Below are 288,358 nucleotides of genomic sequence, written 5' to 3'. Positions count from 1 at the left end.
CGGGCAATTCACCCAAAAGTTGGCCAATAAGCAAACAAAAAAGCTCAACTTACTAAATACAACAAAGAACTGGAAAACAAATCAATGAAATAATTTTGGTCATCAAATCCCACCATTAAAATACAATGTGATGCTGTCAAGGGCAGGGTGAGTGAGACAAACCCTCTAGTGCCTTGGGACATAATTAGCAAAAATGTCTCTGAAACCAGTTTTGCAGTAAATATTAAGACCAAAACGATGTTCATGCCCATACATGCAATACAATGGGCGAAAAGGGCTGGGGGGGCATTAATGCTAGTTTTCTCTATATAATAGGCTTATCAATAATTTTTATTTTCTATTTTTAGGTATTTCCAAATACTTTTTGGAAATACCTGTACATGTACGTCAGTTTTTAAAATAAAATCATTATCTTCAGAATATCAAATCGCACTAGCCTATCCCGCACACCTGGCCCATGAGAAAACTTAGACAGAGAGAGTCATTTTATAAAATGAGTCACACGGTATGTGTATGTATGAATGAACTGTATGTAATGTTTTATACTCAAGATAACACAATGAAATAATCAACATCTGGGCCTTTGGCTTCAGTTCCACCCACTTGGCAGGAGTGTGACCCTCAGCCTAATTATTTACCCTAACCAAGTTTCTCCTTCTGGAAAACGAGAATGACAAAAGACCGTTCAGAAGATTAAATGAAAGATTTAAAAGATTTCAAAAAGAGAAAAGATTGAATAATAAAACAATTTATGTAGAGCACTGAGCACAGTCCTTGGTACAGAGCAAGCATTTCCTAAATGCTAACTGTTCTTGAATTTCCTCAAATCAATAAAGATTCTTTCACACATGACTTTAAATAGCTTTATAAAATGAATATTCCATAATGTAATTTCCATACAAGATACTACCACAACTTTTTCTGCTATTACAAATGATGCTGTAATAAATTATAATGCTATACATAACCTTTGATTGCCTTTCTATTTCCTTAGTAAATGCTTTTAGAAGTGAAATGACAGGATTGAACAGTATATAGAAATCTTCAATTTAAAAAAAAAACACAATTTCAAGCTCATTTTAAAAAACTTCAGGGAGTTCCCGTCGTGGCGCAGTGGTTAACGAATCCGACTAGGAACCATGAGGTTGCGGGTTCGGTCCCTGCCCTTGCTCAGTGGGTTAACGATCAGGCGTTGCTGTGAGCTGTGGTGTAGGTTGCAGACGCGGCTCGCATCCCGCGTTGCTGTGGCTCTGGTGTAGGCCGGTGGCTACAGCTCCGATTCGACCCCTAGCCTGGGAACCTCCATATGCCACGGGAGCAGCCCAAAGAAATAGCAAAAAGACAAAAAAAAAAAAAATTAAAAAAAATAAAAAACTTCAAAAACAGATGTTATGTCAAACAATAGAAAACAAATTTACAGTTACCAAAAGGGATGGCGGGGCAGCGGTGGTGGTGGCGTGGTCAATAAATTAGGAATTTGGAATTTAAAACAGATGTATATAGAGGCAAAGTGAAAACTTTCTCCTGCTTGCTCCATAATCAACTTTTTAGAATGTAGTCGCTGTTCTTTTGTATCCATTTATACATTGTTTTTAGTCTTAAGTGTGATCATACTAGACATATACTGCTTTGCAGGTGGTTTTTCACTTATTTCTTCGACCTCTTCCTAGGTCAACACACATAAACCTACAGGTACACACACACTTTTCTACATAGTACAGATATATCATCACCCTCTTAAACATTCCTTTATTGATAGAAATTTGAGTTTTTTCCAGTTTTTTTACCATTAGGAATGATGCTGCCTTGACAAGCTTTCTATATAGATCTCATGTACAGAGCAAGTCTATCTATGGAACTGCTGGGCCAAAGGAGGTGCAGAAAATTTTGAAATGGTCTTGCCAATCTGTCCAATTTACCAATTACATTTCTACTGACAATGTATAAGGTGTCAACCTTGAACCCTTATCAAGACTGAACATTATTTTTAATTACTGCCCATCTCATGGATGGGGAAAAAGCATCTCAATGCTTTGATAACATTTCATGTTTTTCCCCCATCTGTTTCTCTTCTTGTTTTAAATGGCCATTCATATTACTGCCCAAGGATTTTTCTTTTCTTTTTAAAAAAATTTTTTTTATTAAAGTATGGTTGATTTAATGTTCTGACAATTTTTGCTGTACAGCAAAGTGATTCAGTCATACATACATATATACATTCTTTTTCTCATATTATCTATCATGTTCTATCACAAGTGATTGGATATAGTTCCCTGTGCTATAGGGCAGGATCTCATTGCTTATCCATTCCAAATATAAGAGTTTGCACCCACCAACCTCAAACTCCCAGTCCATCCCACTCCCTCGGCAACCACAAGTCTGTTCTCCATGTCTATGAGCCTGTTTCTATTCTGTAGATGGGTTAATATATGCCTTTTTTTTTTTTTGTCTTTTTAGGGCTGCACCCATGGCATATGGAAATTCCCAGGCTAAGGGTCCAATTGAAGCTCCAGCTGCCAGCCTATGCCACAGCCACAGCAATGAGATTCAAGCCAGGTCTGTGACCTACACTGCAGCTCACGGCAATGCCAGATCCTTAACCCACTGATCGAACCTGCGCTCTCACGGATACTAGTTGAGTTCATTACCACTGAGCCACAACAGGAACTCCTATGCCATATTTTAGATTCCACATATAAGTGATATCATATGGTATTTGTCTTTTGCTTTCTGACTTACTTCACTTAGTATGAGAATCTCTAGTTGCATCCATGTTGCTGCAAATGGCATTATTTTGTTCAGTTTTGGGGGTTTTTTTTTTTTTTAGCTTCTTAGGGCCATACCTTCGGATCATGTGGATGTTCCCAGGCTAAGGGTCAAATGGGAGCTGTAGTTGCCAACCTATACCGCAGCCACAGCAAGGCTGGATCCAAGCTGGTCTGAAACCTACACCACAGCTCATGGCAACACTGGATCCTTAACCCACTGAGTGAGGCCAGGGATCAAATCCGAAATCTCATGGTTCCTAGTAGGATTCGTTTCTGCTGCACCGTGATGGGAACTCCTTAAATTTATGTGTTGTTTTTTTTTTTAACTTTATACAAAGTTTTATATTTTGACTTTTTACTTCCTGAGGAAGGTTTCCCCATTCCAACTGGAGAATAGCACTGCTCTCCGAAATCATTTTAGAAAACGCTGGCAGTCATGTTTACAACACACATGATGGTCTCTGTTCCCTGTACAAGAAGCCAAACTTTTAACCTAGGGAAAAACCTACTGATGTGAACAATTATTTCTCTGTATTTTCTAGCTACAATAAGTGGTAAAGTATTTGAATTTTTCCCCTCCAAATCATATTAATAAACTAGAAAATCTAGTTTACATATCTTAATCCATTCCTATCTATTGACCATTCAGCTTCTCCATGTGAGGAAAGTATTTGGGATTAATTCTTCACAAATTAAAAAAACCCTCGAGAACTTAAAGAACCAGTTCCCCCATCCCACTCCACCACCACCAAGGACTGGGAAGGACAGGGAAGGACTCGAACTGAGAGCAGCCCAGCGACATAACCTGGCCCCAAAGTTGCACCCAAGTGTGAGACCCTGACAACTGTTCAGCTGATTTCAGTCACTGAAAATACAAATCGAGTGAAGCCAGGAGGCACAGGGCAGGCGCTCCAAGGAGGACGGAGACCCTTTGAGGGTGGCAGTGATGGAGCCCACCCACTTCACCTCCCCAAGCCTTGGGTTCTTACACTATAAACCGACAGGGAGACCCTCCTCCACTGTCTTCAAGGAATTTTCCAGAAAGCTCTCAATTCTACAAGTCTGCAAGTCTATAATTCAATTCCTATGGAACAGAACCTCCTTAGAGTCCTACTTTTCCATCATGCACTGGAGAAACTCTTGGCACGTGCTCAAGTCAAGCAAAGGAAAACAGAGTCCATTTGAACTGGACTAGTGTACCTAAGGCAATTAAGTGAATTTTTTTTTCTAATTGTGTGTGTGTGTGTATATATATATATATTTTTTTTTTGGGGGGGGTGGGCCTTTCTTTAGGGCCTCACCTGCAGCACATGGAAGTTCCCAGGCTAGGTGTCAAATTGGAGCTGTAGCCGGCAGTCTATGCCACAGCCATAGCCACACCAGATCCAAGCCGCTTCTGCGACCTACACCACAGTTGGCAGCAACGCCAGATCCTTAACCCACTGAGCGAGGCCAGGGATCCAACCCGCAACCACATGGTTCCTAGTCGGATTCGTTTCCACTGCGCCACAATGGGAACTCCTCTAACAATATTTTAAAGCTCATCTCACATTAACAAACACTTCTAGACCTTCCTCCTTGTCTTGTTTATTAGCCCAGATGGAGAAACATCCCTTACTTCTGGTTACAGGTGGAGTTTGCGGAGTCTGCTAAGAAAGATGTAGAGAGTAGGCCCTCGCGTGTGCTGTGACAACAGAGAAGGTGCGTCAGTCTGGCTTCCTCAAGCATCCCTACTCCCCGCCACCCCCATCCCGCCCCGTCAGACTGTACAAGGGAGGCTGCCCCTGCCCTGGCTGTGATGAGGACAGAACACCCATCAGGGCTCTCTACCCCAACGCTTCTTTCCTTCCCACTGCACAAATATCACTCCAAGCACAGCCTCATGTGGGTTCCCACACCAGCTCCACGTTCCCTACCACCCTACTTCTACAGCGCCCTGCGGAGCCCTCTGGGAACACAGATCGCTGCCCTCCTCCTACTCTGCCTGGCTTTTTTTTTTTTTTTTTTAAAGAAGAGGAGATCAAGGTAAAAGAAGAGCTGACCTAGTTTTCAAGACCAAATCACAGTCTGTATTTTCATATAAAACCACCATCTGTACACCCCCTTTAAGTCATCAGCACTGCTATCTACTGCCTGCGAGACATCCGCACACCAGGCCTGAGTCACCCCCACTGCCAGGGACCTCCATCCCAGCAAGGGAGGTGTGGGAGGAGAAGGTTGGGGAGGGCTTGCTGCAGACCCCAGCCAGGAAGTAGCATGCAGACCTGGCCATGTCCTTGCTGTTTCCAGGAAATTCCTGACTTAGCACACTGATCTCCTGGTCAGATGTCCCGCTGGTGTGATTCCAGGCCTCTCTCTCATCCAGGCCTCCCGTTTTGGCTCCTCCTTTCTCCCTCCAAGCACATGGCCTTGCCCCTAATTCACCAGGAAGGTGGTAGGAGTTGCTATCTTGTCTCCCATATCCATCTCTATAAACCAACTCCCATTCCGTGGCTAGAAATTCTATCTGTTCCTCTCTACTCTCCACCCACGCACTCTATGCAGGTCCAAAACAGTCTAATTCTAAACCCAAGAGACCCATCTCATTCTTGCCCAGCCCAACCTGACCCCACTAACTCCCTCTCATCCATCAAGGGACCACTGCTCTTCCAACAACCAAGACCCCAACCACAAAGAGTATTCTGATAGTCTCCTCTTCTTTATCCTCCGATGCTCTTGAGCCTTCCAAGTCCCACTGACTGAGTTCTTCTTTTATCACCTCACATCTCAACATTTCTTCCTTCTTTTTTTTTTTTTTTTTAAGGGCAATACCTATGGCACATGGACGTTCCTGGGCCAGGGACTGAATCTGAGCCGCAGCTGTGACTTATGCCACAACTGCAGCAACACCAGATCCTTTAACCCACCATGCCTGGCTGGGGATCAAACCCGTGCCTCTGCAGCAACCCTGCAATCTGCTGCAGTCAGCTTCTTAACCCACTGTGCCATGGCGGGAACTCAACATTTCTTTCTGACTTCGCCCCTTGCCCAAGTGTCCAGCCCACTGGCAGTCTGCTGCCAGACTAGCCTTCTTTAAACACTACTCTCACCATGTCACCATTTCACTCAAAAACCTATCACGTCCTTGTGTCTCATGGTATCTCTTCGGCTTTCAGGGCCCAATATAATGCAGCCTCTTTAACTACCGAACCTTACTTTCAGTTACTCTCTAACGTGTCCCCAGCATTCTGGTTGGGTCTGATGTGAAAACCATCACATCTCGCCCACCTCCATTTATGCAGCTCCCTTACTAGAAACACCTTCCTCTCTCTCCTCTGCCTTGTCAAATCGTAGCATCTTCCATGAAGACAATGACGCTTGAGCTGAGCTCCAGGCCTTTCTCCTAAATAATTCCAGCCTCTCAGGTGACCTCCGACAACACTAACGCGAACACATCATCAAAGAAAGTAAATCCTCGACCCCAGAGTTCCAAAAGTTCATCGGGAAGTCAAGTGTTCGAAATTCAAAATCCATTTAGCCTGAAGGAAAATAAATGGGAAATAGGCTCCTAGGCCCACAAAACATATGTAATCCACAATATAACAACCATGGCACAAATGCACCTTTCTAACTACACAGAACCACTAGTTATAACAGACTCAAAAGAAAAACACATTCTGAGTAGAGATAAAGCCAGGACCCCAGAAGGAGGGCCACACTCCAGAAGAAAACAGTTCTAGAGACGATGAAGCCAAATGCCCAGGGCATAAACTCACTTTTCAATCACCTGCCCCAACCAGATTTCCAGAGTGTGAACTCCAGTTTCCAATCCAGACCAAGGACGTGATTGGATGTGATTTAATTCAAGTGTGAATTTTTCTCATTCAACAGAAGTCAGCCCCCAGAAAAGTGCAGAGGAATTGGATCTGCCTGCCCCCAGACACACGGGAGCCCAGGCCGGCAGCAGTCACAGGAAGCGCCTCCTCCAGGGGCTGCTCCAGGCCTCAGAGGGACCGCTTCCATGACCTCCAAGCATCAGGGAAAACATGGGATTTTTTTTTTTTTTTTTTTTTAGGGCCATAGGTGTAGCATATGGAAGTTCCCAGACTAAGGGTCGAATCAGAGCTACAGCTGCTGGCCTATGCCACAGCCACAGCAATGTCAGATCTGAGCCGCATCTGAGACCTATACCACAGTTTACAACAACGCTGGATCCTTAACCCACACAGCGAGGCCAGGGACCGGACCCACATTCTCATGGATACTAGTTGGGTTTGTTTCTGCTGAGCCACAATGGGAACTCTGGGAAATGCTTTTATTTCATCCAGAGAATGGAGCAGGACACAGCATGCACAAGAAATTGGTGGCACTCTTCAGTGGGGACTAGGGTCATGGAAAAAAGCTATCTATAGCCCAGAACAGCTCTGAGAACTTCTCGAGTCTCCCATAAGGTACTGTGCGCATGCTTCAGGCAACCTCATGCAGTCACTGCTGTACTCATTCAAGTTTGAGAACCTTCGAGGCCGAGTAGAGGATGGACCTAAAGGCAAGAGTGAATGTGGGCTGGCCATTCACATCACTCTGCCCTCAGAAGACCAGCGAGTCCCTAAGGTGGATGGGGGCTTCTCCGGGGTTCCTGCTTGCCGGCAGCATCTACTCCACTTTGTTGTAATAGTATGCCTCTGTGACTTTAGCATACATTAACAGATATATTTGTGGTGAGGATTAAGGTGAAGGAGGGTTAGTTTTCTGAAGCAAGATGAGAACTAGATGGGCCCCGTGGTGCACAGAAAAACCTGGTTAAGAATTCAAACTCTGCACTGAAGAAACGAAGCTTTGGATTCTTGGTCCATTGCTTAGTAGCACGTGACCCTGGGCCACTCACTGCAAAAAGCCTCTTTTTCCCTCATACATAAATAAAATGGAGTGCCTACCTTGTAGGCACTGCTGCAAAAATTAAGAAGTAACATTCAGCATATGTAAGCTATTATTATCAACATCCACAGCAGGTGTGAACACATCTTTTTTACCCACACTGACTTGTCCAGAGTTGACCCCACCATGTTATCAAGGATCAAACAGACAGTTTGTCTCTGCCTTCTCAAATCACTTGAAGTAGACTGTCTGTTCTGACCTCAGGTTTGGTTCAGGCAGCAGTGACCATTAAGAATGACGAACAGGGGAAGGAGTTCCCGTCGTGGCGCAGTGGTTAACGAATCTGACTAGGAACCATGAGGTTGAGGGTTCGATCCCTGCCCTTGCTCAGTGGGTTGATGATCCGGCGTTGCCGTGAGCTGTGGTATAGGTCGCAGACTCTGCTTGGCTCTGGCGTAGGCTGGTGTCAACAGCTCCGATTGGACCCCTAGCCCGGGAACCTCCATATGCCGCGGGAGCGGCCCAACAAATGGCAAAAGACAAAAAAAAAAAAAAAATGACGAACAGGGGAAGTTCCTGCTGTGGCTCAGTGGAAACGAATCTGACTAGTATCCATAAGGACGCAGGTTCAATCTCCAGCCTTGCTCAGTGAGTTAAGGATCCAGCGTTGCCGTGAGCTATGGCATAGGTTGCAGACGAGGCTGGATCTGGCATGGCTGTGGCTGTGACACAGGCCAGTGACTACAGCTCTGACCCTAGCCTGGGAATCTCCATATGCCAAGGGTGTGGCCCTAAAAAAAAAAAAAAAAAAAGAAAAGAAAAGAAAGAAAGAAAAAAAAGTAATGACAAAGGAGTAAAAATAGAAAAATGGGAAGGTCGATACACTATAATACAAAATGAAAAAGCAGAATTTGGGATGATGTGCATATATCAAATACAACTACACAAAAAGTATATACAATCAACAGGATCCTAAGAGGCTGCTGAGTATTAACAGGTGGTGCTTTACTATGAATTATCTTTATTTTTGGTGCAAACTTGGTTAAAAGGATTAGTTTTTAAATGAGGGCGCTGAATAGATCCACAGTGTTACTAACATCTTTCTTTTCTGTCTCTTCCCCAGGCTGGCCACACATTTTGCAAGATTCTAACAAACAATGTTTAATAACAACTGACTGATTCTGTGTACTATTTCTCCATTTGATCCAAATATTAGCCAACAATTCATATTTATAAAGGATTCATAATAACATTATGAAATAAAATCACTGCCACAGGTGTGATGATGATACACAGCTAAGTAAATAAGAAACAAGCAGCTGCCTAATTTTGATAATCAAGGGCACTCATATTCAAGGTCAGTCTCTTTCAAAAGGTACTGAGCATGTTCAGTTTGGGGAGCGAGACCTGAGACCAGCTCCAGTAACAATGTCTAGAGTTTGACCAATCCTGTCTCAGAAATTCCTATTATGTCATCCACAGCCAATCAGAACTTGGAATCAGCATGAAACCATACAGACTTGCAGTTCCCAACAAAAGCAAGGAAACGATGTTTTGGGTAGTTTTTGTATCCTTAAACTGGGTAAATAAATGTGTAGTTTCTGTTAGGCCTTCTGAAATGCTGAGAGTGGTCCCCTGGCTCCCATGGGTTCCTCTGCAGATGCCAGGTTAGAATAATCAGCCTCAGTCAGCTTCACATAGCAGACTGCAGTGGGACAATTAGTCACCCAGCCCCTAAGCACCTTCAAAATCCTAGCTCTCAAGGGCAGATGTATCTTGGGATTGGGCAGAGGGAAGACCACCAGAAAATCCTAGGAAACATCAGAGAATAGATGACTCAGCCATCTCTCCCATCTCAGGGCTTATCGTAATTGAGCAGCAGGGATTAGAAGACATACAATTTTTTTTTTTTTTTTGGTCTTTTCTAGGGCCACACCCATGGCATATGTAGGTTCCCAGGCTAGGGGTCTAATCGGAGCTATAGCCACCAGCCTACGCCACAGCCATAGCAACACAGTATCCGAGCCACATCTTCGGCCTACACCACAGCTCATGGCAATGCCAGATCCTCAACACACTGAGCGAGGCCAGGAATCGAACCCACAACCTCATGGTTCCTAGTCAGATTCGTTAACCACTGAGCCATGACGGGAACTCCGGAAGACACACAATTTGAAAAATTTCCCCTATGTACATGTGCATGCACACACCTACCCACCCCAGTACCTACCATGGAACTGAGACTTTACTGGCCTAAATCAACTTGGAATATCAGGAACGCTTTATACTTGCTTAAATACACACACACACAGAAATATTACCAGGAACTCAGCTGGATACACAGTACCAGCAATTTCTGGGCACCAGCAACTAGTTAATCCAGTCTACACAGAAGGCATCACCTTAGGAGCAAACTACTTTGTAAGAGGCTACTGCTCTGTACCCACGTGAAAAAAAAAAGGCCTTTCTCCATCAAGCTTAATCAACTACTTCAGTTTGAGGACTCAAAGACACAGGACACAACTGGACTGAGTTCTGCTTCTGGTCTTTGATACACTCACCTTCACTGCTTGCACCTTGAATTATGGCCTCATCTCCCATGGCTGGTCCTAGCCCCTCTCCCCAGCCCAGACCCTGCAGCCAGGGCCTCCACAGCTATCCATTCCTAAGGTCTGTTTCATTGTCTCAAGGCCCCAAACAGGACAAAAGGCAGAAATAAAAAAGGCAAGTGGAATTAAAAAGAAACTCGGATGCACAAAGTAACAAGAGAGAGTTGTTGCTCAATGATTAAGGAAAATAAGCACGAGTACTATTTCATACCCAGAAATACAAGAACACAGCCCAGGACAAAACTGTCTAATTCAGGAGACACTATAAACCTGATGGCTATACTGGGGCTCCATTTGATGTTTTAAAAAATCGAATGCTCTAAAGCTGTGATCTTGATATTTTTCTATTTTCAGGTCCAATAACAGCCTAGCAGCAGTGTCCTGCCCCTTCCCAGATGATTAGTGCTGAGTCTGCTGTTGGTATTTTTCTTCCAGCTTATGTGGGTCCTCAGAGAGTACTCTCCGCCAAAGCAAAATGCCAAAACAGGAGCAGAACTTTCTGGCCATTTGCATGCAATTAGGATCCCATAAAATCCCACTCAGATCAGTCAACACCCAAAGTGCATGGCCTGGGACAGCTGAGGCTCACTGGAAAGGGCCCCAGTTCTCAAGAAGCCTCACTGTGTCTGGATTTTCTGATCTGTCATGATAGTAAAAGTCCCGCCCTCAGACTGCCCGGAGAAAGAACAAACGGGCTAGCACTTCATAAACGGCACAGACATGCTGTTGGAATTAACCACACTGCTCTTGCCCCATGGATGGAAGGGAGCAAATAGCAAGGTAACAGTACTACGTGTTCTCAAAAGATCCTATTTGTCTGGCAGTTATTCTACTTAAATAAAGATGTATCATGGTTATACTTTTCTTGAGAAAATACAGGGGGTTTTGCTCCAAAACCTTTATGACAGCCATTTAAATTTCCGTGGTAAAGAACACCGTTCATGTACTAACCAGTATGTGCCCCAGTCAACTAAAAAGCAGCAGGAGTTATTTCTGGGAGGAAAGGTGGGCCAAGGGCCACGGAGATCCGAGAGAGACATGAAGCTGGTTTGTGAGGATATATCAGAAAGATTCTGGACCAAAAATAATTAACTTTTACGTGGCTCTAAGCGCTTTACCAACAATCTCTCATTTAAGCCTGACAACTCTCCGAGGTAAGTGTTATTACCTGCGCATTTTACAGATGGAGGAAAGACTGAAAGTGGTTTAGGCAACTTACTAAGTTAACAAGCTACTCACTGGCACAGCCAGGACTCCAAGGCCGCCCTTTCGTCACTGTACTACACTGCCTCATTCAGATATCTCCACGGATAAATCAGTTCCCAGTCAACAGAAGCTTTCTTCTTTTCTCACTGTTGTAAAGCGATTTTATTAAATTGATTTGGACATACTGTAGGTCAAATAATATTTTCTTTCTTTTTCTTTTTTTAAAGGGCCTCACCTGGGGCATATGGAAGTTCCCAGGCCAGGAGTCGAACTGGAGCTGCAGCTGCTGGCCTACACCACAGCCACAGCAGCTGGGGATCTGAGCCACATTTGTGACCTACAATGTGGGTTTGCGGCAATACTGGATTCCCAACTCACTGAGCAAGGCCAGGGATCGAACCCACATCCTCATGGATACTAGTTGGGTCCTTAACCTGCTGAGCCACAACGGGAACTCCCAAAATAATATTTTATGAAGATAACAATTATGGACTTCAAAGCTCGAAATAAAATCAGTAGCTTCAGGAGTTCCTGTTGTGGGAGTTCCCATCATGTCGAGGTGATTAACGAATCCGACTAGGAACCATGAGGTTGCGGGTTCGATCCCTGGCCTTGCTCAGTGGGTTAACGATCTGGTGTTGCCATGAGCTGTGGTGTAGTTTGCGGACGCGGTTCGGATCCCGCATTGTTGTGGTTCTGGTGTAGGCCAGTGGCTACAGCTCTGATTAGACCCCTAGCCTGGGAACCTCCACATGCTGGTGGAGCAGCCCTAGAAAAGGCAAAAAGACAAAAAAAAAAGGAGTTCCTGTTGTGGCTCAGTGGAAACGAATGGACTAGCATCCATGAGGACGCAGGTTCGATCCCTGGCCTTGTTCAGTGGGTTAACGATCTGGTGTTGCCATGAGCTGTGGTGTAGGTTGCAGACGCGGCTCGGATCCCGCGTTGCTGTGGCTCTGGCGTAGGCTGGTGGCTACAGCTCCGATTCGACCCCTAGCCTGGGAATCTCCATATGCCGCGGGAGCGGCCCAAGAAATAGCTAAAAAGACAAAACAAACAAACAAACAAACAAACAAACAACAAAAAAAAAAGATCCGGCGTTGCTATGAGCTGTGGTCCAGGTCACAGATTCAGTTCGAATCTGGCGTTGCTCTGGCATAAGCCAGCAGCTACAGCTCCTATTTGACCCCTAGCCTGGGAACCTCCATAATAAGCCACAAGTGCGGCCCTAAAAAAGACAAAAATAAAATAAAAATAAATCAATATCTGATATGCAAAAGTGATGCAGAGCTTAAATGCCTTCTGTGGAGATACAGATATATAGCTGTATATACACACACATTATGTCTTATGTATGTATATATATATACATATGTGTGTGTGTAGCTGTGTGTATACAGCTCTTTGTCAACAAATGTTTTAAAGACTATTAACCCTCCAGGTACCTGAGACAGCAGCTCTTGCCAGCTTGATACTGTCTGCCCACAGCCAGCTCACGCCACCCTGACTGGCACAGACAGAGGTATGCCACTGGCTCAGATGCTGGGCGAAATGACTAAGGTGACACTGAAGAGGAGGAGGGCAGAGCTGGAGTTACAAAGGGAAGAAGGGAGCAAGGGGCAGGTGGCAGGTGAGACAGGCACCAGGGAGGGTGGAAGGAGACAGGATGCCAACCCCAGCTCTGTCCCTCACCAGCAGTGTAACCGCAGGCACGTTACATAATCTTTCCGAGCTTCAGTTTTTCATCAACAAAAGGGAAAAATAAAGTCCACCTCATAGCATCAGTGTGGGGATGACAGGAGTTCTCAGCTAGCTCAAGAGAGGCTTCTCCTCATATGCCAGTCCCCTTCCTTCCCTGGCCAGCGTACAGCAGGTTCCTGGTCTGCCACGAGCAACAGTAACAACAGGCTGTCTGAGGGTGAAAGGAAGGGGTATGGCAGTGGGGCTTCTATTTGCGGCCCTACACAAACACTGGTTATGAATGTACCCTGGGACCATGGGGTAAAGGGAATAGCTGTGGGGCTGATGAACAGGGCATGTGTGAGATGTTCTGACCGGTGTCAGCATCACTGGTCACGTATGCTGTTGTCTAAAAGGTTGTTTTATAATTCTGTGATCCAATGCTTAAAAACAACGTTCAGAAAAAAACAGCCTTAGGCCAACAGCTGCAACCCTCCCCCCAACTCCCCCGTACACCAGGCGCCCTGCGTCTGGGACTCAGGCTACGCTCAACTCAGATAGGTGGCCTCTGCATGTGGTGAGCGTTTTAAGGAAAGCATTCAGGTTATTAGACTCTATGGAGTGACTGGTGAGGGGTGCTCATGCATTTTATTTTTACTTTGTATTTATTTATTTTATTTTATTATTATTTATTTGTCTTTTTAGGGCCATTGGCATGGCATGTGGAAGTTCTCAGGCTAGGGGTCAAATCAGAGTTGTAGCTGCCAGCCTACACCATAGCCACAACAACATCAAATCCAAGCCGTGTCTGCAACCTACACCACAGCTCACGGCAACGCAGGATCCTTAAACCACTGAGCAAGGTCAGGGATCGAACCCACATCCTCATGAATACTAGTCAGGTTGGTTGCTGCTGAGCCACGATGGGAACTCCTAAAATTTCTTAATTTTCCTTTTTTAAATTTAGTATAGTTGACATACAATACTATGTTAGTTTCATGTATATAACATTTAAACACATTACGAGACGATCACCATGATGAATCTAGTACCTTCTGTCACCATAAAAAATTATCACAGCATTACTGACTAGATTCCTTATGTTGTATATTACATCCCCATGACTTACTTATTTTATAACTGGAAGGTTGTACCACTTAATCCTCTTCACCTATTCTGCCCAATCCACACCCATTTCCCCTCTGGCGACCACCAGTTTGTTCTCTGTATCTATTCTGTTTTGTTTTGGGTTTTTTGTTGCATTTTTTTAGATTCTGCATAAAAGTGAGATCACATGTTATTTGTCTTCTCTGACTTATTTCCCTTGGCACAATACCCTCCAGATCCGCCCATGTTGTTGCAAATGGTAAGATGTCATTCTTTTTTGGCTGAGTAATACTCCATTTTGTGTGTGTGTGTGTGTGTGTGTGTGTGTGTGTGTGTGTGTGTGTGTGTGTACACACATATCTCACATCTTTATCCATTCACCTATGAATGGACACTTAGGTTGTTGCCATACCTTAGCTATTGTAAATGATGCTGCAGGGAACATAGTGATGTGCATATCTTTTTGAATTAGTGCTTTTGATTTTCTTCAGGTAATTTTTTGAGAAAACTCCATGCTGTTTTTGATGGTGGCTGAACCAATTTACATTCCCACCAACCGGGCACATCCTTGCCAACACTTGTTATTTGCTGTCTCTTTGAAGATAAGCCATTCTGACAGGTGTAAGGTGATACTTCATTGTGATTTTGATTTGCATTTCCCTGATGACTAGTGATGTTGAGCATCTTTTCATGTGTCCCTTGGCCATTTGCAGGTCTTCTTGGGAAAAATGTCCATTCAGATCCTCTCCCCATTTTTTAATTGGGCTGTTTGGTTTTGTTTATTAAAACATAGTTATTTACAAGGTTTGTCAATTTCTGCTGTATAGCAAAGTGACCCAGTCACACACATATATAATTCCCTTTCTTATACTATCTCCCATCATGGTCTATCCCAAGAGATATCGTTCCCAGCGCTATACAGTAGGACCTCATTGCTTATCCATTCTAAATGTAATAGCTTGCATCTACTAACCCCAAACCGCCAGTCCATCCTACTCCCTCCCCCTTCCCCTTGGCAACCACAGGCCTGTCCTCTATGTCTGTGAGTCTGTTTCTGCTTTCATTTGTGCCATATTTTAGATTCCACATATAAGCGATGTCATATGGTATTTGTCTTTTTCTTTCTGACTTATTTCAGTTAGTATGATAACCCCTCATTGCATCCATGTGTTTTTTTAAAATTTTTCTTTTTGGTCTTTTGTCTTTTTAGGGCCGCACCCGCAGGCATATGGAGGTTCCCAGGCTAGGGGTCTAATCAGAGTTGTTGCCTCCAGCCTACACCAGAGCCATAGCAATGCCAGATCTGAGCCCCCCGTCTGCAACCTACACCACAGCTCACAGCAATGCCGGACCCTTAACCCACTGAGTGAGGCCAGGGATCAAACCCACAACCTCATGGTTCCTAGTCGGATTTGTTTCCACTGGCGCTAGGACAGGAATTCCATGGGGGTTTTTTTTAATATTAAGTTAATTATAATTTGAGTATTAATCCCTTCTCAGATATATCACTTAAAAATATCTTCTCCCATTCAGCAGGCTGTCTTTCCATTTTGTTGATGGTTTTCTTTACTGCAAAATCTAAGATTCAATGCAATCCCTATCAAAATACTAATGGTATTTTTCACAGAACTAGAACAAAAAAATCCTAAAATTTGTATGGAGCCAAAAAAGACCCTGAATAGTCAAAGCAATTTTAAGAAGAACAAAGCTGGAGATATCATATTCCCTGACTTCAAACTATAGTATAAAACTGTCGTAATCAAAACAGTTTGCTGCAGGCACAAAAACAGTCATACAGATCAGTGGAAGAGAACAGAGAGCTCAGAAATAAACTCGAATTTATGTGGTAAATGACAAAACAGGCAAGAATATACAATGGGGGAAAGGCAGCCTTTTCAATCAATGGTGTTGGGAAATCTGGACAGCTACATCCAAAAGAATGAAACTGGATCATTTTCTTAACGCCATCTACAAAATTAAACTCAAAATGAATTAAACACTGAAATGTAAGCCATGAAACCATAAAACTAGAAGAAAAAGGCAGTACATCAGTCTCAGCAATAATTTTTTTTGGCTCTGTCTCCTCGGGCAAGGGCAAGAAAAGCAAAAATAAACAAATGGGTTCATGCATTTTCAAGACCACTGGGCACACATAACATCAGGAAGCTGGATTCAGTGGCAGAGCTCGAAGCCAACTGGAGAGCAGGGAGAGGCCTGGTCTGCTTTGAACCTCCGCCAAGAGGCCAGCAGCAACCTCATCTCTCCTCCTGTTCCTGCCGCAGGAAAACCAACTGGAAGCAAAAGAGGGTACCAAACCAGATATGGCCAGATCATTCTCTCAAAAGGTCACTCACACCAAAGTCCTGACTCTTCAAAAGGTCCTTCAAATTAATCAGTCAAGATCTCTGCAAAGAAGCCTCATTGAATTGCATGGCCTCAAAGATGACTGTAATTCCCTCAGATTTGTTGCAGTAAAAATAGCAGGACTTAGCGCAAGTGTGTCCCCCTCAGAAAGACCTTCTCCACCACCTTTTCCTAAGAGAACAGGCTCCCCATCCCCTCCTTCTCTTTATTTTTCAGGACATCATGTTATATGGCTACTTACTTGTTTGCCCCACAGAATATACCTCTAAGTGGGCAGAAACGTAGTTTATTCGCTGCTGAGTCCCCAGCTTTGTACAGAGCAGGTACTCAAAATATTTATTGGTTGAATGAATGAATAAACACTACATGTAAAACCTAAGTAACCCATTTATGTCCTTTTCAGAAAATGCCATATAGTATAGAAAATAAATCTATCATTTATAGTTGAGTATATTTTTAGAAATTGTGCATCAGGCTTTAGCTCCTGACTGGAACATATGATAATACCGCTGCCATGAGCAAGTGAGATCTAAATTAAAAACCCATTATCTCTCCAACAACAGCCATCCCAGAAGACAGGCCTTCCTGATTGAGGACGGTGGGCACAGCCTCTCTCCTTGCACAGGACTACTTCATACAATGTTTCTGCTGGGAAACTGCATCTCTTCTAGGAAACTGAAATTCTAATCCAAATGCTGTGTCAAAGATAAGGATCCTTCAGGAAAAAGGGAGGAATATTCCTGGACGGTGGTGACTTCTTAGACCTCAAAGGCATAAATAAAGGCTCCTCTGCAAGTCACTACCCACAACGGTTCAGAACCGGAAGTCAAAAAGCTTGTTGCCGATAACAGGACTCCAGCCAGACCTGTGGCTCACCAGCCTGCCTTTGTGTCAGAATCACCCTACTCTCAGCTTGTCTCACATGGGAGGCCTGCTGGAAAGTGCAGCAGAGGATCTGAACCCAATACATGAAATTTCCCAAGGTACTTTCTTTCTACCTTTTTTTTTTTCTTGTCTTTTTGTCTTTTCCAGGGCCACACCCAAGGCATGTGGAGATTCCCAGGCTAGGGGTCGAATCGGAGCCACAGCCACTGGCCTACATCACGGCCACAGGAACGCCAGATCCGAGCCGCGTCTGCAACCTACACCACAGCTCACGGCAACACCAGATCCTTAACCCACTAAGCAAGGGCAGGGATCGAACCTGCAACCTCATGGTTCCTAGTTGGATTTGTTAACCACTGAGCCATGACGGGAACTCCCCAAGGTACTTTCTTAAAAACATATATTCTCAAGTGGAATCATTCTGAAATTATACTACGCTATAGTAAAGCATGCAATTCCTCCTTTGTACCTCATATAAGAAGTGATTTACCTAAAGAATGAATCTCAGGCTCTAAAAACCCAGCTCTAAAAACCCACTGGGTTTTCTCACCCTAAGGGAGAACACTTATAAATAACTAGGGAAATAAATGCAGAGTTGGTACTGCTTTTTCACATAATAAAACTGCCCTTGGACAAAAAGCCCTTCTCCAAAAAGCCCCTAACAGCAAACAGTGGGCCCCAGCTCAAGGAGATCGAGGAGCTGCACCTGCCAGATGCACTACTCTCAGGTTGTACAACCTTCTCAAAATGAAGCCTGTTTCAGCCCTGCTCAAACTTACTGTCCAACAACCCACAAGGTGCATTTTCAAGCAAAAGCCTGGACCTCCAGTGGAAAATGGTGTAACAGCAGCAAACTCTTTTCTAAAATTCTCTTCAAAAACTCACTGTATCTTATTGTAAACTAAAGATTCCTACGTCTACATGCAAACTTGATCTGTGTGTACACATGCGACTTTCTAGGGAGAGAACTGTGTTCAAGGGGCTCAAAGGGGTGTGCGTCCCAAAAGAAGTTAAAACACTATTCTTTTAAAGGGTGGCAGGACTCCCTTGTTTGGGGTATTTGGGGAACCAGAGTTTCTCAGAGCCGCCCCTGGTGAGCAAGGTTTCCATCAAGATGGGAACTATTTGGGATTAAACGCTTTCTCCCAGGAAGAATGCTAGGAAGCCGCCACCCTCCTTTTGTCAGGGTGGATCCCTCACATTGCTAGGGTACCCAGTGGCCTCACGGCTCAGCCCCTGAAATCAAACGGCAAGCCAGCGACGTCCACGCTGAGGATGTCAGTTCTAGAATTTGCTTTAGACTTTTGGATGTTGGCATTTTCCTCTGTGAGACTGCGACACCTCGTAATAACTATTTTTTTTCTCAGAAACACATTATTTTATCCAGCTTCCTAAGAAAGATCAAAATTAATGTTGAGCCTTCGATGCCTCGGCATGTCACTCAAAATGCAGGGCACGTCTCCACAGAAACTGTCCTCCTAGGCAAGTTTTTTCTTCAACTGAGCGTTTCTACATCAAAATGTAACCCTTAAGTCACTGGTCCCACTGGTCTCTGGCTCCCGTGACACACTATGTCCTAGATATTTAAAAACCGTCAACATCCTGTGAGAATTAATACATGTACATGCCTCCCCTCATTTAAAATTTTTCATTTTTGTTTTAACAAACTCTGGCTCTCTCTGAGCTTCTTCTCACATGGAACTTTAAATATATAAATTTAAAAATCCTACAGATTACATGAACTCTCCACTTCTACCAACCCTGGCCGGTGGACCTGCTATGATCACACATCCTTTGTTCCTAGAAGCCACAGAAGAAAGTGACCTTGTTATTCTAAAACCTCAGTCTCATTTCAGGTCTACTCAGTTACCAATGTTCGTTCACACATAGGGCAATTTTTGGTCTTTCTTCAAAAATGTGGCAAAAAGTGCAATTAAAGTCTGAAAATGACTGCTTTCTGCTTGCGCTCCTATACCGCAATCTCTCTCCACCATTTCTTCTAAACCAAAAGGCGTCGTTGTATTTGGGAAATAATCAGTTTTAGAAAAGGGTGTCTTTTCACTACTATTTCCAGAATGACTAGATCCACAGAAGGAGAAATTACACTCTGCTGAGAAAATTGCAAAATAATTTCTAACTCTATTTGCTATAATTTGACAATTCTATCTTAAGTCTAGAAAACGTACCACTGCGAGATGTCTCAAAGCCATTATCCTAGTTGACATCTATTTGAATGGAATAGTTAGTTCCTTTCCAAGTCATATAAAAGCACATACAGACCAGATATCCCTCCTATTAAATGCCTATAAAGTACAAGTCACCAAAGTAGTATAGACTTTAGCCTCAAAACCCCTCAGCCACCTGTCACGGTACAGGTAAGCGCTGGCCTAGAGACTGTCACGTGCTCACAGACATACAAAAGTAAGTACTGAACGATGCTCCTCTTTAAAAAAACTAAAGTGAGGAAAAGTGACATGTCCTATTAATTTAGCTGGTTTTCACTCCCAACTTTTCGTTTTCCACGCATTTTATTGTTTTCTTTAAATACACATGACCTTTCACGTCTCTGTGTCTATAAAAAAGAAAAGTGGAAAGGATAATCCCAAACAACACACTTAAGAACGCACTGCATTTCTGGCAGCTTTCCATTAAACTGGGGGGGAGTCTGCAGGCCCGCTGGGGAGCAAAGGAAAGCCAGCCGAAGGCTCAAAGACTGGGGCGAAATAATCTACCCTCGCATAACCGAGAGCCAAGGCCGAAACTTCCACTGTATTTAAAATCCATGGTGCCAACTCTTCATTAATTTTAGATGAATTTCACAGTAGGTTTTTTGTAATTACTGACAGCTTGCATTACTAGCTCCTGAGATGGCTCTATCAATTAAGAGATCTGGTTTCCTACACAGAGCCTCCTGGATCACATGCTCACCTGCATGAGCTACCAAGGGGCTACTGAATCCTCAGAAATAGCAAGAAAAAACTGTCCTCCAAAAACCCTTTCAGCGCCAAATCCTTGACGTCCCAGAATATCAGGGGAGAAATTCAGAGAGGAGGAGAGACTTAAACTGCCAAAGGTAGAAGACATCATCTTTGACTATAATTTACATTTCTGCTAACAGGGTTCTGTTACAATAACGCACCTGTCATCAGTTCTCTCATACATGGACCTGTCCCTGGAGGAATGGTCTTTCTGAGAGCAATACTTTCCATCTGTTCAGCCTCTGGAAAAACTAAAATAAGGAATATAAACAGAATCATACTTTCACAAGTAGAACTCACATCATAGGATACACCTGAAGTCCTATGGCAGCCAGTGACAGAGACAGCAAATGTGTGTTCCCGACCAGTCAGAGGCTGCAAGAGCAGATGGCTGGATTTCTGGACTGGCAGGGGTGAGCTGAGACCCCAGTGTAATCCAGGGAGGGGCACTGCTCAGAGTTACGGGGCTGCAAGGACCAGATTCCCAGGCCTTTTTCTACTTCAGCGCCCCCTTTCCGGCTACAGACAAGAATGACAAGACCTAACCAGCCCACAAGGGGGAAGAGATTAACTTAGGATTCGCCAGGAAAAAAAAAAGAGGAGGAAGAGAAGGTGGTATAAGAGAGATAAACCCAAGAAAAATGAAAGGAGAGGCCCTGTGAGAACTCAGAGGGGCAAAGAAGGTACTGATCAAAAGAAACCAAGGAAACCAAGGAGAAGACACCCTGGCCCAGGATCCCTGGCTCAGAGGACCAGTTTATCCAGTGCTCTCCCACAAAGGGTATCTTAAGGATTTGAGGAGGGGACAGAGGCCAGCAGTGAGGAAAGAGAACCTAGGGGTCCTGCTATGACTGGCGAGGAGAAGCCAGGCTTGCAGGCAGGACTCCCACCAGCTAGGAACCTGTAGCCTTCGTTCTAGGTTCTGAGCCGCATCTGCGACCTACACCACAGCTCACGGCAATGCCAGATCCTTAACCCAGTGAGGAAGGCCAGGTATCACACCTGCACTCTCGTGGATACCAGTTGAATTCTTAACCCCCCTGAGCCACAAGGGGAACTCTGCCAAGAGTTTTTTAGACAGGACATAAATTTTAAGTTCTTCCTAAACCTAGTCTGATGAACTTCAAAGACACCAGCACCTCTGCTGCTGCCACTGCAGCCAAACGCACACATACAAATACCCACAAGATTTCTCGTTCAATTTTCAAGAAGACAAACACTTCTCCCTTCCCCCACATAAGGTTAAAATACCCTGATTTAAAGCACTCATTGTGCTGTTTTGAGCAAGAGGGGTACTTCTGATCCCCATCCCCTTGGATGGTGGGTGCATGGTCTGTGGGGAGTCAGGCAGGAAGGACAGAAGAGAGAGAAGGCAGGGTGAGGTCCTGCTCTAGGAAGATGACAGTCTTCTAGTGCCTTCCAAAGCTTTGCCAGGATTTTTACTCCTGGAACCAAGACCTTAACAAGAAAATACCTGGTTACTTTCTAGATGCTCCACAAACAACCAAAAAATTGGAAAAACAAATGAAAATTCCAAAACATACTTAAGGGCTTACTTGAAAAAGAAAGAAAAACTGACACACTGACTTAGAAGCTATTAATCTGGGAGAAAAGTATCTAACCATTTTATAATTAAGAATTTAGCACGTTGGAGTTCCCGTCATGGCTCAGCGGTTAATGAACCCAACCAGTATCCATGAGGACGTGGGTTTGATCCCTGGCCTTGATCAGTGCGTTATGGATCCAGCGTTGCCGTGAGCTGTGGTTTAGGTCACAGATGCAGCTTGGATCCCAAGTTGCTATAGCTGTGGCATAGGCCAGCAGCTATAGCTCCAATTTAACCCCTAGCCTGGGAACCTCCATATGCCTCAGTGTGGCCCTAAAAAGACCAAAAAAAAAAAAAAGAAAAAAAAAGAATTTATCACGTTTAATGCTATTCAAATACGTGCTTTAAGACTCTCCAAAGGCCTTTCTTAAAAGGAATGGCAAAGTGGGCAAGGATTTCATTTAAGATGTTCACAGAAGACTGACTTTTACTTCAAGAGCCTGGAGCTTCCCAGGCACAGCCACTGTCTTCTGAGCAGCGTCATCTGCTCAAGGAGTGGCTGGAGAGCCAGCCCATATTAACTGAATGTGGGGATAACCCATTTGACAAGCCTCAAAGAATTTGTGTTGAAACCATCATGGTGGTTGGATGAGGGGTTCTGAAGCCAGTTTCCAGGCTTCTGCTTATCTTGCAGGGCCACTCACCCCCTTGGCGACAGCATCACACCACTGGGAGATACTGATGTGAACTCTATGACGACAAGCAGCAACAGGAAGCCACAGGGCTGAACCCTGGACCTGGCCCTGCCTCACTGATGCACAAATAAGAAACCAAAAACCTTTCATTCCCACTTTAAATATCAATTCAGACACCTGTATAAAAGCACTCCTGAAGTTAAAAATGTATCAAAAAATACATCTTTCTTCCTTAGCTTGAGCACCTATCTCGGTGCCCACCTGTGCTATGCTTACTCGGCACGGAGGTGGCTGAGAGGCCTGGGGACCCAACTGCAGTGCTGGGAGGGCTCAGGAGCAACAGGACAGCGTTTCTGGGAAGGGAAATTGAAGTAATAGGTCAACTCTGACAGATAACACAAAATGGCTAAAATTCTCATCAGGCCACAGTAGAGCAAGGTTTCAAAAATATTTAAGGCTGCAACCTCTGCGAGACTTCTAAACTGCAGGTCAAAAATGTATATATTTAGGAGTTCCCATTGTGGCGCAGTGGTTAACGAATCCAACTAGGAATGATGAGGTTGCAGGTTTGATCCCTGGCCTTGCTCAGTGGGTTAAAGATCTGGCATTGCCGTGAGCTGTGGTGTAGGTTGCAGACATGGCTCAGATCCCTTGTTGCTGTGGCTGTGCTGTAGGCCAGCGGCTACAGCTCCGATTAGACCCCTAGCCTGGGAACCTCCATATGCTGCGGGTACAGCCCTAGAAAAGGCAAAAAGACCAAAAAAAAAAAAAAGTATATACTTTAAACATGTCTTAAATTTTAATTTTTGAGCTTAACACTTTAGCATCATAAATTCATAGAGCTGGAAGGACCTCTTGACCGTCAGCCCCAGAAAATCCTGAGCCCTGCACTGGTTACCTGTGCTGCCAAAACAACCCCTATCCCTTAATTCGGAAACTCAAATTGTGTTTTTTCCTTCCATGAGATTTTTGTACTATAAATCAGACCTCATGAAATAAAATTCACTTCAGGCTATTAAGCCTTTGCCAATACCCCTCTCAATCACAGTGGAGCTGAAGACAAATGCTAGGCTGACCAAATGAGTTTGGTCTCTGGCTCAGAGCATGATCAATAGTCATTTCTGCTGGGAGTTTTAGCCTTAAAAAGAAAAAAAAAATTAATGTTCTGCTTTACTATTAACCTACCCCATCAGGACCAAATACCACTCATCATCTCCCCACAGACACCAGCCTACCCTGGGAAATTAAAACAAAAGCAACTCCTTTCCCCCGGGTTTTCTACTACTCTTGACTTATTTTCCATTTCGATCTTGACTGTGAACTTGCCCAGAGCCAGCAGCTCAACCTTCCCTGAGGACAGCTCCCTTCAGACTCCCTAGCACAGATACTGAAGTGTCTGCTCTTAGCTCTGTAGGGGGGTGAGGTGGATGGAAACCAGGCAGGGGCCACATCAAATGAGTCACTGCCCTGGGCTCATGTTCCATAGGTGACTTCTAACAGGAATCTGAACACTGAAGACACAAGGATGGCTCCTGTTCCAGCTCAGGTGAGGAGCAGCTCGGACATGTCTAGCAAAGGAAACAACAAACTGAGGTAGATGCTCAGCCCAGTGGTGCAGGGTTAAGGGCAGTCACTGCGGAGCCGGCCTCCCTAAGCCGGAGCTCTCTGCTCATGCCTCGGCCACAGCGCACGCCCCCTCGCCCTCAGCAAGGCTTTACCCTGTCCTCGCTGTCAGCTGGCTTTCTCTTATTTGTCACCATCGGGTCCAAGGAGGACCACTACTACCACACACACACACACACACACACATACACACACACACACACTTTCCTCTACTTGCTCTCAGAGGTAAAATCAGCAAGCTAGGGTTAGTATCTACCACAAGGTCCACTTTTAATGGAATTCACTTTGATCTACTACACCTGCCGGGGGGACTGTTTTAAATTCTGTGGGAAAATATCATTGTCCCCTCTATGGCAGGCAGAGGCCTAGAGTGACATAGCCTGCCCTCTGCTCTTTCCATCAGAACTGAAACCTTCCTGTCCACCTCCCACGATCAGGGCACACACAGCGAACCTCTCCTGGGTTTTCTTTTGGCCAGGGGGAACCACACCACTTTTCTCTAATCTCCTACCACCAGGTCCTATTTACCTGGCCGTGCTGTGAGGGTTTCCAGTGCATCGAGGTGTCACCTGCTCCCTCTCAGGCATGAGTTTACAGACAACCACCCTCTGCATCAGCAGAGCCTTCAACCAGCACAGAGGCTAGTTCCACTTGAGGTTCCTGGGCACCATTTTGGTGCCCACACTGCTGCTAAACTCACACGGGTCTCTATAGTTTCCGGTTCTGCAATTTTCCTGGATACTTTTCGGTCCCATTAATACTCAGCTTAAAGCCTTCTTAACAGACTTGCAAGTCTCCCAGCAAACACACTGTTTTGGTCTTCATGAAACACCTCCTCTCTGGGTTAAGGAACCAGTCCCCTCCTCCCAAAAACAAAAACAAAACACATTACCTAGGAAACCAGCTAGTGACATCCTGTATCAGTTTGCTCTTTCAGAATCACAAAAGTTGCAGCAGAAACTTAACCACTGTCTCTGCCTCAAGTCCTTCAATTTCCTATTGAGAAATTCAAAGTTTCCGGTGAAGATCCAGGTTTCTCCTGTGAGCCCTCCCACGTGACAGGTGGGTGAGCACCACCAGGCCCCTCCCCTGAGTGAGGCCGCCTCCGGAAGAGGGCAAGGCGCCTCACCTGCAGGGTCAGGCCTAAACGCAGCTGCCTCCACTCTTCCCAACAGCTGGACGTCTTCCCGAGGAGGCACAACTAGGAATTCCCTCGCAAGGTTGCCGAGAGCCCGCTTTAGGACCCACCTGGCCTTATTTTGGAGTGGTGCCGGGGGCTATTAACTGACACCTGCAAACACAGCCCAGGGGTGCTGATGGGAGTGAGGACTGCAGTTAGAGAGGGAGGAAAGAGAGACAAATATGAGCAGGGCAGAATCCCTACACTCCAGAAAGAGAGCAAGGCTCCATCCAACCCTGAGGCCTCAAACTGGAGCCCCGAGCCACTAACGACATCCTCAGTAGAGTAGGGCCTCCTGAGGTCTGGGATAGGAAGCCAGACAAGGGGGCCACCCCTGAAACTCAGCTGGCAGATGCCTTTCAAATCTGAGTCAAGGGCACAGACATTCTTCTCTGGTGGGACAGCTCTTAACCCACTGGACAGCTCCACAAGAGAGTCCCATGAACTCTCCCCCTACCCGCTGCCGTTTCCCTTCCCAGGCTATTCCACTCTAAAAACTGTTTCATCTTTCCAATAAATCCAAGTCTTAGACTACACTCTTCAAGTTCCCCTTGTTCCTAATGTGCTTGCATGTGTGCATTCATTCATTCACTCCCCCAGTAAACATTTAAGAAGCTGAGCTAAGACAAGGTCTCTGCCCTCCTGGAGGAAGGGGAAAAGCAGATGTCTCCTAAAGAACATGTCACAACAACAGTGCGATGTGCTGTAAAGGACAAGAGAGAAAAGAGGAGTGAGGTGAGGGGGCGGAGCTGTTTCCTGAAGAGGCAGCAGCAGGTGGTTCAGTTCCCAACAGGCCGAGCTCCCTCTCAGCTGGGAGCAGAGGGGTGCCTGAGCGCTAATAAACCAGGAGGAGAGAGGCAGGGGCCAGGCTGGAGCAGAAGGCATGAGGGGCTGGATCACACAGACTTTTCAGACCAGGTTCAGAATGTGGCTGTTATCCCAGAAGCAACAAGAAACCTGCCTAGGGTTTGGAGCAAGGATGTGGCATGATCAAATTTGGAATTTTTAAGAGACCCTCTGGCTGCAGAGGGTGGATAGGTTAGAAAGGAGTGGGAGCAGCTGTGGGGAGGGCAGGGAGGCGGCTGCTTCAGCCTTCCAAGCCAAAAGATGGTCGTTTGGACGAGGGTGGTGGCCACGACGTCGGAGAGAAACAGAACCATTCAAGAGATGCTTAAAAGATGAAAATAACAGCACTTGGTAACGGACTAGATAAGAACCAGCTCGCATTTGCAGTGAAGAGAAATGTCAATTACCTCCAGCGGAAAAGCTGGCTGTGTACACTCTGCCGCTCGCTCACGTTAATTACTTCCCTTGGCACCTATTTTTCAGAATTTCTAGACCAATATAAAGCTCTTCTCCTTATTTGCTCTTAAATCTATTCTTAAAAACTGTCGTCGTTTTAAAAACAAATTTATGAAGCATCTACTATGTGCTGGGGATAGAAAGATGACGAAGATGGTCCAGGCGCTGGGCACATCTCCTCTAGGCCTATGGACCCCCAGCGGTGAATGCAACTCTGGAAGGCTGGGGTCACCCTACCTCCTGAAACCTTCGTGAGAAACACTTAACAGCTTCCCGTACCTGGCAGAGACCTTCCACAGGCCACAGCAGCACACCCTGCACTCGGAAACTCACTCCTTACTTCATAAGATCTGAGCCCCGGGAAACATCCCACATCAAATCTAACTTCTTCAAGCCTCTGAGCCCCCCAAACCTTGCTCTTACAGGAAGATCATGAACCGCAACAGGAAGTTCTCCCTTCTCTGTAATCAAATCCCCTTTCTCTAAAACGCACTAAGCTCAGGAACTACATGTGAATTGTGCTCTTTCACTTGTTGCCCAAATTAGTCTGTGCTAGATTTTATCCTATCACAGAGATTGTTTTATAAGCCCTGGAGCCTACACTGTCCAACGAGGCCACAAGAAGCTATTTAGGAGTTCCCGTCGTGGCGCAGTGGTTAACGAATCCGACTAGGAACCATGAGGTTGCGGGTTCGGTCCCTGCCCTTGCTCAGTGGGTTAACGATCCGGCGTTGCCGTGAGCTGTGGTGTAGGTTGCAGACGCGGCTCGGATCCCGTGTTGCTGTGGCTCTGGCGTAGGCCGGAGGCTACAGCTCCAATTCAACCCCTAGCCTGGGAACCTCCATATGCCGCAGGAGCGGCCCAAGAAATAGCAACAACAACAACAACAAAAAAAAAGACAAAAGACAAAAAAAAAAAAAAGAACAAAGAAGCTATTTAAATAAAAATGAACTAAAAGTAAAACTAAAACTTCAGGTTCTCAGTTGCACTAGCCACCCTGCAAGTGTTTGACAGTCATATGCGGCTAGTGGTCACCATACTGACAGCAGATATGGTGAATTTCCAATGATACAGAAGGGTCTGTGGTAGAGTTCCACAGAGGAGCTGCCACAGGGTCTCTGAGTGTTCGATTTGAATTTCCCTTTAAAAATATACAAAAGTTTAACACATAGAGTGAACATATTAACTGTCTTGATTTTATAAGTGAACGTTATAATCTAAATGTAAATTAACATACACCACTAAAATAATGCTTCGTTAGTTAGTATTTAATTCATAATTTGGGCTCTGTGTATATTTTATTTGCCAGGAATGTTGAAAAAAAAACCTTGTGATTCCTTGTGGGGAAGAAAGGGACCATGGTTTTACAAGCCATTGTGGACAGACTGTCGTCTTCTTTTTACACATACCCTACACATTGCCCAGTAGAGAATATTCATTCTCAGTAAATACACAGACTAACGGGTCATCTAATTCCGTGCCTATTTTTCATAAGCAAGTCTACAAAGGGCTTGCAAGAAATGTTCATTTCAGATTTGGAATTTCAATTACTAACGCTGGTACTGTAATTAGGCAGCCTGCGGAAATTTTTTCTCAAGGCCCATATCTATCACATGATTTTATATATTCCAAAGATACTTTTATACTATGACAGAAAAATCCACCAACAACACTTTGAATGTGAAAGTACCTTGGGACAAGATTAGCAAATGTTGAAAATTACCGAAACCGAGTGACCTGATACATGAGGCTCATTTTGTCATTCTTTACTTTTGTGTGTTTAACATTTTTTCCATCCCAAGTCAGGCCAAAGAACCAACAAAGCCAGTGACTTGTCTTTTGAAGTTCTCCTCCTATGTGATCCCAAGGGGTGGTGGCCGTGAGAAAGCACCACACCAAGTCTCTTCAGAGGCGGGCACAGATGGGCACTGCTCAGCAACTTGGAGCCATCGTGCTCAACCACCTGGTGACAAGGCCACCAGCCTCGGCCTCCTCTACCCAGAAGGAAAGGCTAAAATTCTACTTCCCACATCCCACATCCTAAAGCAGGAGACCTCAGGGAGGAGCAGAGGCACAAGGCCTCCGGTCCACCCTTGCTTCAAGGTGTGCCCTGCAGCCACTCCACGGCAGGCAATGCCCAGGCATCCCCACCGAGCTACATCAGGATGCCTCCAAGGGGATGTACACAGGAGCCACTGCAGTCCTACCGACCGCCCTGTGGCCACTAAACACACAGAAACATGGGCAAAGTTGACCGAGAACAGAAGCTCATCCCTTCCAGGTCAAGTTCCCCTCTGCCTGCGAGCCAGCACACCCTGGTCCACAGCCCTTCCTGAACATGCCAAGCCCTGCACTCTGGACTCAATCCTGACAGCCCGGCAGAGATGGGAAACTGAGGCACGGAGAGGTCAGGAAGTTCCCAGGCGCTGGAGCAGTGTCTGGCTCTGAGCCCCAGCCGCCTCCCCATCCTCCCCATCTTGGCCCCTTTTTCATGCAATCACACCGGCGACACGCTGCCACCCCTCTTGAGGTGCTCTTCCCAACACTCCCAGTTGCTGGCTCCTTCCCTTTATTCTTTCCTGGGCCCATTCTTGTCTCTCAGAGGAAGGCGACTTCACTCGCCTCACAATTTAATGTATACAATGCACACGTCTACTGATTTATTGTCTAGCCTACATAGCATGCTATGTACCGGCAGGGAACACATCTGTTTCGCTCCCCATCAGATTCCTAATGCCGAGCACAATGCTTGGCTCCAGCACACGCCCAGGTACTTGTACAATGAGTGATAACCACTGTTCAGTCAGGGTTTTTTTTTTTTTTTTGTCTTTTGTTGTTGTTGTTGTTGCTATTTCTTGGGCCGCTCCGCGGCATATGGAGGTTCCCAGGCTAGGGGTCGAATCGGAGCTGTAGCCTCCGGCCTACGCCAGAGCCACAGCAACACGGGATCCGAGCCGCGTCTGCAACCTACACCACAGCTCACGGCAACGCCGGATCATTAACCCGCTGAGCAGGGGCAGGGACCGAACCCGCAACCTCATGGTTCCTAGTCGGATTCGTTAACCACTGCGCCACGACAGGAACTCCAGTCAGGGGTTTTTTTGGCCGTGCCTGCAGCATTCAGAAGTTCACAGGCCAGGTGGAGATGTAAATTTTATATTTCAAGCCCCAAATGATCAATAGAACCATCCTGAGGGACATGGCTTAAAACACAGCATTACGTATAAGAAAGGACTTAAAACTGAATAAGAAAACAGGCTAGTTTATGTCAACTTTCAGAAACAAAAGCGAAATGAAACTTATGAAATGCATGCTGTGATTCTGAAAGGTTACTTGCAGGATCAATCCAGGGGCTGGGTTTAAACTTCAGATGCTAAATAAGCTGAGGACTGAAGAGGCTCCTCCTTCCCTGTTCCGTTCTCAGCTCTTAGGATAAGCCAGGATTGCTCAGTGTGTCAGCTGCAATCACCACCTTCTTGGGGGAAGGCCCTTAGAACCAATCTTCCAGGCAAACCCACCAGACAAAGGTCACCCAGTTGTTTCAAAGCCCACCCCCCACCCCATCCCACCAGCTTCCTCACGGAAAGGTCAGATTCCTCTCTCAACGGTCCCACCTAGGCTCACAGTGACCTGGCTTCTTGCTCACCAAGAGGACAGAAATCTTCGGCAACTCCTACAGGTTCATCTCTAGGTTTAACGAAGGCCTCCCAATATACAGCAGACATTCTGAATGAGCACTCAGTATTTAAACAGGGGTCAGAACACAATAAAAGACTGGGAATGGGAGTTCCCATTGTGGCTCAGTGGGTTAAGGACCCAACATTTCTCTGTGAGGTTTTGGGTTCAAACCATGGCCTTGTTCGGTGGTTAAGAATCTGGCACTGCTGCCAGCTAGGTCACACATTCGGCTCGGATCTGGTGTTGCTGTGGCTTAGCTGTAGGCCGGGAGCTACAACTACGGTTTGACCCCTAGCCTGGGAACTTCCAAATGCTGAGGGTGCAGCCATAAAAAGAAAAAAAAATAATAATAAGACTAGGAATGTGTGGCCCCAAACCAGGGAGAGTCTCACTTTTTAAACTGGGAAAACTTTCAGGGTGTATAGCTTGAGAGGATTCCAAAACGAGGCAGGGTCCACATGAAACAACCATAGAACTCATTCGCAGGAGCAATACAGCCCAAGTTCTAGTTCCAGCTATAAGCCCTTGTCCTTCATGTGTGATTTTGGACAAGTTACTTAACTTTTCTGAACCTCAGTTTCCTCATCTTTTTTTTTTTTTTTTTTAAGGGCCACACCCTTGGCACATGGAGGCTCCCAGGCTAGGGGTCATATCAGAGCTACAGCTGCCGGCCTATGCCACAGCAGCCCAGGATCCACTACACCACAGCTCACAGCAACGCGGGATCCCTAACCCACTGAGCAAGTCCGGGGATCAAACCCGTAACTTCACGGTTCCTGGTCGGATTGGTTTCTGCTGCGCCATGATGGGAACTCCTCCTCATCTTAAAATTGGACTGATGACAGTATCTACTACTGATAGGACAATGTGAGGTTTAAAAGTAGGAACAATGTGGAGTTCCCATCGTGGCGCAGTGGAAACAAATCCAACTAGGAACCATGAGGTTGTGGGTTCGATCCCTGGCCTTGCTCAGTGGGTTAAGGATCCCGTGTTGCTGTGAGCTGTGGTGTAGGTTATAGACATGGCTCAAATCTGGTGTTGCTGTGGCTCTGGTGTAGGCCGGTGGCTACAGCTCCAATTAAACCCCTAACCTGGGAATCTCCACATGCCGAAGGTGCGGCCCTAAAAAGACAAAAGACAAAAAAAAAAAAAAAGGTAGGAACAATGTCTGATGCACAGCAATGCTCCATAAATGATGGTTACTCATATTGTTATCACCTACCCATTGTTTTCTCTTTACAAAGCACTACCACAAACATCCAACTGAGGCTTCGGGAATTATTTCCTTTCAATCATTTAATTTCTCAGAAACTAAGATTCATAAACTCACATAATCTATGACACTGTATTGGAGTCAGGAGAGAAGACTAAGAAATAGAGGCCTCAGTTTGGAAAAGAAACCCATTCCACCCCCCACCCCAAAGCCCAGAGTGGTGAAATGACATGCCCAAGACATACATAATAACAGGATAAAGCTCCAGGACTGGAAGCAGGTCTCTCAATGCCAACTCCAGTGCTCTCTCCACCTCACCCAGAAACCCATGGGTTTCTGTACTTTCATGACCTCCCAGCAACCCTTTGATTAATGGTGTTTCACAGACACTTCACACAATGCAATTAAGCATTACAAGAAGTTTGGCAAGAAGCAACACAGAATCTTGCATGGAAGCTTGACAACTACCTGTAAAGAATGTACTACCATAGTTCATCTGACCTAGGACCCCACTGACTGTAAGACACATCATTAATTTATGTATGAAAAAAGGAAGCCACTCCAACTACAACTGCAAAACCTCAGAGGTTATAAGATACTCTTTTCAGAAATGTGAATACCATCCCATTTTACAGACAAAGAAACTGAGCCCCACAGAGAATAATGTGCCTAAAGTCACAGAGCTGGTAAATGGAAGCATTGGGATACAGACCTGGTAAATCTGGTCACTTTTTCTTGGCAGTAAACTCAAATTTCTTGAGAGCCACTTGAGTACCCCAAAATGCATCTGGCAGAGAGGCAGAACACAGGGTGCTAACTCTTGCTCCACCATGAGCACATTAACTGCCGCAATTCTCGGAACATCTCTGAATCTGACCTTTCGTGTGTTCAAGAAGGCACCATGCTAAGACATAATAAACTGCTGTTCTTTTTCTGGGAAAAGCAATGTGCTACAATGGGAAAAGCACAGTTGGAATCAGAAAAGTCCTAGATTGAAATTCTTGTTATATCACCAACTAGCTTATCACCCTGGGCAAGAAACTGAACTGCTCTGGGCCTCAGTTTCCTCCCCTCTAAACGGAGGCTACCAGGGTCTATCTCCTGGAGGACGGGAGAGGATGTACACAAATGAAGAAAGCAGCTCGTGGCAGAGCTGGAATTCAACAGATGCTCTTTTCTATACTAACCACCTTCTGCTTTGGGACAGAATCAAAGAACAAACATTCCCTGTGACCTCAGTAATTCCCAAGGGGCACACTCAGGAGAAAATAAGGATCAGACAGAAGCAAGCAGACCCTGAGGGACACTCGGGCAAAGAAAATAAAGTGGAAGCACCTGGAGGACAGGGACAGTGACAAACTGCCAAGCTTCTACATAAACAACCTGATGGGAGAGGGGGAAAAAAGAAAGAACTGAAGACATTGGTCGACAGATGTGAAGATGAAGCCGTACCACTCCTGAAACAGAAAACCAGTCTTTGAAGATTCAGTGTGATACCAAAAGTGATCTACAGCGGGGAGAATTTCCCCGTTGTTCTGTTTTTTTTCTTTTGCACCCGCAGCATATGGAAGTTCCCAGGCTAGGGATCAAATCAGAGCTACAACTGCCAGTCTACACCACAGCCACAGCAACACCGGATCCTTAACCCACTGAGCAAGGCCAGGGATCAAATTCGCACCCTCGTGGATACTAGTCAGCTTTGTTTCAGGAACGTCTCTGTTTTGTTCTTAAGTTAAGGAATGTTCTGTGCATTCTGCAAGAACTTCAGAAAATCCTCAGAAGACAAGAGCTTTGACTTGGAGAGAAGGCGAATCATATTGATATAGAAACAAACTCTTGACCCATTTTCTTCCTCCATCCTACCCATCATGCCTCACAGCCACCTCGCAACAAAAATTTTGCATGAATATTTTCTGACTACATGCCATTTCGCTTTGACCAGAACTCCAAAACATCCTACATATTTATTCTACCTGAAAGCCTAATACCCTGCTTTGTTTCCAGAAGCACTCTGAAAATATCATCTCTAATGTACAAACGACACGCCTGGAGAACACGATGTCTCCCATCCTCTCACAGGATGACGTCTATTTGCTCCTCAAGCCTCCAACAAAGCCCAGCAAGACCCAGCACCCTGAGCCCCACCAAACCCCTGCACTTTCTCTTCCCTGCTCCTCTATTCCAGCCCTCGGGTTACTTGGCAGTTGTCTCAATTGCCACCATCATCTGATCTGAATCAGCTTGTTAATCTCCTTCCTCTCAGGCACAGCACCTTTCCCAGAGATAAATGTGCAGGCAAGCCACCCTCTACACCCCTCTCATCCCCACCCCCTTTCACGCCTTTCCTGACACTCCCAGAGGCCCATGTGAAAAAGAGAAACCATATGGCAAAAAATCCCACTCTACCCCCATGGCCTCAGGAGCCTGACGTTTTCCGTAAGTTTAGACCATCAACTTTTAGAAAAATTTGAAAGATGCCTGAAATAATTTAAGAATTGGCTAAGAAGTGATATGAAATGGCAGTTCTGCTCTTCCAATACCTCCTATGAGAAAAGCTTCACTGTGTCACTGAGCTCAAAACTCTCAACCCTAGACTCTGCAAACACTCCCTATCCTAGAATTCAAGGCTCATCTGCCCCTCTGTTGTTCCTTTTTGGTTTCCACATAAAAGTCACTCGTTTCCCTTCCAGCTTACATCAGGCTCCTGAAAGGACTCCTTTAAATCCTTTGATGCAAATCACCAAACTGTGCGGAAAGGCTGGTTCTTTTCAGTTCTTGGGCAGAGAAGCCATGGTGTCAAGACCTAGAACTTCAAACATGAATATGGCACCTCCCCCTACCTTCAGGGAGCCCACGCTTTTCCTCTAACTCTGAAAAAGTATGCCCTCCTTGGGCAGCGTCTATTAAAACCTAGTGACAAAGTACTTCATAGCCTTGGAGGAAGAGCGAGGGTGGAAACAGACTCTGCCCTTATACTGGATGCCGTGTAACCATAACAACCGATGGTTTAAGTAACCATCAACCCACCGATGGGCTAAGTTTTCCAAAAACCATTTTTGAAAGGGGAAAACTCCCCTGCACCGACTCCCGCGTCAGCCGTGCATTCTAGGCAGCGTGCGTGGTGCAAGTGAAGCCGGCGGTCCAGTCCATCTCCGGCCCCACGGTTGCATTCGTGAGCTCGCCAACAGCACAGCCTACGCCGTCACACCCGCGCTCCTGGGCAGGGCACCTGGCGTTAGGCCTCAGCCCAATGTCACTTGTTAACCTTCCAAACCCTCGGCTTTCGGGACGCCGCCGCCTCAGGTCTGAGGCACGCAAACCACCCACCGCCACCCGCGATTTCCAGGAGTTAGAGAAAAACAACCCGAGGCGCAGCCAGCCTCTGAAGGATCCGCGTAAAAGTAACTACGGTTCTCGACTTTCAGGCATTTCGCGACGATGGCGTGGGGGGCGGCAGGAACGCGGGGCCCCATTCATAAAATTACAAGCCGTTTTCCCTTAGTTTGCATGGGGGCAGTCCTCCCCGGCCGGGGCCGAGTCCGGAGCCAGTGGACGGCACGCTACAGCGACCCGACAGCTCACACCTCCAGCGGGGTCAAGCCCAGACCGCCCCACACCGCCCCAAAGGGAAGAAGGGTGCGCCCGGGGGCGTCGCGAGTGGGCGTCCCCGTCAACACCCAGACCGTGACAGTGGGTTCCTGAGGCGCCGGACCCCCGCGCCCCGCCGCACTAACGGCCGCCAGCCCCGGGCCGCACGCTGGACCCAGTGAAGCCGGAGCCACCCAACCCAGGCCTTCTCAGCGGGCGGTCCCTCCACCGCCCCGCCTGGCCCTGGGCACGCTCACCCCGGATCCACTGGCTGCCTCATTGTAGTGCGCCGGCGCCCGTACTCCACGGCCGCCTCGGCTCCGGCTTCGGCTCGGGCTCCCGCAGCCGTCCGGCCGCCCGCCCGCCCCCGGGGCACCGGCCGCCCCGCCCCGCCGGCGGATCCGCCCCGCGCCCGCGGCCGTCGCCTCCAACCAGAGGGCGGCGGGGGCGGAGCAGGCCGCGCGCCAGGCCCGGCCAATCCAGCCCCTACCCGCGCGCCGAGGAGCAGCCGCGGAAATGGGCGGGCGATTGGTCAGGCCTGTTAAAGGGGCCGCCGCCCACGAGGCCCGGGAGAGGGACTGCGGCGGCGTTACCGGGAAGAGTCTGGAGTGGAGGGGTAAGAGCTTCTCTTCTCTCCCAGGCCGGCAGCCCGGCTCTTATCAGCACTTTGTACTTATTAATTTCCTCCTCCTGCAACCTAGCAACAAGTAGAGACAGAACCTGCCTCTGTCAGAAGAAGAAACTGAGGCTCGGAGAAGCAAGGGTCTCCCGCTTGGCAAATGGACTCTAATTTGAGGTTTAGAGTGCTGTCAGACATATCTGCTCCCGTGCAATCCCAGATATTCGCCTCACCCTGCAGGATTTCTAACAGACATTCCCTGTGTCTGGAATGGAACTGGGGAAAGTATACATTTCTCAACATCCCTCCCCCGCGGTGATTCTGATGTAGGTGGTACAAGAGCCACACTCAGGTATATATTTCACAGTCCATCGCTGTAATGAAATTCGGCTTCAACTGCCACAAATAAAGATAACCTCTTTTTTGTTTTTTTTCATTCTGAAGATCAATAATATATGTTTAGGAAACTTGCTGGGCTGGAGGCTGCCTACTGAGAAACTCAGAACATTACGTGAATGGGTCATACTAAGACCTGAACTTGAAGGGCACGGGGCAGGAATGAAGCAACTAGCCGGTCTTGTTCTCTGACTCATGAGACGATGCTTAAATGCTTTAAGGGCAAACACACCCTTCCTCGTTGCCATCGCCAGGCCCAGTTATAACCCTTGCCCTTCTGGAACTTGACTCCCACACCATCAAGCCCTGCTCACCCTCCCAGACACATTCCTCTCCCCATCCCCATGTCCCAGACATACATCTGACCCAGAAGTCATGATCTGAACTTGAAAGTCAGCTCTTCCACCAGAACCCGCAAATTGAACAACACCCCCCCTTTTTTTTGCTCTGATATCTGATGAATGCTGTGTTCACCAGCAACAGCTCCACATACACACATGAGTTAGCCTCATCAGGATGAAGTCTCTGGGTTGCAGACATCACTGCCTGGGATCACCATTTGCTTCCCCTTGGCCTTCCCAAAGAAAAAGGAATCCTTGTTTGAAATGGAGAGGGCTCCAGTTGTGGAAATCTGGAAATGTGCAACATAGACAGTTATTAATAGAGAAACAGGAGTTCCTGACGTGGCTCAGTGGCTAACGAATCCAACTAGGAATCATGAGGTTTCAGGTTCCATCCCTGGCCTCGCTCAGTGGGTTAAGGATCCGGCGTTGCCATGCGCTGTGGTATAGGTCGCAGATGCGGCTTGGATCCTGCGTTGCTGTGGCTCTGGAGAAAGCCGGCGGCTACAGTTCCGATTAGACCCCTAGCTCAGGAACCTCCATATTCCGCAGGTGCGGCCCTAGAAAAGACCCAGAAAAAAAGAAAGAAACAGCCCAAAGCTTTTCTTGGCCACATCTTAAAACTTCCACTTGGAGTGGGGGTGGGGCGTGGAGGTGGAAGCCTGGGGCTGCACCCTGCAAGGGTCCTGGAAAACTGGCCGTGTGCATCTCAGAGTGGGCCCCCACCCCCACCCCCACCCCTCCTTGCCTGGGCCTTGCCTGGGCCAAGCCCTACATAAATATTAGCTTCATTAACACAGTGTCAGCCTGACCTCAGATTGGAGGGCAATAAGATCCAGTATGATTCCTTACAAGAAGCCCTTCTTTTTGAAAAGTGAGGAATTTGGATGCTTTGAATATATAATAACACTAACACTTCCCACCGTTAAGAGGTTACTCTGCGCCAGACACTAACTATGTCAAGATCTTGGCACATAGTAATTCGTTGAAACCTTACAAGAACCCTGTGTGGGGGGTATAGTTGTTATTTTCTCCATTTTACAGCTGCAGAAGCTGAAGCTCACAGAGGATTGGTAATGTGTCCAAGAGCACAAGACCGGCGCCAGAAAGAGCCAGCATTCATGACGCTGATGGCCAGACCCCTCCTGACCGCCTGCTCCGGTGCCTGCCCAATCGCCCCTCCTTGCTGCCAGAAACAGGATGGATAACTTCCAAAGGCAAAAGAAGCCAATTGCACTGATCCTCACCAAAAGACCGTGTGGTAGAGCAGGACGGCCTTGAAGTTCCATTGCTCTCATTGACCATCTGTTTGACCTTGAATAAGACAGATCATTAAATCCCCTTGAGCCTCTGATTGCTCATCTATAAAATGGGATAATAACAAGTTCTGCCTTCTGGGGCTGGCATGAAAACCAAATCAAATAAAGAGTATGTCTGAATATATGAGTCCTTTGAACTTCCCAATGAAAAGAGTCATTTTAGAGCTTGGCATCTGTGACTCATTATAGTGACCAATGACAAAGTCCAGGGATTGTAATGCTAAATTCATATATCAAGCAAGATTCCTTACTTTGGCCCCCAAATAGCTCATCGATAGGTAGAATATGTACAAAATGAACTAAATCTTTCTACCTACAGAAGAGACCGATGTCATAGAAATTCAAACCCAAGTTATTACTCTAGTATCTGCCTCCCTTCCCCCCAACCATAGGCTCTCTCACAACCCAGGCTTCAACTTAAACTTACATAGGTTCCAATATTCTTGAATTATGATATTTCAAGATAATCCTTATTTTCTCATGAAACTTAAACCCCAAAAAGTGCTTTAAGATTTTTACTTCAATTTTTTGACACCACATTGCATTCTTAGAGGGAGAAATGGCTGTGAAGTACACAAAACCAAAGTTAATCCACCTGTACGTCTTTTGAAAAGGTGACCCTTTGTGCCATAAGCTGCACCATTAATGAGCTATCACTAATCACTAAGGGCTCAGCAAGTATCAGACTGTCTGCTCTGGTGCCTGCCAAATTGCCCTTCCATATGCCACAGGTGTGACCCTAAAAGCAAAAAAAAAAAAAAAAAAAAGTGCAAAAATAGTGGACTTTTTTTTTGTTTATGGTCAAACCTGCAGCATACGGAAGTTCCTAGGCTAAGGGTTGAATCAGAGCTGCAGCTGCCAGCCTACACAACAGCAACTGGCAAGACAGGATCCTTAACCCACTGAATGAGGCTAGGAGTCAAACCCACATCCTTGTGGATACTAGTTGGGTTCTTAACCCACTGATCTACAACGTGAACTCTGGAAAGACAGTAGACTTTCAGCACTAGATCTCGCAAAGAAAGACTGGCAATTTTTTATTTTTTATTTTTTTTGGCCTTGCCAAGGCATGCCGAAATTCCTGGGCCAGGGATTAAACCCTTGCCACAGCACTGACCTGAGCCACAGCAGTGACAACAGCAGATCCTTAACTCGCTGAACCATTAGGGAACTCCAAGACTGACAAATTGATAGGCCATTATAGGCTTCCACAAAGTTAAGGCCAGGAGCTGTGGGACACAGAATAGTCATTTATAATTCCTAGGGAACCCCAATAATGTTGTAGGGGCGACCACATGAAGGCTATTAAGGAGAGAAACCAGAAATTGATTCAAACAAACAAACAAGAGTGTTGTCACCAAAGGAAAAGAAATTGGAAGACTTCCCATCGTGACTCAGTGGTTAATGAATCTGACTAGGAACCATGAGGTCGAGGGTTCAATCCCTGGCCTTGCTCAATGGGTTAAGGACCCGGTGTTGCCAGGAGCTGTGGTGTAGGTCACAGACACGGCTTGGATCTGGCATTGCTGTGGCTGTGGTGTCGGCCGGCAGCTGTAGCTCCAATTGGACCCCTAGCCTGGGAACCTCCATATGCTGCAGGTGCAGCCCTAGAAAAAGAAAAAAAAGCCAAAAAAAAAAAAAAGAAAAGAAGAAAAAAATTGGAGAAGGAGGGAGCAACCTATGCCTCAGAAGGGTCAAGTTGGAAGAGATAGAACAGTACAGCTAGAGATTTGGAAATTAGAAGGTTACTGAGGCCACTGACAAGAGCAGTATGGGTGGGGCTGGAGATGCAGAGGCTCCCTAGAGCCGGCTGAGGAAACTAAGAAAAGAGAAGAAAGAGGCTGGGCAGAAGAGGACCGATGGACCAGGGTCCCAGGAAGCCCAAGGGAACAGGGGAGCTGCCCTTGGGTGTAGCTAAGAATGGATGTGGGTGCAGATTCATTCATAGGTGGAGGGCTGGAAGTTGAGGAAATTCCTGCTTGCTGGCTTCTATTATTTTAGCTCTAAACTGAGAAGCCAAGTCATCTCTTGAGAATGGGTGGGAGGTGGTACCAGGGGCTTTGAGGGAAACCAGTGAAGAACTGGAAAAGCCAGTGAGAGGAAGGAAAGAGGAGCTGCCAGATGGCAAGGGAGACTTCCAGGCAGCCCCGAGGCATTCCCAAGACCAGAGTTGGAGGGATGGTTTGTGGGGCTTGGCAGCTGGGCCCAGGTGTGGAGAATAGAGTCAGAAATTTATGGGGTAGCGAGTTCTTGTGGTGGCTCATCAGTAATGAACCTGACTGGTATCCATGAGAATTTGGGTTCCATCCCCGGCCTCGCTCACTGGGTTAAGGATCTGGTGTTGCTGTGAGTTGTGGTGTAGGTCAAAGATGCAGCTCAGATCTGGCATTGCCATAGCAGCTGAAGCTCTGATTCGACCCCTAGTCTGGGAACTTTCCTATACCACAGGTGAGGACCTAAAAAGACGGAAAAAAAAAAATTAATAGGGCCAGGGAGTTCCCATTGCAGCTCAATGGGTTCGGGATTCGACCTTGAAGTTACATGTTCGATCCCTGGCCTCACTCAGTGGGTTAAGGGATCCGGTGTTGCCAATTCGACCCCTGGCTCGGGAACTTCCATGTACCAAAGTGTGGCCGTAAAAAGAAAAAAAGAATCCACAGGGTCAGGAAGAGGAGAAATACAAAACAGGCGGGGTGTTGACAACAGGGGGGTTGAAGAGATGGATCATGGGTTCTATGTTGGGTGGAGAGAGAAGGAAATCCAAGGTGGGGATGGAGAGATGGGAAAAGCAGACTCTGTCAATATGGAGTGGGATAGGTTAGGTGAGATTCTCATAGAACAATTCCGAGTGATGACATGGTCAGGTTCAGCCACAGAATTGGAGTTTCTAAAGACAATCAACTCCTGGATTTTTCCCTCCCCTGCTTCCTAGTGGAGAATGACCTGAGGCTGTGTGGCCTCTGGCACCTTCTGTTCCCTCTGCACCACCGCTAGGGCGACTCTCAGAGAGGACAGGGACTGGAGAGCATCCTTCTTTCTTGTCTGATTTTCCTTCTAAAATAAAAACCTATTAATAACCAGAAGGACTCCCACCGTTATCGTTGAGACATGAGCATTTGTGGGAGGACGCACTGGAAGGAAGTCTTCCAGAGCTTTAGAGGAGCCCCACTCAGTGGGCGGATGCCAACGTGGAGCAGCAAACAGCCAGCTGATGTCGATTATTTACTTTGCTCGTTAGCATGTGAGACTTGAGGCTACTAAATATAAATGCCTCAAAGCTCTGTCATTCCAAAGGCCACTGGGGAAATGGTGGCTTCTAATTGACATGGAGCAGAGCCAGAGTGGATTTCTGGGGAGAAAGGCGGGTATTTCCCTCCCTTTCCTTGCTGACTCTCTGCCTTGCCACTCAGGGCCCCTCCCAAGGCTCCAAGCAGAGAGCGGTCACTCCCTTGCTTTCCTGGTAACCTTGGCATCCCCTGCCATCCTTGCTGCTGTCCGACCCCCAGGCCCTTTACTTCACTCCAGCACAGGAAGGTCGATATCTCACTTGCCCAGAATCCCCCTGGAGCACAATTCTGATTCAGGGCTGGAGGATCAGCAGTGCAGCCAACAGGGGCTGGCCCCAGCCCTGCATCTCTGGTCCCAACTGAACACATCACCCCTTAAGTAGCAGAAGCAGGAGGGTTTGCCTGGGTTTTTCATTCACCTAAACATAGGGAAAGTTGGTTGGTTGGTTTCGTATTTTTTTGTTTTTGTTTTTTCTCTTTTCTAGGGCTGCTCCCTCGGCATGTGGAGGTTCCCAGGCTAGGGGTCGAATCGGAGCTGTAGCCACCGGCCTACACCAGAGCCACAGCAACGCGGGATCTGAGCCACATCTGCAACCTACACCACAGCTCATGTCAATGCCGGATCCTTAACCCACTGAGCAAGGCCAGGGATCAAACCTGCGACCTCATGGTTCCTAGTCGGATTTGTTAACCACTGCACCACAGTGGGAACTCTGGTTTTGTTTTGTTTTAGGGCTGCACCTGTGGCTTATGGAAGTGCCCAGGCTGGGGGTCGAATCAGAGCTACAGCTGCCAGCCTATGCCACAGCCACAGCCACGTCAGATCCAAGCCGTGCCTGGGACCTACACCATAGCTCATGGCAACACCATATCCTTAACCAACTGAGCACTCCAGAGATTGAAGCCCAATCCTCGTGGATCCTAGTCGGGTTAGTTAACCACTGAGCCACGAAGGGAACTCAGGAAACAGCTCTTCTTTCCAGGAAGGTTCTTCCTCTCACACCTCAGCTGGGGGGCACAGCTTTGTTTGCACAGGTGAACCAAGTGACAGCCACTGCCTTTCTGGAAACCAGGCAGTTGAAGCTGGACGCATGCCACACAGCAGGGGAGGAACCAAAATCCACAGGTGGAGGGCTGCTCCCCCGCCCGCCAGCTCCTGCCTCCCAGTACCCCTCTCTCCTGCTGTGCCTCTGTGACCCCCCACCGCAGGAAATGGTTTGGGTTTTTCCATTATGAAAGTGATAGAAGCTCGGTTTAGAATATGAAGAAAAAAGAAACCTGGACGAAGGAAGAAAAAAACTTATTTTCTGACACCCGTGAGCAATTGTCAACATCTTGTATTTCCCTCTCTTTTGCAAAGCATAGTTTTACGTAGCTGTTACTTTACACTATATGCAATTGTATATTCGCTATTTAAAAGTTAACATTGGAACATAATGAGCAGCCTTAAAGACTAAGAGAAAGAAGAGCTGGGAGCTCCCGTCGTGGCTCAGCGGTAATGACCCTGACTAGTATCCGTGAGGACGTGGGTTTGATCCCTGGCCTCGCTCAGTGGGTTAAGGATCTGGCATTGCTGGGAGCTGTGGTATAGGTCTCCGATGCAGCTCAGATCCTGTGTTTCTGTGGCTGTGGCACAAGGCAGCAGCTGTAGCTCTGATTCGACCCCTAGCTGGGGAACTTCCACGTGCTGTGGGTTTGGCCCTAAAAAGGCCAAAAATTAAAACAAAAAAAAAAGAGAGAGAGAGAGAGAAGGGCTTGGCTTGGGGTCAGAAGAGTCTTCGCATTTATCTCAGCTCTGCCACTTATTCACTATATGACGCTGGATCTATTACTGGTCTTTTCTGAGGTTTTCTCAGGTCGGTCACCTGTATGACGAAGATGACAGACGTATCCATTCTTGACCCCTTGTTTTCTCTGAGGTCCTAGACTATAGGACCTGGTCTGTGGTCTAGATTTTAAGCTCTAGGAGCCCAAAGCCCTCTGACTGAATCCCTAGAGCCTGACTTTGGGGGATAAAAACGGCCACAAAGTCTTGGTCCTTCCCCCCCATCCAGAGGTAGAGTTTATTTTTCCACCTCTTGGAATCTTGGGCCGGCCTTCCACAGTCCCAGCCTCCAAAATGGTCCCAGCGATCCTGACTTCCTGTGCTTTCCTTGTCTCCTCCCACTGGGAACCAGGGCTGGTCTGTATGACAAAAAGAGTATGGCAGAGGTGATGAAGTCTGAGGTGGCATCTGAGGCTGGCTCCTAAAGAGGGCAGCCTGGGTCTCTGAGACCACTTGCTCTAGGGGATGCCAGCCATCATGGCATGGGGACACTTAAGCGGCCTGTGGAGGGGCCTGAATGCAGATGAACTGAGTCCCCCTGCCAACTACAGCACCAGTTTGCCAACTACGAGTGAGCAAGCTCGGAAATGGACCCTCCGGTCCCCAATCAAGCCTTCAGATGAGTGCAGCTCTGGATGACATTTTGACTGCAATTTCATGAGATGACCCAAGCCAGAACCTCCCAGTTCTGCTCCATGATTCCTGACTAATCCAGAAGCTGTGAGAGATGAATATTTATTGTCATTTTAAACCACTAAGTTTGGGGATTATTTGTTATGCAGCAATAGATAACTCATATACTTGAGGACCAGCATTTTTTTTTCTTTTTTTGTCTTTTCTAGGGCCGCACCTGCAGCATATGGAGGTTCCCAGGCTAGGAGTTTAATCAGAGCTGTAGCCCCCAGCCTATGCCAGAGCCACAGCAACACAGGATCCAGCCACATCTGCAATCTACACCACGGCTCACAGCAACACCAGATCCTTAACCCACTGAGTGAGGCCAGGGATTGAACATGCAACCTCATGGTTCCTAGTCGGATTCGTTAACCACTGAGCCACAACGGGAACTCCCTCTAGGGCCAGCTTTGACCCATAGAATGCCGCCAAAGTGGGATTCTGAAACTCCTGAGCTCAGGCCTTAAGCACCCTGACAGCTTCCACTTCCTGGCTCTCTGAAATCTGTCACCTGCTTTGAGAAGCCCAAGCCCCACGGAGAAGCCCAATAGAAGAGAACTGAGGGTGCCAGGTGAAGGCCCAGCTCCTCTTCCAGCCAAGTCAGCACCAACTACTGTGGCTGTGAGTGAGCCTCTCGGAGGTTCTTGCTGAGTCTCACCCCAGATGACCACAGCCTCAGCCACCATCGTATGGAACAAAGACCCACACAGCGGAGCGTGGCCAACTATAGAAACGGAGGAGGGAATGAAACAGCCATTGTTTTAAGCCTCTGAGGTTGGGGGTAATGGCTTGTGCAGCAAGATGTAACCAAGACACTGGCCCAGCATCTGGCACCTCATTGGCTCTTGAGAAATGTCTGATGAAGAAGTGAATAACCCTTGTTGGGCTTCTATTGCTTCTTCTACAAAATCACCAAGGTTAGGCCATTCCACACCTTACACGCTACGAATCACCATCTCTCTCTTGTTTTCTGGCTGCTCACTTGGCCTCACTTCACGCTGCAGGAAGCCTCCAGCGTCGTCTGCGGCATCTCTGTCCCTCACCCCCACAGCAGCTCCTTCTTTCTTTCTGTGGCACACACACTCCAGGCACCTGGGCCTCTCAGAGACATCCTGGTGATTTCAATCATGCAGCTGCGTCACTTGCCAAGAAGAGATTAGCAGAGGCCTCTGCCTTACAGGAAGCACCTGCCCAGTTCGGCCAGAAGGAACTGGAAACCCTCTCAACAGGTCGTTGGGACACACTAGCAAAGAGGAACAAACACAGAAGGCGCTTTCCACCCACCCTGCCTCAAGGCCAAGTCCTATAGTTGTTTTTGGACTAGAAAATGCTTGGCCTCTTCCTTTTCTTTTTTAGGGCCGCAGGTGCAGCATGTGGAAGTTCCCAGGCTAGGGGTCGAATCAGAGCTGTGGCTGCCGGCCACAGCCATAGCCATGGCAACACCGCATCCAAGCCACATATTGGACCTGTGTAGCTTGCAGCAAGGCCAGATCCTTAACCCATTGAGCATGGCCAGGGATCGAACCCACATCCTCACGGACACTATGTTGGGTTCTTAACCTGCTAAGCCACAACGGGAACTCCAGCTTGGCCTCTTTCACAGTATCCAGGGCCCCAGCTAAGGCTTCCAGAGTAGATACAAAGTCTCTGCTTCTGAGAACTCGTGCTCTCCTTCTGGCTGGTGAGGTTCCCTTGTTGGTCAGAGAGGCTCTCTCTTATTAGCAGTGTCTACAGCCCTCTGGGTGTTAGACCTCTATCACTCCAATTAAAACAAACAAACAAACCCAGACAAAAAAACAAATTAAAAGGGCTGGAGAAAGAGTTCCCGTCATGGCACAGCGGAAACAAATCCAACTAGGAACCTTGAGGTTGTCGGTTCGATCCCTGGCCTCGTTCAGTGGGTTAAGGATCCGGTGTTGCCGTGAGCTGTGGTGTGGGTCGCAGACACTGCTCGGATCTGGGGTCGCTGTGGCTCTGCTGTAGGCCAGCTGCTACAGCTCCGATTAGACGCCTAGCCTGGGAACCTCCCTATGCCGCAGGTGTGGCCCCAAAAAGACAAAAAGACAAATCAAATCAAATCAAAGGGCTAGAGAAATCAAGCAGTCAACCCGAAGTTCAAAGCAAACCCCAGAAGACTTGGAATGACCTCCCTCCCATTTTCCAGGCACCCTCCCCACCCCCCACCCCCACCTTGCCCCTCACGGCCCTCTGAGCAATCACGGTGTGACCCATTTAAACGACTGTTCACACGAGCCACTGGTCCTTCCTGACTATAAGTCACCCCATCGTCACCATCATCCCTATAATTAGTACGTCCTCTCTCATTAAGCTGTGAAGGCATCTGTCCCAGACTTTAAAAAGTCACCTGTTTCCGGATGCAGGGAGGGACAAGGATGTTATTCATCCATCCAGATGGAAAAGACTCATGGAACCGCCACTGTCTTCTGGTGCCTGGCAAGGTGCTAGAAACACAGCAGTGAACAAGACCCAGGAGTCTGGAGTGCTCTGGTGGCGCAGTGAGTTAAGGATTTGGCATTGCCATTGCAGTGGGCCAGGTTGCTCCTGGGGTGCAGGTTTGATCCCTGGCCTGGGAACTTACGCACGACGTAGGTGCAGAAAAAACAAACAAAACCCAAACAAACACATGAAAAGAACTAAGGAGCTTGCCAGCCGGTGCCAAACCTTCCTTCTGCTCTGTGCAACTTATGATCAATGTCACATCCGCAGGTCCAGCTCATGCCATAGCTTCCATACATTGCAGAGCAGAGGAGAAAACACAGGCCCTTCAGCCATGCCCCAGCCTCACGAAACTGCCTGCTTGGTCTCTTGGGGATGGCTGATAACAGTCAGGTTAAAAGTCCTGAGTTCCTGCTGTGGTGCCATGGGATCGGTGGTGTCTCTGTAGCACTAGAGGCAGGTTCAATCCCCAGCCTGGCAGTGGGTTAAAGGATCCAGCGTTGCTGCAGCTGTGGCGTAGGTTGCAAATGTAGATCAGATCTGATCCCTGGCCAAGAACTCCATATGCCATGAGGCAGCCAAAAATAGAGGAAAAAAAAAAAAAATCCTCAAAAGGAGTTCCCACTGTAGCACAGTGGGTTAAGAGCCTGACTGCAGCAGCTTATGTCACTGCAAAGGTTTGGGTTTGATCCCTGGACCAGATTTGAATTCAGTCCCTGACCCGGGAACTTCCGTGATTCAAGGGTTCGGCCATTACAAAAAAAAGATGCCCACCCCCATCTTGGTCACTGGCACCACTGCCCAGCCCCTCACTTGGGGGGGTCAAGACCATCAAGAACTATGAGTTACCCTGGATTTCATTCTTTCCTTCTCACACCCAATCCACCAACATATGAAGCCACTCTAGTAGCTCTCTTCTGGAAAAATCCCCTCCCTTGTGTCCAGGCCTCCCTCTGCCATCTGCCTCTCTGCTGTCCTTTACAGCACAACTTGTCAAAAGAGCTCTCCTCTCCCTCTCCTCGCATCCCCTGCCCGCGAGCGGCTTCCACCTCCGCTGCTCCTGGCAAACCACTGATGAGCTCCTCTCTGCCAAGCCCGGGAGTCACCCCTCTGTCCTAACTGGCTCTACTCAACCCTTTGCAAACATCCAGTGGCCACCTCCCAACTCATCCAGCCCTTGTGCCCTTAGTCTGCTCTCTTGTATTCCCTCCAAGCCATCATGGGATGGAGACAGCAGACTTTGCCACCCAGGTCACATGTTTTGCGTGGCCTGTTTCTTGTCCAGAAGATTGGACTTCAGGCAGGACCTCAATCTGTCCATTGGTGCCAGGAAAAGGGCAGGGGTGCTGGCCAGGGCCGGCCCTGGGATGTCTGCGGAGCTGGAAATGGAACACTTAACATATTGATTTGGGAGGTGATGGGGCTGCTGTTTCCCTTCCCAGTTTCTCTGTCTGCTATTATAATGACTTTGGGCAACAGAGGAAAGTCGGATGCCCCCAAATAAAATGCCTGATAAGAATATCTGGGAGTTCCCACTGTGGCGCAACAGGATCTGTGGTGTTTCTGCAGCGCTGGGGCGCAGGTTTGATTCCTGGTCCCGCACAGTGAGTTAAGGATCTGGCATTGCCTCAGGTCGCAACTGTGACTCAGATCTGATCCCTGACCCAGGAACTCCATAGGCCGCGGGGTGGCCAAAAAATAAAATAAATAAATAAATAAATAAATAAATAAAAGGAGTATCTGACCCTCACCAGCAGGGACCTCGCCTGTGGGTGGTGTCCTGGGAGGTGCCATCAGCGGGCAGCCATCCGTGGAGGTGACCTGCTTGCTGTAGCTCTAAGGTCAGCGCTCAGGGCCCCCTGCAGCTAAGATGGTATCTCAGCGACTTTTCCAAGAGCTTGGCTGTAGCATTCCTGTGTCTGCTGTAATTCTGGTTAATGTTTACAGTGACAGAGTGCTCAGGGAACAACCTGGAACCTTCTTGCCTTTTCTTCCTCTCTGGAGATCCATCCATGTCTAATCCCAACCTTTTTAATCAACATCCACCTCTTTCTTTTCAAACCTCTTCACTTTTACCAAACTCTTCCTTCTCTAAAGATGACATCGAAGAGTTCCCATCGTGGCTCTGTGGTTAACGAATTGACTAGGAACCATGAGGTTGTGGGTTTGATCCCTGGCCTTGCTCAGTGGGTTAAGGATCTGGCGTTGCTGTGAGCTGGGGTGTAGGTCGCAGATGTGGCTTGGACCCTGAGTTGCTGTGGCTGTGGCTGTGGCGTAGGCCTGGCGGCTATAGCTCCAATTCGATCCCTAGCCTGGGAACCTCCATGTGCCGAGGGAATAGCCCTAGAAAAGGCAAAAAGACAAAAAAAAAAAAAAGGATGACATTGAGCCCTGTCACCCTGAGCCCTGTCACCCTGGCAACCCATTTCCTTTGGCCTCGGTTTGTAAGTCAGCGTGGTCCAGGGAGTTCCCTGGTGGCTCGGAGGGTTAAAGACCTGACATTGTCACTGCTGTGGCTTGGGTTACATCCCTGGCCCCAATACTTCCCTGTGTGGTGGGCCATGGCCAAAAGAAACAAGCAAACAAACAAACAGAAAAACCAGGAGTTCTCCTGGGGTGCAGCAGTTTGGATCGCTGCTGTGGTGAGGGTTTGATCCCTGACAGGGGAACTTCCATATGCCACAGGCAAGGCCAAAAACAAAAACAAAACGAAACAAACAAAAGAGTGGCCTAGATCCCACTAGTCCTGAGTATCTCTCATGTGACACTTACTCAGAGTGAATTCAGGTCGGAGTTCCTATTGTGGCTCAGCGGGGGTAAGAACCCGATTAGTATCCATAAGGATGCAGGTTCGATCCCTGGCCTTGCTCAGGTGGTTAAGGATCCTGTGCTGCTGTGAGCTGTGGTGTAGGTTGCTGATGCAGCTCGGATCTGGTGTTGCTGTGGCTGTGGTACAGGCTGGCATCTGCAGCTCCAATTCGACCCCTAGTCTGAAAACTTCCATATGCCATGAGTGTGGCCCTTAAAAAAAAACAAAAAGAGTGATTGAAGTCATTATTAGAATCTCTGCCCTGGACGTGAGCTCGAGGAGGGCCACATCTTGTGTCTCCCTCCTTCTGCAAGACCGGGCCCATCACAGGTCCTCAGGGAACACTCGTTGCTGAAGGAGCACCGGCCAGGGAGGACCAGTGGAGGCTGGAGCAGGGAAGCACCTCTGGCTGCTCTCCTCACTCGGTTCTCACACACAGTGCTCCATGCAGCTGGGATTCAGCAAGGGCCTGCCTGCCTCCAGCCTTGCCTGCCAGAGGAGAGACAGAAGAAAGTTCCTGCCTGCTGAGTGGGGATATTTTTAGGCTAGAAGCCCAGGGAAGAGCTTGTCCCCTCCACAGCCGTGCGACAGACAGTGTATCTTTCTCTGCCTCAGAAAACTGAAAATGCCATCCAGGGAGCAGAGCAGCGCCAGGGAAAAAAAAAGAGGCGCAAAGCCTTTGGGGCTGGGGCTCAAACCTGCACCACAGCAGCGACCCGAGTACCTGAATTGCAGCAGTGGCAATGCCAGATCCTTAACCCACTGAGCCACCAGGGAACTCCAAACTGCATTATTTTAAAGTAAATGCTATACAATATTTTTTCATTTGTAAATACTATGTATCTCTAGGAAAGGCTCTTCATTTATTTATATACATTTTTTGTCTTTTCTAGGGCCGAACCCGGGCATATGGAGGTTCCCAGGCTAGGGGTCTAATCGGAGCTGTAGCCACCAGCCTACGCCAGAGCCACAGCAACTCGAGATCCAAGCCGCATCTGCGACCTACACCACAGCTCACGGCAACCGCAGATCCTTAGCCCACTGAGTAAGGCCAGGGATCGAACCCGCAACCTCATAGTTCCTAGTCAGATTCGTTTAACCACTGAGCCAGACGAGAACTCCCGGAAAGGCTCTTTAAAAGTACACACACACAAGACCATTAGCACACCTAGGAAAATCAACAATAATTCCTTAATATCATAGACTATCCAGCCAGAGTTCAAGTTTTTCTGAAATTTAAAAAAGATTTGGTGCAGTGTATTTATATCAAGAGCCTTAAAAATGTTTAGACTTGATAAGTTCACTTCTAGAAATATTTCCTGAATCCAGAAAAAGCTTTATACCTAAAGATATTTTCTGCATCTTAATTTTTTTTTTTTTATTTTTGGCCACACCCACGGCATGTGGAAGTTCCTGGGCCAAGGACTGAACCTGCATCACACAGCAACTTGAGCTGCTGCAGTGATGAGGCCGGATCCTTAACTCACTGTGCCGCAGGGGAACTCCTGCAGCTTTATTTATAATAATAAAATTTGGAATAAATTAAACAGACACCCTAGGTGAACAAATTAATACCCAATGAACCAGCATTGTGATTAGAGACAGGAAGTAATGTTAGACATAAAACATTTCCTCCACCATTTACTACCAAGTCTTCTCAAGCATCATTTTACTCACAGATAAAATATGGGTAATAGGAGTTCCCGTCGTGGCTCAGTGGTTAATCAATCCAACTAGGAACCATGAGGTTGCAGGTTGGATCCCTGGCCTTGCTTGGTGGGTCAAAGATCCGATGTTGCTGTGAGCTGTGGTGTAGGTCACAGATGCGGCTCGGATCCTGTGGTGCTGTGGCTCTGGCTGTGGTGTAGGCCCACGGCTACGGTTCCGATTAGACCCCCAGCCTGGGAACCTCCATATGCCGCGGGTGCAGCCCTAAAAAGACAAAAGACAAATAATAATAATAATAATAAAAAATTAATTTAAAAAATAAAATATGGGTAATAATACTATCTACCTCATGGAATGAGGACTAGGTAGAAATACATATTAAAACCCCCAGCAAAGTGCTTTCCTGGTTCCAAGTGAGCACTCAACATATGATCACTACATAATGTGCAGCAACAAATGTGTTTATGAATAACTTGTGGTAACAGAAAATTATTACATCGTTTAAAAAACAAACGAGGAGTTCCCGTCGTGGTGCAGTGGTTAACGAATCCGACTAGGAACCATGAGGTTGCGGGTTCGATCCCTGCCCTTGCTCAGTGGGTTAAGGATCTGGCGTTGCCGTGAGCTGTGGTGTAGGTTGCAGACGCGGCTCGGATCCCGTGTTGCTGTGGCTCTGGCGTAGGCCGGTGGCTACAGCTCCAATTCGACCCTTAGTCTGGGAACCTCCATATGCTGCAGGAGCAGCCCAAGAAATAGCAAAAAGACCAAAAAAAAAAATTCTCTATAAAAAAATAAATAAATAAAAAATAAAAACCAAACGATTTTGCTGCCATATAACCACAACCATGTAAAAGTGTCCAAAATTAATATACCAAAATAAATTTATCACAATGATGAGTCCTACCCCCCACCCCTTCCCCTATTCTGCTTTTGTCAAAGAAAAGCAAGTTCATTGCAGAAAATTTGTAAAGTGTATGATGAGAAACAAATTAAGTGTTGATCGATTAAGAAGAGGGAAAATCTTGAGATTTTCTCTTTAAAGTCCTCAAGTCTACCACGCCCCGGCCAGTGGCCGCCAAGCCCGTTACCGCCACCTTGTGGTCAAACTAAGCAACTACAAAATCCGGGGAAGAATTAAACCTACCTTGGTACAGCTTCATACCATGGTACCGTATATGTCACGCTAGGTCTGTGCCATGGGACTTCCAACCCAAGCTCCATCTCAGGTATTGGACCTGAGACGTCGTGTAATTGTCCTCAGATGAGAAACATGGCTCAAGGATTTCATGTGACTAACGAGCCCATTATATTTTCTCCATGAATCTAGCTTGCTCATTTCAGACCTATTCCATATTCTGTCTGAGCATTTTAAATTTGTTTCCACTGTGTCCAGCTTTCATAGAGGAGCCCACCTGATCCAGAGTTTATTGCCAAGACAGAAAATCACCTAAGACAGGAAGGAGTCCAAAAGGCACTGGCACCTGGGTTTGCCATGCTCCACCCATATCTTAACCTCCCCAGGTCAGTTCTGTTTTGTAAAGAGCTGAACCAGCTGTGGGACCTTGTTAAGGTCATTTAGCTCTACTCAACTTCAGCTTTCTCTCCTGCAAGGTGCAGGGAGCACATCTGAGGCTCCTAAATGCTGGTGCTTGGATCAGCAGCATCAGAACAATTTGGGGGAACTTTGACATAATGAGTTTTGTTGCTTCCACCCAGAATTTTTTTTTTTTTTCTTTTTAGGGCCGCACTTGTGGCATATGGAAGTTCCCAGGCTAGGGGTCAAATCAGAGCTGCAGCTGCTGTCCTATATCACAAGCCATGCAGGATCCAAGCCGAGTCTGCGACCTACACCACAGCTCGCTACAATGCCTGAAGCCCGAGCCACTGAGGGAGGCCAGGTCGAACCTGCATCCTAATGGATACTCATTGGATGCGTTGCCCCTGAGCCACGACGGGAACTCCCACCCAGAAATTTTGATGCAGGCGGGCTGTGGGGGCTGGGGGGCTGGGAATCTGTAATTGACAAAAGCTGAGCGGGTTTGGGGACCTGGGAATCTCTAGATGATGTCCCTTCCAGAATTGCCCGTCTCTCTCTTCTTCCTGCAGTGTCTGGAAAGCTTCCTCCTGAGTGTGGCATCGTTTCAAGTGCATCCAAAAGGGACATATGTGTCATCCTGGTCAAGACCAGGGCTCTGGAGGTGGATTTCCTCCTGGATCTGCCCCTTAACCTAGCTCAGGCTTTAGTTTCTTCATCTGTGTGATGAAGATGATAATGTCACTACCTATCTCGAGGGGCGGTTGTGCAAGGAAGATGAAATGATTTGTTATAATGACTTAATTATACTTATATATTTACATTTAATTATTTCATATATTTGAAGACTCAAACTCTAAAAATAGTGTCTAACACATAATAACATCAATAACAATTATTTTAACTCTTACTGTTACATAAAGATGGGTATCTATTTTTTTACACAATTGTTTTCCTTTTTAGGGCCACACCTGCGGCATATGGAGGTTCCCAGGCTAGGGGTCGAATTGGAGCTGCAGCTGCCAGCCTACGCCACAGCCGCAGCAAAGCTAGATCTGAGCCACATCTGCGACCTACACCACAGCTCACAGCAACACTGGATCCTTAATCCATTGAACGAGGCCAGGGATCAAACCTGCATCCTTGTGGATACTAGATGGGTTCTTAACCCATTCAGCCAAAGGGGAACTCCAGTATCCTCATTTTTAAAATGTGCACTGAAATATGTGGAGGTGAACTGCTACAGTGTCTGAAATTTATTTTATTTTTTTGCTTTTTAGGGCTGCACCCTCGGCGCACGGAAGTTCCCAGGCTGGGGGTCCAATCGGAGTTACAGCTACTCACTGACACCACAGCCACAGCAACGTGGGATCCAAGCTGCCTCTGAGACCTACACCACAGCTCATGGCAATGCTGGATCCTTGAAATTTATTTTAAAATCAGTCAGGAAAAAATTAGAAAGACCTTGGCAAGATGCTAACAGTCATTAAGCCCAGGCGAAGAGCTTACGGCTTTCTGTGTGTTTAGAAATGTAAACAGGGTAACGTGGGAAGAACAAAGGGCACCCCCTCCGAGCAGCTCTCCCTGATTTCCCAGAAGTGGGTTGGGTGCCTGTCTCCCGGGCTACAGTTGTACCCGGAACAAGAACCACTAGTCCCAGGAACTACTTACTGTCCTGAATTCAAGCTCTGCTTCTCCAACAAGGCTAAGACCCTGAGGGTACCTTGCACTCTGGCAGGAGGCTCCAACCCCAGCACCATTTCGGTGCCTGGTGCAAAGTCCTCAATTCTCCTTTATTAGGCTGAATTTCCTCAGAAGCAGCCAGGCCTTCTGCCCTCCTTCTCCTTGAAGGATCCACCAGTGTGACGTCAGAACATGGACTGGCTTTTGTGGTTGGTGGTCATCACTGACTTTCCCTCAAGTAAACCCTCAACTGAAATGCCGGGAGAAACTGACGATAAATATTTATGTCCACTATCCAAAAACATGCATAGGGGGAGTTTCTGTTGTGGCTCAGTGGGTTAAGAACCTGACATAGAGTCCATGAGGATGTGGGTTTGAGCAATCCCTGGCCTCCCTTAACCTCGTAGATTAAGAGTCCGGTGTTGCCACAAGGTATGGCGTAGGTCACAGATGTGGCTTTGTTTCAGGTTGATGTGGCTGTGGCTGGCAGGTGCAGCTCTGATTTTTTTAACTTGGAAATGTTTTTTTTTTCTTATTTTTTAAAATGATTTTTATCTTTTCCATTATAGCTGGTTTACAGTGTTGTGTCAATTTTCTACTGTACAGCAAAGTGACCCAGTCACACATACACATATGCATTCTTTTTCTTACATTATCCTCCATCATGCTCCATCACAAGTGACTAGATGATTTTTTTTTTATGTCAGTATTCGGAATTTATTCAATAAAGGGCAACATAAACAAAGATAACTCATGTGGGAAAGACCTAGCAGGTATATTTGCAATCTCTGAAACTAACAAATAGTCAGCTAGTACCTAGGACACAGCAAGATAGGAGACCCAGTCTTAAAAACAGGCAAAAGTTATGAATGAACAACTCACATAAAGGTAAAACAAATCACAAGCCTATGAAGAGATGTTCAATTTCACTAGTGATTAGAGAAACACAAACAACCACGATATGCCACTTGACAGTCATGAAATTGATAAAAATCATAAAGTCAGAGGAGTTCCCATTGTGGCTCAGCGGTTAATGAACCTGACCAGCATCTAGGAGGATGCGGGTTTGATCCCTGGCCTCACTCACTGGGTTAAGGATCCGGCGTTGCTGTGGCTGTGGTGTAGGCTGGTGGCTACAGTTTCAATTCGACCCCTAGCCTGGGAACCTCCATATGCCGCTGGTGCGGTCCTAAAAAGACAAAAAAAAAAAAAATCTCAAAGTCAGATATATGTTGCTGAGAATTTAGGGACAAGAGAACCTTTCACACGGCTGATGGGAAGGTTGGTATCACCATTTCAGAAATCAACCCAACAGGAAGGAATTTATAACCCGGCAATCCAGTTCCACATGGTATTCCAGGCCTATAAGGGGACACATCCAGGGACTTCCATACGCCACAGATGCGGTGTAATAAAAATAAAAATATAACAAAAACATGCATAGGAATGTTCATAGCAACATTATTCGTAAGAGCCAAAGAGGAGAAAAATCCCGAATGTCCATCTACTGATGAATGGATAAATCAAAGTCGGTATGTCAATACAATGGAATACCCTTTGGCAATAAAAAGTAATGAAGTACAGGAGTTCCTGTCGAGGCTCAGTGGTTAGTGAACCCGACTAGAATCCATGAGAATGCAGATTCGATCCCTGGCCCCACTCAGTGGGTTAAGGATCAGGCGTTGCTGTGAGCTGTGGTGTGGGTCGCAGATGAGGCTCGGATCTGGCATTGCCGTGGCTGTGGTGTAGGCCAGCGGCTACAGCTCCGATTCGACCCCTAGCCTGGGAACCTCCATATGCCGAGGGTGCAACCCTAAAAAGACAAAAAAAAAAAAAAAGGAATGAAGTACAGACACATGTGTCCCAAGATGGTGACCCTGGCAAACATGTTGCTAAGTGAAAGCAGCCGGGCCCCAAACACCACGTTATCTGATCCCGTTTCCATGAATTTCCCAGAACAGACTAATCCATAGAGACAGAAAGTAGATTAATATTTCCCTAGAGCCAGGGGAGTTAGAGGAAATAGGCGATGACAGCCAATGGGTATGAGGGTTTCTTTGGGGGAGGGAGGGTGATAAAAATATTCCAAAATTGATTGCGATGATGGTGGCCCAACTTCTATACTGAAAACAACTGAGGTGTGCACTTTAAAAGGATGGAAGTATTGTATGTGAATTATATCTCGGTCAGGCTGTTATTAAATATACATCCATGGCCATTCCGCAGTGTGTGTCACTGGGGGATATGGCAGACAAAGATGGGTGTGGCGTTGGCTAGCTCCCCAATTTAAAATAGAAAAATAGAAGATAAACTTGGCAGGGAAGCAGGGGTGGAGGGGTATGTAACAGAATCTATAAATAAGACCTTGACTTCTAGCTGTCAGATGCACAGGGCTGATTAGGGCTGGTTATCTGTGACCTTGCCAGGGGCCAGGTTTGATCTTGGTCTGTCTGCTAAAGAGCAAGTGTGATGCTGTGGAGAGAGGAAGGAAGAAAACTCCTTCTGGGATGCTAAAAAGATATAATTAAAACCATAATTTACACTTTTCAGGCTTTGGAAGCATCATCCGGCTGCATGCCACAGGCATGCACAGATAAGGCGGCTTGAGGCATCCTATGACTTATCTCGGGAAAGCAAAAAGGAGCTGGGGGCACTGGGAGGGGAGAAGGCAGGAAGGGAAGAGGATGGGAGCTGAAGTTAAGACAACTTGGGGGTAGGGAGGGCTTGGGAGGATTCACAGCCCGGAGGTCCACGGCGAGAACTAGTTCTGTGGGCTCACGCAACATCAGGAACTTTCTTAATCAGTTGCCACAGACTGTAAGCTCTGGGAGGGCAGAGGTTTTTGTTTGTTACTCAATGCATCCAGATGGCTGGTGCATGCGTTGAATAAATGAATTTTTTTTTTTTTTTGCTTTTTTTTGCTTTTTTCAGGGCCATACCTGCAGCATATGGAAGTTCCCAGGCTAGGGGTCGAACTGGAGCAACGCCGGATCCTTAACCCACTGAACGAGGCCAGGATCGAGCCTGCATCTTCTGGGATGCCGGTCAGGTTTCCCCTGAGCCACAATGGGAATGACTAATAAATGAATTTTATTTTATTTTGCTTTTTAGGGCCGCAACCAGAGCATATGGAGGTTCCCAAGCTAGGAGTCCAATCGGAGATGTAGCTGCTGGCCTAGGCCACAGCTGCAGCAATGCAGAACCCGAGCCGCACCTGAGATCTACACCACAGCTCATGGCAATGCTGGTTCCTTAACCCACTGAGCGAGGCCAGGGATTGCATTTTCATCTTCATGGATGCTAGTCAGGTTCGTTTACCACTGAGCCATGATGGGAATTCCAATGAATATTTTTAAATCAGAAGATTTGACTTCCATATCTAACCAAGACAGAATAACAGGGAACAACCTGAAGCAACTTAAAAACTGGACAAAACATATGAAAAAATGATTTCAAGATACGGGACATCTGGAGTTCCCATAGTGGTGCAGGAGAAACAAATCTGACTAGGAACCTGGCCTTGCTCAGTGGGTTAAGGATCTGGCGTTGCCATGAGCTGTGGTGTAGGTCACAGACACAGCTTGGATCTGGCGTTGCAGTGGCTGTGGCGTAGGCCGGCAGCTGTAGCTCCAATTGGACCCCTAGCCTGGGAACCTCCATATGCCGCAAGTGTGGCCCTAAAAAGCACGGAAAAAAAAAAAAGATATTGCACATCAGGCAGCAGAGAGTCATGGTCCTTAAGGAATGAGATCCCAAAGAACGGAGCCCCGCAAAAGTGCCCCAGGTAACTGCCTGGAGAGCTTGCAGGTCATGGCGTGGGCAGGGGATCCAGAGGGAGCTTGAATCGAGGCTCCCTGAACTGAGATGGAGTTGGGCCGCTGGGGCAGCTATTTTTGCAGGGCAGGGACCTGGAAAAGAGGGTTTCAGAATAAAAGAGAATTCCAGAAATCTATACAGGGTCTCACTGAAGTCATCAGCTGAGTATTTTTTTTTTATTATTTTATTTTTTAATTTTTTTTTTGCTTTTTGGGGCCCCACCCGTGGCATATGGAGGTTCCCAGACTAGGGGTCCAATCGGAGCTACAGCTGCCAGCCTACACCACAGCCATAGCAATGCAGGATCCAAGCCGTGTCTGCAACCTACACCACAGCTCACTGCAACGCTGGATCCTTAGCCCACTGATCGAGGCCAGGGATCGAACCTGCAATCTTGTGGTTCCTAGTCGGATTCGTTTCTGCTGCACCACAACGGGAACTCCTTAAATTGTTGTATTTTTTTTCCCAACTTTTTTTTCCCTTTCTTTTTTTGCCATGACCCCATGGCATATGGATTTCCCAGGCCAGGAATTGAGTACTTTAACCCACCATGCCAGTGGGTGATCAAGCCTGCATCCTGAAGCTGCAGGGCTGCCTGCTGCCAATCCCCTTGTGCCACAGTGGGAACTCCTCGGCTGAGTACCCAACAGCACAGACTTGTGAGGAAACTAACAGAAGCCAGAGAAAGAACCACTCGAAAGGAACAAAAAGAACAGTCCTTGGAGCTCATACAGGAGGACCAGGAACAGTCTGTGTTCCTGTAAGTCAGAGTGGAAAACCTTGTCATTCTTTTTTGGGGTTATTTTTTGTTTGTTTGTTTGTTTTTCCCCACAACAGGCAGGAAGATGAAACACTGTTCCCATCCTGCCTCACAAAGCTTAGTAGCTAGCCTTGAAAGGATCCCACTGTTCCCCAACGACTTGACTGCACCCCAGAAAAAGCTCAAAAACCTCTACGGGGAATACAAAACTGCCCAGCCACGCAGTGAGGTAACATTCATAACGACTGCCTAACATTCAAGGGCGAGAAAGCCCAAAGTTACTGGAACAGGGTACGTTTAATCCCAAGAATTGCTACTGAGGGCGTTCCCTTCATGGCTCAGTGGTTAACGATCCCGACGAGGATCCATGAGGATGCGGCTTCGATCCCTGGCCTCGCTCAGTCCGTTTAAGGATCTGGCGTTGCTGTGGCTGTGGTGTAGGCAGGCAACTCCAGCTCCGATTCGACCCCTCGCCTGGAAACTTCCATATGCTGCTGGGTTGCCTGGGCCAGAGCTGGTCACGTGGTTGCTGGGCAAGAAGGACACTCCTTTCTGGGGTGTGGGTGAGTCAGTGTGTTGGGCAGAGAACCATGGGATTGGGGTTGGGACTGGCAAACAGGAACCTCCCAGTGAGGTGCAGTTGGGTTGAAGGTGGAAAACCACTGTGGGGACCTATGAGATTCACTGAGAATTCATACATGAGGGAGCTTCTACAACTTAATGGAAAGCTGTCAGTGGGATGCTGCTAAAATTTGATGGGGATGAGTTCTGGATGTGGCCCATGGGCCATGGCAGCCCGGCCGTAAAAGCAAGAAGCCAATGGAAGTACACTGGAATGAGGGAGAAGCCCGGCTACGGCCTGTGTCTCTCTAGCGCCCTCTCCTGACAAAGCTTAACACTGCTCCAGCTACAAAGGAGAAACACTTTAAGGGTCCAGCTCAATTATCTCAGAGCAGGTGACGAAAACAGATTTGGAGCCAAGAGGGAACAAATTGGTAACTGATACAGTCATGATCTGATATCTAATCAAAAATTTTCAACATGCAAAGGGGCAAAAAATATGACCCATAATGAGGAGAAAAAAAATCAATAGGGAGTTCCCTTTGTGACTCAGCAGTAATAAACCTGACTAGGATCCATGAGGGTGCGAGTTTGATCCGTGGCCTCGCTCAGTGGGTTAAGGATCCGCTGTTGCCATGAGCTGTGGTGTAGGTTGAAGATGTGGCTCGGATCTGGCATTGCTGTGGCTGTGGTGTAGGCCAGCAGCTGTAGCTCTGATTGGACCCCTAGCCTGGGAACCTCCATATGCTATGGGTGTGGCCCTAAAAAGCAAAAAAAAGAAAGAAAGAAAGAAAGAAAGAAAGAAAGAAAGAAAGAAAGAAAGAAAGAAAGAAAGAAAGACAGAAAGACAGAAAGACAGAAGGGGAGGGGGAAAAAACAAAACCACAGCAGTCATCTCCTTGCCTCCCCGGACTTCCCCAGTGCAGAAGCTGGGGACTTTTTCATAGAGGGACTGAGTGTACCTATTTTAGGCTTATGGGCCATATGGCTTTTATTGCAGCTATTCAGCTCTGCTCATTCAACTGCAACCCCAGACACTGTGTAACAAATGGGCAGATCTGTGTTCCAATGGATCTTTATTTCTAAAAATAGCCAGCCCACGGTCTATTGTTTGCTGACCCCTCCCCAAATTGCATCCAGTGAGAGTCCTGACTGCTCATCCAGCACCCCCAAGACTCAGAAGGGTTGCCGGAGCCCACCCCAGGGCACCCCATCCCCCTCTCTCTCCTTCTAACTTATTCTTCTCCCAGCTCTCATTCCCCAGGGCCTTGGAGGATCGTTGGCAGATAAATGGATTTATTTAGCCATTGGGATGTGCTGAGAAATGTCCCCTCAGAAGATACATACATTCGAATCCCTGAAACCTGTGCTTGGATGTTCCTTCTACGCAAGAAGTATGCTTGTGGATGTGAAGAAGTTAAGGACCTTGACAGGAAGTTTATCCTAGTGGGTCCCCAAGGCACTCAGAAGTGTCCTTATAAAATAGAAACAGAGGGAGACTTGACAGGCAGAGGACAAGACATTAGGAAGACAAAGCCGCCAGCCCTGGAATGATGCACCCGAGGGCGAGGGCATGCCGGGGCGTTCGGAGCTCCGAGGTCTGGTCCCATTCTGCCCTCTGTACTGGGTGATCCCAGGCCAGTCCCGGCCTTTGGTTTCCTTGCCAGTAAAATTCCCAAACTGAGGTAGGAGGAAATGCTGCAAATGCCATTAAGCTTCAGGGAAACGCTGATGAGAACATTCAGCACCCATGTGCTATTATTACCTTTGGGGGTGGGGTGGGGGGGCTCATAGGTGCTCTCAGAGTCTACCCCCGGCAGCCACCCAGCTCTGAGTTTTAGGAATAACGAGAATGATAAGAGAAAGAGCTAACCTTTACCGCACGCCTGCGATGTGCCAGATGCTGTGCTAAGCATTTTATGTGCCTCCTCCAGAGACAGGTAGAAGGTGTGACCTCAAGCAAATGACTTAATCTCCCTAAGCATCAGTATCCTCACCTCCAAAACGGTACTGCCTTGGCCTGTCCCTCTTTACTCCTTTTTTTTTTTTTTTTTTGGCCACACCTGTGGCATGCAGAAGTTCCCAGGCCAGGGATTGAACGCGCCATGACAGCAGTGACCCACGCCATAGCAGTGACACTTGCTGGATCCTTAACCCGCTAGGCCACCAGGAAACTCCACCATGTCTTTATAATGAATGGTGGCCTCAGAAGGGGACGTGCTGCTGTCTCCCAGTGTGAAAACAGCCAAGTGCCCCAGGCATCCACGAAACAGGCGGCACTCCCACGCCCACCCCTATCCCCACCCTTGCCTGTGGAACTGCAGACTCTTTCTTCGGTGACAACACTTAAACGCCTGCATGCATGGTAATTTTCAGGCGAGAGCTGAGCAACTCATGTTCCCATCTAAAATTTATTCTTCCTTCTTTTGTTATTATAGGCTGGGGAAAAAGACATAATAAAAACCCTCTGAGTCTGGCAAAGAAACCCAACATGCAATGCAGTTTGAAACCGGGAGTAATCATTGTGTCTACAACTCTAAAATAAATAAATCAAGGAGTAGCTTTAGATCCAGTTTTAAATCAGCCGGGAGGGTCTGAGTTAAGAAACATTTCGTTGTTTTTCCTCTATAAAATGCTGCTCTGCCTGGACTTCCTGTCCTGGTTAAAATCCCCATCAACTCCCAGACCCGCTGGTCCTAGACCCAGGGGTGCCCTCAAGATTCCTCCCCTTCTCACTCCATCCAGCTCCCAAGTCTGAGATGTCCTGCCTCTCGCAGCCACACGGTGTGTTCATTAATCCCCTGCCTCCAGGCCTGAATTTGGCCAAGCACCTAACAAGCCAAGGGCTCTTTTTTTTTTTTTTTTGTCTTTTTGGGGCTGCACCTGTGGCATATGGAGGGTCCCAGGATAGGGGTTGAATCAGAGCTATAGCTGCTGGCCCACACCACAGCCATAGCCACGCCAGATGCCAGTTGCATCCACAACCTATGATCCGCGGTTGGCAGCAATGCTGCATCCTTTAACCCACTGACAGAGGCCAGGGATGGAACCCGTGTCCTCATGGATACTAGTTGGGTTCTTAACCCAATGAGCCAAAATGGGAACTCCCGCAAGGGATCTTTCTGAAACGCAGATGTAAAGATTATAAAGGTGACGCTGAATTACTCAGAACCTACTGGGCATCTCCCATTTGCTGGTGTTCTTTCATTTAACTCCCAAAGCCTACAAGGTGTTTTTGTTTGTTCGTTCGTTTGTTTTTTTAAGGGCCGCATCCGAGGCATATGGAGGTTCCCAGGCTAGGGGTCTAATTGGAGCTATAGCCACCGGCCTACACCACAGCTCACAGCAACACCAGATCCTTAACCCACAGAGCAAGGCCAGGGATCAAACCCACAACCTCATGATTCCTAGTCGAATTCATTTCCACTGTGCCACAATGGGAACTCCAACAATGTGGTTTTTTATTAGTCCTGCTTTACTAATCAAGCAATTTGCTTACGTAACTTGGTTAAGATCCCTGAGCTGGTAAACAGTGGACCTGGGATTTGAGCCCAGGTCTGTGGATTCCTGAGTGTGTGCTCTTTCCATTTCCCTACTTTCTCTCAACAACTTAAAACTGACCACAGCTGAGTTTCCCCAACTATGCCCAGGGGACATCATTGTGTAAGACAGAATAAGAAGTTATCTTTAGGAGTTCCGGTCGTGGCGCAGCGGAAATGAATCCGATTAGGAACCATGAGGTTGTGGGTTCGATCCCTGGCCTCACTCAGTGGGTTAAGGATCCAGCGTTGCCATAAGCTGTGGTGTAGGTCACAGACGCGGCTTGGATCTGGCATTGCTGTGGCTCTGGCGTAGGCCGGTAGCTACAGCTCCAATTAGACCCCTAGCCTAGGAACCTCCACATGCTACGGGTGTGGCCCTAAAAGGACAAAAGACAAAAAAAAAAATATCTTTAAAACAACGACAGCAATAAAGTGTGTGTGTAGGGGAGGTGTCAGGTCTTTCTTTGGTTAAGTGAAATTAATTTGGGGCATGCTCCCTCGGCTTCTCAGTCCTGGAGAACCCCTGGCATATTAGTATATTAAAGGCTTTGCATGTGTCCTGCAATGAAAGAAAGAAACCGGCCCATTTTAACAAGTATCTTGCCCTGGAACCTCTCTGCGCTGAGTACCCATCAAGGTGTAGAGGAGCCCTGGGGTTCCTTGGCACACAGCCTGGGAACCACTGGCCTTCCCGCTCAGGTCACACAAGCCCCTGGGCTGGGCCTACCTGCCTCTCCAGTTTCACCTCCTCTTAGGCCCTGTGTCAACCTTCTGCTCACATCTCCTCAAACATTCATAGAGTGCCTATGCATCTGTGCCTTTGCATGCGCCGCTCCCTCCTAGGCTTCTAACCAGAGCTGATTATTGCTCTATTGCACCAGCCCTGTACCCAGCACTCACCTCTGGTATGTTTCTCTAATGAACATTTGTTCCTCTGTGGCTGTTTCCCGCAGAAGGCTATGAACGTCTTGAAGAGTAGACCGAGCTTGATTTCAGGATTAACACCAAGCACAAGTCCTGGTACACAAGTGGTGTTTGCCACTGAGCTTCCTATTGTCTTCTCGTCTATTTTCTTAATACGTTTTTCTGGTTATAAAAGTAATTCGTGCCCACTGAGTAAGAAATATATACATTGTATATATGACATATATGTAAAGAAGAAATACCCATAATCCTACGGGGATCAGGCGAGGGATTCTCAGACAGTCATTAGCATAAGAATGACCAGCCTGAGCTTGTTAAAGAGATGCTCAGACTGCTTCAGGGCCACAGGCTTCTGCCCCAGGGTGTGTGTGCACGTGCGTGTGTGCATGCGCTTGTGTTTCATAAACTTCCAGTTGAGTCTAAAACCTGTCACTCATCAAGGGTCGCTGCTCAGTTGATTTCCACTCTTTTTGTGCTTTGAACAAGGTGGGGATGAACGTCTTTGTACATAAATCTTGTCTATGGGTCTGTTTGTTGCTTTAGGATAGATTCCTAACCATTGAATGATTGAGCCAAAGAACAGGAAGGTTTTTAAGGCTTAAAAACCTTCGAGGAGTTCTCGTCGTGGCGCAGTGGTTAACGAATCTGACTGGGAACCATAAGGTTGCGGGTTTGATTCCTGGCCTCGCTCAGTGGGTTGAGGATCTGGCGTTGCCGTGAACTGTGGTGTAGGTCGCAGAAGCGACTCGTATCCCTCGTTGCTGTGGCTCTGGTGTATGCCGGCATCTACAGCTCCGATTCAACCCCTAGCTTGGAAACCTCCATATGCCACGGGAGTGGCCCTAGAAAAGGCAAAAAGACAAAAAAAAAACAAAAACAAAAAACCCAAAACCCAAAAAAAACCCCCTTCGATTTCCAGAAAGATCTTGCCGCATCCTTCTCCCACCAACAGCCTGTGAGGGCGCTTGTCTCGCCACACCCCCATAATTACGGCCACTTTGGACAAGAAAGAATACGAGAATAGTTGCTATTAAATGTGAAAGAAAAATTGCCTAGCTGGGTGGTTTTGTAAGAGGGACATTTAGCAAGCTTTTGATGCATAATTACTGTTTAATCAAGCCTGGGAATGCACAGAATCATTATTTTCTTTTTGTGCAGGCTTGGTGATTTTGCCAACGAATGCTGTGTGCACTCATCAATTCATCCTTTTTCTCAGGCTGATGCCGCTTGTGTGTTTTCCTGGAAGAGCTTCAGTCTCTCTCCCTCTCGTTCTCCTTTTGCTGAGATATGTAGACTTTAGTTTCTTCCTCCCCAGAGACTCAGCTAACAGGCAAATCTCCTTGCCTGCAAAAAAAAAAAAAAAAAAAAGAAGAAGAAAAATGGAAAAGGCCACAGCTCCCTCTGCTATGCTCAAGGGGCAGAGGGTCTCTGCCATCTACAGTGCAGTAGGAAAGAAAAGTGTCCAGGAGGAGGGAACTGCCCAAGACCAAGTCCAAAGGCGGGCAGTAGCCGGGCAATAGCCGGTCAAATGTTAACTGTCTTCTGACTTGGTTCTCCGGCTAGAAAGCTTACCTGGAGGATACTCACACATGTGCCTGAGGCTATTTGCAAGGACTTTCCCAGCTGTTTATGGGGGGGGGGGGAGAAACCCATTAATGAGCAACTGGTTAAATAAGTGAAGGTCCCTAAATATTATGGGATACCAGGCTGTTGCACCAGGTGATTAAAAATAATGAGGCAAAAAGACAACGAGGCAAACCTGTATAGATAGCAGGAAAATATCTACTGTTAAATGAAAACAGCAGACAGAAGAAAAATAGGTTCAGAATGATTTCATTTATGTGAAAGGAAACAATTTATTCAACCGACATTTAAAAAGGAGCTATTATGTGCCCGGTGCTGTCGATAAACTGGCAAAACCACCCAAACCTTGTCCCTCATGGAATGTGCATAAATAATTAGGGCTCATCACTAAATACAAACAAGCCTGGGAGGAATTGTTCACCCTGCTTATTTCTAGGCAGGTGCACTGAAGCAGGGAAATGGCCTTAAGAAGCGTTTTCATATTTGACTTTCCATCCTCCTATATTGTTAGGATGGATACCGCCATAAATGCACATCGTGTTTGTCATTTAAAGTAATACAGAATGAAGAGGTGAAATAGAGGGGAAATGCAGAAATAGAGCCCATGACTCAGCCAAGGCTGGAGACAAAGGTCTGAGCCGATTTTCTACTACTGCTCCTTGGACACCATCCCTTCAGCTTCCCACCCACACTGAGGTTTGGTCTTTAATCTCTCCAGCAAAATCAGCAGGAGAAAGAGAGAGAACCGGAGGAGGGGAAGAATCAAGGTTCCTCCAGCTGTCACCGCTTGGGGCACAGGTCCTAGGTCTCCTTAAGTAGTTCCTTGTGACTTCAAATGTCATTGATGATAACTCTTTTTCATTCTGCAAAATTTCGAGCCTTAGAAAAGTTACAAGAAGTAGTACAATGAACACTTGTATACTCTTCACCTAGATTCCCTAGCTGTTAATATTTTGCTCACGTGCTTTCTCTCTCTCTCTCTCTCTATGGTATTAATTTTCATCTTTGATGAATTGTTTGAAATTTAGGTACAGACATCATGACGCTTTATTCCTAATACTAGGAACGAGGACATCCTGCATAATCATGGTATATTATCACACTTGGGAAATTGATCATGGATGCTCTCCTAGTCTAATAGACATTCTACATGCAAATGTCTCCAACTGGCCCAATGTTGTCCATTAATGGCTCCTTCTTTTTTTGCTGCACCCACGGCATGCAGAAGTTCCCACGCCAGGGACTGATCCCGTGCCACAGTAGTGACCGAGCCACAGCAGTGACAATGCCATCTCCTTAACCTGCTGAGTCACCAGGGAATTTCAAAACTACAATTACTTTCCATATGATACCTGAATTCTCCGCTGGATCCTTGTCCTAGAGATGTAATTTTCCATATCACCACTAGATGGCACTCTAGGCAGTCCTTGTCCTTCAACAGCCCTTGTAAAAGGGCAATTTAAGGATTGTTTCAACAATAGGAGTCTTACTGTAAAGCACGTGCTATTTAAAATGCCTGTATATTGGGAGGAGGGATAAATCTACTATATAAAAATATATAACCAACAAGTGTCTACTGTAAGTCACAGGGAACTATGCTTACCTTGTAATAACCTAGATTCTTACATTCTTCTTACATTCTTAATGGAAAGAATCTAAAAAAGAATCTAATATGTATCCAAATCACTTGGCTGTCCACCTGAAATTAACACCACATTGTAAATCAACTATATTTCAATAACAAGTAAAATAAAATAAAATCTCTATATGTTTATAAAAGTGGTGTCCTTTCAGGTGTGTCTTCCCATACATGATTTTTTTTCTTTTAGAGCCACACCTGTGGCATATGGAGATTCCTAGGCTAGGGGTCGAATTCGAGCTACAACACAGCCACAGCAATGTTGGATCCTTAACCCAATGTGTGAGGCTAGGGATCGAACCTGCATCCTCATGGATACTGGTCAGATTCGTTTCTGCTGAGCCACGATGGGAACTCCCCATATATAAGTCATAATTACCAGGGGAGGAGTTCCCGTTGTGGCACATCGGAAACAAATCCGACTAGGAACCATGAGGTTGTGGGTTCAATCCCTGGTCTCGCTCAGTGGGTTAAGGATCTGGCGTTGCTGCGGCTCTGGTGTAGGCTGGTGGCTACAGCTCTGATTAGACTCCTAGCCTGGGAAGGTCCATACGCTGCAGGTGCGGCCCTAAAAAGGACAAAAAGACAAAATAATAATAATAATAATAATAATTACTAGGGGATATTGTTCATGAGGATTCTGATTCAGTGGAACTGAGGGAGGTCCTAAGATTCCGCATCTCTAACAAGCTGCGGGGTGGTTGGGATGCGGCTGGTTTGGGGGAACAGGAAGGAGCAGGGCTTAGAACAAGCCCAGGAAAGAACATATCTATTTACAATTAGACAACTTTTCTTTTTCTACCAGAATCTGCAATGCAGCTGTTCTCACCTCCTGCTCCCTCCTTCCCTCTCCCAAAGCCCTGTGGCGTTCTTGCTTCTGCAGCACAGGGCCTTTGCTCTAGCTCATCTCTCTGTCCGGAATCTCTTCCCCAGATGTCCTGCTTGGCTAACTGCATGTCTTTCCCCAAATCTCACTTCTGACCGAGGCTTGCTCGACCACCCTGTTGAATATGGCCCCTCCCCGCCCTGCTTCCAGTCCTTTCCTCTCAACCCCACTGACTCTTTCCATAGCCCTCGCCACTCTGCACACACCATAGATAGGCTTGTTATATGAATCCCTTATTTCTGTCTCTCCCTGCTCAAATCCAAATTCCATGCGTGGAGGGATCTTTGTCTCTCTTCTTCTCCAATATGCCCCAAGCACCTAGAACAATATCTGGCACATAGTAGGTTCACACACACACTCACAATTTGTGCACCCCAATGGAACTTCAAGGTGATGGAATCCAATCCCTTTATATGGTGGGCGAAGAAATGATACAGAAATGGCCAAGGCCCCCCAGACTATAGGTAGACTATCCTGCTTCGTCTAAATGAATATAACTTAAAAGCAGGACTTGTTTCTATCTGTTAAATTTTAAGCTATCATTTTGATTTTTATAATTTGTGTCAGGCCATTCCCCAAAAGGATCTGAAGCAGCTGACAAGATGAAATGTGATATAACATGGAGCAGCTAGGAATTAAAATGGAAGCGATACCATCTAGAGGAAGAGGGAGCTGACATTAACAGGCCCTTGACAGTAGTTAATTACCCTAATGGGGAATAGAATTTGGCTCGGAACGCTTTGGCAGCCGAGTTAAACGGGAAGCACGTGGGGCTGCAGAATGTTCGTTGTCTGTCCTAAGAAAGCCTGAGCACCGGGCAGGGACGCACTTCCAGGAGGAGTTGAGTACAAACACGGAACTCTGGGTGACATCCATTGAGCCCCCAACTGGCTAATGTTTACAAAAAACCCAAAGTCATTGTTGAAGAATGCGATCCTTTCATCTGGGCAGACTAAACATAACATGAAGTCACCTGAGTGCACTATGGTTCAAGGGAATTCTTGTCTGATGCTCTACCTGAAAATATGGATGAGAGCTTAGAAAAATCTAGAAGAAAACGTAGATAAACCTGTCAAGGAACGTTGTTTACAAATATCTGCTATCTCAGCTCTTAGACAAACATTGAGTCACAGGCAATTCATGAGTTGCATTTTCATATGTTCCATATTTCTCAAGTTTCTAGCTGTAAGTGTAATTCTCTAACACAACATTGGAAATCAACTACACTCCAATATGAAATGAAAATTAAATGTAATTCTCGTTCCTTTATCCCTAGACAGCCCCCTGCCCCATCCCCCCCAAGCTCAGCTAGACTGAGGGCAGAGAGAACAGGATGGGAAGTCATGTCTGTTTCTTTTTTTCTTTTTTATTTTTTTGCTTTTGAGGGCCACACCCATGGCACATGAAGATTCCCAGGCTAGGGGTTGAATCTGAGCTACAGCTGCTGGTCTATACCACAGCCACACAGCAACATGGAATCCGAGCCTTGTCTGCAAACTACACCACAGCTTGGGGCAAGACCAAATGCTTAACCTGCTGAGCAAGGCCAGGGATAGAACCTGCAACCTCATGGTTCCTAGTCGGATTCGTTTCTGCTGTGCCACCACAGGAACTCCTCGTCTAGTTCTTCAAATTGCCTAAAGTATTTGCTAGGGTGTATTCTGTATCCGAAAGAGAGAGACGGCACATCCAGCAAAGTCACCTCTTCTGGCCACTGGGAAGTTATCCTTCATGATTAAGCAGGGATTATTGCTGTATTTTCTGCAGATGCTTTTTTAAAAAAACGGTTCTTTTACAAAGTCTCTGAATATCCTGTGACTACTAGCCAATGTATTTTAATAAATGATGATACATTTTTCTTATACACCTCTTTAAAAAAATATGTAAGGATTTCCCAAGGCATTTTATTCTGTCTGATGCAATTAAAATTGCTTAGGAGTTCCCTTGTGGTTTGGTGGGTTAAGGATCTAGCATTGTCGCTGCAGTGGCTCAGATCACTGCTGTGGTGTGGTTTTGACTCCTGGACTGGGAATTTTTATATGCTGCAGGTGCAGCCAAAAAAACTATTTTTTTCACTTTTATTGATAAAATACAACACAGAATTTGCTGGGTATTATTTCACGTGCTTTTTGGTCATTTGCATATCTTTTTTGGAAGTATCTATTCATGTTCTTTGCCAATTTTAGTATTGGGTGATTTTAGGAGTTCTCTATATAGTCTAGATATGAATCCCTTATCAGATATATGATTTTCAAATATTTTAAGATATTTATCAAGGCATTTTTTTTGGTCTAGTTAACTGTGGCCATGTCTTCAAGGGAGCCCCACTGAGTCCTCTTCTGCCCATCACAGACGTGTTACACATGGAATGTTCTTTCTCCACCCAGCATTGGTTCTGCCACACCGACAGCCCTTGGCTGTGAGAGGGCCCAGGGCTTGAGCTGGCAGTAGGTCAATGTTGGCCGCCTGGTGCTGGATTCTACTCCAATCAAACCCTGGGCTTTTGCTGGGATGGCCTGGATTCCACTGCTTCAACTACCTGCATCAGCTGCTTCCATCTTGAAAGAAGAGACCAGATTGGGTTTGCCAATGGGCCAGCTGTGTGCAGAGTGTGGTGGGGAGGGCTGCCATCCTTGAGGACTGGGAGGCCTCTAACCAGCTTTCGGTCTGTGCTGGTCATTGGTGGGCTTCAAGGTGGCTGCGTAGGGAGGCATCTTCCACAAGCCATGGAACATGCAGAGCGCTGCACAAACCCACGGCTCATTGTTTGTTGAATAAATGCTGATAAGCAAAGGTGACGTGTTGGGCCGTTTGGAATCACGCCGCCTTGATGTTCACTTTTTGATTTAAACATCACATCCCCATATGCCAACACCTCCCACAAAACAGAGAGAAGCACCTGTGTTGGTCTTGGCACAGATCTGTTCAAGGGCAGGGCCGGGGCATTTTTGTCCTCTGCTGTGCATTGCACGTGTTTGTGTGTGTGCGGGTGTGCATGCGTGTGTGGGTGAGCACAGGCATGCGTGTGTGTTCACGCATATGTCTACTTATGTTTGCTCATGGACCAGGGGCTGGACAGTCACATCAACTCAAGACAGCACCTGGGACCCGACAGCAGACCAATGAGTCCCAACCTGTTCAAGGATAAGGAAGGATTCTTCTTCAACAAAACAAATTGCAAGAGTTCATGTCATGGTTCAGTGGGTTAAGAACCCGACTAGTATCTATGAGGATGTGGGTTCAGTCCTTTGCCTTGATCAGTGGTTAAGGATCCAGCATTGCCATGAGCTGCGGTGTAGGTCACAGATACAGCTCAGATCTGGCATTGCTATTGCTGTGGTGCAGGTCAGCAGTTGCAGTTCCAATTCAACCTCTAGCCCGAGAACTTTCATATGCTGCAAGTGAGGCCCTGAAAAGCAAAAAAAAAAATTGTAAAGACTCACACATTAACTTAATCATCTTCTCTGCATGTGTAAGTTGACCAAAAATACATCCCCATGCATCTGAAGACTTTTTGCAAGGATTCCCAAGCTCTCCAGATCTGGGGAGCCCCTTCCCGAGTAGCCCTTTAACACTGGAAAGGGAGAACTCCTGTGAACATCTGACATTCTAGCAACTTTCCTCCCGAACAAGCATGACTGAAAAATGTGAGCAAAGCATCCCAAGCGCCAGAGACCACATCTGACTGGTTCTCTGAGGCATCTTCTGAACCTAGCATAGGATCAACACCTTAACAGGTACTGAAAAAGTACTTCTAGCAAAGATATCCGATGAGATGAGGCCCCTGAGTGGCTGGCGAATCTCTCTGGTCTTGCACACCGGTCAGTTCAAAGTTCTGTGTTGAAGGCCTGACTTATCAACCTCAAGCTGGTTGTGCAACACACCTTACGTTCCTTTATTATCATTCAAGGAAATAGAATCTGTTCCTGGGCTCCCATTCTGCCAGCTGTTGAGAAGTTTAATGGTGGCCTCCACGGGCAAATCCCTTCTCTCCCTATTGCTGCTGAAGAAGCTGGAAGGATCCTGTGGTTCCTGGAAAACAGCGGAAGGAAAGGGATTCTGGTCGTGGTCTCTGCTTGAGCTCCCCGTAACTCAGGCGCCCAAGGTCCCTAGCAGATAGGTAGCTCCCCAGGCTCCCTGTCACATGAGATGCGAGGGGGTCTCTGCCGAGGCTGCAAGCCCCGGGCCTCGTAGCTGGTCTCCCTGGATGACCTGTGCTGTCAGACATGTCCCTGAGGGCCCAGCCTCCTTGGTGGGAGCAGCTCATTCTTCCCAGTTTGGGGGACCCTCCTTTGCCGGCTGCTCCACGTCCGCCCCTCCCCCCACCACAAGCTTCCTCAGGTCTCAGGCTGGACCTCCTAGGGTTGTGCAGGGTGGCAGGGGCCCAAGGACCCCAGAGGGAACTAAGTACAAACGGCACCTTGGTGACTGGCTCTGCCACAGGGGCTGCTGAAGGACCACCCGCCTGCCTCTTATCTAACTCTTCCGGGTTGTTCCTTTCTCTCTTTCTTTTTTTTTTTTTTTTTTGCTTTTTATGGCTGCACCTTTGGCATATGGAGGTTCCCCAGGATAGGGGTCCAATCTGAGCTACAGCTGCCGGCCTACACCAGAGCCACAGCATCTCAGGCTCCCAGCCGAGTCTGTGACCTATACAGCTCACGGCAACACCGGATCCTTAACCCGATGAGCAAGGCCAGGGATTGAACCCTTGATCTCATGGTTCCTAGTAGGATTCGTTAACCACCGCACCATGACGGGAACTCCAGGCACATGTACTTTTAATTAAGGGCTGGTAGTGTGACAGCATCTAGAGATGTGTCAGATCCTGGCTCATGGCTTGTCCTTACTTTGGAAGGCACCAAAACCCACTCTTTTTCCTTTTTCTAGAACCCAATCCTAGGCTCCTTCAAAGTCTCAGCATGGGAAGTCTCCTCGATCTGCAAATTCTGGCCCAAACAACCCAGGCCCTGAGGAGAGGAGTGTTGGTTGTACAAGAAACTAATGGAATAGTTTTTGGCACTAAACCAGACCCTCCTGTGCCAAGAGGTTCCAGGAAAACTAGCTCATCCCAGGACTGGGAGGAAGTAAGGCAGCAACTAGGGACTTTTTTTCCTAATGAATCCAATAAATCCTTGGAAAAATAATCCACCAAAGGTCAGATATAGATAGAAAACATGTTTGTGGGCTTTGGGAAGCATTTTTTTTTTTCCTAAAGAGAGAGAAAAATAGAAAATATTCTATGTATTGGCTCTCAAAATAAAGAATGAGGAATATAAAACATATAAGAAATATATAAACTTCAGTTCTGTATTACGGCCAATTGTGGAGCGGGGAGAAAAGGAAAAGGCAAACCGGAGGAGAAAAAGTAGAGAGGGAGCAAGCAGGGAAAGGATGAGAGAAGCGGGAAGGAGGACTTCGAAATTCAGAGACGAATTCCAGGATGTGTGACATCTCCAAGGTCATGGAGTTAACAGGTAGCCCAACTCCTATTCAAAGTGCCTTTTGCTTTTCTTTAAGGTTTTTTTTTTTTTTTTTTGTCTTTTTAGGGCTGTGCCTGTGGCATATGGAGGTTCCCAGGCTAGGGGTTGAATTGGCACTGTAGCCGCCAGCCTATACCACAGCCACAGCCACGGCTAGATTCCAGCCGTGTCTGTACCTACACCATAGCTCATGGCAACGCCAGATCCTTAATCCACTGAGGGAGGCCAAGGATTGAACCTGCATCTTCATGGATGCTAGTCAGATTCGTTTCCACTGAGCCACAACGGGAACGCCTCCTTTAAGAATTTTATTTATCTCCAGCATCTTTCACCCTCTCTGAACATGGAGCTAATTTTTCTATGCTATTGTCAAAGCTCACCTTGAAATAAAGATTCATTTCCCGTTGGACTATGAAATGTGTATGAAGGGATGATTCACACTTTAGAAGGACATTGGATTCTGAAGCCTTTCAAAACACTTATTGCCTCTTCCTTTGGCATAAACAGTCTAATCATTTATTCCTTTTGAGAGATGAGGGTTCTCTTTTTAACACTGATATCGCCATTTATGTCTTTATTCTGAGCAATTTTTTCAAGGCACACCAGGTCCCACTTGGGACATTGGACTTAAAACTGTCCATGAAGTATGCTCTTTGATGAGAAATGGGTTGACCACGCTTTCTGGGTTGTCAGCTGACATCGGGTCATGTGGAGGACCCATGCCTTTTTAATGATTTCACAGTTCCTAACACTTTCTTGGATCACGTCTCTGAGAAACTGATAAAAGCTAGGGACTCTCCCAGGATATCACGTACTTGCACAGCCACACGCACCCATTCTCGGGGGAGGGGGGTTCACAGACACCGAGCCCGACAGACCCCAGCTATGGAGACTGTCCTCAAGCAGCCTGCTGGGCATTCGCCTCCCCCCAGGTCACTGTCCTACGTGAGCCTCATGGTGGTACGTAAGCAAGGGCCGGACTGATCTACAGCAGAGGCTGCCCGTCCAACATGCTAATGACACTGCTGGAGAGTCTCTCTTTCTCTCTCTCTTTTTTTTTTTGGTCCACTTGGGGCCACACCCACGGCACATGGAGGTTCCCAGGGTAGGCGTCGAATCAGAGCTACAGCTGCCGACCTACACCACAGCCACAGCAATGCCAGATCCAAGCCACGTCTGCGACCTACACCAAGCTCACAGCAACACCGGATCCTTAACCCACCGAGCGAGGCCAGGGATTGAACCCGAAACCTCATGTTTCCTAGTCAGATTTGTTTCCGCTGCGCCACGACAGGAACTCCCCTCCCCTCACCCTTAGGTCATTGGTTAGACTCATCTTCCTCTTGGACATTTCCGCTGATCCCTCAAAATCCGTGCTAGGAGCCCCTTCTCTGGGCCCTCATTTGCTTTGAATGTCTCCAGCACCGCCTTTGTCCCACTCTTGGAACTGGCTCTCTGCTCACCTGTGTCTCCACTGGATTGTACCAGAGAGCAGAGGCCACGTGACTCACCAGCGTCCTATTCCCAACCTTGCCAGGAACAGAGGGCGTAATGGATGGATACAAACTTGAGCAAATACATGAATAGCTGGCTGGTTCAATGCAGGGCTGCTCACCTCGGCACTGTGGGCATTTGGGACTGGATATTTGGTCATGGGGGGCCTGTCCTCTCCATGGTTGGATACTTAGCAGCATCCCTGGCTTCTGGCCCCATCCCCACCCCCACCCAACTGTGACCCCTAAAAATGTCTGCAGACACTGCCCAGTGACCCCTGGAAGGCAGAATCGCCATGATACAAAACCACTGCTTGAATGAATGAATGTTGACCTTGGAGTCACTTTGCCCATCTTGAGTCCAGGTCAGGGAGTGAGTGATCCATTCATCAGCTCCTGCCGATGGAGCGCTCAGTATGTGCTCGTCGTCAAATGAGCAGCTGAACTCTGGCAGATCCTCAGGCGAGGGGGAAAACGTTCCACTGGACCTTTTCTAAGTGGTCTGTTCTTTAAGGATCTATGACTCTGTGAGGACACATGAGGGAGCTCTAACAAGCTCCATGGCCAAGGTCCTTCCTCTTGGTCAGGGTGACAGGCCGCTCTGGTGACGTGATGAGCTCAGGCTTAGCCCCTTGCTTATGCCATTGGGTTAGGACCGCAGAACCAGGATCCTGGGTCACAGGGATTTTTAGCCATGAAATCTACGGAAACAGATCCTTGCGTCCGTGTGCTCCTCCTCAGACATTCGGACTGAGGGGGAGAGTGTGAAAGGCCCACTGACACTCCTTACGTCAGTCATAAACAGGGTGACAGGGTCTTCCCAGTTTCCACGGAAACGGCCATGCTCTGGTGGCAGCAAGGGACTGAGGGACTGACACAGGGGCTCTGGGACTCCCCGAATCATCAGCACATGGACTCTCAGGTTTGGAGGTTGTTAGATATGGTCTAATCCTTTGTCTCTGCCCTGATTCCATGGCCCTGAAAACGGCAAAATCGTATAGCGTCTTTGTGATACAACATTGAGTGTGTGCGTCCCTAGCTTCCATCGCATTTCGAAAGGAATCAAGATCCTCCAAATGCTAAGAACGTGTCATCTAACCTCCTCATTTCAGAGATGAAGAATCTGCAGCTCAGGGGTTAAGAGGTTCCCTCACGTTTCTGTAGCTGCAAGCTGGCAGAGCCAGGACACACACTCAGATCTCTCTCTGCCTCAGGCCCAACGGGTGGGGCAGTGAGGTCTGGTCTAAGACCACAGTGGAAGGGGTCTTGAGCCTTCAAGGGCTGGAGGATGCTTTGCCAGTGGGATTCCCAGATAAAATGTAAGATGCCTAGTTAAATTTGAATTTCAGATAAATGAATACTTTTACAGTATAAGTATGTCCCAAACATTTTTTTTTTTTTTTTAAGGGCCTCCGGCGTGGCATATGGAGGTTCCCAGCCTAGAGGTCAAATCGGAGCTGCAGCTGCCGGCCTACACCACAGCCACTGCAACACCAGATCTGAGCTGTGCCTGCAGCTTACACCACAGCTCACAGCAACGCCGGATCCTTAACCCACTGAGCAAGGCCAGGGATTGAACCTGCGTCCTCATGGATACTAGTCAGGCCCGTTACCACTGAGCCACAATGGGAACTCCCTACATGGGGCATACTTATACTCAAATGTTATTTGTTGTTTATCTGGAATTCAAATATAAATGGGCATCCCGGGTTTTAGTTTAGTTTTTTTTCTGTTTTTTTTTTTCGCTCAATCTGACAAGAGCCTAGCAGTCGTCAGCTGGGAAGCAAACACTGAAGCACCTGCCAATGGATATTAATGACTCAGACCACCTGTGACTTGAGGGAAGGCCCCAGAGGCCCTGGCCTGTGTGAGATGAGACCTGCTTGTTTCTGCGACTTCCGATGATCTGAGGGGTCCCTGGGCACTACAGATATTCCATCTGTGTGGGGCTCTCAGAAGATGACATCTCACAGGTCTGTGAAGAGTAAAGATCAAATTTATTTAATACAGCACCCTGCCGGGTCCCTGCGACTGTGTCGCCGAGGAGGACAGGGGAAGTGGTTTCGGTTAGGTGTGCTCACTGGGGCGGTCCCACTGCAGCCCACCGTCCATCCACTCAAGACACCATCAGAAACGTCGGAAGATCTCGGGAGACCATTCCTTTAGCAAGGAATACATTTTTAAAAATTAGTAAGAAAAATATGCATTTCCTTTTTCTATTAAAAAAAGTATTTACTGTAGGCTACCATCTTCCCATCCTTTAGCCCTCAGCAGGTAGAGAAAGAGAAAGAAAGGGGAGAGAAAAACAGCTTAAGAACATCTGTGCTTCGTCCAACTTCATTTTCAATTTGGTGCATCGCCCAGAAGGAACCTTGTCTTCAAGTCGGCATCTCAAAGGGGTCGTGCCCGAGCAGCTCTGTTTTCGCATTTGTGGCAGGTGAGGTCACAGAGGGGACAGGGTGCAGCTGTCAAGTCCATGCCCGGTACTTCCAAGAAACAAGGACTGCCTAGAACCACAGACCTCAGAAGGACCACAGGCAAAGAGAAAAGCTAGCCCCTACGCCAGGCCATTCGCTAGAAGTGATTGACTATAAATCAGATACTGGTTTCCGTGTATCAGGGTACTTGGAAAAGTTCTTTATCTCTGTACAAGACAAAATATTCAAGTTTCAAAGTATCCCCATGGCCAGTTTACTCTGAACCTCCGGCAGCTGCTCTCCACTCCCAGGGATGCTCCAATGTGGTGGGAGGTGGGCCGGGTGGGAAATTAACCAGCCCCACCGTTCTCTCTTTATACCCAGCATAAATGTAGCTAAGATGGATTGAAGAAGTGGTGACTTGGCCTGAGGAACTGCTACATTCAGTGGGAGCAGGGCAGGTTCATAAATAAGTGCGCAAAACTCTTGGAACACAGGGACTGTCCGCTCTTCTCGGAATGCGGTGTCCTCCCGGAGAGGAGCGTCTGCTCTGCGGTCCTAAGTCCCATCAAGGGAGCCTTCCGTTCTCTGCGGCGACAAGAAACAAGACACACTATGGTCACACCCGTCAGGATGGAAGCCTGGCCCAAGGGGACAGATATGCAAAGAGCAGAGAGCACGTCACAAAGGAACTGCAGAGCCCACACTCATCTCTCCTCTTTCCACACTTGCTGTGTAGCGCCTGCAGCCTCTGTTCCCCACGGACACACAGCACATTGGGCTGGCAACCCACTTCATCAGGCACCCACTGCGCACTCCAGAGGAAGGCTAGTAACCTTAAGAGGGACCTGGTTCCTTGCTCCAGCTCTGCCTTCAACATGAGGTGAACCCTTTCTAGGTCTGTTTTTAAATTTTAAAAATGAAGGACTGGGGAGTTCCCGTCATGGCTCAGTGGTTAACGAACCCAGCTAGCATCCATGAGGACATGGGTTCAATCCCTGGCCTCGCTCAGTGGGTTAAGGATCCGGCATGACCGCAAGCTGCCGTATAGGTTGCAGACGCGGCTCGGATCCCTATGGCTATGGTGTTGCTAGCTGGGCAGTGAGGTGGGGTGGATTTTGATGAATGGATGCAGCAAGGAGGCTAGAGTGGAGCATGCTGGGAAATACTGGCGTAGAGGGGCCCTGGGCAAGAGTGACTCCCAAAGAGCAGGCAGCATCTGAGTCCAGGGCTCTGGGCCCTCTGTGAGCACATGGCACCCCGCTGCACGTGGGACTCCGGGAAGTCAGAGCAGGAGAAGTCGAGGGGATAATCAGGTCTGGGGACCCCATGGCCGGGCTGTCTGTCTCCCTGAGGGCTGGCTGAGATGGAGTCCCTGTTTTGATCTGGTCCTGCCGGGTCTGAGAAGCCTCTCGGAAGAGGATGAAAGCCCGTGGGGCGCCAGCTGGAAGGCCAAGGCTCTGTTCCTCGTTTGCCAGGAGAGACCCAGGCCAGCAGGCCAAGAGAGCTGTGTCTGCTCCAGGAGCTGGAGGCCCGCCAGTCCTGGCAGCTACCCTGACTCCATTTCCTCTGCTCTGCAGGCCCCAGACCAAGTCCTTCCCCATTCACCTCCGCTCCCCTCTTCCCGGGAAGGGAGTGCTCGGCGAGTGGCCGCAGGACCAGCTGCCCACATGAGACGGGCTGGGCCACGGTCATCAGTGATCCGGGGGTTTTGAAATAAAGGTGAACACGTTCACATCCAAGGCCTGTGCTTAAATCAGAAGCCAGCTGTCGGCCAAGAAGGCTTCCCACTTCTGGCCGGAACGTGGTATGGACACTCTCAAAGGTCATTTTGCTTCTAACACTCCTGGGGTCTCTACTTCCTGGCGTCTAGAATGGGCTGCTTCTCAGCACTCCCAGTGAACCAGATCTGTGCTGGGTGCTCACTGAACCCTTGCAGCAACCAAGTGAGAGGATTTTTTCCCCTCCAGTTTGCAGATGAGGAACCCAGGCCCCGAGAGGTTAGGAAATCTGCTCAAAGTGACTCGAATAACAAAGAGCCATGAGGGAAAAGTCGGGTTTTAAGGTGGGGCTCTGCTTCCTCAGTCAAAGCTGGCTTGGGGGTGAAGCCTGTGCCTTGGGTCAGCAACGCCTACATTCCACTCACGTGACCAGGGCGTTTCAGGGCCAAGCGAGGTAAATTCCCCATCCACACCCTATGCTGCCAGAGCGTTTGAGGAAAAGAACTTTAAACTAGATTAACGACTAGCTTTTCTACGCTGGTGCTGGTTCGCAGTTGGAAGTATCTCGCACGTGTGTGTCTCATTTAACCCTTCAGACGCTCTTTAGTCAGTAGCTCTGACTATTTCTGTTGTCATGGCCACCTCCGTTTTGCAGATGGGGACGCTTAGGCTTGGCTGGAGAACTGGAATTCACGCCTCAGTCCCTCAACCCCAGCTCCGGGCCTTTCCCATCACCGTCCAGCTGCCTGCTGGCGCCCCAGAGGGAGGAAGGTGAGTTGTAAGCCGGGACTGCCTTTTTTTTAGTAAGAAGGTAAGTTCTCTCCAAGATCCTGAGAGCCACGCAGGTCCAGGTTCATCCCTTTAAGGACAACGTGTTCTCGTTCACGTTATCTGTCTGCCTGGGCCACAAACATGATTTATAAACAAGGCAAAAATGGCAGAGGAAAAATGAAGTCAGAAAGTGCCATTGAAGCAAGTCAAACAAAATACTAAATTAGTATTTGGCTAAGTGGCTATCTCATTGTTAAGATATTTCCTCCAATATGTTTTCAGAAGCAATGGCCATTAAACAACTGAGAATGATCGCCAGGTTTGATTTCAGGAAGGAAATCCCCTCCCATTTCCCTGCTGGGCAATTCAATTAATTTTCTCCTGACCCTCACCCGCAGATTATTAGCGAGACTATACCTGCTTCTTTCACAAACAAAATGCATTCACTTAAAGGCTCAAAATTCCTTTCCCAACGGCTGGGAACCCCTGCGCTCCCCTCAAAAGGCTTTATTATGTGGGGGAGCAGGACCCGCCATGGGTGAGCTCTCAGGAACATGCTGGGAGCAATCTCCTGGGGAAAGAGACAGTTCTGTCTGTCCTAGAGCTCAGAGCGTTTGTCCAGAGAGACCGATGGGAGAGGAGACAAAGTCAAGTCGATCCCGTAGGTCCAGCAGACCTGCCTTGGGTGGACCCAGCCCAGCGTGCTGTGGCGGGGGAACATCTCTTTATCTGGGTCCCACAAGGCCCATGGAACAAGGTTCTCAATCGTCACTCTTTCAAGGCCAAAGGCTGGAACAGTAACGTCACTTCTTGGAGGGAGTCTCATGCTGTGGACTGGCCAGGGACATCTGGACACCTAGGTTTCTTCCCTTTTTTTTTTTTACAGCCACACCTGCGGCATATGGAAGTTCCCAGGCTAGGGGTCGAATCAGAGCTACAGCTGCCTGCCTACACCACAGCCACAGCAACTCAGAATCTGAGCTGCTCTGTGACCTACACCCCAGTAACACCACAGCCTTAACCCACTGAACGGAGCCAGGGTCAAACCTGCATCCTCATGGATACTAGTTGGGTGACTGCTGAGCCACAATGGGAACTCCCAAATCTAGGTTTCTAGTTCTGGCTCTGCTGTTAGCAAGCCGGGTGTCCCTGGGCAAGCTGTTCTGCCAATTCAGACCTCAGTTTTCTCACCTATAAATTGGGCCCCCAGTCCTTCCCATGCAATAGCATCTGCCTTCAGGAATCTGGGTGGGCCTAGGCTAGAAAAGGACATTCGCTTCATTCGTCTTTTCCTTAAATTGATAGGCTTCCTCCATAAAAAGAATGTCAGCGGCATCCTGCCCGTCAAAGGCATAATGAGCTCTCTGTTTCACAAGAATTCAGACTCAGGCAAAACAAAGGAAGCCTGGGGGCCCACTGGAAGGGCTACCAGCAATCCTGCTCAAAGCTCTTCCCAGACCTTAAAGAGGTGGTTCCAGAGACAAACTTCTGGTTTCTGAAGATGCTAGCTGCTCAGTTAGCTAACTCCTGCAGGGCTGGGCCGCTCATAAAAAGGTCAGGAGCAGGAAGATGGGGGGGTTGCAAACAAAACTCTTTTTTTTTTTTTTTCACATTTACATAATTTTATGACAGTGTATTGTTATAATCGTTCTGTTTTGTTATTAGCTACTGCTGTTAATCTCTTAGTATGCTTAATTTTTAAAGTTGGTTTTTTTAATTATACTGACTTACAATGTTCTGTCAAGTTCTGCGGTACAGCAAAGTAACTCAGCTACGCATAGACGTACATTCTTTTTCTCACACGATCCTCCATCATGTTGCATCACACGTGACCAGACATACTTCCTTGGGCTCTATATACAGCAGAATGGTCTTTGCAAAACTTGAATCTGGACCTCTGCCCTTCTTTTCCTCATCCCCATCAGCCAAAGGGCAGCTTCCTAAGTCCTCTCCTCCCTACAGAATGAAACCTCATCAGAGGTGATGGAGCCCGTCACAAGCAAGCCCCGATTTCTTTCCCCTGTCACCTTCACCCTTGTCTGCTGCTATTCTGAGCTGCCGGGAACTGCTCCATCCCTCACGCCTCTGCCCTGCTGATCTCTCTACCTGGATGCTGTGCTGCTGTACGGGCTCATTCTAAATGACCCCTCCTTGGCGAAGAGACAGCTAACCAGGCAGAAGGAAGTGCCCCGCTGTTTCCAGGGTCTCGGAGGAGCTGTTATCACTTTGCTTTCTCATCCATGATCGGAAATCTGATTCCCTCACAGGGTCAAAGACCTTGAGCGCCCCCTGCAACAGAGGGTCTTGTGTGCGAGGGTACCTGTCGGATGCTTCACTTCTCCAGGCCTCCCCGGCCCCCCCCTCCCCCACCCCCCCATCTGCCTTGCTTTCCAAGGACCTAGACTCTGGAGGAAAGAGGGACTTTGCGAGCCTGGAGCTGAGTGCCCTGGACTCCCGATCCAGTGTGGGGTTTCCAGGCTCTCCCTTCACATGCGGGCTGAGCAGTCATGATGGAGACAGTGGGAGAGAATCTCAAGATCGCAACTGGCCTGGACACCTGGCTAACCTGAGGACCAGGCTCGTCAGAGGAGCCGGGGCTCCTGGTCTAAAAGAGATGGTGGAATTGGTGGGGCTGCGGAACCGGGGTGAGTCTGAAAATATTTCACTGTTCGATGGAGTATTTTTTTTAAATAATGCATAGGAAATGTGTACTTACAGAATATCTGTTTTCCACTAAATCTGCAAAACAAAAGAAATCATGGAGGTGAGCAATACCAAGAGCACATGTTAGGCTTCTCCACCCCAAAATCTTGGCAGGGGGTGTGGATCAGTCTGAACAGAAGGGAAAGAGGGAGGGAGGGGGTGGTGGTGCAGGAGATGCCAGACCCTCAAGCTCACTGGGTACCCTCCCAGTACGACTCCTTTACCCACAGACAGCTGCCCCGGGGCCCTGTAGCTCCATATGACAAACATATAAAATCCCTGGCAGTTTGACATTTGACTTTTTTTGTGTGTGTCTTTTTAGGGCCGCACCTGTGGCACATGTTGGTTCCCAGGCTAAGGGTCCAATCGGAGCTATAGCTGCTGGCCTATGCCACAGCCTCAGCAACACCAGATCTGAGCTGTGTCTTCGACCTACACCACAGCTCACGGCAATACCCGATCCTGAACCCACTCAGTGAGGCCAGGGATCGAACCCGCAACCTCATGGTTCCTAGTTGGATTCATTTCCGCTGTGCCATGACGGGAACTCCGACATTTGACGCTTTAAACGGTTTGTGAAAAGAATGAATAACGCATGTTATTTTGGGAAAAAAAACAAAAACCAAAAAAAACAAAACCCTGAGAACTACAGAAACATAGAAAGCAGGTAAATATTAACTCTGGTTCCACTGTTGACTAAAATGTCTTCCAGTCATTTTCCACTAAGTGTAGGGGGCTTTTGGGGGGGGTAGTTATAATTATAGTCTGCCATTTTATAGTCTTTCTTTTTCACGTAATGTGAAACATACAGACATATATATATATATGTTTTGGCTGCACCCATGGCACACAGAACTTCCTGGGCCAGGGATTGAACCTGTGCCACAGTGGCAACCCTAGCTGCTGCAGTGACAACACTGGATCCTTAACCTGCTGAGCCACATGGCAACTCCAGACATAATGTGATTTTATAAACATTTCCTGGTACCTTCTTTGTTTTGGAGTTTTTTTGTTTGTTTTTTTCCTGGTACCTTCTTAAACATAATGTTCTAGTGGCTGTGTAACCATCATTCCAGGGATACGCAGTTATTTACTTAACCAGTTCCTTACCTTTAAAAATTTAGGTTCTTTCCAAGGTTTTGCTATTGTAAATAATGCTGCCAGGATCCTCTTTGGGAATAAAGCTATTTCCATACTTCCTATCGGTTTGTCTCTTCCCAGGAGTGGGGGAGTGGGGTCAGTGGAGAAGGCAGAAACAGGGCCAATGCCCTTGGCACCTGTGGTCCAGGTGCTGCCTGAAGGACGGGCCGCCACATCCCTTTCCCCCAGGGAGCCTCGTCTCAGCTACCCAGAGACCACACCGTCCCCAGGCCGGAGCGCACACTGGGACTGGCCGCCCTGCCAGAAGGCGATGCCAAGCATGCCCGGAAGAGGGTGAGAAAGACCAATGAGAAGAGGGGACACTGCGTTGAAGGTGAGCAACCCACTTGCATTGGTTAGAGATGGTTTTCACTACAAGAGGCAAGAGGGGGATGATCTGCCCTTTGCACAGGACCTGGCCTCGCTAACTAACGGCAGAGTTTCTGAAGGGGGAGTGGCCTGTGCATTGGGGCTGATTCCCCAAATGGCCCATATGGACAAGGCTCTGAGCACAGAAGCCTGGGGAAGGCCCGGGAGGAGGTGCGGCCATTCTTGAAGGGGATGGAGAGCACCAGCACCCCCCCTCCCCACAGCCACTCCTCGGTCTTCCTCGAGAGAGGCCACCCAAGGGGCCCCAGTTTCCACGCCCGCCCCCCGTCCAAGCTCTAATCCGGTCCCTTCTGAATCTTGGGCAGTCTCAGGGCCCAACTGTCACAACGGGAGTCACAACCTTCTGTTTCTTTCTCTAACTTAAAAATATCCTGTTTCCACCAGTCCACTTCCCCCTCAAACCCTGTCTTATCACAGCCCCATTGTGCGTCTCCTCTAGAGGGAACAGGGCCAGAAGTTCCTAAGGGGCCCCCTTCTGTCCTGGCTGGGCCAGAGGCAGGCGTCAAAGGCCAAATGGATGAATCAGCCCGACCAAGAAATTGAGCCATTGTGTAAACTTCCACACATTGAGTGAGGCCGTGGGCAGCACCCCACCCCCAACCCAAATCTGACCTGGGAGGACCCAAAGGATCCCATGCTTCCCGCTCCCCTAAAGTCCTGAGGGGCTCTGGAGTCAGACAAAGAGGACAAGAGCCTCAAGCTGCACTTCCTAAAGCAGCTCAGACACCCAATACGAAAACTGGAGCGCGCTGATAACACTGATTGAGGACCCAGTTCTGCACGCTTGTTGTTCTGTTGCTTCGCGGTACTAGAGTCTGGTGGGTAACACCCGTTTTTTCCGTGGAGCAGGTTTTACCCCCCTGCACTCTGAGGTTGGAGACGCCCCTTGCGGGCCGGGCCTGCTCTGGGCCTCAGAGGACTGGTCAGGATGGGCCCTTGAGTGCTCTTCTCTCCCTCCAGAGGGGACATGGCCTGGGGGCCCTCTGTTCTTCAGTCCCTTCTCCATGATTAGCCGCTCTTGGCATACGGCATTTCTGCTCCTTTAAGAAGCATCCTGGAAATCTGAATTCCAGGCAAAGTGGAAGCAGAAGAGGGAGGCTGAGTGAGGCAGGAGGGTCCTGTCTAGCCGGAAAGACACAGGTTAGTGTCTGCAGCAGGACTCGGCATCTCTTCCCAGAGCCATGAGCCCTCAAGTGGGACGTGCCCAGGACACCTCCAAGGTGGCCGCAGGGCCTCTAGAGAGGAAATCCAGCTTTCGTCTTAGAGGAGTCACAGGAAGTGAGGTCCTCCAAACCAGAGTTTCTTGTCGCTGGTGCCACTGACATTCTGGGCTGGAAAATCCTTTGTCGTGGGGCCTGTCCTGTGCATTGTAAGATGTTCAGCAGCATCCCGGGCCCCCCAAATTGTGACAATGAAAAATGTCCCCAGATGTTGCCAAATGTCCCTGCGTTGAGAACCACTGCTCTCGGCTGTGAAAATCTTATCCCAGACCTGAGTTCTTTCAGGCAGAAGAACTCGACGGCATTGCTCATTAATTATAATACATCGCTTTGCCCTTCTGTCTTAAAAACTGCTGTAAATAGATATGTCCACAAGCTATGCTTTGGATGAACTGCAAAGCATCTTATAAAGCACTTTGAGGATAAGCTGGAGCGCTGCAAAACCGTCAAGGGCGGAATCAGAGTAAAGATCCACACTGCTGGCTGGCCAGGCATTCCAGTTCACACAGGCTGAGAGAACTGAAGACACCACGGGTAACCACGCATTTACGGAGAGGCTCTCTCCCCAGCTACAGTTTATCTCTTTTAGTTCCTGTCACTAGGAGGACAAGGAGGAGGAAAAGAAAATCAAAACTTCCCTTGGCTTAGTCCGCACCAGTCAGAGGAGGAAGAGGTGGGGGTGGGGGTGGCTTTTGAACCCCAGGGCGGCTCTTAACCCAGAGCACCAGGCTATGAACAAACCCTGGGAAGATGCCTCCATCTAAACCAGGAGAACTCAGCTAAGTAACAGATTATCCCGCAGAAGGTCTGAGGCCACGGGGATGGGAGTGAATTGATTCTAGTCAGGCGCTGAGAGAAGAGTACCAGGCCATAAGCTGGACTGCTTTCCTTCCATGCTCTGCTTCCTAGGAGCAGCTACATGACTGCTAAATAAGGGACATAAAAACAGACCCATTTTTCCATTTCTGGTCGGCCAAATCATTAACTGTGACTAAAGCTTCTATTGCTGACTGGGGTTTGCAAATCCTAACCTCATGCAAACAACTGAAAAGGGAATAAGAACTTTAAAAAACTTTACATGTGAGGTTCCCTCTGTGACGCAACAGGACGGGCGCCGTGGGTCTCAGCTGGGACTCGGATCTGATCCCTGGCCCGGGAATTCCATCTGCCGCAGGGCAGCCAAAAAAGAAAAACCAAACCAACCCTTAAGTGCTAAACTTGTGGATCTAAAAGATGAGGAAATTATCAGCTTTTTCTCCATTTCCCTAAGAAAGCTGAAACTTAATGAGAGGCCAAATCTCATTGTGCACCCATTCTGGCTGTGTCCTGGGGCCTGAACTCTCTTTTCCTTAGGCCGAGCTCAATTTGGTCTTTCTCTGATTGTCCTTGTAGTTCAGAGAAGCCCTCTTCTTTTCCCCCTAATAAGCAGGGAATATGCAGCAAACAAACAAACAAACAAACAAACAAAACAGATTATGGCTGGAAAGCAAAAATGCTCCAAGTTGGAAATTTCCCTGCCTTGGACTAAGAGTTAATTGCTTGGACAAGACGATGTTAGCTCAGCTGTGTGTCAGCAAAAGAGTAGGTTCCAAATAGCACAGCAGACATGCAGGGCGTGGCCAAGACCCCGCTGGAGACAAAGAGTGGGCACGATGCCACCTCCTTCGCATTTTACAGAGCCCACCTGCCCACCTCAGCCCTTATCCCCTCAAGGGCCAGGTACACCGCCCAGTAGCACTGAGATGGTCGCCCTGCAGCACCTCCTCAGAAGCCGAGGGCATGTCACTGAGAATTAATGAGAAACCTCATGCCCAAGAGAAGTGAGGGGTGGGGCCAAGTCTTATAACCTGATAGGGGTGGTGCTGAGACCAAACCAAACCCCAGTCTCTTACTTAGGATGTGTTCCATTAGGTTTACGGTACAAAGACCCATCCAGGCTGGCCTCTGACCGACACGAATGCAACAGAAATGCAGTAAGACGGCCCCTGAGACCCAGGACTTAGTTCAGATTAGAAGGGCAAACTTGGAGTCAAGGGAGGGTAAAAGATTAGGACTGGTTCCCAGCGACCTGGGGAGTGACTCTTAGAAGTGACTGAGGGCACCCCCCCCCCCCCCCCCACCAAGATGTTCAGGGCCAGGGTCTGGAGTGACCAAGGCAAATGACCATTTCCAAACACCAGGACACTGAGCCTCTCTGAATGTTATGCCTGGAAGATAACTTAAGATCATTCATTCAACCACCTGACTTGACAGATGAAAAAAGCTGAGTATCCTCAAATTCACAGAAATACAACACAGAGTGGTGCTGGCTGGGGGCTGGGAGGAATGGGGAAGTAACACAATGGGCTCGGAGGATCAGTTGGAAAAGACGAAAAGGTTCTGCAGATGGATGGTGGGATGGTTGTACGGCAATGTGAATGTACTTAGTGTCCCTGCAAGGTACACTTAAAAAGGGTGAAAATGGCAAGTGCTATGCATATTTTACCGGAGTTTAAAAAAAAAAAAAAGCTAAGCGTAGAGCCTAAAGCCAAAGTTGCAAAGAACTGGTGCCTGCCGTGGCCTGCAAGATCCCCAACACTCTCCAGGGCCCTGGTCCTACCCAGAGCCCCGCCCTGGGGCTGCTTCTTGGAGGCAGGCCTGCCGATGCCCTTTTGCTTATCTAGACGAGCAGTTTTCCTCTGTATCACTCAGGGGAAAAAGGGGGTCTAAGAGCCAGAACTACGCCCTGTGAGCCATTTCCCAAAATAGCCAGCCCTGAAGTGTGGCTGGTGGGAAGATGGTGGGAACGGAGACATGATGGTGGGGAAGAATAAAAAACTAAGAAGGAAAGGTCAGATAAGACCCAGCTCTGCACTCAGCCTGTTCACTGACCGGCCCGGAGACCCAGCCCCACCAGGGCCTTTTTTTATGGTGGGTCACACCCTCCCCTCAACACACACACACACACACACACACACAGAGCATTCCTGGGCAATCTCTGCCAGCCAACACTCCAGGATTGCTGGGGAGGAAGACTCTGCCCCTTCAAACAAGAAGCGGAGCAGAACTCAGAGTGGTACAGTCACAAAGCAACCCAGAGCATCTAGAAAGTGGTTCTAAAAGTGTATCCCCTGACCAGCAGCTGCAGCAGCATGCGGGAATCTGTCAGAAGTGCAAATTCTCAGCCCACCCCAGATACAGTTACTCCAGAGGGGGTGCCGAATGATCTGGATTTTAACAGTCCTGGAGAACCCTGGTCTAGATTAGAGCCCATGCCCCTCACTTCACGGAGGTGACAGGTCCTGAGAGGCTCCATGACTCACCCAGACCTTACCAGGCAGTCACCCAACTTCTAAAGTAGACAGAGTTGAACTGGGCTGGTGACAAAGTGGAAACCAATGGCAGCACAGAGAGGAAACAAGAGGCTTGTGATGAACAGCACTCCGCAGCCGGCTGCCTGCACTTGCTCCCTGCTCCGCCACCACTGGCCTTGGGACCAGGACAAACTATTTCACCTCTGAGCCCCGTTGCCCATGTGCAAAGCAAGAGTAATGACAGAGCTTCCATCAACCCGATGATGTTTCTGTGGACTAAGTGAGTGTCTGACAGAGGAAAAGAGAGAAAGGGACGAGAAGTCACCAAGGCTGCAGCCTCCTCCCCTTGGGCAGCAGCAGAGTGGGAAACTCAGGAACAGGAACTCCCTTGGTACCCAGGACGCTGGCTACTGCAGCAGTGATGTGGTTTTGGCTACAAGACCCAGGGCTCGCTCTGCCCACAACACCGGGGCAGGGGCCAGCTGCCAGGTTAGCGACCAGACTGTAGAGAGACCCAAGCACAAGTGACCCCTGATGGCCCAGGAAACGCCGTGGGAGTGTCCCGGTCTGGGAGCCTGGAGGAGCTCTAGGCTTGCCCGGGGCCAGGCTCTGAACTCCAGGGCATGATTTCCTCATGGGGGTTTTAGTGAAATGTATGGCTTGCTTGGGGTAACTGGCACCATCTCCCCTGATGCCATCTCACCTTCTCTCAATCAATCTCATTGCCAGTGAACAGTTAAAGAAATTGAGTCTCAGAGGGGTTAGGCATCTTGGCTAAAGTCACACAGCTGGGAGGAGGCAGTACCTGGAGGGGGCTCAGAGGTTCCCAGCAAGACAGGGCCCTTTGCCACCTCGAATCCCTACTGGGTTGGGTTCTATGTTGCCTACAGTCTGTTCCAGATGGAGGCCAGAGGGCGCAGTCAGGCTCCAGGAGCCAGGAACTAAGGCTCAGGCATCTAGAAGCAGCTTGGAGACCCTGAGAACTGACTTGAACAGCTGCCCTAAAGCAGAGCAGAAACCCAGAGTGTACTTCTTGAAACATGCCACTTTGGGTTATTTTGAGCTAGAGGCAAATGAGAACCAGTGGGGGCAGGAGGAAGCCTTCTGGGCACTTCCCTGACCCACTCCACTGAGTGCTCTCACTGCTTTTTTCTGGTTCATCCATCCTCGGTCAGGCGAATTTGCAGGTCCCGAACACCAGTCCTCTGGAATCCACACTGGCTGTGGACATCCCCACTTGCATGGGGCCTCGAGGACTGGCCTCAGGTGACCGCAGACCCCAGGCCTCCAACGGCCGGGGTCCCCTGTGGCCTCCACACTCACACTCCACCAGTTTCCCTTGTCTCAAACCAAAACTGACCAGTTCACTGATCAGGGCCATGGAATCCAGCTCCGGGGTGGGCCAGTTCTCGGAAGCTAACCCTAACCTGGGGCAAATGCTTTGAAGCTCTCTATGCCTCAGCATTCTCACCTGAAAAATGGGATTTATTGTGGCAGATTGAAAGAGATCACAGAATACAGACCATTTAGCACAAACAGTAAGGGCTTAATAAATGTGAGGTTTTGCCTAACCAAAGCAACTGAAAGAGAGCCACCTCAGGGACCATGAGGATAGCAAAGGGGGGCATCTTAATGCAATTGCCTAAGAGGACCAACCTTGAACCCTATCTGAACTTTAGCTTTCTGTTGCACTGAAGGACAGAGAAAGCCTGTTTCCAATTTTGTGTTTTGCTAGCTCTGAATATATTAAGAATCAAAATGAGATACTGAAGCCAAAAACTCCCCAGGAAATGGTTTTCAAAAATCATTCGGTCAGGGTCAAGTTTCCCATGGGGCTGAGTTTCTGCTACCCACGAAAATGTCACTTTAAAAAAGATTAATTGGAAGTTCCTGTCGTGGATCAGTGGTTAACGAATCCCACTAGGAACCATGAGGTTGCGGGTTCAATCCTGGACCTTGCTCAGTGGGTTAAGGATCCGGTATTGCCATGAGCTGTGGTGTAGGTCGCAGACACGGCTCGGATCCCACATTGCTGTGGCTGTGGTGTAGGCCGGCGGCAACAGCTCCAATTAGATCCCTAGCCTGGGAACCTCCATATGCTGCAGGAGCGGCCCTAGAAATGGCAAAAAGACCAAAAAACAAAAAACAAAACAAAACAAAAAAGATTAATTAATGGAAGGATGATTTCTCTTTCAGATAACAAGTAAAGCAGGCTCCTCGAGTAAGACAGTGCTTCTCAAATATTGAAGCATCTGAAATATGTGGGAACTTGTTGGAGTTCAGATCCTGGAGATTCTGACTGTGGGTCTGGGGTGGGCCTGAGACCCTTGCAGCCGTCTGTGGACCACCCTTGGGGTAGCCGGGCTTTAGGGAAGTTTCCCAGCCTGTTTTAATTCATTCTCTTTCAAAGAGATCCCTTAAATAGGGGTCTGCTGTACAGAGCAAGATAGCTACATAGTGACTGTTTTCCCCAGAGTGTTTATGTTTTGGGGGTTGTGACTTATTTTCAGAATTTAAAAGTAGTCTTTGTGCCAAAACAGACTCATAGATACAAAGAACAAACTGTTGGTGCCAGAAGGGAGAGGTGGGGGATGGGCAAAATAGCTGTAGAGACTCAGGAGGTACAAACATCCAGTTATACGAATGTAAGTCACAGAGGAGTTCTCTTGCGGTTCAGTGGGTTAAGGATCTGGCATTGTCACTGCAGCAGCTTGGGTTGCCGCTGTGGCGTGGGTTCAGTCCCTAGCCGGAGACTTTCTACATGCTGGGGGTGTGCCCCCCCCAAAAGTCATGGGGATGTAACATGCAGCATAAGGAATATGGCCAATAAAAATGTAATAACTTTGTATGGAGACAGATGGCTACTAAAACTTAATGGTTATAATTTCATAATGTATGCAGATATCAAATTGTTATGCAGTACACCTAAAACTAACATAATATTGTACGTCACCTAGATTTCAATAAAAAATAAATAATTACACAAAAAAATGTGACTGCTGGGAGCTGCCTCAGTCCCTAGGGGAAGCGCTTCATGAGGAAGCAGTGGAGATGCGGCACGAAGTGGGGTCTGGGCAGCAGATCCATACCCACCCCACCCTCAAAGTCGGCATGTTCTCGGAGAGGCTGAAGCTGCTGAAGGTCTTGAGAGCAGCTTAAGACCTTCGGGAGCCCCAGTGCAGCAGGGCCCGTGTGGGCAGCAGCCGAGACCCCCTGGCTGGCACCTGGGAACAGGTGGGTCCACGCTGCTCCTCTCAGGGTCATAAGTGCCGGAAGTGCTGCTGAGCATCTTGTGAGCACACAGTGGTGCCAGGACACGCTCCAGTCCACCTGGCTGTTGGGTGTGAATGTATGAGGTTCTATTTGCCTGGCATGCAGCTGGCACTCAGTAAGTGTTCACTGACTAAATAAATAGTACATATAACCTGTGGCCACTTTTTAAGGATTGGGGGGTATAGAGTCAGCAACTCTGGTACAACTCTGCCACCCTATTTGGCCACCGTGGCTCCTTCTTTTCCTGGCCCACTCCCAAGACCCCATGGGGGAGGTGCCCTGCCCCAACCCGAGACTGGGGGAGTTAGGGACCCTCACTCACCAGGGTCAGCTTTCCGGATTTCACTGTACACTGTCTCCGTGCCCTTTGTTCCCAGACCTGGAAAGGGACCAAGCACAGGTCAACACCTGTCTCCAGGCATCAGGTCAGTCCACTGCTGAAGCAGGAGAATGTCAGAGGCTCCCAAGGCAAGGCTGCACCTCCCCCGCCCCCTACGAGTGCCCATCTCCAGGAGCCCCTGGAGTCCCTGCCACCACTAAGCCTGGGCCATTTCCCAGCTTTAGAAGATCCTAGTCTAACCAGTGTCACTCTCAGCTTGGAAGTACGAGGCTCACAGGCCAGTGTGGGAACCTTGGACCTAGGGGGCCCAGGTAGAGGTATCCCCAGCACAGACCTGCAACATCCAGCTCGGTGACCCCATCCCTCTTTCTCTGCGTCCTCGGGGCCAGCTGCTCTGCCAGCCCCCCTCTGGAGATGGGGCTACGGCCTCCCAATCACCCCAGGTCTGTGGTTAGAGCCAGGGCGTCACATGTGACTCTAAGGATCAGCTGGATTGAGACCCACTGACAAATCTTTTTTTTTTTTTTTGTCTTTTTAGGGCCGTACCTGTGGCATATGGAAGTTCCCAGGCTAGGGGTCAAATCAGAGCTGTAGCTGCCAGCCTACACCAAGCCACATCTAAGACCTATACCATAGCTCATGGCAATGCAGGATCTTTAACCCACTGAGCAAGGCCAGGAATCGAACCCGAGTCCTCATGGATACTAGTCAGATTTGTTGCCACTGAGGAACTCCCCGCTTACAAATCTAGACAGCAGGGCTAGCAGATTTGAAATGCCAACACCAGGGCCTCATGCGGCTGCTAAATGAATTGGTTCAGGGTGGGCCCTGGCGTTGGTGTTTAAGAGCTTCCCAGGGGATCTAATCTGCAGACAGGGTTGTGACCTTCTGGTCTGCTTTCTGAACAGCAGATGATGAGATAACTTAGTGTGTAGATTACACCCAGCAGACACTCAAGGGTTTGGGAGACAGAGGCCCTGTACAGCTATCTGTGTGAGCTGACGTACGTGTACAGGTTGTGTGTAGACACAGGCACACACACACTCATAGAAAGTCTACATGCATCGTACACACACCCTCACAATGGAACCCATCACTTCCATCTCACCTGCACAAAGGATCAGGAAAACGTACTGTACAAAGGTGCCTGATGCTGCGTGGCCAGCACTCTCCCTCTACAGATTGGGAAACGGAACCCCAGACTGGGTAATGCTTTCTGCCCCCACGGTCAGTGCCACATGGACACTGCCTTCCTTGGTGGCAGATGGCCGGGGCATGTTCATGGACTCTAACTGCACCGAGTTACCCTTGATTCACCACAGTCCAGGGAAGCCCCCATCTCTCACACCCTGACCCAGGACGCACTCCTCCGCAGCCTGCACAGTCCTTTGCCTTTGCCCCATTCCTCCTCCTCCTCCAATCCTCAGGACAAGCTTTGCTCTGGCACTTGGGTGCACACACTACACACACCCTCACACGCTCCCCCTTCCCTGTTCTCCGGGCAGTCACGTGGATTCCCATAGCACTCTGGGGACATGTGCCCATGACACATCGACACTATTTGTACCCATGACTGTCTCCCCTGGAGGACCCCAAACTCCTCCAGGGCAGTGCCTGGGTCTTATGCTCCTCTGGATCTCAGACCACGCACAGCTACCTGGAGGCACCTGTGAAGGTTTGATGGGACAGTGAAGACCAGAGTCAGTGTCCTTGCAGTTGTCTCTGTCTCTGACCTTTGACCTTCGGGGAGGTCTTGTCATGATCAGTCTGATCCCTGAGGTTTTATTTTTTATTTTTTTGTCTTTTTCTGTCTTTTTAGGGCCGCACCCACGGCATATGGAGGTTCCCAGGTTAAGGGTCGAATCGGAGCTGTAGCTGCCGGCCTACACCACAGCCATAGCAACGCAGTATCCGAGCCATGTCTGCGACCTGTATCACAGTTCAGGGCAACGCCAGACCCTTAACCCACTGAGCGAGGCCAGGGATCAAACTCTCAACGTCATGGTTCCCAGCCGGATTCGTTTACGCTGCGCCATGAGGGGAACTCCTGATCCCTGAGGTTTTAGATCTTAGGATTAAAGTCACAGTCAGGGAGTTCCCGTTGTGGCTCAGCGGTGACGAACCTGACTAGTATCCATACAATGAAATAATGAAATAAATAAATCATGGTCATTTATCACACAGTAAATGATGGTGGTTCCTGTGTCATGACCTGAATGCCAGGAGAGGGCTCGAATGGCAGTTTGGATCCTGACAGCTGACCCTGAGGTATCTGAGGTGCCAGGACCTCGCAGTGGGAGTGGCATGGTAGCCACTCCCCAGGGCACCAACTAGGAGTTGGTACCTAGCAGAGTGGCTGAGGTACCAGACCTTTCTCTATGAGGACAGCAGAGATACTCACACCACTCTCCACTCCCTCAGTGGCACCAGATCTGGGGGTGTGGAGGGAAGTTCCAGTGAGCCCCATCTTTGCTGAGGGATTTGCCTGCCACATACCCAGGGGACTCTGCTCAATGTCAAGTCACTCATTCAACAAGATCCTAATACCTACTGTGTTCTGGGCCCCATGGAAGAGGAAAAGGTGGGACAGCCGGTAGGCAAAAAAAAGGGGCGTGATAAACGTTCTAGGACACTGGGCACCCTACCAGCTTATCCTCTGATCCAGCCCCACGGCAGGTAAGGAATGGAGCGAGGGCTGGGCAGTCAAGTCTGGGAACCCTGGGAACTCCACCGCCCCCAGGCACGTAAGGGGTGGCTACTGGACCTCTCTGCTCATCTTGGGGACGCTGTGACACCCACGGGACCCGAGGACAGCACTCAATTCCCTCTCACTTCATAACTGCCTATCAGCCAGGGCGGCAGGGCGGTTTCACTTCTTGGTTGAGCTGCTAATTTTGCCGCAGCGCCGCGGTTCCCCCAGCCCCGCCCCGCCCCGCCCTCTCGGCCCCGCCCCGCCTGGCCCTGGGGCGGGGTTTGCAGCGCCTCGCCCGCTGCCCTCCTCCCGCCGCTGTGGGGCTGCAGCTGCCTGCTAATGACAAAACCAGGCCCACGGGCTGTTTGTCTCTGCTGTCAGGGATGTTTCCGGATGGGCTTTATTTTGGCTTCTGTTTTTCTCTGTTAACAGAGGAAGAGATGGTTCCAACGTCACGGGGTTTTCCCAGCAATTAGTTTCAGCGCAAACATGCGGCAAACTGCGATTTAACGAGTTCCTTCCCACCCCTCCTCCAACCCCAAGTGACTACTTGGTCAGCTGCCAGCCAGGGTTGGAGCTGGACGCGGTCCTCCATTCCTTCCTCCGTCCCATCTGTAGAGGAGGGAGGCTTTGAGGACAGGGAACTGGGCTGGCCAAGACCAGGTCACGTTTACTCACCACTGGCCTTGAACCCATAGAGTCTTTGCCTCACCTAGCAATGTGCCACTCCCACCCAGGAGAAAGCAAGGGAAGCCTCCTGGGCCAGGCTCCCTTCCCCCCGCTGTCCCTGAGCTGCCAAAGAGGCTAGGTCCAGAAAACAACTTGAGTCCTCTAGAAACTCTTCACTTCCATGCAAATGACTTTCATCCTGGCTCTGCTGAGGCCTCCGCAGCCCACTGGGCACCTTGGTGCAAAGTGGTGAGAGGTGACCCTGCAGCTGTACAGCTTGGCAAGGAAAACATCTCTGCTTCACCCGGACCCAGGGGTTCTCTTTTCCCTTCAACACCTCCCCACCTTCAAGCAAGAAAAAGAAAAACCAGACACCGCTTTGGTGGAAACGTCCCCAAAAGAATGGAAATGGACGCCTTTCCAAGGACAAAATCCTGCTTCTTTTTTTTTCGTCTTTTTGCCTTTTCTAGGGCTGCTTCCGTGGCATATGGAGGTTCTCAGGCTAGGGGTGGAATCGGACCTGTAGCCACTGGCCTACACCAGAGCCACAGCAATGTGGGATCCGAGCCACGTCTGTGACCTACACCACAGCTCACGGCAACGCCGGATCCTTAACCCACTGAGCAAGGCCAGGGATCAAACCTGCAACCTCATGGTTCCTAGTCGGATTCGTTAACCAACTGGGCCACGATGGGAACTCCAAAACCCTGTTTCTGTGTTCCTGCTTCAGTTTCCTTCAATCCAAAGCCTTCCAGGCTTCATGCACAGCCCTCATTATTCCCCCTGGCTCTGGTCCGGCTGGTGGCAGAGTAAGGGTGGGGCCTGACCCTCTGGGATGGGTATCAGAACCTCCAGGCCAGAGGCGGGGGCAATTGCTGTGGCTTGAGCGCTCAGTGGGGTGTGGAGGACAGCAGGATTTTCCACATACATACAGCCCCGCTCTCTTATTGTGGTTCTCCTTTCCTTCCAAGCCTGAAGCCCCCTTAAGAGGAAGTAAGCTGTTTCCCACAGGTTGGAGCCCATGATGCAGTGACAGAGGGGCTCAGGCTGGACCTGGGAAGGCTGGCATGGAGGCCCCTCCAGTCCCCTTGGCCACCCCTCACCCAGACTCGGTTCTGAGCACCAGACCCCTGCGCTGTCTCCTCTTGGATTCAACCCAGCTGAACCCCATGAGCCTGTTTCTCCCAATCACAACACCAGGACCATCTGTGCTGTTCGTTGTTCAGCCAAGAAAGTGTAGTGATTCTGTCTCCCCGATCCTGGCCGTGACTTTTTCATCCAGGGCTGCAGTCTGTCTCTAAAACATATCCAGAACCCACCCACTGTACTTTGGATCCATCCTCATCCCCCTTGCCTGGCTTCCTTTTTTGTTCCTCTCTATCCATCCTCCACATCGCCACAAGGATCCTTTTTAAAGAAGGAAGTTGGAACCAGTCACCTCGCTGTTGAAAGGCTCCCAAAGGCCCCCAGTCTACTGAGAGTAGAAACAGAGAGAAGCTCAGTGGCCCCGCAGGCCTCGGAGCTCGCCGCCCCCCCCGCCCTCCCAGCTTCATCTGCCTCTGCACCCTCTCGCTCTCTCTGCATCCTTTAAGGATCTGAAAGAGTCATACAAGGATCTTTTAAGGTCTCCTTTCAGATCCTTAAATAAGCTGAGCTCCAGGCCACCTCCCACTGCCCTGCGCTCTTCCTGGGTCCTCGTAGCCCTCCCCTTTCTTGGAGGGGTCACCTTCCTTTGTGCCCTTTAGGTCCCAGTTCAAATGCCACCCCCTCAGACAGGCCTCCTGGAACCACCATTCCTGCTGACTCATCACACCCAGTCTTCTTTCGAGCTCTGACTCTAATCTGACCCTATCTGCTGTTGCTTTCTTGTTCTCCTAACTCACTCAGAGGCTACACCTCCATGAGTGGGGGACCACATACGTATCTTTGCTGCTTGCACTGGGGCTGGTCCATCATGGGCCCTTAATTTGTTAACCCAACAAGTGAATCACTTTACTGTGAAATAAAAAGGAGAATTTCAGGCCAGCCGTGGCCCCCAACCCTCCTTGGTCCAGCCTAGACTTGGCACTGGGACGCCCTGAGTAGTGGTGCAAATTGGGCCATGCTGACTGCAGGGTCTGGGCACCTGACTGTCTTGTGCAGCACCCAGCCCCAGGGGTCACAGGGGACGGCCCTGCCTGGAAGGTTCTACACACACACCTGTGGGCATGGTACCTGAAAGGGAAGAAGGAAGGAAACTCAAACTTCCAGATCATGGATCCAGAGGTGACCAGAGAACGCCATCACCATGTGGCTCTGGCTCAGGCTCTCAGGCCTGCCAAGGCTGAGGGGAGGCAGGCTGGCCTTAGCCTCATGGGGAAGGGGGATGCATGGCCACAGCACTAACAACTAATGAGCTTCCTAGCAGGGCAGGAAGGCTCTGGTGGCTGCTTCCTTTGTGTGGCCTCTCGGGGAGCGAAGGAGGCTTAGGAGGATAGGCATGGTTTTTGTGGGGCCCAAAGCCACTGCGATTGATATTCGAGGGCCCGCTGTGGGCTGGCCACCGCCCCCCCCCCCAGTCAGTTTCCCTAACACAGGACCAGAGCTCACAATCTCCAGGTCAGCCTGCCCCTGAGAGACATGAACACATAAAAACAAAACCCGAAGCCTAACAATGGTGCCCCTGTTTACATGGAGAGGCATTTTCTGTTTTCAAAAGCCTTTGGTCTCTTTAAATAGCCAAGCCCTTCCCTGCTTCAAATGTGCATTTCATTTATGCAAACTCAGTCTTCAAGCAACTTTTTAAGAAAGGTGCTTGGATGGGGGCAAGGAGGGTACTTCTGGAAGCTGGAAACACACCCAAACACCCAGGGGTGAGGCTGCCTGCAAAGTCTCTCAACAAACCCATTACTTTTTTTTTTTTTTCCCTTTTTTAACTTTTTTTTTTGGCTGCACCTGCCACAGTAGGGATCCTTAAGCCACTGAGCCATGAGGGAACTCGAACAAACCATTTCTTAGCACTTGGTTACTGCTCAATAACACATAATGATGAAATTTTAGACCTCCAAGCCTGGAGGGGGAAGGGTCAATGCTCCTGCCTTAAGGCATGTCCAGCCCATCTGCCTGCCCACCACCTCCTTTCTGAGCCACGAGGGTGACCAGACTTGTCCCTGGGCCACAGCACAGCACACCCCAGCATCGACACCCCGGCTGACAATAAAACATGGGGAGTCTCTAGAATGATGATTGTTACCTCGGTGAGGCTCAGGGGAGGTCACTTCTACTTCCGTGTACTCCACGTCCAAGGTCAGAGGCTCTGCTCAAAAAAATCACAGCACCCTGCCATTAGACAGAATCTCCTGGGGGGGGGGGGCCTCAGACCACACTAGCGATTTCCATTCAGGTGATCAAAGTGTTCGGTGTCTTAAGGGGGAAGCCGGACACAGGCTTCACTCCGTTCTAAGTGGATGAGAAAACGCCAGCTGCTCTCCCCGGGATGGGGAAGGACTCGCCACAGCTCAGATCCTGCTGTTTCTGCAGTGGGAGGATGTGTAAAGCTCAGAAGATACAGAAACAGCCAGCATCAGCCACAGTTAACTCTAGAGGCCTTCTCCACGGCCACAGGCGTAGAATGCTTTCTCCAAGATGGACGGGATCTCAGGAAGTGGGGAACGGGGTCCCCAGCTTAAAACGGCTTTGAGAGTATGAGGCACATGTATAGAAAATCAAGTTACCCCCAAAAATGGAACCTGATTCAGAATGGGCTGCTGCATAAGGTGGGAGGCCCTTCCTCGCTTGGCTGGTAGAGGCACAGGTGTTTTTAACACAGCATCACTGCAACTCCTCACGTTGTGCATGTTAAATGACGCAATGTTGTATGTCAATTATAACTCAATAAAGCCGGCAAAAAAAACGGTTAAGGAGGTGGGGAGAAGTACACAGAGTACTTTACAAGTAGCGAAAGTGTGTGGGTGCCCCCACCCCACCCTGCTTTAGGGCTGCACCTGCAGCACATGGGAGGTTCCCAGGCTAGGGGGAATCGGAGTTACAGTTGCTGCCTACACCACAGCTCATAGCAACGCCAACACTTAACTTGCTAAGCAAGGCCAGGGATGGAACCCACATCCTCATGGTTACTAGTCAGGTTTGTTACCGCTGAGCCACAACAGGAACTCTTCTCTTTTTTTAAAGGATGATGGGTTAATGAATTGCTACTATTTCTATTTTACATGTAAAATTATTTTGTATCTACCAAATGTTTAACAAAAATGAAAAATACACTCCAAAAAATAAAATAGCACTGCTGCTTATATTTAAGACAAGTAACAACAGACACTAGAGAGCATCTTTGGAGAAAGCAATAGCCACCTCCATTTAAGAGAGGTGAGGACTTGGACTGCAGTGCAGCAGAAGTGAATTCGACTAGTATCCACGAGGCTGTGGCCTCGCTCAGTGGGTTGGGGATCCGGGGGGTTGCTGGGAGCTGTGGTGTAGGCCGGCAGCTGCAGCTCTGATTGGACTCCAAGCCTGGGAACTTCCATATGCCTTGGGTGCGGCCGTAAAAATCAGCCAAAAAAAAAAAAAAAAGAGGTGAGGAACTATCCACAGGTCTTAAGAGCTCTAGTTCTTCTCCTAGGGGTCTTTTATAGAAAAGTAAAGGTTTCTAATTAAAAAATTAATTAGATAATTACCTTTGTTTTCATTTAATGGTTTCATTGCATGGTTTCCAACATCTTCATTGTAACCTAGTTGAAAAATAAAGAGTGACAATGGAACTCCTAGTTTCCTACATAAATTTTAAAAAATTCGGTGCCACTAACAAAAGGAGCCAAGGCTAATTTCTTCAGTGAAGCTGACAACCAGCAGTGTATCTGGGCTCTGAATTCCCTCCTGGTGCCCCTGGGCCCCCTCCCACTCACTGCCTGGTCTCTTTTTCTAAAACCAGTGGAATGCCCACCACCACCACACGGGAGGGACATATCTGTTTATGAACTGTCCAAAATTCAGAATTGTTCACCAGAAGCAAGTTCAGAAGAAATTAAGCTTAATTCAAGAAAGGATGAGCCAGTGACCACAAATACGAAGGATACTAGTGAACTAACCCTCTCCATCTGGAGAACTGGATCATGAGAACCTGGTTTAAATACTGCAGGATGTCCAGGCTGCTTCCTCAGCGGGCATGGGCAAACATTTTGAAATCTTTTATTTATTTATTTTTAAATCAGGTCGTTCTTCACTTAAAAACATTCTTATGAATGTTAAAAGTACTATTCCTGAAGCATACATGGTTTTCCATTCCATTATGTATTTACGAATGACTATGGTGATTGCTAACATATATTTACAAACTGAAATAATCCATGCAGAGAAAATATAATAAGAATTGGAGTGTTTCTTGCAATTTGGAAATGTGGGGAGAAATTCTATTTTAATATGTCTCTATCAGCATTTAATTTAAAGCACTGTATTTCTGTACTTATATAAGCATTACAAATCACTAACAGAACCCACCTTATACCACAAAGAGGTATATTCTCCAGAGCACTGGATTACTTTTTGCTAACTATTAACCAGATTTTCTGAATGTAGCCTCTTAAATGATATATTTGCTCTTTCCTCTTTATGGACACATTACTTTTATCAGGACAAATGTTTTGTTTCACTTTTTTAAAAGTTGATGTTTCACTACTATAGGAATTGCTCATTTCTCAAGACATTTCCTCAAGAATGCCCTGTAAAAGGCGTATCCTAAAAATTCCTTATTTGGGGGGACCCTGATACAGAATTAGAAAAGATATCGGTGTTCGATTCCCAAACCCTCTGTGGGACAGAACTTTTTGTGTGATGTAATCATGGCCCCCTCTGGGAAACAGCCAGCATCCCTGCTAAAAGGCTTGAACAATTTTCTCACAGACCTAATGGGATTAACAACTACTGGGCATGGCTCCCCACCCTACTCTCTGACTCTCAGGCTTGCGATAAATGTCATAAGCAGGTGTTTCCTTACTGGATGACTCTTCTTTTTTTTTTTTTAATGCCTCTACCAACAGTGACATCTTTACATTGGTTTCCCATTGTGGCAAGTTGGAAATGAAACTGCCTTGTGTTTGCAATAATTAATTCCATCAGAGGAGATATTTTTCCAGTGCCTTCATGAGACAGTTGGTCTCTCTCACCAATGGAGAATGATTCCCCTTGGGCAGTGTCCAGTGTTTGATGATAACCCACAATGGATGTCCACGGCATTATAATTACTCTCCACCCTTTTTCATTCCTCGGGATATTTAGAAGGGGGTGAAAGCAGGGCACAATGTTCTGCCTTTCTTCTTAACTTTTTGTTTTGCTAATGACCTCACCAGCCAACAACTGATAAGATTAAGTGCCTTTGCTTGAAGAGTTTCCCTTCCACACTCAGCCCACCACCCACAGATTCTGCGTCTCAGAGGGATGGAGAGTGTGTAGCAAGTTGGGAAAAATAAATCTTAGCAATTGCACAAAAACCATGACAGTACCATAGTGTCTGTTGGCTTCAGTATTGGGATCTGACAATGTCTTCTCATTGTTGGAGTTCAGAAGTGGTGCTGCTGGCCTTCAATTGAAATTTAAAAAGGAAAAAGAAATAACATTTGTTTTGGCTCCAACTTCAAACCAACCAAATAATCAAGGAAAGAGCATGAGAAAACCAGGAAGAGTTTTCTGAAGTGAGGAAAATTTTACTCTCTCATTTGGAGCTAATGCTTTTTTCAGGTCTGTGATTATTTGACAAAACCCTTTTGCTGTTGAAATACGTGTCAGGGCGAAAGGGTGTACGAACAAGCAGAGTCTTTTATCAGGTGAGTCCCATGTCAAGAAGGAATTCCTCATCCTGGGCTACTGTTTCTCTCAGGAACAGAGCGATAGTTTCCATATTTGGGGCTTTGATTTGATTTGATTTTTTTAGGGCTGCACCTGCAGCACATGGAGGTTCCCAGGCTAGGGGTCAAATCAGCGCCTACAGCTGCCGGCCTACACCACAGCCACAGCCACACCAGATCTGAGCCGTGTTTATGACCTACACCGCAGCTCACAGCAACGCCAGGATTGCCGACCCACTGAGCAAGGGCAGGGATTGAACCCAAATCCTCACTGGTACTATAGTCGGATTTGTTTCCGCTGCGCCACAATGGGAATTCCACATTTTGGGATTTTAGATTTCAAGAACAGTAAAAGTAGTACAACTACTTTTTTTTTTTTTTTTGGCAACTCTATTTTGCCAAGTGAGTAGAAATTTTTTAAATTCCATCTACTACCATTATAATTTCAGAAAGAAAACTGTAGAAAGGACATGACCTCAGAATAAAGCCATTCCTTCCCATGAAGAACAACTGGCAACCTTCCACTGACACACACACACACACACACACACACACACAAACACACACACACACACTGCTCACACCCAAGGTCCTTCTTTTTCAGAGTTTGCCAAGAGCCACTGAAAACTTCCTCATGACAGGAACCTCCCCAAACGAGTCTATGCACGCGCACAGGATGGCTGCCCCTCTTCCAAGCACACTGACCTGCACATCTCCACGGGCATCTGCTTGGCTTTAAGAGACAAAGAGAAGAACCAAAGTCAGTATAAAGAACCCACATCCGTATCAGACAGGAATGCCCTTCCCAACCATATTGGACTTTTTTGAAGACTGAATGAATACTCATAAAAAGAGAGAACAGAAAGCCAAATACAGTCTCATTAAAAAAAGAAAGAAAGAAAGAAAGAAAGAAAACAAACAAGTAAACAAAAGCAGATCTTTTCTTGGTAGATTTCACATCATTTACCCTGAAATATGACATTTTGACTGTTTAGCCAGGAGCAATGTTCCTTTGACGAAAACAGACAGTAGAGGAACCAGATTAGCCAGATAAATGCGCAACGACTCTTTGCTTCCAGACCATCCCCCAAAGTAAAGGCTAAATGAATCCCTGTGCTTTTCATTCCAAACTGGCCTGAGACCAAGGGCAGACACAGCCTTAGGACAGGGTTTGACCCTGAGCCTGTTTTCCTAGGCTCCAGGGAAAAACCCCTCCTTATCCTCTCTGCTCCCTCCCAGGCAGTAGCACAAGGGGACCCAATAGGACCCACCTGATCCCACGAAAAATTTTTACAGACTTTACTGGTGCTGTGCCCTTTTCCTGGAGTCTGGCTTAGCAGACTTGATTCCTGAGGGTCAGTGGGTAGTCCTGGCTTCCCCTCTATGCATGGCTAACCTCAAGCCCAGGGTGGAAATCATGGCACAATCACAGATTCACGGGGAAGCATTCGGCATGTGGGGGGGGGTCTCCACTCATGCCCACGTCTACCAGCGTTAAGACTGTGTGGCCAGGTCCACACAAGGGGTTATGTTTCACCTCATGTAGATGCAACTGCCCCCCCAAATTCATCTTTTCTGGGGTGCCCAACCAGGAAAGCAATCACTGTCACTTTAGCCTAGTTCAATCCAGGGGCAGTAAAAGCTCCGCACCCACCAAAGCCAAAATCTTTGGTTGTCAAGGTGACACTCCAGGAGGAAAACAGCTGCCATCAGTCACATCTCTTTGGCTCCCACCAGACCAGAGCACTAGCCCCCCATGAGGCTGAAGCCCCTCACATCCTTGGCTGGTTCCCTGGCAAGGGAGCCTGGCAGAATGGAATGAAAAGACTGTGCTCACCCTTGGATTTCTTGAGAAAATAGAATCTGGCCCCAAGTAACAAGACAGCAATGATCACTGCGATGACAACCACTGCGATGAGTCCTTTCTTCCAGGGGGCAAGATAGACTGGAAATGAAAAAAAAAAAATTCAAATATGTAGGTTTTTCCTCCACTGCAAGAAATAATGTCCACGTTAAGCAACAAATAAGACTGATCTTTACATCCTTATAACCAGCGTCTTATACTGAGCACCTGCCTCTGAGGGACTCTGATCATAGTTGGTGCCGAAACGGCTGCTTCTGCTACGAAGACAGTCCGTGATGGTCTGGAAGGACTGTAGGACTGAAGCAGATGCTGGCTGGGGTGCTCTGTTTGCCCCTCCTACTTCTCTGTAAGCAACCCCCCACCCACATAGATGGGCTCCTCTAACCGCGTCTGTTCTGCATGACCCCATCCTCTTGAGCATAAATGGTCCATGGGTGGACATTGGACCCCGGATGGGCCAGTTGGTGTCTTTCCACTAAGAATTTGTAATTAGGATTGTGAGAAATACTTCTAATTCCTTAGAGTAATCAACTCCTCTCTTTCTCTCTTTCTTTCTTTCTTGTCTTTTTGCCTTTTCTAGGGCTGCTCCCACAGCATATGGAGGTTCCCAGGCTAGGGGTCGAATCGGAGCTGTAGCAACAGCCTACACCAGGGCCACAGCAATGCCAGATCCGAGCCACGTCTGCGACCTACATCACAGCTCACGGCAATGCCGGATCCTTAACCCACTGAGCAAGGCCAGGGATGGAACCCGCAACCTCATGGTTCCTCGTCGGATTCGTTAACCATGGAGCCACGACGAGAACTCCCAGTGTTCTGTCAATTTTCTACTGTACAGCAAGGGGACCCAGTCACACATCATGTATACTTTCTTCCTCTTTTATACTTAATTTGAGTGGGTTTTGTTACCTGCAACCAAAGAGCCTTGAGGATACAGGTTCCTCAGTAAGAGGTGCCAAACTCCCACCCACTTCCTCTTACAAACAGTGTGCTTTCTGGCCCTTGGAGCTCACACTACGTTTCGCCATTGAGACCGAGACTCACCTCTGACTGCCAGTATATTGCTTTGGAGGAAGTTTTTGGAAGGGGTGGCTCTGTTGGAGGCCAGGCAATAATACTGTCCCTCCTGATCCTTGCTAGCCTTTGGCTTGTGCCAAATGGCCTGGGTGTCATTCAAGGTGACTTGGTGGAAGGGCTTGTTCTCCTTTTCTTTGTAAAACTTGTACGTGATGGGGCCAGATCCTTCTTTCACGGAGCATCGAAGCACAATGGCCTGCCCAGACTCCACCTCCTCGCTCATGAGACTAGAGAGCTTGACTTCCTCCACTGGGGCTGAAAAGCAGGAAAGGGATTAGCTCTGAGAAAAGAGGTGGGGAAGTGAAGGACCATGACACAGCCACTGGTCAAGGCCAGCCTTCTGTGACTGATCCAGAACTGGCATCAAATCACTCCCGGCATCTCACATTCTCTCCAGTTCTTCTCCCGATTAGCCCAGAAGGGCAGCAATGGACACCTCCTGTCCTCACATGTTGATAAGACACGAGATGCTAGGGACACCTCCCTTCACCTACCACCTCAAGTATTACTGGCCACTTGACTATATGATTAACTTATGTTCTCTCGGGGTCTGTTCTGGGTGAGTTTGGATATGTGAGTGTGTGGGGGTGTGTAAGGGGGAGGGAGGGAGAGAGAGAGTGTGTGTGATTTCTTTCCCTCTGCTTACAAAGATACATGACATGTCCAGATCTTACGAGCAAGTAACCTTGATGCCCTGCCTTCTCTCGCTATTGTCCTGTTTTTCTCTTTCTTGTTAGCCCTGAAATCTGACTTCTATCCTGCTTCTGAAGCTGCACTATATCTCTGGTTTTGAAGAAACTCAAAGGTCATCGGACTCCCCAGCTAACTCATCCCTACAGATAAATCCATGGTAGATGTTCTTCCAGCTTTCGCAGCCTTGGCCTCCCTATCATATCATTCTCACCTATTACTCAGTCTTTCCTTTTTTTTTTTTTTTTTTGGCCACGTCCCTGGCATGTGGAAGTTCCTGGGCCAGGGATCGAACCTCTGCCATAGCAGAGACCTGAGCTGCTACAGTGACAACGCTGGATCCTTAAACTGCTGAGCCACTAGGGAACTCCACCAGCCTTTTCTTTTGAACTCAGCTTTCTCTGGGCTTCTGTGAAGTCTTACAACTCTGATTCTCTTACCTCCTCACCTGCTACTCCCTCTTTATTCACCAATTTTTCTTCCTTTTGCCCTTTACCTGGGGTCTTTCCACAAAATTCATGCTCAGTTCTCCGTCTCCACTCTCCCCTTTGATGATCTCCCCTACATTGATTTTTTTTTCGGTTTTTTTGTTTTTTTTTTTTTGCTATTTCTTGGGCCGCTCTCACGGCATATGGAGGTTCCCAGGCTAGGGGTTGAATCAGAGTTGTAGCCACCGGCCTAGGCCACAGCCACAGCAACACAAGATCCGAGCCACGTCTGCAACCTACACCACAGCTCATGGCAACGCCGGATCGTTAACCCACTGAGCAAGGGCAGGGACCAAACCCGCAACCTCATGGTTCCTAGTCGGATTCGTTAACCACTGCGCCATGACGGGAACTCCTCCCCTACATTGGTTAAACAGCTCTAGTCCAGATTACTCCCCTGAATTCCGAGTCTTGAATTTCACTTGGGCATTTCCAACAAGAAGCCCTGCCAGCCTCTCATTCCCAGCAGAGCCAAGCCAAACTCATCTTCCTCCTATAGCCCCTTTCGCTCCACGTCCAACCACCAAAATTCTGATTGTAGACTGTCTTCCCAAGGATGTTCCTACTAGTATGAGAGTGAACTGATCAGCAGACTGGCATCTGACTTGTGACTCACCCTCATGAGTGTAGAGGGGGCCAGACCATGGACTCGCTGACCCAGCGAAAGGGAGCACGGAGCCTGGGATGGGATGATGGGGGTCAACCCCAAGGGCAGCCTCCTGGAGGTGCAGCTGCACCTGACGGCCCCTCTTCTTGTGAAGCACAAGGGGGTGGTGGCAAGCCAGGCTCAGGAGCCAGACTGCCTGGCCTCAATTCCCAGCCCAAATGCCCACCAGCTCTTTATCTTAAGCCCTAGTTGCCTCATCATAAAATAAGGATGATATTAATATGGATCTGATGTGGCTACTGTAAGTATGAATGGGAATAATTTACTAAAATACTTCACATGGGGGTGGACGGACAGAGCTCAGTAAATATTAGCCATTAATGTTGACCCAGTATAAACCAACAGTTTCACGTGGGCTCCTACACTAGCTTCTTAAGGTCTTGTAAGGCTTGGAGTCTCCACTCCTTTTTTTTTTTCTTTTTCACCTTTTTAAAAAATTTTTTTAAGTGAGAATTGCAACTATTTATTTATTTATTTATTTATTTGCACTTGTTTGTTTGTTTTGCTTTTTAGGGCCATACCCACAGCATATGGAGGTTCCCAGCATAGGTGTCTAATCGAAGCTATAGCTGCTGGCCTATGCCACAGCCACAGCAATGCCAGATCGAGCTGCATCTGCAACCTATACCACAGCTCATGTTAACGCCAGATCCTTAACCCACTGAGCAAGGCCAGGGATGGAACCCGCAACCTCATGGTTCCAGTCGGATTCGCTCCGGCTGTGCCACGACGGGAACTCCCCCCACTCCTTCTAACGGACAGGACTCCCAGGTTAATCTTGCCAAGACCGCATTCTCGGCATATCCTCTTTCCCACTTCTGGCTCTTCACTGCACACAGGACAAAGCCCCGACTCCTAACGGGCAATTGAAGCCCTTCACAGTTAGGCTCAGCCACTCTTCCCGCTTATGGCCGCTAACTCTTCATCCCCAGCCTTTGTGTCCAGCCATTTGATGTAGCCACAGCCTTTTGAACTGCTCCATGGAGCCTTTTGCTCATGTATTTGACTAGGCTGGGGACCATCTCTAGCCCTCTCTGCCCAGCCATTGTCGAGCCTTGGCTTTTAACCAGCTCCTCCCACTCAGCCTAGATGTGGCATCATTCATGCCCTGAATTCCTATCACCATCACCGTACGGAGGGTTCAGGCGACAATCATGTGTTGCCTAGTAACACTTTTCCTATGTTTCTTTGCACTGTTATTCAAATATATCAAAATGTTCCTTCACTATTTAATCAGGAGATCCTGTGTTTCTCATTATATCATTGAAAACAAAGAATATGTCTTCTTTTTTGGAACGCCCTATAGCATGAGCTGCTGAATATATATTGGTGTTAATTTGAAAAATATTGTTCCTCTTAGACTGTACATTAACAGTAGGAGGAATTGTTATCCACCTCAAGATATCCACACGGGGGAGTTCCCATTGTGGCGCAGCAGAAACGAATCCGACTAGGAACCATGAGGTTGCAGGTTCGATCCCTGGCCTCACTCAGTGGGTTAAGGATCCAGTGTTGCCGTGAGCTGTGGTGTAGGTTGCAGCTGCGGCTCGGATCTGGTGTTGCTGTGGCTGTGGCAGAGGCCGGCAGCTGTAGCTCCGACAGACCCCTAGCCTGGAACCTCCATGTGCTGCAGGTGTGGCCCTAGAAAAGACGGAAAAAAAAAAAAAAAGGTATCCACACGGCACATATAGATAAGCAGTTATTAAACAAAAAGCGGGGAGAGATGTAAACTGACTCTACTTCAATTAAAAAAAAAGAAAAGAGGCGCGGGAGGAAGAGGAAGCTTTATTTAAGCTCTTTACAACAAGATGCAGAACATCTCAGAGACACAAGTAATGGTACTCGTAAGGTCTGAGAGGCACCAGACAGAGGCTGAGGAAAACTCTCGAACCCAGGGCAATGGTAGCTTTCTCTTGAGGGTAAGAGTCCCAGTGAATATTAGCCTGAGGCTCTGATGGCTGTGGGCTCCACACGTGAACAGAATTTGCCCCGCCAAGGGTTCATGGTAGAGCAGAACTCTGGTCTATAATTCTCAGAGGTGGTTGTCAGTTCTTCTAAAATGAAGCAAATGCTAAGGGAGCCTCAAAGCACAACTTTGGTGCTTCCTGAAGTTGGGACACTTTACTCTTACATTTTAGCAGCTCACTTGAAAGGTTCTGAAAATGACGACACTGGCCACATCAATAACTGGCCCCATGTACTTGGGCCGTGGTCCTGCGTGGCCACATGTCATGTTTACGGACTTTGCATAAGTACCACCCGCTTCTCTTGTCCACTCCAAACCTTTGAACATGCGAACTAAAGCCCCAGTCCTACATGAATTCTTCCCACAGGCCAGGGACTTACCTATCACCTTGACCCGCAGAATTTTGCTGGGCATGCTGGCGTGGGAATGGCAATTATCGGCGATGCACTGGTATTCCACGTCTTTGGTTGGGTTATCTTTGAAAACCGCGGGCTCGTTTGAGCTCATGTTCTGACTCGCCAGAAGGTCACTTCCTTTTAAAAGTTGGTAGGAAATGGGCGAGGTTCCGTTTATGGATTGACAACTGACTTCTATGGTCTGTCCTTTTATCACCTCAGACCTGGAGTCATGAAAGATACTGGGCTTGGAAAGCATTTCTAGAACGACAGAGAGAGAGAAACAATCTGAGGCAAAACATCCAGCCCAAGGGGTTCCTCCTCCAAACTCCGGGCTTGGCTTCCTCCGTCATTCCTGTAATTTAAAACGTCTGCCTGTCTCATCTACTTTTACAGGTTCTTTAAGATTCTTGAGGAGGGAAAGGGAGAGAGAATAATATGAACGAAAAAGGATGACACAAATTCAAGAAAAACATTACATCCTCCTAAGATATGTTTGTATGTTCACATATCTAACGCGCGCGCGCACACACACACACACACACACACACACACATTCATGGAGTCTTTCTGTACTGAGAAAAGACACAAGAAAAACATTTAAAAATACAACATGTACCCAAACAAAATATATATATATATATATATATATATATATATATTTTTTGTCTTTTTGCTATTTCTTGGGCCGCCCCTGCGGCAATGGAGGTTCCCAGGCTAGGGGTCCAATTGGAGCTGTAGCCACCGGCCTACGCCAGAGCCACAGCAACGCGGGATCCGAGCCGCGTCTGCAACCTACACCACAGCTCACGGCAACGCCAGATCATTAACCCACTGAGCAAGGGCAGGGACCGAACCCGCAACCTCATGATTCCTAGTCGGATTCGTCAACCACTGCGCCATGACGGGAACTCCACAAAATATATTTTAAAACCAACCCTCAGTGCCTCAGCCTCTCCTGATAGTAAATTTCATGCTTCAGAAATAGGAGTTATTGGGAGTTCCCGTCATGGCTCAGTGGTTAACGAACCCAACTAGGAACTATGAGGTTGCAGGTTCTATCCCTGGCCTTGCTCAGTGGGTTAAGGATCCGGCGTTGCTGTGAGCTGGGGTGTAGGTTGCAGACATGGCTTCGATCCCGAGTTGCTGTGGCTGTGGTGTAGGTCAGCGGCTATAGCTCCAATTTGACCCCTAGCCTGGGAACCTCCGTATGACAAGGGAGCGGCCCAAGAAATGGCAAAAAGACCAAAAAAAAAAAAAAAAGAAAGAAAAAAAAGAAAAGAAATAGGAGTTATACTGTCTTTTTTTTTCTTTTTCTTTTTTGGCTGCCCTTCAGCATATGGAAGTTTCCCAGCCAGGGATCAGATCTGAGCTGCAGCTGGATCCTTTAACCCACTGTGCTGGGCTGGGGATTGAACCTGCATCCTGTCACAGCAGAGACACCGCTGATCCCATTGCATCACTGCAGGAACCCCTGGGTCATCATCTAGAAATCACTCATTTATAGAGCTTATAAAATAAAAAACCTCCTCCCAAGAACTACCACAACAGAAGAATTAAAATGGGAGTTCCCCACTGTGGCTCAGTGGGTTAAGGATCCAGCATTGTCACTGCTGTGGCTTGGGTTCGACCCCTGGCCCAGGAACTTACATATGCCCTGGATGGCAAAAAACCCCAAACCCGACCCAACCAAAACAAAACCAAGAACAAACCCTAGAACTTAGATCTTCAAGTTTAGCGTTGACTAAGCAGGGTTTCCTCCCTGACCCTCTGGGCGGGTGTCTGTCTGAGCTGCCAGAATCCTCCCGATTCAGAGGCCACACCATGTGCCCCATAACAAAGCCATGACATTCGGCTTGTGTTGCCTCTGTCCTGTATTCCAAGCGGAGACACCCACTTGCTGCTGTTCAGTCTCTTGTTTTCACTTTTCTTTTTCTCCTGAGTTCTTACCCTGTCTCAGTCCAAACTGCCTTTGGACTGGAGAGGGTGGCGGCTGGCGACACACTCCCTTTCTCCCACTCAATCCCGAGACTCTCCGAGCCAGCGGGGAGGCACTCACCACACACAGCTATCTGGACCTCATTGCTTTTCTTGACCACCTTGCCGATGCCTGCAACACAGGTGTATGTCCCGCTGTCCCGCTCTGAGGCTACCTTGGTGAGATTTTGATCCTGCAACATCATCATGCCTCCCTTCTGGATGGTGAAGTTGGCTTCTGGAGGTGCTCCTGGGATGGAGCACCAGAGTCTCAGGCTTTCACCCTGGTCCAGGCGTGTGGCGGAAGATTTCAGCTTTGGCCTGGAAAATAGCTCTGAAGAAAAAAAAGAAAAGTGAGGGAGAATGGGGTGAGAGGTTTCTGGGTTCCGGGCCCCAAAGCCCCTTTACGGAGAGGCCTTTGGCCCAGCTGCTCATGGCAGAACCAGTTCCCAACTTCCTGCAAAAAGCTTTCCTTTGCTTCTCATGTACCTAACAACGATCACACGATTGAAGAGCCAGGGTTCGTTCTCTGCCTGGGATTCCCGTGGCAGGTTTGCCTCCCTCGTTAATCCAATTTCTTTCACAGATATGGATTAGAAAAATTTCGCCAACTTGTAATGCAAGCAAGTAATGATTCAGGCATTCACTCATTTAGTCATCCATCCACTCCTTTCATTCCAGAAGTATTTGCTTCAGTCTACCTCTGTGCTTAGCAGAGGAGGGAGACAGCAGTGGAAAAGAAACAGTCTTTAATTACCCTCTAGAAGGGTTTAAGTCTAGAGGGGATTCAGGTAGTGTTTGCAGTAGAGCCCATAGAGGGAACCTTGAACCCAGGCTCGAAGAATCAGGAAAGAAGCCTTGGAGGTTGTTATTCAGGCAATGAGGGAAAGTGGCACAGGGCGGGGGCAGCCTACGGAAGGCCTGGCAGGAGGTTCAAGCACCTGAACGTTCAGGGGTTCCTGTCGTGGTGCAGCGGAAATGAATCTGACTAGGAACCACAAGGTTGAGGGTTTGATCCCTGGCCTTGCTCAGTGGGTTGAGGATCCGGTGTTGCTGTGCACTGTGGTGTAGGTCGCAGACACAGCTGGGATCCCACGTTACTGTGGCTATGGTCTAGGCCGGCAGCTGTAGCTCCGATTTGACCCCTAGCCTGGGAACCTCCATATGCCACGTGTGCAGCTCTAAAAAAGGAAAAAAATTAAAAAACAAACAACAACAACAAAAAACTAAATTGCTAGCAGGATCCGACCTGGTGTAGACCAGCTGGATCCATCACATGCCAGTCACCCAGCTGGGTCATTGGCAGCCTACCTATGACACTGGGGACTGTCCCTGTGACTATATACTCAATGCTTAACACAGGGGAGGCTTTCAGTAAACGAGTGAATCCATGATGAATGAATGAACATTTTCACTGGGGAACCAAGAGTGCTGACTCTCTCTGTCCTCTGAAACACCGTCATCCAATGCTCATCCATCCATCCATCCAAGAAATACGTACTGAATTCCTACTAAGTGCAGACACCTGTGCTCCAGGTGTTAAGGATATAGCCCTGGATAAAAGAGATAATGCCCCTGCCCTTATCAGCTTACTTTTGAGGGCCGCATACAGACAATACACAGGAGGAGGTAGAGTACGTTTTTTCGTGATAAGTGCTATGTTGAAAAGTAAAGCCAGGTAAAGGAGGAAGGCGTTCAAGGGAACTTGCAAGTACGTGGGCTTGGAAATCTAACAGGCTCTGGGGGTGACTCTTGCTCTGCCACTTGGTAACCCTGCAATTGTTGGGTTCCTCTCAGCTTCAGTTTCCACATCCCTAAAACCAGATTCATAATACCTACGTTCTTACAGAGTTGAGTTTGAAATGAAAATGTATGTAAACCAGGCATACAGTGTTCCACAAAGAAGAACTGTTACTATGATTTTTGAGTTTAGTAATGCTTTCTTTCTTTCTTTGTTTTTTTTTTTGTCTTGTCTTTTTAGGGCCGCATCTGTGGCATATGGATGTTCCCAGGCTAGGGGTCCAATTGGAACTGTAGCCGCTGGCCTCCGCCAGAGCCACAGCAACTTGGGATCCACACCGTGTCTGTGACCTACACCACAGCTCACGGCAACGCTGGATCCTTAACCCACTGAGTGAGGCCAGGGTTGGAACCTGCATCCTCATGGATCCTAGTCGGGTTCACTAACCACTGAGCCACGATGGGAACTCCTAGTAATGCTTTCTCACTCCTGACCCTGCCATGGGGCCCGAAATGGGATGGAGGGATCCGGACAGTACTTGGCACAGAGGAAAGATAACTGTGACATAATAACAGAAACATCAGATAACCATCACTGAGAGCTTACTCTGTATGAGGCTCTTTGTGGCACAGTGATGCCATTCAGCCCCTGTGACAAGTCCTACAGTGGTGTCATTACCCCCATCTCAGAGTTGTGACAAGGAGAGGGTCAGTAACTCACCCAAGGTCACTGAGTGGCCAGGCTGGCCACTGAGGCCACAGCCTGCACCTGCCACCACCACAGCTAACTGCTTACTTGCTTTGCACTGACTTTTCCCCACGAGTGCCCCAGCCCGGCCCAGGCACATCCCTTCAGGCCAACAGGAGCAGAAGTATCTCTCAGCTCTCACTGCCCACCCGGGATTGCAGCACAGCGGCTTCTGCAGCCCGCCGTAGGCCGACACCCTCCAGCGGCAGCCTCACCTGTTATGTTGACCATGATGCTGCTGACTTTGGAAATGCGGCTGGCTTCCACTTTGCACGTGTAGTTGCTGTTGTGCTCCGCTGTGGCCATCACTGAGTACACGGCCTCGCTGCCGTTCCTGCTGTGCGCCACGATCTCCTTGTCCTTCTGGATTATGATTTCTGGGAACGACTGGGCCTGGTGTGTCACTTGAATGGTGCACTTGATGAGGAGCTGATCGCCTTCTATGATCACTCCCTTGGGGCTGATGTGGAATTTGGGATTAGAGAAGGATTCTACGGGAAGAGGACAAGCTGGTTGGACTCAGGTTCAGACCTGCGGGAGGGAAAAGGCACGTCCTCCCCCCGCTTTCTTTTCTTTTGGATGTCAACCAGTTTTTCCTTATTAATTAAAAAGACTCAACCTTCCCTCTCAAAAACCTTCATGGGCAGCTCCAAGGCTCCCCCCTCTTCTTGCTCACTCTTGCATCCTCGGCCTTCTTTTTAACTTCAATGCTCTCTTTCTTGAGCTTCCCAAAGACCAAACCATCTTCCCTAGACCTTCTTCAAATGACCTCAGAAATAATCACAGCAGTAGAAACAGACTCTTTCCCTGCCACACATCAAGGATTTTCTAGGTAATTCTCACACCGTTCCATGGACTCTCTGGCATTTCAACCTAGATATTCTATAGCTTTCCAGAGTGCAGCTTCATGGAAATGCATATTTAAATAATCACATGCCTCCCAAAGTGATTTCTAGTCTATTCTATCTCTTTTTAAAAAATACTGGTTATGGGAGTTCCTGTTGTGGCTCACCAGGTTAAGAATCTGACTAGTATCTGTGAGGACACAGGTTCGATCCCTGGTCTTGCTCAGTGGGTTAAGGATCCGGCGTTGCTGTGACCTGTGCTGTAGGCCAGCAGCCACAGCTCTGATTTGACCCCTAGCCTGGGAACGTCCATAGGCTGTGGGTGCTTTAAAAAGCAAACAAAACAAAACGAAAAAACTGGTTATAATTGACTAAACTGATTTCATGATTCACGTGGTTTGAAAAACCGTTTTAATAAAATATGGGCCAGATATCAGGGTGTTGGATCTTCAGCAGATGTGAGGGAAGTAGGGCTAGGCCTTTGTGCTTGCCAAAAAAACAGCAGAGCGTATGAGAGTATATACACAAATTACAATCATGTAAAATACAGATAAGGACATTAAAAAATGTCAAAAGTGAATATAGAGTGATACAATACTTTAATATTCTTTTTAAACTGTAAATCACTTAAATTCACAATAAAAAATTATCATTTTTTAAAAAAGTCTGTTTTCCTGTGTAAAGTTCATAAAAAAGAAAGGGCATCTTTTAGGATACTCTGAGGTAACTTAATAACTAAAGGTTTTTCTTCTTTTTCAGATTTTTAAAAAGATTTTTATCATAAAAGTTTTTTCTGACACCCCAACTTACTTCAGATGCAGCAGAGGTCTAATGTAGGAAAAAAAATTAACCCATGGTAAGAGAAAACACAGGTGAATTTTTCCTTTAATAATCTTGGAGAGGAGTTCCCATTGTGGCACAGCAAAAATGAATCCAGCTGGGAACCATGAGGTTGCAGGTTCGATCCCTAGCCTGGTTCAGTGGGTTAAGAATCTGGCATTGCCGTGAGCTGTGGTGTAGGTCGCAGACATGGCTTGGATCCAGAGTAGCTGTGGCTGTGGCCAGCATCTGTAGCTCCGATTAGACCCCTAGCCTGGGAACCTCCATGTGCTGCAGGTGCAGCCCTAAAAAGCAAAAATAAATAATAATAATAATAACAATCTTGGAGTGTGGAGGAACTTTAAATGTGAATCACAAAACTGGATACCATAAGGGAAAAGATGCGTAAATTTGATTAAAGCTTAAAAGCTTCTCTCTTTTTTTGTCTTTTGTGGCCTACACCACAGCTACAGCAATGCCAGAGCCACCTCTGCGATCTACACCACAACTCACGGTGCCACCGGATCCTTAACCCACTGAGCGAGGCCAGGGGCCCAACCTGCGTCCTCACGGTTACTGGTCAGATTCGTTTTTGCTCATCCATGACGGGAACTCCCTAAAAGCTTCTTCATGGAAATAAAAAAATAAAGACAAATGACAAACGGGGTAAAAATATTTTCAGAGTACCTGACAGAGCTAATTCCTTTAATTTATAAAGGGCTCAAGTAAATCAACCAGAGTGGCAAATATGGACAAGGTGTATATATGGACAGGCAGTTCATACGGGGGGAACTGTAATAGACTGATAATCATAAAAAGCATATTCAACCTCACTAAAGGCCAAAGAAATACAAATCACAACAATATGTATTGTGCCTCAATTGGACTGTCAAAAATAACAAAACACGGATACTATTCTGGGTTGGTAAGGATGTGGGAAAATGAACACTTTTTGATGGACATGTTCATCCATTTGTTTTGTTTTTTGTTTTTTGTCTTTTTGCCATTGCTTGGGCCGCTCCCGCGGCATATGGAGGTTCCCAGGCTAGGGGTTGAATCAGAGCTATAGCTGCCAGCCTACACCAGAGCTACAGCAACGCAGGATCCGAGCCTCGTCTGTGACCTACACCACAGCTCACGGCAACACTGGATCCTTAGCCCACTGAGCAAGGGCAGGGACCGAACCTGCATCCTCGTGGTTCCTAGTCGGATTCGTTAACCACTGAGCCACAACAGGAACTCCATGTTCATCCATTTGGAAGAGCACTTTAGCAATATCTATCAATACTGAAAATGCACAGAACATTTGAATCAATAATTTGATCCCATAAATAATAATAAAATACTTGCCAAAGTACACAAGTTATAAGTACAAGTATGTTTGTTGTGAGATTGTCTTAACTGAAAATATTGTGGAAATACCTGGATGTCCATTAATGGAAAAGGAAGCAAATATGTTACCGCACATCCTTATAACAGGATTCCGCTAAAATGCTATAGATCTCTATTTCTCGATATGGACCAAAGTCCAAAAATGTTATGGTTGTTAAGAAAAAGGTAGAATGTCTGACAGGTCCTATTTTTTTTTTTTTTTTGGTAAAAACAAGGAAAATCAAGCAAAAATTATGTGTGTATTCGATGAGTGAGCAAAACAAGTCTAGAAGGCCACACAGGGTTTTCTCTGAGTAGCAATGCTAGGAAGGATTATCACCTTACATAGAATCATATTTTCGGAAAATTTAACACACACCATGTATTATAGGAAGAAAAACACTGGAGTTTCTGTTGTGGTTCAGTGGGTTAAGAACTGCACTAGTATCCATGAGGATGTGGGTTTGATCCCTGGCCCTGCTCAGTGGGTTAAGGATTCATCATTGCTGTGGCTGTGGTGCAGGCTGGCAGCTGTAGCTCCTATTCAACCCCTAGTCTGGAAACTTCCATATGCAACAACTGTGGCCCTAAAAAAGAAGAAGAAAAATATCGTATACACATAAAAACACTATGTAGTAAATATATTACATACACATAATACATAGTATTACGTATACACAATGGGCAGAGGTAAAGTAACTGGGTCATTTATGACAAGGTTTAGGGCTCCTGTCCGGAACACGGTTCAGGCTCTCTGCATTCGAGTGCCCCTTTCCCCTGACTCTGCCTGAGTGCTTCCCCCTCAGGTCACTGGGAGCTGCTGGCTGGCGGTCCTGGAGCTCTGAGCTCTCTTTGTCCTCGACACTCACAGCCAGGCTCCCCTCAGCTGCTGCCTCTCTCCTGACAGCACTTCTCAGGTCATCTCATTTGTTTCCTATTTGTCCAATGTCTTAGTGATGGGGGGGTGGGTAGAAGAGGAGAGTCCCTCATCAAATGTGGGAGACAGAGGCTGAGGACCTGGCCCCCCTTCCCTCTGGATCCTCCAGATCCTACTTCCTGGTGTCTGATCTGCAGAGGCTTTTTTTTTTTTTTTTCTTTTTCAGGGGCTGCACTCGCGGCATATGGAAGTTCCCAGGCTAGGGCTGAAACAGAGATGCAGCTGCCGTCCTACACCATGACTCAGAGCAACACAGGATCCTTAACCCACTGAGTCCGGCCAGGTATCAAACCCGAGACCTCATGGATAGCAGCCGGGGTCTTAACCAGCTGAGCCACAATGGGAACTCCCCCAACAGGCTTAAAGCCCTGGTTTCCAAACTGCAGACCACACAGGCATCATTTCAGTGAGTCGAGGCCAGTGTTTTCAAAAACTAAAAGAGAGTTCCCTTGTGGCTCAGTGGGTTAAGGTTCTGATTGTCACTGCTGTGGCTCTGGTTACAGCTGTGGTACAAGTTCCATCCCTAGCCCCGGGACCTTCCACATGCCACAAGCTCGGCCAAACAAACAAACTGAAATAGAACAGAAAGGAAAAGAGCTGTGTCACAGTCAAAAAGTCTGAAAAACATAAAGTGATTAAGAACGGTCTTGAGACAGCAGCTGAGCCAGAAGGCCCCAGACCCTTTCCAATTCTAGGCTCTTTCTCCCCAAGCCAAACCAACAAACCAGAAAGAATGATTAAAAAGGAGAATAGGACTCTGACCCCTCACGGTGACCAGGTCACTCCTGACGGAATCAGAGATCTCCACGCGGGTCCCAAATACGACACTAGCTTGACAGGAGAATGATATAACACGGTCTTGTTCCTCGACTGTGAACTCCAGCGTCACAGAATTCTGGTTGTTAGCAGTTTTTTCTCTTCTTTGCTTGAAGTCTCTTACATTTAGTTCGAATTTTTCAATTATGAAATGTACTGGAGGTTTTTCCTCTGGGACAGAACAAGTGACCTTCACGACTCCACCTTCGATCACCTCCTTCTTGTCCAGTGTCACCCTGGGATTGGACACTCCTTTGGGGAAGAAATGGTCCATTAGTATGTTTGTTCTATGGGCATGAGCCTCCCTTGGGTGAGTCACGGCGGTTGCCCCAAACGAGGGCTCCTTTGATTTATTCCCGGAACTTCGGTGCTACCACCGGGTAATTATCGAGCATGTATGTGCCCAGCACTGAGGCAGGTACTTTGGTAAACGTCAAATAGGTTTAAGATGCGGCTGGTGCTTTCAACGTTTAATTCGATAAATTAAAACAAAACAGCTGGTATTTATTGGTATTACTATGATTGTTGTTACAATTATTGAATGCCAACCACAAGCTAAGATGGACTTTATTTTTTATTTTTATATATATTTTTTGGTCGTTTCCATGGCATGGGGAAGTTCTGGGCTGACAACAACAGATCCTTAACTGCTAGGCCGCCAGGGAACTCCAGGATTGACTTTTTTTTCTTTTTTTTTTCTTTTTGCTTTTTAGGGCTGCACCTGCTGCATATGCAAGTTCCCAGGCTAGAGGTCGAATCAGATCTGCAGCTGCTGGCCTACGCCACAGCCACAGCAACACCAGATCTGAGCCTCATCTGCAACCTACACCACAGCTCATAGCAACACCAGGTACTTAACCCACGGAGCGAGGCCAGGGATTAAACCTGTGTCCTCATGGATACTCGTTGGGTTCTTAACCTGCTGAGCCACAACAGGAACTCCCAGGATTGACTCTATATCCATGAACCCATTTTGTAATTCTCATAACAAGCCTCTTGGATGGGCATGAAAGAGAAAATTATGTCCATTTTACAGATGAAGAAGGTGAGAGGTTCGAGGCTCATCCAAAAGTTCATAGCTGTCAAGCCCCAGAGCTGAGATTCAACTCCAGGTCTGTCTGACTTTGGCGCTAGAAGGTATGGGGTTGTGGGAAAAGAGGGATGCGTGGCCTCCCCGTTCAAAAAAGGAAGCTGAAAATAACCTAGCATTTAGGTGTGTCACAGAGACAGTGAGTGACAGAGCATTCAGGAAAGGAGGAGGCCTTCTTTGCCTGGGGGATCAGAGAATGTTCTGGAAAGGAACAGGGCCTGGGAGGAATCTTGGAAGAGAGCCGTTATTCGGGCAGATGAAGTGGGATGCGGGCCAAGGACAGGCATTTCACCCTAAACCTTCCTCTTCCTGGATGTGTCATCTCACCCAGTCACTTATGACACATCAATGTCTTTTTTCTCTTTTTTTGACCCACCCAGATCAGAGATAGAGGGCTTCCTCTTGGGAAGGCTGTATTCTCACCACCACCATTACTTCTGGTGGCAGCTGTTAGTGAAGGCATGCCCCTGCTTCACACCAGCTCCCCAAGGGAAGGGATCCTGTCTTACTCATGGCTGGGTCCTCCGCCTGGCTCAGAGTGGGGACTTGATTAACGAAGGAAGGAGCCGCCTTTTGTCCATCTCAAAGACCTGGCATAATAATCAAGAGTTAGAGAGGGCAACTTTGCAGTCAGGAGACCGTAGTTCTAACCCGGGCGTTGACTTTGATGTGACTGTGCCACTCAACCTGGCTGAGCCTCAGCGTCCACACCCGTAAATGGGAGGAAGCATGTTTATTTCCCAGGGCTATTGCTGGTCTAAAATGAAATACACAAAGAACTTAGAACCATTTGTCTCACGAGGGCCTGGTAGGTGGTAGCTCTTATTACTGGAAGTAACACAGTAGGAATCACTGTACTGATCACTAGAGTGAGCTCAAAAACATGCAGAAATGGAGTTCCCACTGTGGCACAATGGGATTGGTGTAGTCTTGGGTGCGTTGGGATGAGGAGGGAAGGATTGATCCTTGGCCCCGCACAGTGTGTTAGGGATCTGGTGTTGCCGCAACCAGGTCATGACTGCGGCTCAGATCTGATCCCTGGCCTGAGAACTCCAAATGCCCAAAAAAATGAAAAAAAAAATGCAGAAATATGGCAACAGCTGTCAAGGAAGCACAGAGCTGAATTCACTACCTGGATCCATTAAATCATCCCAATCTGCCAGCACATTTCAACATACATTTCCCAAATCCTTAGCCTGCCAATCTCTCCTCATCACTAATGTAAGTGCTCTGATCTGTAGGCTCCTCCCCTGTCCTCAGTGGAGATGGAGAAGGGCTGGTCAGCATCCCTGTGGCTGTTGCCCATGGCGACATAAAGGGATGTGCACAGGACACCCAGGGAGGAACTGGCCTGGAAGACGATGCCGTCATGGTCTCCTGTGTGAGCCTCAAAGTCCAATGGGACGGTGGTCAGAGCTTGTATACTTCTGAAAGGGAAATGCCCCCAAACACTTGCCCACTGTCTCTTCCTGCTGGTTTGTGGAAAGGATTAATGTTTTCTAAGGACGGCCTGGCTGAGCACCTCACATATGACAGGCCATTCATTTATCCAATATTCGGTCACTAAGAAGGTGTCATCGGCTACCCATTTAATCCTCCAAACAAGCAACCTTCAAGGGTATGCAATTATCTTTAGAGACAGGAATGAAACCCTGTCTTCAAGAGGTCGGGGAATTTGACCAAGAGGTCCTCCGCTGGGATAGCAACCTCTTTCTCAGCCTCTGCTCTCTCTCTTATGCTACACCCCTTTTCTAGGCCCTGTGCCCCACATCGCTATCAAGCAAACCCCCACACGACCTTCTATACCTGGACCCAGTGTCACTTCTCCCAGGAAGCCATCCCTAACTTCTCTAGGCAGGATTGTTTCTTCCCACCGCTGGGCTCCCAGGGCACGTGGATCACGTGACTACTGGACCGCAATGATTTGTTTAAAGGTCTCTCCTCCCCACAGGACGGACTGTGACTGCCTCCAGAGCTAGGACATGCCTGATGCATTCGTGTCTAGGACCTACTTTTTTCCTGACTTGCAGCCTTGGGACATGCTTCTTGAGGGAGTAAATCAATGAATGGATGGATGGATGAATGGATGGATGGATGGATAGAACTCCACGACCCAAATTTCCCTCAATGACATTTCTATTTCTCCATCCTTCTATTTCAACTTGTTTTTCCAACTGTTTAGTTTATTCCGCAGTTATTTTTTGAGTGCCTATGAGCCACATTATTTTGTTTGAGATACAAAAACAGACAAAACACTATCTCTTTCCTCAGGACCTCAGGGTCCAGATGCGCAGACCAATGTGTGAGAAAGTTGAAGTAGGGAGTGAGACAGTAACTGCCACTTATTTTAAACTTGTTACATGCTGGAAATAACCCCAGGCTCTTTACCAACACAGTATCTTTTAATCCTCTCCATAACTCCCTGAGCTGGGGATTATTATTATTTTCATTTCATGATGAGCATTTTACTTTATTTCCTTTTTATTATTATTTTTTCTTTTTCAGCCACACCTACAGCATATAGAAGTTCCCAGGCCGGGGATCAAATCTGAGCTGCAGCTGCAATCTACGCCATGGCTGTGGCAATGCCAGACCCTTAATCCACGGCACCAGAGTGGGAACTCCTCGATGAGCATTTTAAAGTTTAAGAGAGGTTAAGGGCTTTGTCCAGATTGGAATCTTGGCAGAGTGACTATAGAATCCAAGGTCAACACTCAGCCCCATGGCCTTTCTATCAATATTGGGGAGAGCAGAGGTTGCATAAGAGCTGTAAGGACCCAGACCCTGGGGGAGATCAATTTTGTTTGGGAAAGTGTCTGAAAAGAGATCACGGGGTTGAGTGCGGAAGGAGAAGACTGTTCATGGGGAGATGAGGTGAAGCACGGAATTCCAGGGAGAGGGAACAGCATGTGCAAAGGCACGGAAGTGAGGAATAGCCGGGCATACTGGGAGCATGTCTAATGCCGCATTTTCAGGTTAGGAAAGTGTCAGGCAGGTGAGTGAGAAGGTGGGTCCAAGGCTCCTACTGTTGCCACTGCAGGGGTCAGTGCTCCATCTGCTGGAGCAGGTTCAATCCCAGGGTCTCACCTTCCACGACCACCTTGTATTCCACAGTCGTCTTCTCCTTGTTGTTCAGAATCACAGTGCATTTGTATGTCCCTGAGTTATAGACCCGGGCTTTGGAAATGAAATAACTTTCTGTGTTCTTCGTGGAGGAGACGTTGTGAAACAGCACGTCATCCTTATAGAACAGCACCTGGTGCTGAGGCTTGACACTCGAGGTGGTGCTGACATCCACGATGCACTGCAGCGTGAGGTTCTCCCCGTTACGCACCTCCTGCCCGGGCAGCATCTGCATCTGGATGCTGTTAATGGTGAAAGCTAGATGCCAAGAGAAGGAGAGCAGACACACGGATTATCTCAGAGACCCCATCACCAAGTCAGACTGGTATTGCCACACCCTATGCAAGACAGTGTCCCTGGGTCCCAGGTGAGCCATGACTGTGTGTGGTGGGTCAAGCCCGAGGCAGTTGGTGCTAAGCCGCTCATTTTCCCACCATGACATGGAGGTAGCCTTTGGAGTGTTAACATGTGGCTTGGATCCCATGTTGCTGTGGCTGTGGCATAGGCCGGCAGCTTACAGCTCTGATTCGACCCCTAGACTGGAAACCTCCAGATGCTGTGGGTGCGGCCCTAAAAGGACAAAACAAATAAATAAAAGAAAGAAAGAAAGAAAATGGGGTTATAATACCTACATAGTAGGTTGTTTCAAGATTTACAGAGGAGGAGCAGGATAGCACCCAGTGCACACAGAAATTGCTTAATAAACAACAGCTACCACTGTTCTCAAATTGAAAGGTGGTGCCTAGGAAATTTCGTCCTCCACTGCCCCCCTCAACCAAATTAGCACAGTCTCAGCTGATGTTTTCTATGTGATGAACTGAAAAGCCTCACCAGATGGGTGAGAACTTGAAACCACTTTTTCTTTTGTAGGGCCACACCCACAGCACATGGAGATTCCCAGGCCAGGGGTTGAATCAGAGCTGTAGCTGCTGGCCTACACCACAACCACAGCAACACAGGATCCAAGCTGCATCTGCGACCTACACCACAGCTCATGGCAATGCCGGATCCTTAACCCACTGAGCAAGGGCAGGGATTGAACCTGCCTCCTAGTTGGATTCGTTTCCACTGTGTCATGAAGGGAACTCCTGTTTTGTTTTGTTTTTTTTAATTAACCTCTTCTTGCCCTTTTTTTTTTTTTTGGCTTTGCCCATGGTATGTGGAAGTTCCTGAGCCAGGAACTTGGGCCACAGCAGCAATCCAAGTTGCCAAGTTGCTGCAGCAACAATGCCAGATCCTTAACCTGCTGTGCCACAAGATAATTCCTTGCTTCCCTTTTTGCTTTGACTTTGAAGAAGTATAAACCCTAAATTTCACCTCTAGCAACCTTTGGGATGTATTTTTTGGTGTGCTAAAAGAACTCCGGTTTTGTCTGCCTTTATTTTCCACTCACTCTTATTTCCTCTGGTATTTTGTCCTATTGAATAATAATACATAATTTTTATAACTGGTCCCAAATCATTTTACAAACAAATGCAGCTACTGCCAAAAAAATCTCTCCCAGTTTTTCATAAATCAAATCTTTTTGCAATAACTTGGAATTGAACTTGTCCATAACACGTCTCAGGCTTTAAAATGAATACAACAGTCCATCCCTGTGGCTTTTTTTCTGAGCAATTAGTTCAACAACAAAATAAAAACGCATCTGATTAGTCATGAGAAGAAACAAGGTGAGTATATAAATTGAAGTTATTTCTTGCAGTATTATTCTTCAGAACTTCCTTTTATGTCTTTCTCTATTCCTTATTATCTCCTGGTTTGAGGGACCTGCCGGGTGAGCTCTCAGAACAGAAGTTTCTCTGAACCATGTTTAATTTCCCATCAGTTAATACATTCCCTTCCCAGGTAGGAACAGGCAGGTCTCCCTGCCCCTTTACTACGTCCTCCTTCATTTTAAGCCATGCTGTTTAGGAGAGTGATTCTTTTTTTTTCCCCCCAGGGCCACAGGTGCCACATATGGAGGTTCCCAGGCTAGGGGTGGAATCGGCATGACAGCTGTCGGCCTACGCCACAGCCACAGCAACGCCAGATCTGAGCTGAGTCTGAGAGCTACGCCACAGCTCACGACAACACCAGATCCTTAACCCACGGAGCGAGGCCAGGGATAGAACCCACGTTCTCATGAATACTAGTTGGGTTTGTTAACACTGAGCCACGACGGAACTCCTAGTACAGTGAGTCTATCAGGAGATCGTAGAGAGCAGAAGGTAGGTGCAGAGCCAGACTCACACTGCCCACAGTCCCATCTCTGCTCACAAACTGTGTGGCTTTTGGTAAATTACTGAGCTTCTCTGAGCCTCAGTTTCTTTATCCATACAATGGACATAATGATAGCAAGCGCAAATGAGAATCAGTTTTAGTCCCTGAAGCATGAATTAATTCCTGCACAGATGGGAGTTCCCGTGGTAGAGCAGCAGAAACAGTATCCATGAGGATGCAGGTTTGATCCCTGGCCTTGCTCAGTGGGTTAAGGATCTGGCATTACCACGATCTGTGGTGTAGGCCGCAGACTCGGTTTGGATCTGGTGTTGCTGTGGCTGTGTCTGTGGCTGGGGGCTACAGTTCTGATTGGACCCTTAGCCTAGAAACCTCCACATGCTGTGGGTGTGGCCCTAAAAAGACAAAAAAAGAAAAGAAATCCCTGCACAGATGAAGTGTTTGCAGAATGTTAGCTAGATTCTGTCAGTCACAAGTATAAAACCAACTCTTGAGTCTTGAGGTCTCTCAAGCTTTTTGTAGGGGGAGGGGGAACACCCATGGCATGCAGAAGTTCTCAGGCCAGGGATCAAACCTGCACCACACCAGTGACAACGCCAGATCTGTAACCCACTAAGCCATCAAGGAACTCATCTAAAGCTCTTTTTTTTTTTTTTTTTCCTGGTCTTTTTCGTCTTTTCTAGGGCCACACCCTTGGCATATGGAGGTTCCCAGGCTAGGGGTCGAATCGGAGCTGCAGCTGCCGGCCTACGCCAGAGCCACAGCAACACGGGATACAAGCCGCATCTGCGACCTACATCAGAGCTCATGGCAACGCCGGATCCTTAACCCACTGAGCAAGGCCAGGGATCGAACCTGCAACCTCATGGTTCCTGGTCAGATTCGTTAACCACTGCGCCACTTGGGAACTCCCTAAAGCTCTTTTTTGAATCCATTTTTCTAGTGATTTTTTTCAGAAGAAAATTTCTCTCTCTCTTTTTTTTTTTTTTCAATTTTTCAGGTGAATTATAGTAACTTCTCTAGGCCCCCGTGTTGGTCATCCCACCGTATCGGACCACTTTAACTGTCATCATCCTGAATGAAACGCACACCTGGGACTGGTACTTAACCCCTCCAGGTACCACTTCTCCCTCGATAAAGTAGAAACGCTAATACTTGCCTTCCCTAGTATTTCAGCCTTGAGTGACGACTGAAGCAAGGTGCCCGAGAGCATGAAGGGAGACAGTCTGCATCGCCCAATGCCTGGGTCCTGACTGACATCCCCTTCCCCCGTCCTTAGCCCCATTTGTTCAGGAGACATTTAAGGGGGCTTCTCTGTGCCAGGCACTGCACCCCATACCGGGGATGCAGAGAAGGAGGGACTGGCAGAGTTTCGGCCTGCCTGGAGCCCACGGCCTGCATTTCCCAATTCCTCCCGACTCCAGGCCTTCCAGCGTCAGCGCCAGCCCTGCCTGGGGCTCCTACTGGCCAGTCCTACTTCATTTCCTTTTGGTAGGAGCTCGACCACTATTTAACAATTTTAAAGCAAACGTGGCTGGGTCACGGTTTTGTAGGGAGGATGCTATTCACTAACACAAGGCCCTTCTGCTGCCTTGTTTTTCTAAGCAACCCTAACACACATCTGCTTAATAAATTAACCTAACTGTCTCACTGATAGGAACCTCCTACTTCCACTGCAGGAGACATGGAAGAATAAAGGCAGGCAGGACACAAGGGGGAAAGCATCTTAAGGAGCAGATCCCAACTCTTCAACTTAACCTCACTGACTTAATCAGAAGAGCAGCATAGATTTTATTGCCAAGACCATCACCTCCACCACAACCCTTACAGTATCCAGCCTTCGAGGTGGCCCCCATGAGCCTTGTCTTCTGATATCATGGCCACATGTGGTTGCCTCCCACAGTAGGCCGGGGTTTGGCTAATGATCAACAGTACTGCAGAAGGGCTAGTAGGTCACTTTTGAAACTAGTCTATAAAAGAAACTGGAACTTTCATCTTGGCCATTCTTTCCTCTTCTGGGATCACTCACTCTGGATAAAGCCAGCTGCCGTGTCATGAGCTTCCCCATGGGGAGGACCACACGGCGAGGAAGAGCCTCCAGTGTGGGCTTACAAGCAGATCCCCCTTGGAGTTCCCTTGTGGCACAGTGGGTTAAGGATCTGGAGTTGTCACTGCAGCAGCTCAGGTTGCTGCTAGGGCATGGGTTCGATGCCTATTCAGGGAACTTCCACATGCTGCAGGCATGCCCAATAAAGGGAAAAACAGAAAAGAGAGAGCAGGTCCCCCAGATAACTGTAACCTGACCAACACTTTTTCTGCGGTCTCCTGACAAAACCTGAGTCAGAGCCATTCAACTAAGCCATCCCAGGTTCCTGACCCTCAGAACTTGTGTGAGATAATACATTGTTACCCTAAGCCACTAAATTTTGGGATAATTTGTTAAGCAGCAATAGATAACAAATATACCACCCCACCAATCTTCAAAAATCTCTACCTGATTAATAAACTTTCCAGGGACAGCCAACCTGGATTATTGCGGGTAGGTCTCACAATAGAGTGAGTGTTATAGTCTGGCCTCCTGGAGGTTCACAGATGGGTGTTAGGGGGCCCGTGAAGCACTTCTTTTTTTTTTATTTTTTATTTTTTGCTTTTTAGGGCTGCACCTGCACCACTTCTGATTATATGCAAATGGGCACTTTCTGGAAAGAGGACCCAAAAGGTTCAGAACTATAATGGAAGGACAGAGTCGTAGAACGGCCTAAAGAAGTCAGATATTTTCAACCTGGAGATGAAGGCTGATGGAGAAGAATCAAAGTAACAAGGTCTCCATAGCACAGATTAGGCACCCAGGGACCACAGCGCCACATCCCCAAACCCTAAAACAAAGGGAGAGACTTCCCTCTACTTCAGGCCACCAGCCAGCGGATGCTGATGCTCCAGGGAAGATGAGGCAGCATGAATCAGCCAGCCACTTGTCCCTCAACCTGGAAATGACTCAGAAGGGGGTCGGGGGTGGATAGAGAAGGAGGAGCCGCCCCGCGTTGTCAGGAAAGTACAAGGAGCCACAAAGAGTGAAGTCCCTGATGAACTTTGGTGCTTGGCATGGAGTGTGAGGACCCAGCTCCTTTGAATCTCAAGCACCTTCAAATTCGGATCAAGTCTCCATCAATGAGACATGTCTCAAGCACCTGTGCCACGTGCTGGGCTTACAAGGTGAATGGGAAATCACTCCTGCTGTCCTAGCCGGAGAAGGCTGGCGGGGGCCCAGAGCGCTGAGTACAATGATGCGGGCACCGGGAGGAAGGGTTGCTCAGCAGAGGCCAACCCTGAAATGAGCTTTGGACCAGGACAGGAAGGGGTGGTGGGGTGCTCAGGGCGGGAGAACAGCATGTACCAGGGCACAAGGGCATAAGAAATCAAGGCATCCTGAGCCCAGGCAGTTAGAAGGTCCAGAGTGTGGGGTCGGAGGGGCCAGGGGGCCAGGTAGGAGGGGCCAGAACGGAGGACCTTGCCCACTGTGCAGACTGGGCCCTGTCCTGTTGGTCTTGGGGGCTGGCAACAGGATGGCCCTGGAGCCTTAGAAAGATCAGTGTGGCCTGGAGGCCTCTAACAACCCGGGTGATGGTTCAGGTGAAAGCTGACAGAGCCTGTGCTGGGGCAGATGCAGGGGGACTGAGGGGGAAGGGGTGGATCTGAGAAGCATTTCGGAGTGCAAAAGGACTTATTTCCTGAGGTGAAGAAAATGTTCTGGAATTAGACAGTGGTGATGTTTGCACAATATTATGAATGCACTAAATGTCACTAAAAATAAAATTCCAATTCGTCATATATATTTTACTTGTTTGATTGGATATAGGGATTGAGGCAAAGAGTGGAAGACAAGGGTCCTGGATTAGGAACCCAGGGCAATATGGGTGCAGGGGACTCAAGGAGAGAATGTCAGAGAAAGATAAGGGCGGAGACAGTGCAGTGCAGCTGTCTTGGTGCAGCTGGTTGGAGGGGCCTGGGGGACAACTAGGAGGAGGTGTCAACCATGGCCCGGCCGGTAGGAAGCCTGCTGGTCGGGTCGGGGGAGCAGCCAGGGGTCAAATGGGCATGCGGAGGTGGAGAGAGGGGGACGGAGCTCCAGAGGATCAGACCCTGGGTAAAGTCCAAGTCTCCCTGGTGGAAAAAAAGGAGGGTTTGTCAGAAAGATGAGAGAACACCAGGGAAGAGGGTCCAGAGAAGGCCAAAGAAAGAGGCTTTGTGCAAAGGCACGACAGGGTCTGGAAAGCGAAAGGCTGGAAGCGCTCATGGCACTTGGCATCACCCCTTAGTGAGAGGATCCCAACGGCAGGGCAGTGTGGGGGCCAAGGCCAGACCTGCCACGGAGGGGAGACTGAGGAAGCAGAGGAGGTGATTATAAAGCAGGCCTCAGGGGAGTCCGACTGAGGAAGGGAGTGGAGAGATGGGGGACACGTGACAAATGGAGGAGGATAGGTTGTCTGTGATTTTTCTTTTTCCTAAAACAACAAACAAGAGCTATCAATCATGTTTCCTGAAGGGAAGAGCCAGAAAGGGAGGGGTAGAGAGACTAACAAGGGGGTGGGGAGGAATAAATGACAGCGTGAGATCCTGGGGAGCGAGGCCAGGTATGGGCTCAGAGCCCGGGGGAGCAGGCTGGCCCTGCCCAGCCACGGGGCAGACCTGGCCTCGGAGGCCAGGAGGGAAGCCAGGAGGACGGGTGGGGAGGCAGATAAGCCTGAAGCGGGCAAGGCGGGAAGTGGAGGGAGTTGCTCAGACAACACTGTGTTCTAGGTGAGCAGGGAGCTGAGGTCATCTCCTGAGACTGGCGGCCGGGGTCGGGTGGGGGCCAGAGGGAAAGGGCCGGGAAGGGCCAGGGCTGACCAAGCACCTCCACGGGGAGCAGGCTGGCAGGTCAGGCCTGCCCAAAGGGGTCTTGCGTGGCCTAAGGGATGGGAGACCTGGGTCCCAGCCCCACTCTGCCAGTCCCAGGTTGACCTGGGGCAAGTACCTTAAGTAAAGCAGGGTGGAGGCCTGAGGAAGCAGTAGGAGCCTCCCTGCTCTGGGTCCTGCCTGCAGGTCTGAGCTCTTCCCCAAATGGACAAAGACCTTTCTCTAGGAAACCTGGGCAGGGAGCCACCGACTTCCCCCTGAGTGGGGATGAGGATGGGAGATTGGAGCAAGAGATGCAGAAGCCCAGAGGCAGCATGTTGGCAGGGTGTGGTCTGGACGACCACAGGGGTATAGAGCTGGAGTGGACAGAAACGGGGTGGTGTGGGAGCTATGGGGCAGGGGAGCCAGGACCTCGGTAAACCATTATGCAGGCGAGTCACCATTTTTATCTAATCTCATCTCTTACTGAATCTTATCACACTCATTTTACTGATTGGGAAAAAGACAAAGGCACAGAGTAACAATGGCTTTGCAAATTTGAGTCAGGCCTATGGCTCTAGGCTCCCGACAATCAATTAGCTTTTGGGGAGAGGTGGTTCTGGCATCGATCGGCTTTTGGGGAAAGGTGGTTCTGGCACCAATGCCGTGATAACTGGCTCTTTTTGGATATATCGGTTGGTTGTTTCTTCTGAGGGGCAGAGACATTGTTAATCTATTAGGGTGATTATGACGATAACAGACAACCTTCCTCCTGGGGTTGCCATGGGGATCAAACATCCATGGAAGCACAGGGACACATGAGCAAGACACCCGGAGCAGAAGACCCATCAGGCGGCTTTGCTAAGTAGCCACACTGGCCCTCCTGTCCAGGAGCTACTGGTCCAAGCTTTGGTTCAACAAACCAGCATCATCCACATGCATCATCTCAAATAGCTGTGCAACTGTCTGCAACCCGTTCACCCTGATTCTTCACAAGTGAGGCACCCTCTGACAAGGGGATCCTGTTCTGTGGGCTCCCCCTCCATTCAGCCCCCAGACACAGCCCTGTCCCCTCTTCACGTGGTCCCAGGTAAAGCAGAACAAAACCCACTTATCTTTTATTATTATTATTATTATTATTTGGTCTTTTTGCCTTTTCTTGAGCCACTCCCGCAGCATATGGAAGTTCCCAGGCTAGGGGTCTAAATCGGAGCTATAGCCACCAGCCTACACCAGAGCCACAGCAACACAGGATCCGAGCCACATCTGCGACCCACACTACAGCTCACGGCAATGCCAGATCCTTAACCCACTGAGCAAGGCCAGGGATCGAACCCGCAACCTCATGGTTCCTAGTCAGATTCATGAACCACTGAGCCATGACAGGAACTCCCAAAACCCACTTATCTTAAAGATTCAAAATTAGCTCTAAAGTGGATGACAAGCCGATATCAAAGACAGGTAGAAGCCCTCCTTCCCGCGCACAAGCACAACACACTACATTTGTCATCGTAGCCTCATGGGTCAATGGGAAATCATACCTCATCTGTGTTAGATCATTTAGGAGGAAAAAAGTCATAACAACAATTTAAACTATGTTCTGACTTCATGGATCTAACCAACTGGCTGTATCTCATTTGTGAATAAAAACAATTAGGGGTGGGTCAGCATATGAAAATAAGAAATTTACGGTACAACAAAAAATAAACGATGGAATCACTCGCTTTATCACGTTACCCCCAATCCCAACAAAGAGATGTTCACCATAGAAGATGTTGATTAAACCTTGGTCGTGTTGTAAAACCTTCTAAAAAACACAGGAGGGAACAGACTTCAGTTCTTACTTGGCGTATGTGTCTGAGTGGTTATAAACTTTAAACCCAAGCAATTTGATGTGAATTTTAAGAGTCAGAGAAAGATGAAATGGAGCTAGATAGGAATTTCACCACTTACAGTTTTCTTGACCCTCAAGGCTTGAACCTGGAAAAGACAGGAGAAAGACGTTGATTTCATGAGCTTCCCTTCTCATGCGGTTTAGGTGAGGTGGAAAAGGGTGAAAACTCACAGAGCTGAAGTGTCAGCAGGACTCCCAGCCACATGTTGCCCCCTTGGGTCCACCTCAGCCGCATCCTCAACAGCGAAGGCTTCAGGCACTTAGTTCTGCTTTCGGCCCATGCCCCGAGGGCGAGAGCCACTTCCCACGAGATGCAGATGAGAGAGCTGCCCTGTGAAGAGCGGAGACCCCTGCGGCGGCACGACGGCGGCCGGCGCTGCAGAGGGAGCGGCCGGGGCGCTGGTCAGGTAATGGCGGCCATGCTGGAAACCAAGAACAATGCCTGGGCTGGTCGAATATCTCCTCAGGAAATGACTGGCCTTCCTGAGGGGCCACTGAGCGCAGCTGCTTTGTTTAGTTGTTTTAGGCGGAAAAAAAAGGTACAAGTGACATTTTGCCTCAGCGCTCCTGACCCTCCTCCTCTCTCGCCAGGGTTGGGCAGGGTGAGAGGGTTCCTCCCTCTCCCTCCAACTTCCCCCAAATTGCTTCTCTCCTTGGACACTCAGCAAAGCTGCCAGTCCTCTGGCCCCTCCAAGGGCTGGACCTCCTGCCTTTCCTGACAAGGGCATGGGGAGGGCTGACTTTTCCAGAAAATTCCAAGTTTTACAGGGAGACCTTGTAACAGCTCCTCATTGACCCGCAGAGAATGCCAGTTTCGAACCCTTCAAAATCCAGCCCTGGCTTATCCTCTCCAGCCTGGTCTCTCGCGGCTTCCTTGCCTCTGCATTCGGGCTGCTAGAATTCATAGTTTCCAGGACCCATGTCTGTGCCTTTGCCAATGCATTCCCCTGCCTGGAGTACCCCCTCCTCTCTTCTTTTCTGGCGAATTCCTACCCATTTATCATAACTCAGTTTAGGCATCAGTGCCCCCCCACCCCGTCTTCCCCACACTGAACTGCCCTTCCTCTGGGCCCCCTCACCTCCCCAGTCTTCCTTTACCAAACATTTTCTTTTGGGAGTTGCTGTCGTGGCTCAGCCATGGTAACAAACCCCAACTAGGATCCATGAGGATGCGAGTTCGATCCCTGGCACCATTCAGTGGGTTAAGGATCTGGCGTGGCTGTGGCTGTGGTGGAGGCTGGCAGCTGTAGCTCTGATTATACCCCTAGCCTGGGAATGTCCATACGCTGTGGGTGTGCCCCCCCCCGCCAAAAAAAAAAAAAAACCACCAAACGAAAAAACCATTTTCTTTTCTTTCTCTTTTTTGGGGGGGAGGGGGGGCAGACCCACAGCATGTGGAAGTTCCCAGGCCAGGGATCGAACCCACACTGTAGTTGCGACCTGTACCACAGCTGCGACGGCGCTGGACAGCCGCGACGGCGCCGGATTCTTAACCCATTGTGCCACAGGGCAACTTCCCCTTTTCCCCTTTGTCAAACACTTTCTACCACTTGCCATAATGGCCAGTTGCCCCCCCGCAAGTGGACTGCTAGCTCCACAATGGCAGAGCGAGTGCCTGGTACCTCGTAAATGATCAAAAAACATTTGTAAAAAGGATTCTTGGGTGAAAGAGGACAAGTTAACTATATATACTGTTTGAATTAGATTATCATTGCCTTGGGGTCACAGGGTCGCCTTTTTTTTTTTTTTTTTTTTGCTTTTTAGGGCCACACTCGCAGCATATGAAGATTTCCAGGCTAGGGGTCGAATCGGGAGCTGCAGCTGCTGGCCTACACCACAGCCACAGCAACACGGGATCCGAGCAGTGTCTTTGACCTACACCGCAGCTCACGGCAACGCCAGACCCCTAACCCACTGAGCAAGGCCAGGGATCAAACCCACAACCTCATGGTTCCTAGGACTGGTTCCTGCTGCGCCATAATGTAAACTCCACATGGCGTCACTTTCTGAAATCCTAATACTGCCACACAGTAAAGCTAAGTCAGATGTGAACTGGGGCCTGAGAAACCAAAGACTTCTCTGCCTCAGGGTAAGTACCAAGAAGTGATAGCTGCCAGCTAGGGAACAATTCCTCTTTCTGGATCTGTGGTTCAACAGAAGTTTTGATAAGAGCTGTTACGGAGCAGTGCATACATAGAGGATTTTTTTCTATTGTGTTTTTCACTTCTGTCGTAAACTATCTTCTTTGGCAACCCCACCCAGCTACCAAATTTTGATTTGTCAGGGGAAAAAAGGGAAACACCGTGAGTAATAAAATAAATGTTAGCTTCAAAGGTAATTTTTACATACTATACGTAGAGTAAGCAACTTTTGCTTCTCAAAGGGACAGTCAAGCAATAGTGATTTATACATGCCCCACCCCAAGCCCCTAAATTCCAAAGTAAACTTCTCAAAATTAGGCATTGTTTCATACACAAAGCTAGTACTTTGAGAACACCAGAGAAAATAAAGCTTTATTTCAAAAATAAGTGTTAATGGAGTTCCCATCATGGCGCAGCGGAAATGAATCCAACTAGGAACCGTGAGGTTGCGGGTTCGATCCCTGGCCTCGCTCAGTTGGTTAAGGATCTGGTATTGCCGTGAGCTGTGGTGTAGGTCGCAGACACAGCTCGGATCTGGCGAGGCTGTGGCTGTGGCACAGCCCGGCAGCTATAGCTCTGATTAGACCCCTAGCCTGGGAACCTCCATATGCCATGGGTACGGCCCTAAAAATACAAAAACAAACAAACAAACAAACAAACAAATGTTAATGTTTTAAAAGAAAAGCAGAAAAACTGTTAGGGAACCATTGACTGAACCCACCCTCCTTGGCCAGGCACAACGATAACTGCCAGCCTGAGGTGTCTCACACGGGAGGCCCTGATAAGGAACGGGTGCTGCCTTGAAAACTAACCAGGAGAATTTGGGAGGGGCCAAAAAGAGAATTTGGGACATGACGAACCTCCCAGAATCCTTGCTGAGAGGCGCAGGTGCCACCAGGAAGGACCCTGAATCAGACCATGTAAGGGCCAAGCAAGACGACAGGCCAGAGACAACCCAGAAACTGACCCCAATCCCAGAAATCCTGAGAGCCACGTAGCAGAGCAGTTTTCCTGGGTCCCCTTACCCTGCTGCTCTCTGCCCTGGCGCCCCTTCCCAATAAAGTCTTTGGCTTTGTCAGCATGTAGGTCTCCTTCGACGATTCATTTCTAAGTTTTAGACAAGAGCCCAGGCTCAGGCCTTGGAAGGGGTCCCCTTTCCTACAACAAAACTACATCCCACAACTTACACTACGCACCAGAATAAATTTCAAGTGGACGAACATTCTAAAGATACAAATGAAACCATAAAAGTTCTAGAAGAAAACATGAAAGAATTCCTCACAACCTTGGGCAAAGCCTGGTTTAACTATGATTTAAAATCCAGAAGTCATGGGAGTTCCTATTGTGGCTCAGTGATAAGGAAGCCGACTAGCATCCGGAAGGATTCGGGTTTGATCCCTGGCCTTGCTTAGTGGATTAAGGATCCGGCGTTGCCCTGAGCTGTGGTGTAGATCACAGACCTGGCTTGGATCCTGTGCTGCTGTGACTGTGGCATAGGCCAGCAGCTGTGGCTCCAATTCGACCCCTGGCCTGGGAACTTTCATATGCTGCAGGTGCAGCCCTTAAAAAAAAGCAAATAAATATTATGTAAATTAAAATCCAGAAGTCATAATATGAAAGATAAAATATACTCCATGAATAAAAGTTCTGCTTTGTCCCCCTACCAAAAAAATTTTCAGTCAAGAGAAAACCTATAAACAGGAAAAAATATTTTGCAACTCACATCATAGACAAAGAGCTATGTAGTATATAAAAAGCTCTCAGAATCAAGAAAAAGATTAACAATACAAAAGGAACATGGACAGGAGTTCCCATTGTGGTGCAGCTGAAAAGAATCCGACTATGAACCATGGGGTTGTGGGTTCGATCCCTGTCCCTGCTCAGTGGGTTAAGGATCCAGCATTGCTGTGAGCTATGGTGTAGGTCGCAGATGTGGCTCGGATCTGACGTTGCTGTGGCTGTGGTGTAGGCCAGTGGCTACAGCTCCGATTGGACCCCTAGCCTGGGAACCTCCATATGCCTCGGATGCGGCCCTAAAAAAAAAAAAAAAAAAGAGGAACATGGACAAAGAAAATGAACAAATAGATAAGAAAAAGTATCTAAAATTTGGAAATAGGCAAAAAGAATACACATTACTATACATAAAATAGATAAATGATAAGGTCCTTCTATACAGCATACGGAACTATATTTGGTATACATTTTTTCTTTTTTTCTTTCTAGGTCTGCACTTGTGGCATATGAAATTCCCAGGCTAGGGATCAAGTAGGAGCTGCAGGTGCAGTCTACACCACAGCCACAGCAATGTGGGATCCAAGCCACATCTGTGACCCATGCCACAGTGTACAGCAATGCTGGATACTTAATCCACTGAGTGAGGCCAGGGATTGAACCTTCATCCTCATGGATATTAGCTGGGTTCTTAACCCACTGAGCCACAGTGGGAACTCCTATATTTGATATCTTGCAGTAACCTATAATGGAAAAGAATCTGAAAAAGAGTATATATGTATGTGTGTATATATATGTGTGTGTGTGTGTGTGTATGTGCATAACTGAATCACTTTGCTGTGCACTAGAAACTAATACAACACTGTATGTTTGTTTGCGGGTGTTGTTTTTTTTAATTTGGCTGCACCCAAGGCGTGCAGCTCCCAGACCAGGAATTGAACCCATGCCACAGCAGTGACAACGCCAGATCCTTAACCCACTGTGCCACAAGAGAACTCCATAAGATTGTAAATCAACTATAATTTAAAAAAGAAAAGAAAAGCAGAAAGAAATGGGCAAAAAGGATCACAGTGTGTTCTTTTAGTACTGGGCATTGACTAGTAGGCTTTCCTGCAGATTAAATGACTCACTAAGGGTATGTAAATCTTTGTTTAAATTGCTACTTACTATTGACTAGGATATTTTACAGCCAGTAAAGGCAAGCATTCACATACAGAAAGTCTACAATATCTTTTTTTTTTTTTTGTCTTTTTGCCATTTCTTGGGCCACTCTCATGGCATATGGAGGTTCCCAGGCTAGGGGTCTAATTGGAGCTATTGCTGCCTGCCTACGCCAGAGCCACAGCAACGCAGGATCCGAGCCTCGTCTGCAACCTACACCACAGCTCACGGCAACGCCGGATCCTTAACCCACTGAGCAAGGCCAGGGATCCAACCCGAAACCTCATGGTTCCTAGTCGGATTCGTTAACCACTGAGTCACAACAGGAACTCCTCCCAGAAAGTCCACAGTATCTTGAGCCTTGTTATCTACCGTGGAGGTGGATGGATGGGTGGTAGAAATTGGGCAGCTAGGAATTTTTCTTTGTTAACTTTTTGTATTTTTTCAGTTAAGTTATGACTGGTTTTCATCTCCCTTTTCCTGTATTACCTTTACAAGTTTTAAGAAATTGAAAATTTTAACAGCTTTATCAAGATATAAAGCTGCACATATTTAAAAGTTACATTGAGAAGTTTTGACATATGTGCACGCCTGGACTTGACCACCACAATTAAGAAAGCGAATGTATACATCACCCTCAAACGTTGCCCTGCATCCCTTTGCAATCCTGTCCTCCGTGCCACACCCATCCCCCATCACGCAAACACTGACCTGCTTTCTGTCACTAAGGGTTACTTTGCATTTCTAGAAGTTCATATAAATAGACTCATACAGTATGTACTTTTGGTGTTGGTGTTTGCTCTATCTTCTTTCAATCAGTGCAATCAATACTTCATCCTTTTTATTGCTGGGTGACAGTCCATGGCATGAAAATACTAGTTTGCTTATGCAGCTATTAATGGGCATTTGGGTTGTTTCCAATTTCAAGCCAATACAGAGAAGAGTTGCTATGAACAAGCCTTTGTCTGCACCCATTCATTTCCCCTGGGGAAATACCTAGGCAGGGACTGCCTGGGCTATATGGTAGCTCTGTGTTCAGCATTTTAAGAAACTGCTAAACTGTTGACCAAAGTGATTACGTCATTTCACATTCCCACGGGCAGGGTGTGAGAGTTCCAGTTGCTCCACATTCTCCTCGACACTGAGCAGGTCAATCTTTTCAACTTTAGCCGCTCTGGTGGGAGAGTAGTGCTTTGTTATTACGGTTTTAATTTGCATTTTCCTAATGACTAATGATACTGAGCATATTTTTATGTGCTTGTTTGCCATCTAATGGGTCTATTAAAATCTTTTCTTCAACTATTAGGTTGTTTTTTCCTTTCTTTTTAAATTTTTTTTAAACTAATGCCTTTATTTTTATTTATTTATTTATTTTTTTGGTCTTTTTGCCATCTCTTGGGCCGCTCCTGCAGCATATGGAGGTTCCCAGGCTAGGGGTCGAATCGGAGCTGTAGCTGCCAGCCTACGCCAGAGCCACAGCAACGCAGGATCCGAGCCGTGTCTGCGACCTACACCACAGCTCACGGCAACGCCGGATCGTTAACCCACTGAGCAAGGGCAGGGACCGAACCCGCAACCTCCTGGTTCCTAGTCAGATTCGTTAATCACTGCGCCACAACGGGAACTCCTTAAATTTTTTTTAACTTTTGTTGAAGTATAGTTAATTTACAAGGCTGTGATAATTTCTGTTTGTTTTCTTAATATTACGTTTTTAGAGTTCTTTATATATTCAGGATACGAGTCCTTTATCAAGTATGTGATCTGCAAATATTTCCTCCTTGTTTGTGGCATGTCTTTTTATCCTCTTAATGATGTCTTTTGATAAATAGAAGTTTAAATATATATATATATTTTTTTTTGGCTTGCCCACAGCATGTGGAAGTTCCCAGGGCAGGGATTGAACCTGCACCCCAGCAGCAATCCAAGCCACGGCAGTGACATCACCAGATCCTTAACCCACTGCACCACAAGAGAACTCCCAGAAGTTTTAAATTTTAAAGAATAAATTCCAATTTATCAAGTTTTCCTTTTATGAATTATTCTTTCGGTGTCATGTTTAAGAAATCTTTGCCTACTAAGGTTTCAAAAAATTTCTCCCATGTTTTGACATTTTGATCAATTATCTGAGTTAATTTTTGTATATGATGCAAGGTATGGATCAAAGTGCCTTCTCTTTTTTTTTTCTTTTTCTTATTTTGGCTGTGCTTGTGGCATGCATAAGTTCTGGGGCCAGGAATCAAACTGCACCACAGCAGTGACCTAAGCCATAGCAGTGATAATGCCAGATCCTTAACCCACAGAGCCACCAGGAAACTCTTCTTTTTTTTTTTTTTTTTTGCATATGGATACCCAATTATACTAGCAAAATTTATTGAAAAGACTACTTTTCTCCAGTGAACTCTCCTTGCACGTTTGTTGAAAACCAGCTGTCCCTATATACGTGGACATATATATTTCTGGAGTCTCTTTTCTGTTCCACTGATCTATTTATTTATGCAGTGCCACAGAGTTTTGATTTATGTAGCTTTATAATACATCTTGAAGTCAGGTAGTGTTAGTCCTCAAATATTTTTCTTCCTTCTTAAAATTACTTGGACTATTCTAAACCCTTTGTTCTTCCTTATGATTTTAAAATCAGCTTCTCAGAGTTCCCATCGTAGCTCAGTGGAAACATACCTGACTAGTATCCATGAGGGTGCGGGTTCAATCCCTGGCCTTGCTCAGTGGGTCAGGGAACTGGCGTTGCTGTGAGCTATGGTGTAGGTTGTAGACAAGGCTTGGATCCAGTGCAGCTATGGCTGTGGTGTAGGCCAGCAGCTGTGCTCCGATTCAACCTCTAGCCTAAAAACTTTTTTTTTTGGTCTTTTTAGGGCCGCACTGGCAGCACATGGAGATTCCCAGGCTAAGGGTCGAATTGGAGCCTTAGCCGTTGGCCTACACCACAGCCACAAGCAACCCAAGATCCGAGATGTGTCTGCGAGCTATACCAAAGCTCACAGCAACACTGGATCCTTAATCCACTGAGCAAGGCCAGGGATCGAACCGCATCCTCGTGGATGCTAGTAGGGTTCGTTAACCACCGAGCCACGACAGGAACTCCAACCCCTAGCCTGGGAACTTTCATATGCCACAGGTAGAGCCCTAAAAAGACAAAATAAAAAAATTAAAAAGGAGATCAAATGGCTTTTTATGTGTGTGTGTGGCCCCCACATATCTTCCCCTTCCTTCCTCTGGTTCTCAGTGGATTCCTTGCTCAGAAAAAACAAAGACAAAAAGAAAGAGTTCACATAACTATTTTAGCTCCTTGGTACCCAGTCAAGAAACTGCCTCCCACACTGCCAAGGATGGAGACCCCAGGAGCGCTCACCCGGCGGGATAAGTTCACCCAGGGCCCTATTTCTCCCACAGCTCTGCTCTCTTCTTCCTCTTCCAGCCAAAGGGAAGGGAAGAAGGACAGAGTGGTTTCTTTCTTTCTTTTCTTTTCTTTTTAGCCACATACACAGAATGTGGAAGTTCCCAGGCCAGGGATCAAAGGCGCCATAGCAGTGACCTGAACTGCTGCAGTGACAACCCCGATCCTCAACCTGCTGAGCCACAAGAGAGCTCCCAGAGTGGTTTCTACATGCCACGCTGCTGCCTTCAAAAACAAGGGATGTCACAAATCCACATCAGCAATCCATTACCTGCCTGAAAAAGCTGCCTAGTGGAATAAACCTCAGGAAGCAGCAGTAAACCCTTGCTGAGAAGCTGGGGTGGGGGGGGGAGGAAGGGGGAGTGAGGCGGGCAGCGGTCGCGTCAGAGGGCTGCAGGCACCCGGAAGAACCGACCTCCTATCTATTTCGTGATTACGGGGATAGGAAATAAGATTGCAGCCACTTCCCCTGGTTGTGACCTGTGACCAGCCTGTGATGGGAGGGTTGATTAATTACCCTTGGTAAATTTACGAGTGGGACTAATCCCCCACTGGCCGGATTTGAAAGTTACCTAACAGAAGTATGTACGTGTATTAACACACAAATCAGAAGCCTGGGTCTCCGGTCCCTTCTCTGCCCCTTAACAGCATCCGTGTTTGGAGGTTCACCTTCCACAGCTATACAATGGAAATAATATGCCCGCTGTACTCATTTCAGAGACTGGCATTTGAAAGCACATTTAGCCAGCAGAGCACAATAAGCGCATAGTAACAATAAAAACAACAAGAGTCATTCCCAGGTGGTGCAGCGGGTTAAGGATCTGGCATTGTCACTGCTGTGGCTTGGGTCACTGCTGTGACAAGGGATTGATCTCTGACCCTGGAACTTCTACATGCTGAGGGAGAGGACAAAGAAAAAAAAAAAAAGAAGAATGACAATAATTATAGGTCTGCTTTGGGCCCCGGCTGGCCCCATCTGAATTGCTGTTCTGGGAAATCAGCTATCTTGGTTTTTGTTTTTGTTTTGTTTTTGTTTTTGTTTTTTTAAGGCCACACCCACAGCATATATGGATGTTCCCAGGCTAGGGGTCGAATCAGAGCTACAAGATGCTGGCTTACACCACAGCCACAGCAATGCAGGATCCAAGTCGCATCTGAGACCTGCACCACGGCTCACGGCAACGCCAGATCCTTAACCCACTGAGTGAGGCCAGGGATCCAACCCGCAATCTCATGGTTCCTGGTCGGATTCGTTTCTGCTGAGCCACGATGGGAACTCCAAATCGGCTGTCTTCATGAACTCAAGGGGAGGGGCTCAAAGTCCCTAATTCAATGCCCACCGAGGTGCTGTCCTCAGAGCCCCAGTCAGGCCCCTCGAAAAGGTGGGCACTGGGCAAAAGGGAGGCAGGCTGGGACACTGTGGAGGGGGGTTAGTTCTGTTCCATCCCCTGCTGGAGTCCTCCCCACCTTTTCATTGACAGGAGACAGGGTTATATCATGATTTATGGCTGTGGGCATTTTTTTGGGCTCCTCCCTCTGTTAAAAAAAAAAAATCATATTTTGGAGTTCCTGTTGTGGCTCAGCAGGTTAAGAATCCAACTAGTTTCCATGAGGATGCGGGTTCAATCTCCAGCCTTGCTCAGTGAGTTAAGGATCTGGCATGGCCACAATTCGAATCTGGTGTGGTGGTGGCTTTGGTAGGCTGGCAGCTGCAGTTCTGCTTCGACCCCTAGCCTGGGAACTTCCATACTGCACAGGTGCAGCCTTAATAAGGAAAAAAATTATATTTTACAACTGCCTTGGTAGAACTCAGTGACTGATCCCTAGGAAGCATCTCCCCATTAGACACTCAGGTCCATGAGGCCAGACAAGGGTGTGTTGGACTCACCCCAGTGTGCAAGCAGTCAACACCACATCTGTGATATAGTGGGCCCTGCATTCACATTTGCTAACTGAGTGAAAGAGCCGGAAGCCCAGGTGGATGAAAACCCGTCATCATGAATGGTGGCCACGCACAGACCATGCTATCAAATCTGCTCCAGATGGCTGGCCTCAGCACTGAGCTGGGCTCCGTAGGGGCAGATAGGCTCAATGTCAGTCCCTGGCACCAGGAAGCACGTTTAGCCCTGAAGGGAGGGCAGGTCAGAGACTGGAGAACATGAGTAGGACCTGAGGAGCCCACAGAAGTGAAGGAGGAGGGAGTTCCCATTGTGGCCCAGCAGAAACGAATCTGACTGATATCCATGAGGACACAAGTTGGATCCCTGGCCTTGCTCAGTAGGTTAAGGATCCGGAGTTGCTATGAGCTGTGGTGTAGGTGGCAGACTCGGCTTGGCTCTGGCGTGGCTATAGCTCTGATTCAACCCCTAGCCTGGGAACTTTCATATGCCTCGGGTGTGGCCCTGAAAAAAAGCCCCCACCCCCACCCCCACCCCCACCCCACACACAAAGGCCACACACAAAAAAGAGGTGAAGGAGGAAGTGTGTGTGGTGGTTTGGGAGGCCAAGGTGGGCAGCAGCCTCAGCACACACATGTTCTCCCCTTAAGTGAGAGGTGGTTCGGGCTGGTGATAGGCCAGGTTGGGCCTCCCAAGGAGCTCCTGGTAATCAATTTCGATGGCCTTGGGTGAGCTCAGGGTGGGGCCTCCAGAATCAGTTAATAATAACCTGATATTCAGTTACATTTGAATTTCACAGAAGCAACAAAACATTTTTCGGTATGTCTCACATCTTGCCAGGGACAGGCCAAAACTCTTGTTTATCAGAAGCTCCAGTGTGACTGGGCATCCTGTATTTCAATGGACAGCCCTCACTCAGGACCCCTTCTGGGAAACAGCCTGATTCAGGAATGCTAAGGAGATGGGGTATTCAGTCAAGGGACTGGAATGGGGGCCTGGCACCCAATAGGCAGGTACAGATCAGAGCAGAAGTCTTACAAATGTTGGCAGAGGGCATTTTCAGCTACCAAGGAGGAAGTGGAAATGACCAGAAACCAGCAAAGACCTTCTAAAAATAAGTCAGAACAAGTTAACCTGGTTTCCTTCGTTGTCAAAGTTATTAGATTGTTGAATAGGTCAACTACTGCAGGTACAAGGGTTTCTGGATTTCAGCAAGATACCTGACCAGGTGTGTTCCGGGAGCCTCGTGGAGAAAGAAGTGTGTGCTGTCTGCCATTCGTGGGACAATTAGAACCAAAGAATTTTGATCAAGGTCAATTCAAAAGACATCTGGAGGGGAGTGGAGTGTCACACGGCTCTGTCTTCCCTCTCCCGGCTCACAGGCTGAACCAAGAAATGACGCAACACAAGGAGGGATAGATAAGAAGCCAAATGACAGAATCAGCAGTCAAAAGGAGGTCCCCAGGAGGGAGCAATGGGCCAAATGATAACACAAAATAGAAAGTTAACGTTAAGTTCCTGGTCTTAGTTCTCAAATCTGACCTTGCAAATACAGGATGACAGGTGAGAGTCATGTTGCTTAAGAGCAGAAGGCTTGGGGGGAAAGACGATGCTTTAGAAAGGGGTATGGCCACTGCTGTCATTGGCAGTATTAATGAAAGAAAAACGTCAGAAGAGGGGAGAAGAGCGCCCCATTGCACTGTCATCCATGCTCAGTTAAGGGGGCAACACCCCAGAGCATATGGAGGGTGATGAAAACGCTGAGACCAAGGGGCTGCAAGGCTCCTCATAACAGGAGTACTCGAAGGAAGTAGAAACGGTAAGACAAGGACGTGGAAGAGTGGGAGAGTATCTGGCAATTATCTTTAACTGCTTTGTTTTTATGTGAAAGAGAAGTTGAATTTCTTCCCTTTTTTTTTGTCTTTTTAGTTCTCAGGCTAGAGGTCGAATTGGAGCTGCAGCTGCTGGCTACACCAGCCTCAGCAACGCTGGATCCAAGTCTCATCTGCAACCTGCACCACAGCTCATGGCAACGCCAGATCCTTAACCCACTGACCAAGGCCAGGGATCGAACCCCCGTCCTCATGGATACTAGTTTGGTTCATTATCGCTAAGCCGAGATGGGAATTCCTTTTTTTTTTAAACTTTGGGGAGGTCTATTTTAGTTAGAGCTTTGTGACACAGCAGGTGAGGAGACGTTTTAGAAAGGTTTTTAAAGACAGCTGAGGAGTTCCCCTTGTGGCTCAGAGGTAATGAACCTGACTAGCATCCATGAGGATGTGGGTTCAATCCTTAGCCTCGATTGTTGGGTTAAGGATCTGGCGTTGCTGTGAGCTGTGGTGCAGGTCCAAGATACGGCTTGGATTTGGCGTGGTTGTGGCTGTGGTATAGGCCAGCAGCTGAAGCTCTGATTCAACCCTGAAAACTTCCATATGCGGCAGGTATGGCCCTAAAAACAAAAACAAAACCACTGAGAGAGGGAGAGATGTTTCCAGAAAGTTCTGGAGTCTCCTCTGGGCTGAACTCCAGCAGCCACACAGGCCACTCCTGCTCTGTCCAGAAGAAAACTGTGGCTACTGAACGCTTTCTTACCTTATTGATAAAGCTACTAGGGGACAAAGGTTTGTTGAAGCCAAGGCCAGGAGTCAGAGCGGTGTTCTGCTGATTGCAGGGGTTGAAGACAAAGGAAGTGGAATGAAGACAGTGGGCTGGGCTGGGCTCACAGTTCCAGCCTGCTGCTAAGGAGAGCCATGAAGCTGTGTGTGGAGTTGGTTATAACCCACCAGACTGTGTGAAAAGGCATCTGTGTCCCTGTTGGGGAAACCCGAGTGCATCCGAATGACCAACTGAACCACAAGCATGACCGGAACCAAAAAACAAGAAGGAAAGCAAAACACAGCCCAAGGGCTTACGGTCTTCATCTTTGGGGATTGTGGTGCCAGCTGGGGGTTCCGGGCAAAACACAGAGAATTCCAGGCAGCTCCTGAAGAAGAAAGGGGCCCATGTGGGAGCCAGGGTAACAGAGAGAGGCTGACTGGGTGATTTGAGACGGGTGGTGAGGACTTGACTTTGAGGGAGAAACCGGGAACAGAAGACTTCCAGCCAGTTTTGCTCTGGGAAGTGTGGTAGAGTTCTTTCTCATTGCCCCCTACAAACAACCTTCGGTGAAGGGTTTCGAAGCATTATTCTCCAGAGATTTAGAGAGGGGTTTCTGTGAAAATGTACTGAACACTTAGTACTCCTCATGGATTGTCTCATTTAATCCTATGGGTCAGATGCTGGAATTATCTTCATGGTACGAGAATGACAAGAATCTCAGAGAGGTTAGTACATTTGCTCACAATCCCACAACCATTTTTGGTTTGGGCGTTGTTGTCCTTTTTTTTTTTTTTTTTTTTTTTTTTTTCTTTTTAGAGCCACACCTGCGGCATATGGAAGATCCCAGCCTAGGGGTCAAATCAGAGCTGCAGCTGCTGGCATACACAACAGCCACAACAAGGCAGGATCCAAGCTGCATCTTCAACCTACACCAAAGCCCACAGCAACACTGGATCCTTAACTCACTGAGCATAGCCAGGGATCGAACCTGCATCCTCATGGATGCTAGCTGTGTTCATAACCCACTGAACCATAACGGGAACTCCCCCCACAGCCGGTTTGAGTGGTAAAATCCATTGGAATGCTGGCTGCCCAACTCCAGGCCTGAGCCCTTAACTCTTGAACGGTGCCTCTGGAAGAAAATATTTCAAGGCTTCTTGAAATGCCCCAGCAATAGGAAAATCTTTGGCTTAGAACAAAGACTGAAGGGGTCAAAGTTAAAAAAAAAAAAAAATTTTGGAAATACACATAATCTGAAATATTTATTCACCAAGGTTATTTTAAGATGTAATCCTTCAGTTTGTTCTATACAACTGTCTTAATGTTTCCTGTTTCTTTACAGCTTCATTACCTGATTAAACAAAATTAAATGGATACATCCAAATAAAAAAGGCAGCCAAGTTGGAGTACGAGAATAAGCACAGGAAACTGCTTCTAGACTGACACGAGATTCATGTGATTTAGGACCAAGCCAGGAGCCTGTATAAACACTGCTAATTCTGAGAATGTGAGAACACAAATGGGTCTCAATTGGACCCATCACTGACCTCAAGGCTCTTCCTTAATTAGAGCTGTTTAAAAAAATGCAAGAGTTGCCTGAAGAAATAAAAAAGTATCTTCACAAAAAAGAGGCCTCCACATGAATGCTCACAACAGCTTTGTCATTTCAGCTTTCCCTAAAAACTGGAATCAGTCCAGACGGCCTTCCAAACAATAAATGGCAGAATATGCACACCACGGAATATTCCTTAGCAACGAAAGTGAACAAACTATTGATACATGCAACCACTTGGGTGAATCTTCAGGGCAATAGGCTGAGCGAAAAAAGCCAACCCCCCCAAACATGAGCCTATCTAGGCAACATTTTTGAAATAACAAAAGCTTAGAAATAGGGGACAGATTAGCAGTTTCCAGAGGCTGGAGATGGGGACAGAAGTGGGTGCAGCTGAGGGCTGCTGGTGGTGCAGGAACTGTGTGCTTACTGTGGTGATGGACACATGAACCACCCAGGTGCTAAAGCTGTTTAGAACTTTACATACACAGAGACACAAACGAGTACCAGTAAAAGCGGGGAGATTAGATGCTGTGGGTGTGTTGTATTAGTGACCATGTGACACTACGCTGTAACATTGAAATGTTACCATTGCAGAAACCTGGGTAAAGTGTGCAAGGAATCTATTATTCATTACAAATGCAGGTGAATCTATGATCTCAATAAAAATCACTATTAAAAAAACCAGACCGGTTCTCTGTCCCTGCAGGATTCCAGTGCTGGTCGGACACTCCCTGATACAGGTGTTGCTGGGGGATTTCTGCATCAGGCAGCCCCTCCAATTCTTTTGAGGTCTTACACGGAGCGAGACCCTTGGGGTGGTCAGGAGGAAGCTGAGCACTGCACGGAAGTCCTCCGTTTCTGATGGTCCCATGGGTGCACAGAGAGAATCAGAGAGAAAGACAGTGTCCACCTCAAAGAGGCTCATTCTTTCATACCAAGAGGAAGAGGTGAGCTGAGCTGCTCCGAAGGTATTTGGCAAGATTATGTCTGTTGCCATCTGCCTTTCCCTGAAGGGCAGGGCCCTGTGGGGTCCAGGGGTGCAAGCAGCTCCGATGACAAAAATAAAACCTGAATTTTCACACTGCTGCTTAGAATCTGGAAGAAACTTGGAAATCTTCTTCCAAATAAAAGAATATTCCAGATGGAAAGAGAATGGGAGTATTTTGAGAACTAGGAAAGAGTTGGATGCTCAGGGAGGTAAAGGGGATTATTGAACACTGGAACGCGCCAGCCCGTCCTACACCAAGTGTTGCCCTCCTGGATAATTTCTGAGACCCGTTCATCTGGACAATTATTCTTTTTGTTTGTTTATTTATTTATTTTTGCTATTTTAGGGCTGCACCCACAGCATATGGAGGGTTCCCAGGCTAGGGGTCGAATTGGAGCTGTAGCCATCAGTCTTATGCCACAGCCACAGCAACGCGGGATTATAGCTGCATCTGTGACCTACACCACAGCTCCATGGCAACACTGGATCCTTAACCCACTGAGCGAGGCCAGGGATTGAACTTGCATCCTCGTGGGTCCTAGTCAGGTTCGTTAACTGCTGAGCCACGAAGGGAACTCCTGGCCAATTATTCTTGATGGACCTCTTGAAGAGTGAAATGGATAAATATGATGTGTCTTTAGCTCCATCTTCCCCCATAAGGATGAGGCTAAGAGAGCCAACCCTTAGGTCAATGTACAGAGAAGGTCCCTGAGGTGGGTCATGACCTGCCCATGCAGCCAAAGTGGACCTGGTGTTGCCTCAGGACTTTCTGGCCAGGGAGCTTCTTTCACTGTCTCTGGGATCCCCATTCACCATTTGCCCTGTGTCCTTGTACCCAGGACTTGGCCCAGTAAGTGTCATGTCGGGCCCAGGGTGCTCCATCCCAGACACTGACCTGTAAGGAGTAGCCTACGTGCTGGACTGATCCCAGCAGAACCAGTTCTCACCAGGCCTCCAGCTGACAACACCTGAAACTCATGTGAACATGGAAGTGACCGAGGATGGCACAGGTGTGCGGTCTCCTCTGCAAACCCATCTCGCCAGCATCCGCATCTCCCTTCCCCTGAATCCACCTCTGCCCTCCATGTGCAAGCCTTTCCCTGTGAGAACAGATCCTTCTCTCGGGGCCTCCACAAGTGAGGAGGTACAGGCAGTGGAAGGGGGCTCTGCCCCGCCTGTAATCACACCTGCCCCGCCCTCAAAGAAGGCTCGGCCCACACAGAGGAACTTTTGCATTTATGTTTTCTGCCGCCTAACACAATGCAGACTACCTGTGGGTGCCTGGAAATCCATGTTTAAAATGCGACTAGGAAGACTGAGGGAAGGGGAAAAGCAGGGCCCCAGGTCAGCCCTGGAGGCTGCATTGTTCTCACACAGGCATTGTTCTCAGGCCCCCACAGCCCCTGGGGAATCAAATGAGATTGTTTTTCCCAAGACTGAGCTCTTCAGGTGTGAGCTGCAGTTCTTGGACAACGGTGGGGACTGTGGCATTTCTGCAACAGGAAAGAGGAAGGAACTTGTGATCTGTGCGGCAAGGGCACCAACAATGTGCGCCCCCAGCCACCCGGCAGCAAAGAGGAAAAGACCTCCGTCTCCATAGTGATAAATCACTGGGAAGCCAGAGAGGGAGAGTCAGGGAGAGGATTTTTTCCTTTCCTCCAGTGCCCTGAGAACACAGCCCCAGCTCCAGACTCTGGGGAGATGCCTGGCGCCTCTCCAGGCTGAGCCTCCAGAACCACAGGTAGAGGAAGAAGGAGGTCAGTGCTAGGTGGAAGTGAGCACTGGAGACCCTCTGCTGCCCAGAGCCCGGGCCAAGGAGGTGGGCTCCTCCTAGAGGTGTACTTTGGGCACGGGTGCCAGGGTGACCCAGGGCACCCAGCACTCCGTGACACCTGGGTGGCCACGTGCCGCCCACATTACTCCACTTCATTATCCTGCATGAAGCCCCACGGCATTCTTTGCTCTGTTATGTGAGCCACACAGACACACAGGAATTAATTATTAGCCTTTTTACAATGAAATAACAGGACCCGTGAGGGAGAGGTGGGCCGGAGGCAACTCATCAAGTTAAGACAGCTGCTGCGAGTCGCTCCTAAGGGTCTTTGGGGCTCTCATCTGAGACTCTTTCCCTTACTAAAAGGAGAGACTATTTTTCCCAAGAAAAATCCCAGTTTTTTTTTTTTTTTTTTTAATGCTCTGAAATATTTGTGCCAAGCCTAGGTGGTCACTCTTGCTCAGGAGGGTGGGGTGCCGCGTTCCCTTGCCTGTACCTTTGCATATGCCATGCCCTCTGCCTGGAAGGCTGTTCCTTGATTCTTTGATCAGCTAACTCCTCCAGGAGATGCCTGGAAAGCAAACATCTTGGCTTCTGGGTGCCCAGAGACTTTACCACATCATTATGTGAGACCGCACAGAGAAGTAATACGAAAAGACTCTTCCAGGCCCAGACTAGCTGTGTGATCTTGGGGGTCTTAACCTCTCGGAGTCTCACTTCTTCAGAGGCAGGATGGAGAGAATGATAGTATCTGCCCTCCAGCGTTTGTGAGGATTAGAAGTTAATGCACACAAAGCACTTAGAAAAGGCTGGCTCACAGCTAGTGCTCAGTAAACACTGGCTGCTAAAAGATTAACTGTTTTTGTTTTTTTGTTTTTTTGTTTTTTTTTTTTCTTTTTAAGGCTGCACCTGCAGCATAAGAAAGTTCCCAGGCCAGGGATAGAATCAGAGCTGCAGCGGCCGGGCTACACCACAGCCACAGCAATGCCAGATCCGAGCCATATCTATGATCTATGCCACAGCTTGCAGCAACGTTGGATCCTTAACCCACTGAGTGAGGCCAGGGATCTAACCCATGTACTCGTGGACACTATGTCAGGTTCCCAACCCAACTGAGTCACAACGGGAACTCTAGGATTAGCGGTCTTAAAGCAGGGGCCATCTTTCATGCAGACCCTCAGATGGAGATTAGCCCTCAGGGGGTGTCCAGCAATGCATGTCAAATGAACTCTGAACTCCTAGAAGGCTGTTTGCAGTTACTGTGTATGCACCGGCACGGGGTTTGGCACCTTGCCATAATATTTCATTTCGTTACTAAGTCACTCCAAGCCTGGGCCCAGGTAGCCAAGGACTAGCATTTGGCCAGCGTAGCCCGCAGTGCCCTTGAACAGCCCCCTCTGATTGCCGGAGAACCCTTCCCGTCCTGTCCTGCCCTGACTGAGCCTGGAAAGCCTCCCCCACTTCACTGCCAAGCCAGCGGGCTCTCAGCCTTCACCCCAGCCAGGTTACCCAAGTGGTCTATAAACACCGAGAGAGTCAAATCATTCACATAACCGCACCCCGAAGGCCTGCTTTCTGGGTAACATAGAACTTACCACACCGTACAGCGAGTTGAGTGGCAAAAGACAAACCAAACCCCATGTAGGGCAGCCAGTCTTCTCTCTGATTTTACTACAAAAAAAAAAAAAGAAACCAAACTTCATGCAAATATTTAAGTGTTGTATAATAACTGAAGTTGTGAAACAGCTGAAGTCTCTAGAGCCACTCAGTGGTTTTAACCACCCTGGAACCCTCTGCAAGCCTTGGAGCAAATGGAAGCAATAAAGATTTCTGAAGCAGAAAAAAAAAAAAAGAAAGAAAAAAAAAGGCCATAAAACCCAACCCCTCCCAACCCCTCCCCAGCCTCTCTCAAATCTATAAAGACAGAATCCGGACCAGTAGTTGCCTGGGATTTGGGAGGGATTAGAGATTGATGGTCAATGGGCAAAAGGGAACTTTGCAGGTGATGGAAATATTTTAAAACCAGACTGTGGTGATGGCTGCACAACGCTATCCATTTATGAAATATAGAGTTCTGACATTTAGCAAATAAAGGATGTTCAGTTAAATCTGAATTTCAAATAAGCCACAAATAATCTTTTTAGTGTAAGTATATTCCAAATATCACATGGGGACATACTTATACTAAAGGAAAGTGTTGGAGGATTTCCCCTTGTGGCACAGCAGAAACAAATCTGACTAGGAACCATGAGGTTGCCTGTAGGTCACAGATGCAGCTGGGATGCTGTGTTGCTATGGATGTGGTGTAGGCCAGCTGCTACAGCTCCGATTTGACCCCTAGCCTGGGAACCTCCATATGCCGCAGGTACGGCCCCAAAAAGCAAAAAAAAAAAAAAGGTGTTGGAGTTCCCTGGTGGCCTAGCGGTTAAAGATCTGAGGTTGTCAATGCTGTGACTTGGATCACTGCTGTGGGGTGGGTTTGATCCTTGGCTTAGGAACTTCTGCATGCCACAGGCGAGGCCATAAAAAAGGTGTTTGTTGTTTATCTGAAATTCAAACTTAACTGGGTACCCTTTTAGTTAGGATCGCTAGATCACTAGATCCTGACTCAAAACACTTGAAGTGTGTACTTACAATGGGTGAATTTGACAGCATGTAAACTATACTCAGCTGTTACACTTAGCACAGTGCCCAGAGGAGCACCGGCGCTTAAAGACAAGGACAGTTTCCCTTCTAGTCACCCTCTCCATTCCCTCCCTACTCGCACCCCTGGAAAAATACAACCCCACTAGTCCAGGAACTCATAGAAGTCACCAGTGTAGAAAATCTAGAGTCACTATAGCTTTGTTTTCCTGGGGCTTGGGGCCGGGGGCAAGACCCCAGGTGAGAAACACCAAACGGGAAGCCAGGGACCCTGGAGCAGGCCATTGCCAGCTGGGTGCTCCAGAGGCTAAACCCCCACCTAAAGTCACTCCTCACTAACTGCTGCTCAGCAATTCAACTCTCCTCAGCTGGGTGGGTACTGAAAGCCCTGCACAGGCTGGGTGGGGGTTGGGGTGGGGGTTGGGGGTGGTGGGCTACAAAAATGAGGCCGACACTTCCCTGCTCTTCAGGAGGTCACCTTCTAAAGAGCTCGGTATGCACCTGCCTGCCAACACACACCACACTCACACTAAATCCATTAAAAGCAAGGAGAGGAGTTCTCTTGTGGCTCAGCCAGTAAGGATCCAGCATTGTCACTGCCATTGCTTGACTCACTACTGTGGCGAGGGGTCCAATCCCTCCCTGGCCTGGGAACTTCCACATGCCCTGGGTGCAGCCAAAATAAATAAATAAAAAAGCAAAGAGAGAGGAAAAATTCCTCTTCTCTCCCTCCTATGGGAGAGAGTTTTGTTCACCTCCTCTGATAAAATTAACTTTCCTCTCTCTGTGGAATTTCCCTATAGCACTGCATTTTGCCATGCGTCGGAGTATGCATCCACAGCATATGGAATTTCCCAGGCTAGGGGTCCAATGAGAGCTACAGCTGTGGGCCTACACCACAGCCACAGCAATGCAGGATCCTAACGGCATCTGCAACGTACACGCAGCTTGCAGCAATGCCGGATCCTTAACCCAATGAGTAAGGCCAGGGATCGAACCCCACATCCGCTTGGATAACAGTCCGGTTCTTAACCCACTGAGCCATAACGGGAGCTCTATACCGACTATTTTCTGAATGAAAAGGACTCATCGACCTTCCACTCTGTGCTCTTTACTTTCATGGTACCATTTGAGTACCAGAGGATTTTACAAAAACTGGCCCCCAAAAGTGGATGCTTCCGTGATGGCCTGTAAACCCGTAAAACTGAAGATCCCCTTTCTTAGCTCATCAACAATATAAACAGGGTGATTCGGGCATCTCAAGCAGGGAAGAGAAGCACTTGTGAGCATCATCAGGGTCAGCCCAGAGGTAAACCCAGACCAACAGTGCCCACTCTGAGAGCTCCAGGGGGAGGCAGGGGTAGGTTAGTGAAAGAGAATCCAAGATAAGATGGCACGAGCTGAATAAAATGCTGATAACAGTAACTGCTGTTTATTATAGTGCGATGTGATTTATGCACACTGTGGTTCAGTCCTGTGAGGTCGGTGCAGCTACAGTAACTCACCCACAGAGCCGTGGCTGGTCAGGAGCTGACCACAGGGCCCTTGCTCTTACCACTCCTCCAGCTCCTCCAGCTTTTGGATGGAATTTTATCAACCCAGGAAGGTTCTCCCTTTGTCTATTAGGAACTTCAATTAATCAAATACATACATACATACTTATGAAATGTAAAAACCTTTAACTCTTAGCAAATGCTTTTTTTTTTTTGTCTTTTTAGGGCCTCACCTGCAGCATATGGAGGTTCCCAGACTAGGTGTCCAATCACAGCTGTAGCTGCCGGCCTACACCACAGCCACAGCAATGCCGGATCCTTAACCCACTAAGTGAGGCCAGAGATCGAACCCACATCCTCGTGGATGCTAGTCAAGTTTGTTAACTGCTGAGCCACTATGGGAACTCCAAATGCTATTTTGGATAAAATCTTCCCAATAATGAGATTTAGGAAAGAGGAATAATGGAGGAATTGCTGATGAAGAAAAGGCAGGAATCTCAGCCTGTTTGGGATTATGGAAAATTCCAAAGTGGTAGACAGCGTTTTGCACTTCTGGTAATCAGGGTATCAGTGGTGACTTTTGACAGGACTAGAGAAAATAACTTGTCCCTAAGTGCCATTTTATATGCATTTGATAGTATTTTTTTATCTAATGACTAAATTCCTTTAATACTTTATCACACTCATCCCCATTAGCTTGAAATAATAGGCTATTACTGAAGGGGGCTTTAACTTTCTTTCTTCAAGTGAGTTAAAGGAAAAGCAAACAAAAATACTAATGAGTCTTCACAGGCAGAAAGAGCCAAGGGGTGTGCCTGTTCCTCTTGCGGCCCATCTGAAATTACAGAAATTCTACAATGGCGCCATCTAATGGAATATCAGGTTAGATACACAAAAACCATTTACCTTCAAATTTGTACCAGCCACTTCTAACACTTCTTTATTAGCTTTGGATATCCCTGTTGCTTATTTCACTACTGGTTATTATTTTTAGTAGAAATGCAGCATCGATGTAAAAATATTGTATTAAATATATAGCATAAAAATGCTATATAAAAATACTTAAAAGGAGTTCCCTTTGTGGCTCAGTGGTTAACGAATCCGACTAAGAACGATGAGGTTGTGAGTTTGATCCCTGGCCTTGCTCAGTGGGTTAACGATCCGGCATTGCCGTGAGCTGTGGTGTAGATTGCAGATGCGGCTCAGATCCTGCGTTGCTGTGGCTCTGGCATAGGCCGGTGGCTACAGCTCCGATTTAGACCCCTAGCCTGGGAACCTCCATATGCCGCAGGAGCGGCCCAAGAAATGGCAAAAAGACAAAAAATAAAAAAATAAATTAAAAAATAAAAATACTTAAAAGAAATCTTCCCATTCCTCAAAAAGAATAAAAAAAATACCTAGGAATAAACCTACCTAAAGAGACAAAAGACCTATACTCTGAAAACTATAAGATGCTGATGAAAGAAATAAAAGATGACATAAACAGATGGAAAGACATGACATGCTCTTGGATTGGAAGAATCAATATGGTCAAAATGACTATACTACCGAAGGCAATCTATAGATTCAGTGAAATCCCTATCAAATTACCAAGGACATTCTTCATGAAACTAAAACAGAATATTTTAAAATTCATATTGAAACACAAGAGACCCTGAATAGCCAAATCAATATTGAAAAAAGAAAAACAAAAATGGAGGAATCCAGCTTCCTGACTTCAGACAATACTACAAAGCTACAGTTTTCAAACAATATGGTGCTGGCACAAAAACAGAAATTTAGATCAATGGAACAGGATAGAAAGCCCAAAAATAAACCCAAGCACCTATGGTCAACTAATCAATGACAAAGGAGACAAGAAAAACAGTGGAAGAAAGATACTCTCTTCAATAATGGTGCTGGGAAAACTGGAAACCTACATGTAAAAGAATGAAAATAGAACACTATCTAACACCATACGCAAAAATAAAATCCAAATGGGTGAAAGACCTAAATATGAGGCCAGATACCTAGAAAACCCCTAGAGGAAAACACAGGCAGAACACTCTTTGACTTAAATCACAGCAACATCTTGATTCACCTCCTAGAATAGTGACAATAAAGACATAAATAATGGGACCTAATTAAACTCAAAATCTTTTGCACAGCAAAGGAAACCATTAAAAAAAAGAAAAGACAACCCACACAATGGGAGAAAGTCTGCAAACGATGCAATGTGCCTGGAGCATTTGGCAGAGGTAGCACAGGGCATGTGCATTCCCAGGGAAGTGAGAGCAACAACAGGTGATGCTCAGTTGCAGTGCCCTTCTGTTGTGCCAACCTCTGAGGTAACTGGGGCTGCAGGGCCCATGGATCCTTAGTGGTACTCTAGCAGGCCACGACCACTTCTGGTGTCTGAGATGACTGCCATGGTTTGCCCCTGCTGTCTGTAGACCACGCAAGAGGTACCACGTTGTACTTAGCCCCCTGCTGCCCTTAACCTGTGCAACAGGTGCCTGGACACCTGCAGCCCACACAAGAGGTGTCCTGTCACCCGTAGCCACCATGCAAGTGGTGCCTTGCCACCCGTAGCCTGCGCCAGAAATGCCCCACCCTCTGAGAGTCCACTAGTGCACAGGGAAAGATACTCTTATGGCAGTCTGCCCCTTATGCTCTCACCCACCCCAACAATGGTTCCTTGCTTCTCCTCCCAGGTTTCCTTGGCTGTGGCGCTCGGCTCCCCAGCCCCTCAGGCTGTCTCCATACAGCCAACCCTAGTCCTCGCCCCGGAACTGACCTCCGGAGCCTGAGTCTCAGTGCCCAGCCGCCACCTGAGCATCTCAGGCCGTGGTGTCCAGAGGCGGTGGTACCAATGGTCTTTGTGACTCTCACTCTGCTTTGCCCTCCTCCGTCCAACTGCTACTCTTTCCGCCAAAACTTTGAGTTCCCTGCATCTCGGCTGATCTTCCTGTCAGTTAGGTGGCTTCCCAGGATGTGCGTTCCTTTCCTCTTTCACAGCTCCCTCTCAGGAGTGCTTGTCCCATCCCGATTCCTTCTCTCTCTCTCTCTCTTTTCTTTTTGTTCTACTCAGTTATGTGGAGGGTTTCTTGGACCTTTTGGAGGTGTAAGGTCTTCTGCCAGCATTCAGTACATGTGCTGTGTGAATCGTTCCACATGCAGATGGTTTTTATGGGAGAAGGTGAGTGCCACGTCTTACTCCTCTGCTGTCTTTATCCCTCTCCAAACATGTATTTTAAAATAACTTAAAATGTAAAATTCAAGTCTTGGAAGGTAGTTTATTGGGTTTTGTTCATCTCTTAAAGGGGAAGGAACACGTGAAATAGTATATCCAGATTTTACTGCCAGTGTTTGAGAAATACGGTTTCAAGGATGTTTCATGAAAACCTTATTGGATTTTGTACAGGGTAGCAGTACTACAGCAGGGTGGAGGAAATCTGGGAAATCTGGAGTTTAAGCCAAGACTGTATTTATTTATTTATTTAGTCTTTTCAGGGCCGCGCCTGCAGCATATAGAAGTTCCCAGGCTAGGGGTTGAATCAGAGCTGCAACCACTAGTTTGCCACAGCCACAGCAACACCCAGATCCTTAACCCACTGAGCGTGCCCAGGGATTGAACCCACGTCCTCATGGATACTAGTTGGGTTGATTATTGCTGAGCCATGACAACAATTCCCTCAGCCAAGATTTTAGAAACTGTTTCCCAGAGTTCCCATTATGGCTCAGTGGTTAACGACTCCAACTAGGAACCATGAGGTTGCGGGTTCGATCCCCGGCTTCACTCAGTGGGTTAAGGATCGGGCATTGCCATGAGCTGTGGTGTAGGTCGCAGACTCGGCTCAGATCCTGCATTGCTGTGGCTCTGGTGTAGGTCGGGGGCTACAGCTCCAATTAGACCCCTAGCCTGGGAATCTCCATATGCTGCCGAGTATGGCCCTAGGAAAAAAAGAAAGAAAGAAGAAAGAAAGAAAGAAAGAAAGAAAGAAAGAAAGAAAGAAAGAAAAAGAAAGAAAGAAAGAAAGAAAGAAAGAAAGAAAGAAAGAAAGAAAGAAAGAAGAAAGAAAGATTTTAGAAACTGTTTCTAGACCCTTTAGTTTGGTGGGGGGTGAGTGCTGTTGGGCAGGCCCAGCTCTCCTCCTCCAGAATGGCCATGACTGAACAATGAGTGGGAGATGTTGTTGCATATGCAGAAATGGCAAAAAGACAAAAAAAAATAATAATAATAAAATAAAATATTGGATCCGTGTGTTGTGTATTTCTCTCCTGGTTGTAAAATAGTTTTAATAATACCTCTGCACACCTCATAGAGGTTCTGTAAGGAGTGTGAAGCTCTTAGACAACAGAAAGCCTAACTTTACTGTTTGACTCTATTTAGTGTTATCAAGTTTATCAATATGACGAATTGCTGTGGACCATGACAAGGCGCATCTGTCTTGATCTGGGCCCCAAGGAACGTGCCTGGTCCGTGGATGAACTTTTTTCTTTTTCCATTTGATTTGTTGTATAGCCTCTGACATATCACAATCCTTTTCCCAGGGCAACGTTTACAGCAGCTCTAAGCAGCACTTCCCCTGGTTTCCTTTGTTGTCTTTGTGTCCAAGCTGCGGTTTGCAAGCTTCCTGCCCCAGCTGAAAGTTCTACTCACAGCAATGCCCCAGACGTGTCAGCGTTTCTGAAAGGTCCTCCATCCTCCTGGGCATGACAGCTCTGGGGAACCCAGATCTCTCCCATGCTCAGGCCAGGATGGATGAGACAATGGAGGGAAAAGTCAAGAAGGAAACCTCTGATTCCCTTTAGCAGAAATTCTGGCATTGTGGGTCATCCTATCAGAGAGTAAATTTGTGGGGTTCTTTCTCTCCCTCTTCTTTAGAGAAAGAAACCGCCACCAATATCACAGTATCAAAGCATCGAGTGCCGTCTTTGTTAGAAGGCTGGGTGCTTGAGAAGTGACTTTTATTTATTTATTTATTTATTTATTATTTATTTTGTCTTTTTAGGGCCGCGAATGAGGCATATGGAGGTTTCCAGGCTAGGGGTCTAATCGGAGCTGTAGCCGCCGGCCTAAGCCAGAACCACTAGCAAGCCCAGATCCGAGCTGCGTCTGCGACCTACATACACCACAGCTCACGGCAACACAGGATTCTTAACCCACTGAGTGAGGCCCGGAATCAAAGCCGCAACCTCATGGATTCGTTAACCACTGAGCCACAACGGGAACTCCCAGAAGTCACTTTTCAGGTCAGAAGGAAATAAAAGCCTTTTATGAACTGAAATCAAAATAAGATGAATTGCTTCCAGACAGTGAAGGCCAGACAAAGAGGAAATGGGGGTGACAGCAGCAGGCCCTGGCTCTGCTCAGACCCCCAGGGGTGGCCAGATGTGGGACCGGAAATGACTGACCACCACAGGAGGGGACCTGGCGAGCCCGAGCAAGAAGCACCTGGAGTGAGTTCTTATGGAGGTTGGACGATGTCCTAAAGGAACTTGTACCTGGGCAGGGAGGACCCTGTCTTGCCCACAGAGAGGGCTGCCTGTCCACGGGAATGTGTGAGACCTACAGGACCAACCCTGGGTGGCAACAAGAATCAGTAACACAAGTGGCCCAGCTCAGTTACACCTCCTGCCACTTGGGAACCTCTCACCACTTCCCACTTCAGGCTGGCAACAGCAAAGTATGTGGCTTTGTTACTGCATGCACTTTGCAGAGTCAGGAGAATTCTGGATTGGGTAGCGGTGAATCACAAGTCACTGTGGGTTGTAATTTAGAGACTCTGAGACCACTGCGGCCCTTGTGAAAATTCAGAGTCCCAGGTTTCACCCCAGTAAGCTTGGAGCAGGGCCTAGGAACCAGCAATGAACACAATCAGGCATTTCTGCTGCCATGTTTCTTTCTTTCTTTCTTTCTTTTTGGTCTTTTTAGGGCTGTACCCACGGCCTAAGGAGGTTCCCAGGCTAGGAGTCAAATAAGACCTGTAGCCGCAGGCTTATGCCACAGCCATGTTTCCATGTGTCTCTGTAGAGTCAATATTGCTTCCCAAGACTAAACCGCACTTCTGCTAAATTCCTTTAGACACAGGCTGAATCCAGAAAGAGATGAGCAGGTGGGTTTACATAAAGACAACACTTTTTCTTTTTCCCACTGTCCAACTTCCCAGCCAGCCTGAACTACAGGCAACCTGCCATATCTCTGCTTACAAGAACTCTCAGGGTCATACCAACCAGTCTTCTGTGTCAGGCTTTGTTCATGCAACTCTGACTTCTCTAACTTGGTCAGAAAGGAGGAAGTTCTCTAAGTGATTTACCACCCGGGTTCCACCAAGCCTCCCTCGTCCTCCTCTTGATTTCATTCAGGAGAATGTGGAGCCATCTGAACAAACTATTCTTTGGGGGCATTTTGCCTTCTGTCGCATTTAAGGCGTCCTTACCATTCTGAAGCTTGAACCTCCAAATCGAAACGCCATGTGGAAAAAGAGTCTTCTCGTGTTCCTTTTCTCTCTTCCAGTTCAAAAGGCTGCACTGGATTGTGAGAGGATGAGAAAAACAAATGGTAAGTTTCACTTACTTTACTCTTCTACTAAAGCTGTCTTCACCGAAGCAATGAGATGGTCAGCTTTAAGCATGACCGTTCATGAATGGGTTTTTCTATGCTTTTTGATGAACAACCAAAGAGGTAAGTCTTTTCCATTACCTGCTGCTCAAAACGAGGTGATTTTAGGGAGGGAGTTGAAGGATCTTTCCTGAGACTCAGAGACAAAATATTGAGACTGCTTTTTACAATGAAATGGTTCCTTCTCTGCTGTTTTCTTTTTTCCCTTTTTCTTTTTGCGTCTTTTTTGGGCCGCTCCCGCGGCACGTGGAGGTTCCCAGGCTGGGGGTCCAATCGGAGCTATAGCTGCTGGCCTATGCACAGCAATGTCAGATCCCAGCCGTGTCTGTGACCTACACCACAGCTCAGGGCAACGCCGGGTCCTTAACCCACTGAGCAAGGCCAGGGATCAAACCTGCGTCCTCTTGGATGCTAGGCAGATTTGTTTCTGCTGAGCCACGACAGGAACTCCTATGCTGTTTTCTTAATTAGAAAATAAAAAAACAATCATTGTAAAATAATTCAATCAACACTAACAATATATACTGGGAGGCATATTATCATTATAGAGTTAGCCTGTTGTGGTCCTAACCCTGGTTCTACTGTTTTCCAGCTGGCAGCCTGGGCACGTAAGGAAACCACTTTAAGCTTAATTTCTTTTTTTTCAAAAATAAATTTTGGAGTTCCTGTCGTGGCGCAGCAGAAACGAATCTGACTAGGAACCATGAGGTTGTGGGTTCGATCCCTGGCCTCACTCAGTGGGTTAAGGATCTGGCGTTGCCCTGAGCTGTGGTGTAGGTCACAGATGCGGCTCAGATCTGGTGTTGGCTGTGGCTGTGGCCGGCGGGTACAGCTCCGATTGGACCCCTAGCCTGGGAACCTCCATGTGCCGGGGTGCAGCCCTAAAAAGACAAAAAAAAAGAAATTTTTACTGGAGTATAGTTGACTTAGAAAGTTGTGTTAGTTTCGGGTGTACACGACCTTAATTTCTATCTTCTGTGAAGTGGGGAAAATAAAAGCACCTCTCAGGGAGGGGTGTTGTGAGGACTGAGATAAGCCATGCCCCTTAGCACAGAGCCTGGTGTATGGGGAACCATTCATAAAAGCGAGCCCAGGTCGTTGCTGTTACTATACTATAAAATGTGCAAGCTCTGTGACATCCCCTCTGACCCCTCTCCCCTTTCAGAAGCAACTACCATTAACAGTCCTTTTCATTTCAATATCATAGTAAACAGACTATGTCCTGCCCGTGACCCGTCCCTTTTAAAATTAATAATAAATCCCAGACATTTTTTCTAAAAGGGAGATGCAGAGAGAGCTCCTTTTTTTTTTCAACAGCTACGTGGCATTTCATAACAGAACTCAGCCGTAATTCATTGAACCATCATCACCTTATTGGTTGTCCCATTTTTTTCCTTTTCAATAGAAACAGTACTACATAAACATCCTTGTACAAACACATTTTGTGGACACGCTGAGTGTGTGAGTGTATCTCTGCAGAATAAAATCCTAGAAGTGACACTGCTGGGTCCAAGGGCATGTCCATTTGACTTGTTACAGATGCCGCTAAGATGCCCTCCCAAGACGCCGAACAGGTGCATGGTCACTAACAGTGACCTTGAACATGGGTGTGAGTTTCTCACCCTCTCCCCGACCATGCATAAAATCAGAACTCCGTGGACTGAGAAAACATTAATTGTCCAGATCAAAGATTATGAGGGAGGTTGTCGGCATTTTGAGGGTCTAAATACCTCCTCCACCCAAGCCATCCCCTAGCCCCAGTACTGTTTCTTTTGGGAATTGCCTATTCATGTTCTTTGCCCATTAATTTGATTGTGTGTCTTCTTTTTACTAACTTGCTGTTGGTTTATGTACATAAAAAAATCCTATGCTTTCATTTATGCTTTAAATATTTTTTTTCTAGGCTGTCATTTGTCTTGATTTTTCCATAGAGGAGCTTAAAGTTTCAGGATAGGCGCTTCTGTTGTGGGCTCAGCAGAAACGAATCTGACTAGTATTCATGAGGATGCAGGTTTGATCCCTGGCCTCACTCAGTGGGTTGGGGATCAGGTGTTGCCATGAGCTGTGGTGTAGGTCACAGACACGGCTCCGATCCTGTGTTGCTGTGGCTGTGGTGTAGGCCAGCAGCTTTAGCTGCTGATTCGACCCCTAGCCTGGGAACTTCCGTATGCCATGGGTGTGGCTCTAAAAAGAAAAATAAATAAAATAAAATAAAGTTTTAGGATAGTCACTTTTTTCAGTCTTTTCTTTATGGCTCCTATTTTGTGTCTTACTTGGAAGACCTTTTCCAAGGAGGTATTATAAAAACATTCCCCTATATGCCTCTTAATTATTTTATAACCTTTTTTTTTTTACATTAGATTTTCTGATGAGGGTTATTTCTTCCCTTGGCATTTTAAAATAATAAAACACAGACACATGAGACTACTGGGATGGTGGCCAAAAAAAAAAAAAATACACGAGCCAGTTTGCTCCCTATAGCTAAAAAAACATGAGACAATATAAGAATAAAATGATTGCAGCGGGTTGAAACACACCGAATATGTTTAAATCTATGAGTTCATAATGACTCTCAAACAAAAATAACAACAATAAAAGAAAACTATCTCACTGTTATAAGATACTAAGAAGCCAATTTCTTATTTTCAAAATTGGTCAATAATGGAAGAAAACCAAGCATTTATCCTGCTTTTTTATGCAAACTGTACCTCAGTGTAACAAAAGAGTTGACAAGGATGTTTCTCTTCAGATAATTTTGGATAATAAATGAAGAAGGAATAACAGAATTACATATCACCATTTTGCAGCCTCTAATGAAATAATGCTTCTGGGTGATTATTGTCAAAGCCTGCTAAGAAACAACAAGAGAGATAATCAGACTTCATATGCCTTCTAGTGGAAGTACACACTTCCTCCTAGGCAGCATTCTTGCTAAATAAAAGCTAGCTCGAGGAGTTCCCATCATGGCGCAGTGGTTAACAAATCCCACTAGGAACCATGAGGTTCGGTCCCTGGCCTTGCTCAGTGGCTTAAGGATCCGGCATTGCCGTGAGCTGTGGTATAGGCTGCAGACACGGCTCGGATCCCGCGTTGCTGTGGCTCTGGTGTAGGCCAGTGGCTATAGCTCTGATGCGACCCCTAACCTGGGAACCTCCACATGCCGAAGGAGCGGCCCTAGAAAAGGCAAAAAGACAAAAGTAAAGTAAAATAAAATAAAAAAATAAAAAAATAAAAGCTAGCTTGACTTTCATCAAGCCTCCAGACAGGGGTCAGAGGAACATGGTGAAGGACACACTCTACGGGAATGTGATCAACAAAATCCGGACCATGGGAACCACTACGGAACAAACAACGTGCTGTGTTCAACAGGTACATTGCGGGGGGAGCAAAAGGGATGGAAAGGTTTTCAGATGGAAAAAAGGCATAAGAAACATATCAACTAACTACAATGGACCATTATGGATCCTAAAAGAAAAGTCAGACAACGAGGGAAATCTGAACACTAACTAGATATCTGATGATATTTTTAAAATATTGTTAATTTTTAGGTACTATTCTCTTTACTGAAGGGTCCTTATCTTCTATTAATGTCCTCCAGCCAAAGATCCCCAGGAGCATATGTGTTGTTGAAAAAAGTTGGGTTTTGAGGAAAATGCATACCCTTGGGAACGAGCAAGAGGGTGTCAGAAAGGTCTTCCGATGAGATTTGGACTTGCATTGGCTGACTTGGAGGAAGACTCAAGCAGCAGGCTTTACTCTAGATTCTTTTAGGAAGTGGAAATAATGATATGGTTCGATATCATAATAACACTTATCTAGAAATTAGAACAGCAGTGCGAGGCAAAAGCTGTGATGGATAAAGAAGCAGCAGTCGGAGTTCCCGTTGCGGCTCAGTGGTTAACAAGTCCGACTGGGAACCATGAGGTTGCGGGTTCCATCCCTGCCCTGGCTCAGTGGGTTGGGGTTCTGGCATTGCCATGAGCTGTGGTGTAGGTTGCAGACTCGGCTCAGATCCCGTGTTGCTGTGGCTCTGGCGTAGGCTGGTGGCTATAGCTCCGATTGGGCCCCTAGCCTGGGAACCTCCATATGCCGAGGGAGTGGCCCTAGAAAAGACAAAAAAAAAAAAAAAAAAAGCAGCAGTCCATCAGTGTAGCCAGTTTAGAGGGATGTTTGGCCATTTTTGGCTTGGACAATGTTCATGTCTTCATCTGCTTTCAGGCATGATTATGGAGTCATCTTGTTTTTGCCTTGACCCAACATGGTCCTAGAGTGGCTTTTTCTGATACTGGTGTTCTAGCTCTGAGTGATTGGTCAGTTCCTAGCTAGCATGAGAGCTTGGTAAGGCCACGCATCTCTCACTGGGAGGGGCCTCTGTTCAGTCTGGCCGTGCAGGCAAGAGACATCCCCCACCTTCACGAAGTTTATCAGGAACAGGGGCTCTCCACCACCTTGATGCACAGAATGTGGTTAGACCACCACTGAGTAATATTATCAATATGCATGAACAAGGACTTTCTCTTGTGTTATTTTGTTTTCCAGAATTCTCTTCTCCAAACCTGGAATCAAAAACGCATGAAGTCATGAGGGGTCAAAATGCATCTCTATTTTGTTCCCACAAGAACAATTTGCTAGAAATCACATATAATTTGTTTCTGGGTGAGAAAAATGTGGGATGCCATGATAGAAAAGGTGAACCTGCAACTTTTAACCTAACGATCTCAGAAGCCCGTGATTTGGGCCCCTACAAATGCAAAGCCCAAGTTTCTAACTGTTCAAAATACAGTTATGCGTTCAGCTTCACATTTGTGGGTAAGTAAAGCACTTGTTACCTTGGGGGCCCTGTGATTTGGGGGATTCTGTCCTATTCTAGGTTGGGCTCTGTGTTCCGCTTGCTAACACTCATTTCAAGAGCCTGGAAAGTATGTCACTGAGATTTTTTTTCCCCTGCACTCATGGCAGGTGGAAATTCCCAGGCCAGGGACTGAATCTGCGCCACAGCGCTGACTTAAGCCACTGCAGTGACAACATCGGATCCTTAACCTACTAAGCCACATAGGAAGTCCTGAGATCTTTTTTCTTAATAATTCCATTTCACTTTCTCGCCCAAAGACGTTTGGCTATTTCAGATAATAGGCTAATAACCTAAGACAAAAAAGGCTTATGTCAACAATTTGGAAAACTATTGATATCTTTTCTAGGTCCTTTACTCTAGGATTCTCATTATGTAGGTAAAAATGGCTTTTCATCTGAATATTCAAGTAAGAAGTCTTAGAATCAACGTTGGACCCTGTGGCAAGGGTCTTCAGAGCCCTAGGCTTCTCCCACCTTCTTCCCTTTGCAATGACCATGAGCTAGCACTCTTCCTGACCAGTCATATTTTATTACTTCTATCTTTTTCTCTCCCATCTTCCCACTCCAAGCCTCTCACAACCTAGCATTAACGGCCTCATCCATGAAGGTGACCTTGATAATGGACTCCTGGGAGAGCGAGAGAGGGTTTCCAGGTACTATGTGTACCTGGAGTCTTTTACACAGTGGAGCTCTGACTTACTGATCAAATCTTTGAGTGATTCTCTGGGCCTGTGCTGTCCAGTATGGTAGCATTAGCTAGCCACACGTCTTTTTTTTTTTTTTTTGTCTTTTTAGGGCTGCACCCATGGCATATGGAGGTTCCCAGGCTAGGGGTCAAATCAGAGCTATAGCTGCTGGCCCACACCAGAGCCACAGCAACGTGGGATCTAAGCCATGTCTTCGACCTACACCACACCTCACAGCAACACCGGATCCTTAACCCACTGAGTGAGGCCAGGGATCGAACCTGTGTCCTCATGGATACTAGTCAGATTCGTTACTGCTAAGCCACAATGGGAACTCCTACACGTCACTATTTAAATTTAAATTCAAGTTAATAAAAATTGGATTAGATAAAAAATTCAGCTCTTCAGTCTCATTAGTCACATTTCAAGTGCTTAAGAGCCACAGGTGTGTGGTGGCTGCTGTATTAGACAATAAAGACCCAGAACAGTTCATCACCATACAAAATTCTACCAGATGCCTCTGCTCTAGGTCAATGGTTCTTACCTTTTAAGGCTATTACCATGTTAACAACCTAGTGATAGTGATGTATACCTTCCCTGAGAAGTGATCTTTATGAGACTATCTGCATAAGACTTTAAGGGAGGAGTTCCCATTGTGGCTCTGCAGAAATGAACCCAACTAGTATCCATGAGGATGTGGGTTCAATCCCTGGCCTCACTCCATGGGTTAAGGATCTGGTGTTGCCATGAGCTGTGGTGTAGGTCACATATACAGCTCAGATCTGGCGTTGCTGCGGCTGTGGTATAGGCTAGCAGCTGCAGCTCTGATTCAACCTCCTGGCCTGGGAACTTCCATACGTCACATGTGCGGCCCTAAAAGCAAAAAAAAAAAAAAGAAAAAGAAAAAAAGAAAAGGAAAGAAAAGAAGAAGAATCTCCCTTGAATTTTTTTTTTTAGGGTTACTTCCTGCTTTGGGGAGGAAGTGAAAGATAACTGTACAGCTGAATTCTGTAAATAGCAATATAGTTAGAAAAGATTTTTATATTTTTTTGTTAAAAAAAAACCCCACTGTAATCTCATAAGGATTGGGAATAAAAGCACTTAACTACATACTTGGAGCTGGATCTTTGACAAAATTATATTCACTATCAACCACAAACAAATTGTGAATTCCGATAATGGGCAAGTTTGCGCTCTGGCTCCTCAAAGCAGAGAGGCGCCGTCTACCCTCTGGCTTTCTCAGAACCTGATTCATGCCACAGGGCATGGGGTTGGCCGCGTACCCACTGATCTTCCCCAGTGCAGCTTCTTGTAAGCTTCCTGACTGCCTAAGAGGGGTGCCGTTCAACTTTGGGTCAAGATCCGGGACTAGAGTAGGGCTTCCGTCCATGTTTGTGGACTAAGTGAGTGATCCTAGCCTGCTTCTCTGTTAAACGTGCCTTTTCATTTTTCTAGACCCAGTGGCTGCACCAGTGCTCAACATTAGCGTCATTCAAACAAAAACAGACCAATATATAATGCTACACTGCATCTCATTCAATGGCTCCCTGCCCATCAGTTATACTTTCTTTGAAGAAAACATCACTATATCACCAACTATTTCCAAGGATGTAAGAGAACCTGCTGAATTTAACTTAACCAAGAGTAACACTGGAGAAGGGAAAGAATATAGGTGTGAAGCTAAAAACAGATTGCCAAACCATGCAAAATACAGTCAATTTGTCACCATACCCTTAATAGGTAAGGTCCAGGTAAGGGCTACCTGAACTCTTTCAACAGGGTCAAGATTTGCTCCTAGAAACTGTAGCTACTCCTTTGCCTGCCCACTTCCCATGTTGCCCACCTGCTTCCAAATGCTTTTGTTCTGCGGGGTCCCCAAGCTCCGATGGGTTTGCTTTCTGCCATAAAAGAACCACAGTAAAGCCTAGAAGCGGGAGCAGGAAGGGACTTTGTATTAAGACTTCCCGACTGGACCCTGCTTCCTGCTTTGACTTTGCACTGCTCAGGTGCTAAGCAATCACATTAGAATTTGCATCTCTCTTGAAGCTGCTGGGTCTTTTAATTTTCTTTTGCTTTCTAAAATTATTTTTGTTACTTTTTTTTTTTTTTTGGTCTTTTTAGGGCCACACCTGCAGCTTATGGAGGTTCCCAGGCTAGGGGTCGAATTGGAGCTACAGCTGCTGGCCTACACCACAGCCACAGCAACGATGGATCTGAGCCATGTCTTCGACCTACACCACACCTCACAGCAACGCCAGATCCTTAACCCATGGAGTGAGGCCAGGGATTGAACCTGCGTCCTCATGGATACTAGTCAGATTTGTTTCCACTGAGCCACGACAGGAACTCCTATTTTTGTTACTTCTAACACCTGTACCCACCCACTTGGCTGTTTATTGCCCCAGTGTTAATGCTTGGTGAGTCTAGACTTCCAGTGCCACTCTTAGCTTGGGACAAGGCCTCTGTCCTAGCCTTGTGTTTTGGAGGACACTGATTTTGCACTTCTTAACCAAGTGCCTTCCCATAAGCTTCTCATAAGTCACGGGGATGTGTCCACTGGCCCCTATGTTCCTACTTTTCTATACTTCACTCTAGGAACACGAACCCAAGTTCCTAACCTAATCGGATCAGAACCCACCTTCCAGGACTGAACAAGTCTTTTCCCCAGGACATGAGCATTCCTGGACCGAGCCAAGAGCTCTTTGTGGGGGCTGAGGGACAGCATTTGGCTGTGCAGGTTGGGCACGTCCATGTGTATGTGAAGTTCCTCAGGGGTCAGAGCCTGGGTGGGAAGAGGGCCAGGCCAGGGCTGGGGCTGGCTCTCCCCATACTGCCATGTTCCAGCACAGAGCTCCAGGAGTCTAAGGATTCTAGATTTAAACCTTGGCCTTATAAAGGGACATTGGTCAAGGTAGGAGAAGGCTAGAAGAAAAATTGGGTCCAAAAGGGTAACAGAAACACTTGGGCATTGAACAACTCACCTGGCCTCCTCCTCAGAAAAAGAGAGCCCACACCTGGGTGTCCAATAAATTCCAACAAGTGAGGTAGCCTGTGGGAGTCAGGCCCCAGAGTCAGGCTTTTGCCTTCGTTTCACAGCCCTTCCATTCACTAGCTGTATGACCTTAGGAAAGTCACTTAACCTCTCTGAGTCTTACTCTACTTAACTGTAAAAAGGGAGTGGTACCAATGAGATAAATATGGCAATGCATGCAAAGTGCTTAACATAATGTTGGTATATGGTTAATACTCAGTAAGTGGTAGCTGTTTGGGTGACATAAATCATGCCAACTTGACTAAAGGTTTTGCCCAATGAATGGCCAGGCTGCTCTGAGGCATAGGACCCTAATAGTGTAGCCAGCAATCCGTCTGTTAAATGCTGTGCTGCTTTTCTCTTTCTTGTATATGACCGCTTGTAGAAGACAGACTTTGTCTGACTTTAAGAACTTCCCTGACGAAAAAGGTAACTCTCAAGAGCAGCAGGTATCTGTGGCAGGAGGGACCTGGGGTGCATGGTACACTGGCTCACGTGGGAGACAGTTGTGACTGCCTTTTCCAGAACATTCCACAGTTCAATGTCCTTGGAAAAGAAGGCTGTGCAGTAACCAGGGAATGCCATCTTCTTCCAGGTGGAGACAGCTGTCCTTTCTGCCTGCAGCTCCTGCTTCCGGGGTTATTATTACTGGTCCTAATAGTAATAATTCTAGTTCTGGCATTTTGGATGCTACCAAAGTACAAAGCAAGTAAGTTCCTTAGGAGCATTTCCATTGTCTTCTCTGGGTTTTGGATACAGAGAGCAGGGCAGAGGGCAAGGAAGAAGGGAAAGGGGAGTCAGAAATGAGACATGAGGAGTTTCGGCTGTGGTGCATCTCTGGAACATTGGCACACAGGTTGGATCCCCAGCCAGGCACAGTGGATTAAAGATCCAGCGTTGCTGCAGCTGTGGCATAGGTCACAGCTGTGGCTCAGATCTGATCCCTGGCCTGGGAACTCTGTATGCCGCAGAGCGGCCAAAAAAAGAAAAAAAATGTGATGTGAAGAAAATGAAAAAAAGAAGGAAAAGGAAAAGATACAAAAGAAGAAGGTAATGCAGGACTTCCTGAACTGTGCACATGCAATGTAGTTCTCTTTTCTCTGGTAAAGCCTTCCCTATTTAGATTGCTCGTGAGCATGCATGTAACTGTGCAGGGCCCCATGCTATGGTTTAATGCTCTGCTGTCACTGCTTTGAAATTTGTAAATACACATTTTTTTTTGTCTTTTTGGGGCCACACCCCATCCAATTCTCTCTCTTCCCAGGCCCTGGCAACCACCGTTCTACGCTGTGTCTATGAATTTGACTACTTTGGAAATTTCATATAAATGGAATCATACTGTATTTGTCCTTCCCTAACTGGCTTATTTCACTTAGCACAATGTCCTCCTCAAGGTTCATCCACCTGTGTATGTGTCAGAATTTCCTTCTTTTTTTTTTTCTTTTTAGGGCCGCACCTGTGCCATATGGAAATTCCCAGGCCAGGGGTGGAATTGGAGCTGCAGCCATTGGCTACAACCAGTTGTTTTTGTTGTAGCTCTGGCTACAACCAGAGCCACAGCAACACGGGACCCCAGCCATGTCTGAGACCTACACCACAGCTCACGGCAACGCTGGATCCCTAACCCACTGAGCAAGGCCAGGGATCAAACCTGCAACCTCATGGTTCCTAGTTGGATTCGTTAACTACTGAGCCACAACGGGAACTCCATCCTTCATTTTTAAAGCTGAATAATATTCCATGTACACACACACACTTTGTTTATCCATTCATCTGTCAATGAAATCTTGGGTTGGTTCTACCTCTTGGCTACTTTGAGTTGTGCTGCTTTGAACATGGGTCTACAAGTCTCAGCAATTTTTAAACAGGAGACCCTTCATTTTCACTTTACGTGAAGCCGGCGAATGATGTAATGGATCTTATCGCCAGAGCTTTGCTTTGTATTTTTTAGCTTACTCAGTGGGTTCACATCTAGGAGGAAGCTCAGTACATGAGGACAAACACGAGCCTCCTTCCTCTCTGCCCCACCTTAAGTGCTGCATTAAGCCTCATTTACTCCCTTTCACAATTCACGTCTTAGGGCCTCCAGTTAAGATTTCAAAGTGGCCTTTGCATTTGGCACACAAGTATGGAAGCATACGGAAATCTGTGCAAAGACAATGTGTGTCTCAGTACCTGCCAACCAGCCAAGAGGTATTGAATCAGCTCCTTTGCCTGCGTGAGCCTCAGGCTTCTGACGTGTAGAATGCGGCCGCAGGAGATACCGCCAGAACTGGGGAGAGAAGACGTGATATGTTAGGTTTTTGGCCTTCTCCCACCTTCATAGAGTCCTAATTCAGTCAAGTCAGGGACTTAGTTGACAGGAAACTTGAAAATAGGTGTCGGAGTTCCTGGCGCAGCGGAAACGGAAACAAATCCGACTAGGAACCATGAGGTTGCAGGTTCGATCCCTGGCCTTGCTCAGTGGGTTAAGGATCCGGCGTTGCCGTGAGCTGTGGTGTAGGTCGCAGACACAGCTTGGATCTGGCTTCCTGTGGCTGTGGCGTAGGCTAGCTGCTGTAGCTCCCCTAGCCTGGGAACCTTCATATGCTGCGGGTGTGGCACTAAAAAGAAAAAAATAAAATAAAATAGATGTCAAAATATATACATGTCATACACTAAAAATGTATTCTTGTTTTTGTAACATAAAGCATTTTTAAAATGTTAAAACACAATGTTACAACATCGTGCTTCAAACTTCTATACATTGCGAAATGACCACTGTGAGATCTCTAGTTACCATCTGTCACCATACCAAGGAATTACACTATTACTATGTTTCCCACGCTCTACATCTCATCCCAGTATAACCTACATACGCATGTGTGTGTCTGTGTGTGAAAAACCAGCCTTAACTTTACATATATAGTTTGAAATCAAGGGGCATGATACCTTTGACTTTATTCTTTCTCAGGATTATTTTAACTATTTGAGGTCTTTTGTGTTTCCATACAAATCTTTAGAATTATTTGTCCTAATTCTGTGAAAAATTCCCTTGGAAATTTGACAGGGATTGCACTGAACGCAGACTGCCTTGGGGAGTACAATCATTTGCTAAGTTAATTCTTCCAATCCACGAGCATGAGCATGGTATAGTTTTCCATTTGCTGGGGTGGAAACATCAGTGTCTTATGGTTTTCCAAGGGTAGGTCTTTTACCTCCTTGGTTAGATTTATTCCTGGTATTCTATTCTTTTTGGTGCAATTACTTTCTCTTTTGGATAGTTCACTGGTGGTGTATAGAAATGCAACTGATTTCTCTATATTAATTTTGTATCCTGTATCTTTACTGAATTCATGTATTAACTCTAATAGTTCTTCAATGGCATCTTTAGGATTCTCTCTCTCTCTCTCTTTCGGCTGTGCCCACAGCATACAGCAGTTCCTGGGGCAGGGATCTAACCTACACCAAAGTAGTGACCCGGGTCTCTACAGTGACAATACCGGATACTTAAAACCCCACTGTGCTACAGGGAACTCCCAGGGTTTTCTATATATTGCATCCTGTTATCCAAGACAGTGACAGCTTAATGTCTGTTTTTCCGATTTGGATTCCTTTTTTTCCTTCTTCTTATGTGATTACTGCAGCTAGGACTCCCAATGCTATGTTGAATAAAAGTGGCAAGAGTGAGCATCATTGTCTGGTTCCTGATCTTAAAGGAAATGCTCTCAGCTTTTCACACTGAATATAAGGTTAACTGTGGAAGTATGGTTTTTATTATGTTGAGGTATGTCCCCCCACGTACCCACTTTGTTGAAAGCTTTTATTATATCTGGATGTTGAATTCTGTCAAAAAAGCTTTTTCTGCATCTATTGGGATTACCGTATGATTTTATTCATTTGGTAATGTGGTGTATCACATTGTTTGAGTTGCAGATATTGAACTATGCTTCTATCCCTGGGGCAAATTTCACTTGATCATGGTATATGATCCTTTTCATGCATTGTTGAATTTGGTTAGCTAATATTCTGTTGAGTGTTTTTGCGTCCATTTACGTTTATTTGCTTTTTAGGGCTGCAGGTGTGGCATATGTAAGTTCCTAAGCTAGGGGTCAAATCGGAGCTCCAACTGCCAACCTATGCCATGGCCACAGCAACGTGGGATCTGAGCCACATCGGCAACCTACACCACAGCTCACGGCAAAGCCAGATCTTTAAACCACTGAGTGAGGCCAGGCATTGACCCTGCATCCTCAAGGATACCGGTTGGGTCCGTTACTGCTGAGCCACGATGGGAACTCCTTGCATTTATGTTCACCGGTGACATGGGCCTGTAATTTTCCTTTTTTTGTGGTGTCTTTGTCAAGTTTTGATATCAGGGTGGTATTGGATTCATAGAATGAGTCTGGAAGAGTTCCTTCCTCTTCAGTGTTTTGTAGAATTTACCTGTGAAGCCATCTGGTCCTGGACTTGTTTGTTGGGAGTTTTTTGACTATGATTGAATTTCGTATTGAATGGTAATTGGTCTGTTCACATTTTCTCTTTCATCCTGATTCAATCTTGGGAAATTGTACACTTTTAGGAATTAATCCATTCCTTCTAGGTTGTCTATTTTATTGGCATACACTTGTTTGTAGTAATCACTTATGATCCTTTGTATTTCTGTGGTGTCAGCTGTAACTTCTCTTTCATTTCTAATTGTACTTATTTGAGCCCTCTTTTTTCTTTTTTTAATTATAGTTGATTTACAATTTGTGTCAATTTCTGCTGTACAGCAAAATGACTCAGTCATATATATAGATACATTATTATTATAATGATTATTTGCTTTTTTTTTTTTTTGTCTTTTCTAGGGCCGCTCCTGCGGCGTATGGAGGTTCCCAGGCTAGGGGTCCAATCGGAGCTGTAGCCACCGGCCTACGCCAGAGCCACAGCAACACGGATCCGAGCCGTGTCTGCAACCTACACCACAGCTCACGGCAACGCCGGATCATTAACCCACTGAGCGAGGCCAGGGATCGAACCCGCAACCTCATGGTTCCTAGTCAGATTCGTTAACCACTGCGCCATGACGGGAACTCCGATTATTTGCTTTTTAGGGTTGAACCCAAGGCATATGGAGGTTCCCAGGCTAGGAGTTGAATTGGAGCTGCAGCTGCCAGCCTACACCACAGCCACACGGGAATAGAACCGTGCCTGTGACCTACACCACAGTTCACGGGAACGCTGGATCCTTAACTCACTAAGGGAGGCCAGGGATCCAACACGCATCCTCATGGATACTACTAGTCCAGATTCATTACCACTGAACCACGCCAGGAATTCCTCTAATATTTATTATTTCTTTCCTTCTACTAACATTGGGTTTTGCTTCTTCTTCTTTTTCTATTTCCTTTAGGTGTCATGTTGAGTTGTTTATGATTTTTCTTGTTTCCTGAGGTAGGCTTGCATTATAAAACTTCCTTCTTAGAACTGCTTTTGCTGAGTGCCTTAGATTTTGGATCATTGTGCTTCCATCTTCATTTGCCTCCAGGTTTATTTGTGGTTGTTGTTGTTTTATCTTTTTAGGGCCACACCCATGGCATATGGAAGTTCCCAGGCTAGGGGCTGAATCAGAATGGCAGTCACTGGCCTACACCACAGCCACAGCAATGCCAGATCTGAGTTGTGTCTGAAACCCACACCACAGCTCACGGGAACGCCAGATCCTCTAAGCCATTCAGTGAGGCCAGGGATCCTAGTCGGGTTTGCTGCTGGTGAGCCACAACAGGAACTCCTCCAGGTATTGTTTGATTTTCTCTTTCATTTGTTCAGTGACTCATTGGTTGTTTAGTAGTATATTATTTAACTTCCATATGTTTGTGCTTTTCCGCAGTTTTTTTCTTATCGTTAATTTCTAGTCTCATCTTGCTGTGGTCAGAAAAGATGGGTGATATGATTTCAATCTTCTTAAACTGACTGTATCTCATACATTTTAAAAACCTATCTCCTCTTCCTATAAAAAGTCTGCTCTTACAAAAGTGGAATTAATATTCTTGAGTACTGGCCAGGGCTAATTAGAACTCAGCTGGATAACTTACTTTTTCTTACAGATATTACAAAGCTTTTTACAGACTATTCTTTTCAGTAAAGGAAAGAAAAGTTGTCTCTGGCCATCTTGAGTATAATCTGACAGGCAGAGCCTGGAAAATAAATCAGAAGGGCTCCTGGCTTAGAGATTAGATACTATGGACTCCTTACTGAGTCTGTGGTTTTCCTTCAATAGACAGACAACAGTTTTAGGCCACTGGAGCAGGTCATTCTTTCAGAATATTGGGGAATTCTGCTCTTTGACAGAGGAGAAGAGAAAAAAATGCGGCTGAATTGGTTTAATTTAATGATTCTGCACCAATCTATTTAGGAAAAGCTATGAAAGGAAATAAATCCAGAGTCTATGAAAATACATCCATGGAAGCTGGAATATATGCAAATATCTGTAATAAGCAAGAAGGTAAGAGAACTTTGTTGGATATTTTGGTTGGTTTTAGGTTTTTGTCTTTTTGATTTTTTTCAGGTCGTAAAGACATATGGGTAAAAAATTGAAGAAGCAGAGTATAGTGGCTCCCTCCCACCCCTGACACCCAATCTCACTTTCCAGGGGGGCAACAACCAGTCGTTAAAAATCCTTCCAGGAGTTCCCGTCATGGCGCAGCAGAAACAAATCCGACTAGGAACCATGAGGTTGTGGGTTCGATCCCTGGCCTCGCTCAGTGGGTTAAGGATCTGGCGTTGCTGTGAGCTGTGATGTAGGTTGCAGACGCAGCCTGGATTTGGCGTTGCTGTGGCTGTGGTATAGGCTGGCAGCTATAGCTCCCATTAGACCCCTAGCCTGGGAACCTCCATATGCCAAGGGTGTGGCCCTAAAAAGAAAAAAAAAATTAAATAAAAATAAAAATCCTTCCATGTATACATATCTGTATACACACATGCCGTGCCCATGGCATGCTTGGACATTCCTGGGCCAGGGATCAAACCCATGCCACAGCAGTGACAACACTGGATCCTTAACCCGCTGTGCCACCAAGAAATCCCCCTTGCACAGATATTTTATGTGTATGTTAGCATCTAATATAAATGTAGTATGTCACAGATGCCATTCTATACCTTGATTTTTTTTTTCACTTACAAACGTATCTTAGAGATTTCTTCCTATCAGTTCAGAATGATCCATATTGTGTTCAAATTTCTTTTATGACCACTTCTTAAAGCTGGCATCATTTGTTGCTTTACAGGCCCCAGCCAACAGTGAGAACAATGTTAGCCAATGTTAACTGAGGGCTGGCCATGTTCCCGGCACAGTGTTAAGCAATTTACCTGCCCTGTCTGGTGCAAACACCACTAACTCCCAATTTATATCATTCTTACTTTACAGATGAGGAATCAGTGCCTGACTCAGAATCAAGACAATGTGTTCCCATAGCCCAAGATGGTAAGTATTCTCTACAAAGTTTCGAGGTGACATGCCAAGTTGCAGGTTAGCTGGCGAAGCCCCTGCCCTCCAGTAATCAGAGGTTTGAATTTTAGGCCCAATCCCTCTGTTTCTTGTCTTTTACCCAGAAACTGAAGACTCCCAGGAGATACATTATGCCGCCCCCATGTTTCAGGCCGTGGCACCAAGAGATCGGGGTGAGTAATGGCTTGGGCTAAGAGATGCTGCTGAAACAGGACAGTGGTCTCTGTGAGACCAACATCCTCCTAGGCTTCAGGAACCCGAGGATTGGGTGGATGTGGGCAATATGCACATCCGAGGAAACCAATAGCAACGAGTACCACAGCTCCTAACAAATGCCATCGGGATGGGTGGGTGGGGAGGAGGGAAGGAGGTGGCGGGGGAGACTATCACATGAAAAATCCAGAGAGGACGATGGAAGGGCACCTCTAAAACGTTGTCAAGAATAAATTATTTAATACAGTCTGGGTGTGTGTGGGGGGAAACCAGTTAATACTTGGTTCTGTCAGGCCACCCACCTAAGGGAGAATTTTTTAAGAGCTTCTGTGGATAGATATCCTAAGTTTACCGAATTATTTTCTCTTTTATATTTCAGAAGCCTCTAATGATTATAAAACTGACCATGTCTATTCTGAACTCAACTTCTGAGATTTAAAGACACAGTCTACATCTCATGGTAAGATGCTTTGTATAAAGCTGATTCACACCAAAAAAAAAAAAAAAAAGCACACTTGACTGACACTTAAAAATGTTTCCCATTACCTAAAGTGAACCCCTGTTTTTCATTTTTCAACACTATTCCTTTGGCCCGTTCAGGTACATCCACTCCTGTCATCAGACAGCAGTCCTGTCAGGTGGGGTCCTGACCGGTGACAAGTTGTAAATGCTTTTACTCTTTTTAGGCATCGATCATTTCCCTCACTTCCACTTCATTTAATAAAGAGTAATCGTTAGACCCTAAGTGCATCCTGGAAGCAGGACAATGATCATCTTTTGGTTTCTCCACCCCCATGCCCACTGAAGGTTCAGAAGGAAACCACACAGCAAAAATCACATCTAAATTCTAAAGCAAAAATTGGTGACCTTTGAAAGGTGTCCGAAGAAAACGGCACCTGCGGTTACCATTGGAGGAAGGCAAGATTACTCAACAAGTACACATTTATTCCCCACCACCAGTAAAATCTGCTCTCAGCTTTCAGCAGCCTGCATAAATATTTACACTGATGTCCACAGACTTTCTCAGTCCTTAAGATTTAGCTCATGTCAAAGGCATGCCCTTATGTGCTTCATTTCCCATCAGCGCTCTGTGGAGAGAGAGTTGAGCTAGGAGAGGAGAGAATGGATTTGTTTCCCAGGACTATTGTAACAAATGACCACAAACTAGTGGCTTAAAATAATAGAAATGTATCTTCTAATAGTTCCAGAGGCCAAAAAATCCAAAATCAAGGTGTCGGTAGGGCTATGCTCCTCCAAAGGCCTTAGGAGGGAATCCTTCCTTGCCCCCGCCTCCAGTTCCTGGTGGCTCCTGATGGCTCTTGGCTTGTGGCAGTACCTCCAGTCTCTCCCTCTGCCTTTCTCTTATAAAGACACTGGTCAGCAGATGTAGGGACCACACAGATAATCCAGGATGACCTCCTCTTAAGAGCCTTAACTTAGTTACACCTGCAAATAGCCTTTTCCCAAATAAGGTGATATTCACAGGTGCTAGGAATTAAGACATATCTTTTTGGGGAGCCACCATTCGGCCCCCTTCAGGGGACAAAATGGTTTTGGCTTTGAATCTCTCATCCTAGGAATCATAAATAAAGTCCAATAAAGCCAAGAGGCATTTCTAGGGTTCTAGACAAACAGAATAATCTTCCCAAAATATTTCTGCTCTGCTCTTCTTCTGGGGTGGGGGGTGGGCGGCGCTGTCTGAACCTCAGTCTTAACTGTTCCCAACAACGGGCCTCTGACTAGAAAAACCCCAACTATCAGCGGTTAGACACTAACTCTGTGTGACATCCTACAGAGCCAATATTATTCATTTGCTCTTACAGATAAGGAAACTTAGGCTCAGATGGGCTAAGTAATTTTACAAGGTCATCCCAACTTGGTAAGTGGTTGAACTGGGAGTTAAATCCTAGCAAAGAGCAGCAGAAACACTAGCTGTGGGAATGCATCTTCAGAGCAGGATGGGGAGTTCCCATCATGGCTCAGTGGTTAACGAATCTGACTAGCATCCATCAGGACTCGGGTTCCATCCCTGGCCTTGCTCAGTAGGTTAAGGATCTGGAGTTGCCATAAGCTGTGGTGTAGGTTGCAGACTTGGCTTGGATCCCAAGTGGCTGTGGCTCTGGTGTAGGCCAGTGGCGACAACTCCGATTGGACCCCTAGCCTGGGAACCTCCATGTGCCGAGGGTGCAGCCCTAAAAAGACAAAAAAAAAAAAAAAAAAAAAAATCCATCATAGTGGGATGGAACACTGTAAACACAAGTCCAGATAAATTTGATTTTTTTTGCCATTAAATAGCATTTCATGAGCATAATTTCCCCCCTTTCTCTATTGATGTTTTTATTTGAAGGGAATAGTTATTGCAAGGGAATAGCTAAGAGTGTGGGGTTTCTGGAGCCTGGATTTGGCTCAGTCATGTGCTGTGTGACTCCAGGTAAGGGTCATAAACTCTCTGGGCTTCAGTTCTCTCCCTTGAGGTGGTAGGGAAAGGAGGAGAGAGAGAGAGAGAAATAATACATACATCATGGACCTGCTGTGAGAATTAATTCGGGTAATGAATGTAAAAGGGCCAGGCACAAAGTAAGAACTAAAAAAAAGTGAGCTATTCATAGTACGATGATGCCTACCCTGAGTCATACTAATTGGCTGCTTCCCTGAGAAATCTTTAAGTCTTTGAGGTCATAAACTTGGCCACTATTAGCTTCTTCATGTCTTAACCTGAGATCCTCCTTAAAGCAGAGCCTGAGGCAAGGACTTGGTGCAGGTCATTTATATAAGAGGCCATCACTGGGAGCAGGGGGGCCCAAGGAGAGTGAAAGAAAGAAGAAGCCAACACTAGGAGTGGGGAGGGGCTAGCAAATGGCTGAGCAAACCAATAACTGGATTTGATCCCATTAAGACCTTCTGAAGTCTTGGAGTCCAGAGTGCCCCTGGGTTTCACAGCATGCCCTGAATCCACAGCCTCTCATTTTCTCTTTGCAAACCTTCCAAAGCAGTTGGTAGAAGCCAATCACCTCCACGATCCATATAATTACCATTGCCTCTTTCCTTTCAAGTACGAGAATTATTGCATAACCTAGTGCTTCATTATCTACCTCTGCCCCTTCCCCACTGTGGGGGCAAGTCTCAATAATTGTGAAGCTAAGGCATGTAAGGATTATCTCCACTCCCCTTCCCACCAGCACAGTCCTTGTTGCCATTCACCCTGTGAGTAATTCTGTTTCCCAGGGCCACTTTCTATGGCCTTCTGATACTTAGTTCTATCCTGACCTAGCCTTGAAAGCAGAGCCAGAGAAGAGGCCTCCTGTGGAACAGAGGGACGCCAGGGAACAGGCATGAACAGCTGGAGGAAAAGCCAGAACAAGGGCGAAAGGTTGACTTGGGCATCACTGTGAGCCACTGGGTTCTGATCCCACTGGAATGTCTGAGGCGTGAAAATGTCTCAGAATTGTCCGCTTGATGATGGACAGCGAGAAGCATTTATCCATTGGTTGCCATGCCCCACTGGTTGAGGGTTGCCCCAGGAGGGGATGCTTCCCCCACTTCTAGGCTGGGCATGCTAAGTGGGGCGTCCACTGGTCTCTCACCCAGGGCACTGGAAAGCCCCAAGGCAGAAATGAGTGGTATATGTTGTACACAGGAAGCAAGTCACTGTCAACACAAACTGAGGGAGGCTTCAGATGCAGCTAGAATCAGAGGTGAGACCCAGAGGATGTGACTGGGGGCTGTTCTGTCATCTCTCAACAGTTCCTTCAGGACAACTAGAACACTAACAGCAATAATAACCGCCAAGGGTTGCACACATACCCAGTTGCAGGCGATCAGTGTTTTGTGACTTATTTTCACATTGTCCTCACAACAGCCTCCTCACTCAACTCTGACTCTACGTGGAGTTGAGTGAGTTGTCTGCCTGCACCTACTCCTTGCACAGACATGGAAGCTCCCCCCATGCCTTCTAAACTGAATTGTTTAGGAGGGGAAGAAGACGAAGAGGATCTGTTGAGTTTTCATTTCAGCACTTACACTTTTTTCATGTCTTGAAGTTTCACCTTGGCTCTTTTTCAAATTTACATATTCTTTAAATTTTTGTTGTTGTAAAAGAGAGCACATATGATATGAAAATGCATAAAATATATATCAAAGGTTTAGTAAATTATACCAAGTAAATACTACTGGTAGAATGTTGCCAGCACCCCAGAAGCCCTCTGCATGATTTACCGCAATTACAACCCCATCTCCCCAACTTTACTCTTTTTTTCATTTTGGCTGCACCCATGGCATTCATATGTTCATAGGTTCCCAGGCTGAGGATCAAACCCAAGCTGCAGCTGTGACCTACATTACATCTGTCGCAACGCCTGATCCTTAACCCACTCTGCTGAGCCAGGGATCAAACCCATGCCAACAGAGAGAAAACACCAGATCCTTAACCCACTGAGCCACAGTGGGAACTCCTAACTTAACTACTGTTTTCTGGGAATTACATCTTTACTTTTTTTTAAATTTTTATTACTCAAATGAATTTATCACATCTGTAGTTGTATAATGATCATAACAATCTGATTTCACAGGATTTCCAGCATCTTGACTTTTCTTTATAGTTTTATCACCTAAGTATGTATTCATAGGTATCGTTGTTAGTTTTGGCTGGGTTTCCCCACACACACACCTGTGGCATGTGGAAGTTCTAGAGCCAGGGATCGAATTGGCGCCACAGAGCTGTTGCAGTGACAACACTGGATCCTTAACCTGCTGCGCCACAAGCGAACTCCAGTATTGCCTGCTTTTAAATTTAATATAAATGGAATCATACAGTATTTATCCGTGTCTGGCTCTTTTTGGTCAACATTATATTCGTGAGATTTATCCATGTTGCTACCTGTAGTTGTAATTAATTTATTCCCCCTGCTGAGTAGTATTGTCTTGTTTGAATACACTAGAATTGATCTATTCTACAGCTGCCAGACATGTGGGTTGCTGCCAGCTTGGGGCTCTTACAAACCGGGTGGCTCTGACCATGCTTACACTACTCCCGTGTGCATGCAATCACACTGAATCTACACAGAAGTGGAATTCCTGGGACATGGGGTATGTTTATCTCTGGTCTAAACAGATCTTGCCACACTTCTTTCCAAAGTAGCTCTACCACCTTTTCATTCCCACGGGTAGAGTGAATGCTCCCATTCCCCTACATCTTCAGCAACACTGGTGCTGTCTGCTTGTCTTAGTTTAACCACACTTAGAGTTGCATCTCGTTGTGATTTTAATTCACATTTCCCTGATGACTAACAGAGTTGACTACCTTTTCATATATTTACAGGTCATTTGGATTTCTTCTTTTATAAAGTGCCTATTTGAGACACTCAGCCTGTTTTTCCACTGAGGTGTTTTGACTTTTTTTTCGTTTTTTTTTTTTTTTTTAATGGCTGTACCCGTGGCATATGGAGGTTCCCAGGCTAGGGGTCAAATTGGAGCTGCAGCCACTGGCCACAGATACAGCAATGCAGGATCTGAGCTATGGTTGCAACATACATGACAGCTCATGGCAACACCAGATCCTTAACCCACCGGGCAAGGCCAGGGATTGAGTCTGCGTCTTCACGGATACTAGTCAGATTCGTTTCCACTGAGCCATGAAAGGAACTCTGATTTTTTTTTTTTTTGTCTTTTTGCCATTTCTTGGGCTGCTCCCTCGGCATATGGAGGTTCCCAGGCTAGGGGTCGAATCGGAGCTGTAGCCGCCGGCCTACGCCAGACCCACAGCAACCCGGGATCCAAGCCGGGTCCGCAACCTACACCACAGCTCACGGCAATGCCAGATCCTTAACCCACTGAGCAAGGCCAGGGACCGAACCCGCAACCTCATCGTTCCTAGTCAGATTCGTTAACCACTGAGCTATGACAGAACTCCTTAAATAGAATTTTTAAATTCTCCTACTCTGTAGCTTGATTTTCTCTTAATGGTACCTTCTGATAAAAAGAAGTTTTAATTTTAAGCATTTGGTGTGTCTGCCATTTCCTTTATTAGTGTTTTTCCATGTAAGTGTGTCCAGGGGAAGAAATATCTTCTCAACTGGAGATCATACAGGTATTATTATGTAGTAGTATATAGCATTTTTTAGTTTACTTTCATACTTTGGTTTATCTCCCCTTGGAATTGTTTCTATGAATGATGTGAAATCGGCATCATATTTCTTTCTCCTCCCCTGCATGGATATACTCGGTTGCTCCAGCACAGTCTACTAAAAAGACTGTTCTTTTCCCACTAAACTCAGCATCATCTTTATCACGAATCAAATGTCCATATACATCTGGGTTTCTTTCTGGGCTTTAGATTCTGTTTCATTGCTCCACTTATCTCTCCGGTATCATTGCCATACTCAGCTTTTAAATATGTTTTGATAACTGGAAGAGCAATTTCCCCACCTTTTTAAAGCATGTCTTAGTTATTCTTGATCTTTTGCATTTTCATGTAAATTTTAGTTTTTTGTTTGTTTAGGGTTGCACCTGCGCCCCTAAAAAAGTAGAAAGAAGTTCTGTGGCTAGGGGTCGAATCTGAGCTGCAGCTGCCAGCCTATGCCACAGCAACAGCAACAGCAACATGGGATCTGAGCCGCATCTGTGACCTACACCACAGCTTACAGCAGTGCTGAATCCTTAACTTATCGAGCAAGGCCAGGGACTGAACCTACATCTTCATGGATACTAGTTGGGTTTATAACCTGCTGAGTCACAACAAGAACTGTAGATTTTTTTTTTTTTTTTTTTTTTTTTGCTGCACCGATGGCAAGTGTAAGTTCTTGGGCCAGGGATAGAAACCATGCCACAGCACTGACCCATGCTGCTGCAATGACAATACTGGATCCTTAACCCACTGCACTACAAGAGAACTCCTCCACATAAACCTAAAATTCTAAAATCAGCTTATTTCTTAAAGAAAAAAAATAAACATGGGGGTTCCTGTTGTGGTGCTGCAGAAGTGAATCCGACTAGTATTCATGAGGATGCAGGTTTGATCCCTGGCCTCGCTCAGTATATCAGAGATCTGGTGTCACTGTGAGCTGTGGTGTACGTCGCAGACACAGCTCGGATCTCATGTTGCTGTGGCTGTGATGTAGGCCGGCAGTTACATCTCCAATTTGACCCCAGCCTGGGAACCTCCATATGCTGTAGGGGTGCAGCTCTAAAAAGCCAAAAATAATAATAATGGGGATTTTGATTGCTACTGTTTTGAATTTGTAGATGAATTTGGGAAGAATGAGCATTTTTACAATATTGAGTTTTCCAAACTACAAACATGTCACCATTTGTTTGTGTCTTCTTCATTTCTCTCCATAGCATTCTATCATTTTCTGCATAAACATCTTGTACATCTTTTGTTAGATTTAGTCCTAAGCACTTGATATTCTGATGCTATGATAAGCTGCATTTTTTTTTTGGTCTTTTTTTTTTGTCTTTTTAGAGTCGCACCCTCGGCATATGGAGGTTCCCAGGCTAGGGGTCTAATCGAGCCACAGCTGCTGGCCTACGCCAGAGCCACAGCAATGCCAGATCCGAGCTGCATCTGCGACCTACACCATAGCTCATGGCAATGCCAGATCCTTAACCCACTGAGTGAGGCCAGGGATCGAACCTGCAACCTCATGGTTCTTAAGTCAGATTTGCTTCTGCGCCATAATGGGAACTCTGATAAGTTGCATTTTTATTTCACGTTGTTGATACACAGAAACACAATCTTGGTGGTTCACTTTGTATCCACCAACCTTGCTAACGTCTCTTTTCAATTTTAATAATTTATCCATAGATTTCCTTTCAATTTGGAGAACACAGAACTACTGCTGCTACTGTTACTGTCATTGCCTCTGCCACAACTGCCTCATGCAGAAACTGTAGCCCAGTTGGAGTATGGAGCTTTGCTACTCGGAGACATTTGCTTTTTAGTGAAAACCACCACCTCTCTTCTACTTTCAAGAGCCCAGGCACGTGCATTTGATTGGTGGAAGATATCCACAGCCATACCCTGGCAGCAAGGGAACTGTAATTTTTCAAGTTTCTGATCTCACCAAATAGAAGGAGAGTTATGATGTGGCTTAAGAGAGCTTAAAAAAGAAAAAAAAAAAAAAAGCCAATCAAAATAGCTATCACACTAGCCAAAATATCAATCAACACTGAGGGTGAATAAACCATAGCAATTATCTTCTCAGCTCCACCTCCTAGATAGAGTAATGAAAATAAGAACAAAAGTAAATGGGACCTAATTAAGCTTAAAAGTTTTTACGCAGCAAAGGAAACCCTAAACAAATGAAAAAGACAACTCACAGATTGGGAGAAAATACCTGCAAATGAAGCGACTAACAAGGATTAATCTCCAAAATATATAAACACCTTCTGCAACTCACTATCAAAAAAACAGACAACCCCATCAAAAAATGGGCAGAAGATTTAAATAGACAATTCTCCAAAGAAGACATCGAGATGGCCAAAAAAATACATGAAAAGATGTTCAACATCACTAATTATTAGAGAAATGCAAATCAAAACTACTATGAGGTAGTTACACCAGCCAGAATGGCCATCATCCAAAAGTCTACAAACAATAAATGCTGGAGAGGGTGTGGAGAAAAGGGAACCCTCTTACACTGTTGGTGGGAATGTAAATTTGTGCAACCGCTATGGAAAACAGTATGGAGATTGCTCAAAAAACTAAAAATAGAATTACCATTTGATCTAGCAATCTCACTCCATGACTTGAAAAGATACATGTACTCCAATGTTCATTGCAGCACTATGTACAATAGCCAAGATATAGAAGCAACCAAATGTCCATTGACAGAGGAGTGGATAAAGAAGATGTGGTACATATACACAATGGAATATTACTCAGCCATAACAAGGAATAAAATAATGGCATTTGTAGCAACATGGATGGACTTAGAAATTATCATGCTAAGTGAAGTTAGATAGTGAGACACAGTATCTGAGTATAACTTAACTTTCATAGGTATCTGAAAAACTTATGGGAAGTTCCCATGATGGCTCAGCAGAAATGAATCTGACATCCATGAGAATGCAGGTTTGAGCCCTGGCCTCAGTCAGTGGGTTAAGAATCTGGCATTGCCGTGAGCTGAGCTGTGGTGTAGGTCACAGGCATGGCTCAGATTCCTCGTGGCTGTGGCTGTGGCTGTGGCTGTGGCATAGGCCAGCAGCTACAGCTTCCATTTGACTCCTAGCCTGAGAACCTCCATATGCCTCCTGTACGGCCCTAAGAAGCCAAAAAAAAAAAAGAAGAAGAAAAACTTATGGTTTCCAAAGGAGACAAGCTGGGTTGGGGGAGGAATGGGCCGGGAGCTTTGGATGGAAATGCTGTTAAATGGGGTTGTGATGATTGTTGCACAACTATAAATGTAATAAAAATCATTCAGTTTTAAAAAAAAGCTAAAAAAAAAAAAGACTGAGGGGGAAATAAAGACATTTTAAGACAAAGACTGAGAATGAGGTTTCCTAATCACAATCACAGTGAAAGAACTACACAATGCACTTGATGAAGAAGGAAACTGAATACAGAAGAAGGGTGCAGGGGGTTCCCGTCGTGGCTCAGTGGTTAAGGAATCATGACTAGGAACCATGAGGTTGCAGAGTCTACCCTTGGCCTCGCTCAGTGGGTTAAGGATCTGATGTTGCTGTGAGCTGTGGTGTAGGTTGCAGGACTGGCTGGGATCCCGCGTTGCTGTGACTGTGGTGTAGGCTGGCAGCTACAGCTTGGATTGGACCCCTAGCCTGGGAACCTCCCTATGCAGTGAGAGTAGCCCTAAAAAGACAAAAAGACAAAAAAAAAAGAGAAGGTTGTAGGATCTGAAGTATGTGAGTGAACATAAGTGTAGGGGTGTGTGTGAGAGAGAGGTGTGTTAAGTTTGAAAACATTATCAAATTGCCATGATTTTGGAGTTTCCATTGTAGCTCAGCAGTAACAAACCCAACTAGGATCCATGAGGATGTGAGTTCGCTACCTGGCTTTGCTCAGTGGGTTAAGGATCTGGCATTGCTGTGAGCTATGGTATAGATTGCAGCCCCAGATCAGATCTGGGCGTTGCTGTGGCTGTGGCGTAGGCTAGCAGCTACAGCTCTGATTCAACCGCTAATCTGGGAATTTCCATATGTCACAGGTGTGGCCCTCAAAAGACAAAAAATAAAATTACCACGATTTTGAAAGTGTGGTACTGGTATCTGGTTTTACAAGTAGAAAAATGTAGATGTGGAGTTCCCGTCGTGGCGCAGTGGTTAATGAATCCAACTAGGAACCATGAGGTTGCGGGTTCGGTCCCTGCCCTTGCTCAGTGGGTTAAGGATCCGGCGTTGCCGTGAGCTGTGGTGTAGGTTGCAGACGCGGCTCGGATCCCGCGTTGCTGTGGCTCTGGCGTAGGCTGGTGGCTACAGCTCCGATTCAACCCCTAGCCTGGGAACCTCCATATGCCGAGGGAGAGGCCCAAGAAATAGCAAAAAGACAAAAAAAAAAAAGGAAAAAAAAAAGAAAAATGTAGATGTAACAGGGATAGACAGATAGATAGATATAGATCTAAATACATATGGGAGTTTAGTATATGAAAAATGTTACTTTAAACCAATGGGGAAAAGAAGGATCATTCAATATGTTGTAATATATTGTAAAAACTAGAAAACCATACTTAATAAGTTGGCTCTCCACTTCATTCTTTACAATAAAATAAATTCAGCTAGCCCAAATATTAAGGTACCTAAAAATGAAGCCATAGAAGTATTAAAAGAAAACAGGAGGGGAGGTCCCATCGTGGCTCAGTGGAAATGAATCTGACTAGCACCATGAGGATGCAGGTTCAACCCCCGGCCGGCCTCAGTGAGTGGGTTAGGGATCCAGCATCGCTATGAGCTGTGGTGTAGGTTGCAGTCGTGACTCAGATCTGATGTTGCTGTGGCTGTGGTGTAGGCCAGGGCTGGGGGCTTCCAACCTACGGAGACTGCCTTCTATCAGTGCTGCCTCTCCTGAAGGATGTAAAGGGGAGACTTAAGCAGAGGAATGATCAACAGTGGTTCAGAGATGTCTGAATCTCATGTCTCCTTCTTTCTCCTTTACTGCCCTACAGGGACACGGACTAGTGCCTTCCCCTTGACCTTTCCCAACACACACAACCAGAGACTGAGATCTCACGTAAGTAGTACATAAATTTACAAGTTAGGACGTTTAGACGCCTAAGGATTATAATGACCTCCAAGCATGTCTCCTTGGTCCTTCACGCAGAAAGGCACAGCTGGGGCAGGGCCCAGAGCAGGGGCTCCTCTTGCCAGATCTAGGAAGGGCAATGCTACCTCTCTTGTCCTGGCCATCATCACCGAGGCTCTGTCAGAGCCCCTAACAGGTCTCCTTCCGCTCTTCTTCCTTTCCTTTTTTTTTTTTAGGGCCTCATGCCTATGGAGGTTCCCAGGCTGGGGGTCAAATTGGAGCTGCAGCTGCCGGCCAATAGCAACTCGGGATCCGTGCCAGGTCTGCAACCTATACACCACAGGTCACGGCCACGCCAGTTCCCCAACCCACTGAGCGAGGCCAGGGATTGAATCTGCATCCTCATGAATACTAGTCGGATTCGTTTCCACTGCACCACAATGGGACCTGCTGCTCTTCTACTTTCCACTCTCTGCAGTGATCTTTTCCCTGTGGGCCCTGGCCACCTCTCTGACCTCATCTTCTACCCTTTTATCCTTGGCTCGGTCATGCTCCGTATTCCTTGCTCACTCCCTTCTGTCCAGAATGTGTGGCCCCAGATCTCCACACAGCTGGGTCCTTCACCGGTTGGACAGTTGGAAGGTCCTGTCCTCAGAGGCTTCCCTGATCACCTATGTAGAGCACACTGCCCCGGGCACACCTGAACATGCCATCCTATTTTATAGCAGTATCGCTATCTAAAATTACCTGAAATTGCCCCGGCACCAACTTGCTTATTGACTATCCCCCACCTGCCCACCCCTAGAAGGGCCTTGTCTGCTTTGTTCACCGCTACATCCCTAGCATCGAGAGTCCCTGGGACTTGAGTGCTCAAAGATGCTTTGTGAGTAAACAAAATGAACAGATATCTAAGACATAAAACATCAGGCCAGGCTTTAGGAGAAGCACATCTAACCCTGGCACTTGAATCTTAGAGCAATTTCTCCCATGCTTCCTCACAGGAAATGAACGGCCTCAAGAACATTCTTTTTTTTTTTTTTTTTTTAATAGGGCCACATCCGTGGCATATGGAGGTTCCAAGGCTATGGGTCAAATCGGAGCTGTATGCCACTGGTCTATACCACAGTCACAGCAGCGCCAGATCTGAGACATGTCTGGGACCTACACCACGGCTGACAGCAACGCCAGATCCTTACCCCACTGAGCAAGGCTAGGGATCAAACCTGCGTCTTCATGGACGCAGATTCATTTCTGCTGAGCCACGATGGGAACGCCTCTTAAGAACATTTTTACGGCTAAATCAAGAATGAGTTCCACAGAACTATTTCCTATAACATCTTTCAATACATGTTGATGTGGTGTAATACCTAAGAAGCGTATTTGGTTTAAAAAAAATGTATAAAAGCAACTGCGTTGGAGGAAAGTTCTGTTAGAACAACACCATCCAGGTATGCAGCTCTCTGATAAATTCAGTCGTTGTTATCATGGGGGTGAACATTAGAAACCATCTGTAAAAATTAAGAAATTTACTTACCTGGGCCCCCATGTTAAGACAAACAGTAGGTCTGTCTGGGATAGGGCTCAAACATATTTATTTTGAAAAATCTCCACAGAAGATTCTGATGTATAATCCCAGTTGGACATCTCTGATCTGGATAATCCTCCATAAATATTACTCATCTCAACTGCAGTGTAAACATTCTATGTTTCCAGTGAGTGCAGTCAGCTGATCTGAGACCAGGAATACAATCCTCCTGTGAAGGCTGAGGCCCCTAAGAAGACAAAGTACCTAAATAAAGGTACCTGCAGGCAGGACTGACACTTTTTTCAGGAAAGTGATTTTTAAAATTTAGATTCTCAGAGCTATATTAAAACTAAATATTAGACCCCAGGAGTTTCTGTCGTGGCTCAGTGGTTAACGAATCCGACTAGGAACCATGAGGTTGCGGGTTCGGTCCCTGCCCTTGCTCAGCAGGTTAAGGATCTGGCGTTGCCGTGAGCTGTGGTGTAGGTTGCAGACGTGGCTCGGATCCCACGTTGCTGTGGCTCTGGCGCAGGCCGGTGGCTACAGCTCCGATTCAACCCCTAGCTGGGGAACCTCCATATGCTGCGGGAGTTGCCCAAGAAATGGCAAAAAGACAAAAAAAAAAAATTAGACCCCAAATTGTGAAAATGAAATTTAAACGTTTTAAATAGATGTATGGTGTAAGGCTGGTATTGCAAGTCTGAGAGTGCCTTGGTTAAGCATGATAAAGCAAATGAGCAGTCAAGTGGCACGGCATTCTAATTTTATCACCCTCGGTATTCTTGAGCATTGGGCTTCTTGTTGTGGGAAGACAGATGTGTATGATAGAAGAGGTTAAGGTAAAAACCCTAGGAATTCCCTGGTGGCTCAGCAGGTTAAGGATCTGGCATTGTCACTACTATGGCACGGGGTTTGATCCCTGGCCTGGGAACTTCCACATGCCGTGGGTGTGGCCGAACAAACAAAACCCCAAGTCCTAAAGGGGCAGGAGAGGACTTGTGGGGAGAGATGGAAATGTTCTATATTGTCCCTGTGATGGTGGTTACACATTTGTCAGAATTCATAATTTATACATTTAAAATAGGTAAAGTTTGGAGTTCTTGTCATGGCTCAGCAGAAACAGATCTGACTAGCATCCATGAGGATGCAGGTTCGATCCCTAGCCTTGCTCAGTGCATCCAGCATTGCTGTGAGCTGTGGTGTAGTTCGCAGACAGGCTCAGATCCTGTGTTGCTATGACTGTGGCGGAGGCCAGCGGCTATAGCTCCAATTTAACCCTTAGCCTGGGAACTTTCATATGCCATGGGTGTAACCCTAAAAAGACAATAAATAAATAGGTAAATTTATTATACGTAAATCTTAATAAAGCTGATTCACACACATACACACTCACTCTGCAGTCCTGAATCTGAACTGCAAGTATCAGTGAATTCATGATGAATTTTTTATCTTGGGGGGAAATACACACAAAGACTCCCCACCCCAACACACACATATTTGCTAGCTCTGAACAATGAAAAGGTCTAGAAAGACCAGCTTCTCATAATTAGCACTCCTGGCACTCAGAGTGTGGTCTCTAAACAGTTTTCCAGTAAAAGGAACCAGGGCTCCTTGGAGAAACACTAAAATATACAATCTCCATATTGGATATTAGATGCTAAAGAAGCTATCAAAGACTACTAAAGTTGTGTCAAAAAGACTCAAGGCCAACTTGAAGAGACTCCTACTGGCCAAAGGTAGGACAATTTGTGTATGAAAAAGAGTAACTTTAAAGAGGGTAAGTCTGGCATTTCTCTCACCTTTCCCATACCCCTAAACAAATAATAGATGAAGTGTTTTTCTTTTCCTTTTCTCTCTCTCTCTCTCTCTCTTTTTTTTTTTTTTTTTTTTGGTCTTTTAAGGGCCACACCAAAGGTATATGGAGGTTCCCAGGCTAAGGGTCAACTGGAGCTGTAGCCACTGGCCTACACCACAGCCATAGCAACACCAGACCTGACGTGTGTCTTCAACCCACACCACAGCTCACAGCAACACTGGATCCTTAACCCACTGAGTGAGGCCAGGGATCAAACCTGTGTCCTCAGAGATACTAGTCAGATTCGTTTCCACTGAGCCATGAAGGGAACTCCAGAGGTTTTTCTTTATACAAGCATTCTAGCTAATAAATAATAAAGAAGATAGAATCAGAATATCACCACCTGCCACCTCTAAAGAACTAACTGATCTAGGCATTGGTCAATGATTGCTAGCATTTCCCTAAAGAGAAACAACCAGACATTTACTGCCTCCTGGTGGAAAAACTCAACCTATAAAATAATCTTGCTCCCTACTCCCGTTCCCTCATCAAATTGAACTTGAAGCTGATGAAGCCTCTGCATTCAATTACCAATCTACAGGAAATATGGAGAGAGGAACTGGTTAAACTACACCTAGGAATGCAATAAGCAAAATTCAAACAGTAGAAAACACCATAATAAATAATTCAAATGCCTTTAAAAAAACAGACTGCAAGTGAGCAAGAGCTCAAATCTATAAGGATAAGAGAGGCTAAAACAGGTGGCTCAGTAAGGATCTGGGATTGTCACTGCTGCAGCTTGGGCCATAGCTGTGGCATAGGTTAGATCCCTGGGCAGGGAATTTTTGTCTGCCACGGGCACAGCAAAAGAAAAAAAGAAAAAAGAAAAAAAAGAGAGCAACTAAAAGACCTAACAATAAACTTCAATAAATGGCCTTATTTGGATCTTCATTCAAACAGTACAAAATTATGAGACAATTGGAAACTGGATTGATATCTGAATTTAAAGAATTTTAAAGAACTTTTTATTATTAAAATCCTTAAACAGGAGTTCCCGTCGTGGCGCAGTGGTTAACGAATCCGACTAGGAGCCATGAGGTTGCGGGTTCGATCCCTGCCCTTGCTCAGTGGGTTAACGATCCGGCGTTGCTGTGAGCTGTGGTGTAGGTTGCAGACGCGGCTCAGATCCTGCCTTGCTGTGGCTCTGGCGTAGGCCGGCGGCTACAGCTCTGATTAGACTTCTAGCCTGGGAACCTCCATATGCCGCGGGAGCGGCCCAAGAAAAGGCAAAAAGACAAAAAAAAACAAACAAAAAACCTTAAACATATACAAATAGTAGTACAATGAACTCATGTGTATCATTACACAACTTAAACAATTCAGTACTATTTTTATTTTCCATCTATATTCTATCACTTTTTTTTTTTTTTTCCTTTTTAGGGCTGCATCTGCAGCACATGGAAGTTCCTAGGCTACGGGTTGAATCAGAGCTGTAGCTGCCAGCCTACACCATAGCCACAGCAACACCAGACCTGAGCCGCATCTGCAAAAGCTCCAGGCAATGCCAGATCCTTAACCCACTGAGTGAGGCCAGGGATCAAACCCGCATCCTTATGGATACTAGTCGGGTCCTTAACCCACTGGGCCACAATAGGAACTCCCCCTATCACTTTTTTTTAAAAAACTAAATTTTAAAGCAAGCCTCAGATACATGTATTCTTACTCAAAAACTTCTACGTATGTTTCTATCAGATAAGGACTTTTTAAAAAGAAAAATAAAGCCGTAATACCATTAGCTCATCTAAGGAAACTGTCAACAATTCCTTAATATCATCGAGTATTAATTTTTTCAGGCATTGGAATGGTGAATTAACTAAAAGATTTACAAATGAAACGACAGCTGCGACCTGCTTCAAAATAACATGGGAGGGTGATATTGGGAGGATGAGGCAAGACTGGTCATGGGTTGATGGGTGTTGGTGCTGGGGTTAATTATACTGTTCTGTATATGTTTGTGTTTGAAATTCTCCCTAGTAGGAAAAAATAATAACCAAAGGGTGAAAACCTGCTAAGTCAACTAAAACAAGTCAGCCAAACTTTCAAGACATTTTACACAAATTATCACTTGGAATTTCTGTCAGGGTGGTAATGACAGTACAGTTAAACACAAACATAATAGCACATAAAGGTTCAAAGATTTCTTATAAATGTGTCTATTAGAATCAGACATGAAATACACTGGAACATTACATTATGCCATTTAAGACTAATTTTAGGTTATTTTTCAAAAATAAAGACCTGTTCTAATTTTTTTTGGGGGGGGGGGCTTTTTTTTTTTTTTTTTTGGTCTTTTCAGGGCCGCACCTTCGGCATAAGGAGGTTTCCAGGCTAGGGGCTGAATCGGAGCTGTAGCCGCCAGCCCACACCACAGCCACACCAACGCAGGATCCGAGCCATGTCTGTGACCTACACCACAGCTCATGGCAACACCAGATCCTTAACCCACTGAGCAAAGCCAGGGATCAAACTCGCCACCTCATGGTTCCTAGTCAGATTCATTTCCGCTGTACCACAACAGGAACGCCTGTTCTAATTTTTTTAAATTTAGTTTTAGTTTAATCTTTGATATTTGCCAATACACATAAAGACCCCTATTTCCTGATAACAAAACGTGCTTCAGAGAAGATAAGACAGTACGGTAACCCCAGAGGACAAACTGTGTTCGATCCAAATTAATCATGATATTCTCATTCCCATGGACAGTGATTGGCCTAATAACCATGTGATTCAGTTTTGAAATTAGTTTAAAAAAATGTAAACAAGTCTTCTGATTGGGGCATTTGGGAAAGCTTTTACTTTCCTAATTAAGAAGAGAAGAGCCTTGGCTGTGTAGCTCTAATCTCTTTGACTGTCTTCCTAACTAGCATGTGGATGAAAGGGCTAGAAATATAGCAACGGCCTTGTAACCAAGAAGCAACAAGTACAAAGATAAATGCCATCATACTAAAGATGGTGGAACAGAAAGAAAGCAAGAGCCTTGGTCCTGGGAGGTCCTGTTGTGGCTTAGCATGTTAAGAACCTGACTATTATCCATGAGGATGCGAGTTCAATCCCTGGCCCCATGAAGGATCCCTAGTGCCATGGCTGTGGTGGAGGGTTGGTGGCTGCAGCTTCAATTCTACCCCTAGCCACAGGTGTGGTCCTTAAAAAAAAAAAAAGGCCTTGGCCCCTAACTACTACAGAGCAAACGACACAATTACACCAGCTCTGGAGAGTCTACCCCCTTGATTTCTTGTTAAAAGCAAAACAAACTCCAATTTGCTTAATCCAGTGTAGCAGTATTTTTGTCTTATAGCTGAACATATTCCTGACATCATGAAATACATCAAGAAATATAATAAAAAACCGAATCCAAAAAAGCACCAAAAATAGCCACTTGTTTTTTTTGTCTTTTCAGGGCCGCACCACAGCATATGGAGGTTCCCAGGCTAGGGGTTGAATCGGAGCTGCACCTGCCAGCCTACGCCACAGCCCCAGCCCCAGCCCCAGCCATGCTGGATCCAAGCCTCGTCTGCAACCTATACCATAGCTCGAGGCAACGCCAGATCCCTAACCCACTGAGTGAGGCCAGGGATTGAACCTGCGTCCTCATGGATCCTAGTCAGGTTCATTAGCCACTAAGCTAAAACAGGACTCCAAAAATACCCACTTCTTAAGTGCAAAGGGGCTAGAAAAAAACCAAGTTACATAAGACCATCAAATTAGGAAAGAGGAGTATTTATTATACAAATATTAAAATCTATACATTCTTAGCTGATGATATATATTTAGTTAAAAAGTCTTTTACTTTGGATATATGCATCATTTCCTTCATTGTGGTGTCTCTACTTCTCAGGTGTATTAATCCATTCTCCAAAGTAGCTTCGGTAATCAGCACTGTGAAGAGGATACTCATTTCATCATATCTAAGAAAAAAAGTAAGTGACCAAAACACGTGAGCACAAACAAATCATAAGTTCACCACATTACAAGCTTTAATTACTTTAGGGTCAATGCCACTTTCAAGAGTCACAAAACTCAAAGGCAGGGCTTGAGAGCTGAACTCAAACATACTTTCTTGCAATTTCCTGAATCACTTTCAAAGTAAAATTTTCAGAAAGTTTCTGACTTATTGTAACAGCTGTAAAGTCATAAAAGAAAATAAAATCTAAGAAAGAAACACTGGGGAGTTCCCTGGTGGCTCAGTGGGTTAAAAATCCGACATTGTCACTGCTGCGGCACAGGTTCAATCTCTGGCCTGGAGTTCTTGCATGCTGTGGGCACAGCCCTCCGACCCCTAAAGAAAGACTAGTACCTCAATACACCACCACCATCTGGGGTGATATTATGGATGAAACTTGAAATAACCTCAGCCTTTTGGTATGTGGATACAATCCAAGAAAATTATTTTAGACTAAACTCTTTTTTTTTTTCAGTCTTTCATCTTTTCAGGGCCACACCTGCAGCACATGGAGGTTCCCAGGCTAGGGGTCTAATCAGAGCTGTAGCTGCCGGCCACAGCCACAGCCATGACAGATCTGAGTCGAGTCTGCGGCCTACACTATAGCTCATGGCAACACCGGATCCCTAACCCAATGAGTGAGGTCAGGGATCGAACCACAACCTCATGGTTCCTAGTCGGATTCGTTTCCGCTGTGCCACGACGGGTACTCCCTAGACTAAACCCTCTTATAATACTACTATAATAGTAGACTTTTAAGATCAGTAAGATCCAGTGTACAACAAATTATACCAAAACTCGTGCGTAATATTTAATATATAACTTAGTATGCTAACATACTTTTTTTTTTTTGCTTTTTAGGACCGCACCCAAGGTATATGGAAGTTCCCAGGGTAGAAGTCGAATCAGAGCTACAGCTGCCAGCCTATACCACAGACATAGCAATTCAGGATCAAGCTGTGTCTGCTACCTTCACCACAGCTCATAGCAATGCCAGATCCTTAACCCACTGAGTGAGGCCAGGGATTGAACCTGCATCCTCATGGATACTAGTCAGATTCATTTCCGCTGAGCCATGACAGGAACTCCCTAACTTACAAAGTTTCTAGTTTAGCGGATACCTGAACATAATCTACACTGGCCTTCTTTCTGCTTACCCAGTCACACTATCTCATTAATGTTTCTTTGCTTTGTAGGACTCCATCAGAAATTACCTATCTAGGAGTTCCCGTCGTGGCGCAGTGGTTAACGAATCCGACTAGGAACCATGAGGTTGCGGGTTCGGTCCCTGCCCTTGCTCAGTGGGTTAACGATCCAGCGTTGCCGTGAGCTGTGGTGTAGGTTACAGACACGGCTCGGATCCTGCGTTGCTGTGGCTCTGGCGTAGGCCTGTGGCTACAGCTCCGATTTGACCCCTAGCCTGGGAACCTCCATATGCCGCGGGAGCGGCCCAAGAAATGGCAAAAAGACAAAAAAAAAGAAAGAAAGAAAGAAAGAAATTACCTATCTATTTACTTGTCTATTGTTTATTTTGTCCTTCTAGAATATAAGCACCATAAGAACCAGAAATTTTTGTCTTGTTTGCTGCTGTATCAAAGTACATAAAACAGGAGTTCCCTTGTGATGCAGTGGGTTAAGGATCTAGCATTATCACTGCAGTGGCTCAGGTTCAATCCCTGGCCCAGGAACCTCTGCATGCCATGGGCATGGCCAAAAAAAAAAAAAAAAAGGTACATAAAACACAGTAGGTGCTTAATAAATACCTGGATAAAAATACCCTGGGGCAATAAAGCCTTTATTTACCATGTTAAAAACAACTATAACTTGATAATGTCCTCATGACTCAAAGGATAAGATTTTATAACCTGAGAATAGTGGAAAATTCAATTACAACCCCTTCATTTTATATATGATAAATCATCAGTTGCTTTATCTACAGAAACCTATTTCTCTTCTGACATCATCCAAAAGGTCTATTTTAACAAGTTACTAAAGAACTGAGGAGCAAAACACTAAGCTTCACAACTTCCACCTGAAGGATGTGTATTCACAAAAAGCTAAAAAACAAAAACCAAAATAAATCTGAAGTAGGGAAGAATGAATTACTTTGCTAAGAAATACAAGTCAATGAAAACAGCAGGGGGTAAGACTAACGACAGGAAAATTAATTAGGAGACTATTTCAATAATTCAGCCAAGAGATACTAGCGACCTCGGGTAGTGGCAGTAAAGATGGAGAGATGTGGATGTGCGATGTTTTAGGAGGATGACAACAGCTGGTGATGGACTCCGTGTGGACAGTAAGGAAGAGGGAGGAGTTAATTACAATATCCAGGTTTCAGTCTCGAGCAATCGCGTAAACAGGTACAGACCAGTAAGAAAACTAGTTCTCTTTCTCCTAAATGGAATTATCTCCCACTTAGTCTCAGAATGAACCACAAGGCCAGCAGGGCAAAGGCACTCCACTTAGGTTCCCGAAGAAGAGATTCAACAAATGTAGCCAATACACCAAATTCCATCCCTGATAAACTCAGGTACACATACTTCACCATGTTAGGTCTGGAAGGTGCACAGAGTATCTGCTTACATATACCCAATGTATACCGTTCCCCGCTAGAGCAACTAACTAAGGGTATGTGGTTCTACTAACCAGAAAGTTAAGAATAATTTTTTTTTCTTTTTTATTTAAAGCCACGCCTGCAGCAAAGGGAAGTTCCTGGGCTAGGGGTCGAATTGAAGCTGTAGCTGGAGGCCTACACCACAGCTGCAGCCTACACCGCAGCCTGTGGAAACACCAGGTCCTTAACACACTGAGTGAGGCCAGGGATTGAACCCACATCCTCACAGTCATTGTATTGGGTTCTTAATTGGCTGAGCCATGACGGGAATGCCAGGAATAATTTTAAAATACAAGAAATCTGTTACTCATTAAAAAAAATCATATAATCAAAAACTCCGAATAAACAAGTTTTAGCAACAAAAGATAATTCTTACTTGGCATAAAGTTGTTCCAATGAGGACTGTACAGTTTCCATATAACCAGGCCATACAGAAATTCCATTTTCTAGTAGTTCATTAAATAGCCCTTGACAAACCTGGGGAAAAATACAAGAACTAAAATATGAAAGAAATAAAGGTAGCTAGAGTTATTACCCTATTTTTGTGAAACCACCAATCATCTTTTTCAATCTTTATTATTATTTTTTTGACTGCACTCACAGACTGAGGAAATTCCGAGGCCAGGGATCAGACCATGCCACAGCTGTGACCCAAGCCATAGCAGTGAAAATGCTAGATCCTTAATCCATTGAAACACCAGAAAACTCCTTTTTCAATCTTTAAAAATGGGCATAAATCCCTTTAATTACATGGTAATATTGTTGATAATTTTATATATTGTATATTATAAATTGTACACTTCTGAAGAACTTAAACACAGCAAAGCTAAATACTAGATGTAAATCTCTGAAATTTTTGTACCAAATATAAGAATTTTTATCATTCAAAACACAAATATACACAAAAGTGAAACAGTCTATCCAAAAAAAAAAAGTTAAGTCCAAAGGGCTATGTTAACTCTAAACTCTTCTGAGAATTGAGCACTGAGTTACAGCACAACATCAGGAAGAGAAGGAAGAGTCATTAAAACAAACTAAGGAAAAGGAGCCAGAAGAGTATGAGGAAAACCAGGAGAGAGCTCTTTCTGAAGCCAACTAAAGACAATGCTTCAAGAGGAGAATGGTTAGTTTCAGTGGAATGCTGGAGACAGAAGCCTGACTGGAAATACAGAAGTAATAGAGTAAATGACATAGTACACTGTCTTCTTAACAATGTTGAAGCAAAACAAAGACAAATTTTATTTTATTTACTTTTTGTCTTTTTAGGGCCAAACCCGAGGCACATGGAGGTTTCCAGGCTAGGGGTCCAATCAGAGCTGTAGCTGCCAGCCTACACCACAGCCACAGTAATATAGATCCAGCTGCATTTGGGACTGACACCACAGCTCATGCCGGCTCCTCAACCAACTGAGCGAGGCCAGGGATTGAACCCATGTCCTCATGGATGCTAGTCAGGTTCATTAACCCCTGAGCCACGATGGGAACTCCAAAAGAAAAAATTTAAATGCTCTTAACCTAGGACTAAAACTCTAAAGCAGTATTTTGTTCACTGGTACTGCTGCCATAGGATGATAAACAGCATCTCTGAAAGTAGGGAAGCAATCCCATTTACCATCGCATCCAAAAGAATAAAATACCTAAGAGTAAACCTACCTAAAGAGATAAAAGACCTGTACTCTGAAAACTATAAGACACTGATGAAAGAAATCAAAGACGACACAAATAGATGGAAAAATATACCATGCTCATGGATTGGAAGAGTTAGTATTATCAAAATGACTATACTACCTGAGGCAATATACAGATTGAATGCAATCCCTATCAAATTACCAAGGACATTTTTCACAGAACTCAAACAAAATATTTTTTTTTTTTTTGGCTTTTGTCTTTGTTGTTGTTTTTGTTGTTGTTGCTATTTCTTGGGCCGCTCCCGCGGCATATGGAGGTTCCCAGGCTAGGGGTTGAATCAGAGCTGTAGCCACAGGCCTACACCAGAGCCACAGCAACGCGGGATCCGAGCCGCGTCTGCAACCTACACCACAGCTCACGGCAACGCAGGATCGTTAACCCACTGAGCAAGGGCAGGGACCGAACCCGCAACCTCATGGTTCCTAGTCGGATTCGTTAACCACTGCGCCACGACGGGAACTCCTCAAACAAAATATTTTAAAGTTTGTTTGGAAGCACAAAAGACCCAGAATAGCCAAAGACATCCTGAAAAAGAAAAATGGAGCTGGAGGAATCAGGCTCCCAGACTTCAGACTATACTACAAAGCAACAATCATCAAAACTGTATGGTACTGGCACAATGACAGAAATATAGATCAGTGGAACAGGATAGAAAGCCCAGAATTCAACCCACACACCTACAGCCAACTAATCTATGACAAAGGAGGCAAGAATATACAATGGAGAAAGGACAGCTTGTTCAATAAGTGGTGCTGGGAAAACTGGACAGCCACATGGAAAAGAATGAAATGAGAACACTCCCTAACACCATACACAAAACTAAACTCCAAATGGATTAAAGACCTAGCTATAAGACCAGACACTATCAAACTCCTAGAGGAAAACATAGGCCAAACACTCTCTGACATAAACAACAGCAACATCTTCTCAGATCCACCTCTTAGAGTAATGACAGTAAAAACAAAAATTAACAAATGGGACCTAATCAAACTTGAAAGTTTCTGCACAGCAAAGGAAACCCTCAACAAAACGAAAAAGACAACCCACAGAATGGGAGAAAATCTTTGCAAATGAGTCGACTGACAAGGGATTAATCTCCAAAATTTATAAACACCTTCTGCAGCTCCATACCAAAAAAACAAACAACCCCATCAAAAAATGGGCAGAAGATCTAAACAGACAGTTCTCCAAAGAAGACATACAGATGGCCAAAAAACACATGAAAAGATGTTCAACATCACTCATTCTTAGAGAAATGCAAATCAAAACCACTCTGAGGTACCACCTTACACCAGCCAGAGTGGCCATCATCCAAAAGTCTACAAACAATAAGTGCTGGAGGGTGTGTGGAGAAAAAGGAACCCTAGTACACTGTTGGTGGGATTTTAAATTGGTGCAGCCACTGTGGAAAACAGTATGGAGATTCCTCAGAAAACTAAAAATAGAACTACCATTCAATCCAGCAAGCCCACTCCTGGGCATCTATCCAGAGAAAACCACGACTCGCAAAGACACATGTACTCCGATGTTCATTGCAGCACTATTTTCAATAGCCAAGACACAGAAACAACCTAAATGTCCACGGACAGAGGAGTGGATCCAGAAGATGTGGTAAATAAACACAATGGAATATTACTCTACCATTAAAATGAATGAAATACCAGCATTTTTAGCAACATGGATGGACCTAGAAATTATCATGCTAAGTGAAGTCAGCCATACAATGAGACACCAACATCAAATGCTTTCACTGACATGTGGAATTTGAAAAAAGGACAGACTGAACTTCTTTGCAGAACAGATGCTGACTCATAGACTTTGAAAAACTTATGGTCTCCAGAGGAGACAGTTTAGGGGATGGGGGGATGTGCTTGGGTTATGGGATGGAAATCCTGTGAAATCGGATTGTTATGATCATTATATAACTAAAGATATGATAAATTCACTTGAGTAATAAAAAAAAAGAAAAAAAAAACCCAGCATCTCTGGCCTCCATTAGATGCCTAGAGCACCCTCCCCCACCTTGTGACAACCAAAAATGGTCCCAGACATGACCAAATGTCCTCAAGGGGAAGGGGAGGGTTGTGTGTCTGAGCTAGAGCACTGTCTCTCAAACTTTAGCATCAGCATCAACTGGAGGTCTTGTCAAAACAGAGGTGGCCCAGCCTTCACCCACCCCTACCCGACCACCCCTAGTTTCTGATTCAGCAGGTCTGGGAAGAATCTGCATTTCTAACAAGTTTCAGGGAAAGACCAGAGCAAAGTAAATGGGTATTAAGGTACAGAGCATTTTGGGAGTTAGATGAGAATATAGATATTAATAAATCTCAGAAATGAACAGGGAAAAATAAATATAAATTTTACTAAGGTAGTGGTTGCCAGGAGAAAATGTGCTCTAACAGAAGGTAGAAGAGAAAGAAAAAACAAAAAACCAACGCTCTAAGCATGATTAAGCACAGGTGAAGACACGGGGAAATGAGAGCCCCTCACACCACGGATGAGAGTCCAAACAGCTCCAGCCAATCTGGAGAGCAGTCTAGCTCATATAGTGAAATTGAGGCTATATATTCATTTTATCCAAAAAAATCTCATCCCTATGTATAAAACCAACAAAAACTCTTTAACAGCTCAGAAGGTTACATGCTAAGGATCTGCTCTGTCATATGCTAAGGAGAAAATTTTAAAACAGAGTAAGACATTACTATTTGGGTAAAACACTCAAGGGACAAAATACTACTAATATTCTTATAAACAAGAACAAAACAAAAAAGGGCCTGCAATGGTAATGACAAAAATCTAGGGAGCAAAGTTCTTTGTCCTTCAAGCAAAAACAAACCAACCAACCGAAAAAAAAAAAACAAAAAACAAAAAACTCAGGAACCTCCTACCTACTAGTATTGGGAAGCCTTCCACAATCCTGGGGGAAAATGAGGAAATTAAACCATTACCTTCCCTTACCACATAAGCCTGGGAGAGCTGGCTCAGTATTTCTAGTGTCCTCAGGTCTGTGTCACCCATACTGAAACAACTGCTCAATGGGGTCCTGGCTTTTAAGTATTTAATTTGACCAGATAGATTAGAAAAATCAAAATAAGATTACAGATCTAGAACCTGTGCTTACACCAACAAGTTTCTCAAGTGTTAAGTTAAAAAGGGAAGGGGTGGAGTTCCTGTCATGGCTCAGCAGTAATGAACCTGACTAGTATCCATGAGGATGAAGGTTTGATCCCTGGCCTTGCTCAGTGGGTTAAGGATCCAGCATTGCCATGAGCTGTGGTATACACGACAGATGCAGCTCAGACCCAGCACTGCTATGGTTGTGGCGTGGCCTCACTCAGTGGGTTAAGGATCCGGTGTTGCTGTGAGTTGTGGTGTAGGCCAGCGGCAACAGCTCTGATTAGACCTCTAGCCTGGGAACCTCTGTATGCTGTGGGTGAGGCCCTAAAAAAAGACAAAAGACAAAGAAAAAATAAATAAATAGATAAAAATTAAAAAAGCACTTATGACTGGGCATGACATTAACAGCAAAATCCACTGAATTGTATTCAGCGTCTCTAATACACTGTATTTCAAATGATCTATAATTAACCATAGTATTTATCCACAGTTTATTATTTAATTAAAACTTTTAAAAATAAATGAATCAAAATAAAACTTTAAATGGCAAACTACTCATTTACTTGGAATAATGGTTATAATTGAAATCACAACATTAAAACTTGTTTAACCCACCTGTCTTAGTTCCACTGTTGGTCCTCTTCCCACATCCAAAGCAACCTTAATAGGGGCTAAACAAGGGTGAAGTTTAAGCACCTAAAACAATTTTGGGAGGGGAAGGACAGCATATCTTGTTTAAATATAACACAAGTACCAACAAACATAGAGCTTCTTAAACAGTATTATCTGTGTGAAAATGGAAGCTAGCTGAGGTCATAAAATACCGTAGAATGATGTATCGGCCGTCTACATTTAGCTGCTCATAGATTTCTCCATTTAGATGTTCTGCAGAAGTAAGTGCACTTGATACTCTCCCATTTTCTGACAGCTCCATTTTCCCTCAGTGAAATGCCCCTTCTAGTCATCACTGCTTTCCCTACCCAGTCTGGGCCACGTGGCTCATCACTTGGGACTTTCTCTACCCCAAACCCACCACTCTAGGCATTCATTCCACCATTCAATAAACATTTGAATGGCTACTTGGGACAAGAAACAGTTCTAGGTGATGGGGACAAGTCTCTGTCCCTCATAATGGGGAGAAGCAGATAATAAAATAAATAGGTAAATAATATATTTGAAGGTGGTAAATGCCAAAAAGGAAAAAAAAAAAAAAAAGACTGTTAGTGCTGGCAAGGGGTGAGCTGGGGGTGGGCTGTTTGCAATTTTAAATAAGGTAGTAAGAGAAAGTCTCCTTTCTGAGGTGACGTTTGAACAGACTTGAAGGCAGCTGAGGGACAAGACATAGATTTGGAGCAAGAGCATTCTAGACAAAGGGGCGAACTAATGACAAGGCTAAGCTCGGAGCACAGAAACAATGAGATCTGTGCTTCTGGGAGGAGATCGAGTGAGGTAGAGAGGAACGGGAGGTCAAAAAGGGAAAAAAATCTGTAAAACACTTTAGGGGCTTTGGCTTTTCCTCTAAGTGAGATGAGGAGTTTACCAGAGTGTTTTGAGCAGAGGAGCAAAGAAATGTGTAAAAAGGGCCACCTAGTGCGGAGAGATGAATGCCAGTGGCTTAGATCAGAGTGCGAGCAGTGGAGGTGGTAAGAAATGGTCAGATTTAGGATATATTTTGAAGCTGGAGTCAAAGAGGTTTTGCTGATAGTTTGGATGTCGGTTATAAGAGAAATAAAGCATGCCTCTTGTTTCTCTGATAATATACCCAATAAATCCCAACCCCCAGAACAATTCTATAAGTGGTCATATCAGGCTAAATGAGCACTGCATACTAAGTCACTAACTATGCAGAGCGGTGCTACCTATGTAAGGAATGGTGTCTAATCCCATTTAGCACTCAGTGGTGGTTGAACTTTTGATATGGGGAAGCTTCCTTTCACATCCAAGGGGAAGAACGACTATTCTAAACTCTTGCCAATTAAACCCCTGATCCTCCATATTTTAAGCTAATAATCTGTTTTCTAATTTCCTAAGAAAATAAAGAATATGAGTAAAAACTTCCTTCAATGACTAACCAAGCCGGGTAGCCTATTTATAGCTATACACATTGTTTCTTTCCTCCCTGCTCTTTCAAATAACTCTTTTTCAAGACAAAATCCCCCACCTGTGTTCTTTTTTTTTTTTCTTCTCTTTTTTTGACTGCCCTGTGGCATATGGAGTTCCCCGGAGAGGAATCAGATCCAAGCTGCAGTCAAAACCTGAGCTGCAGCTGTGGCAATGCCAGATCCCCAACCTACTGTGCCACTCTGGAGAATGAACCCACGTCCCAGCACTCCCAACATGCCAGCAATCCTGTTGTGCCACAGCAGTAATTTCCTCACTTGTGTTCTTGATTCTGTCTGGGTTTTTTTTGGCCTTGCATGAGGGATGCAGAAGTTCCAGGGCCAGAGATCGAACCCATGCCACAGCAGTGACCCAAGCCACAGCATTGATGCTAGATCCTTAACCTGCTAGGCCACCAGGGAACTCCTTGATTCTGTCTTTTTTCTTCTTAGGGCTTCATGTGCAACATACACAAGTTCCCAGGCCAGGGGTCCAATCAGGGCTGCAGCTGCCAGCCTACACCACAGCCACAGCCATGGCAGATCCAAGCCACATCTGCAACCTACACTACAACTCTCAGCAATGCTGGATCCTTAACTCTGAACAAGGCCTGGGATTGAACCTGCATCCTCGTGGATGCTAGTCAGGTTCCTTTCTGCTGAACCACAATGGGAACTCCATCCTTGATCCTTCCTGTTTCTTCCAAAATCTTGCTCCATTGGTCATTTCATTTCTCTCCCGTAGCTTCAATCCCGCCTCTCTATTGATTTTGAGCCCATAAAGATACTCAAACTGCACATCCTAAACTAAGCTTTTCCCTTGACCCAGACCCATGTCTATCTCTTGTGATCCAGTGATCAGCCACTTGGGGTCAGAACAGGTGCAGAGAAATCAATACTACCACTCTTGCAGGTCTGTCTTACTTAGTCCTACTTAACACTCAGCTTTTTTTTTTTTTTGTCTTTTGTCTTTGTTGTTGTTGTTACTATTTCTTGGGCCGCTCCTGCGGCATATGGAGGTTCCCAGGCCAGGGGTCGAATCGGAGCTGTAGCCACCGGCCTACGCCAGAGCCACAGCAACGCGGGATCCAAGCCGCATCTGCAACCTACACCACAGCTCACGGCAACGCCGGATCCTTAACCCACTGAGCAAGGGCAGGGACCGAACCTGCAACCTCATGGTTCCTAGTCGGATTCGTTAACCACTGTGCCACGACGGGAACTCCAACACTCAGCTTTTGATACAAGTGGGAGTTATCAGTGGGAAGGCCCCAGGGCTAAGAATCAGAGATCACTGTCTAGCTGCCCAAGATCAAACAGAAACGTCTCTAGGATTACTCAATAGGGATTCCTGGTTCTATTCTGTTAGAACCTGCTTAATATTCCTACGGCCAGATGCTAAAAAACTGAAAAATGCTTAAAATTATGATTCAGAGTTTATATCAGAAACCAAGTACACTAACATAAAAAAGAAGAAACTTATATTTTTAGTTTCTCAAGTCTATCCTTGAAATATCAAAAGCACCTTTCTATGAAGATCTTTCTTTCTTGTGAAGGAGTTCTCCGTTAGCTGGAAGGAATCATAGAGGTATGCCAGCATGCCTTGGTCTAGATCTCCGTTTATAGATAAAACAGAAGGAACCACACTTTTTCGTCCATCTCGACCCTTCACAGAAAAGTAGAACAAAAATAAAGTACCATTTAGCAGAACTACTACTTGAAATGACATTTTAGACTTACAGAATCCGAATACAAACTGATCAATACATCTAGAAAGATTAATAAAATTAATTTTAACAATGACCACTTGGCAACCTTTATAATAATAATAATTGATGGATGCTGCCATCAGTAGGTCAAAATTTGGTGAGAAACAGGTTATTTACATTGTCTTAAACTATCTGCCCACAAAACTTATTATTCATCAATTAATAAGTACAAAATCCTTAACAACTTTACATTGGAGAATCCTGGTATCATTATCTTAACCAAGTGATAAAAGGTAACAAATTGATGGATATGATGCAATGAGAAGAGGGTAGCACATTTCTGGGCATTCCTACATAAATCATGAGGAAACATGAGAGACACTCAAACTGAGCGGCACTCTACAAAATAACTGGCCTATACTCTTCAAAAATGTCAAGGTTATGAAAGACAAGGAAAGATAAAAGGATTCATTCATTTGAAGGAGACTAAGGACACATAACAACTACATGAAATACATGATTCTAGACTGGATCCTGGACCGCTAAGGGGCAGGCTGGAATAACTGGTTGCCTTCGAAGGATTCTATGGATTGCATAGTAATAGCAGATTAGTGCTTTTTTCTGATTTCGATTGTTGCATTGGGGTTACAGAAACGTGTTCTTGTTCTTGAGAAACACAGTGAAGTATTAAGAGGTCATGGGGTACCACGTCCGCAGCTTATTCCACAATGGTTCAGGAATGATCACGGAGAATCTGGGTAAAGGATACATGGGAGCACAAGGGAAAACATACGTGCAATTGAGCCACATTTTCTGGATACTTATGTAAAAGTTCTTGATCTCCTAGATTCCACAGGGTTTCTATTGGCTCCTTTCCCCAAGGAAAATTGTAGTAAAGTTTGTTTCCCTTCCGGCCTGCTTCATCCTGACAATCACTGCTGCTGAAGTTAGATGGACTCATGGCAAACTGGAAAAGAAAGTTTGTCTTATTAACTTATTAAAATAACATTAAAAATTAAATTTGCCTGCGGCAACTGAATGAAACTGGTCAAGTCCCCCCCCAAAAAATTTAAGTTTAATTAAATATGAGTGAATGCACTGTTGAAAATACTATTTTTTAACCTGAAAGAACTACAGAGAAAACCTGTTGATGTTATCGAGCCTTTCTGTGGTCAATTAACAAGAGGGAAAGGACCTATGAACTAAATGGGATAATGAGGAAAGTACCACATACCATTCTTATGCTTCTGTGAAGAGCTTGATTATTTGTGATTATCCCATTTAGTTTAGGTGTTTGGAGATTTTAAGAGTTAGAGAAATAAGACAATGGCAAGATAAAAACGCTTACTTCAACACTTTTCTCTTTAGCATACACTAAAACTGGATTGTAAATTACAGAACAATTTGACTACGAGAGAGCGTTCCCGGTGGTGAGGAGCAAAAGCTACAGCTCTAAGATAGGGCAAGTGTCCCACTCTGTACCAGCCAGGAATGCCAGGCTAGGGAATCTGAACTTTACCCTAAATGTAAAGTCCTACTAACCAGAGTTTCTGAGCAAGAGAGAGATATCAACCAAGTCTTTACCAAAGAAATTTCGTTTAATGGAATAATGAAAATCATTACAATTGGGTTTTTTTGTTTTTGTTAATGTATCCTATAGCTGTCTCCTATAGCTACATCAAATGAAACTTAACTTATTAGAGAGAACTATTACCTCTGACACACTAGGACACGTTGCCTATTAATTATTAAGTTAAGGGTAATGAGTGTCATACCTTTCTCCACCACAGGAGTCGATGACGTAGCCAGAAATCAAGCCACTGGCTTGCAGTTCTTGATGAAGTAAACCATACCAGTGAAGCTTCAGTCTTTTCACCGATTCTTTGGCTATCAGAAATAACAGATAATCATTTATTTGAAAATCATACAAGTTCTCCCAAAGTGAAAGTGACTCTTTAAACGTAAGGCCAAGTTATTTTGCCATTTTTTTTGTGTGTGTATACCTTTTAACAGCATCAGATGTCTGTTTAGTATCAGAAACAGGATGAAAACACACTCCAATCTGAGCAAGGCCAAAAGGTAGCCTCTTATTCATCAGATCCAGGTAATTAACATAATGCTCCAAGGCACCTGTCAAATGATAAACCAATCACTGTATGAATCTAGTCTATAAACCCAAGTCATTTTGGTATAATTAATACACAAATTAATAATATAATGCTAACACAGCAGTAAGTATACTAACATGGAGGTACTAAGGTAGATCTTAACTGATTACCATTTAATTTTGGGAAGTGTCCCCCAACTTTTTAGTTCGAAGATTTTTAAATTCATAGTAAACTTGAAAGGACAGTACAACAAATATCTGTAAACTTGGAAGTTCCCCTGTGGCTCAGCAGTAATGAACCCAACTAGTATCTATGAGGATATGGGTTCGATTCCCTGGCCTTGTTCAGTGGGTTAAGGAACTGGTGTTGCCCTGAGCTCTGTGGTGCAGGTCGAAGACATGGCTTGGATCCTGTTCGGATTCGCGTTGTTGTGGCGTAGGCCAGCAGCTGTAGCTCTGATTTGATCCCTAGCCTGGGAACTCCATATGCCATGTGTGCTATAGCTGCTGCCTACACCACAGCTCATGGCAATGACAGATCCTTAATCCACCGAGCAAGGCCACAAGAGGAATTCCAATGACGTTTTTCTTTTTGAGTACAAGCCAGTCATAGATTATCTCACATTAGATTTGTCTGAAGCTTCCTTATAATTTGGCTTAATTATTTTTAGCAGGAGTAAACACGACATTGGATGCAGTAAGATATACACATCAACTAACAGAAGGAACATAATATCAAATTATCCCACTTTTAATGAAACGAGATTTGATTATCTAGGTAGTGACTATCCATTGCCCAACATTATCCTGCTCTCCAAGTGTCTCCCACCCAATACCTTTAAAATTTTTTTTTTTTTCTTTTTCAGCCACCCCATGGCACATGGAAATCTCCAGGCTAGGGATTGAATCCAAGCCCCAGTTGTGACCTATGCCACAGCTGCAACAATGCTGGATCTTTAACCCACTGCCCCAGGCTGGGGATCAAAACGGGAGCCTCCACAGAGATAAGCCAGATCATTAACCTACTATGCCATAGTGGGAATTCCCTTCCACCCAATATATATACATATATTTTTTTTTTTTTTTTGGTCTTTTTTGCCAAAGGGCTGCTCCCGAAGCATATGGAGGTTCCCAGGCTAGGGGTCCAATCGGAGTTGTAGCCGCCAGCCTACACCAGAGCCACAGCAACGCGGAATCCAAGCCACGTCTTCGATCTACATCACAGCTCACAGCAATGCCCGATCCTTAACACACTGAGCAAGGCCAGGGATCAAACCTGCAACCTCATGGTTCTTAGTCGGATTCATTAACCACTGAGCCGCGTCGGAAACTCCAACACCCAATATTTTAGAATATACTAATGACCCTTGAATTATTATACTGGTGATTACAAAATCAAAGTGGTGATTTTTCTCTAATCTCTTTTTCCTTTCTATATTTATTGCAAAGCTTCTGTAAAACAAACTTTCTTCACCTCCTCCTTCTCAATTATTTTGATTAACACTGTAGATTAGATTTTTAATTTTATTTAATGTGTTCTTATCCATTACCATCAATATATATTTTAATTTTTAATTTGTCCCAAACTTACCCAGTGGGAATCTCCTACAAGGCAGCTTCTGTGTCCTTTTAACATAAATCTACTAGTCTTCAAGTAATTCTTTGCTTTCTAGCACCATAAACTGTCCCCAAATCACCTTGTTCTTTCCCTGCCCAGACCTGGAGTGAGCCACTTCTCCCAGCACTGGTTCCTTAGAGAAACCAAATTCTGGGTGTTTCCACTGTGGTGGAATGGGTTAAGGATCTGGCATTGTCACAGCTGTGGCTTGGATTCGATCTCTGGCTCAGAAACTTTCACATGCTACAGGTGAAGCCAAAAAAAAGAAGAGGAAAAAGAAACCAAATTCTGGGTAGGTACGCTCATTGCTAATGTAATCACTTCCAGGCCCTTTCAATGAAGAAAGTTAGAATATATATTTTTAAAAACTCATGAGTTCATACTGATAGTCAATTCAAGTTTAACCTTACAATGTTTACCTTCGCCTATATATATATATATATATATATATATATATATATATCTTTTCTCTTACAGTGAAAATCTTGGATACTAAATTGATCCATTGATCTATTCGCTTTATCCTATAATACACATATGAAATAGCTTTAGAATTACAATACCAACATTTCCTTTTTTGTCTTTTTAGGGCTCCACTCGTGGTATATGGAGGTTCCCACGCTAGGAGCCAAATTGGAGCTGTGGCCAGCCTACACCACAGCCACAGCAACTCCCCGTCTGAGCTGCGTCTGCGACCTACACCACAGCTCACGGCAATGCCAGATCCTTAACCAATGAGCGAGGCCAGGGATTGAACCTGTGTCCTTATATAGTCAGATCTCTTTCTGCTGAGCCACAATGGGAACTCCCCCAGCATTTCTACTTAGAGTAAATCTAAGTTCAAGATTTATTTGTAGTTCTTTACGCACTTATTTCCCACTAAATGTTAACACTGTGTTCAAGAGTTACTTTGAGATTTCTACATCTGGTAATAGTAGCCTAACATGTTGCTAACAAGAAAAGTTGGTCAAGAAACTTAAAAAAATCTGTTTAAAGACATAAGAGAGCTATCAAGGCAGTAAAGACTTGAGGGTCCAAGATTGGGAGAGAAAAGAAGAGCAGAGAGGTGAATCCAACATGTGCTACTTTTCCAAATTTGAAGTAGCAGAGCTGAGAAGCTGAAATGCTGAGCAGAGCTTGCCATATTCTGGGGCCAAGAAGTACAAAAATTGTAGTTCCTGGCTCATGGCCGGGGCGGGCTGGAAAACATCCCAGCCTTTCACTAGAGACACTCAAAAGGGCTACACTCTAGGAGTGGAGGTTAAGTGAAAAGACCGAAGCCCAGCCTCAATAAACTTAATCCTGGATTGTATCAAGATATGCTCTAGCTGCCTGCCAAAAGCAAAAGAAAACAATGCCACCCAAGCCTCAGTTTATCTCTACAGTGAACACACAAATTACCTAGAAAACCAAGAGAGAAGTCCAAATGACCAAAACACCCAGAGAAAAACAGATATTGGAAACAGACATCTGAGTTATCAGACATAGACTTTAAAACGTGATAATGTATTCAAGAAAGTTGCTAATAAGACTGGGTGGGAGGGAAGTCTAACATATGTGTAATTAGCCACAGAAGGACAGAAGGAAGAGAATGGGGCAGTAACAATACTTGGAAACACAATGGATGAGAATTTTTAAAAACCCATTCGTAAGTAGAGGCTACCACAATATTTCAGACATGAAATAAAGACAGCAAGGGCATTGGGCATAGAAAGAAATGGCAAACTGGTACTTAAGCTAAAACACTAGACAACCAAAAGATTTGGCAAATAAGTGGACTTAAGTCTTTAGGTTTTTTTTGTCTTTTGAGGGCCACACCCACGGCGTATGGAGGTTCCCAGGCTAGGGGTCTAATCAGAGCCGTTGCCCCACAGCAACGCCAGATCCGGGCCATGTCTGCGACCTACACCACAGCTCACAGCAACACCGGATCCTTAACCTACTGATCAAGGCCAGGGATCGAACCCACAACCTCATGATTCCTAGTCAGATTTGCTTCTGCTGCGCCATGATGGGAACTCCGGATTTAAGTTTCTTAAAGGCAAGGAAATGTCTGGAACATCAATAAGTACTTTGATGAATCCAAGAGAGCTATGTTTCATTTTCTAATAGGTAATAAAAGATTGACTTTGTTTTGGGATATGATAATGAGCAGAGATTTAATTCCCCCAAAGTAAAACTACCATGGAATAATTAAAGTAGTACACATTAAAATTGTCCTATATACTCACCAGTTTAAGCTTGCTTTATTTTATTACGGAAAATCTTTAAAAGGTTACAATACAGGTACTAATTTTCAGAAACAATGGACATTGGTTATTTTAAATTACTTCATAGTACCGCTTAATAAAAAATGGCAAGAATAGCGCTTTGCAAAGATGAGATGCTGTAGCAAGTCTGTCCTCTAAAGAACCTGATTTTTTTCTTTTTTGGTCTTTTTAGGGCTGCACCCATAGCATATGGAGGTTCCCAGGCTAGGGGTCGAATCAGAGTGTAGCTGCTGGCCTACACCTCAGCCACAGCAATACCAGATTTGAGCTGCATCTTTGATCTACACCATAGCTCATGGCAACTCAGGAGTCTTAACCCACTGAGTGAGGCCAGGGATTGAACCTGTGTCCTCATGGATGCCAGTCAGATTCCTTTCCATTGAGCCACGACGGAAACTCCAAGAACCTGATTTTTTTCCCCCATGTTCTATTTGACTTGAAAGCCAAATTGTCACAAACAAATTTCTGTGTATTCACTTGAGTCACTTATATAGCTTAATTTAGTCCTATTATTATTATTATTATTTTGGTCTTTTTGCCATTTCTTGGGCCTCTCCCACAGCATATGTAGGTTCCCAGGCTAGGGGTCGAATCGGAGCCGGAGCCACCGGCCTAGGCCACAGCCACAGCAGCAACACGGGATCCCAGCCGCGTCTGCAACCTACACCACAGCTCATGGCAACGCTGGATCCTTAACCCACTGAGCAAGGCCAGGGATCAAACCCGCAACCTCATGGTTCCTCGTCAGATTTGTTAACCACGGAGCCACGACGGGAACTCCAATTTAGTCCTGTTATTATATTTCCAACTCAAAAATCACCTGAAGGGCTCTTCGAACTAGACTATTGCTCAGTTTTTACTAAGAAAAACTGGGGGAGGGCATTTTCCTGTTGCTCTAGAAAAATGAGCACTTGATTAGTCTATTGTATGTAAAACTCAAAACTGTGGAAGTATTTATAAACATTTTAGAAACAATGAGCCTATGATTAATACACATGATTTAATCTCCTAATTCTAGGGCTGCTCAAGTGAACTCCAAAATTCTAGGGTTGCCCTATGAAACAGCTTTACTAGATCCTCGGGCCAGATTCTTCAAGGAACAATAACGATCCCATGAACTAATTTTCTCCAGGGCAGCAGCACTGTCAATAAACCCAACTATTTCAAGAAGATGAGAACCAGATAACTTCCTTTCCACGTGCATAAAGAGCCAGGTGCAATTCGTTTTAATCGAGTGAGACTGCTTTTCCACCCCAACATCTATTTTGAAGCATGAAACCGTGAAGCATACCGTGAAGAAGGTTCTCTCGTAGATTCCCAGAAGTTTTTAATAAGTTCTCAAGAAATGCTACTAGCTGTTCCTTACTCAGCTCTTTGTCTTGCAAGATTTCTCGTAGCGTTTCTGCAGAAACAAACCTGAAGGCACTGTCCCCAGGCAGCGAAGGCCCCGGTTCATGGTGGAGGGCGTCTACCGGGAAGACCTGCTCCCTGAACACCACCACCGAAGACCACCATTCTGCCGCCAGGTTCTTCCGCAACTCTATGCCCAAGGGGCCAAAGCCGGGGTGGCACCCGCTGAGAAGAGAATCTTGGCTAAGCTTCCGCTTGGTGCCACTGAGAAAACGCCTTTTCTGACACATCTCTATCAGCACCTCGCTCCCCTCATCACTAGACTCAGGAGCTTCTCTCCGCTCGCTACCGTGGGGCTCCGCAAGCCCTACGAGGGAGCCGGAGCCGTTTTCTCTCAAGTACTCCGGCTGCCCCCCATCTACTCGAGTCCCAAACCCAGAAAAAAAGCACCTGCAGACTCTCTGGCAGGCCCTGCCGGCTGCACCGGAGCGCATAGTCCTCGGGAGTTAAACTTAGACCAAACCCACACAATTATCAAGATCCCGGAGGCGAACTGCGCAGTTGCGACGGAAGTGAGCGTGCTTACGGCTAGCCCCACCCACGGAAGTGCGTCACTGTTTGTTTCTTCCGGCTGGAACCCCCTTACGGGCCTCTCCCGCTTGCAAAGGCAGACGTCGGACCCTCGGTTCTTCTCACTTCCGTCAGGTCTAGTTCGCCCTAATTTGTTGCTCTTTTTATATGTCCTCATCAACACCAATAAAGATCTTTTCATTCTCCTGCTGTCGCCTCTATTGAGTCAGCCTTACTTTCCTTTTTGTTCAATCAGTACTTTGTATGCTGCATATTCACATTTGAACATCCCTTTTTGGAGTTCCCTTTGTGGCTCAGCAGTTAACAAACCCAACTAGGATCCATGAGGAGGCAGGTTCCATTCCTGGCCTCGCTCAGTGGGTTAAGGATCCAGGCGTAGCTGTGAGCTGTGGTGTCGGCCTGCAGCTACAGCTCTGACTTGATCCCTGGCCTGGGAACTTCCATATGCCCCAGCTGCAGCCCTTAAAAAAAAGCCAAGGAGTTCCCATGTGGCTCAGTGGTTAACGAATCTATGAACCATAAGGTTGCGGGTTCGATCCCTGGCCTCTCACTGGGTTAAGGATCCAGCGTTGCCTTGAGCTGGGGTGTAGGTCGCAGACTCGGCTCGGATCCTGAATTGCTGTGCCTGTGGTGTAGGCTGGTGGCTACAGTTCCGATTGGACCCCTAGCCTGGGAACCCTCCATGTGCCACAGGAGCAGCCCTAGAAAAAGCAAAAAGCCAAAAAAACAAAAAACAAAACACCAGCCAAGGAAATGCCCCTTATTAACCTTAAGTGTTCACAAAAATTAACAGTGGTCATAGTCCTTGCAGTTCCCTCGTTGTTCAGTGGTTAAGGACTTGGCCAAAACCTCTGCTGTAGGTAGTCAATCCCCTAGTCAATCTCTGCATGCAGCTAGCATGTTGGCCTTTTATTGCAATTCTAAAGACCCAGGCCTTCCTTGCGTTTCTAGGCAAAAAGGCTGGGGCTATCCTGCCTTCCCCCATACTTCTCTGAGTGTGCATGGGGAAAGGGGCACACACCACCTTCACACATTGGTGTTCAAAGGGCAGCCCTTGTTACGCAGCACCTACCTCACCTGTGAAGGTTAAACAACTGTTGGAAAGGGCCCAGCAATATTTTAAACCTAGTTAATATGGACGAACACTTGAGAACAAAGCACTTGTGTACAGGTAAGTTGTTCCACCAAGACTCTTCTAAAACATGAGACAAACTCACAAAAAACCTTCTTAAAACAGAGTGGCAGGAGTACCTGGCCAGCTTGATGACTTTTCATCTTTACAGACCTTAGGAAAACTGCCAATAGTGGAGATGATGTGGTACAAGTCAGCTAGAGGAAAATAGCTGATTCTAGACCCCATAATTTCTACTTCCAACTTTCCTTAACCTTGAAAGGTTAACCCAGGTAAAAGATACTACTGTATTCCACTACGTACAGCAGCTTAGCAATTGAGTAAACACGCAACAGTCAAAATTCTTCATCATGAGCAAGGTGAAGGACAGGTTCAGGAAATCATTCCATACAAGAATGTGTATGAAAAGTTTTTTATATCAAAAAAAACAAACTAGAAACAATATTGCCCCAAAGCAATTATAGTAATTAACTGTGGAGCTGGGTAACAAGGTGTTTTCCACACCCAGGAAAACACACACCAGGGAAGAGGCCTATACGCAAATAAATAAAAGAGAGAACAGGGAGAAAAATCACATTTATTAGGTTAAGACAACCACAGGCTGGACACAACACACATGCTAAAAAGTGGACTGTCTTTTAAAACTTCAAAGGTAAATAGGTAAATGTTTTCCACAGTCCCACAGTCATTTCAGTAAATGTTTACAAATTAAAAGGCCCACGTTAGACATTAAACAGTAAAATATGTAATAAATACTCCAACCTATCCCAAAAGCTTATAAGTTAAAAGTCATAATGAATTTGACTAATCATGCTATTGAAAACTGTTCAATTACTAGAGGCTGAATCAGTTTTCAATGTATTAGTCCTAAAAATGCCACTCCTTACCCTGCCCCAGGAAACCTCCCATTTTACACTTTAGAGATAAGGCATTAACACCAATTAAAGTCTCAGTTTAATCATCACGATTTAAATGAAATAGCAAGGAAGACCTCTCCTCTCCTTGCAAAAAAACCTAAGTACCAGACTCTCTGGGAAGACATTCAGGCCTACTTCTAGCCATCACTGAAATTAAGTGTTAGAAAGGATGGTGAGCCAAAGTTAAATCTAAAACTACCTGCTGAATCTTTCTAGCAATAAACCCATGATGACCCTAACGAAAGGACCTGGATTACAGTCACTGTGCTTTTTGGTTATGTGGCTTCCTCTAGGTTAACCATTAATTAAATCTTGAGGATTTTTTGGTGTATGTTTATTTAAACATGAACAGACCTTACAGTTTGAAGTCCTCTAAAGTTCCCTGAATTACTGGACATTCACTACTCAGTTAAGAGTCCCAGGAAACCTGTGAAGACTAGCATCTCTATTACTACCTGACAGCAGTCAGCACCAAGACTACTGAAAACAAATTAAACAAATTCAAACTTACTTTTTGGCCAACCACCCTAAAAGGTGTATGCAGCCTTTCAGCTTGTTCAGTATTTCAGTTATTTCTAATATAGCTATCACCACAAATATATAGTCTCTTTAAAAAAAAGGTATTTGGAGATTCTTGAATTATAAATTTTGCAGTATGAACAAAACCATCCACATTCTCACACTAAACTGCCAGAGGGTAGGGCTATATAGTTACATTATTTCCTATGTTGCAGTACCTCATTTTACCATTCTGCCAACAAATAGACCATTATTAAATGACTCACCTGATGTTGGAGGGTACTGACAAAGCCTTTACAATTTAGTCTAGAATTGTTAACCTAAATCAATCTAATTTTAATCTTTGCTATAGGAATAGATAACTGTAAGAAAGGCCTTCTGATCTCCCCATTCCCCCAAACTACATCATGGAAAGGAGCAGTAAATTTAGTTCTTAGGATTAAAAAAAAAAAAAAAAAACACACCTTCTAAGCCAAGTTTTACATGACATTATATATGTAAAATAAAGTACCATTTCCACTTATTTCAGTCTTCAAATATTTTTTATTGGAAGGCCATGCATTGCCTTCATTTATTGTATTTCAAATCACTGTACATTTACTTTTGTGAAAACACTGCCTGCATTTTCTAGTACAAAAAAAACCTAAAAATTGTTTCAGGAATGTAGAGAAATATCCAACTTAAATAGCGAAAAAGTGCACCATAATTACTGCTGCACTGCAGTCATTTCTGCATTTCCCATGTTTCTTAAATAACTATCTTGTCTGATAACACACAATATAAAGAGCAATTATGAAAAACAGACATTTACATATACTTCTAAAGTCTTATTGAGAATATCCTGTTGGCATCGGATAACCAATCATAGGTGCAGCTGCAGTAGCAGGATATGCATATGCCTGTTGGTTCATACCATTGTGCATATTTGGAACATTACTTCCATATTGCTGAGTGCTATCATAACCATTCTGGTAAGTCCCTGTTGGATTACCAGTCCTAAAACTGGTCTGTATACCAGCAGACACAAAATTACTTCCAAAGCTCCCATTGGTGTAATTTGCAGCACTGTAAACACCATTCTGAGTTTTTGCTCCAAAATCTCTCTTAAGCAAACTAGAGTAACCTCGGTCATAATTTTCCCTGTCTCTAAATGTATTAAATCCACCCCTTTTGCCCGCAGAGTATCTGTCCCGACGGTCATCCTTCAGGCCTCCTCTACCCCTGGAACGACCTGTCAAGAAAGAAATTGCAGATCGATTATTTCTATGGCACAAATCACAACATAAAGGAATTGGTAGCTCTACTTTTGAGAAGTATTTTCTCAACTTCACTCTGCACTGAAGGTTTTACTCACCCGCCAATCCCATTTAAATGGATCTGTAGGCGATTAATGTGACCCAAGACCATCAACATTTCTCATCCAAAGCTGGTCTTACCTGAACCTCTGTCTTCGACCAACTGAAGCAACTTGGGATTAATTGCCTGATTAGCTTCACGAAGCACAGAGATAAGGTCGCTCACTTGCTTTATGTTATTAGGTGTAAAGAAAGTGTATGCTGTGCCTGTTTTGGTACTGCGGGCAGTTCTTCCAATTCGATGAATATAATCCTCTGAGGAGTTAGGGTAGTCATAATTGATGACAAATTTCACATCTTCCACATCTGTAAGGTGTTGCAGTGTGGCAAAATAGCAATGTACGGAGTTTTGCACACCACAACAGCCAGACCAAAAATAAAAAGTTAGACAATTGTATTCCCAAGAAGGTATGGGCTGCAAAAAATACAGTTAAAATGGTTATCCATTCCCTGTAGGAATACCATTGAGATTGAAGAGAGAAAAATAAGAAGCACACGTCATTTATACGCCTCGTAACCCACCCAATAACGGAGCCTGTCAAAAGGACGTGTGTGTATTCCCTAATACATTCCCAATTCAGCCAAGTCCCCTTACAGATCATCAAGTGACATCTGAATGCTTCTGCGCAGTAGGGCCACTTAAAGGTTCACAGCAACCTCCTCGTGTGCTCATTTTGAGGACCTTTCAAGAAAAAGGTACATGGTCCTTTGCATTACACACTCATCAGAAGTTCGAATTTCTGGCCACACTGCTTGTCTTGCCAAGACCTTACAACCGCAGCTGCAAGAAAAACATACCTGTCCCCCAAAAGTTGTTTTTATGCACTGTGTCTCGTCTAGGCAAGCGCTTCCAAGAAGCCAGGATTCACTTGAGAATGTGTCTCTCTCTGGCAGGTCTCGACATGACGACTACTGTGTAGGTGAGGGAGGAACTTTCAAAGCACTGCTTTCTTTTCCCACTGACTAGGTGTGAGAAGTTGTCCCTGCTCTAGGATCTTATGTGCCAGTACTCACCAATTTGTAAAAGGCTTAGTACCTTTTAAAGCTGCTCTCTCCATTTCAAACTTGGAACAAAAATTTCATTGAACATTGAAGTTTGGAACTATTTCTTCGACATTTCAGCAAACTCACTGAAACTCAAAGACCCACAGATCACAGTAAACAGTTTGCAACAATGCTGTACCATGGCAGTCATGCAAAGCATGGGACAGAAGAAATACCACGGCAGTGAACTGTGAGGATAACTTCCATTTTTTTCCCCCGGAGAGAACAGTTTACGGGGCAGAGGTGGTATGTTCTGCCTTTTGAAGATTACTGGCACACTTTCAGCTTTTCACCTCTCTAATCGACTGGAAGCAGCCAGCCGATCACTAGTCCTCCATCCCCCTCGAGTCCTCCGATTGTCATGCCTAGGCCTTGCCACAAAGACTGCACCTTTATATGAAAAAAACTTGGAAAAAATGCAGAGGTTAAAGAAAGCAATAAACTTTCTTTAAAAAATTAATGGAGATCTTCTGGGAAACCAAGCCATGAATTCGAGTTTGTACTAACCTAGCCCTCTGGAGGCCACATCTGTAGCAATCAGAATAGGAGCTTTTCCATGTTTGAATTCTGCCAAAAAAAAAAAAAAAAAAAATATATATATATATATATATATATATATATATATATATATATATACACACACACACACACATACACGAAAATAACTGACCAAAATGGAATTTAGGTTCTGGTGGTGGTGGGGAACCTTTCACTTGAAATACTTACCATTTAGAACCCAGTCACGTTCCTGTTGACTCTTGTCACCATGGATACCCATGGCAGGCCACCTAAGTTAAAGAGAAGTTGTATTAATACACTCACATTTAAACATCAAAGTTTAACTGTCAGAATTTAATTAAGCACATAAACATTTTTGGTCAAAGGCCCTTTTAATTTCAAATAATGTATCTACGCTCTCATTTATACCATCAGATTGTCCCCATTGATGAAACTCAAAATCTATCAGGAGTTCCCTTCATGGCTCAGGAGTAATGAACTGGATTAGTATCCATGACGACGCAGGTTCAATCCCTGGACTCTTTCAGTGGGTTAGAATCTGGAAATGCCATGAGCTGTGGTCTAAGTCATAGACACAGCTCAGATCCTGCATTGCTGTGGCTATGGTGTAAACCAGCAGCTACAGCTCGGGTTCAACCCCCAGCCTGGGAACTTCCATATGCTGCTGCAGGTGCAGCCCTAAAAAGACAAAAAACAAAACAGAAAAGGAAAAAAACAAAAAACAAAAAAAACCAACCCACCTCAAGTCTAACGTTACTAATTAAAGTTTCTGCCCTCCCCCTAAACTCAGCTCTTATTAATACATCTGCTTCAATGGAGGAAGCCCACATACCCATCTCTCCTCATTTTCCTAGTAAGTTCATCACATCTTCTTTTGGTTTCAACAAAAACAATGGTTTTATTTTCCTTCTCACTCATGATCTCTTCCATTAGGCGAATAAGTCTTTAAAGAAACAAAAAATTGTGAATTCTAAGTTATGGTCAGCAAAACACTAACTTCAAATCATATGGCTACAAGTCAAACACCTGCTTAAACGTATAAACAGTCTATCCTTGGTCTTGCCCCTGTAAGGCAGATCTTTTTTTCTATAGATGATAGAAACATGATGACAACCAATTACATGAACAAAGGAAGCAAAACAATTTTCAGAACAATGGATAGACCAATTTCAACAGCCAAATTCCAGTATGACTGAAAGTCATGTTTAAGGTAACCTATAAATGCGTGACTCAATTTGTACAATAAAGTTGTTTTTAGAGTTATTAAGACTGACTTACTTTTCATCCTTTTCCACATCATGACACACATCCACAATCTGAAGAATGTTGTGATTTGCACTCAGTTCTAGTGCACCAATATTTATATGAATATAGTCTTTCAGGAAATCTTCAGCGAGCTGTCTTACTTCTTTTGGCCAAGTAGCACTCCACATGAGGGTTTGCCTATCAGGCTAAAGATTTTTGGATTAAAGAAAAAGCCTTGTATTCTAAGAATAAATTTAGAGCAAAGTTTGAAAAGATAGATACATTTAAAGAGTACTTACTCTTATCTGATCCACAATCTTCCTTATTTGGGGTTCGAATCCCATATCCAGCATTCTATCTGCTTCATCAAGGACAAGGTAGGTGGTCCGTCTTAGATTGGTTTTCCCACATTCTAAAAAGTCAATCAGTCTTCCAGGTGTCGCGATACAGATTTCCACACCTTTAAACACATAAATGTAACCAAGACATCTAGAATTTTAGCACCACCAGTGACAAATCAAACACTTTCTGTTTTGTACCTCTCTCCAAATCACGTATCTGTGGTCCCTTAGGAGCACCACCATAGATGCAGGTGGACTTCAAGCGACACGCTCTACAGTATTCAGCAGCTACTTGCTGTACCTGTTGGGCCAGTTCTCGAGTTGGTGCCAGCACCAAGCACTAAGAAAAGAGAAAGTGGAATACCTTTCAGCAGAGTCCCGGAGTCTACTTTTGAAGTGATGATATATCAGTGTTACACCAGCACATGACTTATTTTGCTGTCCAATACCTAGAGCAGATTTGTTTCCAGATAAATGGTACAAAACAGCTAACGAGAGTCTCCACTTAAAATCACCACAAATTGTCATTTGCTTTCTACTGGACAAATCTCTGTACTTTTATTTTTTTATTTTTTTTGTCTTTTTGCTATTTCTTGGGCCGCTCCCGCAACATATGGAGGTTCCCAGGCTAGGGGTCTAATCAGAGCTGTAGCCACAGGCCTACGCCAGAGCCACAGCAACGCAGGGTCTGAGCCATGTCTGCAACCTACACCACAGCTCACGGCAACGCCGTATCCCTAACCCACTGAGCAAGGGCAGGGACCGAACCCGCAACCTCATGGTTCCTAGTCGGATTCGTTAACCACTGCGCCACGATGGGAACTCCCCAAATCTCTGTACTTTAAAACAAAGCTTAAGGTATACTTACAATAGGTCCATCACCTCTCTCTAGGAATGGCTGATGATTGATGTGGACAATAGCAGGGAGCAAATACTGTTCAGAGAAGGGGCAAACAGAAGTTACACATTAAAATATTTCTGGTTTCTTTTAACTTCCAACCCATTTTCTCAATCACTCGACACAGAATTACAAGTTGCCCAAACTTACAGATAATGTTTTCCCAGATCCAGTTTGTGCTACCCCAACCATATCCAATCCACTTAGAGCAACAGGCCATCCCTGAGCTTGAATAGCAGTGGGTTCAGTAAAGTTCTGCCTCGCAATCACATCCATTACGTTTGCTGTAATCATAAACAAGTAAGTTAAAATTAGAAATGCCGAGAGAAAGAATTTTTTTTTAAGGTAGGGAAAACTAGCACTTACCAGGAAAGTTTGCTTCATAAAAATTCAGAACTGGCTTTGGGCAGTTGTGACCTCTAACTGTAATTTCCTTGCTTCTTCTGTATGTCTCTACCTCTTGCTACAAAACAAATTACAAAAATCCAGTTGTCTTCTCATGACAACTCCCCTTAACTGAAAATGCAACCAATAAGCTCCTAAATTCATAATTGACTTAACTACTTTAAGATGGCCTTTAAAAATTTGGATCCATATAAAAACCCTAAACAAACAAAAACCACTTATTACATTACACCCAACCATTTTAAGTAGAAAAAGTCACTCGTCTCCAAAAGTGAGTAGTAACTCCTCTTCCCCAACTACTTACTCAGCATGAGTTCCCCAAAACTTGGTTATGTGCAGGGCACTTCTAGTCAGATTTTGATTCACTGCAAAGTTATTAATTATTGAATTACAGCCTTTAGAAACCACATGAAATTACTTACTGCTGTGCGCCTAGCCAAATCAGGGTGTTCTTGATAAAAATTCTTCTCAAATTTGGGCAGCTCATCAAGATTCCACTTCTTTTTAACCAGTTTCTCCCCAGGATTTCCAAACTTCTTTCCAGATAAGGGCCCTGCCCTACTTCCTCCAAATCGAGGCGCACCAAACCTGAAATTAAAAAGTCACATCTTCGAACACGTAGACATATTAACCACCCCTTGGCACATGCTAAATATCAAAGACTTCCAGGTGGAACAGACGGTCATTCTCTCAAAAGCCACAATTAGCACCGTATCCTTTTCATTTCCCGTTGTACCAAGTACACGCCATTGAACCCAAATCATCAGCCCGGGATTTCACAGGTCGGAAAGTGGCTGCCCGAGTGCCAGAAGTTCAGATTACAAGGAGCGTCAATAGTTGGGGGCTACTAATCTCTCCCATGAACTTAAAAATTAAATATCTGAGAGAAAGACAAGAAAGGATAAGCCTAACAGCGATGTTATCTACCAGCTGTTCTCAAGCAAAGGAGCTTTGATTTTAATAGATAACGGAACAGCAGACAGAGCAGGAAAAGGTGGGTTATCTCGCGGACACTTACGCAAGCCGATTGACTTGGAGAGATGCCCCAAAAAGGACCGCGATCAAGGTAGCAAAATTATATAAACGTAAGGAAAAAGAAAAGGAGGCGTTGGAGACTACCGGGGGAGGAGTCCCTGCCGGGCGGAGTCGGCCGGGCTGCGTTCCCGCTGGGGCGGCGCTTCCCCCTTTGTCTCGCATTTCTCTCTGCGCCACATTTTCTCGACGCTGCCATTTTGAGCTCCTCCGCCGGGCGGGGTAACAAAGGCGCCGCCGCCATGTCCGATGCCGGCATTTTGTACCCGCGGCTCAGCCACATGGCCGATTCCCGCGGTGCCGGTCACCGTCCTGCCCCCGCCGCAAAAACGGCATCGGAGACGGCCCCCTCGCCACCCACAAAATTCCTGGGGCCCCCAAAAGACCTTCCGAAAGGTTGCACCTAACAGCAGCGATTTCGTCCGCCTCGAAGCGCTGCGCTCCCCTCCCTTCGAAATACGCTCCTTGGAATTATCCCAACAGCTGATAAATCATCGAGGCCGCGATACCCCATCCCAGACAAAAGAAGAGATCTCGAGAACCATTAACATGAAACTCCCAAGCAGTTTCAAAAATATCAAAATGGCGCAAGCCTTTGAGGGACGAGGCCCAAACACAGGCTGAGGAAGCCGAATTCCCGTCGCCACCCCGCCCCCCCGCATCGGCATCCCATCCCCCACCCACAGGGCCTGACAGGTCAGTTCCCACACTCACCCTCGATCCCGGCCGCGGTCTCGGTCACTTGAATAACTCGACATGGCGTCAATGGTTGCGGTTGGCGGGAAACAAAGCACAGAGAATCGGGTGCGACAAGTCGCTGGAGGTGGCTTCGACGACGGCGAAGCCTTGCGGGGGCGGCAGCGGCGGAGGGACGGCGATGACAGGAGCCCAAGCTGCCCGACAAGAGACCGGTGGAAATGAATGAGGTGCCGGCCGCGTCCCGGCAGCCGGTTTTATAGCCTGGACCGCCTCCTCCGCCGCAGAGAACGCTGGGAGCTGCTCTATGACCTAATCACCCCGCCCCTGCGCCGAGGCCGCACCGCCCGCGGGCGTTCCGAAATCCGCCATGTTCTCGCTCCTCCTTCTCCTCCCCCCACCCAAACCATCCCTCCCGTTTTTCACTCCTTTCAAGGGTGGGTCCATCCACCCACTACTGGGAAGCCTCAGTTTTTACTCTCTTGACTTCACCTTTTCCTTGTCTTCCACACTTCAAGGAAGTCGCCCCGCCCTTTTTCACGTCCAGCGCGAACAATGAAATGGCCCACCCAGACCAAGCCACTTGGTTCTCTTGGAAATGTTTACGTCTCCAAAGGGCCCTCACGCCCACAACCCGGCGAGACGGGAAGGCGGAGCCTGACATTGTCACGTGACTGCCCCCCCCCCGCCCACCGGGTGAGCAGTCCGCACTACTTTCCCAGATGGCGTCGGCGGAGGAGTACAAAACGAAATCTTTCGCCGGAAGTGCAGCGCTATTGCCCGGGGAGACCGGCCAGGTCGGCTGGTTGACCCGCGGGGCTGTTAAACCCACCCACCTGAGAACCCCTTAGCAGGATCTGGTCGGCGGAGAATGGTATTTAGAGCTCGCAAACCGCCGCCCCAGCGCGTGCTGCGAAAGGAAGTGGTCCTGTGGTGACCAATCAGCAACGAGAAGCGGTTTTAACGTCCCTCCCTTTTTAATCCCTCCTTCCCGGCACTTTCGTTTGCTTCCCCCTCCTGTCAGCCCTGGGTGTGCGGCGTGCGGCCCTCCCTGAGCTCCGTCCCGCGCGCACCGGGCCAAGAGTCCGACAGCGGCCTGCCTTCTCGACATGGCCGGCTCAGAGGCTGGTGAGTCTCGGCCTGGCGCTCCGGTGTGTGTGGACGAAGTCGTCCTCTCTAAATCCCCTAACGTGCCTGCAACTTTTACCTTGAGGCCTCGGGCGGGTTTGGGCGGCCGGCGGGGCTGGTGACACCCCGTGATAGTTGGCGGGCTCTCTGGGTAGGGTCTCATCACCGCTCCCTGGCTCTTTCCGGGTTGTGGGGTGCGGTTTTGGGGGTGGGTTAGAAGGGCCCTTGCGGTGAGGCCCGTAGCGCACGCAACCTGGCTGCGAAAAGGGCAGTCGCATAGCTTCCCCGGACTCGTATTTTTCTGGGGAATCCACCCACTCAGTGTGTCTGCTGTTCTTGCATTGCGAGGACTGAGGTAGGTAGTACCTGCATCTTCATTTGAACATTGGAGGACCGGCCCTCTTTAAGATGTGTTGATGCCCCCGGCCAATGCAGAACCGTGGTGGACTTCTCTCTTCTGTGATCTCTAGACTCATTCGCTTTGTCTAGTACCGCTTTTGAAAAGCGAATTGATTTGGTTGTCTAGGACGCTTTCATCCTTTCCTCCAAGACAGCGTTCAAACCAGTTGTCATGGTTTGGTCAGCTGTGAGTACTGAACTTTGGGAGAGGGAGATAACATGCCTTGAAGACGCTTTCACACGGAAACTCGCACTTGTTTCTAGAACATACTTAAGAAAACGCACACAGAATAAAAGAACGTTCCCGTCAATTGCAAATTGTTTCAGGTTTTTCTAAGTTTCCTTTGGCCGACAAACTCTTGAAATAACTTTGCTCATCTTATCAGTATCTAGGGTAGGGAGGGTGACAGCAGGAAACTTCAGCAGTATTGGTAATGTGCTAATTTTGAATGTAGAGACGTTTTTGTGTATTTACCATGTTTCTTTTCATGTGCACAAAATACAATTAAAAAAATTAAAAACTGCAGTAGTGTTGGTGTCATTTCTCCAGTTTTTAACAGCCTCAGTTAATCACTACTTATTTGGGCACCAGAGAAATTCCAACTTGGGCAAGATAATTGGGTAAAATCATGACTAATGCTATTGGGATTTTGAAACAACATCTATTAATTAGTTTCTGGTGATCTCTCGTATATGAGATAATGTTCCTGACTTTTTGTAAATATATTTTAAATAAAAATCTACGTATAGCTTCTAAAATAAGGTGTAGAGTAATTTGAGATTTTAGTTTGGAACAGTAAAAATGGAGTTTGCATCATAGTTTTGTGGGTTTTTTGTTTGCCTTTTTTTCTTTTTTCTTTTTTTTTTTTTTTTTTTTGCTTTTTAGAGCCGCACCTGTAGCTTACTGACATTCCCTGGTAGGGGTCAAATCAGAGCTGCAGCTGCTGGCCTACCACAGCCACGGCAACACAGCGTCTGAGCCTCATCCCCAATCTACACCACAGCTCAGGGCAATGCTGGATCCTTAATCCATTGAGTGAGGCCAGGAATTGAACCCAGGTCCCCATGAATGCTGGTAGGTTTGTTACCAGCAAGCCACAATGAGAACTCCTGCATGATAGTTTCGACAACATTGAAATTATAGCATTTTGTAAATCATCCCAAAAAAATAAATACATTTAAAAAAAATCATGCCTATGACAGTCTGAGATTCTCTAACAATCGAATTTCTTATTTTCTGTAGAATACAATGTCTGCTTTTGTGAGGTTTTTTAAATAAACGTATATACTCTTTGTAGTTAGGCTGATCTTTTCCCTTCCTTTCCCAACAGATTGGGTAACTGTTGCCAATAATCTTCTCTTGAAATGTCACATACACCTGAGGATTAGAGAACTAGAAGATTGTGATGCTAATGTTTTTATTGCTCTTTATCAATCCATTTTGGGAGAAAAGGTACCAGGTAAGGGTACTAAAAAATTGGGAGTAATAGTATCTGTATCAGAGGCTGGAAGTTTCCGGTGCTTTTAGTTATGTCCTGTAGCGTATATAAAATCTTAAGCTTTCTCTTTGTGTGCATCTTAGTTATATCTAATTATAGGCATTCATTGTTTTAATACCTATGCTAACCATCTATAACAACAGCCTTGATCATCCACTGTTTAATAATCATGCCTAATGTTCTGTGAAAGTCACACCTTTTCTGTAAATGTATCTTCATAGGTTCTAAAATTGAGTGGAACTTGGAAAGTTGTTGAGTCTTGGTATTTAACCAGTGTTGTGGGTAAGAATTGTTAGTACTGTGTCCTTGGTTAGATATCTCTGTCTTATCCATAGGTTCCTTTGCTGCCACTGTATCTTTATATAATTTATAACCATTAAGCACTAAAGCTCTGTATAGTTTCTCTTATTTTCCCTGTGTTATGGTGCTCTCCTCACTTTTTGGAATAATGGGATGGCCTCTAACTGGTATCTTTCTTTCTTTTTTTTTTTTTTTGGTCTTTTGTCTTTTTGTTGTTGTTGTTGTTGCTATTTCTTGGGCCGCTCCCGCGGCATATGGAGGTTCCCAGGCTAGGGGTTGAATCGGAGCTGTAGCCACTGGCCTACGCCAGAGCCACAGCAATGTGGGATCCGAGCTGCGTCTGCAACCTACACCACAGCTCACGGCAACGCCGAATCGTTAACCCACTGAGCAAGGGCAGGGACCGACCCCGCAACCTCATGGTTCCTAGTCGGATTCGTTAACCACTGCGCCACGACGGGAACTCCTCTTTCTTTTTTTTTTTTTTGATATCTTTCTCATTAGTCTCAGTTCTCTTTATAGCTCAGAGGCATGTAGTTATTAGATCAGCTTTTTTTTGGCCACCTGGCAGCATATGGAGTTCCTAGGCCAGGGATCAGATCTGAGCCGCAGTCGTGACCCAAGCAGCAGCTACAGTAATGCTGGATCCTTAACCCACTGTGCTGGGCTGGGAATCAAACCTGCATCCTTTGTGTCCCATGGTGTCCCAGTAGGAACTCCTAGATCAATCTTTTAAAATACTTTTTTAAATCTTTCCCCAAAACATCCATCTTCTTGAATACCAGAGGACAAATTCCAAAGTAAGTTGTTGATAAAATCTTTCTGCACTCTGGTCTATACTGATCTTTTAAACCTTTATGCCAGTAATTCCCAATAGGCTGCTGTAACAGAATATACAAGAACTCTTTCACATCTGTTGGGGGTTTTTTTCTTCTTCTTCTTCTTTTTTTTTTTTTTTTTTTGCCTTTTTGCCATTTCTTGGGCCGCCCCCGCGGCATATGGAGGTTCCCAGGCTAGGGGTCTAATCGGAGCTGTAGCCAGAGGCACAGCAACACAGGATCCGAGCCGCGTCTGCAGTCTACACCACAGCTCAGGGCAATGCCAGATCCTTAACCCACCGAGCAAGGCCAGGGGTCAAACCCGCAACCTCATGGTTCCTAGTTGGATTCATTAACCACTGAGCCACCACGGGAACTCCGGGTTTTTTTTCTTTGATGGAAAGCAGCCCATGGTTATGTACTAAAGTCTTAATTCATGTATTGCCTCCCTCATTAAAGTATTAACATCTATTTGAATTTAGGGACCTCTTTACCTTCTCTAGCTTGGTGCTTATCGTAGAGCGTTTATATATGTGTATGTTGCTTGAATAAATATTAAACCATATCCAATCAGTAAATGTTCAACCAATAAAGATTCTACTGTATGGAATTCAGGCTGTGCTTATCTGTACTTTATAGTTTGCTCTGTTTGAGCTGTGCTCAGAGGCCTGGTCAGAGACGGGTAGATTAAAAACTTGGACCCTCATAGATGCAAAATTATGTAGTTTTTTTCCCACAGACCTCATAGCTATTCCCAGGAGTCAAGAGGACGAAGCTCACAATGTACAAGCAGTAATTGATTCTCTGGCTTTGGATTACCTGCAGGTCAGCTTGTCTCACATAACAGGTTGGTATCTTTTTTTTTTTTTTTTTTGTCTTTTTGGCATTTCTTGGGCTGCTCTCGCGGCATATGGAGGTTCCCAGGCTAGGGGTCTGATCGGAGCTGGAGCTGCCAGCCTACACCAGAGCCACAGCAACGCGGCATCCGAGCCACATCTGCAACCTGCACCACAACTCACAGCAGCGCCAGATCCTTAACCTACTGAGTGGGGCCAGGGATCGAACCCTCAACCTCATGGTTCCTAGTCAGATTTGTTAACCACTGCACCACGACGGGAACTCCAACAGGTTGGTATCTTAATCAGGTAATTTTGCATTTTACTAAAGTAATTTGTTTGGTAGAAACTTAGACATTGTTTAACCAAGTGAGTAAGCTTGTGAAGTAGACTAAACGGCAAGATTGAGCCAAGATCATTGGTATAGTTAAGTTCACCACCCTTGAATGCTTTCCTAGGAGAGTCAAACACTGAGTTTGTGATGGGTCTAAGATACAGGAATCCTAGATAAAAGAATACCTAGTTTGAGGTATGTTTTTTTTTTGGTTGTCGTTACTTTAAAGCTACCATGCTACTTTTTTGTTGAAGCTAAAAATTAGAAACCCCTAAATGTCCATTAATAGGGACAGGTTTAATAACTTACCATAGCTCCATCTAGGGAATTATTCTGCAGCTGTTAAAGATAATTGATGATGCTCTTTGTGTACAATGTTCCCTATTAGTGGAATGATCTCCAATATATATCATGTGAGAAAAGTGCAATCAGTTACAATGATGAGGTGCAGAGTGCGCTACTATTTGTAACAACAGAAGTGGGAAGCATACCCATGCAGTTGATAAAATGCAGAAGGCCTCTCTCAAAGCATATGCAAGAAACCTGTAGTACTGATTGCCTCTAATAAGAGGAACTACAGGGCTGCAGGACAAGAGTGAGGTGAAGCTTTTCATTTTATACCCTTTATGCTCTCTGAATTTTGAACAATGTGAATACATAACCTATTCAAAATAAAACCAGTAAGTTGTTTTTCATCCTGTTTCCAAAAAGGGTACATGCTTGTATTCTAAAGCCAAAGTACCAAATGTATTTGTAAATCCTTCTTTTTTGTAAATAGTGTGAGAGAATGAGGGTTATTTCAGTAATGTCTTTCAAGCTAATGAAGAGAGTACTTGAAACTTAAGTCACTAAGAGAGGGTTTATACTGTTGACTTATTCTTGGATAGTCTTTAAAAGATATGTTAATCAGGATAGGTCATTTACATCTTTTATTTTCACCTTAATAAGAACTCATTTTTACAGGAATACTGTCTTGAGTTTTTTAGTGCAGTGGTAGGTGACTAGATGGGATAAATTAGTTTGGAGAAAATTCATTTTGAGGGATAATCCTCAGGTTTTCCTGTTTCTGTTCTTGAAGTTTCCAATAGCTTTATCACCCAAATAGGGCAATTTTTGGCATTTGTACTTACTGTATAAATATACTATATACTGCAAGGTAGTATCTGCCTATAAAACTTTTTAGTGCAGAGCTGCCCCTGAGAATTCACACCCCCATGGAAGAGTGTAAACTGCTTACCTCCTCCAGTAGACTGTAGAGCAGCTTTTTACTCCTTGTGTGCTGTGTTTTCTCCTACATCAGGAAGCACTGCACTCTGGCAGGCAGTCTTAGTTGCTGGGTTGGCAGCATATACTCCCCATCCTAGAAACCAGAAATCCTGGTTATGTCCTTAGGGGGTATGCTTGTGTGTCTTGTTAAACCAGAAAACATAGGGCTTAAAAACAAGTTTTCCATTTAATTTTAAATAGAAGAAACCTGTCAAACATTGGCTAGCCTTGCCAGTAGTATTGTAAAACACAGAATTTCTGGTTTAGGTTTGTTTTGCTTCACGACTGAAGTTATGAATGGCTAGGTTATCTCAAATGTCAGATTTGAGATTGTCCCTCTGCCTCTCCCATGCTGGTTTGAAGTCATGCCAGGCACGATCATCTCCCAAAGGACAACCCAAGTGTCTCAAGAGTTAAGTTCCATCCCCACCTGATGTTGATTGAAGTCCCTTTTGGGTAACATTAAACATGTCAAGTTTCCATGCCTTTGCAGGCCCATTTCTTGTCAACGTTTCAACTTAGTATTTATTTTATTAAAAACCTATTATGGGCCAGGTACTGTGCTAGGGACTGTTTAAATATTAGTTTCCGGAGTTCCCGTTGTGGCCCAGTGGTTAACGAATCCGACTAGGAACCAGGAGGTTGCGGGTTCGGTCCCTGCCCTTGCTCAGTGGGTTAACGATCCGGTGTTGCCATGAGCTGTGGTGTAGGTTGCAGACGAGGCTCGGATCCAGCGTTGCTGTGGCTCTGGCGTAGGCCGGTGGCTACAGCTCCGATTCAACCCCTAGCCTGGGAACCTCCATATGCCGCAGGAGCGGCCCAAGAAATGGTAAAAAGACAAAAAAATTAAAAAATAAAAAAAATAAATATTAGTTTCCAGGTATAAAGTGGGTGTGGTGGGAGGTAAGGCTGGAGAATTTGGGGGTGAGGTGAGATTAGAAAGGGTTTTATGGAGTTCCCGTTGTGGCTCAGTGGTAACAAACTTGACTAGTATCCATGAAGACTCAGGTTTGATCCCTGGCCTTGTTCAGTGGGTTAAGGATCACATGTTGCTGTGAGCTGTGGTGAAGGTCACAGGTGCAGCTGGGATCCTGCATGGCTGTGCCATAGGCAAGCAGCTGCAGCTCTGATTCAACCCCTAGGCTGGGAACTTCCATATGCTGCAAGTGCAGCCCTGAAAAGCAAAAAAAAATTTTTTTGAAAAGTGGGGGTTTATTATTGCAGGGAGCCATGGTCAGTTTTTAATCAAAAAATGGCATAATTTATACAAAGTGAATGATTAAAATTTTGGTGTTTTTTTTTTTTCCTTTTTATTACCACACCTGCAGCACATGGAAGTTCCTGGTCTAGGGGTCAAATAGGAGCTACAGCCACAGCAACTCAGAGTCCGGGCCTCATTTGTGACCTACACCCCAGCTCAGGGCAACGCTGGATCCTTAACCCATTGAACGAGGCCGGGGATCAAACCCGAATCCTCACAGACACTGTTGGGTTCTTAACCTGCTGAGCAACAATGGGAACTCCTAAAATTTTTTTTAAAATTAGGAATTCCTGATGAAGTATCCAAAGTTTTTTCGTTCTGTCTTATATTAGAGTACTGCTATTGTCTTCAAAACAATTCAGCATCTAGAAATAGGGTCCCATGATCTGAAACAGTGTTCCCTCCTGTGTTTTTTCCCACCAGCCTTATAAAGTTAAGCTTAATTGCTTTATATTTTGGTTTATAAATCTTAGAGGATGTTTTCTTAACTCATTTTGCTTCCTGATAAATGGACTATGCCAGTGAATTATCAACTGTAATATTCAAGGCCATCCCCTTTTTCTTCAGATATACTCAAGCATTAGGAAGTTAATGTTTTTAATGCTTATATTACTTTTTACCCTGGATTAGTTTATAATCCTTGTATCTCGAGCAATATTTTCATAGTGTTACATCCATTTCAAAATTATGAGGCTTTCAATTTCTTGGTTAATTTTTTTTAATAGCTCTGTATTCTATGTTCAGGAGAAAATATAGTGAAAGGAGATAAAGAATCTATTAAGAATCTCCTAGAAATATTTGATGGGTTGCTGGAGTATCTAACAGAACACAGTGAAACATCTCACGAGAAAAGTAAGTTTAAGAATAGAAATTTGGTTGACTTTTATTCTGTGTTATGTCTCTTTTTGCCTTTTATCTTTCTGCCTATTTTTCTCCATAGGAATTAGAATCAGTGATACAGTGTATCTGATAAATTTAATTGTAAGTTAAATTTCAATTCACACTGTTCCAAGTGGTTGAAAACTCTATCCTAGACTATCATCATGTCCTTTGTCATCTTGGATGTTGTTTATAAATGACTTTAAAGCTAATCCATAATAGAAAACTAATTTCTGGCTAAAATTACTTATTATCCTATTAGTACATGAAATTCTTTAATACAAAATTTGCTATGTCAGAACTGCCATTTTTATTACAAATTGGGATATTGCTGAGTCATCAGCAGGAAGAGTTGGTGAGCTACTGTGTCCAGCCTATATTTAGGTTTGTGACAACCTGAAAATTTTTTTTCTTTTTAGGGCCACATAGGCAGCACATGGAAGTTCCCGGGCTAGGGGTCAAATAAGAACTGCATTTGCCGGCCTATGCCATGGCCACAGCAATGGAAGATCCAAGCTGTGTCTGTGACCTACACACCACAGCTTACAGCAGTGCCAAATCTTTAACCCACTGAGCAAGGCCAGGGATCAAACCTGCCTCCCCATGGATACTAGTCAGGTTCATTACCACTGAGCCACAACAGAAACGCCTGAGTATTTTTTTATTTTACTCTTTAAATAACTCATTTCTAAAATAAAATAAATACTCTTTCAGTGGACAATTAAAATAAAAAATAAATAACTTATTTCTCCAAATTATAGTAGTTTATTGTGTGTGAAGTTTTGATTTTATGTTTTTTTTAATGAAAATATAGAGATCATTATTGCCATATTATTTTCCAAAAGAGTTATGGTTGTTTAAACTGGGTCAGCAGTGTATAAGAGCTGTTCATAATCTTTGGCTCCATAAATCCTGTTCTAGGAATTTGCTCTAAGGAAATACTACAAAAGAAAGCTAAGTGCTTGCAGGTGTTCATGCAGTGTTATTTATCATTGCCAAAAAAATAAAACAACCCTCCTATGTGTCCTAATAGTTTGAGATTGGTCGAGTAAATAATATTGTATGCCGTGGTTAGAATACTGTATGACCTTTTGAGAATGGGTGAAGTTATCTAAAACAAGTTTCCAGCAGCAATAGCAGTTAACATAAATTCTTATACAAGTGAAGACAAGCCTGCCCCAATTTTTTATCATTTGTAATTCTCACATTGTTGATAGTGAGACCTATGCTATGATTGTAACATCTGAAATTAATCTTCTATTCTTTAGTTACAGTTTTCTGTGTTTTGCCTTTGTTACCAAAAAGATTTAAAAGCATATAGAGGTACTTGGAAGGATTGAAAGGCATGCCACACTGGATGTTTCTTTTTTTATTGAAAAAATCTTGAGTTTTGCATGTTTAGTATATATTAAATACCAACCTAGTTACTCTAAGAAGATTCAGAGCTGCATGCCATGGTTATTGCTCTCAAGAAAACTTATACTCAAGTCAGGGAGATGGCCATAAACATATATAATAAAAAACATTGTAGGAGAATTGTGGGGGAGTGAATGACAGGTAAAACCTAATTCAGGAGTACCCGTCGTGGTGCAGTGGTTAATGAATCCGACTAGGAACCATGAGGTTGCGGGTTCGGTCCCTGCCCTTGCTCAGTGGGTTAACGATCCGGCGTTGCCGTGAGCTGTGGTGTAGGTTGCAGACGCGGCTCGGATCCTGCGTTGCTGTGGCTCTGGTGTAGGCCAGTGGCTACAGCTCCGATTAGGGAGCAGCCCAAAAAATGGCAAAAAGACAAAAAAAAAACAAACCTAATTCAAGGCTGCCAATAGGTATTGCAATGCTTTGTGGCTTTTTAGTCATTTTAGCAGTGAGAGTAAAGACGAAAACTACCTTTAAGAGATTAATTTGAAGTGTTCCAATGACAGCAGTTTTTATATGTAGTGTGTGATTGCAGGTAGGGGAGAGATGATAGACAGTGGGGATGGAGAGAGGAGGACAGACCTAAGAGGTACTTATGTGTGAGCCTTGTAATAATGAAATCCTGGAGGGGGTTTGAAATCTTCCCAGGGTGGGTCAGTAGGATGTGATGAGTTTAGTGCTGCTATTAGGGGGCTGTTTAAATGTGGCCTTTATATGTGATAGTACAGTAGTTGGATAATGTTTTCTAAACTCTGATTCTCACCTTTGCAGATCCAAGTTTATATAGTAGTATTACCTAGAACTGATCAGAATCTTCAAAATGCCAAGTAATAATGGAAAATAAATCTTTATTATCACTAGTTATATCAGATGTGCTGAACAGTTACTTCTAGTACCTGAGCTAGCATTGCCATTTACCACTGAAGAACAAGGGCTTTGAAGGCACGCTCTGGACTCACTGATGCCCCTAGCTGTATAACTCACTAAGTTTCATCCCTCACTGTATGAGCAATGCTCTCTAAGTTTTAGTTTTCTCATCTGAAATTCTTTTATGAACATATGAATGTTAAATAAGTAGATGTGGTTAAGTAGTTTAGTACTAAACCTAACTCACAATAAATACTGACTAATATTGTTAAAATGTTTGGCGAATATAGAAATAGAAAAAAGTGAAGGTGCAGAGTTCCCATTATGGCTTAGGGGGGTTAAGAACTTGAATTGTGTTAGTAAGGATGCGGGTTCGATCCCTGGCCTCACCCAATGGGTTAAGGATCCGGTGTTGCTGCAAGCAAGCCTGTGGGTGTAGATTGCAGACACGGCTTGGATCCCACGTGGCTGTGGCCATGTGTCTGTAGGCCACCAGCTGTGGCTCCAATTCGACCCTTAGCCCGCAACGTCCACATGCCACAGGTGTGGCCCTAAAAAGAAATGAAAAGAAAGAAGCGAAGGCGGATATTTGAGTAGAAGAATCTCTAGAAGTAGGTTGAGAACATCCAGAAGGGTAGATGTGAAGTAGGAGGTTTCATCCACATTCCTCCTGAAATCACTCCCCTCATGAGAAATACTGAAAGTGTATTTCTCAGGTATGTTGCAGTAGAAAAGAGGTTGATGATCTTAAGGAAAATTTCATCCATGCTTTGATATTATCTCACTCTTAGGCTAGGGTTTTATTGTCTTGAAGCTTGAGGTAGGCTGACACAGTCATGTTTTTTTGAAGCCATTCCCTAGTCATCTTGCCTCAGAGAGATACAAAGAATAACAAATGAACTACTGCCTAACTTAAAAAATAAAGCCATTGCTAATATAACCGTAGAAACTGCTTTTAAGGCAGTACTTGTGTTTGCTTCTTTGTTATGCAAGTAATGCATTTTCATTGTAGACAATTTCTTTTTCTTTTCTTTTTTTTTTGTCTTTTTGCCATTTCTTGGGCTGCTCCCGCGGCATAAGGAGGTTCCCAGGCTGGGGTCTAATTGGAGCTGTAGCTGCCAGCCTACGCCAGAGGCACAGCAATGCGGGATCCGAGCCGCATCTGCAACCTACACCACAGCTCATGGCAACGCCGGATCCTTAACCCACTGAGCAAGGGCAGGGACCGAACCCGCAACCTCATGGTTCCTAGTCGGATTCGTTAACCACTGAGCCACAACGGGAACGCCCAATTGTAGGTAATTTCTTATTTCACTTTCACAAGAGTCCAGTTTACCAGGAAGAGGTTGCGAGTATTTTACTGTCCTCACCTCTATCTATCCCCTGTAGAGAAATAGTTGCATTAACTTGTCGTTTATTATTTTTATCTGTTCTAAACAGGTGAAACTGGACAGAGTTTTAAAGAGTCCCATCAAGGAGAACCTATGGAAGAGCCAGAAAGTACTAAAGAATCCAGATCATCATGGAAAAGAGTTTCTTTTGAGAGGTAGCATTCAGTGTCTATGAATTTAATCAAAGAACTTAAACAAGTTATGCTTTTCCTTCTGCTAAGAATTAAAATTGCACACAGTATGCCGGAATGGCAGCAAAAAGCCAAACCAAAACAGAAAAAGCTAATGTGAAAATTTTACTAACCTCTCATATTTTAAACCTCCTGGAGGGAGTTTTAAGAACCTCAAGCTGTGGAGTTCCCTTGTGGTGCAGTAGGTTAAGGATCTGGCATTGTCACTGCAGTGGCTTGGGTAGCTGCTATGGTGTGGGTTTGATCCCTGGCCCACAACTTCCATGCTGCAGGCACGAGGAGGTGGGGATCAAAAATATCCTCAAGCAATATGTAATACTTAATTCTCCCATTAACCACATAATTAGATTTTACAATTTCCCTCAATCATCAAAGTAGTTTGTTTCTTGCAAAAAACTTAGAAAGTACCAAGAAATAAAAAAGAAGCAAAAAAAAAGAATAAAAGATAACCTCTTTCAGAACTGAATAATTGCTTGTCAACATTTTGTTGTACTTTAATCTTTTTTTTTTTCTTTTTCTGTCTTTTTAGGGCTCTACCCACGGTATATGGAGGTTCCCAGGCTAGGGATCCAATCAGAGCTGAAGCTGCTGACCTACACCACAGCCACAGCAGTGTGGGATCTGAACTGCATCTGCGACCTACAACACAGCTCAAGGCAACGCGGATTCTTTAGGATTCTTTACCCACTGAGCAAGGCCAGGGATCAAACTGTCAGTTTCGTTACCACTGAGCCATGATGGGAGCTCCTGTACTTTAATGTTTGGTACTGAGTTTTTCTTTTTTTTTGATTTAGTCACCTTATGTGTATAATTTTGTTTCCTGCATTTTAAATTTTAACACATTAAGTCTTTTCCTAAATGGAAAAGATCATTTTTAATCACTGTATAACATACCATTCATTTGAGTGCATCATAATTTACTAAACCACTCTTTTAAAGTGGTGGTAGTTTTTTTCTGTTTTTTTGTTTGTTTGTTTTGCCTTTTGGCCAGTTCTAGAGCCGCACCCTCAGCATATGGAGTTTCCCAGGCTAGGGGTCTAATTGGAGCTGTAGCTGCCGGCCTATGCCAGAGCCACAGCAACATGGGATCCAAGCCGAGTATTCAAACTACACCACAGCTCACGGCAACGCCGGATCCTTAACCCACTGAGCAAGGCCAGGGATCAAACCCGCAACCTCATGGTTCCTAGTCAGATTCGTTAACCACTGAGCCACGATGGGAACTCCTTTCCTGTGTTTCTTATATTACTATTTCTTTAATGTGATACCTACTTTTGTTTATTTTTTCCTCCCTTCTCTTGCCCATATATATATATATAATTATTATCATCATTATTTTGCCATTTCTCGGGCCACTTTCGCAGCATGTGGAGGTTCCCAGGTTAGGGGTCGAATCGGAGCTGGAGCCACTGGCCTGCGCCACAGCCACAGCAACGCAGGATCCGAGCCACACCTGTGACCTACACCACAGCTCATGGCAATGCCGGATCCTTAACCCACTGAGCAAGGCCAGGGATCGAACCTGCAACCTCATGGTTTCTAGTCGGATTCATTAAACACTGAGCCATGAAGAGAACTCCTCTCCTGCCCATGTATTAAGTTACATTCAGAGTCAAAGACTATAAGGCTGCTAAAAGTTGCCAAATTGCTTTCTAAAAGGGTATTTATACATTTACCAGCAATGTAAAAATGCTGGATTATTGCACCCTCATGAACCAGTATTGTTGACCAATACCAGAGTTTTAAAATTTGTGCTGTTTTGGGCGTTCCCATTGTGGCTCAGTGGTAATGAATCTGACTAGTATCCATGAGGTTGCAGGTTTCATCCCTAGCTTTGCTCTATGGGTTAAGGATCTGGCATTGCTGTGGGCTCTAGTGTTGGTTGCAGACACGGCTCAGATCTAGTGTTGCTGTGTCTGTGACATGGGCCAGCAGCTGCTGCTCCAGTTTGACCCCTAGCCTGGGAACTTCCATGTGCCGAGGGTGTAGCCCTAAAAAGCAAAAGCAAAAAAAGAAAAAAAACTGTGCTATTTTCATAGGCAAAATACAGTGTTATTACAGTTTTGGTTGTAGTTCCACTAAGTGGGGGTTGAACATGATACTGTGACTTTCTTTTAAATATGGAGGTCGTCATGGTTTGAAAAGCACAGGCAAAGCCTCTTCTTATTTGAATATAGTACATTGTAGAAAGTCTTACCTATTTTTTTTTTTTTTTGGCTGCCCCAAGGCATATGGAGTTCCCAGGCCAGGGATCAGATCCGAGCTGCAGTCGTAGCAATGCCAGATCCTTAACCCACTGTGCACGGCCAGGGATTGAAACTGCATCTTAGTGCTCCCAAAATGCCACCAATCCCATTGCACCATAGTGGAAACTCCCTAGAAAATAATATTTTAAAGGAAACCGTCATAAGATGAATTTCTTGACTTTATTAGGTTTTATTTGAAAGTACACAAGTGAAACAGTAGTACAAAGGAGTTCCTGCTGTGGCACAGTGGGATTGGCAGCGTCTCTGGAGCACTGGGATGCAAGTTCAATCCATAGCCCAGCACAGTGGGTTAAGGATCTAGCATTGCCTCAGCAATGGCACAGATTGCAACTCTGGGAACTTCATACACCTTGGGACAGCCAAAAAAGAAAAAAAAAAGTGAAACAATATGAGGATCGTTAGTGGAAAGTTAATACCCTGATTCTCCTACCTTCCACACTTGTAACCAGTGCTCGTTGTTTTCTCTGTGTATTCTTTTACACATTTAGTCCTTGACATTTTATATGCAGCTTTTTCCACCATACACATATCAATTAAAACAGATAAGCAGCTTGAATGAAGCAGCTTTCTGGGTCCTCACGGAAAGGGCCCTTAGTGGTCAGGCCAGGCACTGACTAAGCGAGGGAACTCTTTCAGGTGTTCCTTGTCGTCTGAGGTGTTGGGCCCCTCTTGGGATGGAGATGAAGCAGAATCTACAGGTGAAATAATTAGACTCGGAGACACAGCACATACCTTTTCTCTGAGAAGCAATGGTGAGTAGTTAAACTTTAAATATCAGTTATTGCTATTCAACATACAACTATGAAAATGTAAATAGATATGTTTGAGAGTGTTTAAAAGTTGAGAATAGAAAGAGCCCTAACTGGACAACAAAACCGAAATTTCGGAATACCACCATTACCCACTAACTATTGACAGTTGTCCAAAATGGGTCAAGTGGGAGCAGTGGACTGATGGGTGGATGCAAGTTTGTCCTGTGATAGATAGGACCTGATAACCTGGGAAGAAAATTCTCCTTGCATCTTAATGGTCTGATCACACTCAGAATACCCCTAAATGTAGTTTCCTGAGCTGGGTGACTTTTTTTCATGATTTCAACCAAGTCTGTATATCCAGTGGCATTTTTTCTTCAGGCTTCAGGTCACGTTTCTAGCAGTCTACTGCCGTATACTTAGTAAATCTGAATATTTTTCAAGCCCATTTTGAGCCTCTCATTTTACCCTTCTCCAATCTTTCAAGCCCATTTTGAGCCTCTCATCTTGCCCTTCTTTAGCCATCCACCCCCTGTTCTGCCCACCTTGGTTGTCTTGCTTTTCTGTTGGCATCATATTGTTTCTTTTCCTTTCTGTTCCTGGCAGACTCACTCTGTACAAAGCCCAGCCTCTGAGGTTCTGTATTCTTACAGTGTGACCTTTTGGCCTTATTTCAATAATACCATTCTCACATTGTGCTGTAATTTTGACTATTCCGTAAACTGTGAATTCCAGTGAGAGTAACCACCTCATGTTCATTCAGCAAATATTTATTGAGTGCCTCCCCTGTGCCAGGCAATGGTGATAAAGTGGTAAGCAAAACAGACACAGGAGTTCCCGTCGTGGCGCAGTGGTTAACGAATTCGACTAGGAACCATGAGGTTGCGGGTTCGGTCCCTGCCCTTGCTCAGTTAACAATCCGGCGTTGCCATGAGCTGTGGTGTAGGTTGTAGACGCGGCTCGGATCTCGTGTTGCTGTGGCTCTGGCGTAGGCCAGTGGCTACAGCTCTGATTCGACCCCTAGCCTGGGAACTTCCATATGCCACGGGAGCGGTCCAAAGAAATAGCAAAAAAAAGACAAAAAAAAAAAAGCAGACACAAATCCCTTCCCTTATGGAGCTTACATTCCACTTGTGGAGGCTATCAATAGATAAGACAAATAATAAAATTATTTATATTCATCTTAGTATTCTAAAAATTAGCAAAACATCAGGCCCACAATAAGTATTTTTTTTTTTAATGGAAGCAGAGGAATTCCAGCGTAGAAGTCCATTAAGTTATGGTAATTAAGTGGCCAACATTCTCATCCAGACTTTACTACTGGCTTGTGACTTTGGACAAGGCCCTACTTATCTGACCCCCTGTTTCTTCAAGTGTTAAAAGTAGAGAATTCAACTAGACTGTCTTCTGAAACCCCTTTTAGCATTACTATTCTGATTTCCAAGGAATAGACGCTATACTCCATTCCAAGGAATTATGTTCAAAGAAGTCTGGAAGGTCAGACAGTAGACCAAAGACACGTATTTGCCACTAGGTTGGGCAAAGTAGTGGAGTGACCAGAGTCAGGTGTAATTAATGCATCTGACTCTGTGCCTTGAAGAAACATTCTTCAAGGCAGAGAGTCAGATGGAAGGGATAGTGGTTTTAGAAATGGGGTTCTGTGATAGCAAGTGCCACATAGAAAGGTTCTATCTGTTAAAATTGAATCACTTGTTTTCGTATTTTAACTGTTTAGATTATAATGCAGTTAAAGAAAAAGGAAAGATTAACAGAAAAGCCAGGCTAAGGTGTTTGGGTTTAACGTCATATGGTAACTTCCTTTTACGTCTAGATTTAAATTATCAGATAGGAGTTCCTGTAGTGGCACAGTGGTTAACGAATCCGACTAGGAACCATGAGGTTGAGGGTTTGATCCCTGCCCTTGCTCAGTGGGTTAAGGATCCAGTGTTGCCATGAGCTGTGGTGTAGGTTGCAGATGGGGCTGGGATCCCGTGTTGCTGTGGCTCTGGTGGAGGCCGGCAGCTACAGCTCCGATTAGACCCCTAGCCTGGGACCTCCACATGCCGTGGAAGCGACCCAAGAAATGGCAAAAAGACAAAAGTAAATAAATAAATAATCAGATAAATGCCATCATATATGTTCATAGACATCTAATTTAGGCTTTAATTCTTAAGTCTATAAATTTTTTTGCAGTATAATTGACATATAACATTATATCAGTTATACAGGTGTGCAGTACTGATTCTTGTATATATTGCAAAATGATTGCTACAGTATATCTAGTTAGTACTCATCACCACAAGGTTACAAATTTTTTTTCTTGGTGATGAGAACTTTCAAGATCTACTCTATTAGCAACTTTCAAACATGCAGTACAGTATTTTTTTCTTAAATCTTTTTTATTGAGATACAGTTGATATACAATATTGTATGTTATAGGTGTACACATAATGATTCACAGTTTTTTATTTTTGGCCTTGCTGAGGCATGTAGGAGTTTCTGGGCCACACCACAGCAGCAACCCAAACCGCTGCAGTGACACCACAGGATCCTTAACTCCCTGCACCACAAGAGAATTCCTGATTCACAGTTTTTAAAGGTATACTCCAGGAGTTCCCTGGTGGCCTAGCAGTTAAGGATTTGACAGTGACACTGCTGTGGCTTGGCCTGGGAACTTCTGCATGCTGTGGGTACAAGAGAAAAAAAAATAATAAAAGGGATATACTCCATTTATAGTTATTATCAAATATTAGCTATATTCCCTGTGTTATACAATATATCCTTGTAGCTTATTTATTTTATATATAATAATTTGTACCTCTTAACCCCCTACCACTATCTTGCCCTTCTCCCCACTGCTAACCACTAGTTTATTCTATTTGCAAGTCTGTTTCCTTGGTGTTGTTAATGGTCACTAGTTTATTTTTTAGATTTCACATATAAGTAATATCATGCAATATTTGTCTTTCTCTGACTTATTTCACTTAGCATAATACTCTCCAAGTCCATCCATGTTGTTGCAAATGGCAAAATTTTCATTTTTATGGCTCCCTAGTATTTTATTATACACACATATATACATACATGTAAAGCATCCTTTTTCTCCATTCATCTGTTGAGGAACACTTAGGTTACTTCCATATCCTGGCCATTGTAAATAATGTTGCTGTGGAACATTGGGGTGCACATATCTTTTCAAATTAGTGTTCTCTATTTTTTTTGGGGGGGGGATATATAGCCACTTGTAGAATTGCTGGATCGTGGTAGTTCCATTTTTAGTTTTTGAGAACCCTCCATACTTTTTCCCACAGTGGCTGCACCAATTTACATTCCCAACATTGTATAAGGGTTTTACATCCTCACCATCATTTGTTATTTGTGGTCATTTAAATCATAATCATTCTGACAAGTGTGAGGTGATCTCTTATTGTGGTTTTGTATTTCTCTGATGATTAGCGATGTTGAGCATCTCTTGTGCCTATTGGCCATCTGTATGTCTTCTTTGGGAAAATGTCTGTTCAGGTCTTTTGCTCATTTTTTAATTAGATTGTTTGATTTTTTTGATGTTGAGTTGTATGAGCTATTTATATAGTTTGGATATTAACCCCTTACTGGTCATGTTATTAGCAAGTATTTCCTAGTTTTAAAGGTTATCTTTTTTGTCAGTGGTTTCCTTTGCTGTGCAAAAGATTTTAAATCCAACTAGGTGCCATTTATTTTTGCTTTTATTTCCTTTGCTTTAGGGAGACAGATCCAAAAAAGTATTGCTATAATTCATTTTCACATTCATATATGTCAAACAAAAAGTATTCTGCCATTGTTTTTTTGCTAGAAGTTTTATGGTTTTCAGTCTTAGATTTAGATCTCTAATCCATTGTAGGGTTTTTTTTAATTGTATATGATGGGAGAAAATTTTCTGATTTCATTGTTTTACATGTTGCTGTTCTATTTTCCCAGCACGACTTATCGAAGAGACTGTATTTTCTCCACTGTGTATTCTTGACTCCTTTGTCATAGATTGAGTGTAAGTGTATAGGTTTATTTATTTCCGTGCTCTCTTCTGTTCCATCTGTCCTGTGTGCTGGTTTTGTGCTGTTACCATGCTGTCTGGATTATTAGAATCTTGTAGTATAGTCTGAAGTCAGGCAGCATGATTTCTCCAGCTCTGTTCTTTTTAAAGATTGTTTTGGCTATTCAAGGTCTTTTTTTGTTTCCATACAATTTTTTTTTGTCGTCTTTTTGCCATTTCTTGGGCCGTTCCCATGGCATATGGAGGTTCCCAGGCTAGGGGTCTAATCAGAGCTGTAGCTGCCAGCCTGCATCAGAGCCACAGCAACACAGGATCCGAGCCATGTCTACAACCTACACCACAGCTCAGGGCAACGCCAGATCCTTAACCCACTGAGCAAGGGCAGGGACCCAACCCGCAACCTCATGGTTCCTAGTCAGATGCGTTAACCACTGTGCCACGATGGGAACTCCTGTTTCCATACAAATTTTAAATTTATTTTTTCTAGTTCCGTGAAAAATGCCCTTGGTATATTGATAAGGGTTGCATTGATAGTATGGTCATTTTAACAATATTAATTCTTCAGTTCATGGACATAGTATATCTTTCCATTTGTGTCCTCTTCAGTTTCTTTCATTAGTGTCTTATAGGTTTTGGAGTACATGTCTTTTAGGTCCTTAGGTATGTTTATTCTTACATTTAGCATTTGGATTTTTTTTTTTGTCTTTTTTGGGCCACATCCATGGCATATGGAAGTTCCCAGGCTAGGGGTTGAACTGGAGCTACAGCTGCCAGCCTATACCACAGCCACAGCAGTGCCAGATCTGAGGCACATTTGTGACCTACACCACAGCTCACACTGAGCAAGGCCAGGGATCAAACTTGCATCTTCATGAATACTAGTTGGGTTTGTTACCACTGAGCCCCGATGGGAACAACTCCTATTTTTTTTTTGTTTTGTTTTGTTTTTTTCTTTTAAACTTAAATAAACTGTTACAAAATAGACTTTAGAAAATAAGTTCCAAATTGTAGTTAAAAGGCTCCCCTTCCATAGATGATATTGCCACCATCAGCTCTCTCTGAATTTGCCTTTCTCTGGTGCTGAAATCTGGCTGGTGAGGGTGGCTCAGCATTGTGACAGAGCTTGGCAGGGAGTTTCTTGCAGGGCTGGTCAAAGGGAAGAGCATGGTGACAAAGGCTAGGGGAGAGGAGATCCTTCAAGGACGGGAGGAGTACCTCATTTCTCCTTGGGAAAGAAGCAAGATCTGGGTCATCTTCACAGGGGAAGAGGAGAAAAGAGCTGGGGATGCCCAAACTGCTCCTGAGAGAAACAGAGATCAAGCTTTTCCCTGCAGCCTGCCTACCTCCGACCTCCCTCCCAGCCCATATTCTGATTTTTGGAGACTCGAACTTCAGAGGGAGAAGCTGAGATCAGTCGGTCACTAGGGTGAAGGGTCCAGGAGTGTGGTTTTGGGCATGGATGGAAGGGACAGTGATAAGTCCCCTCTGTCCACTGCTGGCACCTTTGGAGTTCCAGAGCTGACCACTGTCCACTCCTTCTGGTGCTGCTGCTGGTGGAATATTTTATTATTTTTAATGGGATGGTAAATGGGATTGTTTCCTTAATTTCTCTTTCTGATATTTTGTTGTTAATGTATAGAAATGCACAGATTTTTGTATATTATTTTTGTATCCAGCAGCTTTACCAGATTCATTAATGAGCTCTAGTAGTTTCCTAGAAACATCTTTAGGATTTTGTATGTCACAGCATCATGTCATCTGCATAACATCTTAGGGGAAATGCTTTCATCTTTTCACTGTTGAGTATGGTGTTAGCTGTGTGCTTGTCACGTATAGCCTTTATTATGCTGAGGTATGTTCTCTCTGTTCCCACTTTCTGGAGAATGGTTTTGTTTTTTTTTTTTTTTAAATGACAAATGGATGTTGAGTTTTGTCAGAAGCTTTTTCTGCATTTATTGAGATGATCATAGGATTTTTGTTGTTTAATTTGTTAATGTGATGTATCATATTGATTGATCTGCAGGTATTGAAAAATCCTTTTATCCCTGGAATAAATCCCACTTGATCATGATGCATGATCCTTTTAATGCATTGTTGGATTTTTTTTTTGTCTTTTTTTGGGGGCTGCTCCCACGGCATATGGAGGCTCCCAGGCTAGGGGTCGAATCGGAGCTGTAGCCACTGGCCTACACCAGAGCCACAGCAACTCGGGATCCGAGCCACGTCTGCAACCTACACCACAGCTCACGGCAACACCGGATCGTTAACCCTCTGAGCAAGGGCAGGGACTGAACCCGCAACCTCATGGTTCCTAGTGGGATTCGTTAACCACTGCACCACGACGGGAACTCTGCATTGTTGGATTTGATTTGCTAATATTTTGTTGAGAATTTTTGTGTCTGTGTACATCAGTGATGTTGGCCTGTAAATTTTTTTTGTGGTATCTTTGGTTTTGGTATCAGGGTGATGGTGGCCTCATAGAATAGGTTTGAAAGTGTTCCTTCCTCTGCAATTTTCTGGAGTAGTTTGAGAGGGATAGTTATTAACTGTTTTCTGTTTGGTATAAACCCCCCATGAAGCCATCTGGTCCTGGACTGTTGTTTGTTGGGGGTTTTTAAGTTGCTGATTCAGTTTCATTACTGGTAATTGGTTTGTTCATATTTTCCATGTCTTTCTGGTTCAGCCTTGGGATATTGTACGTTTTGGAGAATTTGTACATTGCTTCTATGTTGTCTGTTTTATTTGCATATAGTTGTTTGTAGTAATCTCTTATGGTCTTTTGTACTTCTTTGGTGCTGGTTGTAACTTCTTTTTCATTTCTGATTTTATTGATTTGGACCATGTCTCTCTCTCTTGATGTGAGGCTAAAAGTTATCAATTTTGTTGTGTTTTCAAAGAACCAACTCTTAGTTTCATTGATCTTTTGTTGTTGTTGTTCATTCTCTATTTTGTCTATTTCTGCTTTGGTCTTCATGATTTCTTTCCATCTACTAATTTTGGGTTTTGTTTTTTCTTACTTTTTTCTAGTTCCTGTAAGAGTAAAGTTAGTTTGAGAATTTTGTTTCCTGAGGTAACTTCTTTCTTAGAACTGTTTTTGCTGCATCCCATAGATTTTGGATTATTGTGTTGTTTTTGCTGCATCCCGTAGATTTTGGATTGTTGTGTTTTATTTTCATGTGTCTCCAGGTGTTTTTCAGTTCCTCTTTGATTTCTTCAGTGATGCATTAATTGTTTAGTAGCATATTGCTAAGTCTCCACATGTTTGTGTTTTTTGCATTTTTTTTATCCTTGTAGTTGATTTCTAGTCTCATAGCACCATGGTCAGAAAAGATGCTTGATCTGATTTCTTAAATTTACCAAGGCTTGTTTTGTAGCCTGGCATGTGATCTGTCCTGGAGGATGTTCCATGTGCAGTTGAAAAGAATGTGTATTGCACTGCTTTTGGATGGAATGTTCTATATTTATAACTGTTAAGCCCATCTAGTCTAATGTGTCATTGAAGGACATTGTTTCCTTATTGATTTTCTTTCTAGATGATCTTTCTTTTTTTTTTTTTTTGTCTTTTGTCTTTTTTGTTGTTGTTGTTGTTGTTGCTATTTCTTGGGCCGCTCCCGCGGCATATGGAGGTTCCCAGGCTAGGGGTTGAATCAGAGCTGTAACTGCTGGCCTATGCTACAGCAACACCAGATCCTTAACCCACTGAGCGAGGCCTGGATCAAACCTGTGTCCTCAGATTCATTTCCGCTGAGCCACAATGGGAACTCTTCAAATGGAAGTTTAAAGTTGCTGATCTCTTACTTTCAAATGCATTTTAACAACCCTGCATTTATATTCTCCTTCACTCATGGTTACTGTTTTGTTTTGGTTTTGTTTTGGCTGCACCCATAGAAAGTTCCCAGCCAGGTATCAAACCTGTGCCACAGCAGCAGCCTGAGCTGCTACAGTGACGAACACCAAATCCTTAACCTGTTGCACCGCAGGAGAACATCTCATAATTACTGGTTATGATATCATGTCTTATTTATTTATTTATTTATTTGTCTTTTTACAGCCATACCCACAGCATATGGAAGTCCCAGGCCAGGGGTCAAATCAGAACTGCAGCTGCTGGCCTACACCACAGCCATGGCAATGCCGGATCTGAGCCACATCTGCAACCTGCACCACAGCTCATGGCAACACCACTTAACCTACTGTGTGGGGCCAGAGATTGAGCCTCTGTCCTCATGGATAGTACTTGGGTTTGTTACTGCTGAGCTACAACAGGAACTCCGATGTCATATCTTACATCTAATTGTTTTGATTATCCCTTAATTACTTACTGTGGCTATAGATGATTTTACTGCTTTTGTTTTTAAAAATTTTTTTTTCTTTGTATGGCCGCACTTGGAGTATATGGAAGTTCCTGGCTAGGAGTTGAATTGGAACTGCAGCTGCAGGCCCTACACCAGAGCCATGGCAACACTGGATCCAGGCCACATCTGGGACCTACACTGTGGCTTGTGGCAATGCCAGATCCTTAACCAACTGAGCAAAACCAGGAGTTGAACCCACATCCTCACAGATACTATGTTGGGTTCTTAACCCACTCAGCCACAACAGGAACTCCTAGAATTTTTTTTATTAAAGTATAGCTGATTTTTTTTAATTAAAGTATAGTTGATTTACAGTGTTGTACTGGTTTCTGCTGTACAGCAAAGTGATTTAGTTACACATATATATTCATTCTTTTTCACATTTTTTCCCCCATCATGGTCTGTCCCAGGAGATTGGATATAATTGCCTGTGCTATACAGTAGGACCTCATTGGTTATCCATCCTAAATGTAATAGTTTGCATCTACTAACCCCAAACTCCCAATCCATCCCTCTTCTTCCCCCCACCGACCCCAGCAACCACAAGTCTGTTCTCCATATCTGTGAGTCTGTTTCTGTTCTATAAATAGGTTCATTTGTGCCATATTTTAGGTTCCACATGTAAGTGATATCACGTGGTATTTGTCTTTTTCTTTTTGACTTCACTTCATTTGAGAATCTTTAGTTGTATCCATGTTGTGGCAAATAGCATTACTTTGTTCTTTTCATGGCTGAGTAGTATTCCATTGTGTTTATGTATCACATCCATTCATCTGTTGATGGACATTTAGATTGTTAACATTGACTTTTGTGAATAATGCTGCTGTGAATATAGGGGTGCATGTATTTTTTGAATTATAGTTTTGTTCAGTTATATGCCCAGGATCATATGGTAATTCTATTTTTACTTTCCTGAGGAACCTCCATACTCTTTTCCATAGTGGGCACACCAACTTAGAGTCCGACTAATAGTGTAGGAGGGTTCCCTATTCTTCACACCCTCTCCATTTGTAGACTTTCTAGTGATGACCATTCTGACCAGTGTGAAATAGTACCTCATTGATTTGCATTTCTCTAATAATTAGTGATGTTGAGCATCTTTTCATGTCCCTCCTAGCCATCTGTATGTCTTCTCTGGAGAAATGTTTATTTAGATTGGGTTGTTTCTTTTGTTGTTGAGTTGTATGAGTTGTGTGTGTATTTTGGAGATTAAGCTCTTGTTGCATTGTTTACATATATTTTTCCCCATTCTGAAGCTTTTCTTTTTATTCTTTTTATTGTTTCCTTTGCTGTTCAAAAGCTTGTAGGTTTGATTAGGTCCCATTTGTTTATTTTTGGTTTAACTCTCTTGACCTGGGGAACTGACCTAATAAAAAAATATGTATAATTTATGTCAGAGAAGCTTTTGCCTATGTCCCCTTCTAGGAATTTTATGGTGTCATGTCTGATGTTTTAAGTCTTGAAACGATTTCGTGTTTATTTTTGGCATGGTGTGAGGGTGTGTTCTAATTTTATTGATTTACATGCAGCTGACCAACTTTCCCAGCACCACTTACTGAAGAGACCATCTTTTTCCCATTTTATATTCTTGCCTCTTTTGTTGAAGATTAGTTGACCATAGGTGTGTGTTTTATTTCTGGGCTCTCTATTCTGTTCCATTAATCCGTATATCTGTTTTTGTAACATTATCATACTTTTGATTACTGTAGCTTTGTAGTATTTCCTGAGGTCTGGGAGTTAGACCTCCTGTTTTGTTTTGTTTTGTTTTTTTCCTTCAGGATTGCTTTGGATATTCTGGGTCTTATGGAAATTTATGGTTCCATATAAATTTTTGGATTATTCTTGTTCTGTGAAAAATGTCATGGGTAATCTGATAGGGATTGCGTTAAATCTGTAAATTGCTTTGGATTGTATTGCCATTTTAACAGTATTAATCCTTCTAATGCAAGAGCATGGGATAGTTTTTCATTTATTTGAATCTTAATCACCTTTATTCGTGTTTTATAGTTCTCAGTGTATAAGTCTTTTACCTCCTTGGTTAGGTTTATTCCCAGGTTATTTGGCGGGGGGCATTTAAAAGGTAATTTTTTTATTACATTCTCTTTCTAATATTTCATTGTTAGTATACTGAAACACAACTGATTTCTGAATGTTAATCTTGTATCCTGCTACTTTACTGAATTCCTCTATCAGATCTAGTAGTTTTTGTGTGAAGTCATTGGGTTTTCTCTATATAGTATCATGTCATCTGAATATGGTGACAATTTTACCTCTTCTTTTCCATTTTGGATACCTTTATTTCTTTTTCTTGTCTGATTGCTGCAGCTAGAACTTCCAATGTAAGACTGTGTTGAGTGGAAGAGGTGAGAGTGGGCATCTTTGTCTCATTCCACATTTTATCAGGAAGGCTTTTAGCTTTTCTCCATCAAGTAGTATATTGGCTGTTGGTGTATCTTAAATAGCTTTTATTATATTGAAATATGTTTCTTCTATACCCACTTTGGTAAGGGGTTTCTTGTTTTGTTTTGTTTTTGTCTTTTTGCCATTTCTAGGGCCGCTCCTGTGGCATATGGAGGTTCCCAGGCTAGGGGTCGAATCGGAGCTGTAGCCGTCGGCCTACACCAGGGCCACAGTAAATGCGGGATCTGAGCCCTGTCTGCAACCTACACCACAGCTCACGGCAACGCCAGATCCTTAACCCACTGAGCAAGGCCAGGGATGGAACCTGCAACCTCATGGTTCCTAGTCGGATTCGTTAACTGCTGAGCCACGATGGGAACTCCTGTTTTTTTTTTTTTTTTAATCATGAATGGATGTTGAATTTTGTCCAGTGCTTTTTCTGCATCTCTTGAGATGATCATGTAGTTTTTGACTTTTCTTTTGTTAGTGTGGTGTATTACATGGATTTGTGTATGTTGAACCATCCTGTTGAATCTGGGATGAATCCTACTTGGTCATGGTGTATGATTTATGTGTTGTTGGATTCAGTTTGCTAGAATTTTGTTAAGAATTTTTGCACCTGGAGTTCCCGTCGTGGTGCAGTGGTTAACGAATCCGACTAGGAACCATAAGGTTGCGGATTCGATCCCTGGCCTTGCTCAGTGGGTTGAGGATCCGGCGTTGCCGTGAGCTGTCGTGTAGGTTGCAGACGCGGCTCGGATCCCGTGTTGCTGTGCCTCTGGAGTAGACTGGCAGCTACAGCTCCGCCGATTTGATCCCTAGCCTGGGAACCTCCATATGCCGCGGAAGCGGCCCAAGAAATGGCAAAAAGACCAAAAAAAAAAAAAAAAAGAATTTTTGCGTCTATATTCATCAAAGATACTGGCCTATAATTTTCTTTTTTGGTAGTATCTTTTGGTTTTGGTATTAGGTGATGTTGGCTTAATGGACTGTCTTTGGGAGTGTTCCCTCCTCTTCAGTTTTCTGGGGGAGTTTGAGAAGGATCAATACAAGTTGTTTGTATGTTTGGTAGAATTAGCCTGTGAAGCGTTCTGGTCCTAGACTTTTGTGTATAGGGAGTTTTGTTTTGTTTTTAATACGTGTTCTACTTCTTTTCTAGTGATTGGTCCTTTCAGATTATTTCTTTATTCTTGACTCAGTTTTGGTGGGCTGTATGTTTCTAGAAAGCAGTCCTTTTCTTCTAGGTTGTCAAATGTATGGGCAGGCCATGTGCACTTCTGGGGGTGGGAGTGGTGGGTGGACCACTTACAGGACCCTTGGCAGCAGTGGCAACCCCTGGGGAGGTTGTAGCAACAAGTAGTGCTGGGTCGAGGGACCCTTGGCAGCAGTGGCAACCCCTGGGGAGGTTGTAGCAACAAGTAGTGCTGGGTCGAGGGACCCTTGGCAGCAGTGGCAACCCCTGGGGAGGTTGTAGCAACAAGTAGTGCTGGGTCAAGGGACCCTTGGCAGTGGTGATGGAGCATGCACACTCCCAGGGAGGAGGCAGGTGGTGCCTGGTCATGGGACGCTTGGCAGCATTTGGTTGTGCCCTCCTCTGGAGTCTGAGATGGTTGTTGCAGCCTGCACCTGCCCTTGTAGCCCAGGCAAGTGGTGCTCTGCTGTCTGAGAACCTGCACACACAGACAAAGAAGTTCCTATGGCAGCACCACCCCCTTCTTTCACACTCCTCAACAATGGTGCCTTCTTTCTCTGGTGGGCTCCGGTCTCCTCCTGCACTCCCTTGGCTGTGGCACACCACCCCCTAGTCCCCTCAGGCCGTTTCCACACAGCCAATCCTAGTCCTCATTCCAGGTCTGATCTCTGAAGTCTGAGCCTCAGCAACCAGACCCTGCTTGCCCCAGCGAACAAACATCTCAGGCTGGGGTGTGCCAGGAGGCAGCACTGACCGTCAGGTGTGGCATTCTCTCTGCTTTGCTCTCCTCAGACTGGCTGCTGCCCTTTCTCTCCAAGGTTTTGAAGCTCTTCTTCTACCCCTGATGATCTCACCACCAGTCAGGAGGCCTTCCAGTGTGTGGAATCCTTTCCTCTTTCACAACTCCTGCTCAGGGATGCTGGTCCTGTCCTAATTCCTTTTTCTACCTTCTTTTTTTTCTTCCTCATTTTGTCCTGTCCTACCCAGTTACATGGAGATTTTCTTTTTTTCTTTTTTTTTTTTTTTGCTTTTTAGGGCCACACCTGGGGCACATGGAAATTCCCAGGCTAGGAATTGAATTGGAGCTGCAGCTGCCAGCCCACACCACAGCCACAGCAATGCCAGATCCAAGCCCTGTCTGTGACCTACACTTCAACTCATGGCACCACCAGATCCTTAACTCATTGAACAAGGCCAGGGATCGAATCCTCATCCTCATGGGTACTAGTTGGGTTTGTTTCCACTGAGCCACAGTGGGAACTCATGAGATTTGCTGCCCCTATTGGAAGTCTGAGGTCTTCTGCCAGCATTCAGTAGATGTTCTGTGAGAATTGTTCTACATTTTTTTTTTTTTAATGTATTTGTGGGAGAAGGTGCACTCCACATCTTACTCCTCTGCCATCTTGACCCAATCTAATATTACTGTCTTTTAATCTTACAGCTTTGCGTGTGAATGATTTCCTACCTTTACTGTATATTTGCCTTTCTCAATGAACTTTTTCATTTTGCAATTTTCTTGTTTCTAGTCACGGCCTGTACATTTTTGCATAGGGAAGTTCTTTTAACATTTGTTGTAAAGTTGATTTGGTGATGCTGAACTCTTGCTTGAATGCTTTTGCTTGTCTGTAACGCTTTTGATCTCTCCATCAAATCCTAACAGGAGCCTTACTGAATAGAATATTCTTGGCTGTAGGTTTTTCCCTTTCAAATCACTTTAAATACATTGTGCAGTTCCTTCTGTCCCACAATTTCTGCCAAAAAGTAGCTGACAGCCTTATAGAAGTTCCCCTAATGTTATTTGTTGCTTTTCTCTTGTTGCTTTTAATATTCTTTTTTAAGTTTTGCCATTTCTACTATAGTGTTGTTTTGTTTTGTCCTTTTTTTAGGGCTACACCTGTGACATATGGCAGTTCCCAGGCTAGGAGTTCCATTGGATCTGAAGCTGCCAGCCTGTGCCATAGCCACAGCAACGTGGAATCTGAGCCATGTCTGCAACCTACACCACAGCTCATGACAGCACCAGATCTTTAGCCCACTGAGTGAGGCCAGGAATGGAACCCACATCCTCATGGATGCTAGTCGAGTTCTCTAACCACTGAGCCACAGTGGGAACTCCTCTACTGCAGTGTCTTGATGTGTTCCTCTTTAGGTTAATTTTGTATATGATTCTCTGTGCTTCTTGGATTTGGATGTCTGTTTTCTTTCCCAGATTAGGGGAGTTTTCAGCTATTATGTCTTCAAATATATCATTGGTCTCTTTCTTCTCCTTCTGGAACTCCTATAATGCAAATATTAGTGCACTTGGTGTATCCAGAGACAGTCTTAGATTGTCCTCATTTCGTTTTGTTCTTTTTTTCTGTTTAGCATTAGTGATTTTGCTTATTCATTACTCCGCATCATTCAGTCTACTATTGATTGCTTCTGGGTGTTTTTCATTTCACTTATTGTATTCTTCATGTCTGTTTAGTTCTTTATATTTTCTAACCCTGATAAGAACTTCTAACTTCTCGCTTTGTGCATCTCTTCTTCTCCCAAGTTCTTTGATCATCTTTACAATCCCTACCCTGAACTCCTTGGGAAGATTGCCTCCCTCCACCTCAGTTAGTTCTTCTTCTGGGGTTTGACCTTGTTCCTTTGTCTAGAACATTTCTTCTGTCACTGCATTTTGCTTAAGTTGCTCTTTTTATTTTTATGTCTTTGGTACGTTGGCTTTATTTTCCAACCTTGGATAAGTGGCCTTTTTTAGGAGATGTCTTATGCTTTTCAGCAGTGCATTCCCTTCTTGTCTCCTGACAAGGGGGGGTTCCCCCTGTTATGGTTGTGTGGGTCCTCCTGTTGTGGCAGGCTGACTGGGCAGTTTAGTAAGCTTGGTTGGCCTCTGGTCTAGTTGCTTTCCAGGTCTTGCCTCACATGGAGGCTGCCAGGTTTGCCCCAGAGCCTATGCTGGCTCACCGATGGGTGGAGTCCGGGTCCAGAAGACTCTGGGCCTGTTGCCTGCCCACTAGTGGGTGAAGCCAGGTCCTAGGTTAGTGCCAGCCTACTGGCAGGTAGAGCCAGGTCCTGGAGTCCCAGAATTGGTATTGGATCGCTGATGGGGATTGATGGGGAGGGTGGGGGAGTGGGTGGTTGTGGATTCCTGATACAGTTGGGTATGAGGTCTGGGGTGTCCCAAAGCTTGTGTTGGCCCGCTGGTGGGCAGGGCCAGGGCACAGCTGCTCCCAGGGCAGGGTCTGGTCTACTAATAGGAGGGCAAAGTCCATAGGATGGGTAATTGTAGCTTCCTTGAGTCTAGTGACTGCCCCCTGGTGGGTGAGGCTGGTCCAGAAGCTAAAACAGGCTTCCTGGAGGCCAGGGAATTCTAGGCCTGGTCCCTGCCCACAGTGGTTAGAGCTGGGTCTTGGGCCCTCTGGTGGGCAGGGCTGTGGTACAGAGGCCTGTGGACTGAGGGTATCATTAAGGCAGCCTGTTTGCTGATAAGTGAGGCTATGTCCCTGCCCAGTTAGTTGCTTGGCCTGAGGTGTCCCAGTGCTGGCACCTACAGGCTATTGGGTGAGGCTGGGTCTTGACACTAATGACCAAGAGGGAGGATTCCACAGTGGCTCTTGCCAATACCCGTGTCCACATGGTAAATGCAGCTCTCTTTAAAATGGCTGCTGCCAGTGTCTTATGTTTCCAGGGTGAGCTGCTGTTGCCTCCTGCCTGTCTGAGAGTCTCTCCAAGATCAGCAGGTAGGTCTGGCCCAGGCTGCTCTCAAATTACTGCTTCTGCCCTGGGTCTTGGATGGAGTATGAGAGATTTTATGTTTGCCCTTTGAGAGTGAAATCTCTTTCCCCAGCCCCCTGGGACTCCCAAAAGTAAGCCTCACTGGCTTTCAATGCCAAATGCTCTGGGGGCTCCTTCCCAGTGCACGACTACTGGGCTGGGGAGCCCAGTGTTTGGGCTCAGACCTCTCACTCCTTTGGGAGAACCTCTGCAATAGAAATGTTCTCCAGTTTGTGGGTTGCCCACCTGGGAGTATGGGACTTGACTATATCAAGTCTGCCTCTCTTACCTGTCTTGTCATGGTTCCTTCATGTCTTTAGTTGTAGAACTTTTTTGGTAGGTTCTTGTGTTTTTCATTGATAGTTATTCTGCAGATGGTTGTGATTTTGATGTGCCCATGAGGGGAGGTGAGCTCAGGATCTTTCTATTCCTACTCCACCATTCTTGCCAGATCTCCCTTCCTTAAATCTTTTGTGTAACTTGAGGAGAAATCCCTCTGTAAGCACCTTGTAAACAGGATACACCGCAGGTTCTCATCATGGTGCCAACCTGGCTGGCTCCTAGACGAGGCACTGCTGCTCTGTGACTCAAGTGGGGGAGGGGGTGATGAGGCCTCTGCAAGAGCTGGACTTTGGTTTACAGGTTGTGTGAGCCAGACTTCTTAGAGAGGAGAGGTCTCCAGTGCCCAGGACACCTCTAATACAGTACTAACCGAAGTCACTCTACAGTGCATTATGTCTCCAAGGACTCTGGGGGGTGGGGGGAGACGGTAAATGAGATGTTAGGTATTAATGTTTACAATAGAGAAGTTCACAGGCTCTGCAGTGATTAAAAAGAATGTTGTAAAACAGTGTGAAGATCTTGGAGAGACATTTGAGTGTATAATTTTCAATCTGAAAAATTGGAAGTTCCACATGATAACCAAGCATAAGATTTTAGGAGAAATCCCATCAAAAAGAAAAAGCCTATGAAATGTCATTCAAGAAACTGAAGAAAAAAATGCACCAGATCAGAGTTCCTGTTGTGGCTCAGCAGGTTAAGAATCTCAGATCTGCTGTGGCTGTGGCGTAGGCTGGAAATTACATATGCTGCAGGTGCGGCTCTAAAAAGACCAAAAAAAAAAAAAGAAAGAAAATGGGCCCAGTTAAAAATTAACCAGTCTGGGGTCATTGATGACAAATTCAGTATCAGGTAGTAGAGAAATTGTGGCCCAAGTTGTGAATTTTGAACATTATATCTTAGAGGATATGCATATGAAATGTTAAGTAGGAAGATTCACATTTGAAACATTTTGATGTGAAAATGGCTGTATTGCACTGGGTTGTGGGAAAGGAGAGCACAAAGAGATATTAGATGGTTTTTAAAAGACGTGAGCGTCAATAGTCTCAAAATACAGTGTCTTAGGATAAATGGTGTGGATTTTGAGATCTGAATAAGGTGAATTTTTATGTAATTACTGATTTTTATCAGTTGACCATATTGGTAACATTGAGTTTTCAGGGTACATTCTCATACCTTCAAAGTGAGGAATAAATTTATGGAGAAGTCTTTCATAAAGTCGAATAAAGGATAAATAGTCATTTAGAGAGAAGTCATTCATCCAGTTTGTTTATGAGTTTTTGTATTAACAGATTTCCAAGGGAGCAAAGTAGATATTCCCTCAATTTCAGACTATATAACTCTCTATGTGATAATATTATAAAACTAATGCAAAATATTAAGCATTGAAAAATTAGACAAATAAAACAATTTGTTTGGCCTATACGTTTTTGATTATAGTACCAGCCAAGACCTCTAGCTCAGAGATATACTTGTGCAGCAGTCAGCATTTCTACAACTGTGGTACCTGTTTTTCTAAAGTGAAGAAATGAAACATTGTGTAAAACTTTGCTTTTAAGTTATATGAATGATTCTGAGCTTCAGAACTACAATTTGCTGTTTGATAGTTATTAAAAGTAATTGGTATTTTGAACAATCAGACCAATCATAGTTCTGTGTTATGTCATTTCTGAGATTTTTATCCTCTGGGTACAAAACTCTTAGGTTTTAGCTAACAGCAATAAAAAATTTTTACCTTTAATATTTTATTTTCTAGGTGCCCAAGGTACCAACGAAATGCAGTCTAAAAAAGACCTAACTCTACCATGTTCTAACTCACATGAAGAAGTGTTGAATCTCCCTTCATCGAGTTTTTTGTCCAGGAGTAGAACATCCTTTGTTGAAGACCGTGAGTAGGAATGTGTTATGAGTTCTTGAGACTGTTGTTGTGAGTTGGAGACGATAGTTCTGGAGATGATTGCTTATTACTTTGGTTGCTCTACAGTTAAGGCAATTCTTTTTGGTTTTACATGACCTCATTTGTAAATATTTGCTATTATGAGCTCAGATTTCTTCTTAAGATGGTCTTTGGTCACATGTCTTGCATCCGCTATTTTATTATCTAAATCCTCTCTCCTCAAAGACTTTAAGAGAGTAGGACTCTCTGATACATTAGTATGTCAGTTGGTAGTCTTGAAATTATTTTAACATGAAAAATATTCTCATTTCTGTATTATCTCTGGGATTTTCATATGGTTAGTATTATAGAAAATCATTGTTGATTTTATGTTTTTATAACATGTGGATGAACTGTATAACTTGTGTAGCTGTTCTTTGAGACATTTATTTTTTTTTAATTTTTAATTTTTTTTTTTGTCTTTTCAGGGCTGCACCCTCGGCATATGTAGGTTCCCAGGCTAGGGGTCAAATTGGAGCTGTAGCCGCTGGCCTACACCACAGCCACAGCAACTTGGGATCCGAGCCGCATCTTCAACCTACACCACAGCTCACAGCAATGCCGGATCCTTAACCCACTGAGCGAGGCCAGGAATCAAACCGCAACCTCATGGTTCCTAGTCAGGCCCATTAACCACTGAACCACTATGGGAACTCCAGGACATTTATGTTTTTAGTTATTTTTCATTTACTTTTTAGGTAACATTTTTATGACGGTAACATTAAAATTACATTCTTCCTGCTTTAAATAGGTCCCTACTTATTTACTGAGGGTGAGTCCCTAATTAAAAAAAATTTTTTTTGGTGTGTTTTTTGTTTTGTTTTTGTTTTTTTTTTCTTTTTTGGCCACAGCATGCAGCACCTTGATATGGGATCTTAGTTCCCAGACTAGGCATTTAACGCAGGCTGCAGTGGTGAAAGCGCTGAGTCCTAACCACCACACCACCAGGGAACTCCTTTAGTGTGTTTTTTTTTTTTAATCAGGTTTATTTTAATTTCTTATAGTTTAACTTTCTGACTGTGCTTGTGGCATGCAGAAGTTCCTAGGCCAGGAATTGAACCCAAGTCACAGCAGTAACCTGAGCCACAGCAGTGACAACACTGAGTCCTTAACTACTAGGCCACTGGGAAACTCCTTAAATCAAGTTTAAAATATATTTTTAAGTTGTGTTTGAACATGTTTATATAGGTTTATGTTTCTATATAAAATGATTTATTTCTTGGAGCTTGATTTTAATGTCTAATTTGTCCAACTAGCAGAAACTCCTTCTGTGGATATGATTCCAAGTGCTAAGAAATTAGGGGAGCCTATTCGATCAGCTATTCCTTTACATCCACCTTTCCACCCTTCAGAGCCTCGAGCTCCTTGCCCCATAGGAAAAGAATATTTGCGTTCAAGTCACTGCTCCCCCACCATGAATTCCACTGGAGAGGGCACAGCATTTTCTGTGGTGAGTGGAAAAGCTTGATTTCAGTTGGACAGAACTGTTTATAGATTTTAAAAGGTCTCTGCTAGAATAATAGTCAAGGATACTGCACTAATCAGAGCACTGTACTACTATTTTTTTGGCTCATTATTTATGTATTTATGCTTTTTGTGGGGGGGCACACCCACGGCATATGGAGGTTCCCAGGCTAGGGGTCTAATTGGAGCTGCAGCTACCAGCCTACGCCACAGCCACAGCAATGCCAGATCCAAGCCGAGTCTGCAACCTACATCACAGCTCATGGCAATGCCGGATCCTTAACCCACTGAGTGAGGCCAGAAATCAAACCCACAAACGCATGGTTCCTAGTCAGATTCGTTTCTGCTGAGACACAACGGGAACTCCAGAGCACTGTACGTCTTAAGATTTACCTCTGCATACACCTGTATGTTCTTACTGTAGGAAGATAGGGACAGGATGAATATAAAATTAAAACATGTTTCAAGTATAAGAAAGTGAAAAATAGTCTTTCTTCCATATTCCTTCAATTCAGCGCAAACTATTAATATTTTGGCCTATTCTTCCACTCTTTTATTTGAAAATTAAATTATTTTTTATACACTCATCTTGTTCCTGTCTTCCTAGAAATAAGACTACTTAGGTATATGTCAAGGGTAAATTTATAAACATTGATGCATTCTCATTAGTAGAAATTCAAGCAATGCAGAAAAGGAGCAATTAACATTAGTGACCATCATTCTAAACATTCTCTGCATCTATTTAGATAGAGTGATGGATAAAATGAGAGAAAAAAGGGATCACAGGATAATTGTTGCATTTGGAAAAGGTTTGTGGGGATGGTGGAAGGGCTTCTGAGTTGCTGTTAATATTCTGTTTCTTGACCTGAGTGGTTAAGTGGAAATATTCATCTTGAAATGATTCTTGAGCAGGACACTAACTTCAGTTGTAAGTATTTTGTCTTTTTTAGGGCTACACCTGAGACATATGGAAGTTCCTGGGCTAGGGGTTGAATCAGAGCTACAGCTGCCGGCCACAGCCACGCCAGATCCAAGCCACATCTGTTCATATTTTGGAGGTTTTTGTCTTTCTTTCAGTTTTGGACAGTTCTGTTGACTTCTTGATATGAGATATAATGACTTTAATACTTTGCCCTTGTTATTTGATAATTTTTTCATTGTCCAGTTGTAGCTATAACCCCTAAATTTTCTTATTTGGAAACACATCACCTACTTTTATTTATTTATTTTTTAAGGCCTCACCCACGGCATATGGAGGTTCCTAGGCTAGGGGTTGAATTGGAGCTGCAGCTGCTGGCATACACCACAGTCACAGCAATGCCAGATCCAAGCTCTGTCTTCGGCCTACACCACAGCTCATGGCAACGTCGGATCCTTAACCTGGAACGAGGCCAGGGATCAAACCAGCAACCTCATGGTTCCTAGTTGGATTCATTTCCATTATGCCATGATGAGAACTCCTTTTTCAATTTATTCTTTTAAAATGACTGCTTTTTAATTTAATGTAGTGATGAAACCCAAGCCCCACAATTTTTGTTTTTGTTTTCTTCTCCCCTTTTCTGGGCACCACGGGGCATGTAGAGTTCCCAGGCCAGGGATCAGATCTGAGCCACAGTGGCCACCTATGCCGCAGCTGTGGCAGACACCAGATCCTTAACCCACTGTGCCGGGCCAGATGGCTAACCTGCATCCCAGTGCTCCTAAGATGCTGAGGATCCTGTTGGTCCACGTGGGCGTTCCTATCTTTATATATTTTAATGGCATCCTGAGCCACACTTTTTCTCCAGGTACAAGATTATAGATATTTCTCCATTCCTTTGACATTGGGGATCAATAGGGTATTTTGACCAATGTGTTTCTAAAAAGAAACCCCAGAACATGGAAAATAAAGGGACCTAGCTTTGTGCCATGGGTCCTCCTTTTCCCCCACACCTAAAATGTTCTTATTTTTGTGTCATCTTTGTATCTTTTTCAAATCAACTCTCCTCTTTTCAATAGGAACCAGAAAATGGAGTTTTCTTATTTTCCAAGTTGTCTAAAGATAACATACAGGAAATGTATCCAGCTCAGGTCCAAGGCTCTAGGACAAGGAAGCTTCCCAAAGGAAAAAGGTAACATTACTTCAGGCTTCAATTTGCAAAGGGATTTGAAGAGGTAAAGGATATTCTCTCCTAATGTATCTATGAAGACTGATACGAAATATTTGGTAAACATGTATTATAGTTGTTTTGAACTAAGTAACGTACACTTGTCTACCTACATGTCACATGGTCGCTTTTATTATAGATATGAAAACAGAGCTGCAGTCTCGTCCTGGGATTCACCTTTCCCCCAGAGGGCAGGAGAGAGGTTAACGGAGCAAGAATTACATGCAGTGTCAGAGAAGTTATCTCAACGCCTCTCTGAACTAGATTGGGCAAGTCTTATTTTATCTTTATTGAGATTACCATAGTTGGTGAACATTTAAGTAATTTTCCAATTGAAGATGAAAGTGAAGCTAAGGTATTAGAAAGTTAGTTATGTCTTAGTTACTGTGAAAATCTTCTATAAGTCAAGCAGGTAGGACATAGAATGTCCTCCTAGCCCTTTATGGTATAACTGCATTTGGTACAGATTTATCCAAAATTTTATCAACTTCTGATGAAATCTAAATTAATATTGATGACTGCATTAAGTCATTTATGTTTAGGTACATCTGAATAGTTTCCTTTTGTCACTAAAGACACATTTGGTATAAAATTAGGTGTATCTCTGATTTTCACAAAATAGTGCTATGGTTTAGGGGTATCATTTAATGTATTAAATTTTTATCTGACTTTTAAGTTTATTGAAACTGAATAGTTTGTGGCACTGACATATAGATTCTTTAGAAACTATGCATAAACGATCTGAAAACTTGTGCCTAATGCTTTTAAAAGATTATATCTGTCCACTCCATTCAACTTGCTAAAATCAATGAAAGATGTTAAAAAGAATTTTCTTGATAGATGTTAAAAAGTGCCCTGGGCGATCGAGTTAAAGAAAAGACTGGCTGTGAAGAGGAGGATGTTGGAAATGGAGACCTGGAGAGTGGAAATGATGAGACCCTGTCTCAGCATAGCGACAGCATCATGGAGTATGGGCCCAAGAAGTGGAGGCCAGGTACCTGTCTCAGGCTGGGATGAGGACGTCCTCAGGAGCCACTTAACCACTTTGATCTAATGACTGGCTTTCTCATTTTAAATATTTCAGAAACATGTGAAAGCAGAAGGAGTAGAGGTTAATAATCATATTTGCTTTACATCTTTGGGTTTTCTAAGAATTAAAATCTCCACTGTCCATTCTTTTCCTTTCCCTCAAAGAAATTACTCTGTCAAAGCTGGTATCTTTTCTTCATGTCCCTGTTTTTGTTTTTTTCAGTTTTTTTGAGATATAATTGACATATAAAAATTACATCACTTAAGGGGCACAACATAATGATTTAATATCTGCACATATTGTAAAGTGATTACCACAGTAAGTTTAGTTAACATCTATAACTTCATTTTTTTTTTTTTTTTTTTTTTTTTTGCTTTTTAGGGCTGCACCTGAGGCATATTCGAGTTCCTGGGCTAGGGGTCTACTTGGAGCTGCAACTGCCAGTCTACACCACAGCCACAGCAATGCCAGATCTCAGCCACATCTGTAAGCTTCACCACAGCTCATGGCAACACCAGATCCTTAACCCACTGACTGAGGCCAGGAATTGAACCTGCATCCTCAAGGTTACTAGTCGGATTCATTTCCACTGCAACTCCCTCAATTTTTTTTTTCTTATGATAACTTTTAAGATCTAATCTCTTACCAACTTTCAGATACTCAATACAATATTGTTAATTATGGTCAGCATGCTGCACATGACATTCCCAGAACTTCATCTTATAATTGGAAGTTCTAACTTTTGAACACCTTCACACATTTTGTCCACCCTTCACCCCCCTACCTTTAGACAACTTGGAATTTAAGAAAACTCTATTACCTGATTCCTATTAAACATAGAGGAAAGTTGATTTGAAAAAGATACAATGAAGAAAAAACATTTTGGGTATGGGGAGAAGGGAGGGGCTGTGGTGGAAAGCTGGATCCCCTTCTGTTCTCTGTACCTTCAGATTTGTTTTTTTTAAGATTCCACATATAAGTGAGATCATAGAGTATTTGTCTCTGTCTGACTTATTTCACTTAGCATAATGCCCTCAAGGGCCATCCATGTTGTTGAAGATGGCAGGATTTCCTTTTTATGGCAGAATAATATTCCGTTGTGTGTGTATGTATGTGTGTAAACCACATTTTCTTAATCCATTCATCTATTGACTGGACACTAATATTATTTGCATGTCTTGGCTATTATAAATAATGCTTCAGGGAATATGGAGATGCAGTTTTTGTGTGTGTGTGTGTGTGTGTGTCTTTCTAGGGCCGCACCCAAGGCATATGGAGGTTCCCAGGCTAGGGGTTGAATCGGAGCTGTGGCCACTGGCCTGCGCCAGAGTCACAGCAACGCAGGATCCGAGCCGCGTCTGCAACCTACACCACAGCTCACAGCAATGCCGGATCCTTAACCCACTGAGCAAGCGCAGGGATCGAACCCCCAACCTCATGGTTCCCAGTCGGATTCGTTAACCACTGCGCCACGACGGGAACTCCCTCTCTCTCTTTTTAATTCTTTTCTCTTGGTTTTTGTTTTTGAGGATAGCTATTCTCACAGATGAGTTGATATCTCATTGTGGGTTTTTTTTAGTTTTGCTTTTTAGGGCCATACCTGCAAAATATGGAAGTTCCCAGGCTAAGGGTTGAATCAGAGCTGCAGCTGCTGGCCTATGCCACAGCCACAGCAGTGCCAAGTCTGAGCTGTGTCTGTGACTTACACCACAGTTCATAGCAACTCTTGATCTTTAACCCACTGAACAAGGCCAGGGATTGGACCTGCATCCTCATGGATACTAGTCAGATTCATTTCTGCTGAGCCACAATGGGAACTCCCTCTCATTGTGCTTTTGATTTGCATTTCCCTTATGATTAATGATTTGAGCACCTTTTCATGTACTTATTGGCCCTTTGTATGTCATCTTTGGAAAAATGTCTAGTTCTTTTGCCCATTTTTCATTTGTGGGGATTTTGGTTTGTTTGTTTGTGTTGCTATTGAGTTAATATTTAGATATTAACCCCTTATCAGATTCCTGATTTGCAAATATATTCTCTCATTTGGTAGGTGGCCTTTTCATTTTGGTGATTTCCTTTGTTGTGCTGAAGTTTATTCGTTTGTATAGTTCCACTTTGTTATTGCCAAGGCCAGTGTCAACCAGCTTATTGGCTATGTTTTCTTCTAGGAGTTTTATGGTTTCAGGTCTTTGAAGTCTTTGATCCATTTTGAATTGTTTGTTGTTTATGGTATAAAATTTTAGGGGTCCAGTTTCATTCTTTTGCAAGTGGCTGTCCACTTTTTCCAACACTATTGAAAAGCATCTCTTTTCTTGATTATATCTTCCTGCTCCTTTATCATAAATTAATTAACCATATATTCATGGGTTTATTTTTGGTGTCTCTGTTGTGTTCCGTTAAGCTACATTCCTGTTTTTATTGCTAATACTATGTTTTTTTGATTACTTTAGCTTTGTAATGTAGTTTGAAGTTAAGAAGTATGATGCTTCCAGCTTTGTTTTTTTTTCCTCAAGATTCTTTTGGCTTTTTGGCTTGTTTTGTGGATCCAAACAAATTTTGTAATTGATCGTTCTACTTCTGTGAAAAATGTTGTTGGAATTTTGATAGGGATTGCATTGAGTTTGTAGATCACTTGGGGAGTATGGACATCTTAACAGTATTAATTCTTCCAACCCATGAACATAGAACATCTTTGCATTTAATTGTGTGGTCTTCAATTTCTTTCATCAGTGTCTTATAGTTTTCAGTGTACAAGTCTTTCACTTCCTCAGTTAAATTTATTCCTAGGTATTTCATTCTTTTTGAAGCAGTTGTACATGGGATTATTTTCTTAATTTCTCTTCGTTTTTTATTTTTTTAAAAAGTGGTTTGTTTGTTTTTTTTTTTTGCTTTGCAGCACCACACCTGTGGCATATGGAAGTTCCCAGGCTAGAGGTCAAATTGGAGATGCAGCTGCTATGCAGAATTTGAGCTATGTCTGTGACTTACAGTACAGCTCACAGCAACACCAGATCCTTAACCGAGTAAGGCCAGGAATTGAACCAACGTCCTCATAGATACTAGCTGGGTTTGTTACTGCTGAGCCATGATGAGAACTTAAAATTTTTTTTTTCTTTTTTTTTTTTTTTTGGTCTTTTTAGGGCTACAGCCATGGCATATGGAAGTTCCCAGGCTAGGAGTCAAATCAGAGCTGTAGCTTCTGGCCTACACCACAGCTATAGCAACCCCAGATCCTAGCTGTGTCTGTGACCTACGCCACAGCTCATGGCAATGCCAGGTCCTTAACCCACTGTGTGAGACCACAGATCAAACCTGCATCCTCATGGATACTGTTGCATTTAATACTGCTGAGCCACAGTGGGAATTCTGAGGAACTCCCCTTTTTACTTTTTTAAATGAGAGAAAAACAAAAGTTTAGTAACATCGAGAGACCTAGGAAAACTGAGTAACTCCAGTTTCTCTGATAGTTTGTTTAATATTAATGTACAGAACTGCAACTGAATTGTGTTCAGTTGACCTTTGAACAACACAGGTTTGAACTGTACAGGTCCACTTATACATGGATTTTTTTTAAATAAATAAATATGTACTACACTACTACATGGTTGGGATTGGTTGAATCCACAGATACAGAAATACAGATATGGGGAGCTGACTATAAAATTATATTTGGGGTTTTGGCTGTGTGGGATTGGTGCTCCTAACCCCTGCATTGTTCCAGGGCCAACTGTATTTTGATTTTTGTACCCTGAATTCATTTGCTAATATTTTGGTGAGGATTTTTGCATCTGTGTTCATCAGGAATATTGGTCTGTAATTTTTTTTTGTGGTGTCTTGTTTGGTTTTGGTTTTAGGTAATAATGGCCTTGTAAAGTGAGTTTGGAAGTATTTCTTCTTCCATTTTTTGGAAAGGTTTGCAAAGGATTTGGTATTCTTCAAATGTTTGGTAGAATTCACCAGTGAAGCCATCCTGGTCCTAGACTTTTATCTGTTGGGAGGTTATTATTGATCTTACTTGTAGTCTGTTCAGATTTTTCTGTTTGTTCATAATTCAGTCTTAGTAGATTATATATTTCTAGGAATATCCATTTCTTCTGTTGTCCAGTTTGTCAGTGTAAAATTGTTATTAGTTTTTTACGTTCCTTTGTATTTCTGTGTTGTCAGATGTAATATCTCCTCTTTCATTTCCTTTTTTCTCTTTTTAGAGCTGCACCATGGCATATTGAAGTTCCCAGGCTAGGGGTCGAATCGGAGCTGCAGCTGCCAGCCTACAACACAGCCACAGCAACGTGGGATCTGAGCTGCATCTTCGACCTACACCACAGTTCACGGCAAAACCAGATCCTTAACCCACTAAGCGAGGCCAGGGGTCAAACTCATGTCCTCATAGATAGTAGTCAGGTTTGTTACTGCTGAGCCATAACAGAAACTCCTCTCCTCTTTCATTTCTAATTTTATTTGAGTCCTCTTTTTTTCTAGCTTTAAGTCTAGCTAATGGTTAGTCTATTTTGTTTATCTCTTTGGAAATCCAGCTCTTAGATTTCATTGATTTTTTTTTCTGGTTTTTTTTTTTTTTTTGGCCATGCCTTTGACATGCAGAAGTTCCTGAGCCAGAGATTGAACTCATGTCACAGTAATGATGACATCACCAGATTCTTAACTTGCAGAGCCACCAGAAAACTCCTTTTGTCTTTTTTCATCTCTTTCATTTATTTCTGCTCTGATCATTGTTACTTCCCCCCTTCTACTAACTCTGCCCTTTGTTCTGCTTTTCTAGTTCCTTGAGGTATAAAGTACGTTGTTTATTTGAGATCATTCCTGGTTTTTTTCCCTCAGTTTTATTAAAATATAATCGACATACTCCATTGTGTAAGTTTAAGGTGTGTAATGAGTTTTATACATATGTTGTGAAATTATTGCCATGATGTTTAGTTATTATCTTTATGAGATATATAACTTCCCAATATACATAGAGCAGTGTTAACTATAGTCATCCTGTTGTATATTACATCCCTAGGACTTATTTTCTCACTGGAAATTTGTACCTTTTGACTGCCTTCATCCATTCCATCCACCCCATCCTCCTGCATCTAGTAACCATAAATATAGTCTTTTTCTATGAGGTTGCTGCTGCTTTTTTATTTATTATTTATCTTTAAGTTTTTTTTTTTTCCCTTGGGCCGCTTCCGTGGCATATGCAGGTTCCCAGGCTAGGGGTTGAATCGGAGCTGTAGCCACTGGCCCACGCCAGAGCCACAGCAACGACAGATCCGAGCCACGTCTGCGACCTACACCATAGCACCGTAGCTCTCGGCAACGCCGGATCCTTAACCCACTGAGCAAGGCAAGGGATCGAACCCGCAACCTCATGGTTCCTAGTCGGATTCGTTAACCACTGAGCCACAACGGGAACTCCTTAAGATTCTACTTTTAAGTGAGTTTGGGTTCTTTTTGTTTTTTGGTTTTACATACAAGTGAGTTCATACAGTTTTTGTCTTTCTGTCTGACTTATTTCACTTAGCGTGATGACCTCAGGTTCCATACATGTTGTCACAAATAATGGGATTTCCTTCTTTTTATGACTGAATAATATTCCATATATATGTCACATCTTCTGAATCTACTCATCTGTCAGTGGATACTTATTGTTTCCATGTCTTAGCTATTGTATATAATGCTGCTGTGAGCATGGGGGAACAGCTTTCCCTTTTGATGTAGTGTTTTCATTTCTTTTGGAAATATTCCCAGAGGTTGAATTGCTGGATCATATGGTAATTATATATTAATTTTTTTGAGAACTCTCCACACTGTTTTCCATAATGGCTGTACCAATTTACAATCCCATCAACAGTACACAAGGGTTTTACTTTACTCCATATTCTTACTAACACATCTCTTTTTAATGATAACCCTTCCAAGAGGCATGAGGTGATACTTTATTGTAGCTGTAATTTGCATTTCCTTAATGGTTAGTGGGTTAGTGATGTTGAGCACCTTTTCATGTACCTGTTGGTCATTTGTATTTCTTCTTTGGAAAATGTCTCTTCAGGTCCTTTGCCCTTTTTTTTTTTTTTTTTTTTTGCTGTCAAGTTATATGAGTTATTTTTATATTTTACATAGTAACCCCTTTTTAGATACCTGATTTGCAAATATTTTTTTCCATTCCATAGATAGTTTTTAAAATTTCTTTGATTTTTTTTTTTTCTTTTTGCTATTTCTTTGGGCCGCTCCCAAGGCATATGGAGGTTCCCAGGCTAGGGGTCGAATCGGAGCTGTAGCCACTGGCCTACACCAGAGCCACAGCAAACGCGGGATCCGAGCCACGTCTGCAACCCACACCACAGCTCACGGCAACGCCGGATCCTTAACCCACTGAGCAAGGGCAGGGACTGAACCCACAACCTCATGGTTCCTAGTCGGATTCGTTAACCACTGCACCACGATGGGAACTCCTGAACATTTCTTTTGCTGTGCAGATGCTTTTCAGTTTTATATGGTTCTGCTTATTTATTTTGTTGCTTGACTTTAGGTGTCATAGTTTGTTTTTGATGGAGGCATTTATTGCTGTGAACTTCCCTCTTAGGACTGTTTTGCTACATCCAATAAATTTTGGTATATTGTGTTTTCATTTTTCTTAAGATTTAAAGATTTTCTCTTGATTTCTTCTTTGATCCATTGGTGGTTTAGTAAGAAATTGCTTAATCTCCATATATTTGTGACTTTCTCTGTTACTTCTTATAACTGATAGCTAGTTATATACCATCATGATCAGAAAAGATGCTTGATACAATTTCAGTCATTTAAAGTTTTCAAGGAAGTATTTGAATGTTCCATGTGTTTGAGCAAAATGTGTATTCTGCTTTGTGAAATAATATTCTGTGAACATCTGTTATCTAGACTAACATGTAATTTAAGTACAGTATTTCCTTATTGATCTGTCTAGATGATCTGTCCATTGTTGAAAGTGGGGAATTGAAGTCCTCTACTGTTATCATACTGTTATGTCTCTGTTTAAGTGTGTTAATATTTGCTTTATGTATTTAGATGCTCCTATGTTAGGTGCAAAAAACTTACAAATATTCTTTTTATGAACTGACTACTTTATCATATAGTGATCTTTTTTGTCTTAAAGTCTGTTTTGTCTGATAGAAGTATAGCTACCCTAGCTTTCATTTGGTTTCCATTTGCATGGAATATCTTTTTCCATCCCTTCACTTTCAGTCTTTGTGTCTCCCTTAAAGCTAGAGTCTCTTGTAGGTAGCACATAGTTGGGTCTTTTTTTTGTTTGTTTTTTTCTTTTTTTTTAATCTACTTGGCTACTCTGTCTTGATTGGAGAATTTAGTCCATTTATATTTAATTATTTACTGAAAGATATGGACTTAGTGTTGCCATTTTGTTAATTGTTTTCTGGCTGTTTTGTAATTCCTTTTTCCTTCTTGTCTTGTATTCTTCCTTTGTTCTTTGATGATTGTCTCTAATTGTTTGCTTAGATTCCTTTCTCTTTATATTTTGTGTATCTGTTAAAGGTTTTTACTTTGTGGTTACCATTAGGATTATATAAAACATCTTATATTTATAATAGTCTATTTTAAGTTGGTAAGTTTGAATGCACACTAAAGTTCTACATTTTTTTTTTCAGATTCTTTCCCCTTATAGATTATCACATAATATTTGGTAGAGTTCCCTGTGCTATTCGGGTCCCTCTTGGCCAGCCATTCCATATACCACAGTGTGCATATTGCCAGTCCCAAACGCCCAACCCATCCCTCCCCCTGACTTGTACATTCTTATTCTTCCACCATATTTCATATTTTTGATGTTATAGTTTATATTTTTTCTCTTGTGTATCCATTAACAAGTTTTTTTACTAATGGTTGTTTTTTAGCCTTCATACTAAATGTGACTTCACCACCACTTTTTCAACAGTATTCTGAATTTATTTACTTACCTTTACCAATGAGCATGGTATATCTTTCCATCTGTTTGTGTCATCTTTGATTCTTTCATCAGCATCTTATATAGTTTTCAGAGTACCTTTCTTTTGTCTTTTTAGATAGGTTATTCCTAGGCATTTTATTCTTTTTGATGTGATGGTAAATGGATTGTTTTCCTAATTTCTCTTTCTTATCTTTCATTGTTAGTATATAGAAATGCAGTTGATTTCTGTGTATTAGTTTTATATCCTGCAGCTTTAACAAATTCATTGATGAGCTGTATCAGTGTTTCTGGTAGCATCCTTATGATTTTCTACGTATACTATCATGTCATTTGCAGTGAAAGTTTTACTTTTTCCTTTCCAATTTGGATTCCTTTTATTTCTTTTTCTTTTCTGATTGCCTTGGCTAGCTAGGACTTCCAGAACTGTGTTGAATAATAGTGTCTAAAGTGGGCCTCCTTGTATTGTTGCTGATCTTAGTAGGAATTCTTTCAGCTTTTTGCCACTGAGAATGATGTTGGCTATGAGTTTGTCATACCTGGTGTTTATTATGTTGAGGTAGGGTCCCTCTATGCCCATTTTCTGGTGGGTTTTTATCAGAAATGGGTGTTATGGAGTTCCCGTCGTGGCGCAGTGGTTAACGAATCCGACTAGGAACCATGAGGTTGCTGGTTCGGTCCCTGCCCTTGCTCAGTGGGTTAACGATCCGGCGTTGCCGTGAGCTGTGGTGTAGGTTGCAGACGCAGCTCGGATCCTGCGTTGCTGTGACTCTGGCGTAGGCCGGTGGCTGCAGCTCCGATTCAACCCCTAGCCTGGGAACCTCCATATGCCGCGGGAGCGGCCCAAGAAATAGCAACAACAACAAAAAAAAGACAAAAGGCAAAAAAAAAAAAAGAAATGGGTGTTAGATTTTGTCAGAAGCTTTTTCAGTGTCTATTCAAAAGTTCATATGGTTTTTATTCTTCAGTTTATTAATATGGTATATTATTGATTTGCAGATATTGAAAAATCCTTGCATCCTGGGAATAAATCTCACTTGATCATGGTGTATGATTCTTTTAATGTATTGCTAGATTCAGTTTGCTGGTATTTTGTTGATGATTTTTGCATCTATGTTCATCATTGATACTGGCCTGTAATTTTCTTTTTTTTGCGGTGTCTTTGTCTGGTTTTGGTATCAGGGTGACGATGGCCTCGTGGAATGAGTTTGGGAGTGTTCCTCTGTAATTTTTTGGAATAGTTTAAGAAGGAAGGTGTTAACGCTTTAAATCTTGGATAGAATTTGCCTGCAAAGCCATCTGGTCTTGTACTTTTGTTTGTTGAAGTTTTTAAATCATAGTTTCAATTTCAGTACTTGCGATTGGTCCATTCATCTTTTGTATTTCTTCTTGGTTTAGTTTTGGAAAATTGTACTTTTCTAAGAAATTGTCTATTTCTTCTAGGTTGTCCATTTTATTGGCATGTAGTCTCTTAGATCCTTTGTATTTCTGTGATGTCTGTTGTAACTTTTTTTTTTGCTTTTTAGGGCTGCACCTGCAGCATATGGAGGTTCCCAGGCTAGGGGTCTAATCGGAGCTACAGCTGCCAGACACAGCCACAGCCACAACAATGACAGATCCGAACCACCTGTGTGACATACACCACAGTTCATGGCAATTCTGGATCCTTAACCCACTGATCAAAGCCAGGGATCGAACCCGCAAGCTCAAGGTTCCTAGTCAGATTAGTTTCTGCTGCACCATGACGGGAACTCCTGTTGTAACTTCTTTTTCATTTCTGATTTTTATTGATTTGAGTGCTGTCTTTTTTTTCTTGATGAGTCTGGCTAAAGGTTTATCAGTTTTGTTGATCTTTTCAGAGGACAAGCTTTTATTTTCATTGATCTTTTCTATGATTTTCTTCATTTATGTTTCATTTATTTCTGCTCTGATCTTTATGATTTCTTTCCATCTGCTAACTTTGGGTTTTGTTTGTTCTTTCTGTAGTTCCTTTAGGTATAAAGTTAGGTTGTTTATTTGAGATTGTTCTTATTTCCTGAGGTAGGCTTGTATTGCTGTAAACTTCCCTCTTAGAACTGCTTTTGCTGCATCCCATAGGCTTTGGATTCTTGTGTCTTTGTTGTCATTTGCTTCTAGGTATTTTTAAATTTCCTCTTTGATTTCTTCAGTGATCCATTGGTTGTTTAATAGCATGCTGTTTAGTCTTCACGTGTTTGTGGTTTTTGTAGTTTTTTTTGGTCATTGTTGATTTCTGATCTTATAGTGATGTGGTCAGGAAAGATGTTTGATATGATTTCAATTTTCTTAAATTTACCGAGGCTTGATTTGTGCCCCAGAATGTGATCTATCCTAGAGAATGTTCTGTGTGCACTTGAAGAATATGTATTCTGCTGCTTTTGGATGGAATGGTCTATAAATACCTATTAAGTCCATCTGGTCTAATACATCTTAAATAAATTAAGGCCTGTGTTGGAGTTCCCGTCGTGGCTCAGTGGTTAATGAATTCGACTAGGAACCTTGAGGTTGCGGGTTCGATCCCTGGCCTTGCTCAGTGGGTTAAGGATCCGGCGTTGCCGCGAGCTGTGGTGTAGGTTGCAAATGCCGCTCGGATCCCACGTTGCTATGGCTCTGGTGTAGGCCGGCGGCTGCAGCTCCAATTCGACCCCTAGCCTGGGAGACTCCATATGCCACGGGAGTGGCCCAAGAAAATGGTAAAAAGACAAAAAAAAAAAAATTAAGGCCTGTGTTTCCTTGTTGATTTTCTCTCTGGATGTTCTGTCCATTGCTGTAAGTGGGGTGTTAAAGTTCCTTGCTATTATTGTGTTATTGTCAATTTCGCATTTTAAGGTGGTTAGCAGTTGCCTTATATATTGAGATGATCCTATGTTGAGTGCATATACATTTACAATTATTATATCTTCTTCTTGGATTGATCCTTTGCTCATTATGTAATGTCCTTCTTTGTCTCTTATAGTGTTCTTTATTTTAAGGTCTATTTTTTTCTGATATGAGTGTTGTTACTCCAGCTTTCTTATGATTTCTGTTTGCATGGAATATTTTCTTCCATCCTCTCACATTCAATTTGTATGTGTCCCTAGATCTAAAGTGAGTCTTTTTTTTTTTTTTTTTTTGGTCTTTTTGCCTTTTCTAGGTCTGCTCCCGTGGCATATGGAGGTTCCCAGGCTAGGGGTCTAATCGGAGCTGTAACCACTGGCCTATGCCTGAGCCACAGCAACGTGGGATCCGAGCCGTGTCTGCAACCTACACCACAGCTCAGGGCAACGCCGGATCCTTAACCCACTGAGCAAGGCCAGGGATGGAACCTGCAACCTCATGGTTCCTGGTCGGATTTGTTGACCACTGTGCCACGACAGGAACTCCTGAAGTGAGTCTATTGAAGGCAACATGTATATGGTTCTTATTTTTGTATCCATTCAGCCAGTCTTTATCTTTTGGCTGGGACATTACATTTAAGATAATTATTAATATGCATGTTCTTATTGCCATTTTGTTAATTGTTTTGATTTTTTTGTTGTTGTTGACATTTTTTCTTCCCTTGTTCTCTTCTCTTGTGGTTTGACTATCTTAATGTTGTATTTGGATTGCTTTTTCTTATTTGTGTATCTATTGTAGATTTTTGTTTTGAGGTTACCATGAAGTTTTGGTATGGAAGTTTACATATATACAAGATTAAGTTATTGGTTTCTTGATTGCAGATGCATCTATGGTATCCTGCATTTGCACCCTTCTCACGATTTCTGGTTTCGGTAGCATATTTGTGTGTGGATGATTTCCTACTTTTACAATATGTATGTGTTTACTGGTGTGCCTTGTCATTTGCAATATTTTCGTTTCTAATTGTAGCCTTTTCTTTTCTACCTAAGAAGTTCCTTTAGTATTTGTTGTAAAGCTGATTTAGTGGTGCTGAATTCTCTTAGCTTTTGCTTGTCTATAAAGCTTTTGATTTCTCCTTCAAATCTGAATGCTAGCCTTTCTGGGTAGAATAATCTTGGTTGGAGGTTTTTTTCTTTCCTTTCATCACTTTAAATATATCATCCCATTCCCTTCTGGCCTGCAGGAGTTTCTGCTGAAAAATCAGCCAGTAATCTAATCAGGGTTCCTTTGTTACTTGTTTTTTTTTCCCTTGCTGCTTTCAATATTTACTCTTTGTCTTTAATTTTGGTCAGGTTGATGAATATGTGTCTTAGGTGTTCCTCCTTAGGTTTTGTGTGGGTTTTGTTTTGTCTGTCTTTTTTTTAGGATCGCATCTGTGGTGTACAGAAATTCCCATAGGGATTGAATTGGAGCTGCAGCTGCTGGCCTGTGCCACAGCCACAGTAACTCAGGATCTGAGCTGCATCTGTGACCTTTGTCACAGATCATGGCAATGCCAGGTTTCTAACCCACTGAGCAAAGCCAGGAATCAAACCCACATCCCCATGGATACTAGTTGGGTTCATTACCACTGAGCCAAAATGGGAACTCCCTCCTTGAGTTTATTTTATAGGGTGCTCATTGTGCTTCCTGGATTTGAGTGAGTAATTCCTTTCTTTCCCATGTTAGGGAAATTTTCGGTTATTATCTCTTCAAATGTTTTCTCTCTTCTCCTTCTGGAACCCTTAAAGTACGGATATCTGTGCATTTAAAGTTGTCCCAGAGTTTTCTTAGATTGTCTTCATTTCTTTTCCGTCTTTATTCTCTTTTCTGTTCTGCATCATTGATTTCCACCCATCTGTCTTCCACCTCGCTTATTTGTTCTTCTGCCTCCTGTATCCTGCTGCAGTTTCCTTCTAGTGAATTTTTTATTTCAGTTGTTGTATTTTGCTTCTCTGGTTGCTTAATCTTTATATCTTTTCTTTGTTCAGCGTTTCTTGTAATTCATCAGTCTTTGCCTCCAGTTTATTTGAATCATCTTTACTATATTAGTCTAAAGTCTTTTTCATTGGAAATCTCCAGATCACGTAGCTGTTTTTCTGGGGTTTTTTCTTGTCCCTTTATCTGAGTTACAATTCTCTGCCTTTTCTTTTCTTTTTTTTTTTTAACTAGATGTCTTTTTTTTTTTTTGATGGTTTTATTTTTTAATATTTTTTTAATGCCTTTTCATTTTGTATAGATTTTTTTGTGTGGTCTCCTTTTAGCAGGCAGTGGGGTTGCAGCCTTTTTTGCTTCTGATGTCTGCCCCCCTTGTGACCAAAGTTGTCAGGGGGCTTGCTGCAGGCTTCCCGATGGAGGGACTGGTTCCTGCCCACTGGTAGGTGGAGCTGATTCTTATCCCTCTGCTGGGTGGGGCTTTGTTTCTGGGCGTGATTAGAGGTGGCTGTGTGCCTGGAGGGGTCTTTAGGCAGTCTCTTTGCTGTGATCCACCCATTTCGTTGTTTTGGCCTGGGGCTTCTCAGCCCTGCTGGATGGGCCCGGATTTTTCCAAAATGGCCACCTCTAGAAGTGTTCACGCTGATGATTATTCTCAAGACCTCCAGTGTCCTTCCCCAACAATGAGCCACAGTCATTCCCTATTTTCCCTGGAGATCCTCCAAGAACCGTAGGCAGATCTAGCCCAGATTCCTGTGGAGTCTCTGCTTTCCCCTGGGACCTGATACACATGAAGGCCTGTGTGTGCCTTTCTCCATTTCTCCCAGTCCTGTGGAGCTCTTACCCACAAGCCCCGCTGGCCCTCAGCGCCAAATGCTCTGGGCCTGGGAACTCTCACTCCCGTGGGTGAGCCTCTGCAACATAGTTACTTTCCAGTCTGTGGGCCCCCCACCGGCAGGTGTGGGGTTGCTTATATCACATAATTGCCCCTCCTCCCATCTCAGTATGGCCTCCTCTTTGTCTTTTGGAGTAGGATGTCTTTTTTGGTAGTTTTCAGTCTATTTTATTAATGGTTGTTCAGCAATTGGTTGTAATTCTGTTTTCATGAGAGAAGGCGGACTCCAGTCTTCTAGTCCACTCTCTTAATCCTGTCTCAAGTTTTCGTGCTTTCTTAGGTATTCTGTCTCTTTGTTGAAATTCTTACCTTGTTCATGTATTGTTCTCCTCACCTCATTGAGCACCTTTATGACCATTATTTTCAGCCCTTTTTTTCCCCTGATCGGTGTCTAACTTATTTTTTTCCTTTTAACACCTTCTTTTTGTGTTTAATTATTTTGCATTTTTTCCAAATTATAGTTGATCTACAGTGTGGTATATTTTGAACTCTTTATCAAGTAAATCCCTTATCCGTTTCATCAAGATCTGTTTCTTGAGTTTCATCTTACTCTTTTGTTTGGAACATATTCTTCTGTTTCTTTATTTTCCTTGACTCTGTGTTGGTTTCTGTGCATTAGGTAAAACAGCTACTCTCCCAGTCTGGAAGGAGTAGCCTTGCATAGGAGGTGTCCTAACCATCCAGTCCATCCCTAGCTCTTGGGTGGCTCCCACATCTTTGTGATTGTCCAGGCCACTTTGTTCATTCATGATGGCTCCTAGAAGATGAGGCTGTGCCACAGCCTATTTTGATGTGAGGTTTTCCTCATTCAGCTGATAGGTAGGAGTCACTCGGCTAGTGTCTGAATTCCTTTCAGAGGGAATTCTTCCATCTGCAGTGTAGATGTCACTGCCATGGGAGGAGGTGAGTTCAGGAGCTTCTCTTGCCATCCTGAACTGGAACCCTTTCATCCTTGTCTTTATACTGTAACAGCTTGTGTATTACTTGTCCTAAATGCTACTTCATTATGTATTTATTTATTTAGTTTTTTTTTTTTTTTTTTTGCCACACATTTGCAGCGTATGGAGGTTCCCAGGCTAGGGGTCGAATCAGAGCTAGAGCTGTTGGCCTGTGCCACAGCCACACCAGATCTGAGCTATGTCTGTAACCTATACCACAGTTCACGGCAATGCCAGATCCTTAACCCACTGAGTGAGGCCAGGGATCCAACCCACATCCTCATGGATACTAGTTGGGTTCATTACCACTGAGCTACAGTGAGAACTCCTATTGTTTTATTTTTTTTAATTTACATAGATACTGTATATATTATTCTGCAACTTTTTTTTGTTGTTGTTGTTAACATTGTTTTAGAATTCTGTTGATATTTCCAGTTTTAAGTGCTGTATAATTAAGTTCATACAGTGTACCCCATTCGTGTGTGTGTGTGTATATTTCCCCTATTGTGAATATATAGATTATGGTTATGAAAGCTGCAAACAATTCTATAATGAACAACCCGTGATATGTACAAAATTTTTAAAGATCTATTAGAATTGCTGGGTCATGGCTTTTATACTTGTTCACCATTGCCAAATTCACCTCCAACGTGACTGCATCAGTCTGTACTCATCTCAGCAATGTGTGACAGCTTCTGGTTTGCCACATCTTTTTTTTTTTTTTTTTGGTCTTTTTGCCTTTACTAGGGCCACACCCGTGGCATATGGAGGTTCCCAGGCTAGGGGTCTAATCGGAGCTGTAGCTGCCAGCCTCCACCAGAGCCACAGCAACGCGGGATCTGAGCCGTGTCTGCGACCTACACCACAGCTCACGGCAACACCAAATCCTTAACCCACTGAGCAGGGCCAAGGATCAAACCCACAACCTCATGGTTCCTAGTCGGATTCGTTAACCACTGTGTCACGACAGGAACTCCTGGCTTGCCACATCCTTTCAGACACTTCCTATCGTTTGTTCGAATTATTATCCTATCCTCCACCAGCTAAAATTCTGTTTTTCATTCATTTTTATCTACTTTGGTTATCCTTGTTCCTCTAGAAACAGTCCATTTCTTACCCAAAACTTCTGTAACTTTTCAGTTTTTTGGGGTTTTTTGTTTTTTTTTTTTCCTTTCCCCTCCAAGAGTGCTCTTTCCTTCTCTTGATTATTTCAGCTGTCTTCCTTTAAATTTGACTCAGGTAATCTCTGAAACCCTCATCCAGTAAACCTACATGTTTCCCTTACTATTCACATGTACATGATATCCTACTTTGAAAACATTTTAAGTTAAAATGTTGTTTTTATTGGATCTTTAGTTTCTAAAGAATACATTGTGGACATAGTAAAATGTTACAGAAACATCATTTAAAATAGATTGTGAGGAGTTCCTGTTGTGGCTCAGTGGAAGCAAATCTGACTAGTATCCATGAGGACGCAGATTCGATCCCTGGCCTCACTCAGTGGGTTTAGGATCTGGCATTGCTATGAGCTGTGGTGTAGGTCACAGATGTGGCTCAGATCCAGCATTGCTGTGGTTGTGGCATAGGCTGGCGGCTACAGCTCCGACTTGACCCCTAGCTGGGAACCTCCGTATGCTGCCAGTGTGGCCCTAAAACGACAAAAAAATAAATAAATAGATTGTGCAAGTCAATTTTACTTACCACCTTAAGATGTTAAAGTAATTTGAGGAGTTCTGTCGTGGTGCAACGGAAACGAATCCAACTAGAAACCTTGAGATTGCGGGTTTGATCCCTGGCCTCACTCAGTGGGTTAAGAATCCGGCGTTGCCGTGAGCTGTGGTATAGGTTGTAGGTGTGGCTCGGATCCTGCATGGCTGCAGCTGTGGTGTAGGCCGTCAGCAACAGCTCCAATTAGACCCCTAATGTCTATATATGGGAATCTCCATATCCCACAGGTGTGGCCCTAAAAAGACAAAAGACAAAAAAAAAAAAGAAAATTGAGAAAAAAATTTGAAAGATTTGAATTAAAAGAGAGTGGAAAGAAAAATAAGAGCCCAGGGACATTGGATTCTCAGGGAAAACTTTAGAAAGCTGTCAAACTAGGAGTTCCCGTCGTGGCGCAGTGGTTAAAGAATCCGACTAGGAACCAGGAGGTTGCGGGTTCGGTCCCTGCCCTTGCTCAGTGGGTTAACGATCCGGCGTTGCCGTGAGCTGTGGCGTAGGTTGCAGACGCGGCTCGGATCCCGTGTTGCTGTGGCTCTGGCGTAGGCCGGCGGCTCCAGCTCTGATTCGACCCCTAGCCTGGGAACCTCCATATGCCGAGGGAGCAGCCCATGAGATAGCAAAAAGACAAAAAAAAAAAAAAAGCTATCAAACTAATTTCCTTGAGATTAGAGCCAAAGTGAATTTCTTACTTTTCCGAAAAGGGATGAAATGCCCTACTTCACAACTAGCAGATGCCCAAGCAGATATGTAAACAGTGGAATATAAAAAAGTTAGTGGAGAGGTAATTTGTTAGATCTCTTAGGCAGTATGGAATTAGGAAGGCAAGATTGCTAAGCAGGGAAGAATGGGACTCCTTAAAAAATGCTAAATTATATTAACTTTTGCTTATAAGCAGGCTGCTTTTTAAGGGTAAGATATATATACATAGTTACATCCTGCTCCTCAGGACCTTGATAGGTGAAAGGGTAGGAGACATACAGCTCAGATGGTTTAATGTTTTCTTCTTCTCCTACCAATCAAGAGTACTTAATATAGGCCTTTGTGTGCAGCATGCATTCCGCGTGTTGCTTGATTTTCAACCCAAAGTTGAATATACAACCTTAGTACTTCTTTGAGACATTTTGAATATACATTGTGCATTCATCCGTTTGCTTTGTGTGACTAAACATACAAACAAATAGAAATTAGCTATAGCGGAGAGTACATTTAAGCACATTCACAGCAAATCTTTGAATTTGGTAAAACTCAACTCTTTGGCTGCCACCTTAACATTTCTGGCTTTCAGAAACTTATGGTACGTGTCTCCATGTTGTAGGACTTGCCGTGCATAGAAAGCTGCCCTCCAGATCTCATTCACTCTCTCCATCTCCAGTTAACAAAAACAAACAGTTCCATATGCGGAGAAAAAAGCAGCGAAAGCCAAAAGAAGCAGATAACCGCCGATTCCAAGCAAAGGTATGTCCCATCTCTTAACTGCCATTGGGCAGCAGGTGTTACCATTTACAGTCAGCCACATGCTACAGTGAACATGCTGTTGATTAAAGGCTTAAAATGCATTTAATATTCTTGAGCTGAGTGAATGACAGAATTATGTGACCTAATTTTTATGTCTCCCATTAGGGAACATAAAATGTGTACTCATAAAACTTTAAGAAAACTCATCTTGTGAGATATAGCCATGTGCTGCAGTGATTAAGAAAAAGTAGATCAGTGTAGGCTGGTATTTTCAGAGAAGGCTTTAGAAATGAAGGGAATTTGAGATGGATTAAATAACAGGACATTTGAGTTCTAGATAGGATGATAGTGCCCAAGATGGGAATGAGAGGTGCGGTGGTTAGTATTTAATAAGGAGAATGTATGATTGCTAAGGAAGACTTTCTGCTGTGGAATAGGGATTTTGAAATGCAGCATAAATTTAGAACACTATATAGTATGTCTTAGAATGGTAAAAAACTGAACCTAATTTCAGTGTCTTACAGTAACATGTAATTTCAGCTCTATATGTAACTTCCAATTTAGCATGTAACTTCCATTCAGGGGAGTATCAAAATAATGTATTTTTTCATCCTCACAGTTTTTTTTTTAAATAATGATTTTTATTTTTTTCCATTATAGCTGGCTTACAGTGTTCTGTCAATTTTCTGTTATACAGCAAGGTCACCCAGTCATACATACATATATACATTCTTTTTTCTCACATTATCATGCTCCATCATAAGTGACTAAATATAGTTCTCAGTGCTGTACAGCAGGATCTCATTGCTTATCCATTCCAAAGGCAATAGTTTGCATCTATTAACTCCAAATTCCCAATCCATCCCCACCCCCCCAGCAACCATAAGTCTCTTCTCCATGTCCATGCTTTTCATTTCTGTGGAAAGATTCATTCGTGCCATAGATTAGATTCCACATATAAGTGATATCATATGGTATTTTTTTTTTCTTTCTGACTTAATTCACTTAGTATGAGAGTCTCTAGTTCCATCCATGTTGCTGCAAATGGCATTCTCTTGTTCTTTTTTATGGCTGAGTAGTATTCCATTGTGTTTTCACAGTTTTTATAATTATGTCAAGTTTTATGTCCCAGTTACATATCTGCTAAATAATTTACATTTATGATATATAGCCTGAAAGGAACTTAAAAGTGAATGGAATGGCAGAATCTTAAGTGAATGTATGTTTTAATAACTATATATTATATGGCCTCTTTCCTTCTAGGCAATAACTGAAGCATTTGAAAAGGAACTAAGAAGAAATAAAGTTCAAGAGAATATTGGACCTTTAGGAATAAATGAGGAGGAGGAAACAGTGGGTAAAAGTCTCTACTGTAATAAATGCCATTTGATCAGATCAGTGGAAAGTACAGAGACGATCTTTTTAAAAGGAAAAAAGAATCAATAGGGCCTTAATCATTAGCCCTTTGGAAAAAGGCAGAATTTCATTTCATCATGTGGGATTTTCTTTTATGTATATATATATAGGGTAGCCAAGTTGCAAAAATGTGGCAAGACATGGTGCCAAAGAACACTAGCATTATTGCTTCCTGCCTAAAACTTCCTTCAGTTTTGAAGGAATCCTATTTCTTTATCAGTTCACTAGGGTTTTAAAAAACAGATTTGACTGACAAGTTGAAGGGAGTAACAGAAGTCAGGAAATCCCAGTTGTTCTGTGCCTGATTGGAAGAAACCCAAAGCATAAGTTTTCATTGCCTTTCAAAAGAATAGTTGTAGAAACTAAATGAAGGCATGGGGAAAATGCTTATGTTAAAATGTTCATAAACAACAGGATATAAAATACAATATGGTTATGACTAAACATTGTTTAAGAACTTTTACCGTCTACATGAAAAAGTTGTTAAAGGGCCAGTACATCAAAACATCAGTAGTAGTTGCATTTAGGGTGTGGGACTATGGCAACTATGAAACTTTAAAAAATTCAATGCTTTTTCAAATTCCAAGGGATGCCAGAAACCAAAAGATGCGTTTAATTTAAGGTAAGTTAAATACTAACCAGATTTTAGAAATTTGAAGTAAGGTGGTTTGGATGGGGATTATGTTAGCTATTTTTGTCAATATATAATATTTAAGATGATGTATGAAAGAGTTATTAGCTTTCTCTCATTGCTATTCTGTTTTTTATCTGCTTCTAAGGAAAAAATATACGGAGAAACTCTTCATAAAGAAACTCCAAAACGTAGTCAGCCCTGGAAGATTTACTCTAGAAAAACCACATCTCCAAGTCCAAGAAGTGGCTTGCCAAAGCCAAATAACGCAGTTCCAAGTAAGACCCACAAAATTGTACTTTATGGAAAACTGGCATCCTTTAAAAGTGTTTGCCGCAGTCCAAGGACACAGCACTAAAAACTAACAGTCTACCAGTTAGCTGGAGAAAGTTTCCATCTTTTATCACTGCCATACGCTAGATTTCTATAAAGAGAGATAAAACTCTGAAATAAGGCATTTATTTAAAACTCTTAATTATATACCAATATATTGGCACCAAACGGAGGCCAGAGCTGTGACCTGCTGTTCCAGCTTTCATTCTTCGCACTCACACTGGTTGCCTTTTCTTTGTTTCTGGGAAGTTGGTGGAACCACAGGGATGCTCCAAAGCAAGCAGAGAGCCTGTCCAGCTCCTGTTGTATTGACAGTTGGCGCCAGAGTGCAGTTTCAAAGACTGCCAGCCTTCTAACTACATCCCATCCGACACTTTGCCTCCCAGGAGGGCCGAGGAGTCTGTCTGACCACACACACAGCATCCATCCCAAGCGCTGAATCGGCTGAGCAGTTAAGATGGACTTCACAAGACCAGTATGTCGTCAGCCAGAACTGTTGAGCTCATTTTCATCCTTACTGGGAGATGCCTTCTTCCAGTCAACGATGGCATGCAAAAGTAGTAACATGACTTGAGAACTGTTCTTTTCAGGCTCAGAACCACATCACGTAGATAAGCTTTGATCTACCAGGAACAAGGGATGAGCTTTTTCTTAAAAGCTGTCAGCAAGTTTCTCAAGTTAAGACTTTTTTTTTTACCTTGCAGTGAAAGTGAATGAACATAGTCTCCTGCCCCTGATGCTGCAGCAGTTTCCATTTCTCTATGTTTCTGGCCAAACACTAAGCAAAATGTGGAAACAGCAAATTGCTCAGGTAGAACAGCTCAAAAAAGATGCATGTAGAGAAAATCGATCAAAGAAGAAACTCCAGGATGAAGTAAGTTAAGTTTAGGAATACAAGCCAGAAAGGGGAAGAGCTTATCCTTGAGGACCCAGTGAATAGAATTATTAACATCCTTCCCTTCTCTCCCACTTCAAGGTAGAAGAAGCCTTGCGAAGGCATGACCTCCTTACTGCGCTTGTCAAGAAAGAATATGAACATAACAGAAGACTGGTAGGTGCAGAGCAAATTGGGTATTATAATTTTAGATTTGTAAGTTGTATTAATTCTTATTTGTACCCCAGCTAAACAGCAGTCCCACAGACTCACACCTCTAAGTCTTGCTTGAGGAAGCATTTAGGTCTTGAATGAAAACTGATGGGAGGGTGGGTAGGTACTGTCTGTATATACACGGTTTCATGTAGTCTTTGTAGCAGCATTGTAAAGATAGTTTCTATGAAACGAAGAAAACCGGAAGCTTTGCGACGTTAACTTGCCCTGGGTCCCACCGTTGGCAAAGGTAGAGTTGAGATTTTTAATCCAGGTCTGTCTCTACCTCCACAGCCTCTTGGAAATGTCAGGTGGTTCTAGCCTAGCGCTTTTTGTGTCCTCTCCCATCTTTCTCAGGTCCCAGATAGAACGCTGAGGTTGTTAGGTCTCCATCAGAATTTGGATTGAGAATCATACATAGTAGCTTATCCTCTGAGGATCATGAGAGGACAGAGGTCAGAGACGGCAAGCCCGAGGAAGAGACAGAGTGTAGAGACGAGCAGTGGGAACTATACTCCCGAACTGTTCACGAGAAGAAGGGGAAGCCACCGGAAACACTGCACGGGATGGGCGTGCAACACCCAGCTGAAGGCTTTATGTACAGGACGTCATTGCACCCCCACTGCTTTGTTAAGATACCATCTCCCTTCCTTAGTTTTCATGTCAGTTCTCTTGATAACTCAGCGTGAAGGTCTTGGAGAGGGCCAGTTTTCTGCTCCTTTTAAGTGGACCCCTGGGGCAGTGGGGAGATGAGCTTCTCATTCCATGAGTTTCACTGCTGTTCTCTGCAGCAGGAGGGGCTCCTTGGAGCGGCTCTCCCAGCCGAGGTGACGGGGGCTGGGGGGGCTGACAGTCCTTCACACCTGACGTCCAGGCAGCTGGCCACGGGCCTCCGTAACTGGCTGGGAGGGGGCAGACGAGAACCCTGAAGTTCTCACTGCCTTTCCCCTTTCTCTTTCTTAGCAAGACTTCAAGGACCGCATTCACAGGCAGAAGTTGACCCAATCTAAGATAAAAGAAAATCGGCAGCAGGTTGTTCGTGCCCGAAAATATTACGATGATTATAGGGTTCAGTTACGTTCAAAAATGATGAGAATGAGGACCCGCGAAGAAATGGTAAACTTGGCTTTGGCTTTTCTGATCCACCCTGTCAGGAAGGTACCTTTCGTCCATTACCTTTGAGGACCACCTTCTTTTTGACTCTTGTCCCAACTCGAGTCCAAAATCCAGCTGCAAGTTGGAAATGTTGGCCTGAGTTCCGCCTTGTCCACCCCTCATTTTGTTTCCCCCCTCGTGCACCCACTCTATCCTCGGCCTCTGCTCTAGGTCTCCATTCCCTCTGGCCTTCTGCATGTGGGCACTTCTCCAGGACCACTGTGTAGTGGTTTGGGAACGCGTAAGACAGGAATTTAAGGTGTGGGGCACATGCTGTAAGATCTTCCCAGAAGGTTTTTAGCTGTCTCATTCTACTCAAGCTGAAATATTTAGTTGTTTGGGATTCCAAACTGGCACTAAATTTCTTCTGTAGAGTAAAACCTTAAGGTCATTATACTTAACTGGGCTAATACTCCAAAGTGGGTCATGCGATTAGCCTCGTTTCTAGAGGATACTGCTAAGGATTTGAGGGGCTAAGTAAGCGGACACTAAGGTAATGTTGGCTGACAAACACATGGCTGCACTTTGACCAAGAATCCTTCCTAGGCAGTGCAGAACCTTAGAAGAGTTTGTTTTCCTGGGGCCTGGTTTGATGATAGCCACATCAACCTAATTTTTGCACAAGTGTAGATGCAGCATCTGTTTCTGCTCTGGAGTTCTTGCCCTATACTTGTGGCTGCTTGAGAATTCTTTTCTGAGAGCAGTAAGGAGTCTTTGGGATACTGGAAGAGATGCTGAACACCATGAGTCATTAGAGAAATACAAATTAGAACCACAGTGAGATAAACTCTCCCCCACTAAAATGGCTAAAATAAAGTGTTAGGATGTGGAGAAGGGCTCGTGGGGTTATAAAATTGTGGAACCTGTTTGACAGTTCCTTAAAAGGTTCAACATGTGATTCAGTGCTTTTGCTCCTAGGTAACCACACACTATTTATAATCACCAAAAAGAGGAACTAACCCAGTGTTCATCAGTTGATGAACGGATAAACAAAACGTGATATATCCGTCTAGTAGAGTGTTTGGCAATAAAAAGGTATTATTGATACATGCCACAGTATAGATGAACGTTGAAGACATGCTAAGTGAAAGATGCCACACACTCTATGAAACCATTTATAGGAGATGTCCAGAATAGGCAAATCTGTAGGCATACAAAGTAGAGTGGTTGCTAGAAGGAGGGGGGAGCGGCCGCTGATGGTTATGGGGTTTCTTTTTGGAGTGAAGAGAATATTCTGAAATTACCAGTTAGGGTTGTACCAATATAGTAAAAGCACTGATTTATACATCTTAAAAGGGTGAATTTTATCTCAATAAAGCTGTCATTTTATATCTTTGTGAAATGTAATCAGCATATATACCTCTACTGGGGCAGAATTATATTCCTACATGAAAGTTTATTTATGTTTCTGACTAAATAACCGACAGATATTTAAGAAACTATTTGAAGAAGGTCTACAAATTCAAAAGCAAAGATTACGAGACCTAAGAAACTATGCCAGAGAAAAGCGAGATGAACAAAAAAGACAGCACCAGAACGAACTGGACTCACTGGAGAACTACTATAAAGACCAGGTGGGCTCACTGCTGCTCTGACCTGCTTCATCCCCTCACCCCGGGTCAGACGGCAGCTTAGTCTGTTGAACAGTAAACCTCCACACGTTAACTCAGACCTTGTTGCTGAGGTCGGACTGACCCCATTTTCAACATAAAATAAGCTACTGCTTGACCGTAGTACAGAATCTATAGTACCCTGTTTCCATTAAAGATTTTAAGCATAAGAACTGTTATATTTGGACTACAAAGTAAGATGTGGTTTGTTTTCTTCCCTGTAAAACAGTTTTCATTGTTGGCAGAAGCTATATCACAGGAACGTCAAGAACTCAAAGCCAGAGAGAAATCCCAGGCTCAGGTAATAATTAACAGATTGAAATCATTTACCTTCGTAAGAGATAGATAACCACCTCAGGCTTTTCAAGTAGAATGAGATCCGTCTACAATTCAAAACTTTGTACGATTTTCACTTCACTTGTTCAGGTCTCTGTAAGAGCTGCTGCTGAACTATTAAAATGACTACAGCAGCTCCGTGAGGAGGAAGGTGGAGAGGGAATGGGCCTGGGTCCATGTGTGAATAGCAGGATGACCTATTCTTTTAGGTGTTACATAAGGCGAAGAGGGAGCTGAGGTCTAAAATGGAGAAGGAAATTGAACAGCTGCAGAACCTGATAACACAGAACGACGATGATGCTTTCTTTCGGGAGTTGGAGGCGGAACGCTTCAAATCTCGGCTTCATCTGGCTTCCTTTCAGTACAGTAAAAATCCCTTCCTGTAAGGCCAGACGTCACCAGGGCAGAGCAAGAATTGAGCCAGTAAAGTCTAACCCAGCAGAATCACTTCTAAGGAACTTACCTGTATATTCACTCCCGATACTTTTTATGAAACTGTTTTTAAATAAACATTGTTTTCCTAAAGTTGACTTGCTTTTGAATTTAGGATCTGAAACGCTAGTAGCGGAGCACAAGAGCAGTTAACACGCCTTGATTCCGCAGCCAGCTCCTGCGGCCCGTCGTTTTGGTGAACACACACAGTGAGGCGCACTGACCAAAGGAAAAGAGCCCTCTGCTTGAGAACAGGGCTGAAATGTGGCCTTGTTATAAGGGATGGAATGTGGGGTTAAAACGTAGTCACGTGGAGGCTGGAAGATGAGAATTTATCCATTGTGGCTTCTCTCTGTTGGGAGAGGAGACAGGCGTGAGGTCAGACGGTCTGCGCCTCCAAAGAGCACTAGTGACGGACTGCGGGGGAGGAGGCATGATGGACTTGAAGTGGGCAAGAGGACACCCACCCTGTTTCTGGTATGGGGGCAGGTGAGGAAAAAGAAAAACCCCCTCGGGTGGAGAGTCAGGAGCTGGCGGGTCCCTTGAGAGCAGTTGAGAATGACTGCTGATCAAAGCCAGAGGATGGCAGAGGGCACCAGGGAAGGACCGGAAGGCGAAGAGAGGCTCCCATCCGAGCATTTAGGGAAGCAGCACGAACAATGATAGGGGCCCTGGAAGCCAAGAAGCATGAGGGGTGGGGTCTGATTCTCCTGGAGGAAAGAGTAGGCGGCAGATCCAATGCTGTGGTCCCGAGTGCCACCTTCTTGGAACGGCAGCTGACAATGTAGGGACTCCAGGCAGCCAGGGGCTTCCTGGCCTAAAGACGTGGGGGATCAGCCACATTGGGAGCATCCCGAGGAGAGACACGCAGACGACAGCTACAACATATTGTGACAGGTCAATCCGGCGGCTGAACGGAAAGGACAGGGAACATGCACAAGATGAGGCTCATGGCGCAAGAGCTAAAACTTAATGCTTAATAAAAAGAAAAATGGTAAAGAACATCTAGATAGATATATACAATGCATCCTTGAGCAAATCAAACTATACAGGGTGATGCTATTTCTATTTTAAAAGCTATGGCAAGAGTGGGCACAATAACTATAATGCAATATAATCAACACAATGACAATGTAGAAAAGTCTGAAAGCTGGAAAAACAGTCTCCAACTGTAATACCAGGTGCAACTCTGGTTAGATTAGATCACCTTTCACTGCTCAACATACTCTGCTATTGAAATTTGTTATGTAAAAGCATCATTATGCTTTTTTTAATTTTTAAGAGGACTCTTAAGCTGCTAGTTTCGCCAGCTCTTTACCAACCTAAGTAACTAGGACTAACCGAAGAAAAGAATGGGTGAGGGAATTCACTAGGAAAGGGAAGAGATTACTAAGCAAAGATCAAAGACTAGGAGAGAAAACAAAAATATGCCAAAGTATTTCTGAAAAATAAAAAGTGGGAGTTTCTGTTGTGGCTGAACAGTAACAAACCTGTCTGGTATCCATAAGGATGCAGGTTCGATCCCTGGCCTCTCTCAGTTAAAGATCCAGCATCGCCGTGAGCTGTGGTGTAGGTTGCAGATGCGGCTCAGATCCTGCATGGCTGTGGTGTAGGCTGGCAGCTGCAGCTCAAAAAACAAATGAAAATAAGCAAGTGGAGTTTCCTATGACCTAAGTAC

At 45.1% G+C, this 288,358-nt stretch overlaps 6 protein-coding genes and 1 long non-coding RNA gene across 19 annotated transcripts in view; 3 read left to right on the top strand and 4 right to left on the bottom strand.

Moving 5' to 3' along the window:
- Positions 1-35,662, bottom strand: part of LOC125114519 (testis-expressed protein 2-like) — a 101,051-nt gene extending 65,389 nt beyond the window's left edge. The window contains exon 1 of the mRNA XM_047757845.1: positions 35,531-35,662. The gene's annotated coding sequence lies outside the window, so the exon portion shown is untranslated. The remainder of the gene's footprint in view (positions 1-35,530) is intronic.
- An 89-nt stretch (positions 35,663-35,751) lies between these two features.
- On the top strand, positions 35,752-38,068 carry LOC125114396 (uncharacterized). The gene is made up of 2 exons (XR_007131781.1): positions 35,752-35,889; positions 37,674-38,068. It is a non-coding gene; the product is annotated as an uncharacterized LOC125114396 (long non-coding RNA).
- Positions 38,069-76,549: 38,481 nt separating this feature from the next.
- PECAM1 (platelet and endothelial cell adhesion molecule 1) lies at positions 76,550-150,556 on the bottom strand. 3 transcript variants are annotated; one of them, XM_047758295.1, is made up of 17 exons: positions 150,486-150,556; positions 131,804-132,054; positions 131,692-131,718; positions 122,611-122,904; positions 118,380-118,685; positions 113,861-114,136; positions 111,240-111,491; positions 109,166-109,441; positions 104,942-105,229; positions 103,871-103,978; positions 102,739-102,766; positions 101,692-101,768; positions 99,871-99,924; positions 98,433-98,495; positions 91,822-91,878; positions 82,197-82,219; positions 76,550-77,576 (listed from the first exon to the last, which is right to left on the bottom strand). In XM_047758295.1, the coding sequence occupies exons 2-17, from the start codon at positions 131,865-131,867 to the stop codon at positions 77,547-77,549; spliced, it is 2,223 nt and encodes a 740-aa protein (XP_047614251.1). In that variant the 5' UTR covers positions 131,868-132,054; positions 150,486-150,556; the 3' UTR covers positions 76,550-77,546. The 3 variants fall into 3 exon arrangements, with proteins under 3 accessions (XP_047614251.1, XP_047614253.1, XP_047614252.1); XM_047758297.1 differs by lacking the exon at positions 91,822-91,878; XM_047758296.1 differs by lacking the exon at positions 150,486-150,556 and having other exon boundaries at positions 131,804-132,071.
- Positions 150,557-159,241: 8,685 nt separating this feature from the next.
- Positions 159,242-184,208, top strand: MILR1 (mast cell immunoglobulin like receptor 1). 4 transcript variants are annotated; one of them, XR_007131909.1, is made up of 11 exons: positions 159,266-159,570; positions 162,886-162,999; positions 164,170-164,439; positions 166,623-166,907; positions 168,794-168,907; positions 174,578-174,667; positions 175,589-175,645; positions 175,774-175,842; positions 176,262-176,342; positions 179,154-179,577; positions 183,684-184,208. XR_007131909.1 is itself a non-coding variant. In XM_047758292.1 (10 exons), the coding sequence occupies exons 1-9, from the start codon at positions 159,483-159,485 to the stop codon at positions 176,312-176,314; spliced, it is 1,140 nt and encodes a 379-aa protein (XP_047614248.1). In that variant the 5' UTR covers positions 159,267-159,482; the 3' UTR covers positions 176,315-176,342; positions 183,684-184,203. The 4 variants fall into 4 exon arrangements, 3 of the variants coding, with proteins under 3 accessions (XP_047614249.1, XP_047614250.1, XP_047614248.1); XM_047758292.1 differs by lacking the exon at positions 179,154-179,577 and having other exon boundaries at positions 159,267-159,570; positions 183,684-184,203; XM_047758293.1 differs by lacking the exons at positions 162,886-162,999; positions 179,154-179,577 and having other exon boundaries at positions 159,242-159,570; positions 183,684-184,204.
- A 9,946-nt stretch (positions 184,209-194,154) lies between these two features.
- On the bottom strand, positions 194,155-213,932 carry POLG2 (DNA polymerase gamma 2, accessory subunit). Its single transcript, XM_047757780.1, has 8 exons — positions 212,911-213,932; positions 207,628-207,754; positions 207,400-207,511; positions 206,418-206,591; positions 205,441-205,581; positions 202,432-202,512; positions 197,387-197,487; positions 194,155-194,358 (listed from the first exon to the last, which is right to left on the bottom strand). The coding sequence occupies exons 1-8, from the start codon at positions 213,461-213,463 to the stop codon at positions 194,193-194,195; spliced, it is 1,455 nt and encodes a 484-aa protein (XP_047613736.1). The 5' UTR covers positions 213,464-213,932; the 3' UTR covers positions 194,155-194,192.
- Positions 213,933-215,250: 1,318 nt separating this feature from the next.
- DDX5 (DEAD-box helicase 5) lies at positions 215,251-224,515 on the bottom strand. 4 transcript variants are annotated; one of them, XM_047757778.1, is made up of 14 exons: positions 224,500-224,515; positions 223,682-223,860; positions 222,358-222,523; positions 221,897-221,993; positions 221,681-221,814; positions 221,501-221,566; positions 220,831-220,972; positions 220,591-220,751; positions 220,325-220,497; positions 219,879-219,989; positions 219,254-219,315; positions 219,035-219,094; positions 217,565-217,789; positions 215,251-217,359 (listed from the first exon to the last, which is right to left on the bottom strand). In XM_047757778.1, exons 2-14 carry the CDS (start codon positions 223,723-223,725, stop codon positions 216,956-216,958), a joined length of 1,845 nt encoding a protein of 614 aa, XP_047613734.1. In that variant the 5' UTR covers positions 223,726-223,860; positions 224,500-224,515; the 3' UTR covers positions 215,251-216,955. The 4 variants fall into 4 exon arrangements, with proteins under 4 accessions (XP_047613734.1, XP_047613733.1, XP_047613732.1 ...); XM_047757777.1 differs by lacking the exon at positions 224,500-224,515 and adding an exon at positions 224,156-224,313; XM_047757776.1 differs by lacking the exons at positions 223,682-223,860; positions 224,500-224,515 and adding an exon at positions 222,954-223,132.
- CEP95 (centrosomal protein 95) lies at positions 224,478-286,773 on the top strand. Of its 5 annotated transcripts, none has more exons than XM_047757772.1 (20): positions 224,483-224,791; positions 226,522-226,650; positions 228,547-228,654; positions 232,249-232,356; positions 236,107-236,212; positions 239,152-239,267; positions 257,102-257,233; positions 258,541-258,731; positions 260,744-260,856; positions 261,032-261,161; positions 261,733-261,886; positions 279,541-279,680; positions 280,944-281,033; positions 281,876-282,005; positions 282,765-282,934; positions 283,037-283,111; positions 284,111-284,263; positions 285,730-285,876; positions 286,142-286,213; positions 286,458-286,773. In XM_047757772.1, exons 1-20 carry the CDS (start codon positions 224,773-224,775, stop codon positions 286,632-286,634), a joined length of 2,460 nt encoding a protein of 819 aa, XP_047613728.1. In that variant the 5' UTR covers positions 224,483-224,772; the 3' UTR covers positions 286,635-286,773. The 5 variants fall into 5 exon arrangements, with proteins under 5 accessions (XP_047613730.1, XP_047613728.1, XP_047613727.1 ...); XM_047757771.1 differs by having other exon boundaries at positions 258,538-258,731; XM_047757775.1 differs by having other exon boundaries at positions 224,778-224,814; positions 228,533-228,654; positions 232,230-232,356; positions 258,538-258,731.
- Positions 286,774-288,358: the final 1,585 nt, after the last annotated feature.

The sequence above is a fragment of the Phacochoerus africanus genome, chromosome 14 (assembly GCF_016906955.1).
Source record: "Phacochoerus africanus isolate WHEZ1 chromosome 14, ROS_Pafr_v1, whole genome shotgun sequence".
NCBI classification, from domain to species: Eukaryota; Metazoa; Chordata; class Mammalia; order Artiodactyla; family Suidae; genus Phacochoerus; species Phacochoerus africanus.
Note: the sequence above shows the minus strand (reverse complement) of the source record. Positions and strands in the feature narration are given on the sequence as shown.

Coding starts and splice junctions, on each gene's coding strand:
- PECAM1 (XM_047758295.1), bottom strand. CDS start 131,867: ATGCGGCTGAGGTGGACCCAAGGGGGCAACATGTGGCTGGGAGTCCTG. Junction 131,719..131,803: donor CCTGCTGACACTTCAGCTCT/GTGAGTTTTCAC, acceptor TGTCTTTTCCAG/GTTCAAGCCTTGAGGGTCAA. Junction 82,220..91,821: donor AATCCGGAAAGCTGACCCTG/GTGAGTGAGGGT, acceptor TTTGTTTTGCAG/ATTTAGTGGAAAACAGATAT.
- MILR1 (XM_047758292.1), top strand. CDS start 159,483: ATGTGGAAAAAGAGTCTTCTCGTGTTCCTTTTCTCTCTTCCAGTTCAA. Junction 174,668..175,588: donor TATCTGTAATAAGCAAGAAG/GTAAGAGAACTT, acceptor CTTACTTTACAG/ATGAGGAATCAGTGCCTGAC. Junction 175,646..175,773: donor TGTTCCCATAGCCCAAGATG/GTAAGTATTCTC, acceptor TCTTTTACCCAG/AAACTGAAGACTCCCAGGAG.
- POLG2 (XM_047757780.1), bottom strand. CDS start 213,463: ATGCGCTCCGGTGCAGCCGGCAGGGCCTGCCAGAGAGTCTGCAGGTGC. Junction 206,592..207,399: donor GACTCCTGTGGTGGAGAAAG/GTATGACACTCA, acceptor TTTCTTTTCCAG/TTTGCCATGAGTCCATCTAA. Junction 202,513..205,440: donor AGAAAGATCTTCATAGAAAG/GTGCTTTTGATA, acceptor AAATTGTTTTAG/GTGCTTAAACTTCACCCTTG.
- DDX5 (XM_047757776.1), bottom strand. CDS start 223,132: ATGCGAGACAAAGGGGGAAGCGCCGCCCCAGCGGGAACGCAGCCCGGC. Junction 219,316..219,878: donor AGGAAAATGAGGAGAGATGG/GTATGTGGGCTT, acceptor TCTTTAACTTAG/GTGGCCTGCCATGGGTATCC. Junction 217,360..217,564: donor GGTCGAAGACAGAGGTTCAG/GTAAGACCAGCT, acceptor CTTTCTTGACAG/GTCGTTCCAGGGGTAGAGGA.
- CEP95 (XM_047757771.1), top strand. Junction 258,732..260,743: donor AGGGCACAGCATTTTCTGTG/GTGAGTGGAAAA, acceptor TCTTTTCAATAG/GAACCAGAAAATGGAGTTTT. Junction 283,112..284,110: donor ATGAACATAACAGAAGACTG/GTAGGTGCAGAG, acceptor TCTCTTTCTTAG/CAAGACTTCAAGGACCGCAT.